The sequence below is a fragment of the Chiloscyllium punctatum genome, chromosome 18 (genome assembly GCF_047496795.1).
Source record: "Chiloscyllium punctatum isolate Juve2018m chromosome 18, sChiPun1.3, whole genome shotgun sequence".
Lineage (NCBI taxonomy): Eukaryota > Metazoa > Chordata > Chondrichthyes > Orectolobiformes > Hemiscylliidae > Chiloscyllium > Chiloscyllium punctatum.
Window position 1 is genome coordinate 93,238,461 of NC_092756.1, and position 254,022 is coordinate 93,492,482.

Sequence of the window (254,022 nt, forward strand, 5' to 3'; positions counted from 1 at the left end):
CACTGACACCGACCTCACTGACACCCACCTCACTGACACCCACCTCACTGACACCCACCTCACTGACACACACCTCACTGACACACACCTCACTGACACCCACCTCACTGACACCCACCTCACTGATACCCACCTCACTGACACCCACCTCACTGATACCCACCTCACTGACACCCACCACACTGACACCGACCTCACTGACACACACCTCACTGACACCCACCTCACTGACACCCACCTCACTGACACCCACCTCGCTGACACACACCTCACTGACACCCACCTCACTGACACACACCTCACTGACACACACCTCACTGACACACACCTCACTGATACCCACCTCACTGACATCCACCTCACTGACACCGACCTCACTGACACACACCTCACTGATACACACCTCACTGACACCGACCTCACTGACACCCACCTCACTGACACACACCTCACTGACACACACCTCACTGACACCCACCTCACTGTCACCGACCTCACTGACACACACCTCACTGATACACACCTCACTGACACCGACCTCACTGACACCCACCTCACTGACACCCACCTCACTGACACCCACCTCACTGACACCCACCACACTGACACACACCTCACTGACACACACCTCACTGACACCGACCTCACTGACACACACCTCACTGATACCCACCTCACTGACACACACCTCACTGACACCCACCTCACTGACACCCACCTCACTGATCCCCACCTCACTGACACCCACCACACTGACACCGACCTCACTGACACACACCTCACTGACACCCACCTCACTGACACCCACCTCACTGACATCCACCTCACTGACACCGACCTCACTGACACCCACCTCACTGACACACACCTCACTGACACACACCTCACTGACACACACCTCACTGACACCCACCTCACTGATACCCACCTCACTGACATCCACCTCACTGACACCGACCTCACTGACACACACCTCACTGATACACACCTCACTGACACCGAACTCATTGACACCCACCTCACTGACACCCACCTCACTGACACCCACCTCACTGACACACACCTCACTGACACACACCTCACTGACACACACCTCACTGACACCCACCTCACTGACACCCACCTCACTGACACCCACTACACTGACACCCACCTCACTGATACCCCCCTCACTGACACCCCCTCACTGACACCCACCTCACTGACACCCACCTCACTGATACCCCCCACACTGACACCCACCTCGCTGACACACACCTCACTGACACCCACCTCACTGACACACACCTCACTGACACACACCTCACTGACACACACCTCACTGACACCCACCTCACTGATACCCACCTCACTGACATCCACCTCACTGACACCGACCTCACTGACACACACCTCACTGATACACACCTCACTGACACCGACCTCACTGACACCCACCTCACTGACACACACCTCACTGACACCCACCTCACTGTCACCGACCTCACTGACACACACCTCACTGATACACACCTCACTGACACCGACCTCACTGACACCCACCTCACTGACACCCACCTCACTGACACCCACCTCACTGACACACACCTCACTGATACCCCCCTCACTGACACCCACCTCACTGACACCCACCTCACTGACACCCACCTCACTGTTACCCCCCACACTGACACACACCTCACTGACACCGACCTCACTGACACACACCTCACTGATACCCACCTCACTGACACACACCTCACTGACACACACCTCACTGACACCCACCTCACTGACACCCACCTCACTGATCCCCACCTCACTGACACCCACCACACTGACACCGACCTCACTGACACACACCTTACTGACACCCACCTCACTGACACCCACCTCACTGACATCCACCTCACTGACACCGACCTCACTGACACACACCTCACTGACACACACCTCACTGACACACACCTCACTGACACACACCTCACTGACATCCACCTCACTGACACCGACCTCACTGACACACACCTCACTGATACACACCTCACTGACACCGACCTCACTGACACCCACCTCACTGACACCCACCTCACTGACACCCACCTCACTGACACACACCTCACTGACACACACCTCACTGACACCCACCTCACTGACACCCACCTCACTGATACCCACCTCACTGACACCCACCTCACTGACACCGACCTCACTGACACACACCTCACTGATACACACCTCACTGACACCGACCTCACTGACACCCACCTCACTGACACCCACCTCACTGACACCCACCTCACTGACACACACCTCACTGACACCGACCTCACTGACACCCACCTCGCTGACACCCACCTCACTGACACACACCTCACTGACACACACCTCACTGACACCCACCTCACTGACACCCACCTCGCTGACACACACCTCACTGACACCGACCTCACTGACACACACCTCACTGACACACACCTCACAGATACACACCTCACTGACACCCACCTCACTGACACCCACCTCACTGACACCCACCTCACTGACACCGACCTCACTGACACCCACCTCACTGATACCCACCTAACTGACACCCACCTCACTGATACCCACCTCACTGACACCGACCTCACTGACACCCACCTCACTGACACACACCTCACTGACACCCACCTCACTGATACACACCTCACTGACACCCACCTCACTGACACCCACCTCACTGATACTCCCCTCACTGACACCCACCTCATTGACACACACCACATTGACACCCCCCTCACTGATACCCTCCTCACTGATACCCACCTCACTGACACCCACCTCATTGACACACACCACATTGACACCCCCCTCACTGATAGCCTCCTCAGTGACACCCTCCTTACTGACACCCACCTCACTGACACCCACCTCACTGACACCCAACACACTGACACCCACCTCACTGACACCCACCTCACTGACACCCACCACACTGACACCCACCTCACTGACACACACCTCACTGACACACACCTCACTGACACCCACCTCACTGACACCCACCACACTGACACCCACCACACTGACACCTACCTCACTGACACCCACCTCGCTGACACCCACCTCACTGACACCCACCTCACTGACACCCACCACACTGACACCCACCTCACTGACATCCACCTCACTGACACCCACCACACTGACACCCACCACACTGACACCTACCTCGCTGACACCCACCTCGCTGACACCCACCTCGCTGACACCCACCTCACTGACACCCACCTCACTGACACCCACCACACTGACACCCACCTCACTGACACCCACCTCACTGACACCCACCACTCTGACACCCACTTCACTGACACCCACCTCACTGACACACACCTCACTGACACCCACCTCACTGATACCCCCCTCACTGACACCCACCTCACTGACACCGACCTCACTGACACACACCTCACTGATTCCCACCTCACTGACACACACCTCACTGACACACACCTCACTGACACCCACCTCACTGACACCCACCTCACTGATCCCCACCTCACTGACACCCACCACACTGACACCGACCTCACTGACACACACCTCACTGACACCCACCTCACTGACACCCACCTCACTGACATCCACCTCACTGACACCGACCTCACTGACACCCACCTCACTGACACACACCTCACTGACACACACCTCACTGACACACACCACACTGACACCCACCTCACTGACACCCACTACACTGACACCCACCTCACTGATACCCCCCTCACTGACACCCCCTCACTGACACCCACCTCACTGACACCCACCTCACTGATACCCCCCACACTGACACCCACCTCACTGACACCCACCTCACTGACACCCACCTCACTGACACCCCCCTCACTGACAACCACCTCACTGATACCCACTTCACTGACACCCACCTCACTGACACCCACCTCACTGACACACACCTCACTGACACACACCTCACTGACACCCACCTCACTGACACACACCACACTGACACCCACCTCACTGACACCCACCTCACTGACACCCACCTCACTGACACACACCTCACTGACACACACCACACTGACACACACCTCACTGACACCCACCTCACTGACACCCACCTCACTGACACACACCTCACTGACACACACCTCACTGACACCCACCACACTGACAACCACCACACTGACACCAACCTCGCTGACACCCACCTCGCTGACACCCACCTCGCTGACACCCACCTCACTGACACCCACCTCGCTGACACCCACCTCACTGACACCCACCACACTGACACACACCTCACTGACACACACCTCACTGACACCCACCTCACTGACACACACCTCACTGACACCCACCACACTGACACACACCTCACTGACACACACCTCACTGACACCGACCTCACTGACACCCACCTCACTGACACCCACCTCGCTGACACCCACCTCACTGACACCCACCACACTGACACACACCTCACTGACACACACCTCACTGACACCGACCTCACTGACACACACCTCACTGATACCCACCTCACTGACACACACCTCACTGACACACACCTCACTGACACCCACCTCACTGACACCCACCTCACTGATCCCCACCTCACTGACACCCACCACAGTGACACCGACCTCACTGACACACACCTCACTGACACCCACCTCACTGACATCCACCTCACTGACACCGACCTCACTGACACCCACCTCACTGACACACACCTCACTGACACACACCTCACTGACACACACCTCACTGACACCCACCTCACTGATACCCACCTCACTGACATCCACCTCACTGACACCGACCTCACTGACACACACCTCACTGATACACACCTCACTGACACCGACCTCACTGACACCCACCTCACTGACACCCACCTCACTGACACACACCTCACTGACACACACCTCACTGACACCCACCTCACTGACACCCACCTCACTGATACCCACCTCACTGACACCCACCTCACTGATACCCACCTCACTGACACCCACCACACTGACACCGACCTCACTGACACACACCTCACTGACACCCACCTCACTGACACCCACCTCACTGACACCCACCTCGCTGACACACACCTCACTGACACCCACCTCACTGACACACACCTCACTGACACACACCTCACTGACACACACCTCACTGATACCCACCTCACTGACATCCACCTCACTGACACCGACCTCACTGACACACACCTCACTGATACACACCTCACTGACACCGACCTCACTGACACCCACCTCACTGACACACACCTCACTGACACACACCTCACTGACACCCACCTCACTGTCACCGACCTCACTGACACACACCTCACTGATACACACCTCACTGACACCGACCTCACTGACACCCACCTCACTGACACCCACCTCACTGACACCCACCTCGCTGACACCCACCTCACTGACACCCACCACACTGACACACACCTCACTGACACACACCTCACTGACACCGACCTCACTGACACACACCTCACTGATACCCACCTCACTGACACACACCTCACTGACACACACCTCACTGACACCCACCTCACTGACACCCACCTCACTGATCCCCACCTCACTGACACCCACCACACTGACACCGACCTCACTGACACACACCTCACTGACACCCACCTCACTGACACCCACCTCACTGACATCCACCTCACTGACACCGACCTCACTGACACCCACCTCACTGACACACACCTCACTGACACACACCTCACTGACACACACCTCACTGACACCCACCTCACTGATACCCACCTCACTGACATCCACCTCACTGACACCGACCTCACTGACACACACCTCACTGATACACACCTCACTGACACCGACCTCACTGACACCCACCTCACTGACACCCACCTCACTGACACACACCTCACTGACACACACCTCACTGACACCCACCTCACTGACACCCACCTCACTGATACCCACCTCACTGACACCCACCTCACTGATACCCACCTCACTGACACCCACCACACTGACACCGACCTCACTGACACACACCTCACTGACACCCACCTCACTGACACCCACCTCGCTGACACCCACCTCGCTGACACACACCTCACTGACACACACCTCACTGACACACACCTCACTGACACACACCTCACTGACACCCACCTCACTGATACCCACCTCACTGACATCCACCTCACTGACACCGACCTCACTGACACACACCTCACTGATACACACCTCACTGACACCGACCTCACTGACACCCACCTCACTGACACACACCTCACTGACACCCACCTCACTGTCACCGACCTCACTGACACACACCTCACTGATACACACCTCACTGACACCGACCTCACTGACACCCACCTCACTGACACCCACCTCACTGACACCCACCTCACTGACACACACCTCACTGATACCCCCCTCACTGACACCCACCTCACTGACACCCACCTCACTGACACCCACCTCACTGATACCCCCCACACTGACACCCACCTCACTGACACCCACCTCACTGACACCCACCTCACTGACACCCCCCTCACTGACACCCACCACACTGACACACACCTCACTGACACCCACCTCACTGACACCCACTACACTGACACCCACCTCACTGATACCCCCCTCACTGACACCCCCTCACTGACACCCACCTCACTGACACCCACCTCACTGATACCCCCCACACTGACACCCACCTCACTGACACCCACCTCACTGACACCCACCTCACTGACACCCCCCTCACTGACAACCACCACACTGACACCCACCTCACTGACACCCACCTCACTGACACCCACCTCACTGACACACACCTCACTGACACACACCTCACTGACACCCACCACACTGACAACCCCCACACTGACACCAACCTCGCTGACACCCACCTCGCTGACACCCACCTCGCTGACACACACCTCACTGACACACACCTCACTGACACACACCACACTGACACCCACCTCACTGACACCCACCTCACTGACACACACCTCACTGACACACACCACACTGACACACACCTCACTGACACACACCTCACTGACACCCACCTCACTGACACACACCTCACTGACACACACCTCACTGACACCCACCACACTGACAACCCCCACACTGACACCAACCTCGCTGACACCCACCTCGCTGACACCCACCTCGCTGACACCCACCTCACTGACACCCACCTCGCTGACACCCACCTCACTGACACCCACCACACTGACACACACCTCACTGACACACACCTCACTGACACCCACCTCACTGACACACACCTCACTGATACCCACCTCACTGACACACACCTCACTGACACCCACCACACTGACACACACCTCACTGACACACACCTCACTGACACCGACCTCACTGACACCCACCTCACTGACACCCACCTCGCTGACACCCACCTCACTGACACCCACCACACTGACACACACCTCACTGACACACACCTCACTGACACCGACCTCACTGACACACACCTCACTGATACCCCCCTCACTGACACCCACCTCACTGACACCCACCTCACTGACACCCACCTCACTGATACCCCCCACACTGACACCCACCTCACTGACACCCACCTCACTGACACCCACCTCACTGACACCCACCACACTGACACACACCTCACTGACACCCACCTCACTGACACCCACCTCACTGACACCCACTACACTGACACCCACCTCACTGATACCCCCCTCACTGACACCCCCTCACTGACACCCACCTCACTGACACCCACCTCACTGATACCCCCCACACTGACACCCACCTCGCTGACACACACCTCACTGACACCCACCTCACTGACACACACCTCACTGACACACACCTCACTGACACACACCTCACTGACACCCACCTCACTGATACCCACCTCACTGACATCCACCTCACTGACACCGACCTCACTGACACACACCTCACTGATACACACCTCACTGACACCGACCTCACTGACACCCACCTCACTGACACACACCTCACTGACACCCACCTCACTGTCACCGACCTCACTGACACACACCTCACTGATACACACCTCACTGACACCGACCTCACTGACACCCACCTCACTGACACCCACCTCACTGACACCCACCTCACTGACACACATCTCACTGATACCCCCCTCACTGACACCCACCTCACTGACACCCACCTCACTGACACCCACCTCACTGTTACCCCCCACACTGACACCCACCTCACTGACACCCACCTCACTGACACCCACCTCACTGACACCCCCCTCACTGACACCCACCACACTGACACACACCTCACTGACACCCACCTCACTGACACCCACCTCACTGACACCCACTACACTGACACCCACCTCACTGATACCCCCCTCACTGACACCCCCTCACTGACACCCACCTCACTGACACCCACCTCACTGATACCCCCCACACTGACACCCACCTCACTGACACCCCCCTCACTGACACCCACCTCACTGACACCCACCTCACTGACACCCACCTCACTGACACCCACCTCACTGACACCCACCTCACTGACACACACCTCACTGACACACACCTCGCTGACACCCACCTCGCTGACACCCACCTCGCTGACACACACCTCACTGACACACACCACACTGACACCCACCTCACTGACACCCACCTCACTGACACCCACCTCACTGACACACACCTCACTGACACACACCACACTGACACACACCTCACTGACACACACCTCACTGACACCCACCTCACTGACACACACCTCACTGACACACACCTCACTGACACCCACCACACTGACAACCCCCACACTGACACCAACCTCGCTGACACCCACCTCGCTGACTCCCACCTCGCTGACACCCACCTCACTGACACCCACCTCGCTGACACCCACCTCACTGACACCCACCACACTGACACACACCTCACTGACACACACCTCACTGACACCCACCTCACTGACACACACCTCACTGATACCCACCTCACTGACACACACCTCACTGACACCCACCACACTGACACACACCTCACTGACACACACCTCACTGACACCGACCTCACTGACACCCACCTCACTGACACCCACCTCGCTGACACCCACCTCACTGACACCCACCACACTGACACACACCTCACTGACACACACCTCACTGACACCGACCTCACTGACACACACCTCACTGATACCCACCTCACTGACACACACCTCACTGACACACACCTCACTGACACCCACCTCACTGACACCCACCTCACTGATCCCCACCTCACTGACACCCACCACACTGACACCGACCTCACTGACACACACCTCACTGACACCCACCTCACTGACACCCACCTCACTGACATCCACCTCACTGACACCGACCTCACTGACACCCACCTCACTGACACACACCTCACTGACACACACCTCACTGACACACACCTCACTGACACCCACCTCACTGATACCCACCTCACTGACATCCACCTCACTGACACCGACCTCACTGACACACACCTCACTGATACACACCTCACTGACACCGACCTCACTGACACCCACCTCACTGACACCCACCTCACTGACACCCACCTCACTGACACACACCTCACTGACACACACCTCACTGACACCCACCTCACTGACACCCACCTCACTGATACCCACCTCACTGACACCCACCTCACTGATACCCACCTCACTGACACCCACCACACTGACACCGACCTCACTGACACACACCTCACTGACACCCACCTCACTGACACCCACCTCACTGACACCCACCTCGCTGACACACACCTCACTGACACCCACCTCACTGACACACACCTCACTGACACACACCTCACTGACACACACCTCACTGACACCCACCTCACTGATACCCACCTCACTGACATCCACCTCACTGACACCGACCTCACTGACACACACCTCACTGATACACACCTCACTGACACCGACCTCACTGACACCCACCTCACTGACACACACCTCACTGACACACACCTCACTGACACCCACCTCACTGTCACCGACCTCACTGACACACACCTCACTGACACACACCTCACTGATACCCCCCTCACTGACACCCACCTCACTGACACCCACCTCACTGACACCCACCTCACTGATACCCCCCACACTGACACCCACCTCACTGACACCCACCTCACTGACACCCACCTCACTGACACCCCCCTCACTGACACCCACCACACTGACACACACCTCACTGACACCCACCTCACTGACACCCACCTCACTGACACCCACTACACTGACACCCACCTCACTGATACCCCCCTCACTGACACCCCCTCACTGACACCCACCTCACTGACACCCACCTCACTGATACCCCCCACACTGACACCCACCTCACTGACACCCACCTCACTGACACCTACCTCACTGACACCCCCCTCACTGACAACCACCTCACTGATACCCACTTCACTGACACCCACCTCACTGACACCCACCTCACTGACACACACCTCACTGACACACACCACACTGACACCCACCTCACTGACACCCACCTCACTGACACACACCTCACTGACACACACCACACTGACACACACCTCACTGACACACACCTCACTGACACCCACCTCACTGACACACACCTCACTGACACACACCTCACTGACACCCACCACACTGACAACCACCACACTGACACCAACCTCGCTGACACCCACCTCGCTGACACCCACCTCGCTGACACCCACCTCACTGACACCCACCTCGCTGACACCCACCTCACTGACACCCACCACACTGACACACACCTCACTGACACACACCTCACTGACACCCACCTCACTGACACACACCTCACTGATACCCACCTCACTGACACACACCTCACTGACACCCACCACACTGACACACACCTCACTGACACCCACCACACTGACACACACCTCACTGACACACACCTCACTGACACCGACCTCACTGACACCCACCTCACTGACACCCACCTCGCTGACACCCACCTCACTGACACCCACCACACTGACACACACCTCACTGACACACACCTCACTGACACCGACCTCACTGACACACACCTCACTGATACCCACCTCACTGACACACACCTCACTGACACACACCTCACTGACACCCACCTCACTGACACCCACCTCACTGATCCCCACCTCACTGACACCCACCACACTGACACCGACCTCACTGACACACACCTCACTGACACCCACCTCACTGACACCCACCTCACTGACATCCACCTCACTGACACCGACCTCACTGACACCCACCTCACTGACACACACCTCACTGACACACACCTCACTGACACACACCTCACTGACACCCACCTCACTGATACCAACCTCACTGACATCCACCTCACTGACACCGACCTCACTGACACACACCTCACTGATACACACCTCACTGACACCGACCTCACTGACACCCACCTCACTGACACCCACCTCACTGACACCCACCTCACTGACACACACCTCACTGACACACACCTCACTGACACCCACCTCACTGACACCCACCTCACTGATACCCACCTCACTGACACCCACCTCACTGATACCCACCTCACTGACACCCACCACACTGACACCGACCTCACTGACACACACCTCACTGACACCCACCTCACTGACACCCACCTCACTGACACCCACCTCGCTGACACACACCTCACTGACACCCACCTCACTGACACACACCTCACTGACACACACCTCACTGACACCCACCTCACTGTCACCGACCTCACTGACACACACCTCACTGATACACACCTCACTGACACCGACCTCACTGACACCCACCTCACTGACACCCACCTCACTGACACCCACCTCACTGACACACACCTCACTGATACCCCCCTCACTGACACCCACCTCACTGACACCCACCTCACTGACTCCCACCTCACTGATACCCCCCACACTGACACCCACCTCACTGACACCCACCTCACTGACACCCACCTCACTGACACCCCCCTCACTGACACCCACCACACTGACACACACCTCACTGACACCCACCTCACTGACACCCACCTCACTGACACCCACTACACTGACACCCACCTCACTGATACCCCCCTCACTGACACCCCCTCACTGACACCCACCTCACTGACACCCACCTCACTGATACCCCCCACACTGACACCCACCTCACTGACACCCCCCTCACTGACAACCACCTCACTGATACCCACTTCACTGACACCCACCTCACTGACACCCACCTCACTGACACACACCTCACTGACACCCACCTCACTGACACACACCTCACTGACACCCACCTCACTGACACACACCACACTGACACCCACCTCACTGACACCCACCTCACTGACACCCACCTCACTGACACACACCTCACTGACACACACCACACTGACAACCACCACACTGACACCAACCTCGCTGACACCCACCTCACTGACACCCACCTCACTGACACACACCTCACTGACACACACCTCACTGACACCCACCACACTGACACACACCACACTGACACACACCTCACTGACACACACCTCACTGACACCCACCTCACTGACACACACCTCACTGACACACACCTCACTGACACCCACCACACTGACAACCCCCACACTGACACCAACCTCGCTGACACCCACCTCGCTGACTCCCACCTCGCTGACACCCACCTCACTGACACCCACCTCGCTGACACCCACCTCACTGACACCCACCACACTGACACACACCTCACTGACACACACCTCACTGACACCCACCTCACTGACACACACCTCACTGATACCCACCTCACTGACACACACCTCACTGACACCCACCACACTGACACACACCTCACTGACACACACCTCACTGACACCGACCTCACTGACACCCACCTCACTGACACCCACCTCGCTGACACCCACCTCACTGACACCCACCACACTGACACACACCTCACTGACACACACCTCACTGACACCGACCTCACTGACACACACCTCACTGATACCCACCTCACTGACACACACCTCACTGACACACACCTCACTGACACCCACCTCACTGACACCCACCTCACTGATCCCCACCTCACTGACACCCACCACACTGACACCGACCTCACTGACACACACCTCACTGACACCCACCTCACTGACACCCACCTCACTGACATCCACCTCACTGACACCGACCTCACTGACACCCACCTCACTGACACACACCTCACTGACACACACCTCACTGACACACACCTCACTGACACCCACCTCACTGATACCCACCTCACTGACATCCACCTCACTGACACCGACCTCACTGACACACACCTCACTGATACACACCTCACTGACACCGACCTCACTGACACCCACCTCACTGACACCCACCTCACTGACACCCACCTCACTGACACACACCTCACTGACACACACCTCACTGACACCCACCTCACTGACACCCACCTCACTGATACCCACCTCACTGACACCCACCTCACTGATACCCACCTCACTGACACCCACCACACTGACACCGACCTCACTGACACACACCTCACTGACACCCACCTCACTGACACCCACCTCACTGACACCCACCTCGCTGACACACACCTCACTGACACCCACCTCACTGACACACACCTCACTGACACACACCTCACTGACACACACCTCACTGACACCCACCTCACTGATACCCACCTCACTGACATCCACCTCACTGACACCGACCTCACTGACACCCACCTCACTGACACACACCTCACTGACACACACCTCACTGACACCCACCTCACTGTCACCGACCTCACTGACACACACCTCACTGACACACACCTCACTGATACCCCCCTCACTGACACCCACCTCACTGACACCCACCTCACTGACACCCACCTCACTGATACCCCCCACACTGACACCCACCTCACTGACACCCACCTCACTGACACCCACCTCACTGACACCCCCCTCACTGACACCCACCACACTGACACACACCTCACTGACACCCACCTCACTGACACCCACCTCACTGACACCCACTACACTGACACCCACCTCACTGATACCCCCCTCACTGACACCCCCTCACTGACACCCACCTCACTGACACCCACCTCACTGATACCCCCCACACTGACACCCACCTCACTGACACCCACCTCACTGACACCTACCTCACTGACACCCCCCTCACTGACAACCACCTCACTGATACCCACTTCACTGACACCCACCTCACTGACACCCACCTCACTGACACACACCTCACTGACACACACCTCACTGACACACACCACACTGACACCCACCTCACTGACACCCACCTCACTGACACACACCTCACTGACACACACCACACTGACACACACCTCACTGACACACACCTCACTGACACCCACCTCACTGACACACACCTCACTGACACACACCTCACTGACACCCACCACACTGACAACCACCACACTGACACCAACCTCGCTGACACCCACCTCGCTGACACCCACCTCGCTGACACCCACCTCACTGACACCCACCTCGCTGACACCCACCTCACTGACACCCACCACACTGACACACACCTCACTGACACACACCTCACTGACACCCACCTCACTGACACACACCTCACTGATACCCACCTCACTGACACACACCTCACTGACACCCACCACACTGACACACACCTCACTGACACCCACCACACTGACACACACCTCACTGACACACACCTCACTGACACCGACCTCACTGACACCCACCTCACTGACACCCACCTCGCTGACACCCACCTCACTGACACCCACCACACTGACACACACCTCACTGACACACACCTCACTGACACCGACCTCACTGACACACACCTCACTGATACCCACCTCACTGACACACACCTCACTGACACACACCTCACTGACACCCACCTCACTGACACCCACCTCACTGATCCCCACCTCACTGACACCCACCACACTGACACCGACCTCACTGACACACACCTCACTGACACCCACCTCACTGACACCCACCTCACTGACATCCACCTCACTGACACCGACCTCACTGACACCCACCTCACTGACACACACCTCACTGACACACACCTCACTGACACACACCTCACTGACACCCACCTCACTGATACCAACCTCACTGACATCCACCTCACTGACACCGACCTCACTGACACACACCTCACTGATACACACCTCACTGACACCGACCTCACTGACACCCACCTCACTGACACCCACCTCACTGACACCCACCTCACTGACACACACCTCACTGACACACACCTCACTGACACCCACCTCACTGACACCCACCTCACTGATACCCACCTCACTGACACCCACCTCACTGATACCCACCTCACTGACACCCACCACACTGACACCGACCTCACTGACACACACCTCACTGACACCCACCTCACTGACACCCACCTCACTGACACCCACCTCGCTGACACACACCTCACTGACACCCACCTCACTGACACACACCTCACTGACACACACCTCACTGACACCCACCTCACTGTCACCGACCTCACTGACACACACCTCACTGATACACACCTCACTGACACCGACCTCACTGACACCCACCTCACTGACACCCACCTCACTGACACCCACCTCACTGACACACACCTCACTGATACCCCCCTCACTGACACCCACCTCACTGACACCCACCTCACTGACTCCCACCTCACTGATACCCCCCACACTGACACCCACCTCACTGACACCCACCTCACTGACACCCACCTCACTGACACCCCCCTCACTGACACCCACCACACTGACACACACCTCACTGACACCCACCTCACTGACACCCACCTCACTGACACCCACTACACTGACACCCACCTCACTGATACCCCCCTCACTGACACCCCCTCACTGACACCCACCTCACTGACACCCACCTCACTGATACCCCCCACACTGACACCCACCTCACTGACACCCCCCTCACTGACAACCACCTCACTGATACCCACTTCACTGACACCCACCTCACTGACACCCACCTCACTGACACACACCTCACTGACACCCACCTCACTGACACACACCTCACTGACACCCACCTCACTGACACACACCACACTGACACCCACCTCACTGACACCCACCTCACTGACACCCACCTCACTGACACACACCTCACTGACACACACCACACTGACACACACCTCACTGACACACACCTCACTGACACCCACCTCACTGACACACACCTCACTGACACACACCTCACTGACACCCACCACACTGACAACCACCACACTGACACCAACCTCGCTGACACCCACCTCGCTGACACCCACCTCGCTGACACCCACCTCACTGACACCCACCTCGCTGACACCCACCTCACTGACACCCACCACACTGACACACACCTCACTGACACACACCTCACTGACACCCACCTCACTGACACACACCTCACTGATACCCACCTCACTGACACACACCTCACTGACACCCACCACACTGACACACACCTCACTGACACACACCTCACTGACACCGACCTCACTGACACCCACCTCACTGACACCCACCTCGCTGACACCCACCTCACTGACACCCACCACACTGACACACACCTCACTGACACACACCTCACTGACACCGACCTCACTGACACACACCTCACTGATACCCACCTCACTGACACACACCTCACTGACACACACCTCACTGACACCCACCTCACTGACACCCACCTCACTGATACCCACCTCACTGACACCCACCACACTGACACCGACCTCACTGACACACACCTCACTGACACCCACCTCACTGACACCCACCTCACTGACATCCACCTCACTGACACCGACCTCACTGACACCCACCTCACTGACACACACCTCACTGACACACACCTCACTGACACACACCTCACTGACACCCACCTCACTGATACCCACCTCACTGACATCCACCTCACTGACACCGACCTCACTGACACACACCTCACTGATACACACCTCACTGACACCGACCTCACTGACACCCACCTCACTGACACCCACCTCACTGACACCCACCTCACTGACACACACCTCACTGACACACACCTCACTGACACCCACCTCACTGACACCCACCTCACTGATACCCACCTCACTGACACCCACCTCACTGACACCGACCTCACTGACACACACCTCACTGATACACACCTCACTGACACCGACCTCACTGACACCCACCTCACTGACACCCACCTCACTGACACCCACCTCACTGACACACACCTCACTGACACCGACCTCACTGACACCCACCTCGCTGACACCCACCTCACTGACACCCACCTCACTGACACACACCTCACTGACACACACCTCACTGACACCCACCTCACTGACACCCACCTCGCTGACACACACCTCACTGACACCGACCTCACTGACACACACCTCACTGACACACACCTCACAGATACACACCTCACTGACACCCACCTCACTGACACCCACCTCACTGACACCCACCTCACTGACACCGACCTCACTGACACCCACCTCACTGATACCCACCTAACTGACACCCACCTCACTGATACCCACCTCACTGACACCGACCTCACTGACACCCACCTCACTGACACACACCTCACTGACACCCACCTCACTGATACACACCTCACTGACACCCACCTCACTGACACCCACCTCACTGATACTCCCCTCACTGACACCCACCTCATTGACACACACCACATTGACACCCCCCTCACTGATACCCTCCTCACTGATACCCACCTCACTGACACCCACCTCATTGACACACACCACATTGACACCCCCCTCACTGATAGCCTCCTCACTGACACCCTCCTCACTGACACCCACCTCACTGACACCCACCTCACTGACACCCAACACACTGACACCCACCTCACTGACACCCACCTCACTGACACCCACCACACTGACACCCACCTCACTGACACCCACCTCACTGACACACACCTCACTGACACACACCTCACTGACACCCACCACACTGACACCTACCTCGCTGACACCCACCTCGCTGACACCCACCTCACTGACACCCACCTCACTGACACCCACCTCACTGACACCCACCACACTGACACCCACCACACTGACACCTACCTCGCTGACACCCACCTCGCTGACACCCACCTCGCTGACACCCACCTCACTGACACCCACCACACTGACACCCACCTCACTGACACCCACCTCACTGACACCCACCACTCTGACAACCACTTCACTGACACCCACCTCACTGACACACACCTCACTGACACCCACCTCACTGATACCCCCCTCACTGACACCCACCTCACTGACACCCACCTCACTGACACCCACCTCACTGATACCCCCCTCACTGACACTCACCTCACTGACACCCACCTCAATGATGCCCCCCTCACTGACACCCACCTCACTGACACCCACCTCACTGACGCCCACCTCACTGACACCCACCTCACTGATACCCCCCTCACTGACACTCACCTCACTGACACCCACCTCACTGATACCCCCCACACTGACACCCACCTCACTGACGCCCACCTCACTGACACCCACCTCACTGATACCCCCCTCACTGACACCCACCTCACTGACACCCACCTCACTGACGCCCACCTCACTGACGCCCACCTCACTGACACCCACCTCACTGATACCCCCCTCACTGACACCCACCTCACTGACACCCACCTCACTGATACCCACCTCACTGACACCCCCCTCACTGACACCCACCTCACTGACACCCTCCTCACTGACACAAACCTCACTGACACACACCTCACTGACAGCCACCTCACTGACACACACCTCACTGACACCCACCTCACTGACACCCACCTCGCTGACACCCACCTCACTGATACACAGCTCACTGACACCCACCTCGCTGACACCCACCTCACTGACACCTACCTCACTGACACCTACCTCACTGACACACACCTCACTGACACCCAACTCACTGACACCCACCTCACTGACACCCACCTCACTGACACCTACCTCACTGACACCCACCTCACTGACACCCAACACACTGACACCCAACTCACTGACACCCACCTCACTGACACACACCTCACTGACACCCACCTCACTGATACCCCCCTCACTGACACCCACCTCACTGTTACACACCACACTGACACCCACCTCACTGACACACACCTCACTGACACCCACCTCACTGACACCCACCTCACTGACACCTACCTCACTGATACCCACCTCACTGACACCCACCTCACTGACACCCACCTCACTGACACCTACCTCACTGACACCCACCTCACTGACACTTACCTCACTGACACCTACCTCACTGATACCCACCTCACTGACACCCACCTCACTGATACACACCACACTGACACCCACCTCACTGACACCCACCACACTGACACCCACCTCACTGATACCCCCCTCACTGACACCCACCTCACTGACACCCACCTCACTGACACCCACCTCACTGATACCCCCCACACTGACACCCACCTCACTGACACCCACCTCACTGACACCCACCTCACTGACACCCCCCTCACTGACACCCACCACACTGACACACACCTCACTGACACACACCTCACTGACACCCACCTCACTGACACCGACCTCACTGACACCCACCACACTGACACCCACCTCACTGATACCCCCCTCACTGACACCCACCTCACTGATACCCCCCTCACTGACACCCACCTCACTGACACCCACCTCACTGACACCCACCTCACTGATACCCCCCTCACTGACAATCACCTCACTGACACCCACCTCAATGATGCCCCCCTCACTGACACCCACCTCACTGACACCCACCTCACTGACGCCCACCTCACTGACACCCACCTCACTGATAGCCCCCTCACTGACACTCACCTCACTGACACCCACCTCACTGATACCCCCCACACTGACACCCACCTCACTGACGCCCACCTCACTGACACCCACCTCACTGATACCCCCCTCACTGACACCCACCTCACTGACACCCACCTCACTGACGCCCACCTCACTGACGCCCACCTCACTGACACCCACCTCACTGATACCCCCCTCACTGACACCCACCTCACTGACACCCACCTCACTGACACCCACCTCACTGACACCCCCCTCACTGACACCCACCACACTGACACACACCTCACTGACACCCTCCTCACTGACACACACCTCACTGACACACACCTCACTGACAGCCACCTCACTGACACACACCTCACTGACACCCACCTCACTGACACCCACCTCGCTGACACCCACCTCACTGATGCACAGCTCACTGACACCCACCTCGCTGACACCCACCTCACTGACACCTACCTCACTGACACCTACCTCACTGACACACACCTCACTGACACCCAACTCACTGACACCCACCTCACTGACACCCACCTCACTGACACCTACCTCACTGACACCCACCTCACTGACACCCAACACACTGACACCCAACTCACTGACACCCACCTCACTGACACACACCTCACTGACACCCACCTCACTGATACCCCCCTCACTGACACCCACCTCACTGATACACACCACACTGACACCCACCTCACTGACACACACCTCACTGACACCCACCTCACTGACACCCACCTCACTGACACCTACCTCACTGACACCTACCTCACTGATACCCACCTCACTGACACCCACCTCACTGACACCTACCTCACTGACACCTACCTCACTGATACCCACCTCACTGACACCCACCTCACTGACACCCACCTCACTGACACCTACCTCACTGACACCCACCTCACTGACACTTACCTCACTGACACCTACCTCACTGATACCCACCTCACTGACACCCACCACACTGACACCCACCTCACTGATACCCCCCTCACTGACACCCACCTCACTGACACCCACCTCACTGACACCCACCTCACTGATACCCCCCACACTGACACCCACCTCACTGACACCCACCTCACTGATACCCCCCTCACTGACACCCACCTCACTGACACCCACCTCACTGACACCCACCTCACTGATACCCCCCACACTGACACCCACCTCACTGACACCCACCTCACTGACACCCACCTCACTGACACCCCCCTCACTGACACCCACCACACTGACACACACCTCACTGACACCCACCTCACTGACACCGACCTCACTGACACCCACCACACTGACACCCACCTCACTGATACCCCCCTCACTGACACCCACCTCACTGACACCCACCTCACTGACACCCACCTCACTGATACCCCCCACACTGACACCCACCTCACTGACACCCACCTCACTGACACCCCCCTCACTGACAACCACCTCACTGATACCCACTTCACTGACACCCACCTCACTGACACCCACCTCACTGACACACACCTCACTGACACACACCTCACTGACACACACCACACTGACACACACCTCACTGACACCCACCTCACTGACACACACCTCACTGACACACACCACACTGACACACACCTCACTGACACCCACCTCACTGACACACACCTCACTGACGCACACCTCACTGACACCCACCTCACTGACACCCACCACACTGACAACCACCACACTGACACCCACCTCACTGACACCCACCTCGCTGACACCCACCTCACTGACACCCACCTCACTGACACCCACCTCGCTGACACCCACCTCACTGACACCCACCACACTGACACACACCTCACTGACACACACCTCACTGACACCGACCTCACTGACACACACCTCACTGATACCCACGTCACTGACACACACCTCACTGACACACACCTCACTGACACCCACCTCACTGACACCCACCTCACTGATACCCACCTCACTGACACCCACCACACTGACACCGACCTCACTGACACACACCTCACTGACACCCACCTCACTGACACCCACCTCACTGACACCCACCTCGCTGACACACACCTCACTGACACCCACCTCACTGACACACACCTCACTGACACACACCTCACTGACACACACCTCACTGACACCCACCTCACTGATACCCACCTCACTGACATCCACCTCACTGACACCGACCTCACTGACACACACCTCACTGATACACACCTCACTGACACCGACCTCACTGACACCCACCTCACTGATACACACCTCACTGACACACACCTCACTGACACCCACCTCACTGACACCCACCTCACTGTCACCGACCTCACTGACACACACCTCACTGATACACACCTCACTGACACCGACCTCACTGACACCCACCTCACTGACACCCACCTCACTGACACCCACCTCACTGACACACACCTCACTGATACACACCTCACTGACACCGACCTCACTGACACCCACCTCACTGACACCCACCTCACTGACACCCACCTCACTGACACACACCTCACTGACACCCACCTCACTGACACCCACCTCGCTGACACACACCTCACTGACATCGACCTCACTGACACACACCTCACTGACACACACCTCACTGACACACACCTCACTGATACACACCTCACTGACACCCACCTCACTGACACCCACCTCACTGACACCCACCTCACTGATACCCACCTAACTGACACCCACCTCACTGATACCCACCTCACTGACACCGACCTCACTGACACCCACCTCACTGACACACACCTCACTGACACCCACCTCACTGATACACACCTCACTGACACCCACCTCACTGACACCCACCACACTGACACCCACCTCACTGATACCCCCCTCACTGACACCCACCTCATTGACACACACCACATTGACACCCCCCTCACTGATACCCTCCTCACTGATACCCACCTCACTGACACCCACCTCATTGACACACACCACATTGACACCCCCCTCACTGATAGCCTCCTCACCGATACCCTCCTCACTGACACCCACCTCACTGACACACACCTCACTGATACCCACCTCACTGACACCCACCTCACTGACACCCACCTCACTGACACCCACCTCACTGATACCCCCCACACTGACACACACCTCACTGACACCCACCTCACTGACACCCACCTCACTGACACCCCCCTCACTGACACCCACCACACTGACACACACCTCACTGACACCCACCTCACTGATACAAACCTCACTGACACACACCTCACTGACACCCACCTCACTGATACCCACCTCACTGACACCCACCTCACTGACACCGACCTCACTGACACACACCTCACTGACACACACCTCACTGACACCCACCTCACTGACACCCACCTCACTGACACCGACCTCACTGACACACACCTCACTGATACACACCTCACTGACACCGACCTCACTGACACCCACTTCACTGACACCCACCTCACTGACACCCACCTCACTGACACACACCTCACTGACACTGACCTCACTGACACCCACCTCACTGACACCTACCTCACTGACACACACCTCACTGACACCCTCCTCACTGACACACACCTCACTGACACACACCTCACTGACAGCCACCTCACTGACACACACCTCACTGACACACACCTCACTGACACCCACCGCACTGACACCCACCTCGCTGACACCCACCTCACTGATGCACAGCTCACTGACACCCACCTCGCTGACACCCACCTCACTGACACCTACCTCACTGACACCTACCTCACTGACACACACCTCACTGACACCCAACTCACTGACACCCACCTCACTGACACCCACCTCACTGACACCTACCTCACTGACACCCACCTCACTGACACCCAACACACTGACACCCAACTCACTGACACCCACCTCACTGACACACACCTCACTGACACCCACCTCACTGATACCCCCCTCACTGACACCCACCTCACTGATACACACCACACTGACACCCACCTCACTGACACACACCTCACTGACACCCACCTCACTGACACCCACCTCACTGACACCTACCTCACTGACACCTACCTCACTGATACCCACCTCACTGACACCCACCTCACTGACACCTACCTCACTGACACCTACCTCACTGATACCCACCTCACTGACACCCACCTCACTGACACCCACCTCACTGACACCTACCTCACTGACACCCACCTCACTGACACTTACCTCACTGACACCTACCTCACTGATACCCACCTCGCTGACACCCACCTCACTGACACCCACCTCACTGACACCCACCTCACTGATACCCCCCACACTGACACCCACCTCACTGACACCCACCTCACTGATACCCCCCTCACTGACACCCACCTCACTGACACCCACCTTACTGACACCCACCTCACTGATACCCCCCACACTGACACCCACCTCACTGACACCCACCTCACTGACACCCACCTCACTGACACCCCCCTCACTGACACCCACCACACTGACACACACCTCACTGACACCCACCTCACTGACACCGACCTCACTGACACCCACCACACTGACACCCACCTCACTGATACCCCCCTCACTGACACCCACCTCACTGACACCCACCTCACTGACACCCACCTCACTGATACCCCCCACACTGACACCCACCTCACTGACACCCACCTCACTGACACCCCCCTCACTGACAACCACCTCACTGATACCCACTTCACTGACACCCACCTCACTGACACCCACCTCACTGACACACACCTCACTGACACACACCTCACTGACACACACCACACTGACACACACCTCACTGACACCCACCTCACTGACACACACCTCACTGACACACACCACACTGACACACACCTCACTGACACACACCTCACTGACACCCACCTCACTGACACACACCTCACTGACGCACACCTCACTGACACCCACCTCACTGACACCCACCACACTGACAACCACCACACTGACACCCACCTCACTGACACCCACCTCGCTGACACCCACCTCACTGACACCCACCTCACTGACACCCACCTCGCTGACACCCACCTCACTGACACCCACCACACTGACACACACCTCACTGACACACACCTCACTGACACCGACCTCACTGACACACACCTCACTGATACCCACGTCACTGACACACACCTCACTGACACACACCTCACTGACACCCACCTCACTGACACCCACCTCACTGATACCCACCTCACTGACACCCACCACACTGACACCGACCTCACTGACACCCACCTCACTGACACCCACCTCACTGACACCCACCTCGCTGACACACACCTCACTGACACCCACCTCACTGACACACACCTCACTGACACACACCTCACTGACACACACCTCACTGACACCCACCTCACTGATACCCACCTCACTGACATCCACCTCACTGACACCGACCTCACTGACACACACCTCACTGATACACACCTCACTGACACCGACCTCACTGACACCCACCTCACTGACACACACCTCACTGACACACACCTCACTGACACCCACCTCACTGACACCCACCTCACTGACACCCACCTCACTGATACCCACCTCACTGACACCCACCTCACTGTCACCGACCTCACTGACACACACCTCACTGATACACACCTCACTGACACCGACCTCACTGACACCCACCTCACTGACACCCACCTCACTGACACCCACCTCACTGACACACACCTCACTGATACACACCTCACTGACACCGACCTCACTGACACCCACCTCACTGACACACACCTCACTGACACACACCTCACTGACACCGACCTCACTGACACACACCTCACTGATACCCACCTCACTGACACACACCTCACTGACACACACCTCACTGACACCCACCTCACTGACACCCACCTCACTGATACCCACCTCACTGACACCCACCACACTGACACCGACCTCACTGACACACACCTCACTGACACCCACCTCACTGACACCCACCTCACTGACACCCACCTCGCTGACACACACCTCACTGACACCCACCTCACTGACACACACCTCACTGACACACACCTCACTGACACACACCTCACTGACACCCACCTCACTGATACCCACCTCACTGACATCCACCTCACTGACACCGACCTCACTGACACACACCTCACTGATACACACCTCACTGACACCGACCTCACTGACACCCACCTCACTGACACACACCTCACTGACACACACCTCACTGACACCCACCTCACTGACACCCACCTCACTGTCACCGACCTCACTGACACACACCTCACTGATACACACCTCACTGACACCGACCTCACTGACACCCACCTCACTGACACCCACCTCACTGACACCCACCTCACTGACACACACCTCACTGATACACACCTCACTGACACCGACCTCACTGACACCCACCTCACTGACACCCACCTCACTGACACCCACCTCACTGACACACACCTCACTGACACACACCTCACTGACACACACCTCACTGACACCCACCTCGCTGACACACACCTCACTGACATCGACCTCACTGACACACACCTCACTGACACACACCTCACTGATACACACCTCACTGACACCCACCTCACTGACACCCACCTCACTGACACCCACCTCACTGATACCCACCTAACTGACACCCACCTCACTGATACCCACCTCACTGACACCGACCTCACTGACACCCACCTCACTGACACACACCTCACTGACACCCACCTCACTGATACACACCTCACTGACACCCACCTCACTGACACCCACCTCATTGACACACACCACATTGACACCCCCCTCACTGATAGCCTCCTCACTGATACCCTCCTCACTGACACCCACCTCACTGACACACACCTCACTGATACCCACCTCACTGACACCCCCCTCACTGACACCCACCTCACTGACACCCACCTCACTGACACCCACCTCACTGATACCCCCCACACTGACACACACCTCACTGACACCCACCTCACTGACACCCACCTCACTGACACCCCCCTCACTGACACCCACCACACTGACACACACCTCACTGACACCCACCTCACTGATACACACCTCACTGACACACACCTCACTGACACCCACCTCACTGATACCCACCTCACTGATACCCACCTCACTGACACCCACCTCACTGATACCGACCTCACTGACACACACCTCACTGACACACACCTCACTGACACCCACCTCACTGACACCCACCTCACTGACACCGACCTCACTGACACACACCTCACTGATACACACCTCACTGACACCGACCTCACTGACACCCACTTCACTGACACCCACCTCACTGACACCCACCTCACTGACACACACCTCACTGACACCGACCTCACTGACACACACCTCACTGATTCCCACCTCACTGACACACACCTCACTGACACCCACCTCACTGACACCCACCTCACTGATACCCACCTCACTGACACCCACCACACTGACACCGACCTCACTGACACACACCTCACTGACACACACCTCACTGACACCCACCTCGCTGACACACACCTCACTGACACCCACCTCACTGACACACACCTCTCTGACACACACCTCACTGACACACACCTCACTGACACACACCTCACTGACACCCACCTCACTGATACCCACCTCACTGACATCCACCTCACTGACACCGACCTCACTGACACACACCTCACTGACACCTACCTCACTGACACCCACCTCACTGACACCGACCTCACTGACACACACCTCACTGATACACACCTCACTGACACCGACCTCACTGACACACACCTCACTGATACACACCTCACTGACACCCACCTCACTGACACCCACCTCACTGACACCCGCCTCACTGACACACACCTCACTGACACACACCTCACTGACACACACCTCACTGATACACACCTCACTGACGCACACCTCACTGACACCCACCTCACTGACACCCACCACACTGACAACCACCACACTGACACCCACCTCACTGACACCCACCTCGCTGACACCCACCTCACTGACACCCACCTCACTGACACCCACCTCGCTGACACCCACCTCGCTGACACCCACCACACTGACACACACCTCACTGACCCACACCTCACTGACACCGACCTCACTGACACACACCTCACTGATACCCACCTCACTGACACACACCTCACTGACACACACCTCACTGACACCCACCTCACTGACACCCACCTCACTGATACCCACCTCACTGACACCCACTCACTGACACCGACCTCACTGACACACACCTCACTGATACACACCTCACTGACACACACCTCACTGACACCCACCTCACTGATACCCACCTCACTGACACCCACCTCACTGACACCGACCTCACTGACACACACCTCACTGACACACACCTCACTGACACCCACCTCACTGACACCCACCTCACTGACACCGACCTCACTGACACACACCTCACTGATACACACCTCACTGACACCGACCCCACTGACACCCACTTCACTGACACCCACCTCACTGACACCCACCTCACTGACACACACCTCACTGATACACACCTCACTGACACCCACCTCACTGACACCCACCTCACTGACACACACCTCACTGACACACACCTCACTGACACCCACCTCACTGACACCCACCTCGCTGACACACACCTCACTGACACCCACCTCACTGACACACACCTCACTGACACACACCTCACTGATACACACCTCACTGACACCCACCTCACTGACACCCACCTCACTGACACCCACCTCACTGACACCCACCTCACTGATACCCACCTCACTGACACCCACCACACTTACACCGACCTCACTGACACACACCTCACTGACACCGACCTCACTGACACACACCTCACTGACACCCACCTCACTGATACACACCTCACTGACACCCACCTCACTGACACCCACCTCACTGACACCGACCTCACTGACACACACCTCGCTGACACCCACCTCACTGACACCCACCTCATTGACACCCACCTCACTGACACCCACCTCACTGATACCCACCTCACTGACACCCACCACACTGACACCCACCACGCTGACACCCACCTCACTGACACACACCTCACTGACACACACCTCACTGACACGCACCTCACTGACACCCACCACATTGACACCGACCTCACTGACACACACCTCACTGACACCCACCTCACTGACACCCACCTCACTGACACCCACCTCACTGACACCCACCTCACTGATACCCACCTCACTGACACCCACCTCACTGACACCGACCTCACTGACACCCACATCACTGACACCCACCTCACTGACACCCACCTCACTGACACACACCTCACTGACACACACCTCACTGACACCCACCTCACTGACACCCACCACACTGACACCCACCTCACTGACACACACCTCACTGACACCCCCCTCACTGATACCCCCCTCACTGACACACACCTCACTGATACACACCTCACTGACACCCACCTCACTGACACCCACCTCACTGACACCCACCTCACTGACACACACCTCACTGACACCCCCCTCACTGATACCCCCCTCACTGACACCGACCTCACTGACACCCACCTCACTGACACCCACCTCACTGATACCCACCTCACTGACACCCACCTCACTGATACCCACCTCACTGACACACACCTCACTGACACCCACCTCACTGACACCCACCTCACTGACACCCACCACACTGACACCCACCACACTGACACCCACCTCACTGACACACACCTCACTGACACACACCTCACTGACACCCACCTCACTGACACCCACCTCACTGACACCGACCTCACTGTCACCCACCACACTGATACCCACCTCACTGACACCCACCTCACTGATACCCCCCTCACTGACACCCACCTCACTGACACACACCTCACTGATACCCACCTCACTGACACCCACCTCACTGACACACACCTCACTGACACCCACCTCACTGACACCCACCTCACTGATATACACCGCACACACACATCACACACACACATACATACACACACACCCACACTTACACAAACACAGATACACACACACCCACACACATATACACACACACTCACACACACATACATACATACACACATACACATACACCCACACACACACATACATACACACATATACACACTCACACAGACCCACACCCACACACAAACACACGCACACAACCACACACACACACTCACACACCCACATATACAGACAAATACACATACAGACACACCCACACATACAGACACACATACACACACACAGACACACACACTTACAGACACACATATACATCACACACACACACAAACATACGGATGCACACACACACACACACACAAACACACATACAGACACACAACTCACACACACACAAACATACGCATGCACACACACACAAACACACATACAGACACACACATACACACGCACACGCACATGCGCACACACATAACCACACACACATACAGACAGATACACATGCACACACATACATACACATACATACACACACATACACCCACACCCTCAAACACACACACATGCAAACCCACCCACATCTACCCACACACATACATGCCCCCACCCACACTCACACTTACACACACATACACACACCCACACACACACACCCACACGTACAGACATATCCACACACACAGACACACATACACCCACACACACATACCCACTCACACACACACACCTTCTCACACACACATACATACACACACACCCACACACATATACACACACATACCTACACACACATATACGCTCACACGCGCACACACACACACACAACCACACACACATTTACACACACCCGCACATACAGACACACATACACACACACCCACTCATACACACATCACACACATCACACACACATACACACACACAGACACGCACACACCCACAGACACGCACACACCCACTCACATGCACACACACACACCCACACACAAATATTCACACACACACCCAAACACACACACAAACACTCACCCAGACACACACACCCAAACAAACACACACACACACTTACACACACCCAAACACACACACACAAACACACATACACACGCACATCCCTAACTCATACACACACACACACACACATATACACACACATCCACACACCCACCCACACACACACCCATACACACACCCATACGCACACACATGCACACACAGACACATGGACCTACAGACACATATGCACACACACAGACACACACACACACCCATACATACACACACACACCCATACACACACATACAATCACACCCAAACACACACACTCAAACACACAGCCCCACCCAAACACACCCACCCATACACACCCACCCAAACTCACACACACACACACACACACACACACACCCACACACATACACACACACCCATACACACACATACCCACATTACACACATACGTACACACATACACACACACACTCACACTCACACCCATACACACCCACACCCACGCACACACACATACACAGCTACATACACACACCCACGCACACACACATACACAGCTACACACTCCCACGCACACACACATACACAGCTACACACACACACCCACACACATGCACGCACACATACCTACACACACATATACGCTCACACGCGCACTCACACTCGCACACACGCAGAACCACACACACACATACACACACACATATACACACACACAGACATGCACACACCCAGTCACACGCACACACCCACACACACACACCCAAACACACGCCCATACACTCACACATACAAACACACCCACACATACACCCACGCACACACACATACACAGCTACTACACACATACACATACACACACCCATACACACACACACATACCCATACACACACACCCATACACACACACGCATACATACACACACACCCACATACATACGCACACACCCAAACAGACACACACACCTAAACAGACACACACTCAACAGACACACACGCCTACACACACATCACACACACACCCACAACCCCACACACCCCCACACACACATACATGCACACACTCACACACCCCCACACACACACATTCATATACATACAGACATACACCCCACTCACACAAATCCATACACATACATACACACACGCTCACACATCACACACACACATACATCCCCAGACCCATACACCCACACACATATACACACACAAAAGCACACATCACACACACTTACATACATATATACACACACACACCCACACCCACACACACACATACACACACACATACACCCACACACACACACACATACACCCACACACACACCCACATACACACACACACACACACCCACACACACATCACATACCCACACCCCCCCACATCCATATCACGCAGACACACATGCCCACCCACACACACACACCCACACACACACATCACATACCCACACACCCCCACACCCACATCACGCAGACACACATGCCCACCCACACACACACACCCACACACATACATACACACACACCCAAACACATACACACATACACATACACACACCCACACACATACACACACACACTTACATACATACACAAACACACATAAACACACACACTCACACGTACACACACACTCACCCACACACACTCACATACATACACACACATACATACATATACACACACATACACACACACATATACACACACCCACACACACCCACACCCACACACACACACCCACACTCACACCCACACACAGACACACACACACTCTCACCCACACACACACATACTGACACACACACATACAGACACACATACACACACCCACACCCATACACACACACACAGACACACACACATATAGACACCCACATACAGACACACACATACACACACACATATAGGCACACATACAGACACACACATACACACATGCACACACACGCACACACACACACCCACACATGCACACCCACACACACACAACCACACACACAAAACCACACATGCACACACACATGCACACACATACATAAGCACACAAACATACACACACATACACTCACTCCCACACCATACATACACACAACCACGCACACGCACATGCACAGACATACACACACATGCACACCCACACCCATACACATACACACGCATATACACACACATATGTACACACACACATATACACATACAGACACACATACACACACACAACCACACACACACACATATACACACGCACATGCTCACACAGACACCCACACACATACACACACACAACTACACATACACACAAACACACACAAATACCCACACACAAACATACACACACACATATACATACACACATACACACACATACATATACACACACACCCACACACACATACACATACACACACATATAAACATACACATATACGCACACATACACACACACATACACATACACACACACATACGTACACATACACACACACCCATACACACACACTCACATACACACGTTCACATACACTGTTCACATACACACACACAACCACACACACAACCACACGCACAAACACAAACACGCGCGCACACACATACATGCACACACACATACATACACACAACCATGCACACACGCACACACATAACCCCACAAACACACACATACACACACATATACACACACATATGTATACAGACACACATACACACAACCACACACACATACACATGCACATGTGCACACAGAGACACCCACACACATACACACACACAACCACACACACATACCCACACACAAACATATACACATACACACACACGTTCACATACATACGTTCACTTACACATGTTCACACACAACCACACACATAACTACCCACACAAACACACACACATACACAGGCACACATACACAGGCACACACACATACATGCACACACATACATACACACAACTACGCTACGCACATGCACACACACATACACACACATATACACACGTACACACACAACTACACACACATATACATGCACACACACATATACATGCACACACACATATACACACACATAAATACACACATACAGACACACAAACACATACACACGCATACAGACACACATACACACACACACGTTCACATACACACATTCACATACACATGTTCACACACAACTACACACACAACCACACACACATAAACACACACACACATACACACACACATACACGCACACGCACACACGCACGCACACACACAACTACACACACACAACCACACACACATATACATGCACACACACATATATACACACACATAAATACACACATACACATACAGACACACAAACACAGAAACACACACATACAGATACACATACACACACACATTCACATACACATACACATGTTCACATACACACACACAACTACACACACAACCACACACACATGCACATACACACGCACACACATACATACACACAACCATGCATACACACATACACACACGCACACACACATGCACACGCACACATATACATACCTCTACATACACACACATACACACACAAACACACACACATACATATACACACATAAATTTACACACACATACATATACACATACAGACACATACACACACACATACACACACACATGCGCACACGGACACACACACACCCACACACATACACACACAACCACACACACAAATACATATACACACACACCCACACACACACATAAATATACACAGACACACATACAGACACACATACACACACATTTACAAACACACACATATACGCACACACCCACACACATACACCCACACACATACATACACACATACACATACACACACCCACACCCATACACATGCACGCATACACACGCACGGACACAAACACACGCACATACACACACACATACATACATACGTATACACACACATATACACACATACACACACATCCACACACACCCACCCACAAATACACACACATCCACACACGTACACATATATGCACACATACACACACATACTCATGCACACACACAAACACACACACATATGTACACACACATACATACACATATACACACACACATACACATACACACACACCCCCATACACACACACACGTTAACATACACTGTTCATATACACACATATACAACCACACACACAACCACACGCACAAACACAAACACATGCACTCACACATACACGCACTCAAACATACACGCACACACACATAGATACACACAACCACGCACACGCACATGCACACACATATACATGCACATGCGCACACACACACACCCACCCACACCCATACACACACATATACAGACACATATGTACACACAAACACACCTACACACATAAATTTGCACACACACATATACACATACAGACACACATACACATACACACACAACCACACACACACCCACACACACAAACCCACACACATACACACACACTACACACACACACACAAACATACATACAAACACTTACGCATACACACATTCACATACACAAGTTCACATACACTGTTCACATACACACACACAACCATACACACACCACCACACCCACAAACACACACACACGCGCGCACACATACACATACAGACACACATACACACCCACACATATACACACGCACACGCACACACACATGCACACACACACATACATATGCACACACACAAACACACACACATACATATACACACACATATGTACACACACACACCCACACACATACATTTGCACACACATACACATACACACATACACATACAGACACATATACACACCCACACCCACCCACACACATACACACGCACACACACACACCCACACACATACACACACACAACTACAGACACACAAACTTATATACACATGCACACACATATTCACATACATACACACATACACACACATATACACACACATATATATACACACACACTCACACACTCACCCACACACACGTACACACACACACACATACACACACATATACACACTTACACACACATACACACATACACATACACATACGCACACACACATATATGCACACACACATATATACACACACACATACAGACACACATACAGACACACACACATATACACACAGACATACAGACACACATACACACGCACACATACACCCACACACATACACACACACATACACACACGGAGGCAGTCACACCTGGGAGATTAAGTCATTCACATTCCGTTAGTGATCAGGGACATCAGAGTGTGACTGTAAGTGAGGCAGGTAGGGGAAACCTGAGTTCAGGAGTGCAGGAGCCTCAGCCCTTGACCTGGTCCAACAGGTATGAGGTTCTTGCTCCCTGTTTGGATGAGGAAAAGGGCTCTGGACAGGATGAGCCAACTGACCAAGGCACCATGGTGCAGAAGGCCATTCAAGAGGGGGGAACAAAAAAACAAGTAGTTGTTATAGGGGATTCTATAATTCGGGGGACAGATGGTATCCTTTGCAAGCCGGATCGGGAGTCTCGCATGGTCTGTTGCCTGCCCGGTGCCAGGGTGCGGGACATCTCTGACCGGCTTGAAAGGGTATTGGAGCGGGAGGGGGAGGATCCAGTTGTGGTCCACGTTGGGACTAACAACATAGGCAAGACTAGGGTGGAGGACCTGTTTGGGGACTATCAAGCACCAGGAAGGAAATTGAAGTACAGGTCCTCAAGGGTCATAATCTCCGGATTACTGCCCAAGCCACGTGCCAGTTGGCATAGGGACAAGAAAATTAGGGAAGTAAACACGTGACTAAGGGATTGGTGTGGGAAAGAGGGATTCCACTTCATGGGGCATTGGCATCAGTTTTGGAACCGGGGGGATCTGTACCATTGGGACGGTCTCCACCTGAACCGATCAGGTACCAATGTTCTAGCGAAGAGGGTAAATAGGGTGGTCAGTAGGACTTTAAACTTCTAAGTTGGGGAGAAGGGAAAGTGAAAGCGACAGGGAGTTTGGAGTTAAATGGAAAGATAAGCAGCAGGATAGCATATGTGCAGGTGGATTTAAACTTGAGACAGACTGGGAATGCAGCAAAAAGGAAGGATAACTTAGGACATCTTATGACTTCCCATATCTCTAATAATAAGAAAGTTAGCATTAAGGCACTTTACCTGAATGCTCGTAGCATTCGTAACAAAGCAGATGAACTAATGGCACAGATCATCGTGAATGATTATGATGTGGTAGGCATCACAGAAACGTGGTTACAGGGGGGTCAGGACTGACAGTTAAACATCCAAGGGTTTTCAACTTATCAAAAAGACAGGGAGGTCGGCAGAGGGGGTGGGGTTGCCTTGTTAGTTAGGAACAAAATTAAATCTATGGCACTGAATGCCATAGCGTCAGATGATGTGGAGTCTGTGTGGGTGGAATTGAGGAGCCACAAAGGCAAAAAAAAAACATAATGAGAGTTATGTACAGACCTCCTAACAGTGGTCAGGACCAGGAGCGCAACATGTACCGGGAAACAGAGAAGGCATGTCAGAAAGGCAAGGTCACGGCGATCATGGGAGACTTCAATATGCAGGTGGACTGGGTAAATAATGTTGCCAGTGGATCCAAAGAAAGGGAATTCATGGAATGCTTACAGGATGGCTTTTTGGGAACAGCATGTCATGGAGCCCACAAGGGAGCAGGCTGTTCTAGACCTAGTGCTATGTAATGGACCAGACTTTATAAAAAATCTTAAAGTAAGGGAACACTTAGGAAGCAGTGATCATAATATGGTAGAGTTCAGTCTGCAGTTTGAAAGAGAGAAGGCAAAATCGGATGTAATGGTGTTACAGTTAAATAAAGGTCATTATGAGGGCATGAGAGAGGAACTGACGAAAATAGACTGGAAGCAGAGTCTAGGGGGGAGGACAGTAGAGCAAAAATGGCAGGAGTTTGTAGGTATAATTGAAGACACTGCACAGAGGTTCATCCCCAAGAAAAGAAAGACCATCCGGGGAGGGATTGGACAGCCATGGCTGACAAAGGAAGTCAGGAAATGTATTAAAGTAAAAGAGAGATCCTATAAAGTGGCCGAGAGCACTGGGAAATCAGAAGATTGGGAAGGCTACAAAAATAAACAGAGGATAACAAAGAGAGAAATAAGGAAGGAGAGGATCAAATATGAAGGTAGGCTAGCCAGTAATATTAGAAATGATAGTAAAAGTTTCTTTCAATACATAAGAAACAAACAACAGGCAAAAGTAGACATTGGGCCACTTCAAACTGATGCTGGAAGCTTAGTGATGGGAGATAAGGAAATAGCAGGAGAACTTAACAAGTACTTTGCGACAGTCTTCACAGTGGAAGACATGAGTAATATCCCAACAATTAAAGGGAGTCAGGGGGCTGAGTTGAGTATGGTTGCCATTACAAAAGAGAAAGTGCTAGAAAAGCTAAAAGGTCTTAAAATTGATAAATCTCCTGGCCCCGATGGGCTACATCCTAGAGTTCTGAGGGAGGTGGCTAAGGAAATAGTGGAGGCATTGATTGAGATCTTTCAAAAGTCACTGGAGTCAGGGAAAGTCCCGGATGATTGGAAGATCGCTATTGTACCCCCTTGTTCAAGAAAGGATCAAGACAAAAGATGGAAAATTATAGGCCAATTAGCCTAACCTCGGTTGTTGGTAAAATTCTAGAATCCATCATTAAGGATGAGGTTTCTGAATTCTTGGAAGAGCAGAGTCTGTTTAGAACAAGTCAACATGAATTTAGTAAGGGGAGGTCATGCCTGACAAACCTGTTGGAATTCTTTGAAGAGGTGACAAGTAGGTTAGACCAGGGAAACCCAGTGGATGTGGTCTATCTAGACTTCCAAAGGCCTTTGATAAGGTGCCACACGGGAGGCTGCTGAGCAAGGTGAGGGCCCATGGTGTTCGAGGTGAGTTACTGGTATGGATTGAGGATTGGCTGTCTGACAGAAGGCAGAGAGTTGGGATAAAAGGTTCTTTTTCAGAATGGCAGCCAGTGACGAGCGGTGTCCCGCAGGGTTCGGTGTTGGGGCCGCAGCTGTTCGCATTATATATTAATGATCTGGATGAAGGGACTGGGGGCATTCTAGCAAAGTTTGCCGATGATACAAAGTTAAGTGGACAGGCAGGTAGCACTGAGGAAGTGGGGAGGCTGCAGAAAGATCTAGACAGTTTGGGAGAGTGGTCCAGGAAATGGCTGATAGAATTCAATGTGAGCAAATGCGAGGTCTTGTACTTTGGAAAAAAGAATACAAGCATGGACTACTTTCTAAACAGTGAGAAAATTCATAAAGCCAAAGTACAGAGGGATCTGGGAGTGCTAGTCGAGGATTCTCTAAAGGTAAACATGCAGGTTGAGTCTGTGATTAAGAAAGCGAATGCAATGTTGTCATTTATCTCAAGAGGGTTGGAATATTAAAGCAACGTTGTGCTACTGAGACTATATAAAGCTCTGGTTAGGCCCCATTTGGAGTACTGTATCCAGTTTTGGTCCCCACACCTCAGGAAGGACATACTGGCACTGGAGCGTGTCCAGCGGAGATTCACACGGATGATCCCTGGAATGGTAGGTCTAACATATGAGGAACGGCTGAGGATCCTGGGATTGTATTCATTGGAGTTTAGAAGATTAAGGGGAGATCTAATAGAAACTTACAAGATAATACATGGCTTGGAAAGGGTGGACGCTAGGAAATTGTTTCCGTTAGGCAAGGAGACTAGGACCCGTGGGCACAGCCTTAGAATTAGAGGGGGTAAATTCAGAACAGAAATGCGGAGACATTTCTTCAGCCAGAGAGTGGTGGGCCTGTGGAATTCATTGCCGCGGAGTGCAGTGGAGGCCGGGACGCTAAATGTCTTCAAGACAGAGATTGATAAATTCTTGATGTCACAAGGAATTAAGGGCTACAGGGAGAATGTGGGTAAGTGGAGTTGAAATGCCCATCAGCCATGATTGAATGGCGGAGTGGACTCGATGGGCTGAATGGCCTTACTTCCATTCCTATGTCTTATGGTCTTATATACACATACATGCACACATACACACGTACTCACACAAACACACACACATACACACACACTTATACATATTTACGCACACATACATACACATATATTCACACACACCCACACACACATACACATACATACACCCACACATACACACACACCCACACACACCCACACCCACACACACACACATACACATACACACACATATACACACACATACATACACATATACACACACATACACACACATATACACACACATACACATACACACACACACATACACAAACACACACATACACACACATACATACGTCTATACACACATACACACACATCCACAAATACACACACACATACACCTACACATACACGCACACACATATACACATACACACACGCACATATACACATGCACACACACAAACATTTACACACACATACATACGTACACACACATACACATATTCACACACATATACACACACCCATACATACATACACACACACCCACCCACCCACACACACCCACACCCACATACATACCCACACACACACATACACACACATATACACACACACCCACATACACAGACATACACACACATACATACACATATACACACACATACACACACATACACATACACACCCATATATACACATATACACACACATACACAAACACACACATACACACACATACATACGTATATACACACCACACACACACATATACACGCACACATACAGGCACACACACACATATACACGCACACGCATGCACATACACACACATATACACATACACACATATATATACACACACATACATACACATATATTCACACACACACAAATACGCACACACATACACACACACCCACACACACACCCACACACACATACATACGTACACACACATACATACATATATACACACACCCACACACACATACACACACACACACACACACATACGTGCACATATACACACACATACACAAACACACACATACACACACACGTACACACATCCATACACACACACACCCACACACATACATAAGTACACACACATACACCCCCACACACACATACACACACGCATACATATGCATGCACACAAACACACGCACATACACACACATACATACGTATATACACACATATACACACATACACACACATATACACACACACATACACACATCCACAAATACACACACATACACACACATATACACACATACACATGCACACACACAAACACACACACATACACACACACGCACACATACACACACGCACACATACACATGCACACACACATACACATACACACACATACACATACACACACATATTCACACACATACACACACACCCATACATAGATGCACACACACACACCCATACATACACACACTCCCACACACACATAAATACACACACACAACCACACACACACACATATACACACACACATACAGACACATACACAAACATACACGCACACCACGCACATACACACATATACACATACACACATATATACACACACATACATACACACATATACATACGTACACATGCATACACATATACACACACATATACACACATACACACACACAAATACACATACATACATGCACACATACGCACACATATATACACACACATACACATACATGTACACACATACATGTACACACATACATACACATACACATACATACATACATATACACACACACACACACACACACACACCCTGGCTGTTGGTATCTCTGATTTCACACTTTATCCTGAGATTCTCTTCTGGTCTCAGCTGCGCTAGCACTAACACCAACCATTAGACATCTCTGATGTAGGCCATTTGGCCCAACAGGTTTGCTCCAGCAAGGAAATCTTAGCTGATCTGTTAATTATCAACCCCACTTCACTCTTGCTGCTGTTAGTTGGCAGTATTGTTACACAGACGGTGCACAACACAAAATGAGAGGTACCAGTTGAAATGTTATCAATGTAAACGTGGAAGCTGAACCTTTGCAATTGTGAGCGGTGAGGATACAGAGGTTGGAGAGTTGAGATGACCATGTTTTAATAGGAATGGGAGCCTGGTGTGTGGAATGACCAGTCGACAATGACCAAAGGTTGACAGGAGAACAGGGACCAGAGGAAGATAGTTGTCATTTTAAACTAAGCTGGGAGAGCAGGGGCCAATTTGTTGCGGTAGCAATCAGCAACACATCAGTGATTTTTACCGGGGTGATTTACATGTTCAGTTTGAGACGCAGATATTGAAGGGCTGGAGGGCAGCAGAAAGGGATTGATGCTCGAAATGAACGATACATGACTAACCAGCCCCAGCAAACTGAGGTAAGGTCACGTTGGCGCTGACAGCCTTATCGATGGAGCCTTTCCCAAGGACACCTGGGCAGCAATGTTGTGTTGTCAGTTCCTGGATGGACGTCTGCAGTTGATAAAATTCCACAAAAGCAGGATAGCGTGGAATGCTCCTGCTGCAGTATGTGGGAACTCAGGGACTCTTCCAGTGTCCATGCTGACTCCACAGGCAGCAAGTGTGTTCAGATGCAGCTCCCGATTTGGCACGCCTGGAGCAGAGGATGGAATCACTCCGGAGCATCCATGAGGCTGGGAATGTCACGGCTAGCACCTTTAGTGAGCTGGGCATGCCACCAGTAAGGGCTACACTGCCAGAGAAGAGTTGGTGACCACCAGGAAGACGGATAAGCATGGACAGGAAATGCAGGAGCACCCTTCAGCCATTACCCTCTCCGAGACAGACGCCATTTTGGATACAGCTGTTGGGGGGGTAATGATCTCTTGGGAAGGCAGCAGCAGTAGCACATAGATAAGTGGAACTGCGACTGGCTCTATTGCCAAGGTGTGGGTGAGCAGTAGTGATAGGGGAACCTTATAGTCAGGGGCACCAATAACTATTCCTGTGCCATACCAGACGTGGTATTGGGGAATGAGTTTAGTCAGGTGACCGAAGTTTCAGTGGTGGAGCATTTCGGGATCAGTGATCATAATTCTGTAAGTTGTAAGTTTCTTATGGACAGGAGTAGTCCTCGGGTGAAAGGATTAAACTGGGGGAAGGATTAAACTACCACTCTATTAGAGGCAGGAAGTGGGGAATGTAGGTTGGGAGCGGCTGGCATGTGGGAATCTGTTAACGGCCATCTGATTAGAGTTCAGGACCAGCATGCTCCTGTCAAACTGAAGGGTAAGGATGGCAAGATTCTGGAACCTTGGATGACAAGAGAAATTGAGAGCTGAGTCAAAAGGACAAAGGAGGGAGGCATAAGGGTTAGGAAACTGAAGACAGACAGAGCCCTCAAAGAATACAAAAACAGCAGGAAAGAAGACAACATGGACTTAGGGAAGCTGCAAGGGGTCATGAAATGTCTCTGGCGAACTTAAGGGGCAAGAGGGTAGCTGGGGAAAGGGTAGGTCCACTCAAGGACAAAGAAAGGACTTTATGCATGGAGCCAGAGGTGAGGTCCTTAACAAACACTTTGCATCAGTATTCACAAAGGAGAAGGACATGATGGGTCTCGGGAGGGGCACGTTAAAATTCTAGGGCATGTCACCATAAAAAAGGAGGAGGTGTTGCGTGTTTTGAAAAGTGTTACATAGAACATAGAACATAGAACAATACAGCACAGAACAGGCCCTTCGGCCCACGATGTTGTGCCGAACTTCTAACCTAGATTAAGCACCCATCCATGTACCTATCCAAATGCCGCTTAAAGGTCGCCAATGATTCTGACTCTACCACTCCCACGGGCAGCGCATTCCATGCCCCCACCACTCTCTGGGTAAAGAACCCACCCCTGACATCTCCCCTATACCTTCCACCCTTCACCTTAAATTTATGTCCCCTTGTAACACTCTGTTGTACCCGGGGAAAAAGTTTCTGACTGTCTACTCTATCTATTCCTCTGATCATCTTATAAACCTCTATCAAGTCACCCCTCATCCTTCGCCGTTCCAACGAGAAAAGGCCGAGAACTCTCAACATATCCTCGTACGACCTATTCTCCATTCCAGGCAACATCCTGGTAAATCTTCTCTGCACCCTCTCCAAAGCTTCCACATCTTTCCTAAAGTGAGGCGACCAGAACTGCACACAGTACTCCAACTGTGGCCTAACCAAAGTCCTGTACAGCTGCAACATCACTTCACGACTCTTGAATTCAATCCCTCTGCTAATGAACGATAATACTCCATAGGCCTTCTTACAAACTCTATCCACCTGAGTGGCAACTTTCAAAGATCTATGTACATAGACCCCAAGATCCCTCTGTTCCTCCACCTGACTAAGAACCCTACCATTAACCCTGTATTCCGCATTCTTATTTGTTCTTCCAAAATGGACAACCTCACACTTGGCAGGGTTGAACTCCATCTGCCACTCCTCAACCCAGCTCTGCATCATATCTAAGTCCCTTTGCAAACGACAAATGCCCTCCTCACTGTCCACAACTCCACCTATCTTCGTTACGTTGGACAAGTCTCCGGGAGCTGATGGGATCTATCCCAGAATGCTGAGGGAGGCAGATGAGGAAGTTGTTGGGGGCTTGTGAGATATCTTTCTGTCCTCTTTAGTCACAGGAGAGGGCCCAGAGGATTGGCAAATACCCAACATTGCTCCATTGCTCAAGAAGGGAAACAGGGATAATCCAGGGAATTACAGGTCAGTGAACCATACGTCAATGGTAGGGAAATTATTGGAGAAGGTTCTGAGGGGGGGGAGGTTGATATTTGGAAAAATATCAACTTATTAGCAATAGGCAGAATGACTTTGTGCAAGGAGGGCATGTCTCACAAACCCTGATGGAGTTTTTTGAGGAAGTGACAACGATGATTGGTGAAGGCAGGGTGAAGAATGTTGTTCACATGGACTTTAGGAAGGCCTTTGACAAGGACCATCATGGCAGGTTGATACAAAAGGTGAAGTCTCATGGTGAGCTTGTAAAATGGATACAGAACTGTCTTAATCAACGAACCTAGGGGATAGCAGTGGAAGGGTGTTTTTCAGATTGGAGATCTGTGAGTAGTGGTGTTCCGCAGGAATCTGTGCTGGAACCCCTGTCATTTGTGATAATTATGGATGCCTTGGAGGAGAAGGTAGGTGGCCTGATTACACAAAGTATGTGGGAAGCTGTGGATGGTGAGGAGGATTGCCAGAGGATGCAGTAAGATATAGATCAACTGGAGACTTGAGCAGAGAAATGAAAAATGGAACTTAATCCAAACAAACGCGAGGTGATGTATTTTGGAAGGTCTAACGCAAGAGGGAAGTATATAGTAAATGGCAGAACCTTTAGTTGCATCAACATACAGAAGGGTCTAGGTACAGGTCCAGAGTTCCCATAAAGCTGACAACACAAGTAGATAAGGTGGTCAAGGAGATATTTGGCATGCTTACCTTCATAGGTCAGGGAATAGAGTATAAAAATGAGCAAGTCACGTTATGCAACGAGGGGTACGTCAGCTTCCAAGGGATCAATTGTGTTAGGGGACTCTCTAGTCCGAGGTACAGACAGACGTTTCTGTGGCCAGCAGCAAAAAAGCAGAATGGTGTGTTGTTTCCCTGGTGCCAGGATCAAGGATGTCTCAGAGAGGGTGCAGAATGTTCTCACGGGGAGAGGGGCCAGCAGGAGGTCAGTGTCCACATTGGAACCAATAACATTGGAAGGGAAAAGGTTGAGATTCTGAAGGGAGGTTACAGAGAGTTAGGCAGGAATTTAAAAAGGAGGTCCTCAAGGGTAGTAATATCTGGATTACTCCCAGTGCTATGAGCTAGTGAGGGCAGGAATAGGAGGATAGAGCAGATGAATGCATGGCTGAGGAGCTGGTGTATGGGAGAAGGATTCACATTTTTGGATCATTGGAATATTCTTTGGGGTAGAAGTGACCTATACAAGAAGGAGGGATTGCACCTAAATTGGAAGGGGACTAATATACTGGCAGGGAAATTTGCTAGAGCTGCTCAGGAGGATTTAAACTAGTAAGGTGGGGAGGGGGGGGGGGGGGTGGGGGGGGTGGGGGCCAGGGAGATAGTGAGGAAAGAGATCGGTCTGAGATGGGTACAGCTGAGAACAGAAGTGAGTCAAACAGTCAGGGCAGGAGGGACAAGGTAGGACTAATAAATTAAACTGCATTTATTTCACTGCAAAGGACGTAACTGGGAAGGCAGATGAACTCAGGACAAGGTTAGGAACATGGGACTGGGAGATCATAGCAATTACGGAAACATGGCTCAGGGATGGGCAGGACTGGCAGCTTAATGTTCCAGGATAAAAATGCTACAGGAAGGATAGAAAGGTAGGCAAGAGAGGAGGGGGCGTGGCACTTTTGATAAGGGATAGCATTACAGCTGTGCTGAGGGAGGATATTCCCAGAAATACATCCAGGGAAGTTATTTGGGTGGAACTGAGAAATAAAAAAGGGATGATCACCTTATTGGGATTGTATTATAGACCCCCTAATAGTCAGAGGGAAATTGAGAAACAAACTTGTAAGGAGATCTCAGCTATCTGTAAGAATAATAGGGTAGTTATGGTAGGGGATTTTACCTTTCCAAACATCGACTGGGACTGTCATAGTGCTGAAGGTTTAGATGGAGAAGAATTTCTTAAGTGTGTACAAGACAATTTTCTGATTCAGTATGTGGATGTACCTACTACAGAAAGTGCAAAACTTGACCTACTCTTGGGAAATAAGGCAGGGCAGGTGACTGAGGTGTCAGTGGGGGAGCACTTTGGGGCCAGTGATCATAATTTTATTTGTTTTAAAATAGTGATGGAAAAGGATAGACCAGATCTAAAAGTTGAAGTTCTAAATTGGAGAAAGGCCAATTTTGACGGTATTCGGCAAGAACTTTCGAAAGCTGATTGGAGGCAGATGTTTGCAGGTAAAGGGTCGGCTGGAAAATGGGAAGCCTTCAGAAATGAGATAACAAGAATCCAGAGAAAATATATTCCTGTCAGGGTGAAAGGGAAGGCTGGTAGGTATAGGGAATGCTGGATGACTAAAGAAATTGAGGGTTTGGTTAAGAAAAAGAAGGAAGGATATGTCAGGTATAGACAGGATAGATTGAGTGAATCCTTGGAAGAGTATAAAGAAAGTAGGAGTATACTTAAGAGGGAAATCAGGAGGGCAAAAAGTGTACATGAGATAGCTTTGGCAAATAGAATTAAGGAGAATCCAAAGGGTTTTTACAAATATATTAAGGACAAAAGGGTAACTAGGGAGAGAATAGGGCTCCTCAAAGATCAGCAAAGTGGCCTTTGTGTGGAGCCACTGAAAATGGGGGAGATACTAAATGAATATTTTGTATCAGTATTTAATGTGGAAAAGGATATGTAAGATATAGACTGTAGGGAAATAGATGATGACATCTTGAAAAATGTCCAGATTACAGAGGAGGAACTGCTGGATGTCTTGAAACGGTTAAAGGTGGATAAATCCCCAGGACCTGATCAGGTGTACCCGAGAACTCTGTGGGAAGCTAGAGAAGTGATTGCTGGGCCTCTTGCTGAGATATTTGTACATTCGATAGTCACAGGTGAGGTGCCGGAAGACTGGAGGTTGGCAAACATGGTGCCACTGTTTAAGAAGGGCAGTAAAGACAAGCCAGGGAATTATAGACTGGTGAGCCTGACCTCAGTGGTGGGCAAGTTGTTAAAGGAATCCTGAGGGACAGGATGTACATGTAGTTCGAAAGGCAAGGACTGATTAGGATAGTCAACATGGCTTTGTGCATGGGAAATCATGTCTCACGAACTTGGTTGAGTTTTTTGAGGAAGCAACCAAGAGGATTGATGAGGGCAGAACAGTAGATGTGATCTATAAACAGTAGATGTGATCTATATGGACTTCAGTAAGGCATTTGACAAGGTTCCCCATGGGAGACTGATTAGCAAGGTTAGATCTCATGGAATACAGGGAGAACTAGCCATTTGGATACAGAACTGGCTCAAAGGTAGAAGACAGAGGGTGGTGGTGTAGGGTTGTTTTTCAGACTGGAGACCTGTGACCAGTGGAGTGCCACAAGGATCGGTGCTGGGTCCACTGCTTTGTGTCATTTACATAAATGATTTGGATGTGAGCATAAGAGGTACAGTTAGTAAGTTTGCAGATGACACCAAAATTGGAGGTGTAGTGGACAGCGAAGAGGGCTACCTCGGATTACAACAGGATCTGGACGAGATGGGCCAATGGACTGAGAAGTGGCAGATGGAGTTTAATTCAGATAAATGCGAGGTGCTGCATTTTGGGAAAGCAAATCTTAGCAGGACTTATACACTTAATCGTAAGGTCCTAGGGAGTGTTGCTGAACAAAGAGACCTTGGAGTGCAGGTTCATAGCTCCTTGAAAGTGGAGTCGCAGGTAGATAGGATAGTGAAGAAGGCGTTTGGTATGCTTTCCTTTATTGGTCAGAGTATTGAGTACAGAAGTTGGGAGGTCATGTTGTGGCTGTACAGGACATTGGATAGGCCACTGTTGGAATACTGCGTGCCATTCTGGTCTCCTTCCTATCGGAAAGATGTTGTGAAACTTGAAAGGGTTCAGAAAGGATTTACAAGGATGTTGGCAGGGTTGGAGGATTTGAGCTATAGGGAGAGGCTGAACAGGCTAGGGCTGTTTTCCCTGGAGCATCAGAGGCTGAGGGGTGACCTTCTAGAGGTTTACAAAATTATAAGGGGCATAGATAGTTAAATAGACAAAGTCTTTTCCCTGGGGTTGGGGAGTTCAGAACTAGAGGGCATAGGTTTAGGGTTGGAGGGGAAACTCTTTCAAACAGAAGGTGGTACGTGTATGGAATGAGCTGCCAGAGGAAGTGCTGGAGGCTGGTACAATTGCAACATTAAAGAGGCATTTAGATGGGTATATGAATAAGAAGGGTTTGGAGGGATATGGGCTGGGTTCTGGCAGGTGGGACTAGATTGGGTTGGGATATCTGGTCGACATGGATGGGTTGGACCGAAGGGTCTGTTTCCATGCTGTACATCTCTATGACTGTATGACCACATTTGGAATATTGCATACATTTAAGGTTACATTACCAGAAAGATGTGGAGGCTTTGGAAAGGGTACAGAAACAGTTTGCTTTGAATGTTGCCTGGTTTGGAGGGTATTAGCTATGAGGCGAGATTGGACAGATCTAGTTTATTTTCATTTCAAAGGATGAAGGGTGACCTGATCGAAGTTTACAAAACTATGAGAGGCTTTTTCCCAGGGTAGAATTGTCAATTACTAGCTTTGCGGTAAAAGGGTGGGGTATGTGAAAACGAGATGTGAGAGGCAGGTTTTTTTACACAGAGCCTGGAATGCACTGCCTGAGGCCAGGTGCATTGAAGGGGTACGTTGACAGATAGATGAATATGCAGGCTGTCGAGGGACATGGAGCATAGAGAGGTGAAAAGACTCTAGTTTAGGAAGGCATCATAGGTCGGTGCTGTTTGGTGGAATGAAGGACCCTGTTCCTGTACTGTATTGTTCTTTGTTCATAGCCACATCAGGTAATCACCAAGAATCGTGGCAAGAATCACACCAAAACCCAGCCAGGGTTACGCTATCTATTCTCACAGTTTAATACTTTAAGTATTAAGTACCCAAAACTGAGTATGTTACACATGAATTTATCAAATCACTTATAAATAACCCCAACAGTGAAGTATTCTTGTACTCGTATCAAAATTGCAATTTGGTAATGCTGAAAGGAAAGGGAAGGGAGTTCGTGACCCAATGAAATATAAATCAAGTGTAGTCAAATTTTTAAAACAATTCTTCCACTGGGTGCAGGTGCCGTTGGCAAAGTCACGTTTGGTCGACCATCCCTAACTGCCCTCGAATTAAGTGACCCATTTCATGAGGCAGTTGATAATCAACCACATTGCCATTGGTCTGCAGTCCCATAAAGGCCAGACCAGGTAAGGATGACAGATTTCCTTCACCAAAGGACATTGGTTGCTGTAATGTAGGAAATGCAGCTGCCAATTTGCACACAGCAAGGTCCCACAAGCAGCAACCTGTCACTGAATGGATCATCTGCTTCAGTGATGTTGGTTAACGACAGATTAATATTGGTTGGAACACCAGGGAGAACTCAACTTTTCTCTTATTTGAGAAAATTCCACGTCTTCCTCTGCTTCCATCCAAAAGAACCTTGGATGGACTGGTTTGGATTCCATGCGCATTCTGACTCCATCACCTTCAGATTGGAAAAGTGGCTGAGCAATAAGTGAGCTACTCACCCAGCCAGGTGGACAATAATAATAAAAGTGATGGCATTGGTTAAAGTAGGAAAGAGTCAGATATTACTTGGTGTGATCTTAGTTTAATATATAACAATTGCTGTGTGTCTTGTCACAGCTGTGATCAGTAATGCTACCACTCTTTATTTAGAACACAACAGTAGTCTCTTGAAAGTGCTGTAGGTAGCAACATTGCAGAATGAGATAATGCTGATAAGATTTGACTCTCAACCTTCCCAATATCTCACTGTTTTGATATGTTGCTACGACAAGGTCACATGCAAATCCACATGGCTAAACTGGAACTGCTCTGCATATTTGGTCTACTCTCCTCCACAGCTGCTGCTTTATCAATTCCAATCTCATTTCTTAAAATAGGAAATGGAGAAAGCTGCATCAATCTATTATCAATCAATGGTGGCATTGTTTTGAGAAAATGAATAGTGAGCAGTTATTTCCACTGGCTGATAAATGTGTAAAAAAGGGTCCAAAGTACGTAGAACAAAACATTGTAAGGTAAAAAGAATTCATTCAGATGGAACCACTTTAGATTAGATTCCCTACAGTATGGAAACAGGCCTCTCGGCCCAACTAGTCCACACTGACCCTCCGAAGAGTAACCCACCCAGACCCATTCCCCCTAACTAATGCACCTAACTCTATGGGCAATTTAGCATGACCAATTCACCTGACCTGCACATCTTTGGACTGTGGGAGGAAACCGGAGCACCCGGAGAAAACCCACGCAGACACAGGGAGAACATGCAAACTCCACACAGACAGTCACTCGAGGCGGGAATCAAACCTGGGACCTCTGATGCTGTGAGGCAGCAGTGCTAACCACTGAGCCACTGTGCCGCCCCTATTTTAGAACATATGTCGTTTCATCACAACTGGCTATTAAAGCAAAATCAAACATTTGGAATAAACCAACATGAGAAAGGTTATCAAGAGCAGGGAAATGGAATTAAAATAGATCTGTTTCATGGGGAGTTGATACCTGCACAAATATAGCAGACAGAATGATGGCTTTCTTGGGAATATCTGGTGAGATTATATTTTAGGGTTAAAACCTGAAGGTTATATAAACACCATCAACATTTTAAACTCATCAAAAGAATCATAAGAAGCAATAAAACATTCAAAACTTTTTATTTTGGATACAATACTGAGGAAACACATATTTTGTAAATGACCCTGAAAGCATTAAAGACCAATTATTTGTCAACAGGAAAATCTGCTGTTGATATTTCCTTTTTAAACAAGTTAATAATTGACCGGTCACATCACAGATGTAACCTCCTCCGTCCTCAGATTTTTCAGTCTGCCACCAACTGAATATGAAATCATCTGTTTAAAACCAGTCTTGAGAAAACCAAAGACAAATCCTGCCATGAAAGTCGGTGACTTCAATGTCAGGTGGTCCTTTCACTGTGAGGGGATCAGTTGGCTCCGTGGGTTGGATAGTTAGTTTGTGGTGCCAACAGCGTGGGGTCAACTCCCACTCTGCCTGAGGTCACCACGAAGGTCCTGCCTTTTAAAACCTTTTGCCCGAGGCGTGGGATCCTCAAGTTAAACCTGTCTTTCTCCAATGAGAGAGTGGGATTTCAGTGAATTTTCTTTGTTCCTCTCAACTGTGACCCACAATAAACGTTATCAATAAGCACAAAAGATAATTTACCGTTTACAGCAGGTAAGCTGGAGCTGTTCGTTTAAGAAAAGCAAAGGGTGTTAGAAGCGGGGGAGGCAATGAACCTGGTGGTGTTATCACTGGACTGTACTCTAGAGACCCACAGAATGTTCTGGGGACCTGCATCAGAAGATGGCAGAATTTGAATTAGCTAGAAGTCTGCAATTAAGAGTCTCATATAACCATGTATCAGTTGTCAGGGGGAAAGAAACTCATCTGTTTCACTAATTGCCACCCTTACCTAGTCTGGCCTACATGTGACTCCAGACCCACAGCAATGTGGTTGACTCTTAACTGCCCTCTGGGATGGGCAATAAATGCTGGCCTAGCCAGTGATGCCCTCATCCCATGAATGAAATAAAGCAAAGTCCTTAACATTTTGATTAATTAATTATTTCATAAAGTTTAAGGTTTGCGTAAAGACTTGTAGCTCGGGGGCTGGTTGCCGTGGTTGTGGGTCTGTTCGCTGAGCTGGGAAGTTGATTTACAGGCATTTTATCCCCTGTCTCGGTGACATCTTCATGTCTTTGGAGCCTTCTGTGAACTGCTGTTGTACCATGTCTTCTGGAATTTATTTGGTCCCATTCCTGCTACTTCTGGTTATTCGCTGTAGTGGCTGGTATATTGGGTCTAGGTCAATGTGTTTGTTGATGGAGTCCGTGGATATGTGCCATGCTTCTAGAAATTCTCTAGCTGTCCCCTGTTTAGCTTGTCCTATGATCATTGTGTTTCCCCAGTCGAATTTGTGGTCCTTGTCATCTGTGTGTGTGGCTATTCGGGACAGCTGGTCGTGACGTTTAATAGCTAGTTGGAGTTCATACATACCCACAATTATTTCATAGAGACATAGAGGTAGGTGCATTAGTCAGGGGTAGCTAATTAATATGACCAAAATGAAGATCTATGACCCCTCAAGAGGGGCCTCTTTGTTCGAGATCGGTCAAAAGAATCGACAAATGTGGTGTATTCAAAAAGCAAGGGTCATTAGTTTATTGAGGTAAGGTACCTTGACGCAATTCTATCCAGCAACACAGAGATTGAAGCTTCTGTGTTCCGTGGTGAATTTGTGCAATTACATTTGAAAATTACACATTATTTATATGTTTTTAAAGAAATAGTACAACCTTCATTACAAGAAAGTCCAATTCCATATAATAAGGTGACACGATTTACAACAAGGTAATCCAATGATATTTCCTGGGAAAGGGTTCTTAATTACAAGAAAGGTCCAATCAACCATAATAAGGTGACATGATTGAAGACAGGCTAATCCAATCTAATCTACTTTAGAGGGTAGGTAAATGGATTGGGGGGGGGTTACTCTTCGGAGGGTCGGTGTGGACTTGTTGGGCTGAAGGGCCTGTTTCCATACTGTAGGGAATCTAAGCATATACAACACAATATTATCAAGAGCAGAAGTCCGGCCATAAATATATGAAGGGAATCAGACAGAGTCAGCAATTCATTCACTACCACCTGTTCTGCTATTCCATTAGGATCTCCTTTGTAGAAGGGGTGGGGTAGAACACTAATACAAAGGTGTGCTCGGATCTGTCTGAAGGAAGTAGCATTCCCCCAGGGTCAATCTGTACGGATCGATAACAACAACAATGCCATTCATTTGCATTTCACCTTTAAGGTCGTAAAATGACTCAAAGTGCTTCTCAAGAATGTAATCAAACAAAATTGGATACCGAGATACGTAAGGAGATATGAGCTGTGGGTCATGGAAATTAATGAATGCCTGAAATGAAGGAGAGAGAGTCCAGCGTGTGGAGCCCAGAACGGGAGAGACGAGGCCAACAAGTCATTTATAAGCAAAGACCATTTTAAATTGAGGAACTGCTAGACTGGGAGCCAGTGTAAATCAGCAACCACAGTGGTAATAGGTGAATGGGACTTGGTGTGAGTTAGGATGTGGGCAGGAGAGTTTCAGATGAATTCAAGTTTATAGAGGTAGACTAAAATAGTGAAGGCTAGAGATCACTAAAATGTGCATTGGTGTTGACTGGCTTGCTGTGTTCTTCCAGCCTCCTGCTTGTATACCTTGGATTCCGGCATCTACAGTCTTTTTTAGTTTGTAACTCGATTTAAAGGCAAGGCAATTGTAGTGATCGCAGACAGTTTGGAAGCTTATCTCTCCATCCAATAGGACAACAGATTGTGAGGATTCCCATCTAGTCCCAGAGAAATTGATCCCTATCACTACACTGGTCAGCCATTGTTGTTTAGGCAGTGAGAGGATTACTAAATTGGCACGGCACAGTGGCTCAGTGGTTAGCACTGCTGCCTCACAGCGCCAGAGACCCAGGTTCAATTCCTGCCTTGGGTGACTGTCTGTGTGGAGTTTGCATATCCTGCATGTGTTTCCTCCAGGTGCTCTGGTTTTGTCCCACAGTCCAAAGATGTGCACGTTAGGTGAATTGGCCATGCTACATTGCCCATAGTGTTAAGTGCAGGAGAATGGGTCGGTGTGGACTTATTGGGCCAAAGGGCCTGTTTGCACACTGTAGGGAATCTAATCTAAAGCCTAAACACACTCTATAATAACTAGCAAAAGGAGTTACACCAAATCAACTCAGCTCAAATTACAGTGAAAACATGCTGCAGTTATTTTTTTCCAGAGCTAATTTTAATCTACAGTTTATTTAAAAATAAGCTATGTTGATCTACTGTTATCTTGAAGACCAAAAGTTGACTTGTGATGTGGAATTTGTCCACTGTCAGTGGGAAAGTCCCCCCACCCCGTCCTAGTTGTGCTAGGTTGTTGAACCAAGGTCGTATTGGCTTGGGACTTTGACATTCCCCACACGGTATCTGCAATACTGGGGTTTGGATAGGAGTGGTGCATAAGGATATGATGAAAAGGCAAGAGGCTGGCACAAGATAGGAGGGCCAAATGGCCTCCTCCTCCGCCATAACAATTCTGTGGGCTCTTGCTCGTAACCGTCCTGAGGTCTCCTGCAACATGCATATTGTTCTCAGGTCGATCTTGGCAACAATACACCCTAAGAGGGGAGGGGAAGCGGGAAGGGGAAGCGGGGTGGGGGGTGGGGGTTGACATGGCGGCTCAGTGGTTAGCACTGCTATCTCACAGTGCCAGGGACCTGGGTTCGATCCCAGCCTCAGGCGACTGTCTGTGTGGAGTTTGCAGGTTCTCCCCATGTCTGTGTCGGTTTCTGCCAGCTGCTCCAGTTTCCTGCCACAGTCTAAAGATGTGCAGGTTAGGTGGACTGGCCATGCTAAATTGCCCTGTAGCATTGAGCGATGTACAGGCTAGGTGGGTTAGCCATAGGACATGGAGGTTATAGGGAGAGGGTAGGAGAGTGGGTCTGGGTGGACTGCCCTTCAGAGGGTTGGTGTAGGCTGGATAGTCTGAGTGGCCTTCTTCCACACTGTATGGATTCAATGACACAATTGCCCCAGCACACTCCGCCCACCTTCCCAAATGAGGGCCCAGTGCTTAGCTGAGGTCCCTAGTTGTTCAGTGAAGCCTGGTACCTTCATGAGTGGGGAGAGAAGGATAGGTGACAAGAGATATTGCATGTTCCTCTGTCATGCTAAGCAAGAAGATTCAACAGTTTCTGAATCACCAAGAGACTAGTATTGGAGTAATATGTGGGTCCGATTATAGAATCAGAACAGCTCAGAGGAGGCCCTTTCACCCATCAATTCTGTACCACCAAGAATATATTTCTACCTGCATTTGTCCCACTACCTGCACTAGCCGTTGATGTATTGGAACTTCAAGGGCTCATCCAAGTACTTTTTTAAAAGCTTTGAGGTTTCCCACCTCAACTACCCTCAACAGCAGTACATCCCAGACCCCACCACCCTCCAGGAGAAAAAGATTTTCCTCAAACCCCCAGCTTTTCACTTCAAAATTAGTTATCTCCCCTTACAAGTGAGCGGAAAAGATTTGAGGAATTTGATTGTGGAAGTGCAGGGAGGTTTGCAGTGGAGTAAGGGTTCACAGTTACAGGGACAGCACTAATACCTGAGCATTTAATGGTTTCTGTCATTGCCGCTCATGGGATTCTGTTGCGTTGATTGTGAGCGATGATGTGGAGGTCCTGGTGTTAGACTGGAGTGGACAAAGTCAGAAGTCACACGACACCAGGTTATAGCCCCAACAGGTTTATTTCAAATCAACCAGCTTTTGGAGCGCTGCTCCTTCATCAGGTGAAGTGACTTTGTGAAAGCTTCTGATTTCAAATAATCCTGGTGTCATGTGACTTTTGACTTAATTGCATGCAATTGCAACTCAGCAGGGACATCTCCAAAGCTCTCTGTTGGCAGTGAAGGTATTTGGGAAAGGCCCGATGTATATATACAATGTTACAAATACATAAATGTCAAGGGCGTTACATAAATGCAAGCTTTCCTTTTCTTTCACATTTGCCGTGACAGTTCCCGCACTCTGAGTAACCCATTCAAGAATGAGATCTTCACAATGTTTCTGCAAGGGGTTGACTGTTACGTAACCAACTCAATTTTTTAAGTCCGCCACCTTACAGATTTACTTGAATTAAACAAGAAATTATAGACTTGAAGTTACAAAGACCACAAGCGGATGGATATTATTAGACTGGAGAAGGTTCAAAAAAGATTTACAAGGGATGATGCCAGGAATGAAAGGCTTGAGATATAAAAATAGACGGGAAAGACTGGGAATTTTTTCACTGGAACGTGGTAGCTTGAGGAGTGACCTTATTGAGGTTTATAAAATCATAAGGGGCACAGATGAAGTGAATGGCAAGGTTCTTTTCCCTGGGGTGGGAGAGTTCAAAACTAGGAAGCATATTTTTAAGGTGAGAGGAGAAAGATTTAAAACAGGCAACGGGGCAATGTTTTTACACAGCGAATGGTCTGTGTGTGGAATGAACTGCCAGAGAAAGTGGTAGATGCAAGTGCAGTTACAACGTTTAAAAGGCATTTGGATAAGTCCATGAATAGGAAAGGTTTGGAGGGATATGGGCCAAGTGCAGGCAGGTGGGACTAGTTAAGTTTGGGAACGTGGTCAGCGTGGACCAGTTGGACTGAAGGGTTTGTTTCCGTGCTGTATGACCGTATGGCTGTGAGTGCCCCTCAGGAATAAATGAAGCTTTTTATTCCATTCCAAAGTCATAAAGGAACCACACTGATTGGCAGGTCAGAACCACACCAACTGGCAGGTCAGAACCACACCGACTGGCAGGTCAGATGAGAGATGTCATACATGGTTCATTATACTCTACTGCAGGGGGAGACTGTGGTAAAGTAACAATGTCACTGGATTAACAATCTAGAGGTTAATATTCCAAGACATAACTTAAAATTCCAGCTGGTGGAATTTAAATACAACTTCTAAATCTGTAATTGGTGGAAAATCTCCATCCGGTTTACAAACGGACAATCTTAGGACTCGGAACCGAGGGTTACCACTAACTCTGCTGAATGTAGGCCCTTTGGCCCACCATGTCTCTGCAGAACATGCGGCTGTTCTAAACTAATGCCGTTTGCCCGCACGCACGTGGTTCATTTCCCTCCCTTCCCTGCTGTTCATGTGGCTGTCTAAACGCCTCTTGAAAGTTGCTATTGTATCTGCCTCCACCATCTCCGCAAGCCGTGCATTACAGGCACTTACTACCCTCTACTGTGTAAGAAAGCTTTTGTTAATTTCCATTTGATTATTTTCCTTTGTGCTTATCTCCCTGACAACCAAGCGGACCTATGATGATAGCCTCCAGTGTGTTTAACCCAAAACCACACTTCAGGGTTGGCTCAGTTTCATAGAACATATAGAACATAGAACATTACAGCGCAGTACAGGCCCTTCGGCCCTCAATGTTGCGCCGCCCTGTCATACTAATCTGAAGCCCATCCCACCTACAATATTCCATGTACGTCCATATGCCTGTCCAATGACGACTTAAATGCACTTAAACTTGGCAAATCTACTACCAATGCAGGCAAAGCAGTCCATACCCTTACTACTCTCTGAGTAAAGAAACTACCTCTGACATCTGTCTTATACCTATCTCCCCTCACTTTAAAGTTTTGTCCCCTTGTGTTTGCCGTCCCCATACTTGGAAGAAATTGTTTGGTTTTTTTTTTGGCCTCAGTATATGAATTGTCAGGAGTGACCAGCAATAAGTAAATAGGTAAACTAATGATGATGCAATTTGTGGAAGCTCAGGGAAAGGACTTTGAAGGGACCTTAGAAATCCCCTGGGAGTTCACTCTGCAGGACAATAGAATTGAAAGACTGCTTTTAGAAAGTAATTAAAAACTACCCTGAAGAGAAACAAACCACTTAATTTGGGGAAAATCCACACTCAGCCTGGCACGATTGAGTTCGAGGAAGCTCTTCTGTTTTTATTTTACTTATGACTAAATCCTTTTCTGTTAACTCAGCTTGTGCCACAGGAGGCAGCACCGGGTAAACATTGTAACATTTAGGAAGTCAGACAGTTCGAAGGGTGACTGTTCCAAAATATTAATAACATTTACTCTGCTGAGCAACATTGACAGAACTTAGAGTCATAGAGCTGTACAGCACAGAAATAGACCCTTCAGCCCAACTCATCCATGCTGACCAGATGTCCTTAATAAATCTAGTCCCATTTACAATTTGGCCCATAACCCTTCCTATTCATGTACCCATCCAATTGCCTTTTAAATGCTGTAATTGTACCAACCTCCACCACTTCCTGTGGCAGGTGCTTCCATACAGTCTCTGCGTGAAAAAGTTGCCCTTCAGACCTTTCCCCTCTAGTTCTGCACTCACCCACCCCAGGGAAAATAACTTGACTATTGATCCTATGCATGGTCCTCATGATTTTATAAACCTCTATAAGGTCACCCGTCAGCCTCTGACACTCCAAGGAAACATCACCTTCCCCACCAACCCCCCACCAGCTGAAGGCAGCCCCTGACTCATGGTTGACCACAGAAGGCACCGAACATGACGGGTCGCCATGTCAGGAGTGTGAAGTCAAGGGTTGGGGAGGTGGGGGTAGGGGGTGCACAAATTCCTGCCTTCGCAACCCTTCAAGTCACCTCCTGTCCCATATGCGGCAACTCCACAGACCCCACATTTGGCTTATCTGCCGACTCCGAAGCCATTCAATCAGTGTGGAAGCCAGTCATTCCTGACGCCAAACGACTGTCCAAACCAAGAAATGAACCTTTCTTTAAAAGAAAAGAATCATAGAATCCCTACAATGTAGAAGCAGGCCATTTAGTCCATCAAGTCCACACCAACCCTCCAAAAAGCAGCCCACCAAGACCCACTCCACTATCTTATTACTCTACATTCACCCCTGACTAATGTACTTAACTTACACATCCCTGAACACTATGGGGGAATTTAGCATGGCCAATTCACCTAACCTGCACGTTTTTTTTGGTTGGTTAGCTCAGTTGTCTGGATGGCTGGTTAGTGATGCAAACAGTACAGGTTCAATATCCGTACCTGCCAAAGTTAAGGTTCTGCCTTCTCAACCTCAATCCTTGCCTGAGGTGTGGTGACCTTTGGAGTAAACCCACAGTTCAGATCTCTCTCTAATGAGAGACTGGTGACTGTACCCAATGGGCTGCTATGATTTTGGGATGACATGGTGGCTCAGTGGTTAGCACGGCTGCCTCATAGCACCAGGGTCCCAGGTTCAATTCCAGCCTCGGGTGACTGTCTGTGTAGAGTTTGCACATTCTCTCCTTGTCTGCGTGGGTTTCCTCCAGGTGCTCTGGTTTCCTCCCACAGTCCAAAGATGTGCAGGTTAGGGTGGATTGGCCATGCTAAATTGCCCATAGTGTTAGGTATGTTAGTCAGAGGGAAATAGGTCTGGGTAGGTTACTCTTCGGAGGGTCGTCGTGGACTTGTTGGGCTGAAGGGCCTGTTACCACACTGTAAGGAATCTAATCTAATTTTTGGGAGGAAACCGGAGCACCCGGAGGAAACCCACGCAGACACTGGAAGAATCCTTGCTTACCATGATCTGTTTGTACTGTGTGTAAACAAAGTTTTTCACTGTACTTAAGTACACGTGACAATAAATAAATCAAATCAAATCGAAAGAGGCAGGAGGATAAAAAGAGACTTACATTTGTAAAGCTCCTTTCACAACCTCAAATGAAGTACTTTGGAGGTATTCTCCCTGTTGTAAAGGAGGGAGCATAGTGGCCAATTTACACACAGCAAGATCCCTCAAATAGCGATAGGTTAATGATCTTTAATTTTATAACAGTTTATAAAATAATGACAGGGCATAGATAAGGTGAATGGCAGGCGCCTTTTCCTAAGGGTGGGGGATTTCAAAACTAGGGGACGTTTCTAAGGTGTGAGGAAAAAGATTTTAAAAAGGCATGAGGGACAATTATTTTATACACAGGGAGTGGTTCATGTGTGGGATGATTCCCATGGCTAACCACCTAAACTGCACATCCCTGAACACTGTGGGCAATTTCCCATGGCCGATCCACATTTTTGGACTGTGGGAGGAAATCGGAGCACCGAAGGAAACCCACGCAGACACGGGGCAAATGTGCAAATTCCACACAGACAAACGGTCGCTCAAGAATGGAGTTAAAGCTGGCTCCCTGGCGCTGTGAGACAACACCGCTAACCACTGAGCCATTGTGCCACCCATTAAACTTTGATAGGATTTTACGTCAAATGTAGCATCCTCGAAATGTGGAGTTAGGGACATGTATAAAAACCAAACTGCGATGTGAGCCAGTTATTTTCCTCATCAACCTGAACGATGCTGTGTTTGCAACATTTTCCCTCCTTTTGCTGAGTGGACAAAACCAAACGTGTGCTAACGTACAAGAATCTCCATCAGTGGCAAAAGTAAGCAAGACTTTCCATTTTCCTTTGTCATCTGAAGCCAACTCCTAAAGGTCATCAGAGATCTCGATCTGAAATCTAAACCCAGTTCTAATTCATTATTGACCACAAAGGATACAGAACCTAATCAAAGGTAGAAGACTCAAAGGTAGAGGGTGGTGGTGGAAGGTTGTTTTTCAGACTGGAGGCCTGTCACCAGTGGAGTGCCACAAGGATCGGTGCTGGGTCCTCTACTTTTTGTCATTTACATAAATGATTTGGATGCGAGCATAAGAGGTACAGTTAGTAAGTTTGCAGATGACACCAACATTGGAGGTGTAGTGGACAGCGAAGAGGGCTACCTCGGATTACAACAGGATCAGGACCAGATGGGCCAATGGGCTGAGAAGTGGTAGATGGAGTTTAATTCAGATAAATGCGAGATGCTGCATTTTGGGAAAGCAAATCTTAGCAGGACTTATACACTTAATGGTAAGGCCCGAGGGAGTGTTGCTGAACAAAGAGACCTTGGAGTGCAGGTTCATAGCTCCTTGAAAGTGGAGTCACAGGTAGATAGGATAGTGAGGAAGGCGTTTGGTATGCTTTCCTTTATTGGTCAGAGTATTGAGTACAGGAGTTGGGAAGTCATGTTGCAGTTGTACAGGACATTGGTTAGGCCACTGTTGGAATATTGCATGCAATTCTGGTCTCCTTCCTATCAGAAAAATGTTGTGAAACTTGAAAGGGTTCAGAAAAGATTTATAAGGATGTTGCCAGGGTTGGAGGAATCTGAGCTATAGGGAGAGGCTGAACAGGCTGGGGCTGTTTCCCCTGGAGTGTCGGAGGTTGAGGGGTGACCTTATAGAGGTTTACAAAATTATGAGGGGCATGGATAGGATAAATAGGCAAAGTCTTTTCCCTGGGGTCGGGGAGTCCAAAACTAGAGGGCATAGGTTTAGGGTGAGAGGGGAAAGATATAAAAGAGACCTAAGGAGCAACCTTTTTACGCAGAGGGTGATACGTGTACGGAATGAGCTGCCAGAGGATGTGGTGGAGGCTGGTACAATTGCAACATATAAGAGGCATTTGGATGGGTATATGAATAGGAAGGGTTTGGAAGGGTATGGGCCGAGTGCTGGCAGGTGGGACTAGATTGGGTTGGGATATCTGGTCGACATGGACAGGTTGGACCGAAGGGTCTGTTTCCATGCTGTACATCTCTATGACTCTAAAGTGTCCTGTCATCCTGGGTTCAGGGTCGAGATGGAGTTTAGAGCCACAGAGATGTACAGCACTGGAACACACCCTTCAGTCCAACCCGACCACGCCGACCAGATATCCTAACCTAATCTAGTCCCATTTATCAGCATTTGGCCCATATCCCTCTAAACTCTTCCTATTCTTTGTCAAGTCTCCTGTGATTTCCAGGATTCGGCGGGTCAGGGTCTCGTCCCCGAGTCCAGAATATTTGACCCACTTCAGGCCCTCAAACATAAATTCCTGGGGGCCAAAGGTGTGAGAGAGACACTCCAAACAGAAGGTGCGAGAGAGAGGACAAACAACTAGGAGGGAAGCTCAAGTTGAAACCTATTTTGCAAAAAATGAATTAAGACTCATTCATTAGCCATCAGGGGATTTCCCCACTCAAACTTGAAGTGGTGTAATCAGTAGAATGCTTAAACAGAAAGAACAATGGACATGTGAACAGTTTACGTCAGCTGACATCTTTGGAAATTTGTAAATGTGAGCTGGTAATTACTGATGCTGTAATTGCTTGATTCACCTTTTCATCTACCCACTGACAGTGTTTATTCACTTAGAGGAAAGAGCTTCTGTAAGCCATCAGCCAATGCTAAGGGATAGCTTTCCTTGCTTCTGGTCTTAGCAACCTTCCTGGTGTGAAGAATCCTGAAAGGGATCAATTTGAAATGGGGTTCCAGCCCATCTCAACAAAGGAGGGGTGTGTGGCATCCCAGAACAGGGCCCTACAGCACAAAGGGGCCAAGGCTCAGTGGTTAGCACTGCTGCCTCACAGCACCAGGGACACAGGTTCAATTCCCGCCTCTGGCAACTGTGCGGAGTTTGTGCATCCTCCCGTGTCTGTAGAATTCATACAGTGTAGAAGCAGGCCATTCAGCCCATCGAGTCCACACCATCCCCTCCAAACAGCATCCCATCCAGAGCCAGCCTGTCACTGGAACCCACCCAGCCTGCACATCCTTGGACACAATTTCCCATGACCAATGCACCCTGACCTGCACATCTTTGGACTGTGGGAGGAAACCGGAGCACCTGAAGGAAACCCACGCAGATACGGGCAGAATGTGCAAGTTGCACACAGATAGTCATCCAAGGGTGGAATTGAACCCAGGTCTTGGTGCTGTGAGGCAGCAGTGTTAACCACTGAGCCACCATGCCGCCCATATGAGGGAGATGTGAGAAGTAGCCCAGAATGGAGGCACCAATCCCAGCGCCCTGCTCCTCCTGACTCCATGTTCAACTCACTATAATGTTTGGTACTTACTTCTCTCGCGGGGGTTCTCACGGTTGAACAAGGAAAGCCCAAGTTGGACTATGTACACCCCAGGTAACCAGGGGATGTAGAGCACGGCATGGCTCCAATGTTAGACCCCCTGTATACACAGTGCAGGGCTTCCCAAAGTGGGGGCAGAACCTGAAGTGGGATTAAGAGCTGAAGGTTCGGGCTTGTGAGATCTGAGGCAGGGGTCACAGTGAGAAAATTGGCAAGCGTTGATTTAGGCCAATAGATCTACAATATTGCTGTATTATTCGTATACAGCAATAAACTAATTGTAATGTGAAAGTACATCTGGGTGTTACACCAAGTACTGTCAGAGGCCAGACAACAACAAACAGTTACCAGACTGATTTCTGAGATGGCAGGAATTATGTATGAAGAGAGACTGGATCGTTTAGCGTTGTTTTCGCTGGAGTTTAGAAGAATTAAGGGAAATTGGTGGGGACAGAAGTTCTAAAAACCTATAAAATTCTAACAGGGGTTAGACCTGATAAATGCAGGAAGGATGTTTCCAATGACTAAGGAGTCAAGAACCAGGGCTCACAGTCTAAAGATATGGGACAGACTGAGATGAGGAGAAATGTCTTCACCCAGAGAATGGGGAGCCTGTGGAATTCTGTACTACAGAGGTCAAAACATTGAATGTTTTCAAGAAGGAGTTACATATAATTCTTAGGGTGAAAGAGATCTAAGGGGATGGGGTGGAAGGCGGAAATGAGTTAAATCAGCCATGGTCATATTGAATGGCGGAACTAAGGGCCAAATGGTCTTTTCCACATCCCACAGAGAGTTGAAAGAATTACACTCTGTGAAGCTCAAGCATTTTGAGTCGAACATAAGCTAATTCTGAACTTGTGGGAACAGAAGGGTCCATCTCTTTGAAGACGAGAAGTACACTGTGGGATGATATGGATCCGGTGACACCCCAAAGGGCATGGTGCACATTCCACATTTCTCCTACAACCCAACACCATCCACAGCTCAAATGTCCTTCCTCAACTGTAAAGAACTTTGATTCAAGATCAGAGTGGTGCTGGAAACACACAGCAGGTCAAGCAGCATCTGAGGAGCAGGAAAATCAATGTTTCGGGCATCGATGAGCGTCATTCCTGATGAAACACTCCTGTCCAAAACATCGATTTTCCTGCTCCTCTGATGCTGCCTGACCTTCTGTGCTTTTTCAGCACCACAATAATTTTAACTCTGATCTCCAGCATCTGCAGTCCTCACTTTCGCCCTGTAAAGAGCATTGGCCCATCTGGGAGCTGGTATGTAAGTGCAGGTTTCTCAGCACCCCCTTCTCACCCAAGAACCAAACCAAACATCTACCCCCAGGGACCTCATCATGTTGGATGTAGTTTTCCAACTGAGGGGGAAAAGGATTTTCCACCATCTCCAATCTCCTGGTACAAGTTGTGGCATCGATCGGTGTGAAGGAATTGGATAAATGCGTACATGCTTATTCAACAACACTCTGTAGAATCATTTAATCCCCTGTACTGTGGGTATAGGCCATTCAGCATATCTGAAGAGTACCCCACCTAGATCCACTGTCCTGTCATATAACCCTGCATTTCCCATGGCTAAGCCACCTGGTCTGTGCATCCCTGGGCATTGTGAGGCAACGTAGCATGGCCAATTCACCTAATCTACACGTCATAGAGATGTACAGCTTGGAAACAGACCCTTTGGTCCAACTTGTCCATGCCGACCAGATAGCCCAACGCAATCTAGTCCCACCTGCCAGCACCTGGCCCATATCCCTCTAAACCCTTCTTATTCATATCCCCATCCAAATGCCTCTTAAATGTTGCAATTGTACCAGCCTCCACCACTTTCTCTGGCAGCTCATTCCATACATGTACCACCCTCTGTGTGAAAAGGTTGCCCCTTAGGTCCCTTTTATATCTTTCCCGAGCATCTGGAGGAAATCTGCAGAGACATGTGGAGAACGTGCGAACTCCACACAGACAGTTGCTCGAGGCTGGAATTGAACTCGGGTCCCTGGCACTGTGAGGCAGCAGTGCTAACCACTGAGCCACCATACCTATCAGAAAATGGATACTTTGTGTTTTGTTAAGGCAAACGCTTGAAGTTTAAGTTATTAAACTTGAAGAAACTTGTCAAAATTAAGCTGTCATGTTTGTTTCTGCTTGCAACTTAACATGATGCCGTTAAGCACAGAGAGGAATCTTTACATTGGATGCACTGACCGACTAAGTTGGGGTCATAAGTCCTTGACTGTTCGTATCTCACTGGGTACCTGCTTCCCCCTTCACGGACTGTGTGAGTTGCTGAGTGATAGCTTGCTGTACATTTCAAACAAGACTGCGTTTGATGCCAGAGCCACTCAGTGCCCATCCGTACCATTTTGCTTGTACCATCACTGCCAGAGACTCAGCAGTGAGAACAGGAGCATTTCCAAGGACTCATTTTGAATGTTTTTTTATTTAAATCAATTGACACCCACGCAGGCCCACATCCAACCCCTGCACCCCCAACCCGGCCCTGACCCCCTCACGACCCTGTTCCATTGCCCCTTTATTATCATAGTCACCAGAGAGGGCAACAGAGCCCAATGACCAGCGTGATGACCAGGGCAGTGGGCAGTGTGATGACCATAGCAGTAAGCAGGATGTGATCAGTGCAGTGGGCAATAATGGCCAGGGCAATGGGCAGTATGATGACCAGGTCAGTGGGCAGCACTCTGTCTGGGGCAGTGGACACGATGGTGACCAGGGCCATGGGAAGTAAAGTGACCATGACAGTGTGCAGTATGCTGATCAGGGAGATGGGCAGTATGGTTGCCAGGGCTTTAGGCAATATAGCAATTGGGAAAGTGCGCTGACCAGGGCAATGAGCAGTATGGGTATTGGGGAGTTGGGCAACACAATGACCAGGGGAGTGTGAGTATAATGACTGGGGCAATGGACAGCATGGTGACCAGGGCAGTGGGCATGGTGACTGGGATAGTGGGCAGATTGGTGACCAGGGCAGTAACTGGACCCTTAACCTACCTTTCAAAATCCAAGTATCTCAGAGTTATCACATTGCTGTTTGTGGGAGCTTGCTGTATACAGATTGGCTGCCAAATTCAACATTCCAACAGCAACTACATTTCACCAGTTGGCTGGATGGCTGGTTTACAACCGCTTATGGACCTCATCACTGTGGATGTACTTTTTCAACTGAGGGGAAAAGAGAATTTCCCAACATCTCAGATCAGCCTGCACAAGCTATGGCACTGATCAGTGTGAAGGAACGGGATAAAGATCAATAAAGCTTCTTCAACACCATCAGTAAATTGATGTGTATTTATATTTTGTTGAGCCAAATTGCCTGAAGGTTAAGTTGTTAAACTTGAATGACCTCGTCAAGATTGAGTGGAATTATTTGCTTTTGTTTGTGACTTAACATGTTGTTGTTCACAAAGAGGCATCTTTTCCTTGGTTGCACTGACTGACAAAGTTGGGGTCACGAGCCCTTGATTGGTTCCTGCTTCCCCTTTCATGGACTGTGTGAGTTGCTGAGTTGTCAATCAACCTCTTCCCTCAGGCATCGTGATCCTCCAGTTAAAGTCACCACTTGTTGTGCCTCTCTCTAATGAGAGCTCTCTTGGGCTATGGTGACTTCACATTACATTTCAAAAGCTCTTCAAATGACCATAAAGCCCCCTTAAATGTCAAGTGGTACATCAATTGAAGACTTTCTTTCATTTTTTTAAAAAATATTTCCTCTTCCTAACCTCACTATTGTGATGTAAAGTGTATAATTTAGATTAATTTTTATATCATTTAGAGTTTGAATTTGAGGTTGTGGGATGAGAGCTTTCATCTGTATCTGAAGGGGTTTTATGATTAACTTGTAAGTATTCTATAGCCATGCTAAGTTGTTTTAAAAAAAAGAGAGAGAATTCCACATTTGTAATGGGATTTCATTAACACTGCAAGCGTTTGTGACTGAACAAGGTAAACAATATAGTGCATATGACATAAGTTTAGTAGGTTCTGGATTTTTTTTATGATTAGGGGAAGCACCATGAAAAAACCCTATGGGTTTCTATTTGAATTTGAGGAAGTCTTAGCTGAAGCCAAATGTATAAAACAATTGCTCTTGAGAAAGGAAGGTCATTTTGAGCTGTTATTGAATTCTTTGATGTACAGAGTTTAGTTTTAAAAGTTCCAGACCAGAAGTGTTTGGATAAAATATTAAAGGAATAATGCAAACTGGAAGAAAAGTTCTAAGCTCACGAGTAGGAAAGCTCAAGGGAGAGGCGATCAGATTCTCAAGACTAGGGAATTGAAACCACAACTAATCAAACCACCTGTATGATCGAGAGGGGAACTCTCAGTTTGATTACTGTGAAGGAGCGCCATTGGCATTAACGGGATCAGAATTTGCCAGATGTTTCAAAATCTCTAAATACGTGTTATATGTGAATAGTTTGTTTTACTCTAATTTTATCTTAATTTCTTCTTCTAAAATACAAAGACAAAGTGGAGAAGTCTGGCAAGAGAGAAACAGTTAATGTTTTGAGTCTGATATGACTTTAACTAAGCTCCTTTCTAAACCATAGTCATCAACAGGAACCCAGAGGAACGTTGCGAGAGACAAGCTTGAGGTACCACAAGTGGCTACGTTGCCTGGGTGAGGTAGAAGAGGAGGTATGTTAGCCTTTACCATGAGAGGATTGGAGTGAAGGAGTCTCACTCCAGTTGTACAGAAGACTAGTGAGACTGCATCTGGAGTACTGTGTGCTGTTCTGTCTTGCCTTGTCTAAGGAAGGATATTCTTGCCATAACAGTGATTCCAGAGATGGTGTCCTATGAAGTGAGATTGAACTCTGGATCTGTATTCTCAGCGATTTTGAAAAATGGGAGAAGATCACAGAAGCTAGCAAAGTTCATAAAGTTAAAAGTCACACAACACCAGGTTATAGTCCAACAGGTTTATTTGGAAGTACAAGCTTTCAGAGCATCAATCCTTCATCAGGCAGCGCTCTGAAAGCTAGTGCTTTCAAATAAACCCATTGCTCTATAATCTGGTGTCGTGTGATTTTTAACTTTGTCCACCCCAGTCCAACACCAGCACCTCCACATCAAAAGTTCATAAAGGGAAAGGCAGACTGGATGCAGGAAGGACATTTCACCTCACACTCTCAAAGCAGGGTCTCAGAATAAAAGCCAAGCCATTTAGGACTCCATTTCGCATGCAGGTGTCTTTTCCCTCGGGTCAGAGATTTCATGACTAGGGGCATATTTTCAAGGTGAGAGGAGAAAGATTTTTTTTTAAAAATGAGGACAATTTTCTTTTACATAGAAAATGGTTCGTGTATGGAATGAACTTCCAGAGGGAAGGAAGTTGCAGGTACATTTACAATGTTTAAAAGACATTTAGATAAGTGCATGAATTGGAGATGTTTGGACAGGTATGGGCCAGGAGCAGGCAGGTGGGACAAGTTTAATTTGGGATTATAGTCGGCATGGACTGGTTGGACTGAAGAGTCTGATTCCATGCTGTATGACTCTACAGGACTCTATCTGAAACACACAAAAACAGAGAGTGCTGGAGAAGCTCAGCAGGTCTGGTACCACCTGCATTCACCTTCTCTATATTTCTATATCTGATTATTTTATAAACCTCGATTAGTCCCCCCTCAACCTCCTCCGCTCCAGTCAAAAAAAGTCCTTGACTATCCAGTCTCTCCTTATAACTCAAACACTCCATTCCCAGCAACATCCAGGTAAATCTCTTCTGAACTTTTTCAGCTTAATAATATCCTTCCTAATACAGGGCGACCAGAACTGGACAGACAGACAGACACACACAAACCCACACACCCATCCCCCTTTTGGCAAGCTCCCACTATTTCTTCCTTGAGACCCTGTCCTACCATGTGGTCCTTGTTAAGAGGGTCTGTACACAACTCCCACAAGTTACCTCATGGGATTCTGGTGAGCAAGGTTAGATCTCATGGAATACAGGGAGAACTCACCATTTGGATACAGAACTGGCTCAAAGGTCGAAGACAGAGGGTGGTGGTGGGAGGGTTGTTTTTCAGACTGGAGGCCTGTCACCAGTGGAGTTTCACAAGGATCGGTGCTGGGTCCACTACTTTTCATCATTTATAGAAATGATTTGGATGTGAGCATAAGAGGTACAGTTAGTAAGTTTGCTGATGACACCTGAATTGGAGGTGTAGTGGACAACGAAGAGGGTTACCTCAGATTACAATGGGATCTTGATCAGATGGGCCAATGGGCTGAGAAGTGGCAAATGGAGTTTAATTTCGATAAATGAGAGGTGCTGCATTTTGGGAAAGTAAATTTTAGCAGAACTTTTACACTTAGTGGTAAGGTCCTTGGGAGTGTTGCTGAACAAAGAGACCTTGGAGTGCAGGTTCATAGCTCCTTGAAATTAGAGCCGCAGGTAGATAGGATAGTGAAGGCGGCATTTGGTATGCTTTCCTTTATTGGTCAGAGTATTGAGTACAGGAGTTGAAAGGTCATGTTGCAGCTGTACAGGACATTGGTTAGGCCACTGTTGGAATATTGCGTGCAATTCTGGTCTCCTTCCTATCGGAAAGATGTTGTGAAACTTGAAGGGGTTCAGAAAAGATTTACAAGGATGTTGCCAGGGTTGGAGGATTTGAGCCATAGGGAGAAGTTGAACATGCTCGGGCTTTTTTCCCTGGAGCGTCAAAGGCGGAGGCGTGACCTTATAGAAGTTTATAAAATTATGAGGGGCATGGATAGGATAAATAGACAAAGTCTTTTCCCTGGGGTGGGGGAGTCAAGAACTAGAACTCATAGGTTTATGGTGAGTTGGGAAAGATATAAAAGAGACAGAGGGTGGTACATGTATGGAATGAGCTGCCAGAGGAAGTGGCAGAGGCTGGTACAATTGCAACATGGTTTCCTCCGGGTGCTCTGGTTAAAAGGCATCTGGATGGGTATATAAATAGGAAGGGTTTGAAGGGATATGGGCCAGGTGCTGGCAGGTGGGACTAGATCTATGACTCCTCGTGACTTCTTGCTTTTATCAATCCTCATCTCCAACCTTTATACCTTGATTTCCTGAATTTGGTTCATACCTCTCTAATGTGCGAATACCTTTAATGAATACAGCCATTCCTCCATCCTTTCCTATTTTCCTATTCAAGTTGCAATCTACGTCAGCCGACAGTCAAGTCTCAGTCAAGGTCACTAGCTTATACTTACTTTTCTCAATGTTTGCTACTAGTTCATCTGTGCATTTAAATACACTATTTCCCTTTTATTATTTTTGTAACCTCTTGTCTGACCTGTCGACCTGCCGTAGAATTGCATTTTCTGGAAAGAAAAATGTGAAAGAACTATAAATCAGAAACAAAAACAAAAACAGAAATTGCTGGAAAAGCTCAGCAGGTCTGACAGCATCTGTGGAGAGAAATCAGATTTAACATTTTGGATCGAGTGACCCTTTCTTAGACCTCAGGAGGGTCACTCAACCCAAAACATTAACTCTGATTTCTCTCCACAGATGCAGCCAGACCTGCTGATCTTCTCCGGCAATTTTTGCTTTTGCATTCTCTGTCCTGTCCCATCTGTCATTGTCTATTTATCACTTTCCACATTAATTCTTGTTGCATTTTCCCCACTCTCCGATTCACTGCTCCTCACCAAATTTGGGCCCTCGCCCCCAAGATTTTAGTTTAAAACTCACTCTAATTCCCAGGTTATGGAGTTCACGAGAACACCAGTCTGAGTATGGCTCAGCTACAAATTATCACACCAGTATAGGTGCCCCATAAAGCAGAGCCCACTTCTCTCACACAAGTCCTTCAGCCATTCATTCATCTCGCTAACCCTGTTTACCCTTTTACAGTATCCAAATCCATTCAGTGTGTACACAATCACTGAGACTGAAAAAAAGCCATTACAATGTTGTTATGAGTTTACAGAAAAAGGCCAACCAACACTAAGATACTGAGCAAATTCTAAACGACATAAGAAAGTATTAGATGTCATGCCTGCTGAAATACTTGTCTCAGCTTGGTAGACTGTTGAAAGATTAGTTTCTCAGTGATCGGCCACTGAGTTAAGCTTGAATTACAGGTTTTCACCGGAGACGTGAGTGGCGCTTAAAAGCACAAAATCAAACAATGCTGCATTATATAGAAACAGAAAAATTGTGTCTTGGGTTTTTTTTAACTATCATTTTGAGGGTATTTGAACTCAGAGTGTGGGCTTCGAATGCAGGAGTCATTAAAATTTGCCTCTATGATCCAGTTATGCATTTACCATAATACATTCATAATATACGACTAAAACAAATCAGAAACAAAAGCCTCAGCATAATATGTGATGTGTTGGGACCAATAAATATTTGGATCTGGGAGTATTAGGGCTCATCAGCTGAGGATTATTGGTGTTACTTATTTTATTAGCCAACACACTGAATTCTATGAGGACTATGTCTTCATTTGATTTGATTAAGATTTATTGTAGACAATATTGTAGTGAATCTGAGTACATAAAAGGTTTTGTTTTGTGAGCAGTACAGACAGATCATAGCAAAGAAGAATCATAGAATAGAACCCCTACAGTGTGGAAATAAGCCCTTCGGCCCAACAAATTCACACTGACCCTCCGAAGAGTATCCCACCCAAACCCATTCCTCTACATTTATCAGTGACTAATGCACCTAACCTACACTTCCCTGGACACTATGGGGCAATTTAGCACAGCCGATTCACCCTAACCTGCACAAGTCTGGACTGTGGGAGGAAACCAGAGCACCCAGAGGAAACCCACACAGACACGGGGAGAATGTGCAAACTCCACACAGACAGTCACCCAAGGCTGGAATCAAACCCAGGTCCCTGGCAGCAGTGCTAACCACTGAGTCACTGTGCCACCCCAATAAGGGCATACAGATCATAGAGTGCTTAGACTGAGCAAGGCATACAGGGTTACACCTGCACAGGAGGTGCACAAAGCAAGATCAACATGAGGTTTGAAGTTAGAGAGGTCCATTCAGCAGTCTAGTAATAGCAGAGAAGAAGCTGTTCTTGAACCTGTCGGTGCATGTGTTCAAGCTCCTGTGTTCACTCATACATCAGCAATGAACAGTGATGATGTGGACTGGGTTCCCTGCATTAGTTGACGGGTGTTGTAGCTATTTGTACATCAAACCTGGGATGAGGTTTGAGTTTGCAACATCACTCCAATCTCATGCATGTGAAGCTCCTCCTAGTGGTGTTGTTGTCTCTAGTGCATCCATTCAGACTCCAAATGCCACGCAGAAATGAGGAAGAAAATTCTCTGATTCAGTTCAAAATACCAACCACATAAGCCAGGGGTGGAAGTGAACTTTGTAGAACTGACATCTGACACTGGATAGGCTATCGGTTTTGCTTAAACCACAGCCTCGATGGAGTCATGGATACCTGATCTCATTAAGAATATTACATTCTAATGCAAAGAAGGCTGTGTGCACAGCCCAGACCATCACGGAAACAAAACTCCCATCCACTGACTCTATTTACAAGGCTCGCTGCCACGGAAAAGCTGCCAACATCATCGAAAACCCATCCCACCCCTGTAAAGCTCTCCTACAGCCTCTCCTGTCAGGCAGAAGGTACAGAAGCCCGAATACACACACCAGCAGGTTCAGGAATAGCTTCTTCCCGGCTGTTGTCAGACTGATGCACGGACTCTCTATTCTTCAAATAATGTTGATCTTGCTAACGTTGATCTTGCCTAATGCACACCCTGTGCGACATAACCCGTATGCCTCTAAGTTTTTTTTTCACCCTATGATCTGCATGTCATAGACCTTCATAGAATCCCTTCAGTGTGGAAACAGGCCCTTTAGCCCAACAAGTCCACACCGACCCTCCCACTCGCCTACCCTATTATCCTATATTTATCCCTGACTAATGCAGCTGACTTACATATCCCTGAACACTATGGGCAATTTAGTACCTAACCTGCACATCTTTGGATTGTGGGAGGAAACCGGAGCATCCGGAGGAAACCGACACAGACACAGGGAGAATCCTTGCTTACCTTGATCTGTCTGTACTGCTCATAAACAAAATTTTTCATTGTACTTAGGTACATGTGACAATAAATAAATCAAATTAAAAGTAGCAGGAAGTTAAAAAGAGACTTACATTAATAAAGGTCCTTTCACAACCTCAAATGAAGTACTTTGGAGGTATTCTCCCTGTTGTAAAGGAGGGAGCATAGTGGCCAGTTTACACACAGCAAGATCCCTCAAACAGCAATAGGTGAATGATCTTTAATTTTATAACAGTTTATAAAATAATGACAGGGCATAGATATGGTGAATGGCAGGTGCCTTTTCTCTAGGGTGGGGGATTTCAAAACTAGGGGACATGTTTCTAAGGTGCGAAGAAAAAGATTTTTAAAAAACACGAGGGACAATTATTTTATACACAGAGAGTGGTTCATGTGTCGGATGACCTTCCAGAGGAAGTGGTGGATGTGGGGACAGTTACAATGTTTAAAAGATATTTGAATAAGTTCAAGAATAGGAAAGATTTGGAGGGATATGGACCAGGAGCAGGCAGGTGGGACTAGTTTAGTTTAGGATTATGGTCGGCACAGACTGGGCCTAAGGGTCTGTTTTTGTGCTGTATGACTCCATGACTGTATCAGGGAACAGCCCGTTTTCATGAAATTCTTTAAAAGGATAAAGGTTGACCTGTACACCTAGAGAAACCTCTCTATTTCTCACGGAAGTATCCTCTTGGGATTTTTTACACAACCTTCCCTCTAAGTTATGGTGGTGGTAGTAGTGATATTGTCACTGGACAAGTAATCCGAAACTCTAATGTTCTGGGGACATGGGTTCAAGTTCAAGACAATGGAACTTGAATTCAATAAATTTAGGAATCTTTAAAAAAAATTCTTAAGGTGACCATTGTTGCTTGTGATAGATTCCAACCTAGTTCTGTCATGCCCAATTGGGAAGGAAATCTGCCATCCTTACCTGGTCTGGTCTGGTCTACATGTGACTCCAGGCCCACAGCAATGGGGTTGACTCCTAACTGCTCTGGCAAAGGCTAACAATCTCCTCAGTTCAAGGACAATAAGAGGAATGTGATAGCACTGGAGAAGGCGCAGAAGAGATTAACCTGGATGGTGCCTGGACTGGTGCATTTTAGTTATGAAGAGAGATTGGACAGACTGGGGTCGCATTCCTTCCAGCAGAGGAGATTGAGAGGGGCCATGACTGAGAAGTATAAAGTTATAAGGGGCGTAGATGGGGTAGGCTGGAAGAAACATTACCCCTGAAGGAGGGAACAACGACCAGAGAGTCTAGAATGGAGGTAAGGGGTTAGAGGTGATGTGAGGAAAAAGCGTTCACCCAGAGGGTGGTGGAGAATCTGGAGCTCGCTGACTGTGAGGGTGGGAGAGACAGAAACCCTCATCCCATTGAAGAGGATTTAGATGCACACTTGTAATGCCAAAGTACACAAGGTTTTGGGCCAAGTGCTGGGAAACGGGACTGAAATAGTTTGGTGATTGTTTTTGACCAGCATAGACTCAATAGGCCGAAGGGCCACTTTCTATGCTGTAGATCTTTGTGACTGTAATTAGGGTCCGCACCAAATACTGGTTTTGTCAGCAATTTCCACGTCCCATGAACAAATGGTAAAAGATCTAAGAGGGCAAGCGGAGCCTTGTTTTACTGATTCATTTGAAAGATGGCACTTCTGACACTGCAGCACTCCCTCAGTCCAGTCTAGATGATAACCTATATCACTGTGCTCAGGTCCCAGGGGTGAATCTCAAACCTATAATCTCCTAGATTCAAAGGTGCAAGTACACCCTCACTGAGCAACAGCAGAGGTAACAAGGTGACAATTATCTCGGGATATGTTACTGTATCAAAAGCACTATACAAATGCAGGTCATTGATTAGAGTTTCCATTCTGTCTCCAGGGATTGAAGGTTAATCTTGAAAACACTACAGTCAACAACACAGACAGGGCAGTGCAGTGGCTCACAGCGCCAGGGACCCAGGTTCGATTCCAGACATGAGCGACTTCTGCGTGGACTTTGCATATTTTCCCTGTGTCTGCATGGGTTTCCTCTGGGTGCTGCAGCTTCCTCCCACAATCCAAAGATGTGCAGGTCAGGTGGATTGGCATGGGAAATTGCCCATGGTGTACAGGGGTGTGTGTAGGTTAGGTGCATTAGTCAAGGGTAAATGTAGACTAATAGGGTAGGGGAATGGGTTTGGGTGGGTAACTCTTTGGAGGGGCAGTGTGGACTTATTGGGCCGAAGTTTCCACACTGTAGGGATTCTAGGATTCTAGGATTCATCCAGAAGGGATATCGCGGAAACATTTAAAATGTATATCAAAAAAATGTTGAGCATTTGGTTTCTAATTAGCAAGGGAAGTATGCGCTGGATAGATTGACATAGCTAGTGACCAATATGGAGGTCATAAGGCAGTTGGTGGCAGGAAGGTCACATAATGGAAAACACACAAGATTCTTAGGGGCTTGACAGGGTAGATAGACCCTCTTGTGGGAGTGTCCAGGACCATAGAGCATAATCTCAGAGCATTGCTGCCTCACAGCTCCAGGCACCTGGGTTCAATTCCCGCCTTGGGTGACTGTCTGGGTGGAGTTTGCACATTCTCCACATGTCTGCGTTGATTTCCTCTGGGTGCTCCAGTTTCCTCCCACAGTCCAAAAGGTGGGCAGGTTAGGTGAATTGGCCATGCTAAATTGCCCACAGTATTAGGTGAAAGGGTAAATATAGGGGAATGGGTCTGAATGGGTTGCTCTTTGGAGGGTCGGTGTGGACTTGTTGGGCCGAAGGGCCTAATTCCACACTGTATGCAATCCAATCTAATCATTCAAGATAGAGATAAGGAGAATTACTTTTCTCTCATGGGGTAGAGAATTTGTGAACTTTTGCTTACCAGAGGTGGCTATTGAGGTTGTACCATTAAGAATATCCAAGGTTGAGAGAGAGAGAGGTTTTTTTCTCATCAGGAAAGGATCAAAGGGAATAAAACAAAGGACTGCGGCTACTAGAAATCCGAAACCGAAGCAAAGATTGCTGGAGAAACTCAGCAAGTCTGGCAGCATCAATGGAGAGAGAAACAGAGTTAATGTTTCGAGTCCAGTGACCCTTCATCAGGAGGGTCCATTCTCTCCACAGGTGCTGCCAGACCTGCTGGGTTTCTCCAGCAATATTTGTTTTTGTTGAAAGAGACAAGGGATAAGGCAGGAAAGTAGAGGTTAGGGCTATCACAGAAGCCAATATCTTATTGTATTGGCTGAATGGCCTACTCCTACTACTACATCATCATGTGTGGTCTAACTGGATCCATTGTCAGCAACTTGGAAAGGGAAGGTTTAAAATGTCGATGTAATGGCACACAAACAAACTTATGTTCTAACACTAACCAATGTTCCTAACACTGGCCAGTCCTAGGGTGCTCCCTCCAACCTGTGATGCCTTTGAGAGAAGTTTCCTCACTGAGGGCATGGAATCACATCGACACTAAACTTTCTTACGCCATCGCTTGTTGAAAGGAAAAGCAAAAGTGCACAAGTGATCTTATTGAAACATGTGGGACAGCATATGGGTTTTGACAGGTTCAATAACAAGAGAATGTTGCCCCTTCATGGGGAAACTTAAGAATGAATGGCAACCGATTCAGGATAAGGGACTGTCCATTGAATGCAGTATTGAGGAGGAATTTCTTCTCCCAGAAGGTTGCTAGTCTTTGGAATTCTCTACCCAGAGACTTATGCATCAAATATTTACCAGGCCAAGGTAGAAGGATAATTGAACTATGGACAAGCCAAGGGCTATGGGGACCAGGTAGAAAAGAAAAGGTGAGGTCAAGATCAGATTAGCCATTGTTTTATCAAACTGTGGAGCAAGGTCAAGAGATTGTGACATACTCCTCGTCCTGTTTAAAGATCTGTACAGCACAAGAACAGGCCCTTCGGCCCACTAAGATGCCACGCGATGCCTTTCTAAACTAAAACATTTTGCCTCGACATGGTCTGTATGCCTCTATTCCCTGCCTAATCATACATCTGCATTGATCCCTTTGAAACATTGCTATTGTATCTACTTCTACGACCTCTTCTGGCAGTGCACTAAAGCCACTTACCAACCCCTGTGTAAAAGTCCTAACTCTTACATCCTCTTTAACTTTCCTCCTTTTCCTTTAAACCTATGTCCCCAAGTAATTGACATTTCTGTCCTGGGAAGACAATTCTGACTATCCATGTTCCACATAATTTTGTGAACTTCTATCAGGTCGCCCCCCAGCCTCGGAATTAAAGTGAAAACAAACCAAGTTTGCCCAACCTCTCCTCATAGCTAATACCCTCCAAACCAGGCAACATCCTGGTTAAACGTTTCTGTACCCTCTTCAAAGCCTCCACATCCTTCTGGCAGTGTTGTGACCAGAACTGCATGCAACATTCCAAATGTGGCCTCACTAAAGTTCTACACAGCTGCAACATTTCTTGCCCATTTTTATATTCTGTGCCCTGACTCATGAAAGAAAGCATGCCATAATACCATCTTGACCACCTGATACACTTGTGTTGCCATTTTCAGGGACCTGCATACCTAGATCTCACTCTGTGTGTTAAGGGTTCTGACATTTACTGTTTACTTACTTCCAAAGTGCTTCACCTCAGATGTGTCCCCAGATTAAACTCCATCTGCTATTTCTCCCCCCAAGTCTTTAGCCTATCCATATTCTGCTGTGTCCTCTGACAATCCTCCTCACTATCCACAGCTCCTCCAATCCTCGGGTCATCCACAAACTTTCTGATCAGACCATCTGCTTTCTCGTCCAAATCATTTATATATATATTACAAACAACAGGGGTCCCAGCACTGATCCCTGTGGGACACCACTGGTCACAGATCTCCAGTTTAAAAACAATATCTTCCTCCTGCTACTCTGTCTTCCATGACTTACAACTTAAAAATACGGGGTAGACCATTTAGGACAGAGATGAGGAGAAACTACTTCACCCAGAGAGTGGTGGCTGTGTGGAATGCTCTGCCCCAGAGGGCAGTGGAGGCCCAGTCTCTGGATTCATTTAAGAAAGAATTGGATAGAGCTCTTAAAGATAGTGGAGTCAAGGGTTATGGAGATAAGGCTGGAACAGGATACTGATTGGGAATGATCAGCCATGATCATATTGAATGGCAGTGCAGGCTCGAAGGGCTGAATGGCCTACTCCTGCATCTATTGTCTATTGTCTATATGACCAAGCTAGTTCTGAATCTATCTCACTACCGATCCCATGTGACTTCACTTTCTGTATCGGCCTGCCGCAATGGACTTTATCAAAGGCCTTGCTAAAGTCGACGTAGACGGCATTCACTACCCTGCCCTCATCAGACCTTACAATTCCTTATGATTTATTGTTACTTTGATGATTAAATGTCAATTTGTGGATTTTTTTTGTGGGATATGCCCAGGTTTAAAGGTCAGATGTCAAGCAGAGCAGAAGCAGGAATTGTTGAACTTTGAATTTATAAGAACATAAAAGTGGTTTAGTTGAAACTCAAAATTCTTTCAGGGGCTTAACGTGGTGGATACTGAGAGTTGTGGTGGGAGAGTCCAGTGCATGGGAGCCAAGTGTCAGAGTAAGACATCATCCACTTGGAGCTGAGATGAGGAGAAATTCCGACACTCCGAGTGTTGCGAATCTTTGGAATTATCAAGCTCAGACAGCAGTGGACGCTCAAATATTGAGCATATTCAAGATTGAAATTGATAAGGTTTTTTGGATATTGAGGAATATGAGGGTAGGGCAAAGATGTGGAATTGAGGAAGAAGATCAAACATTGCTTTATTGAATAGCAGAGCAGACACGATGGCCCAAATGGTCATTTTATGCTTATTTCTCTTTAAACAGGAGGCCAGGTTGTCTAATTTCGCTCACTGTACTTGAGTTTTTTTGCCAATGGAATGTTCGTCAGCATCATAAGAGGTTAAAAATCAACACCAGGTTATAATCAACAAGTTTATTTGGAAGCATGAGCTTGCGGAGTGCTGCTCCTTCATCAGGTAGCTTCATCAGTCAGTGCTTCCAAATAAACCTGTTGGACTATAACCTGGTGTTGTGAAATTTTTAAACTTTGTCCACCCCAGTCCAACCCTGACTCCTCCACATCATCATAAGAGGTAACCTTGGAAAGCCTGCCTCAGACATTTCTGAAAAGATTAGATCGTTTTTAGCAGATTCATTCATTTTGGGAACTCGAGTCATCCAGCAGTGGGAGGTGGGAGTTGGGTGGGGGAAGTCTTTGTCATTCTGAGTCATGGGTTCCTTCTGCAGAACCTTGAGCAAAGACATCCTGGCTGACATTCGCAGCAGTGTAGTCCCAGATGCAGGAGGGAAACCTGCACCACCAGAAGTGCAGCCTTTCAAATGAGTTGTTAAACAGCAACACTGCCTGCCATCTCATGCCAGGCGAGTCTTGTGGGCAACAGAAGCATAGAACATTATAGTGCAGTACAGGCCCTTCGGCCCGCAATGTTGTGCCGACCTCTGAAACCAATTTGAAGCCCATCTAACCTACACTATTCCATTACCATCCATTTGTGTCCAGGTGTCAATCAAAAGCTTGAAGTGAAACCTATGAGTCAATGGTGCTTTGAGGGTTTTGCATTATTTTAGAATTTGTCAAGGGAGGAGTTTATTTTCACTGATAAGGTCATCCTGTGGGTTTTTAAAATTCTTCCCTGGGATGTGGGAATCCTTTATTTGTCTGAATTCTATCCGAGCTTTCTAATAAATATTTCAAATAGCAAAACCAATGAGGTAGCAATGGCATATTTGTATACCCACAATGCCCTGCTCTGGGGAAACCACTCTATTTTGTAAGATGCATATACTCAGACACCCTCTGAGCTGGATGGGGAATACTGGGAAAGGAACTAGGAAGGACAATCTGGAAACTAGACTTGATGTCACCATGTGAGCTTGCTAATCTTTCTCCCTCAACGTGAAAACATAAGCCACCCTATCTCCCCTCTGTTTTGACTGCCAGTTATCTTAAAGCTGCATTCTCTATGTTGAGCTTGTTGCCAGTGGAAACACTTTACAGGAACGAAACCACATAAACAAGATGATATTGGTGATACTCAGGTCTCAACTTTGCATCCCAAATAAGCACACGTTCACAAATGCACACACGTATCCACAACATGCATGAACACACACTACCCAGGTCAGTTAGAAATAATAGACAGGAAGTGAAAAACACTGTTGCAACTTAACTGCCCTACTTTTGCCATGAGAGCAGCCCATCTGCTTTGCAGAGGCATTAGTGAGAAAATGATCAAAGAGGGATTTACAGTACTATGAAGGGGAATTACTATTTGTGTCCCAGTTACCTACCGCAGTCCACTCAAGGCACTTTAGATCTCTGGCAATGATTCACTTGGAAATTTTTTTTTAAAACAACAATTTGGTTTTCTCCTCGCCCCCTCAAATTCCTCTCTGACCATTGCAGTTGCGTCACATTGGGTCCCTTGAAAGGAACCACTACGTGACATGCCCCCCTCCCCCCGCCCCGCCATGACCTACTTAGAATTTGCACATTAGAATTTAACTTTCAGGCAACGAGGATACTGTTGCCTGAATTAGCCCAGATTAACTTAACCTGCATACCTAGGATGACCATGCGCTGGTACTGTTACTGGACTCTCAATCTAGAGGCCTGAATGAATACTTTACAGGAATGGGTTCAAACCCCACCAACATAGCTACAAGAATTTAGCTTTCATTAAGTACCTAATCTTCCTAATAATGATCATGAAAATGGCTGAATTGGAAAAATCCATCTGGTTCACTCATCCACCTTAGAGAAAGAAACATTCTGACACATGACTCCAAATCTGCAGTGTTGTAGGTGACTCAACTGCATTCCAAAAAGGCTTAGCTAGTCATTGCAAGTATCTCACCACTACCCTCTCAATTAGATTGGGTCATTGGGTATATGAGTAGGAAGGGCTTAGAGAGCTATGGGTCAAGTGCTGGAAAATGGGACTAGACTTGGCTAGGATATGGTCAGCATATGCTGGCACTACCAGCAACACACAAGGGCTACTGCAGCACAGTGGCAATATCCGTACCTCTTGGCCAGAAATTTTGGGTTCAAGTCTTACTTGGCACAGAGATATTTCTAGAGCTGAAAATGTGTTGCTGGAAAAGCGCAGCAGGTCAGGCAGCATCCAAGGAGCAGGAGAATCGACGTTTCGGGCATAAGCCCTTCTTCAGGCTTATACCCAAAACGTCGATTCTCCTGCTCCTTGGATGCTGCCTGACCTGCTGCGCTTTTCCAGCAACACATTTTCAGCTCTGATCTCCAGCATCTGCAGTCCTCACTTTCTCCACAGAGATATTTCTAAACATGTCCAAACAAGTCAATTTAAAAATGCTTCCTTTCTGTTTTTGGCAGTGATGTTCACATCCCAACAATGAATTTTTTTTAATATAAACAATGAGGCTCCTTCATTCAAGATGTTAAATTGATTTACTTTGACCACTTCGGTAAATTATCAAAGATCATCGTGCCAACGTAGAGTCAGAGAGCTGTACAGCATGGAAACAGACCCTTCGGTCCAACTCGTCCATGCTGACCATATCCTAACCAAATCTAGTCCCATTTGCCAGCACTTGGCCCATATCCCTCCAAGCCCTACCCACTCATATACCCATCCAGATGCCTTTCGGATGTTGTAATTGTACCAACATATTGGATATTGGTGTACCTCGATCAGTTCCAAAGAAATAATTCACTGTGTTTTGACCAATATTTACGAACTAGATAGAGAGAACAGGATTTTGTTTTAAACAAAACTTATGAGTCATGGGTGTCACTGGCCAGGCTAGGATTTTTTTGCTCACCCTAGTTTCCCTTGGGAAGGTGGTGGTGAGCTGCCTCCTTGAACTACTGTGTGCGCTGTAGGTATGACCCACAATGCCTTTACAAAGGGAACACCAGGAGTTTGGCTCAGCAACAATGAAGAAATAGTAATATATTTCCAAGGCAGGACGGTGAGTGGCTTGGAGGGAAACTTCAAGGTGGTGGTGTTCCCCATGTATCTGCTGCCCTTGTCCTTCTAGATGGAAGTGATCATGGGTTCGGAAGGTGCTGCCTGAGGATAAGATTAGATTAGATTCCCTACAGTGTGGAAACAGGCCCTTTGGCCCAACAAGTCCACACCGACCCTCTGAAGTGTAACCCACCCAGACTTATTTCCCTCTGACTAATGCACCTAACACTATGGGCAATTTAGCATGGCCAATTCACTTGACCTGCACATCTTTGAAGTGTGGGAGGAAACCCATGAAGACACGGGGAGAATGTGCAAACTCCACACAGACAGTCACCCGAGGCGGGAATTGAACCCGGATCCCTGGTGCTGTGAGGTACCAGGATCATTGGTGAATTTCTGCAGTGCAACTTGTAGATCATACACACGGCTGCTACTGAGTGTTGGTGGTGGAGGGAGTGAATGTGGTGCCAATCAAGCAGACTGCTTTGTCCTGAAAGTCAGAATAAGTCCTATTTGCTGCACCCAAGTCAGAAAAATCGTGGTGATGCAGAAGAACAAAGGATATCCATAAACCAACTATGTACTAAAGGTTTAAAACTGAGAAATGTAGGTGAAGGACACTATTATCTTACAAATTGAATGTATTCCATGATAGACTCTAATTGTTATCATTTGTGAGTAACTTAAAAGGTTATGACTGCAATAAAAATGTGTTCCTTTACTGTTCTGTTTATTCAGTAAAATTACCTTTCACAGACACCAAAAGGACATAAAACTAGGGTGTAGGTTTGCTCGCTGAGCTGTAGGTTTGATATCCAGACGTTTCATTGCCTGGCTAGGTAACATCATCAGTGGCGACCTCCAAGTGAAGCGAAGCTGTTGTCTCCTGCTTTCTATTTATATCTTTCTCTTGGATGGGGTTCCTGGGGTTTGTGGGGATGTCATTTCCTGTTCGTTTTGAGGGGTTGATAGATGGTATCTAGATCTATGTGTTTATTTATGGCGTTGTGGTTGGAGTGCCAGGCCTCGAGGAATTCTCTGGCATGTCTTCGCTTAGCCTGTCCCAGTCAAAATGGTTTTTTTCATCTGTGTGTAGGGCTACGAGGGAGAGAGGGTCATGTCTTTTTGTGGCTAGCTGGTGTTCATGTATCCTGGTGGCTAACTTTCTTCCTGTCTGTCCTACGTAGTGTTTGTGGCAGTCCTTGCATGGAATTTTGTAGATGACATTGGTTTTATCCATGGGTTGTACTGGGTCTTTTAAGTTTGCTAGTTTTGATTGAGAGTGTTGGTGGGTTTGTGTGCTACTAGGATTCCGAGGGGTCTTAGTAGTCTGGCTGTCATTTCTGAAACTTCTTTGATGTATGGTCAGATGGTTAGGGTTTCTGGCTGTGTTTGGTCTGCTTGTCGTGGTTTGTTCATCAAACCAAAAATCTGGGTCCGCTGTGCAGATGACACCCTTGTCATCACAAAACAAAACAAGATAGAAGAGACATGTAACATCATCAACAACACCTTCACAGGCATAAAGTTCACCAAGGAGGAAGAAACCGACAACAAACTCGCATTCCTGGACGTCACAGTCGAAAGAAAGGACAACGGAGAACTAAAAACCTGCGTATACAGAAAACCGAGAAACACTGACCAAATACTTAACTACACCAGCAACCATCCCAACACACACAAACGAAGCTGTATCAGAACACTATTCCAACCAGCCACCACACACTGCAGCACAGACGAACTTCGGAAAACAGAGGAGAACCTATACAACGTATTCAAGAAGAACAGATACTCAAAAAATACAGGGCACAGATTCCTCAAGAACAAACCACGACAAGCAGACCAAACACAGCCAGAAACCCTAACCACCTTACTACACATCAAAGAAGTTTCAGAAATGACAGCCAGACTACTAACACCCCTTGGAATCCTAATAGCACACAAACCCACTCTCAAACAAAAACTAACAAACTTAAAAGACCCAGTACAACCCATGGACAAAACCAATGTCATCTATAAAATTCCATGCAAGGACTGCCACAAACACTACGTAGGACAGACAGGAAGAAAGTTAGCCACCAGGATATACGAACACCAGCTAGCCACAAAAAGACACGACCCTCTCTCCCTCGTAGCCCTACACATGGATGAAAAAAGCCACCATTTCGACTGGGACAACACATCTATCCTGGGACAGGATAAGCAAAGACATGCCAGACAATTCCTCGAGGCCTGGCACTCCAACCACAACGCCATAAACAAACACACAGATCGAGATACCATCCATCAACCCCTCAGAAAATGAACAGGAAATAACATCACCACAAACCCCAGGAACCCTATTCAGGAGAAAGATATAAGTAGAAAGCAGGAGACAACAGCTTCGCTTCACTTGGAGGTCGCCACTGATGATGTTACCTAGCCAGGTAATGAAACGTCTGGATATCAAACCTACAGCTCAGCGAGCAAACCTACACCCTAAACCTCAACCTAAGCTACAAACCTTGCAAAAAAGGACATAAAACTAACAACTGATAAAGAGATGCTCATTGAATGGAACTGTACTCAAAGCACATACAGAATGAGAGAACTAAAGACTGGAGTCGAGTATGCTTTCTGATGTAAAAACCAAAAGAACTGCAGATGCTGGAAATCAGAAAAAAAAACTGTTGGAAAAGCTCAGCAGGTCTGGCAGCATCTGTGGAGAGAAATCAGAGTTAACGTTTTGGGTCCAATGATCTTTCCCTCAGAATGGATGGTAGCAATAATAATTTTTTTTTAATGTAGAAGGTAGCAGCCACCAACAAGGTCCCACCTTCTCAGCCTCACCTTTTGCCTGAGGCATGATGGCCCTCAGATTAAAGCACCACCAGTCGTCTATCCCTGATGAGAAAGCAGCCTATGATCCTCTGGAACTAGAGCAATTTACCTAAGTTACACACAACGCCTTTCAATTTGACAATGCCAGTGTGTGCTCCTCAGCTAAGTGTGGAGTACTTGGGACTTCGCAGCACACAGACAAACCAGAATACAACAATGGCTTCCTTCATTCCATGCTTTCTCCTCACAGCTACAGTCACTGCTGTTGTTCTGCACGGCAGTTTTAAGTTACACTATATACAAACTGCTATTTCAAAATAGTGCAACACGACATTTCCCAGACCTTTTCTTTTGAGTAGCAGCTGCTCATCGTGTTCCCATTCACAGTTTATCCAGATACATATTGTACTTATTTACTGATTGCTTTACCATTCCTTTTGGTTTTGCACTACCAACTCTGTGGTCATTCAATCTCTCGCACCCTTTGCCGTCCCATTACCCTTTGTTCTTAGTGTCCACTGATTATTGAAACGCACATATTTTCTTTCATCAGGTTGGACAAAGGGTCATCATTAGCCCGAAAAGGTGCTAACATCTAACAATAAATGCTGGTCAGGCCAGTGACACCCACATCCTACAAATGAATAAAAGAAATGAAAGATCTCCTGATGATGCTGCCCGACCTGTTGAGAATACCAACATTTTCATTGTTATTTAGAGTCATAGTGCTGTACAGCACAGAAACAGACCCTTCAGTCCTTGCTGACCTGATACCTTAGCCTAATCTAGCCCCATTTGCCAGCACACGGTCCATATCCCTCCAAACCCTTCCTATTCATATACCCATCCAGATGCCTTTTAAACACTGTAATTGTACCAGCCTCCACCACTTCCTCTGGCAGCTCATTCCATACACGCACCACCCTCTGGGTGAAAACATTGCCTGAGGTCCCGTTTAAATCTTTCCTCTCTCACATTAAACCTACTCTTTCGGTTTTTGTGCCAGTCTATAAATTTTCAATTCTATGTAGAGAGAAAACAAGATTTTTAAATACATGAACAAATGACACATTTCCTTTAAAGGACCCAACAGATGCTGGTCAAGGACATTCTAAAACTATCCATTTTCCTCAACCAAACACAGACATAAAGTTCGGAGCAAACACGACAGGATTAAAAAAAAATAATTCTCAGTATATGGGCATGCTGGCTAAGACAAGACATGAGAGAATGGTGTATCGCAAGTTTGGTGGGAGGCAGGCTGCAGTGGAAAAAAGGAGACCAGCTGGAGGCTGGAAGAACACAACAAGCCAGGCAGCATTGGGAGGTGGCGACGTTGATGATTTGGGTGGAAATCAACTCGGAGAAAGTAAGGACTGCAGACGCTGAAGATCAGAGTCGAGCCTGTGGCGCTGGAAAAGCACAGCCGGTCAGGAGGAACAGGAGAATTGATGTTTCAGGCACTGAGGGTGGTTTACATACGAAACGTTGACTTCTCCGCCTCCTGGTGCTGCCTGATTTGCTGTGTTCTCCCAGCCGCCTGTCTACTTTGGATTCCAGCATCAGCCGTTTCCTCTTGGTCTTTAACAGTGAAAAAAAGGCAGCAGATAAATCGAGGTGGTCAATCTCAGGCTAGCAAGTGTTCAACGAAAAGGTCCAAGCAGGGCAAGAAATCAGAGGGAAGGATGTAAGTAGAGGAAGAGCTCTGCAGATGGGACGGGAAAGGCACAGAGAATGATAGACCTTCTGCTGAAGGCAGTGCAAAGAGTAGAGAACGCAGCACTGCATAAAGTTCAAAATATAATGTAAAAGGGATGAATTTGAGATCTTTACCAAAGACCAATCATTCTGGATAAGAGAGGGGACCGTCAGAGGGGACGGGGTGGAGACATATCAAGGGGGTGAAATTGGAAGAAGGAACAAGATCCGAAGAAAGTAAAGGGAAAGGAGGATCCAAAAGTCAACATTAAAGAGCTGTTGATGTTTGAAACCTGAGGGGTAACAGAAACGCTTTGTGAAAGCAACATGAGGTGAAAATTGAAATAGAACTGGGCAGAGGAAAGGTTTGTTCTAGATTCGAATGGAACACTGAAGGGAGAGAGTTGCAGAGATGGCATGTGTGGCATTGACCTGGATTATTTGCTTTATTTTAAATCAGTTTATTGGACTCCCTTTCAGGAAGAACAGACTTTTGCCTTATCCAAGGGAATTTCCTGCATTTACTTTGTACACAGAAAATTTGGCACAGATAATGCACATAACCATCAGTCATTATTCGACAATTGTAAATTGTGAGGACTATAAATTGCTTATATTCATTCTGGTGTATGTAAAAGATTATGAGCGAGCTAATTGAGGTGTTTATGATGATAAAAAGAATGGCCAGGTTAGATAGTGAGAAATGTCAGGAGTATACAGGGGGATTCCAGAAAAACAGGGCATAACCTTTAAATTAATGGGGATATTTCAGCAAGCACTTCTTCACAAAAAGACAACTGCAAATTTGAAACTCTTTCTCAGAAGCTTGTGAAGGCTGAGGGCCAATTGGGAATATCAAAACTGAGACCCAAGGCTTTCACTGGTTAAGGTGACTAAGGGTTAGAGAACTGAGGTGGGTGCATGGAGGGAAGATACAAATTCATCATGATCTAACTGAATGGTAGCATGGAAGATCTTCCTCAAGAAGATACCAAATTGGAGGAACCTCCTGGATGAAGGGACACTATCCGTCGAAAACATTTTTGACAATTATGGTAAAGGAACGGGAGGAAGGAATGCCAGAATCTCAAGACTAAGGACCAATTCCACCTCCTGGAAAAACCTGCCAAAATGGGTGGCCGGAGATGAGGCTGTAGGATTGGGCTTATCAACCACATGGGGAGCCACAGAACACTCATGCGGAATATCCTGGGTGGACAGTCGTAAATCATTCGTGCATGAGAACGGGCTTCAAGGACTGCATGTGCTCCCTTTGCTCCCATGACCCTTCAAGTCCTGGTGCTAGAAGGACTGGGAATCCGCCACAAGAATGTGGCAGCAAGTCAAAGGTTTAGCAAAGTACAACTTTCAGTAATCCCACCAAGGGAGGTCTTGTGGCACAGCGAGTGGTGCCTCGATGTCAGAAACTCCGGAATCAAGTCCCACCTCAGAAAGTAATGGAAGGTGTGGTGATTGTAACAAGGTCAGCCAGCTGGACCTGACGGAATAGAAGTTTCCTGACTGGGGCTGTTAATCTGACCCAATCAGGGAGCTCTGGCTGACATAAAAGTGGTTGGGATACTGACACTTTGGTGCCTGGCTCTGTATGAGGCAGGACTATAATCAAGGACTGTTCATGTACAAATAAAGGACAACTCGTTGATGGGATATCAGCCTCTGTAGGGTTATTTCAGAAGGTGCGTTTATAACGCGGCTATTCAGATTACCCATCAATCTGTAAACGTTTCTGTAATGTCTACGGCAGTCAGTAAGAACAGGAAAGTGGCCTGGTCAGCCAGAACTGCTTCAGTGCAACACCCTCCCTGCGTTAAAAGACTCAATGCCCACTACAAGTAGGTATCATTCTTATTCCAAGGAACTGCCACACAATTTCACCACAAACAGAGTGAAATTCCATCTGGAAAATATGTCCCTTGGTTTGGAACTTTGGTTTATAGAAATATGGTTAGATACTTCCTGAGGTTTCTCCCTTCATTTTTACTTTCCTCATTTCCATCCTCCTCTTGCACATTTCTAAAACCACAAGCCTCAGGCTGACGTTGATAATTTTACAAAATGAGTGATGCCGATAACATATCTTTCTTGGTACTGCCGCTAGTGATTCTCTGTAGTGCTCCTATATCAGTTCCATCTAACTATAATGAATTCGAGATCCAATTTAGAAACTTGATAAGTTTACATTTTAATTAGCAAATGTTCTGTTTAATACACCCAATTATAGGTCTCTCAACTAGTGTCATAGAGATTTACAACACAGAGTCTGCACCAATCAAAACAACCACCTAGGCAACTACATTTGTCAGCACTTGGCCAATAGTCTTATATGCCTCAAATATTTAGGAAGGAAAAAAAATCATTTTGGTTACTGCTTCTGGAGTGTATTAGCCTATATAGAATCATAGAATCCCCTACAGTGTGGGAGCAGGCCATTCGGTCCATCGAGTTCACACAGACCCTCCAAAGAGCATCCCATCAAGGTTCAACCCTTACTCTATCCCTGTAACCCTGCATTTCCCAAGGCTAGTCCACCTAAACCTACATCCTGGACCCTATGGACAATCCACCCTAACCTGCACTGTGGGAGGAAACCAGAGGTAACCGATGCAGACACGGGGAGAATGTGCAAACTCCACACAGACAGCACCCGAGGCTGCAATCAAACCCAGGTCCCTGGCACTGTGAGGCAGCAGTGCTAACCACTGAGCCACCATGCCACCCTAAAGCAGGAAGTGCTTTTGCCTCAGAGTCAAATATCGTGAGTTCAAGTTTCCCCAGAGACTTCAGCACATAATCTAGGCTGACACTTCACAGTGCAGCACTGAGGGAGTATCCAAGTAGTCAGCTTTCAGATAGGATGTTAAACCAAGACTTCATTTAGACTCTTGGAGGATCCCATGGCATCATATTGAAGATCAGCAAAGGATTTTTCCCCAGTGCTCTGGCCAATATTTTACCCTGCAACCAGAGAGAACTGTATGATTTGATCATCAATATCATTGATGTTGTGGAATCCTGCAGAGGCATAGTGTCATACAGCACGGAAACAAGCCCTTCGGCCCAACTCATTCAAGCCAACCAGGTTTCCTAAACTAAACTAATGCCATTTGCCTACGCTTGTCCAGTATCCCTCTAAACCTTTCCTATCCAAGTACTTTGTCAAATGTCTTTTAAATGCTGTAATTGTATTCACCTCTGCCACTTCCTCTAGCAGTTGTTCCACACATGCACCACCCTTTGCATGAAAACATTGCTCCTCGGGTCCCTTTTAAATCTTTGCCCACTCATCTTAAACCTATGCCTTCTAGTTTTGGACTCCTCTAGGGAAAAGACCTTGGCTATTCACCCTATCCATGTCCTTATTTGAAGTGATTGAAATAAATGCAGCTTAATTTATCAGTCTTACCTTTTTCTCTGCCAAGCTCTTGTCTGCCTTGACTATTTGACTTGCTTCCCTGATCTACTGGACCAGCACCAGACTTTTCTTTTTCTCACTATCATTTTGGTCCCCACCCTCCCCCATTTACTAGTTTAAAGGCTCCTGTGTAGCACTAACAAATCCCCCCACAAGGACATTGGCCCCTTTCCAATTCAGGTTTCCAGCATCTTCAGCTCTTTGTTCTATTAAATCTGTTTTCACAATATTGATTGCGAAATAAGTAGTGGCTCAGTTGGTAGCACTTTTGCCTCTGGATGAAAAGATTGTAACACAATGCTCAGGCAGCATTGAGGAAGTGCCTCAGTATAAAGTGCCATCTTCTGAATGAAAGGTTAAACTGAGGCTTCGTAGGTCTTGTCCAGTGGACATAAGAGATTCCATGGTCTCATAAGATTGAGAAGGAGCCAATGTTCCAGTGTCCAAACTGTTGTCAGATTCTAGTGATATTAGCTCAGAAAACCAAACTTCTTTAGCAGTGTTGACTTGAGCCCCAAAAAAATTCTCTTTGAAATCCTACCGTCTATAATCACTGGGCTTGGAAATTCTGCTCACAATAGCAGGACGCCTGCAGCAAGTCGAAGCACATTCATATCGCTTGGAATATTCTGCACCTTGAAACTAATTTTGACCACTTATCGCAGGATTCTGAGAATAATGATAATGTTCCAGCCTCTGCTGCAGTTGAATAATTTCCCAATTGACTCACGAAACGGAGAGTGAACGGGAATTCTGATATTTTGTTTCAAAATGCAATGCAATTTGAATGGGATATTGGTTTGAATTTTTCACTATTCTTTGAAAAACTTAATTAGTTACCAAGACTGGATGTAATGTAACGGGGGGTACGCCAGGTTCCAAGTGATCAATTGTGATAGGGGATCCTCTAGTCTGAGGCACAGACAAATGATTCTGCAGCCCTGACAGTGAGACAGGATCAAAGATATCTCAGAGAGGGTGCAGAATATTCTCAAAGGGGAGAGGGGAGGAGGCCATTGTACACAGTGGAACTCAACATAGGAAGAGAAAGGATGAGATTGCGAGGAGAGAATGTGGGAAGTCAGGCAGGAATAAAAAAGCAGGTCCTCGAGGGTAGTAATATCTGGATTACGCCCACTGCCACCAGCTAGAGAGGATAGGAATAGGAGGATATAGCAGATGAATGCGTGGCTGACCAGCTGGTGTAGGGGAGAAGGATTCACATTTTTGGATCACTGGAATCTCTTCTGGGGTAGAAGTGACTGTATAAGAAGGACGGATTGCATCCGAATTGGAAGGGGACTAATATACTGGTGGGGAGACTTGCTAGAGCTGTTCAGGAGGATTTAAACTAGTGGCGGGGGAGACAGGAAGATAATGAGGAAAGAGATCAATCAGAGACTGGTACAGTTGGGAAAAGGAGCAAGTCAAAGAGTCAGGGCAGGCAGGAACAAATAAAATGACAAGGTAGGTCCAATAAATTAAACTGCATTTATATCAATGCAAGAGGCCTAACACAGAAGGCAGATGAATTCAGGGCATGGTTCGAACCATGGGACTGAGATATCATAGCAATTACAGAGACATGGCTTAGGGATGGACAGGACTGGCAACTTAATGTGCCAGGGTAAGATGTTGGATGGAAAGAGGGACAGGATTTTCATGTAATTGGAAAGGCAAGGACAGATTAGGGATAGTCAACATGGCTTTGTGCATAGGAAAAAGTGTCTCGTGAACTTGATTGTGTTTTTTGAAGTAGTAACAAAGAGGATTGATGAGGGCAGAATGGTGGACATGATCTATATGGACTTCAGTAAGGCATTTGACTAGGTTCATCGTGGTAGACTGGTTAGCAAGGTTAGATTGCACAGAATACAAGGAGCATTCGCCATTTGGATACAGAACTGACTCCAAGGTAGAAAACAGAGGGTGGTAATGGAGGGTTGTTTTTCAGACTGGAGGCCAGCTGTATGCCACAAGGATCAGTGCTGGGTCCACGGCTTTTTGTCATTTATATAAATGATTTGGATGCGAACATAGGAAGTATTGTTAGTAAGTTTGTAGATGACACCAAAATTGGAAGTGTAGTGGAAAGTGAATGCGGTTAACTCAGCGTACAATGGGATCTTGATCAGATGGGCCAATGGCCTGAGAAGTGGTAGATGTAATTTAGATATATTTGATAAACACAAACTCACCCCATTGGGAGAAATGTGGGCAGCACAGTGGTTCATAGTGTCAGCGACCCAGGTTTGATTCTAGCCTCTGGTGACTGTCAGCGTGGGTTTCCTCCCACAGTTTTGAGATGTGCAGGTTAGGCGGATTGGCTATGCTAAATTTTTGCAAGTGTCCAGGGCTAGCCATGGGAAATGTAGGGTTACTGAAATAGGGAAGGGGGTTGGATGTTGATGGGATGCTCTTTGGAGGGTTGATATGGACTCTACGGGCTGAATGGCCTGCTTTCACTCTGTAAGGATTTTATGATGAATGGAATGGAGAAGGAGTAGAATATAGGAGGTCAGTATGGACATGTTGGATCGAAGTGTATGTTTCTGTGCTGTATATCTCTATGACTCTAGTGATTCCACATTATTCATGGTCAAACATGCCTCCTTGAAAAATGTAATTATTGATTGGTGGTAGAATGATCTTCATTATTGTCAAAACAGGAATTCTCAGTAAAGCTTCTTCAGGAAGACTCAAAATTATTTGTAGCGTGCTTAAAGCTATTTTGTTGAAGACATTACCTCATATTCAAAATTACACCTAATGATAAAACAACATTGGCACCAACTGACTGAAATTCAAGCTCTTTATTCTGGAGTACAAACCCCATAGAGGGTCTGTCAGTAGTGACAGGGTCATCGATGAGTTAAGCAGTGACTTGTCTAGAGACGTGCTGAAATCGGAGAGTTTACTTTGAGACTGGAATAGTGCCACACGGTCATGATGAAATGAGAAAGAAGAGCATGTCAATTAGACTGTGGTGAAAGTATTCCTGTATCCTCGCAGGAGGGAGGGCAAGTTTTTTTTGTTATAAAAAGATAGTTTTAAACAAAGGCAAACCTAACAGTGACTTGGGTGATGCAGTGAGTTAAATTGGCTTTTCACCTTGGTCACTTGTGTTGAGACAGTGGGGAAGACAGTAACGAAGAATTAGAGACTTTCCAGTTGTGTTAGTTTTTCGTGAAGTAACTGACATTTACTGATATCTCAGTCCCATGGTCCGAACCATGCCCTGAATTCATCTGCCTTCTGTGTTAGGCCTCTTGCATTGATATAAATGCAGTTTAATTTATTAGACCTACTGGTTATCTTATTTGTTCCTGCCTGCCCTGACTGTTTGACTTGCTCCTTTTCCCAATTGTACCAGTCTCGGATTGATCTCTTTCCTCATTATCTTCCTGTCTCCCCCGCCGCTAGTTTAAATCCTCCTGAATAGCTCTAGAAAGTCTCCCCACCAGTATATTAGTCCCCTTCCAATTCAGATGTAATCCGTCCTTCTTATACAGTCACTTCTACCCCAGAAGAGATTCCAGTGATCCAAAAATGAACTAATTTGTGAGTCAGCATGATATAGGAGAGTAGATATGTCTGTTTGAAGTTTGCATCACAGGTAGACAAGTTGGTTAAGAAGGCGTTTAGCACGTCTTCCTTTATAGTTCAGACCTTTGAGTAGAGGAGTTGCGACATCATGGTGTGGTTGTACAGGTCATTGGTGAGGCCACTTTGGGGTATTGTGTGCAGTTCTGGTCACCTTGCTACAGAAATGTGGTTATTAAATTAGAGAGGGTTCTGAAACAATTTACCAGGATGGACAGCTGGACTTATAAGGAGACACTGGATCGGCTGGTACTATTTTTATTGGCGTATAGGAGGTTGAGGAATGACTTGAGGATTAGAAAATCATGAGGGGTGTAGTTAAGGCGAATAGCAAGGGCCTTTTCCCTAGAATGGGGGGGCAATTCAAAAGTAGGGGCATGTTTTTAAGATGAGAGGGGAATGATGTGAGGGGCAACATTTTTTTTAAAAAGTAAAGAGTGGTTCATGTGTGGAATGAACTGAGGAAGTGGTGGATGCAGACACAGTTACATTTAAAAGATATTTGGATAAGTACATAAATAGGAAAGGTTTGGAGGGTTATGGGTTAAACACAGGCAAGTGGGACTAGGTTAGATTGGGAACATGGTCAGCAGTAACTAGTTAGAGTGAAGGGTCTGTTTCCATTCTTTATTATTCTATGACTCAGTCTGGGATGTTAATCTAATGTGTATGTCAAATGACTTGCCTTGAATTCAACCTCCACAAAAATGTTAAAATTAATTCACAGAATATGGGTTCCACTGGCAAGCCCAGAATTCCCTAATTGCTCCCAAAATTGTAGCATCATTGAATATGCGTCATTATTGCAGAGTTCAATTGAGTGTCAAGCACACTGCTGGGGGTCTGGAGTCTCTCACAAGTCAGTCTGGATAAGGACTACAGATCAAGTGCGGTAAAGCCAATTAGTTGAGCTTTCATGACTATCCAGTAGTTTCAAAGTCATCATTTCAGACACTGTATATTTCATTCCCACTTCAGTTAAATAATTGAATTGAAAATCTTCAGCTGGCTTGGTGGGATTTGAATGCAAGCCATTAGTCTAGACCTTTTAGAACTTGTCCATTTATTATTAAAAATCATTTCAAAGGCAAGACCAGTAGTTGTTGTCCAGCCCTAACTGCCCTCTGACTGAATGGACTGCCTTATCATTTCACAGGGGAATTAAGAGTCAAGTACATTGGTTTGGACCGAGAATTACATGTAGACTAGGTTCCCTAGAAAAATAACAGAGACCTGAACCAAGTGATTCTTGTGACCATCAATGGTGGTTGCATGGCCACCTTTACCAATTTCAGATTTGTCAATTAAATTCAAATACCACCAGCTGCTATGGTTGGATTTGAACCTGTGCCCCCTGAGCAGGTTTCCTAGCCCAGTGACACTTCACCGCACTGCCATCTCCAATGACATAATCACTATGGTACCATAACCCAACATGTAGATTAGGGTTTCATTTCAACCATTCTTGGGAGAAAGTGAGGACTGCAGATTCAGAGCTGAATAAGTGTTGCTGGAAAAGCGCAGGTCAGGCAGCACCCAAGAAGCGGGAGAATCGATGTTTCAGGCAGAAGTCCTTCTTCAGGAATCTTTTGTTTTTAGACCAGTGGGGTTCTGTCCTGGTGGCGATTGGAGGGGCAGGGTTCAAGGGCGGAGAAGCAGGAAGTGGAGGAGATGCGGTGGAGAGCATAGTCAACCATGTGAGAGGGGAAATTGCGGTCTTTGAAGAAGGAGGCCATTTGGGTTGTTCTGTAGTGGAATTGGTGAATTGGTCCTCCTGGGAGCAGATGCAGCGGAGGCGAAGGAATTGGGAATATGGGATGGCGTTTTTACAAGGGGCAGGGTGGGAGGAGGTGTAATTGAGGTAGCTGTGGGAGTTGGTCTGTTTAAAGTAAATGTCTGTGTTGAGTCAGTCGCCCAAGATAGAAATGGAGAGGTCTAGGAAGGGGAGGGAGGAGTCCGAGACGGTCCAGGTAAATTTGAGGTCGGGGTGGAAGGTGTTCGTAAAGTGGATGAACTGCTCAACCTCCTCGTGGGAGCACGAGGTAGCACCAATACAATCATCGATGTAGCAGAGGAAAAGGTGGGGGGTGGTGCCAGTGTAGCTGCAGAAGATGGACTGTTCCCCATATCCGATGAAGAGACAGGCATAGCTGGGGCCCATGGCTACTCCTTTAGTTTGGAGGAAGTGGGAGGATTGGAAAAAGAAGTTGTTCAGAGTGAAACCAGTTCAGTCAGTTGAAGGAGGGCGTCAGTGGAAGGGTACTAGTTGGTACGGCGGGAAAGGAAGAAGCGGAGGGCTTTAAGACCCTCCATTCCTGAAGAAGGGCTTATGACCGAAACATCGATTCTCCTGCTCCTTGGATGCTGCCTGACCTGCTGCGCTTTTCCAGCAACACATTTTTCAACCATTCTTGGGCAAGGATATAGACTTGGACAGACCTTTTACATCCCACTGCATTACTATACATCATAGAGTCATAGAGATGTACAGCACAGAAACAGACTGTTCGGTCTAACTCGTCCATGCTGACCAGATATTGTAACCTAATCTAGTCCCATTTGCCAACACTTGCCCATATCCCTCTAAACCCTTCCTTTTCCAGCCTCCACCACTTCCTCTGACAGCTCATTCCATATATACACCACCCTCTGCGTGAAATAGTTGTCCCTTAAGTCCCTTTTATATCTTTCCCCTCCTGCCCTAAACCTATGCCCTCTGGTTCCAGACTCCAGGGAAAAAAACCTTGCCTGTGTATCCTATCCATACCCCTCATGATTTTATAATTTTCTATAAGGTCACCCCTCTGCCTCTGTCGCTCCAGGGAAAACAGCCCAGGAAGAAATATTTCTACAACTATACAATCCAACTGTGCGACAAGATTAAATCCCGTCATTCTTCAGACTTTTTCTTGTAAGTTAAATTGTTGCAAATATCAGGCAACATTGCAATCCCATCAAACTTCCTTGGCTTAAAACCAGACTTGTAATTTACTCATGGGGTCAAAACAAAGTTAAGACTTTGCGTCAAGATTTCAAACCCTCATTGCCAAGATTTCCACATTTTGGCTGGTGGTCTCAGAGCATGTTTAAAAAAAGCGCATCCAACTATACTCAAGATACAGTTACCGGTTCATTTCAAAGGCATCTTCTGAACTCTTCAAGCCAATGTTTACTCTGTCTGTTAGGAATCGTTTGAAGCCAATGGATATCAAGTAAACAGCGAGACAATAGACAATAGGTGCAGGAGTAGGCCATTTTGCCCTTTGAGCCTGCACCACCATTCAATACGATCATGGCTGATCGTCCTTAATCAGTATCCTGTTCCTGCCTTACCTCCATAACCCTTGATTCCACTATCTTTAAGAGCTCTATCCAATTCTTTCTTAAATGAATCCAGAGACTGGGCCTCCACTGCCCTCTGGGGCAGAGCATTCCACACAGCCACCACTCTCTGGGTGAAGAAGTTTCTCCTCATCTCTGTCCTAAATGGTCTACCCCATATTTTTAAGCTGTGTCCTCTGGTTCGGCACTCACCCACCAGCGGAAACATGTTTCCTGCCTCTCGAGTGTCCAATCCTTTAATAATCTTATATGTCTCAATCAGATCCCCTCTCAGTCTTCTATACTCAAGGGTATACAAGCCCAGTCGCTCCAGTCTTTCAGTGTAAGGTAGTCCCGCCATTCCAGGAATTGACCTTGTGAACCTACGCTGCACTCCCTCAATAGCCAGAATGTCTTTCCTCAAATTTGGAGACCAGAACTGCACACAGTACTCCAGGTGTGGTCTCACCAGGGCCCTGTACAGCTGCAGAAGAACCTCTTTGCTTCTATACTCATTCTCTCTTGCTATTAGCCTTCTTCACTACCTGCTGTACCTGCATGCTTGCCTTCATTGACTGGTGTACAAGAACACCCAGATCTCTTTGTACTGCCCCTTTACTTAACTTGATTCCATTTAGGTAGTAATCTGCCTTCCTGTTCTTGCCACCAAAGTGGATAACCATACATTTATCCACATTAAACTGCATCTGCCATGCATCTGACCACTCACCTAACCTGTCCAGGTTACCCTGTAATCTCCTAACATCCTCCTCACATTTCACCCTGCCACCCAGCTTAGTATCATCAGCAAATTTGCTAATGTTATTACTAATACCATCTTCTATATCATTAACATATATTGTAAAAAGCTTCAGTCCCAGCACTGATCCCTGCGGTACCCCACTGGTTCCGAAACGGAGCTGTTTATCACTACTATTTCCTGTCAGCCAACCAACTTTCAATCCAAGTTAGTACTTTGCCCCCAATACCATGCAACCTAATTTTGCTCACTAATCTCCTATGTGGGACTTTATCAAAAGCTTTCTTAAAGTCCAGGTACACTACATCTACTGGATCTCCCTCGTCCATCTTCAGAGTTACATCCTCAAAAAATTCCAGAAGATTAGTCAAGCATGACTCCCCCTTCATAACTCCATGCTGACTCTGACCTATCCTGTTACTACTATCCAGATGTGTTGTAATTTCATCCTTTATAATAGACTCCAGCATCTTTCCCACCACTGAGGTCAGACTAACTGGTCTATAATTTCCTGCTTTCTCTCTCCCACCTTTCTTAAAAAATGGTACAACATTAGCCACCCTCTAATCTGCAGGAACTGATCCCGAATCTAATTGAACTCTGGAAAATAATCACCAATGCATCCACGATTTCTCGAGCCACCTCCTTCAGTACCCTGGGATGTCGACCATCAGGCCCCGGGGACTTATCAACCTTCAGACCTAACAGTCTCTCCAACACCAATTCCTGGCAAATATAAATTCCCTTAAGTTCAGGTCCTTCAGCCACTGTTACCTCAGGGAGATTGCTTGTGTCTTCCCCAGTGAACACAAATCTGAAGTACCAATTCAATTCTTCTGCCATTTCTTTGTTCCCCATAATATATTCCCCTGTTTCTGTCTTCAAGGGCCCAATTTTAGTCTTAACCATTTTTTTGCCTTTCACATAACTAAAAAAGCTTTTCCTATCCTCCTTTATATTTTTGGCCAGTTTACCTTCATACCTCATTTTTTTCTCTGCGTATTTCCTTCTTAGTAATCCTTCGTTGCTCTTTAAAAGCTTCCCAGTCCTCTGTTTTCCCACTTATCTTTGCTATGTTATACTTTTTCTCGCAGCATTTATGTAGTACCTTTCATGTCTTCAATGTTCCAAAATGCTACATTGTCAAATAACTTGAAATCTGAAATGTAGGAAAAGCATCAACCAATTTGCACACAGCAAACCCCAAACAAAAGGCAGTGAGAAAATAATCAGATCTAATGCTATTGGTTGAGGAATAAACAGTGGTTGGGACAAACAGGGAACCTCTTCCTGGTAAAAGAGTCATGAGATTTATATCTAATGTTCACCAGAGGAGATAGACAGGGCCTCAGTAAAATGCCTTATTCTGAAAAGCAGCAACTCCAACAGTGCAGCACTCCCTCAAGACTGTACTAGAGGGTCACTCAAAGTTGTGTGCTCAAGTCCCATAAACTTCTGATAAAAAGAATCAGATATCACCAACTGGGTCACAATTGATACCAGTAAACTCAAGCAGGATATAAAACTAACATTCCACCCAATTCCAAGGGCTTCAGGTTCAGCAGTTATCATACAATCCCAATTCAGGCTAAACGCAAACTCCGTTTCTCTGCCACATGAAACACACTGTGAACAAGTAAAGAAAAAGTTGGATCTAATGTATAGTTTGACTAAACATTTCCTGGCTAGCCTTAGCCAGGGTTAAGTGTCAGTTTACAAAGAACATGTTTGCTCGAGTATGAAGTATGAAGACAGATTTTTTTTTCTCAGCTCGCAGCCTGTGGTATCATTTCCATTGAAGTGCAGCAAGATTGCTTGCTGTGGTATTCATTCTAAAACCATCTTGCTACTGTCTGAAAATGAAATTTGTAAACCACATCTAAATGAACATGATTGCGTTCCTCAAGAGTCGGGCAAAACTTAGTCAGCACTTTGGATAAAACGTGTACTAACCTAACGACTGTCTCAGTCTTTGATTGTGGAGATACAATTTGGTCGAGATACACACGCCATTGTCATGAACCACAACATTGCTGGGAAAAGATAATACCGTGCCAAAACGTCAATATACATTTGCAAAATACAAGAACTTAAAAATGATTGTTACTGATACTGGCAAATGCACTCGGTATCGTGTTACTCAGTCCATAGCATTATATTGCAGTAGCTTTGTGGTGCTTTTACTCGGCAACTAATGATCCACAGATGTGGGTTCAAATCCCACCATGGTGGGGCTGAGGAATTTAAATTCAGTTAATTAAACAAATCTGGAGTAAACACCTTGTATGAGTAATGGTGTTTTGTTGATTTATTTTCAAAGAAAAAAAAACCACACACACATTGGTTCACAAGGTCTCTTCAGGTCTTCATGGGGCATCAGTCCCTTAGCAGTGTGGTTGATTCTGAATTCCCCTTGAAGAAACCATTCACTTGTATTCCAGAAGGGAAGTATTTCAAGGGAAAATGGGAGTGGGCAATAAATGCCTGAGCAGCTTACATCCTAAATAAAATGAATAAAAATTGCCAAGCTGTGAATTTTACATACATTCACAACTCCTTTAATATCACAAGACAACAAACCAAGTTCACTCATCAGCTGCTAGTAACAGTTTTGGAAGTGAGCTTTAAGAACATGCCCGTACTAAAATTACATCTATTTAGAAAACAAGAGTGTACTCTTTAACAAACCAAATGCAGCAGAGATTGGATGCAAACTATATACGTCCCCAACAAGATCGCCAAAGCCAGATGCAGTATGAAATTATTACATGCCACAACTGCCTCTACCCTGTTCCAACAAAGTACATTTGCACCAATTTCAGAATAGCAGGGGGTTTTTTTGGCTCAAGCTACAACGAGTCACATGCTCTGGGGGATTTTGCGATCCAAGTCTGAAAACCACCAGGTTGAGATTTCCGAAACTCAATTCAGAAGAATGTTCGAGAAAAAGATTTCAGTTCACAAATGCTTATCCTAACAATTCCTTCAAAGCGTTTCACATGAGACCTCAACAAATGCAATGAAGCCAGAGGTTCCTCTTTCCTTTATTCTTTCATGGGATGTGGATATGACTGTCATGTGTTATCCTTCTCTGATTACCCCCAAACCGAGTGGCAGGCCACACCACTTCAGAGGGCAATCACATGAGTTTCTGGCTCACATACAGATTTCCTTCCCTAATGTTAAACAAGATGGGTTTTTACAACCATTAACGATGGCCATCTTAATCACCACGACTGTATAATCCAGATTTATGAACTTAATTCAAACTCCAGCAGATGCCACGGTACTATTTAAACCCACGTCAAGAACAATGGCTTGGGTCTCTGGATTATTAGTTGACTGAAATCACCACCTCCACCCATTTATATGCAACTCTCCCCATTCCCATTGTATATGCTGAGTCTGGGCTAACCCCTTCCTATTCATATGTATGGTTGCCTTTCTATCTGATGTTGAAGGGTTGCTAATCATGGTACATGCTGTGATATCAATATGAAGCAAAACAAGGACAGCTTTCCAAAAATCATTTGTTGGAACTCCGATTCAAACAATACTTACTAATTTTTTAAAAAGTAAAAAAAACATGCCGCTAGGCATCTAATATTACAAGTGCGTAACAGAACGTTAAACGTGCGTGATTATTGCCAAGTAAAACAAAGAACAGCATACTGGAAATCTAAAGGGTGACTGGACTCCAAATGATAACTCTACTTTCTCTCCACACATGCTGCCAGATCTGTTGAGTTTCTCCAGCAATTTCTAGGTTTTTAAAAAAAACAATTAAGAGTCTTTTGTCCTTAAGATTGAATTGCTAAGTTAATGTTTACACAAAGTTGTACATGGACAATGTTGCCAAGCCTTCACGAATCAAAGATTAATTTTTAGAGCAATCCTACAAGGATATGAATAAAAATGGAATTTCCCCAGTTTCTTTGTACATTCATCTATTCGTTACAAAAATGTTGCAAGATGGAATAAAATAAACCTGCTCAGTCACACATCATGCAATTGTGTAATTAAGAATAGTTCTGTTCAATTCACAATTGTGCAGGAAGGTGAAAGGACTTGTGCGTACTGATTTAATGATGAGGGAAAAAGGCTATTGGAAGCTAGAAACTGGCTCATGACACTTCCAGGTATCAAAATTGGTAAGCCTATACATGGATCTGTCCTTGGCAAGAACTGACTATATGATCCAACAGGAATTCTTTTGACCAATCTATTTTATTCCGCATTTAGATCATTCTGTATTTTCCATGTTTGTTGGTTCTGGCAAATTTATTGTTTAGTCCAAACTCATCAGAGTCTACAGACCCTTTGGCACAACTTGCCATGCCACCCAGTTTTCACAATTACACTAGTCTTATATGCCTGTGTTTGGCGCGCCTCCCTTCATTCCTCTCCCATCCATGTTACTGTCTAAATGTTTCTTAAAATATGAAATTTCGATATGAGATGAGCCCTTTATGAGAACTGGGCTCTTCACTGATTTGGAAACTGTTCCTTCACTTCATGGGTTAAAATACAGCCAAGTGTATTGGCATTCAACAAATCCTTCCTCCTCTTCTTTGGGTTTGTTGCATCTTGTCTTATTCAATACAGATTGACACAGAAAAGAGTGTTTTACTGGTTCACCTAACCAGTGTGCTGTATCTGACTAGGGAACACTCAGCTGGACAGGAAGGATAGTGTTATTCAATATCTACTTCACCTTGTACTTGATCTTGAAGTGCTTCCAGCTGATGTTCAATAACAGGGTGGAGAAGAGCAGGGGGTGGCGAGGAGAGAAAGAATGCTCCCATTTCCATTTTTGTGGGCAACATAGCGATTAGCACTGCTGCCTCACAGCACCAGAGACCTGGGTTCAATTCCCGTCTCGGGCAACTGTCTGGGTGGAGTTTGCACATTCTCTCCATGTCTGAGTGGGTTTCCTCTGGGTGCTCTGGTTTCCTCCCACAGTCCAAAAATGCGCAGGTTAGGTGAATTGGCCATGCTAAATTGCCCGTAGTGTTAGGTGAAGGGGTAAATGTAGGGGAATGGGTGTGGGTGGGTTGCTGTTTGGAGGGCCGGTGTGGACTTGTTGGGCTCAAGGACCTCTTTCCACACTAAGTAATCTAATCTAATCTAATTTCCAGTGCCAACATCTCTGACTTCAGCTATTTAATTCAACCAGGAAGAACTTCCATTTATATATCAGCTGAGGTGGCGATGGTCAAGAGCGTCAAGTTCTTAGGAGTGACGATCACCAACAATCTGTCTTGGTCCATCAATGTTGATGTGAAAGCACAACAACATCTCTAATTCCTCAGAAGAATAAGGAAATTCAGCATGTCCGTAAAGACTTACCAATTTTTAAAGATGCACTGTAGAAAGCATTCTATCTGGAAGCTTCATGACTTGGAATGGCAACTGTTCTGCTCAAGACCATTAGAAATTACAGAGTTGTACACACTACCCAGTCCATCACTCAAGCCAACTTTCCATCCATTGACTCCACCTATACTTATCATTGCCTCAGAAAGGCAGCCAACATCAAAGACCCTTCCCACCCCAGTTATAATCTCTTCCAACCTCTTCCATCAGGCAGAAGATACAAAAGCTTAAACACACATACGACAGACTCAAGAACAGCTTCTTCCCCACTGCCATTAGACTTCTGAATGGACCTCTGAAATTTTAAGTTTAATGTTGACCTCACTCTTTGTGCATCTTCTATTCTGCCGTAACATTGTATTCCTCACTCTGTTCCATTCGCCTTATATACTTTCTTGCATGCAGTACAGGCAAGTTATACACAAACTTGTCACTGTACCTAAGACATGCGACAATAAATCAAATCAAAATCAAAACCATGTCCTGAAACACTTCACACACACAAATGTCCTTATGAATTTTAGTTCTCTATGCCCTCCTTCAAAATGATGGTGAGACACACTCAAATCTACCAGAGAGAACCTCAGTTTAAGGAGGCATCTAAAAGATGGCACTCCCAACATGGAAACTCTGACTCAGTCCTGGAAGTCGATGTGCTCAGGTCTCTGAAGTAGGAATTTAACCACAACCATCTGACTCAGAATTGAGTGTGCTACCAATTGAACCACAGCTGACAACTTAGCACAATGCAGAGCCAGTAAGACAGCCAAGGATTAATACCGATCCAAACTTGACGACTATGGCAAGGACTGAATGACATCACATGTTCGAAAAAGAGACACTGCAAGGTAGCAATGACACATCCCACTCAGATTGTCTCAACGCCGTCTATGCTCACTTTGAGCAGAATCTCGGCAGAGAGGTAACACCTATTCTGACAAGTCCTGACAAACTTATCCCAACAGTCACTGTATCAGAGATCAGGTCAGTTTTCCTTGGTGTGAATCCCAGAAAAGTGATGGGACCAGATGGAGTACCAGGCCGTGCTCTCAGAGCATGTGCAGATCAACTGGCAGAGGTCTTCTCGGACATCTTCAACCTCTCCCTGCAGCAGGCCACTGTCCCTGCCTGTTTCAAGAGGCCAACATCATCCCTGTGCCTAAGAAGGCTCATGCAGCATGTCTCAATGACTACCATCCAGTGGCCCTAACCACAGTGGACATGAAGTGCGTTGAAAGGCTGGTCATGGCATTAATCAACTCCAGCCTCCCCATTACTCCTGACCCACTCCAATTTGCCTATGGGACCAACAAATCCACATCAGATGCCATATCACTTGCCCTTCACTCCTCCCTAGAACACCTTGGCACCAAGAACAGCTACGTAAGAATCCTACTCATTGACTACAGTTCAGCCTTCAACACTATTATCCTCTCGAGACTGCTCAGTAAATTTAGTGACCTCGGACTAAGCCCCACTCTCTGCAACTGGATCCTCAGTTTCCTGACCGACAGGCCACAATCAGTGAAGATTGGGGACAATATTTCATCCTCACTAACACTCAACACTGGAGCCACCCAGGGGTTTGTACTCACAGCCCCCTACTTTACTCACTATATACCCATGACAACATCGCCAAATACTGGACTAATGCCATTTACAAATTTGCTGCTGACACCACCATAGTCGGTCAAATCTCAGATAGCAATGAAACAGATTACCTGGAAGACCTGGAAAAATGGTGCACTGAGAACAACCTAGCTCTCAATGCCGGCAAAACCAAGGATCTCATTATTGACTTTCGGGAGGATGTTACTCATGCCCCCCTACACATTAACAGCACAGAGGTGGAACGAGTGAAGAGTGTCAAGCTCCTGGGAGCGGTCATCCACAACAAGCTTTCTTGGACTCTTAATGTGGATGCACCGGTTACAAAGGCCCAACAACGTCTCTTCTTCCTCAGGCAGCTGAGAAAATTTGGTATGTCGGCAAATAACCTTGCCAACGATTATAGGTGTGCCATCAAGAGCATTCTGTCGGAATGTATTACTCCCTGGTATAGCAACTGTACCATTCAAGATCGGAGATAGTGAGTTCGGCCCACACAATCACAAAGGCCAACCTCCCATCTACAGAACCCATCTAACCAGGCCCACTATCAAGGAAAGGCCGCCAGCATTCTCAAAGATCCATCCCACCCTGGCAATGCTTTTCTACAACCTCTACCATCGGGGAGAAGGTACAGAAGCCTGAACACACACACACACCAGCCAGTTTTGAAACAGTTTCAACCCTACTTTTGTCAGAATACTGAATGGACTCTCAAACTCTTAGCATTCGCCTGTACCGGTGTTTTATTTCGCTGCTGTTTACCTATTATTTACTATCTCTGCTATTTAACTGTGATCCTCCTGTATTGCTCGCAAGACAAAGCTTTTCACTGTGCCTCGGTACTGTGACAATAAATTCAATTCAATGAGTTGGAAAATTTGTTACAAAATTAAAGATTGAGCAATAGTTCATTTAGATTTGATCCATAGGGAGCAGAAATGTTGAAACAAAAACCAGAGAGAAATAACTCAATTATTACTTACGCCCACCCTCTCCAGAGTAATTTTGACTCTTGTTACAAAACATAAAATTTTATGGATTACTTGCCAGCTCTGGTTCTGACGGTGGGAGATTGCTGAAATTAAATGGAATTAAGTGATTAACAGTGACACAATTGAATTTACAAATTCTAAAAACAGTGCTTCTTGGAACAGGAAGTATTAGAATTTAATACATTGTTTGAATGCCACAAAAACATCCTGCAAAAGACAGTCAGTCGAGTTTCAGTTTCATGGTCTATTGCCGTAAAGGATAAGTGACCACTTATAAGGTCTTAGGTTTGACGGAAGATTGAATCACCTATTTTCATTACATTGGTTAACAAACAGTTCAGAGATCATGTTCGAATGTTCTGTACATTGCAAAGCATATTGACTTGGGGACATGCTGGGTCAAAATCCTGGAATTCCTTCCCCAGCACCACACAGACCTCAGAAGTTCAAGGCAGCAGTTCCTCACCTCGAAATCAGGGGCCCATATCCCAAAGACACATTAAAGGAGAACAGAGGCGACAGATTGATTGATCCAATGGGTGAAACTCCATTCTAGTTATGCAGCCTAAGGGTTTTCTGACATTTTGACATTGTGCTGAGAATCAGGTTTGATTGATTTAATATACTTTTCTACTTAAACTACAAACGAGTGAATACAACCAGAAAATGGATGACTCTGTACTTCAAACATTTTAGATGAGACTAGGCCTTGTTAGCTTTTAGCCAGTAGGTTTTGCTTGCAACTCAGATGCCTTATTCAATTCACACTTCCAAGTTACAATGAGTTCAGATTCTCAACTCCCTGCCAAATAATGCATTTCCGGAGGCCGGTCAGTTAACATCAGGGTTTAATATGCTAAACCATCAGATCAGAACGGAACCAAACTTTGATTCTGGTAAAATATTTAATAACAGATTTAATATATTTTATTTTTAAAAAGGACCTACCTTTGTACTGGATAGTGAGTGTGATCGTGTTTCAATCACAACAGTTAAATTAGCAAAGCTTACTCATAACCTCCACTCCACCACAAAATTAGAAGCCCAGGGTGATGTTTTGCCCAGTATTCGCCCAAAGCGCAGATGCCAAACTGGTGAAATTATCCCAAAAACACAGTCTTTTATATAGCAGCTGTCTCAACGTCAGGACTTCCAAAACAACCTATGGGTTAGGAGAAGTAGGCCATTTGGCCTCTTCAATCTGCTCGACCATTAAACAAGATCATGGCTGATCAAATTACAGCCTCTGCTCAACTTTCCTGCTTACTCCCATACTCTTAGATTCTTGACTAATAAAGAAATTGATCCACTTCTACTTTAAAAATACTCAATAATTCTGCCTCTATTGCTCTCTGAGGAAAAGGAGTTCGTGGATTCCTGCCTCCATTGCTCCATGGACTCCCGACCTTCAGAAATATGAGGCCATCAATTTAGGAAACCTCTTATATTTAAGACTGTTTCCCACCAATTTTATTCTCTTCGACAAGGTGAAGCATTGTTCAGTACCCACCCTGTCAAGTCACCTCAGGACCTTAAATGCTTCAGTAAGATCACATCTCATTCTTCCAGAAGCCAGTGAACACATTCTCATTTGTCCAACCATCCCAACCCAGGAATCAGTTACTGTCATCCAGAACCCCAGGCATAGGTTCAAATCTCACTAAGGAACATGGTGAAATTTAAGTTCAATACAAATTTTGGAATACGAAAGCTGGCATAAAGATGACCATGCAACAATTGTTGACTGTTATAAAAGTCCATCTGTTTCATCAATAGTCTTTTGGAAAGAAAATCTGCCATCCATATCTGGCCTCCACTTGACTCCAGCGCCACAACAGTGTCATTAACACCTCCTCTCTGGGCAATTAGGGATGGGCAATAATTGCTTTCTTCCACATGCCCACATCCATGAATAAACAAAAAACATAGAATGAAGCTTCCTTGAACTGCTCCTAATGCCTTCCTTAAATAAGGAGACCAAACTGAGTGGTACTGTAGATGTTATCTCATAGACACCCCTTATAATTGCAGCAAAATATTCCTTTTATATTTCAATTTCCTTGCAATAAACAACATTCTTTTTGTCTTCTTAATCACTTGCTGTATCTGTATGCTAACATTGTGAGATTCATGTATCAGCACAACTAGATCCTCTGTACCTTAGAGTTCCAAAATCTCTCAATTTAATTAGCATGTGCTTTTCTATTCTAAAGCATCCTAAGTTAGTGAATGATTTTACTGTAATCTAATCACTGTTGGAGAACATTTGGCAGCCAAATCATGCACAGCAATTTCTCACAAATGGCAATGTCAGGTAGATCAGATAACCTTTTTCAGTGACATTGAGTTCAGAGTAAATATTGGCCAGGACTCTGGCAAGAATTTCTCCTCTGTTCTTTCAAATACTGTGCATAGATTATTTTATGTCTACCTGATGGGGCAGACAGGGATTAAGTTAAACAAGGTTACGATAACACAAATCGTAAATCCAAATGGACTCGGTCACACATCTGAAACAAAATCGTAGCCTAATCATAAAATGTGCAGTGATTGGAACCAAATGGATCTTGTTGATCAGATCACAATTATTCTTGAGGATACTGATTAGGAATGATCAGCCATGATCATATTGAATGGCGGTGCAGGCTCGAAGGGCTGAATGGCCTACTCCTGCACCTATTGTCTATTGTCTAATAACCCCTTGATTGGGGTTGTTAACTTGGTCTAATCAGGAAAGCCCTGGCCGAGCAATATGAATCCCCTCAGCTGACGGACTGACTCCAAGCTGGCTGGCTACAGCCAAAGTACTGTCCTCAAGCAAATAATGGGTGACTTGGTGATGGGATACCAGCCTCTGTGCAGTTATTTCAGTACGCAACTGAACAGAAGGAATTGTGAGCAGAAAAACATTAGGTAGGACTGAATTTATACACAATTGCTGATGAAGAGAACAAAAGTACATATATCAAAAGTCTCAGTTTTCAAGTCACTTAGCAACTGATAAATAAACCAATTCTAGGAGTCAAATCGTTCTTTTCCACTTGGAATACTGGTTTGTACTTAGAGACCACAAAATTGTCACAATTGTCTGGTAGTCATCAGGGAGAGGCCTGATGGTACATGCTAAGAGAAGTTGGTAAACACAGTCCCCATGAGAATGTCGCTGCAAACCATCATTATGACTCCTTTAAATATCAGCGCCAATAAATCATGAGTTGTTCACCTCCTTAAATGCCTGCACGACATATTTTTGGAAAAGCAAATTCCCTCAATTACTTGGAACCATTGTAAGAGCATCATTCTGTTGTAAGAAATTGTATTTTTAAGAATAACAAGGAATAATGATGATATGGTCAGGTATGAGCCTGTCTGAAAGAATGCTGTCCCTTCTCTCTCTCTCTCAGCAGCCAAAGACATGCACATACACCATACAAAACTTTGTCACATCAGAGTGTCGCCACAGATACCACCATTACACGTGGGGATACCTCCCACTGTGTACGTGGCAGGTATTCATGTGTTCAGCCAACGTTGTCTGTCTCGTATGCTGCAGGCAATGATGTCCTGAGGCATGGAACATTGGCAACTGATAAATGGACACTGCATAACAATAAACAGACAGAAGAACACTTCAGCAGTCCGGGACATTCGACATCAGAACTTCGGGTGACCGTCCTCCAAGGCGTACTTCAGGACAGGCAACAACGCAAAGTGGCCAAGCAGAGGCTGATAGCCAAGTTTGGTACCCATGGGGATGGCCTCATGTCACACTACAGGTGACCCCACTGCACCACACACACACGCACGCGCAGATCCTTCCTTATACACAAGCTCTCATACGCTCACACATACACTCCCACACTCTCACGCACCTTCTCACAGATACCCCTTTACACACACTCTCTCTCTCAGACGTTCATAACCTTCCTCCCCCCCCCCCCCCCCGCCATTACACACACACACACACACACAGTTTGTGGGGTGAATTTGTACTTGCAGAATTACATTTTATTTTGCTCAAAAACTGCATGAATCCATGTAAGATTCTATAAATCTACTTTTTAGCTTAGAATCAGTCTAAACATTGGGGCACCGACAGTCTCACACAGGACACCTCACACCTTCAATGCATTATCTGGGCCAACATGACACCAATTGTTAAAGCTCACTTGAGAATATAACTTTTAAATGTTCTATGATCTACATATGAAAGAACTGAAACCAACATGTTCATTCCAAAAGAGAAGGCTTAAACAATCCACGTCTTTGTCAATATATATCAGTTACATCACACCGTAAACTTTTGCTATAAATTCTGTGCCTTACGATCTTATACTCCACAACCACCTGATGAAGGAGCAGCGCTCTGAAAGCTAGTGCTTCCAAATAAACCTCCTGGACTATAACCTGGTACTGTGTGATTTTTAACTTTATACTTGCAAAGGTGCACCTAAATAAGCATTTGATAGGGGTCACTGGACAACACAAAGCATGAGATAAGTTGCAAGATGGCTATAAGCCAGTGAAGGGGAGAGGGAAAGAGACATCTTGGCTATCTGTCCTCTTGTCTTCGGCCTGATGGGATCAAAAAAGTGATTGGTATAAAGTATACTAGCACCCTTTAGAAGCTAGGTATATTAACTGGTGCTTGGAAGGGAAGAAGGCTGTCCTCAAGAGAAAAAGATGTCTTTCCTAAATCTCTAGTCAGCACATTAAGGCAGAACAAAAGAGAAGGCTGTAAACAGAAAAAAAAACAACCGCCATCAAAACCCCTCTCACTTGGATTTTTTGTTTCTTGCTTAATTTCTTACCTCTTTTCAGAGCTTTACACTTAATTTGAACAGTTACTTAATTAAATGACAAAATCACAATAAGCACTTCCGGCTTGAGGATGGGTTTCTGTGTATATGGCCGGGAGGTGGGGTAAAAGAAAGAGAATGGCTTGCAAATGGTTTCAATTTGTATTTAAAAAGACCAAATGAAGTTAAACGGAACAAATGAGTAAAAATAAATGGGAAAGCAACCACGATGGGTGAATACCACAAAAAGCTGAGAGCCAGGATGCAAAAATAAACTGCTAACAAAATGAATGCAAACAAAAAGGCATATACCTTAATGGAGGCATTTAGTATACTTTCCTTTATTGATCAGTGCACTGAGTACAGAAGTTGGGAGGTCACGTTGCGGCTGTACAGGACATTGGTTAGGCCACTTTTGGAATATTGCATTCAATTCTGGTATCCCTTCTAGCGGAAGGATGTTGTGAAGCGTGGAAGGGTTCAGAAAATATTTACAAGGATGTTGCCAGGGTTGAAGGGTTTGAGGTAGAGGCTGAACAGGCTGGCGCTGTTTTCCCTGGAACATCAGAGGCTGAGGGGTGACCTTATAGAGGTTTATAAAATCATGAGGGGCATGGATAGGGTAAATAGACAAGGTCTTTTCCCTGGGGTGGGAGAGTCCAGAACTAGAGGGCAGAGGTTTAGAGTGAGAGGGGATAGATTTAAAAGGGACCAAAGGGGCAATTTTTTCACACAAAGGGTAGTGTGTGTATGGAATGAGCTGCCAGAGGAGATGGTAGAGGTTGGTACAAATACAACATCTAAAACGCATCTGGATGGGTACATGAACAGGAAGGATTTAGAGGGATATGGGCCAAGTGCTGGCAAATGGGACTAGACTAATTTAGGATATTTAATGACATGGATGAGTTGGATTGAAGGGTCTGTTTCTGTGCTGTACAATGACAATTTATGTCACTGATTAAAATAGAACCAAACATTGCTGTCAAATGGTCAGAATTGGCAATTAAAACTTCCATATTCTATTTTCTGCAAGTATAATGGGAGGAACATATAATGGAGACACATCATAATCAGTTAAAGATGAGGGGAGGCAATGGCCTAGTGGTATTATTACTGGACTGTTAATCCAAAGATCCAGGTAATGTTCTGGGGACCCAGGTTCAAATCCTGTTATGGCAGATGGTAGAATCTGCATTCAATAAAAATATGAAGTGAAGAATCTAATGATGACCATGAAACCATTTTTAATTGTTGAGGAAAAATCCATCTGGCTCAATAAGGTCCTTGAGGAAAGAAAACTGCCACCCTTACCTGACCTTGCAAATGTGACTCCTAATTCACAGTGACGTGGTTGACTCTTTAAATTGACCCTGCTCTGGGCAATTAAGGATGGGTAATAAATGCTGGCCAAGCCAATAAAACCCTCATCTTGTGAACGAAAAATAAAAAATGATACAAGAAGAATTTCTATGGACTGGGCTGAGGAATTGGTCACAATATTAAGACAACATGGCAAAGAAAAGACTTGCATCTTTTGATAGCCCAGTTCCCAATCTCAATAATGACAGCAGTTTATAATCAATAAAGCACTTTTGAAATAAAGTCATCATTTGAATACAGGAGAACAGGTAGAACATAGAACAATTAGACTGTGCAATAGAGTGCTATGTATTAATGATGGAGTCATAACCACAGATTTTAATTAACCAAAAATAGAGATTGTGGTAGGAAAGTATCTGTGTAGTGAAAGAGAAGATTTTTTGAGTGCATTGTTTGAACTGAACAAACTCAAAGTAGTAAGCTCAACTTGACCTAGTTCTGCACAACAAAGTATTGCAAAAGGTGCCCTAATGAGGTAAGGGCATTTAGTACAATTAGCAGAAGCCAGGATAAAAAAGTACTTATAGAGTCATAGAGATGTACAGCATGGAAACAGACCTCTCGGTCCAACCCGTCCATGCTGATCAGATATCCCAATCAAATCTAGTCCCACCTGCCAGCACCTGGCCCATATCCCTCCAAACCCTTCCTATTCAAATGACTTTTAAATGTTGCAATTGTACTAGCCTCCACCACTTCCTCTGGCAGCTCATTCCATACATGAACCACCCTCTGCATGAAAAAGTTGCCCCTTAGGTCTCTTTTATATCGTTACCCTCTCACCCTAAACCTATGCCCTCTAGTTCTGGACTCCCCGATCCCAGGGAAAAGACTTTGTCTATTTATCCTATCCATGCCCCTCATAATTTTGTAAACCTCTATAAGGTCACCCTTGAGCCTCCTACGCTGCAGGGAAAACAGCCCCAGCCTGTTCAGCCTCTCCCTATAGCTCAAATCCTCCAACCCTGGCAACATCCTTGTAAATCTTTTCTGAACCCTTTCAAGTTTCACAACATCTTTCCGATAGGAAGGAGACCAGAATTGCACGCAATATTCCAACAGTGGCCTAACCAATGTCCTGTACAGCCTGTATGGATGAAAATAAATAAAACTATCACATAACAAAGAACTGTGGATGCTGCAAGTCAGAAACAAAAATAGAAATTACTTGAAAAGAATGGAGGAAGGGTCACTCGACCCAAAACATTAATTCTGATTATCTCCACAGATGCTGCCAGACCTGCTGAGATTTTCCAGCAATTTGTGTTTGTATCACATACAAATATAGACAGCCCAAAACTGAAGGATGAAATGGAATCAATGGTAAGTACTCAAACCAGACATGGAACAGATAGTAGCAATAGATTTTCTTTAATTCCAATCGTGAATAGGGACTGCACTGAAGACTGCTGCAGACAATTAGCTTGTGGAAAATATAATATAATGCTTTAGCATAATTTCCATTGGCATAAGGTGCGTGAAACATTAAAGGCATGAACTGGAATAAGTTATGCCCAGGGGAGGTGCAAAAGGAGCCAGCAGGTTTTGTAGTGAGTACAAAAAAAAGGTAGTATTTTAAACCTAAATCACTAAAGCTATGCTTATAAATTAATTGCTTAATATTACAAAACCTTTATGATTGCATATCATGTTAATGACCAGATTGAAATCAATTCCTTTGTTTCAGATCAATGTAAGAAATAGGAGCTGGAGACTACACATCCACTGAAGCATGGTCTGCCATTCAATAAGATCATGGCTTTCCCGCCCAACCTCCTAGATTCCTTATAGCTCAAAAATCATTCACTCTCAGCTTTGATCAACTTCACAACTGAGCATCTCAACTCCAGAATTCAAAACCCCAAGAATTCCAAAAACTTGCAATCCTTTGGGCAAAAGAAAATCACATCTCTGTTCCAAATGGCCAACTCCACATCCTAAGGGCTTTGATACACAAGTTCTAGACTCCCCAGCTAGGGGAATACAGCCTCTTAGCATCAATCCCGTCGCTGAATCTTCCGTTTCAATAAGATCACCTTTCATTTCTTTCAATTGCATCTCCTCACATGAAAACCCTTTCATTTTAACAATTAGTCCAGTGAATCTTTGTGGCATATTCAGGCAATTACGCTCTCATTTTGATCTTCTCATCAGTGAATTGGTGAGATCTCAGCAAAAGCCTGTGCAATAGCAGCAAGACTTCTTTTCTGGTATTCTCCAACCTGCTTGCAATGAAGGCTGACATATCACTTGCCTTTCCAATTGCTTGCTGCACCTACATATTCAATTTCTGAGTTGCGTGCACAAAGACATCGTAATCCCTCTGAATACACTATTTGGGGAAAAAAATGGTTTGCTATGTCCTAAAGTAAGTACCCTCACATTTTCCTACATACACACACACTCCACCTGACACCTTCTTAACCTCTCTACCTGCAGACTCTCTTAGATCCTGTTCACAGTTTACTTTCCCAGCTCACTCCATAACTCCAACAAAAACTGGGTGCGTTATATTTGTTCTTTGATTTAATTCATTGATGAGGATTGTTAGCTGCCGAGAGCTGTTCTACGTCACACCCCATTAGTGACAGCCTGCCAACCTGAAAATGATCTGGCTAGCCCTTCTGTGTCTCCTGAGTTTGTTTACAAATTTGGCGTTAATAATATTAACCCAGACCTCATGATCCTTTATCTTGTCTAAACCAAGTTGTTTCCACATCTGCTTTGTTTTCTTACTCAAGTTTTACACCTGAATTTATCAGAGCAGTAAAAGTATATGTGAAGCCTTTAAAAACCTCTCTCAAATCTGATAAGAATTTAAAGAAACACATACCAGTCTTCTTTTTTTATTAGAGACTGCCTCCCTATATTCCCAGTTGCAATCTGATATAATTATAAAATAAATACATTCCTGATGAATGAGGGGCTAAGCATACGCCAGGTACAAAGTTATTACGCAAAGATTTATAGTTTTACAACCTTATTCCCTGGTTTCATACCTCATCTTTACCACTAAGGCCATTACTTTTTCAGAATTTTACTATTATTTCAATGATAAGAAACACAAACTCTATTGTTCACCAGCTTCAACTTGGAAAGGATGGGTATTTTTGCTTCAAAAAGATTTAGATGGTATTTTTATTACTCAGCTCAATCATCCTTGCCAACTTTTCTATCACTTTCCAAACTGAGCGTAAAAGCAATGGACATTTTTGGCACTAACAGACTTAGTTTGGAGAACTGTGTTCACATTGCACTGAAATAACTTCACATTAACCACTTGAAGGCAGCAAAGGAGGGATGTGTTTGTTCCCACTGATCTGGATTCATCCCAGATTCCATCCAGGAAATTCATGGTGGATTCAGTCAAGATTCAACTTGTACAAGACTCCTTCATTTCGCCTGATATTTGATATTTAAAAAATCAAATATACAATTCATCACATCAAAAAATTTACAGATTCTCAAAGACGTTGTGGGATGATACTCCCAAGATCACATCTGATTGAGGGTTGTGAAACTGCTGTGCTAATCTGTGGCAAGCATGTTTTGTGACATTTTCTCATTCTTAAGATTTCTTTCTTTTAAAAAAGATAATTGCATGTTGCTAGCCAAATGTGGACAGCAGAGCATGAACTAACAGGAAATATTTCTCACGAGTGATGTTGGCAGGTAAGACTTCTAAAAAAGTGAATTGATGAAATTAGCACCTAGACTCCTGATTCAGAGTTAGCAACATAAGCTAGCTGACGATTAGGAAATATCATGGAACAAGGATTACATATCTGACCTATCCTTACACAAGTGAACTGGGTGGAACGTACTTTCATAGTTGAGAGAGCGATCTTCAGCATGGAAGCACAAAAGGAGAAGGAATGCAAAAGATGGAAAGGACGAGCAAGGTATGTTGGTAGTCAGCTCTTTATAGAATGATAAAATCAAAGACGGAACAAAATGAAAAATCCAGTTCGATTTTTGTTGGTCAACACTGCAATGAGCTACAATGAAAGATAAACTCATTCATTTTCATTTAAGTTGCACTCCATTTCAGATCCCCAACTTGTGCAACTCTGAAATCTAGAATTTATAGCCTTTTGGTCTTTGATTTTGCTGATAGCTACTGGTTAATATTTCCCATTTATCAGACATCCCGCCAATCCAAGACAAAGAACAGGTCAGATCCATGACCAATTAGATTGGAAACCATTGCTGTTTATCATCTAACTCAAAACCCGTATTACAACGGAAAAGGCACGTGTATTTAGCTCAACAGAACTCCTTTCTTGAAAATCATTGATTGATCCCTTCCTGAAGGAAAAATACACTCTAAAAGTGCTGCAGTCTGTTAACTCTGGATCGGCTGTCTCTAGTTGGCAAAAATTTCTCCCATAGGAATCCAGATGTTCTTGCACTGTGTGGCTTGGTACAGAAATTCTTCGCCTGCGCCCTGCTGAGGATTCCACCAGTTTCGCTGGACACCATAGTTCACCCAGGTCCGCTTTACATTTTCAGCTGATGACCACTCAACAAACTTTGACCCCTGTAGAAGACAAGAAAAAGGAAATATTTTAATATATATCTTTGAATATTAGCGCATAGGAACCATAATGATGGACACAGCCTGTGATGCAGGATATCACTTGTCTAGTTTAGATTAGATTACTTAGTGCGGAAACAGGCCCTTCGGCCCAACAAGTCCACACCGATCCACCGAAGCGCAACCCACACAGACCCATTCCCTCACATTTACCCCTTCACCTAACACTACGGGCAATTTAGCATGGCCAATTCACCTAACCTGCACATCTTTGGACTGTGGGAGGAAACTGGAGCACCCGGAGGAAACCCATGCAGACACTGAGAGAATGTGCAAACTCCACACAGACAGTCACCTGAGGTGGGAACTGAACCCTAGTCTCTGGCACAGTGAGGCAGCAGTGCTAACCACTGTGCCACCCACAGGACAGCTGTATGAACCTGTAGGATATCAAAAAGAACAAAAAGGCCCTTGGATTTATTCAGTATCTTTCTAAAATCATAGAATGCTCCAAACTGCCTTACAATGAAGTGAAGCACTTCTGGAAGTGTTGTCCAGTGTTGGAACATCAGAAAAGTGGAAGCCAATTTGCACACAGCAAGGTTGCACAAGCAACAATGAGCTAAAAGGCTAGTATGGTTTTAGGGAACATCAGTGAGAACTTCCTGTTTTTCTTCAATTACTGTCATGGAATAATTTGTGCCCACTCAATAGAATAAGCAGACTGGATGATTCAAGTTGCTACTCCTTGCTCCAAATTCATAGGTTTACTGTCACAGACTAAGGGAGGACTCCACTGTCAAAAAGATATCAGCACCATCTTTACATTGAAAGAAGCCTAACTACACAGACTGCACGTGCAACATCAGAACATCTATGTAATTGTATACCATTAACTTATTTTAACACAAAAATATTTAGCTTTGATACTGCTGACAGTCTGAAATGAACATACCAGTTTGCTCCTCTTTAAACAATGTTGAAGGGTGGTCCATTGGCACCTGCTTTCCTCTATTCCCTGTCCAAATGGTCATTCCCTATCCTTATGCCGAGATAGCAGCCACTGGCGAGCAGTTCAACCAGGGAATGAATCACTGAAGTGATGTTGGCAAAGTGTCACTGGACCAATGATTTGAAAGCCAGACTAATTTTAGAGGGACGTGGATAAAAATCCTACCATGGCAGCTGGTGGAATTGAAATTGAAATAATTACATCTGGAATTGAAAGCTAGTCTCAGTAATAGTGACCCGGACGACCTTCTGCAGCTGTCATTAAAAACCTATTAGGTTCACTTGCCCTTTGTAGAGAAGGAAATCTGTCATCCTTACTTGGTTTAGCTCATGTAACACCAGACTGTTAGCAATACTGTACTTTTTTAATATGATTTATTTTCATATGTACCTCGGTACAGTGAAAAGCTTTGCTTTACATGCAGTACAGGCAGATTATACCGTGCAAAGCGCATTTGGGTTATAGAACAGAGCAATGTTACAGCTGCAGAGAAGGTGAACAAACTGCAAGATCAACATTAAATTTAAAATTTGAGAGGTCTAGTCCAAAGCCTAATAACAGCTGTTCTTGAATCTATTGGTATGTTTTTTTTAGCTTTCGTATATTCTGCCTGATGGATGAGGTTAGAAGCAACTACCCTCTGGAATGGCTGAGAAAGCCACGTCAGTAAAAGCCACTTAAGAGATGGATAAGAAATGCTGGTCCTGCCAGCAATATCTGCATCCCACTAAAGAACTTAAATATCATCTCCCATACACAGCTTCATGAGCAAGGGTCACAGGATACGGATTGCTGGCTGGTTTCACCCTCTTCCTAGCTGATAAGATCCAAACAGTGCTTCCCCTGTTGTTTAGCGAGCTCTGTTCAAACTCAAGCACATATTCTTCCTGTCTGCCTGGCGATGCCTCTAACCAACTCCCTCGCCCAGGGAGCTGCTGAAACTCTTGGCAACTCTCCACTACTTGGTGCACAAGAGGTTAAATATCAGCACTTAAGTCTCAGTTATTGACCTACATTGCAACAGGATAATTATTTTAGCCTCTATGTCAACTCTAACTAGGGGGATTACCCAAACAGGGCATAAGCACAAGCAATACCTTTCATGATTTAAAAAGTACTAAATACCACAAAGGTATCAGCAAGTTCTGTAAGTGAACTGATTGACCAAATGCAACAATTAGGCTGTGTGCTGCAAGCAACCACCTTGTGCTTCTGCATGTGTCATTAAAAGCAGAGTGTCTTCCTTGATAACCCTTGCAATGCAGGGAGTGTGGAGAATGGAACTTGTGTTCTTTTTTTGCAGTCAAAGGTGAGGGAATAGAATGGAATGTGATGTCAGGTCAACTGCTCCAGGTGGGTAATGAATAACCATTTCTTTGGTAGCATGCAATTAGATTAAGTACTCGTTTGATTCAGTTGGTACCAAAGCCTACTTGCAGTCAATGTCTCTTTCCAAACTGAAACACGCAATCTAAGCCAGGAGCTCTCAAATATTTTGTCCATGGACCACTCAGGTGGGATAAAAGACCCTGTGGATCACCTATTGGTCCTATCCCACACACTTTCACTTGCTATTCCAAAAAGAAAATCTGGGGGAAAGAAACTCTGGGTTTGTTTTTGATAATACACCAACGAGGTGATGTCTGGTTCCAAAGTAGAGAGCTCTGATCTCACATCAGCTGATCCCTCCACTTGATTTTCAACCTCCTCTGTATTAAAAATGAGATTGTACGGTTGTAGGTTATTAGGAATGGCGGCAGGTAAATGGGAGAGAGTAGAATACTTGAGACATGGAGCCAAGCTCTCTCGCCATATTAAAGACCCCCGGGAGACTATCAGAGGCTGATATAGCAGAGCTTGAGAGCTACTGATCTAAGCTGACATTATCGGTGTGTGGGGTCAGGGAATTCTCCAATGTTAAAGACACCGTCTTTCAGAGCTGAGCAGAGTCTAATCAACCTGTCTGGTCAGATATCGAAAGACCCCATTGGCATTAATTAAAATTTACAGCAAGGATTTGCTCGACCAAAAAAAAAGTTGCTTGAGAAATTCAAGACAACATTTGTACAGACAACATTTTGTTCAACATTCTGGTCACAATCACTAAAATCTAATCAACTGCACATTCAAAGGAGTCAAGATTGGGATGACACCATCACCAACACAGATGAGGGCCGTCTCATAACTGCAGTTTCGATCTGCAGTTGTTTGGAGATGAAAATCAAGATTCAAAAACATCATGAAAAAATGAAGCTGGCTTTGTATTTTAAATAAAGCTTGACACTCCAATAGCAAATTAACTTTACCATCACATTTAAATGGCAATTTCAGTTGTGATCATGGGATATTGCAACAAAGACAGCCAATCGGTCCATTTACACTTTGGTAATTCTCTGAAAGACCTATGAACCTATATTCCAGATAACCACAGTTCGTTTTTAATCGATGTGCTCCATTCCCTCCTGACAAATTGTCTGAACCCTTAGATTCGTCTTTTAGAATAAACTACTCTAATTGTCTTACAAGTTCTTCACAACACAAAACTTCAAGTAGAGTTTGAAGAGTTACCGTGTTCTAAAAAAAGTGATATCAGATTTGAGACGTCAACTGTTTCTCTCTGAATGGATGCTGCCAGATCTGTTCAGTTTCTCCAACATTTTCTGTGTTTCTTTCAAATTTCTGCAGTATTTTGTTTTATTATTGCTCAATAAAGATTGATCATTTCCCGACTGTGTAAATAGAAAAGATTTGCATAAACCACATCACTGCTTTGGTACAACTTCCATTTCAAAGAAGTATAGATGGGTTCTCGATTGTCAAGGGGATCAAGAGTTACAGGGAGAAAGTGAGAGAATGGGCTTGAGAAATTTATCAGCAATGATTGAATGGCGGAGCAGGCTCAATGGGCTGAATGGCCTTATTTCTGCCCCTCTCACTTATGGTCTTCTGATTTTTGAAGATGATAGTCTTGGTCTTTATTATTTCCTCCCAGACTTGCCTCAGCATTCTAAGGAACCATCGGGGACTGGTATCTTTCTTGCTGGGAGTGTCAACTTTTTCAATATTAACCCTTATCTTGTTACCTAATGAGCTGCCCCTCTTGTAACTGCTCAATCCCACTATTGCATTTTAAAGCTAATGATGAATCAAGAATGTGCAACAGGGCTAGCTAGGCACATTACAGAGGACAACTGATGAATACAATTAGATGTTATGAAAGCCTAACACCACCTCATCACTGACACAGACTTTATCCAAATTGATCAAATGGCAAATTACATCATTTTTTAAACAAAATTTCAAAGTGCAGCTGGCGGGCAAACTCCCTCTCTTCACATATCCATTTTGCAGGAGGTTCCTTTGCTCCAATTTGCCCTCTTTGAAGTCATAAAGACAGCAGACATTTCCTCAATGAAAATAGTTATTGTTAAATTAATCCAGGTCAGTGCTCGAACTATTCCTCAAACCTAAATTGAGGGAGTCATATTGAGCAGTAACAGTCAGAATTATAGAGGGGGCGTAAATATACTGCTTCTCTTTTTGTTTCAAACCAGAAGTGGTGTCACAAACACACAATGCCACTCTCTAGCCATTTCCCCTCTACGGAAAGTGAGAGGGTGTTGGCTGCAGACAGCTACAGGCTCAGCAGCAAGGTTCAGAAGGGAGTTTTGATGCACTTTATCCCACAACCTCTCTTGTGCGGAAATAGTGACTGCTGCTGTAGGTCAATGTATTCCATCTGTATCTAGAGTTTCCAATATTTAAATTTGATCAATCACATTACACTGAAAACGAATTGAGGTCAGCATTTATTTTTGCCATACCCAAGAAAACTTCAAAGGAATATAATGGAACAATTAAAAGCCCTGGTATACATTCTGCATGCTTCTATCCAGCCCACCATGCATTAGTCACTACTAAACCAAACGAGCTACATACTTGTTGGGTTGCAGTTAACATTTCATGGTAAAAGTACCAAAAAGATCCATTTCCTAGATGGTAAGATGTTCAGAGTTTAAAATAAGGAATGGTAAAACATCAATAACTCAAAGTCTTAACTTGGCAAAGATCCAAAGGTCAAAAATAAATTCTGGTCGGTCATAGATAATATTTATTGATCAAAAGATTGTTTTTTTGTTGCAGAATGTGTCAAAGTCAAATCATCCAATTTACACATCTGTGTAGCTGCTAACCATTAAAAAGTGGCCACTACTTAACACTTTAAAAAACAATAAAACTTATGTACTTGTGTTAGCAAGGTTTTAAGAAAGCACATATAAGCATGCACCACAGCAACCAATAAAGGCAAAATGGAACTGGTCAGTGTACTGCACTGAAATTATTCACACCATCGTCAACTTTATTCATCAACTCAAGCTCACCTGTGCAGAACCTGCATTTTAAGTATCTGTGGTCACTGTGGCTAACACAAATGTGAAAAAGCAGTTTAAACAAAGGGGGGATGACTTGGTCTTCTTTGCAAGTTGCTGTGGCAGTCTCATTTCTATTTGAAGTTTAATCAAAACAGAGTTTTAAAAAATTTTCCACATAAAACAAACAGAAACTTAATGCATTCCATTAGGAAAGGCCTTCACATTTCACCAAGATCAATGATGTAGGAGAAACCTAAAAAACCCTGATACGCATTTTGTAATGCAAACTTCTTGAACTGACTCAGCCCAAAAACTGCTTCAGGTACCAGGTTTCAGAAACCATCCAAAGCATTTCATTGAATAATTGACTGGAGTTTACTACCTGGTTCCTGTTCTATATAGGAAATTACATCAACCTCACTTTCTTCCATTTTGCAAGATAGAAACCTTCAGGAATTCTCTACAGGTATTTCACCCATTTCTCAATTCTGAACAGAAACCACCTGTAAGATCTCAGTTCCCAGTATCTGCTTTTGTACATAGAAACTCTCAATTGCATTTCCACCTTTTGGAATCTGTAACTGCTTGTGGTAGAACCGGACTGTTTGAAACCTTGGTGTTATATTTAACGCCACGATTAGCTTCTGACCATACATCCATGCTATAAATAAGACCATCTATTTCCACTTTATTTTAAAACAGCACCAGCCTCCACAGTTGCTACAGCTCATCTGCTACTGAAACTCTCCTCCATATGCGCGTTACCACTACTTTTGACTATTCCAATGCACTCTTAACTGCCATATCTTCCTCTCTCCATAAGCTTAAGTCATCCAAAATGCTGCTGCCTCCAACTTAACCCACACTAAGTCCCATTTATCCATTGTGACCAACACATGATCCCAACGTCAAGTACTGCCTTGCCTTTCTTTATATCTATTCTATCATCCTCGGATATCCCTCTCCCCCTATAATTCTGGACTCACCTGCACATCTTTGCTATTCAATACTCCACCACTGACTATCTTGCCTTTAGCTACCAAAGGCTCAGGAGTTCCCTCCCCAAACATTCCAATAGTTCCTCAAAATCTAAAGCTTTGACTAAACTTCTGGTCATTTTTCCTAAAGTCCTTGGTGTCAAATTCTGACAGAGCACTCCTGTCAAGTGCTTTGGAACTGGTTACATCAATAAAGGGGCTGTATAAATGCAAGTTGTGACTGTCTTCCATATGAAACATTAGGAAGCAACAATAGATTCCAGTCTGTAACTTAAATTTGCTCTGTCTTATGAGCCAAAGCTGCAACAGAAGCTTGTGAAGATGGACTAATCTCCATTCGTAACCATTAAACTATATTGGCCCTGCTTTTGCAGTGGACACTTCCCCCCCCACCCCCACCCCAACCTCCCACTCTGTGACCCAGTACAGTAGACACCTAAAATGCAGAATGCTAAACATTTTCTCACAGATTGACACATCCGCAGATTACCTTTTCAGATCCGAAATACCACATGGCTTGAACATCTTGATGCTCAACTAGGAATTTACTGAGGTGATCTCGGCATCCGGTCAGAATATTCACAACACCGGCAGGAAGATCTGAGGTTTCAAAGACCTACAGAAACAAAAAAAAAGTTCTTTGGTTGAAATGTGTAATGCCCATGAGACTTAGCCCAACTTTAATCCAGAAGTAAGCTAAGATAATGTTTCAAAATTATTAAAACTGCGCCAATCAGTAAACTGTCACCAGTACAGCCCTATATTGGGAAGGATGGTTCCACCTCTATAATTTCATAAAGACATATGTCATAGAGATGTACAGCATGGAAACAGACCCTTCGGTCCAAAGCGTCCATGCCGACCAGATATCCCAACCCAATCTAGTCCCACCTTCCAGCACCCAGCCCATATCTCTCCAAACCCTTCCTATTCATATATCCATCCAAACACCTCTTAAATGTTGCAATTGTAGCAACCTACACCACATCCTCTGGCAGCTCATTCCATACCCGTACCACCCTCTGTGAAAAGATTGCCCCTTAGGTGTCTTTTGTATCTTTCCCCTCTCACACCAAACCTATGCCCTCTAGTTCTGGACTCCCGACCCCAGGTAAAAGACTTTGCCTAGTTACCCTATCCATGCCCCCCATAATAGTTTTTAAAAATTAGTTTCAAAAACAAAAGCAGGCCAAATTGTTTCTTTGAATCTGGGATGTAAAAGATAGGATTATTCAAGTTCACACCATATGGATAAGCAATTAACATTAAAATTTGATCTTTCGTCATTAGGTCAACTCCAATCAAATAGTTTGCTCATTGGGGAGTAAGTTTGTTTTTCATAACATCCCTACAGTTGGAAGCAGGCCATTCAGCCCATCAAGCCTACACCAACCTTTCGAAGGTCATCCCATCCCCCTACCCTATCCCTGTAATCTTGCATATCCCAAGGCTAATCCACAAACTACACATCCCTGGACACAATGGGCAATTTAACATGGCCAATCCACCCTAACCTGCATATCTTTGGATGGTGGGGGGAAACCAGAGCACCCAGAGGAAATCCACATAGATGCAGGAAGAATGTGCACACTCCACACAGTCACCTGAGGGTGGAATCGAACCCAGGTCCCTGGTGCTGTCAGTCAGCAGTGCTAACCACAGATCCACAGTGCCGCCCAATGTTGCGTTAGGAATGCTACAGAAACACCAGTTACTGCTCCTGTGAAACCCAACTGAATTTACCAATTAGATGGACAAGTCTGGACCATAAAACTGGGCATGTGGAGACAGGACTTAAAATGTTTTAAGACTAAGGTGAATTCAATTTCTGATAAATGACACCTGTCTGAATGATTGGTGCTAATAATAGCCTTCCAAATACCAGCGCTATCAATCCTCACCTAAACAAGCATATGAAGGGATTATTGAGAGAGAACAATCATTTCAATACCACCATGGATATTCAAAAGCAAGTCATTCAAAGGTAATGTTGCAAGATGTTGGGAGGAACAGCACAGGAAATCGATTTGAATGAGGGATGCAGGATTTCTCAGAACAAACAGTGCATAAAACCGAAACCTGGTGATGTGCAGAATCCATGTTTAGTCATGTTTAGTAACACGTAAGCAAAGTGTGAAACGCTGCCTACAGTATTTGACAGTTTCACAGCTTGTCAGGTTCCTCAAAAGGTTTGTCAATCCTCATTCACAGATAACTATTTACTGATTGCAGTCCAGAGCTTCGCAGCCACCATGCTGCAGACAATCTGCTGATGGCCATGACAAACAGCTCTGCCACTCAAAGTTGCGCACCATTTCAGAGAATTATACAGAAAGAAAACTCTATGATCAACAGGCAGCTGTAGATTGGTGCGCCTGATCTATAGCGCAAGAAGTGCCAAAAACCTATCACTGCAACATTCCTATGACATATTTAAAACTAACGCCAAACTTCATTATCCATTGAAATTGATCATTTTTCCTCACACCGTTCACAGTTGATTGTGGTACCAACTCCTATGGTGCTGGGGGACTGCTAATAACCCACCCAAGTACCCAGTCTTCCTGTGTGAACTCAGGCACCAGGCTATTTGACCATAAGATATAGCAACAGAATTAACCCATTCGGCCCCTTGAGTCTGTTCCACCATTCTATCGTGGCTGATATGTTTCTCAACTACATTTTCTGACTAATCAAGGGCCTTTCTATCTCTGCCTTAAATACACTCAATAACCTCGCCATCACAGCCATTTGCAGCACTGAGTTCCACAGACTTACCAGTCTCTGGCTGAAAGAAAATCCTTCTCATCTCGGTTCTAAAGGGTGGCCCCTTTGCTCTGAGGCTGTGCTCCGGGGTCCTAGTCTCTCCTATAAGTGAAAGCATCTTATCCACGCTCACTCTATTCAGGTGGCTCAATATTCTGCAGGTTTCAATGAGATCGCCCCCACCCCTCACTCATCCTTCTAAACCTCTCATATGATAAGCCCTACATCCCCAGAATCATTCTTGTAAACCTCCTCTGGACCCCTTCAAATGCCAGCACATCCTTTCTTAGATACAGGGCCCAAAACTGTTTGCAATATTTCAAATGAACCCACTGGTTAACGTTGACAGAATCCTGAACTAAGACTCGTTAGCCCTTTAGTGATTCAGATTTCAAAAGCCTCGCCCCATTTTGAAAATAGTCTGAGCCTCAATTCTTCCTACCAAAGTTAATAACCTCAAACTTGCACACATTGTATTTTATGTCCGACTTCCTTGCCCACTCTTCTAGTCTATTCAAGTGCTTCTGTAGCTTCCCCACTTCCTCAAAACATCCTGACCCTCCACTTGTCTTGGTGTCATCTAAAAACCCAGCAACAATGCTCTGAATTTCTTCGTCCAGATCATTAATACATAACGTGAATAGCAAAAGTACCAACACCGACCCCTTCAGAACCCCACTAGTCACCAATGGTCATCTTTATCCCAACTCTCTGCCTTCTGATCAGCTAATCCTCTATCCATGCCAGTATCTAGCCACTGACACTGTGGGTTCTTAGATTATTTAACAGCCTCCTGCGTGGCCCCTTGTCCAAGACTTGCTGGAAATCCAAATATATCATGTCCACTGGTTCTTTATTGTCTAACTTGTTCATTCCTTATTCAAAGGATTTTAACAGATTTGTCAAGCATGACCTCCCTTTGACAAAGCTGTGGTGACTCAGCCCAAGTTGATCATGCACTTCCAAGCACTCTGCAATCTCACATTTAATAATGGACTCTGTAGCTTACCAATGACCAGAATCAGACTCATGGGTCTGTAGTTTCCTGTCTTCTGCCTCCCTCTCTTCTTCCAACAATGACTCAGAGATCAGTTAGCTCAGCATACACAAGCAGTTTAACCCATCCCATTCCTGGTCTGTAAAGTTAATTAGATTAGAAGGATCAAGATATCCAAAAATTTTAAATGTGTCGGAACTCACATAGTGAGCATATCATTGTTGCAATGTGAAAGAGATTGGAAGTTTTACATAAGGGTAATTGAAAACATTCTCTCTCATTCCTGCATGGATGTCTTCAAAATCTCGCCTGTACCTGATAAAGTTCCAAGGCTGGCAGTGGATACCTCTCACTGGGGACAATGATGACAGCATTTCCTCGAACAATGGCTGGAGCAAAGAGACTCACAAAACTGAGCAGGGGGTTCTCATCTGGGCACGCAACGGCAATCACCCCAATCGGCTCCCGAACCATGACTGTGGCACCATAAAGCTGGGTTTCCTTCAAGGGACACAGACAGAGTTAGTGCTTTTACTGTCAATACACCACAACAGTTTGAAAATTACACTACAAGAAGCCCCCACACCACTGAATGGATAGCACACAGATACTAGCACCAATTCTAGCAAATAGAGGAATTCTGAGTTCAACTTCATCCAAAGCAAAATAGCATAAAACTCACAGGCTTACATGAAGAAACTTTTAATCTACGAATGCAGAATAACTCAATAATGATCTGAGGAGCAGCAATTATACAGCAAAGTCACATTTCACCATAAAATGATGCAATGCAGAGAGGTCATTCATCACATCAATCCTACTTAGGAGCTACCCATCAGTCTCAAGCACCAGCTCTCTCCCCATATCCTTGAGTTTTGCTCCTTCAAGTATTTAGTAATTGCCTTTACAAAGTTTTTACTTATTTTGCTTCCACCATTCTTTCAGACGCCGCAATCCAGACCATAATATTGCACTCCATAAAACAAATGAATCTCCACAGCGTGTCTCTAATGCTTGAGCAAATTATCTTAAATTTGCATTCGGCTACACAGGCAACTTACTTAGTTAGCAAAACGCTTCATAAATATGAATATTGCTATTAACTCTCCCATTCTGCTCGAAAGCTGTCCTAGGTTTCTCTCATTTCTCCGTGCAATTATAATCCCTCATCCATACTTGCAAGTGTCCAAAAACATGGAGCGCTGAATTAGAAACAATTTTCCAATGGGGTCTAAGCAGGAATTCAGCTCAACATACCAGCTTCACTTTTGTGTATCCTCTGCTTATTCAGCCAAAGTCCCAAGTACTTCATCTGCCTCAAGTTATTCTGCGACTTTTGAAGGTTATAGTGTGTATGCCCTCAGATCTATCTTTGTTCTTGCACTATCAAGTAAAACTATATCATGTGGCATTTCACCACTTTCTTGCTACCAAAATGTCACTTCATATCTCTGCATTAACATTTCATCTGGCACATGTCTGCACATTTCCCTGATTTGTCTCTACCTTCCTGTCTCCTCTGTCTGTTACCATTTTCCTCAAAGATCACAACATTACCATATTTTGTCATCTGCAAGCTTTGAAATTTTATCCTTTTATATTCAAGTCCAGATCATTAACTGTTATTGGAAAAAGTAGAGGTCGTGATACAGGTCACCAATACACTTTACTTCACTCAAGACCAATAATGAATTTTTCACCACAAGTCTCTGCTTTCAGTCCCTCAGATGGCTTTTGTATGCAGACTGCCTCTGCCCCATTAATGCCATCAACATAAATTTAACAAATAACACTTTAAGGTCCACACAAATAGTAAAACGTACAGTGGACATAATCCTGCTTGGCTGCTCTCCCATTAGACAGAGAAAACTGGTGACAGTTTAACCTTAGAGTCACCATGCTCAGATGAGGGGAGGGCTAACAAGGAGAGTCCTTCATGTTAACCTCCGCTGGCATCAGAATTCCTGTGACTGCCCTGTTATTGTTTTCTATGGAAGGGTTTAAAGTAGGTGTTAGATTGGTTTATGTGACCACGCAGGATAGAACAATTATGTGAGGTGGTTTCGGATGTTTGAAAAGCATTAAGGTGGACAAGTCAGGACCTGATAGTATTCTGGAATAGATCCTGAAGGACACAAGGGACTCTGGTACCTTGGACAAATCTTTGTATCCTCTTTAATCACAGGAGAGCTCCAAGAGCACTGGAGAAAAGCCAATGTCTTTCCTGTGCTTCAGATGGGCACCAGGGATAATTTCGGGAAATTATAGTCAAGTCAACCTTACATCAGTAGTAGAGAAATTATTGGAGAGGATTCTTAGCGATAGGATTTACTAACATTTGGAAAAAAATGACCATTAACGATATACAACGTGACTTTGTGCAGGGGAGGTTGTGTCTCAAACTTGATTGAGCTTTTTTTGAGGAAGTGACAAAAATGATTTGAGGACAGGGTGGGGGATATTGTGTACATGGACTTTAGCAAGACTGTTGACAAGGTTCATCATGGCAGGCTGACACAAAAGGTGAAATCACAAGGGGATCCACAGTGAGCTAGGGAGAAGGAGACAGAACTGATTTCCTTATACCAGCTTGAGTATTTATCCAGTAGGCCGTCAGGGGCAGGGAGGGAACAAAAACCTTCAAATCAATTTACCCACCTGGACAGTGCCTCCAAATTTGTCACAATAAGCACCCCAGTAAAAAAGTCTCTCAATGCAGGCATCCACTTCACATAGAGCTTCCTCCATATTGACACCAGTCAGTGTGCTAAGGTTTTGTGCCATCTCTTCCCGTCGCTGCTCTAGGTTCTCTGCCATGTAGTAAACAATCTGAGCCCTGTTATGGGCAGCTCGCTTCCCCCAGCTGCAGGGAACAAATGACAACACTTTCATTCCCCTGTCTTAGATCCTTCATCCCAAAACCACACTGTTTTGCTTTGTCAGTCTACAATTTCCTAGAGTCAGGAGCAATAGCGTAGGCCAAATTAATCAGGTCTCAGGTTTCTCCAGGGGACCTTATTCTGGACGTTGTGTAATCTTGTAATGACTTCTCGTACAGTTGTAAGGTAAAACTCAAATCTTTCTCCCAGCCCCTGCTACACTCAGTCTGCAACAATTTCACAACAAAGCTCCTGACTCTCAGCCACATAGGACACTAACTGAGACTGGCTTGAAACCGAGTAATGGAGAATCACACCCTCCGACACATGGATTCATCATAGAGCAGAACCTTTACAAGTACTTACCCTGGTGCTCCAGCGTGAGCAGCCTCAACTGCATTTCGGACATCTTTCCGGTTACAATCACTGACGTAGGCAAGAGCCTTGCCACAGTGGTCGAATATGGGCCGTGAGTACATGCTGTAAGGCCTCTTCTGAGCGCCTCCATAGTACAGTTTGTATGTACGGTCAATGCTGCAGGTAAATAAAACACCAGCAAGTCAACTGCCTAAATGAAGACAGCCCCATTTATACAGGGTTTCATGGCAAAATTCCCATCTTCTCACCTCGGAACCACATCAGCCCGGACTAGTTTGGGTTTTGTCATTTGGCCTGGTATTGGTGAAAGATCTGCTCCATGTGCGGCCGCGTATGTATTATACTGGAGTTCTCCTGGATTTGGGTGGGGTCGTTCCTCCCAGGTGGGCCTCACATACTCATACAAGCCCTAAACAGGACAGTGGGTTACAGGGTGAAAGGTCAGCAATAATCAATAACAAAATTATTTTTCTGCTCCCACCCAAGGTTATGGGAATGCAGCATGCCACAACCAACTGGAAAATTGATCCTAGAAGACAAGCCTTGTTTTGCAAACTGTATAGGCCCCCCATTGGCACATAGTGAACACCCTCTGTACGTTAAAGACTGTATCATTGCAATATGGAACTAAACCATTCCAGTAAAACATTATACAAGCTGCATATTCAAGTACACAGAGAATGGATAGCATTCGTCATGCAGAAAGGCAGTACAGTAATTTTCTTTCCAGATTTCCTCCTTGTGGTCTTTTGATTAGTTACAGTTTTCCTTGATACACTTCTCCCCACTCCACCTCCATGTTGGAGGCAAATCCTCAACTTCTGTTGTGGAATATTGATATTTTTACTGCACCCAACAAACAATATTCGCCAAAATTTTGTTTTATTAGTTATTGGGAATGCAATTTAATCTTTAGAACAATACACTGGTCATGCAATTTGACTCAATCTATCCTCCAACACTGACCTCTTTTCCACCATCCCGTCCAAATCCACTTTCTTTGTACCCACCAAAACCAGCTGCGGCATCAAACATGTTGTGCCCGTTCACCCAGACTGCTCCTGCCTTCAAACTAAGGAAAGAATGTCCGTCAGTAAATCTGTAAGAGTAACTGCAGAAGGAAGACTGTGAATCATGAGGGACCATGAAGGGGAGGGAAGGGGTGAGAAAAATAAAGGAAGTCTAAGGAGATGAGCGGGCAAGTAGAAGAGGCAAAGGACACAGAAAAAGGAGAGCAGAGCAGAGAGAGAGAGAGAGAGAGAGAGAGAGAAAGACAGGGGAGAGGATGGGTAGAAGAGAGAAAACAAAATTATGGAGGAGGGGCAAAAAAGACCCAAGTTGGAAAGAAAGGAAGAATGCAGAGATGTGGAGGTAGTATGCAAGAAAGGATGGGAGAACAATCAGGCAAGATGCCACATGCCATTCCAGTCAATGAACATGGATAATACTACCTCATTGCCACCTCAAGTGCCAATGGCAGGTTTTCAGTCCAGACACTGCCAGCAAGTCCATACGGTGAGTTGTTTGCCAAAGCAATAGCCTCCTTTGCCGTTCGGAACGTCAGAGCTACCAAAACTGGTCCAAAAATCTAAAGAGTTAAGAGGTGATTACTTATTAAATGTTACAGCACCAAAGATCTGTAACACTTTCTCCCTGCTGCCCAGAAGCAGTTAGTCCCTGTGGTTTGATCCCAGGCCAGACCACCAACTTTATTATGAACCCAGACAAGACTAGCCAAATCTGATTAGGGACGAGTAATGTTTATTCTTAAAACAGACAAGTGAGATCCATGAGATTAAGAAAACAAAGTCACAAGATTGCACGGTTTTACCATACACTTCTCTACAACTTAGAACAGTTATACAATCTGCAATATATGCACACCTAGAATAAGTATGTGGTAAACATGGGCAATATACTTCAATCAAACTTCCCAGAGCACAAATCAAGAAGTAAATGCTTTCGAGACAGATACAAAGGAGTCTTGGTAACTCCCCAGGACATTATTGACACAGTGACTCTCAAGAGCAATGGAGGGAATTTTTCTGTGGAGCCACAGAAAGTGGGTGAGGTTCTTAATGAGTACTTTACCTTGGTATGCACCAAGGTGAAGGACATGGACAATGGCAAGATTATGGAGGGGTGCTGATATTCTAGGGCACGTCAAAATTAAGATGAAGGTGGCGTTGGGTACCTTGAAAAATATTGAAGTGGATAAGTCCCCAGGACCTAATGGGATCTATCCTAGGATACTGAGGGAGGAAATTGCTGGGGTCTAGATTAGAGTGGTGCTGGAAAAGCACAGATCAGGCAGCATCTGAGGAGCAGGAAAATCGATGTTTCAGGCAAATGCCCTTCATCAGGAATGGAGCTCTAATCTAGACTCTGGTTTCCAGCATCTACAGTCCTTTGGGGCCTTGACAGAGATCTTTGTATCCTCTTTAGCCAGAGGTGAAGTCCCAGAAGACTGGAAAATAGCCAATGTTGTCTCAATTGTTTAAGAAAGGCCCAAAAATTACAGGTAGATGAGCCTTACTTCAGTGATAGGGAAATTATTGAAGATGATTCTTAGAGACAGCATTTACTCACATTCAGACTTATTAGGGATAGTCAGCATGGATTTGTGAAGGGAACGTCTGGTCTCACAAATTTGTCACATTCTCAAAGAAATTCAATGATTGATGAGGGTGGGGCAGTGGATGTTGTCTGCATGAACTTTACGAAAGCATTTGACAAGGTCCCATCAGGCTAGTCCAGAACATTAAGTCACATAGGATCCAAAGTGAGTTGGTAAGTTGGATACAAAATCAACTTAGTCATAAAAAAGGGTGGTTGTGGAGGGGTGTTTTTCTGAATGGAGGAAGTGATTTGGATAAAAATGTAGATGGACTAATTGGTAAGTTTGCAGACATCATGAAATTTGGTAGGTTTGTGGTAGTGAGGGATGTTGTCAAAGGATACAGCAGGAGATAGATCAATTGGAAAGTTGGGCAGAGATTGGCATATCACATTTAATCTGGCTAAGTGGGAGGTGATGCATTTTGGGAGGTCAAATGAAACAGGAAAGTATCCAGTAAATGGCAGGATCCTGAGAAGCACTCACAAACACATGGGTCTGTGCTACAGGTCGATAGCTTCCTGGTAAAGATGGTAAAAAAGCATGTTTGCCTTCAATGCTTAGGGCACTGAATATAAAAGTCGGCAGGTCATGTTACAGCCATATAAAACTTTAGCTAGGCCACATTTGGAGCTGTGCACGCAATTCTGGTTGCCACACTACAGAAAGGATTTAGATGCGTTGAAGAGGACACAAAAAAGGTTTACCAGGATGTTGCCTGGATTGGAGAGGTTGGACAAACTCAGATTGTTTTTGCTAAAGCATCAAAGGCTGAGGGCCGACCTGATAGAAATACATAAAATGACAAGCAGCACGGACAGGGTGGGTAGTTGAAGTATTTGACCCAGGGTGGAAATGTCAAAATGACAAGCAGCACGGACAGGGTGGGTAGTTGAAGTATTTGACCCAGGGTGGAAATGTCAAATATTAGACAGCATAGGTTTAAAGTGAGAGGAGGAAAATTTGAAGATAGGAACTTTTTTTTTAAAAACAGAGGGTGGTCAGTGCCTGGGGCACACTGCATGGGGAGATGGTAAAAGCAGGTACAATAGCAATGTTTGAGAGACATTTAGATGCAGGGAAGACAGGGACAGGGACCATGTGCAAGTAAACAGGTTTAGTTTAGAATGGCATCATGGTCAGCGCAGGCATGGTGGGCCAAAGGGCTTGTCTCTGTATTGTACTATTCTGTGTTTACATGGTCACATCACCTCCAGTCTATGCACAAGCAGGACTCTGACCTTCCTGCAGCCGGTCACTTTAACAGTGTCCTGCTCACGTTCCCATGCATCTATCCACAGCATGCTGCAGTGTTCCAGTGAATCCCAGCGCAAACTGGACTTGATATTAGAGTTCAATACCTTCAAATTGTGAACATTTCTTCCTTTTCTTTTCATTTCATTTGTTATCACGTCCTTCCCTCCTCACCATGCCAGTTTCCTGATGAAGGGCTTATGCCTGAAACATTGATTTTCCTGCTCTTCGAATGCTGCCTGACCTGCTGTGCTTTTCCAGCAACACACTCAACTGTCCATTCAAGCCTGGCAGGAGACGCCCCATTGTTCTACCATTCTCACATTTCAGCCAATCAATCTGAATGATCAGCAACTTTTCTCCACCCTCCCCAAACACTCAGCATCACCCTCAACCACCTACACCTCCCCCCCCCACAAAATAAACTACAGCATAAATGCTGTCCCTTCCACAGTTTACTTCAGCTCTGATGAAAAGTCACCCAAACTCGAAATGTTAGCTTGCCGTCTCTCCATGGATGCTGCCTGACCCACTGTGATCTCCAGCATTTCTTGTTTGCAGTACAGATTCCAGCATCATTAGTAATTTGTTCCTAGAAGTTGGCCTGCGTTGGCTAATATTACTAATCAACACCACAAAGAACAAATTATTCAGTCTTCACCACAACATTGCTTGTTGAAGCTTGCCAAGTGCAATACAGCTACTACATCACAACAGTGACTACATTTCAAAAGTCCTCATTTGTAAAGTACAAATGTTTCTTCTTAACACTCTACAATCTTGCAAATAAAAGGTATGAAAGGAAAAGGTCACACCCATTAAACGAGTTGCTCCATGAGTAAATAAAAAGTGAGCTTTCAAAGGATTTCAGTTACCTCTTCACGGACAACACGGGAGACTGTGTTCACGTGGGTGATGAGTGTGGGTGGGTAGAAGATACCTTTCTGAGGCATTCCTTCACACATCTGGTACACCTGCATGTGAGAGAGAGAGAGAGAGAGAGAGAGAGAGAGAGAGAGAGAGAGAGAGAGAGAGAGAGAGAGAGGTGAAATTCTCAAAGTTTGCTAAAAGTCCAGCAAAGAGAAAACCATAATTCAGCTTCTGTGTCAAAGATGGGGGCAGTGGAAAATGAAGACTGCCAACCTTTCGTCAGTCATTAAATCAGAAAAATAAAGTACAGCACACAAAGAGGCCATTCAGTCCATCATACCTGTGCCATCCTAAAAGGAGAGCCACCCTGCCACTTTTCAGCTCATGACCTGTAGTCCTATAGATTACCGCAGATGCAGTGTCAACTTTTGTTTTGTAAGTATGACAAGCGTTCCTGTCTCTGCCACCCATTCAGTCACCCATTCCAGACTCCTGCTACCCCAGTGATGAAAACAATTAGTTTCAACTTTCTTCTAATCCTTCTACATTTTACCTCAAATTAACTCCATGCTAGGCTCCCTGACTGAGGGAAATAGGTCCTTCCTATTCACTCTCTCTAGGATCCCGACAATATTATACACTTCAACAAAATATCTCCTCTGCCTCTACTTCCAAGGAAAAGAATCACAGTCCATCCAATCTTTCCCCTCAGTTGTATTCAGCCAAATTTCTCCACTGTTACAAATAAACAAAAATTACATAAATATAAGCTTGTATATTGTTGAGACACCAGTTATCAAAGCATTTTTGTCTTTCACTCAAGACAAAATGCAAGAATGCTCAATTAAAAATGATCACAACAATTTATACTCGAGATGAAAAGGGTGCCAAATGCTTGGCAAGTCAGCTCTTATTCATCTAGGTACTGCTATTAAGAGATAAATGGGGAATTAAGATCCTCAAGCTTCCAAGTAATATAAAAATGCCAAAAAGCTTGAACATGATCCTTTTGTTAGGACAAAATGGGTCCCTGCAATTTTAGATTAGATTTCCTTCAGTATGGAAACAGCCCTTCGGCCCAACAAGTCCATACCGATCCTCCGAACAGTAACCCACCCAGACCCATTCCCCTACCCTATATTTACCCCTGACTAAAGTCACCTAACACCATGGACAATTTAGCATGGCCAATTCACCTGACCTACATGTCTTTGGACTGTGGGAGGAAACCAGAGCACCAGAGGAAACCCACAAAGACACAGGGAGAATGTGCAAACACCACACTGACAGACAGTCACCCAAGGTGGGAATTGAACCCGGGTCCCTGGCACTGTGAGGCAACAGTGCTAACCACTGAGCTGCCCCCTTGAATGCATGACGCTTATAGTTCGATTACTTATATTAAGTTGTTGTTAGTGTAGCTATTTGTGCACTGGAGTCTGTTCAGAAAGTGCTTCCCAATCTCAAGTTTCCATTTGACACTAAAAGCTTTTCCTTAAGATTCTGCAATCTTCACAATATGAAATGAACTTAGTAGATCTGTTGCAATCCCTGCTTTTTGTTGAGTTGTGTTATCTTATCCACCTCAAGTGGTAGAGTCACATTTAGACTCAACAGCCCAGGCAGGAAATGTAGGGTGAGAAACAGAACACATCTAGATATGATAATGCAGACCACAACTGAAACCACATGTTTCCACGTGATTGATGACGCAACCAGGCTTGGTTGCAACTTCCCCACAAGTAAAACTGTCTCCTAATATTCACTGTCAAAAGTCTGCATATGCATGGCAGGCAACAAGATGAAAAATAAAAGTACCGGAGAAACTCAGCAGTAGCTGTGGAGAGAGAATCAGAATGAATGCTTCAAACCCAATGAACCGTCTTCAGAATTGAGTGAGATCTTGGACGTTGGACAACACCAAGTGGACTATCAGGCAAGGCATTCAGGAGATACTGGAATGAGAAGTAATCAATACAATAATTCTGGACTGAAACAAAAGATGTTCAAACTGGCAACTTGCCAATCCAATTATTGAATTAATTTTAGGTTCCAGAGCTAGCTTTCACAGTACAGATCACCAGACTGGATCAAACAGATCTGATGATAGCGACTTTTTGGGTCTTAAGAATTTGAAGATTATAGGAGCAAGAAATAATTGAGGGAGGTATGCAAGTTCCAACTTCCTCGAAAGTAGTAATTTAAAAAACGAGAGCACCTCAATTCCACTCCAGTCACGGGCAGAAAGTAGTGCTGGGATTACCACTCATTTATCATATCTCTTGAGGTTATCTGCAGGGAATTTTTACGGAAGGACATAGGATTGATGCCCATCCAGTTTTGAATTGGCCAGTTCAAAATGTCAACCCTCAGTAGAATGAACGAGACTACTCTAACCATGTATCCTTTCCTTTCAGAATGGAACAAAATGGAATAATATCTTGCAATGGAAAATCTTCACTCAATAGATTAAATCTCAATGCATGTGCTTCATTTAGAACATTTCCCCATGTGCAGATGTTGAATAGATGATCTGCTTAATGTACCAGCTAGCATCACGTTGTGTGTAATCTAATCCTAAGTGCAAATGTAGGAATTGCTCACAGACTAGTGCCACCTTAGTACGTAGGAGCTGATCATATGAAATAGGAGCAAGAGCGGACTATTAGGAAATGGAACTGAATTTAACGGGGAGGCAATGGCTGGGTGGCATTATCATGAGACTATTAATTCATAAATCCACATGCTCTGAATCTAATAAAAATCTGGAATCAATTGTTGAGGGAAACATTAAGGAAAAGTATACAGTTAATGGCAGGACCTGAACAGTCATGTCCGGCACAACATCACAGGTTGGGGCCATTCCTGTGCTTTACCGTTCTATGTTTTAAGTGTCCAATGATGACCATGAAACCATTGCGGATAGGCTTTTCAGACAATTTGGATCACTAAAACCCTTTAGGGAAGGAAATTGCTGCCCTCACCTCTTCTGACACACGTATGACTCCAGACCCACAGCAATATGGCTCACTCTTAACTGTTCATTGACAATTAAGGATGGGCTATAAATGCTAGTCCAGTCAGTGACATCCACAACCGTGGAACAAATTTTTTAAAATAATGTATAATTTTTAATCTCTTACCTCTGCTCCTTCACTCCTCGCCTGCTCTACATATTCCATAATCGTCTTCTTCTGTGATTCATCCACCAATGCACCCATGTCAATGCCCTTGTCCAGGCTGTCCCCTACACGCAGGCGTTGCATCCGCTGCTTTAGCTGGTCAATTAGCTTGTCAGCAATTGATTCCTGCATTAGCAGTCTAGAACCAGCACTGCAAACCTACAACAGAGAAACACCAAGATCCTGAAGTGATCTACAGCAATTTATCTTCTAGCTATCACTGTTGAATACTCAAGGCGAGCGATAACAAAAACTGGGGTGCGAAAACACTTTCAATTTAGTGTTTTACTGTAGATTTCCTTGACAGATTAGAGGCAGTACCAACCAAATTCAGGACTGATGTCAGTCACTACAAAGCCCTGATGCAAAAGTTTGGATAAAGTCTATCAACTGTGGTGGAGGAGAGGCCAACAATGAGATACTTCCTGGTATGCTCTCTACTACTAAAGCCACATTGCCATGAGGATTTTCAAATCTTGAGCCACAAACTGCATGCAACAGTGGTGAGGGAAGGTGTAGCAAAACAACATGAAGAAGCTCCAACCATTTGCCTTAACCACCCTGACCTCAATAAGACAAAGCATGCTATCCAGTGGAGAACATCCTCTTGTAAAGCCATCCATCCTTGTGAAACTGGTCATCATACTGTCAAAGCGAGAGGAATTTGTAAATTCAGATTCCCAATGAAGTATGGAGACAGCAATTGTGTTGAGTTAGCTGTTCTCAGCCAGGACATCATCTTGAGCACGGAAACATGTTCCAAAAGGAAATAGTAGTCCATCTTGTCCTTTACCCAACTGACCATTCTTCTTTACACGCCAGACTTGGCAGGTTGGAGCCTTTGCCTTTGGAAGCACTGCCAAAAAAGTCAAATATTTGAATTGGATGACAATGGCACACATACTACTTTTGGGTGTTTGTTGGTTGGAAAATACAGAACATGCCTTAGCTAAACTCGCAGCAGTCTCACCTGTCCTTGGTTGAATTTATGGCAAGGTTATTGAGAAGGTTATTTCATGCTGGGGACAGGGTTATTGCAACTAAACACTACCTGTCCTGATCAAAGACATCCATGCAGTGGCACTTATCAATAGAGGCCATTGACGAGAGTCAGGAACTGATTTCTCCACCAGTCAAACTAATACACTTGATGGTCATCCTGCTTAGGATCCTTGACACATCATCACCGTCGTCTTTTACACAGCCTTGCTTGCAATCCTTGCCATCAGAGGTATGCTATTACATAATGAAACAAATACTGCCAAAAGCACCAAATGTTTGAACTGGGTGACAACGACACATACTTTTGGGTGTGTGTTGTTTGGAAAATATATGACATGCCTTATCTAAACTCTGAGCCATTGGTCTCACCTGTCCTTGATTGAACCAAATTGCATCCACAAGGCCTTCCACCACACTGTCCAAATCAGCTGTATCAAACACGATGAAAGGAGATTTCCCACCAAGTTCCAGTGATAGTTTCTTGCCAGTGCCAGCTGTAGATCGACGGAGGAGCTGGCCGACCTGCGTGTTACATTAAAAGGGTCAGTAATCAGAATCAAAAGGAGTTTCGTACAGGATTTATAAGGCTTTCGACAGGGTGGATACAGAGATTCGCACCCTTGGCTAGGAAATATTGAACAGCGGGATAAAGGCCAAATTGAAGAGAAACTCCTTCACTGTGAATCTTCAGAATGGCCTAACCCAGGGGTCGGTGGATGTTCCATCAAGTAAAGACAGAGTAAGATAAATCTTTGGTCTCTCAAGAAATCATGAGATATGGGGTTCAGGGAAGAAAGTAGGAATTTAGTAGATCTGTCAAACTATACTGAGTGGTAGAGTAGGGCCAGGGGATTGAATGGGCTACTCCTGCTTCTTTTGTTCTTATTAAAACCTGATTAAAAAGACACAAAACCCAACATCTTCACTTTTCAAAAAAAAAAATTAGCTTCAAACTTTAATCATCACACCAGAAGATGACCCAATTATTCAGGTTTACCCTCCATGTCATGATGGTTCTCGAAACATGGGATCTTGAAGTCAGTTACGCTGCATTCCACAGCCTTTTCTAGTAGCCTGCTTCTTGAATCAATCATCCTTTTGGGTGAAAACATTCACTCTTGACTTTCCTTATTCCTCCTAACTTCCCATTCTTAACCTTTTGCAAAAGGAGGACAATTTGTCAGGATTAATTTTCTCTCAAAATCTGTTAAGCCTCGGGAGCAGCACAGAGGCACACTGGTTAGCGCTGCTGCCTTACAGCACTCAGGACTTGGGTCTAATTCAACCACCGTCTGTGGGGCGTTTGCACATTTTCCCGGTGTCTGTGTTTCCATTGGATGCTCCAGTTTCCTCCCACAGTCCAAAGACATGAAGGTTAGGTGGATAGACCATTGTATTATTGAGATAAGATAGGGGGGTGAGTCTGGGTGGCACGGTCTGCAGAGGGTCAATGTTGACGGGTCAAATGGCCTGATTCCACATTATAGAGATCCTATGACTCAAGTAGGTCACCACATAGTCTGCTCATTCGTAAAAAGAGAAAAGCCCAACATCCCATAGAAGTTGTTAGCAGAGAACTGGAAGGATTGTGCTACAGGGATGGGCGAGAGCAACCAGCTATTTCCACAAAAATCAGCATGTTCTTTGCCCTTTGATAACAATCTCCTGCTAGTACACATCTCCACAGAGGTCCTCTTACACCAACTATCCCTTGTGGACAGTTTCTGAAGGCTTGCTACGGCAAGTTTCTTTCCCTTGACAATTTTGTCCCTTTCCTGAAGACACTGATTTTTCATTCTGCCACAGTTCCATGAGCATGGCCAGTGTTTCAGCACATTGCCTCAGAACTTGCTCGAGGTGGGAGAGATGAGGTGACGGAATCAGAACATTTATTCATGGAAGACTAGCTACCCTCTATTCAAGGTCTGCTTGCGAAAAGGAATCCGGAGCTGGTGCTCCAGTTAGTATTTCTCCTCCAGAAGAGGAGAAATCGCTTGTTCAGTGATGCTGAGATTAATTAGAGTGCACAAAGTGTTGGCTCAATAAATTCATTTCAGATTAGAGGCCCAAAGCTTACAGCTGTTCGGTTCTGCCTAGCAACACACTAAGTATTTTAAACACTGGTTATCAGGAAAAGCTGGTGAATAACTGCAAACCATTTCACTGACTCCCAGATGGAGTTGCACAGCTCCCAACACTAATTATGTTTCTGGCTTGGGGATCATGCCACAATGGACAGAATGGGGATTTTAACGCGATCGCTCACATCTATCAGTCAAAAGAATTTTGTCAGCAGCTGCCAAACGTGGCTGGAAGGTCACTGCAGTTCCAAAGGGAATGCACTACTCTGTTTTACAGTGGGCTCTGTATCTTCCAACACTGAAACACAATGTGCTAACAGGTTTCGTGTTGGATGACTGGTATGAAGTCAGTTAGCCGCTGAATCTGAACAGCAAGATGTTTAATAATTACACTAGACACTCATCCCCTCAAAGACTGGACACGCACAATTCTCCCTCTCAATTTGTTTTCTGCTTCTTCACTAATGCTCTTCCAATCAAAGATGTCAATTTCTACACAGTTAAAGCAGCAGAATCAGAAGCACAATGTTATTTCATTTAAAGCCAGTTTGTGATTTACAGGAAGAACATTAAGCCTCATGCCAAAAAACAAAACGCAATAGCAATAAGCAAAACCCAGCAGAATACATATTAACTTTTCTGATGCTTTTGTGCCAGAGGTAAAGAGTATTACTGTTTCCCATTAATGGGTGCCAACAACTCCTCCATCTTGCTCCAGCAAGTAAGGTCAGCTCAGTTCAGGTTGGATAGCCAGCTAGATACAGATCAGGAACACAAACATCTCTAAACTGAAGTACTCCCAGTACAGTATGAGTTACATACAAGAATAAATGACTCCCTGTACTTCCAGAACAGGTTCAGTACAGATTTGATGCAGGATGGGTTTCTGTTAATGTTCACAAGAACGCTTAGGGTTTTTAAATGTTAGCTGACAGGCACTTTCAATGCAAAACGTTTAAATGCAAGAGTTACAAGTGACGTTGGCAAAACACAGCCAATTCATTTATGTTAACGTCACACTGGGAATTGCAAATGAAGTGGTTTTCCAATGAGCACAATGGACTTGCATTTTATCGGACCATTTAGGAAAGTTACAGGCTTTGGCTCACTCCATTTATCAGGGACATGGTTGTTGAGATCGAGAAACAACCACTTTAAAAGGTCTCAAATGTCTGAACATTAATTTTGATTTTGAGATAGCATACTATTAGCCATAAGCAGAGGGAACACCTGGCACCCAGTAAGAAGTGCCAAGACCCTTTCTACCACCCTCCATGGAACGTCAAATGAAACCGGATTGCTATTTTGTATGAGGTGAGTAATAACATTGCAGTGCCTCTATTCCAAGGCTGATTGCTGATTGATTTGAACCTTAAGACATTGGCCAGGTTCTGGTCCTTTCAGCCTATTGAATGGCGGAGCTTTCTCACTGAGATCCTGACTGATCTGATAACCTTCAACTCCACTTTCCTTCCCTTTCCCCATAGCCCTTGATTCCCTTATGAGTTGAAAATCTTGGAACCTCAGCCCTGAAATTACTTAAAGATCCTGAAAGCACCACAAACCAGTGCTCAAATAACTGCATTAGGTACCTCCATTCAAAAGGCTGGTCTCTTTTCTCCCCATACCCATCAGTGGATCAAATCCATTTGTCAGCTGGTCAAGTGACAGGCAACTCACCGTCATGATTAAACATTGTCAGATTTGCACAAAGTAACATTGACGGCAGGTTGACACTTTTATTCCGGAGGGCAGGAAGTATATGCAGTAAGGGAGCAGGCTGACGGAAAGACTGTAATATTGAGACAGGGTGAGGTGGGGTCACATAAATAGAACCAAGAGAAACATCTCTAAGAATTTATCCAATGCAGTACCATGGTGGAGCCAGTGAAAGCGACCTTGTCCACATCTTGATGCATCGCCAGTTTGCTGCCAAATGCTCCATTTCCGGTCACCACATTGAACACACCGGGTGGGAGGCCGGCCTCTGCACAGATCTCAGCAAACAGTAGGGCAGTGAGTCGGGTATATGAGGCAGGTTTCAATACAACCGTGTTACCTGAGATGGAAAGGGGAAGCAGGTCAGGCTAGAGATGGGCATTTAAAGCATTTCCACATTTCTTTAGGATCTTCACCAATGCCATTTCAGATTAACATTCATTATAGTTAAAAATCTTATTCCTCAATCTTCACCACACTACAGATTAAATATATTTTAAAAAATCTGGAGGGGTTACATTAATGATGCAGCAATGCCCTGCCTTCATACCTTTGACTTTGATTGAAAGAAATAACTTAGGTTTATATACAATCTGTCATAATCTCAGTTCCAAAGCATTTTACACCTAGTTAAGTCAGTCCCATATAAAACGTGCTCACAGCTCAAATACATAGAGGTGTACAACTCAGAAACAGACCCTTCGGTCCATCTTGTCCGTGCTGACCAGATATCCTAAATCAACATGGTCTACTTGGCATCATTTGGCCCACATCCCTCCAAACCCTTCATATTCATGTATCCATCCAGATGCTGTTCTGATTGTAACTATAACAGCAAATAAGTGATGAAATTGTACCTGCCTCCATCTTTGCTGACAGCTTCTTCCATACATGCACCACCCCCTCCGTGAAAATATTGCCGTTTAGAACCCCTTTACATCTTTCCCCGCTCACCTTAAACTTACGCCCTCTAGTTTTGGACTCCTGTATCTTGGGGAAAAGACCTTGGCTATTCACCCTATCCATGCCCCTCTCAATTTTATAAACATCTAAGCTCACCCCTCAGCCTCTGATGCTCCAGGGAAAAATAGTTCCAGCCTATTCAACCTCTCCAGCTTCAGCAATATGCTTGTAAATCTTTATTAAACTCTTTCAAGTTTCACAACATCTTTCCTGCAGCAGGGAGACCAGAATTGAACACAGATAGTCAGAAAACAAAGCAAGAGCAAAGGAATAAATGGTTAAACCAGGTGTTTAGATGATGGTGCTTCAGAGATAAATGTTGGACAAGACACCAATGAAATGTTGCTGTTTTTCATTCATGATGGGATCCTTCTGACACAACGATTTCAGGATAGAGGCCTGGTTTAACCTCTCACCTGAAAGAGAGCATCTGCAAAGGTGCTTCCCTTCATTCTGTCCTGAAGAGTCAGCTCATACATCCAGACCTTTAACTTTGATTGACAGACTCTGTGTGGAGTTTGCACATTCTCCCCGTGTCTGCGTAGGTTTCCTCCCACAATCCAAAAATGTGCAGGTTAGGTGAATTGGCCATACTAAATTGCCCATAGTGTTAGGTGAAGAGGTAAATGTACGGGAATGGGTCTGGGTGGGTTGCGCTTTTGGGGGGGGGGGGTCGGTGTGGACTTGTTGGGCCGAAGGGCCTGTTTCCACACTGTAAGTAATCTAATCTAATCTAAAAATAACTTGGATTTATAAACAATCTGTCAAGCTGTGCGTGTGGAGTCAGAGGAGATGGGAAAGTGCTAAATAAATTTTTTTGTCAGTATTCACACTAGAAAAAGACAATGTTGTCGAGGAGAATACTGGGATATAGGCTATTGGACTAGATGGGATTGAGATTCAAAAGGTGGCAGTATTAGCAGTTTTGGAAAGTGTAAAAATAGATAGGTCCCCTGGACTGGATGAGATGAGCAGAGAGATCTCTGTTTCCATGTACATAGATCCTTTAAAGTTGATAGGGTTGTTAAGGAGGCATATGGTTTCCTTTATTGGTAGAGGGATTGAGTTTTGGAACAATAAGGTCATGCTGCAGCTGTACAAAACTCTGGTGCAGCCACACTTGGTGTATTGTGTACAGTTCTGGTCACCGCATTATAGGAAGAATGTGGAAGCTTTGGAAAGGGTTCAAAGGAGATTTACTCGGATATTGCCTGGTGCAGGGAAGATCTTACGAGGAAAGGCTGAGAGACTTGAGGCTGTTTTCATTAGATGGAAGGTTGAGAGGTCACTTAATTGAGACACGGTGGCACAGTGGTTAGCACTGCTGCCTCACAGCACCAGAGACCCGGGTTCAATTCCTGCCTCAGGCTGTGTGGAGTTTGCACGTTCTCCCCGTGTCTGCGTGGGTTTCCTCCCACAGTCCAAAGATGTGCAGGTCAGGTAAATTGGCCATGCTAAATTGCCCGTAGTGTTAGGTAAAGGGTAAATGTATGGGCATGGGTGGGTTGCGCTTCGGCGGGTCGGTGTGGACTTGTTGGGCCGAAGGGCCTGTTTCCACACTGTAATGTAATGTAATCTAAAAAAAATTAGATAATCAGAAGGTTAGAGAAAGGTGGACAGTGAGAGCCTTTTTCCTGGGATGGTGATGGCTAGCATGAAGGGATAGATCTTTAAAAGGATGATATATATAGGACAAAGGAAGTTTCTTTACTCAGACTGGTAGACTCTCCAACTTTAAGAGCATTTAAATGTAAATTGGATAGGCATATGGACAAGAATGGAATAGTGTAGGTTAAATGGGCTTCAGATTGGTTTCACAGGTCAGCGCAATATCAAGAGTCTGTACTGTGTTGTAATGTTCTATAACATTGAATCATACTGCACAGAAACAGACCCTTCGGTCCAATCAGTCCAAACCGAACTTAATCCTATACTAAACGAGCCCCGTGTGCCTACCACTGGCCCATAACTTTCGAAACCTTTCCTTTTTAAGTACTTATCCAAAATGTCTTTTAAATGCTGTAATCGTACCCACATCCACCACTTCCTCAGGATGTCATTACACATGCAAACCACCTTATGTAAAAAAATTTGCCCCCACGCATTTTTAAATCTCTCTCCTCTCATCTTAAAAATGCACCCCCTTGTCTTGAAATCCACCATCTTAGAGGAAAGACATCTACCATTAACTAACAATACTCCTCATTATTTTATAAACTTCGATAAAGTTGCCTCTCAACTTCTTTTGCTCCAGTGAAAGAAGTCCCAGTCTATCCAGCACTTCTTTATAACTCAAATCTTCCAATCCCTGCAACATCCTGGTAAATCTCTTCTGAACCTCTTCTCCAGCCAAATAACATCCTTCCTATAACTGGGCGACCAGAATTGGACACAATACTCCAGAAGAGGTCTCACCAATGTTACCAACCTCAACATGACTTCCCAACTCCTCTTTCCACAGGCTGAGAATGAAAGCAAGCATGCTAAACCCCTTTTTAACCACGGTGGAACTGGGTTGGAAGCACCAATCTTCTTACTACGAAGTGAATGAGCCAACATGAGCTACCAATCACCGACAAAAACTGATTATGGAACCCTCTCCCCCCCAGTCAAAATGTTTTCAAAATTAATGGGACAACAGGAGTATGAATAAAGTGGGCACACAAAAACAATTTTAAAGTTAGCTTTCTCAAATAAACATTACAGTGTAGGGAACAGCAGAGAGATGAGGTAAAAACATAAAGCAAGCACAATTATTGAAAAACATGATTCAAATTATTTCCATCGTTTTGAACTATCTGCACACACCCCTTCTATAAAACCTTGCATCCTGTTGTGGTCTTCTGTCAATGTTTTCCATTCTAAATTCATATTTCCATATGCGTGCATTACAAAAAAAAATTGCACTTTCTGGATTAATTTACTTACTTCTTGCTTTATATTGATGGCATTCCTACTGTGACAAGACAGCTGAACTCCAAATCACCAAGAGCCAGAGTATAGGAGATTCAGGAGCAATCTCTGGACACAGCTATTCCAATACTATACTGGCTAGTCTCTCATCTATCATCCTTTGCTGCCTATCACTTAGTATCCCTCTGCTATCTTAGAATGATCAAATCTCTGGATAGGTACCTCTCCCATTCTCAGTAAGATCCCCTATCAGCCATTAAGGTCACCTCAAAATATTGATCCAAAGAGTCATCTCTCTAAGTTCCATCACCTCTCCCTCCACTAAAAAAAAGACTACATAAAATCCTTCCCTAACCATTTATATTAGCATCTCCTAATGCGGCTCTTTATCAAATTTTGATAAATTAGAATATCCTTTATTGACAACGCTCCTGTCAAACAACTTGGGGCAGTTGACTATCCACTATATCCCAAGAAGTTATTGACCATGTTTATGGTGTCTACAACCAAAAGTTCCCTCTCAGCTGCAAAGGCCCTTGGTGGATGATCAATGGGTGGATGCATTGACCTTGCGAAGTGTGCATGATCTCAGGGAAAATTAGAGGGAATGTAATCTAAAGCTACATCACAGTCTTAGGATAAGAGATAAAAATTTTGTCGTGTTGTCTCGTCATCAGGATACCTTTAAGAGATATGCCCTCTACATAACGTTAGATTGGAGGGTATAGAGGTTGCATACTCCATCTTGCTTTATGTTATGTGAGGCACGACACTCAAAGCTTGTTGCTTTGTTTAAACTACAAGGAGTCACTGGGTTGTGAACAGATTGCGTTCTGGAGTCCGTTTGCAAGTCAATTTGCATGCAAGTGGGAACACAGCACAAGACACATGTAAAGCAGCTGTTCATAAATGAAATGTTCTTACCTTGGGTCTTCAAAATTACATCCACATATGGGATTGCAATTGTAAGTACAGGCTTTCAATAGTTGGATGTTCATAAATCAGGGATCCATGTACTGGCTTAATGAGTCGAGACAATTATGTGCCTCAGAATATTTTCTTGTACTCAATAGTTAGTTGCAATAAATGACAATTGGACTCTTCAATACAACAATATCCATACCCAGTTTCACTCTGACATTTAGTCAGGAGATTTGGGCTTTGCTGGCTAGGACACCATTTATTGTCCATCGCTAATTGCCCTTGAGGTGGTAAACTACCTTCCTGCACCAACCATTAATTGTAGATACATCCACAGTGCTAGTTGGAAAGGAGTTCTGAATTTGTCCCAGTGATATTGAAGGGGTATTCCCCCAATTACCACCGACTCAAAAGCAAACAAAGAAAATATTGATGAAACATGGGAGGTCTGGTAGCACCTATTGGGACAGAAACAAGGTTTCTGGTTTGAATCAAATAGGACTCTTCTTTTGACATCTTACAATGTCCAGGCCAGTCACACTCACACCCAGAGTTCAGCCTTTTTGTCCATTTTTGAACCAAAACTGTATAGAGGTCAAAAGCTGAGTGAGGCTGGGAGAATGCAAACGGAGCAGAATTTGCTGAGAAGCTGTTGGTTAATAACACTATTGATGGCCCCTTTAATCACTTTGCTGATGACCGGGATAGACTAATAAAACAAACCCCACCTGGCCAATTATCACCCTACTTTTATCTACAGGGGATACCCAGTCCATTTTCTGCATTGCTGGGTAGATGTTGCTGTTGCAGATTTATTTGAATCAGACCATGGCAAGTTCCACAGCACAAGCGTTCATGACTGTTGCAGGAATATTGTCAGGGGCCACAGCCTTTACACTGATCCAGTGCCTTTAGCCATTCTTTATAGTATATAGAGTGAATCAAATTGACTGAATACTGGCACCTCCACTTTTGGGTACCTCTAAAGAGGTCGAGATGGATTATCTATTTAGCACATCTGATTGAAGATTACTTCAATGCATCATTAGCCTTATTGTTTGCACTGATGTGCTGGGCTCCTCGATCATTCAGATGGGGATATTTGTGGTGCCATCTCCGCCATTAAGTTGTTTAATTGTTCACCACTTTTCACAACTTGTTATGGCAGGACTGCAGAGCTTAATCGGATCTATCACTCATGGAATCCTTAGTCCAGTCTATCGCACGTTACCTATGTCCTCTGATACGCAAGCAGTCTAAGAATACAGCTTCACTGAGGGTTGTCACTTCATTTTTAGGCATGCCGGATGCTACTCCTGGCATACCCTTCTGCACTCTTCACTGAACCACAAATGACTCCTTTGATGGCAAAGTGACACAGAGAGTATGCCAAGCTATGAGGCTGCAGACTGTGTTGGAGTTCAATTCTGTCGATAATGATAACTCATAACATTTCGTGGATGCCCAGATTTGAATGGTTAGATCTATTTGAAATCTATCCCATTTCAGACACAGAGGTAATGCCAACAATGCAATGGAAGGTATTCTTATTGCAAAGATGGGACTTCATTGGAACTAGGACCGTGCGGTGGTCAGTCGTACCAATACAATTACGAGCACACCTGTACCAAATAGAATGGTGAGAATGAGATCCAACATGTTTTTCCCTCTCTTATTGATTTCCTCACCACCTACAACACACCCAGTCTAGCAACTATGCCTCTTAGGACTCAACTACTCAATCAATACTGGATTAGTGGTGCTGGAAGAGCACAGCAGTTCAGGCAGCATCCAACGAGCAGCGAAATCGACGTTTCGGGCAAAAGCCCTTCATCAGGATGAAGGGCTTTTGCCCGAAACGTCAATTTCGCTGCTCATTGGATGCTGCCTGAACTGCTGTGCTCTTCCAGCACCACTAATCCAGTATTTGCTTTCCAGCATCTGCAGTCATTGTTTTTACTCCGTCAATAGTAGAACATTACAGCACAGTACAGGCCCCTGATGTTGCACTAACCTGAGAAACCAATCTGAAGCCCATCTAACCTACACTATTCCATTTTCATCCATATGTCTATCCAATGACCATTTTAAATGCCCTTAAAGTTGGCGAGTCTACTACTGCTGTAGGCAGGCCAATCCACGGCCCTACTACTAAGTAAAGAAACTACCCCTGACATCTGTCCTGTATCTATCATCCCTCAATTCAAAGCTATGTGCCCTAGTGATAGCCATCACCATCTGAGAAAAAAGGTTCTCACTGTCCAACCGATCTAACTCTGATTATACGTCTCGATTAAGTCACCTCTCAACCTTCTTCTCTCTAACAAAAAACAACCTCCAGTCCCTTAAGCCTTTCCTCATAAGACCATAATGGTGCTGAACAATCTTGAGGTGGTCCTGGGGGCGAGCAACACTTGGGTCTCTGAATTACTAGTTCAGCAACACCACCATTGTGTCATGGCCTCCAGCCCAAATGACAAATAACATATGCCTGGGTGTGTTACAGAAAACACTGCATTAAATTTACACCACATTAAAAGCGGAGATGAGAAATCTCTTCACTCAGTGTTAGGAATCTTTGAAATTCAGAAACCTATGATGCAATGAATGAGATTGTCTTATTGTACAAAAATCTAGCAATCGAGGATTATTGAGATAGGGCAGGCAAGTGGAGCTGTGGTAAAAAGGTATGACCAGTTGAATGGTGGAGCAGCCTCCAGGGCTACACAGACCTGTATCTTCTGTTTCTTGCCCTTATATAGACAAACACAAGCCCTTGTCTGTAGCAGTTGTAGACTTTGCAAAAGCACTTCTGAGAGTGGTTCAAAAGCCATCACAAAATGAAGTTTCTACAGAAATACTGTCAGTAGTCTCAAATTAAAAGGAAATAGCTACAAGATTTACTCTAAGATACAAGGCAGTTTGCTATCGCGTGCATATTCCACAGCCTGCAGCTAGCTTTGAGTTCCTCCAACTTTAGCTTCAAATGACCTTCATTCACTGCTTTGTACAAAATAGCAATTGTAGCTGAGCGAAGGTGATAGGGATTCATTTCTCCCGTGAATACCTCCACACTGCCATCAAGCCAGTCTAATGGCCAATTTGCTTTCCTTGGCACTGTAAAAAAAGAAGAGATTCGTGTGCAATTAAATATACATTATTTGGAGTAAACACCTTCACTGATTGCTCTAAGAGCTGTAAACTAATGCAAAAAAACAAAGATAAGCTGCTAATCAGTTTATAGACCACAAAAAAAAGGAGCGATAGTGATCACCCTTTGGCCTAATTGTTATTTCTAGTTCAAAGAGTTGGCCAAACATCTTTGCACCCTCTCACTGGCTTGGAATTTATAGCCTCAACTGGCACAATTGCAAATTGTACTCTGCGTGCCAGATGGTCTGAACTAAATTAGTCTCTTCCCAAATGAAATGTAAAGTATGACGAGGATCCTAATTGCGGAGTTGCCAAGTGGCTTGTTCCCTCATCCTGCTTCCTGAAGAAGGGCTTATGCCCGAAACGTCGATTCTCCTGCTCCTTTGATGCTGCCTGACCTGCTGCGCTTTTCTAGGAACACATTTTTCAGCTCTGATCTCCAGCATCTGCAGTCCTGACTTTTCCCCCTGTCTAGATACCCTGGTGCAGCGGGTAGGAGGAGTTGGGCAACAAAAACATTAAGAGGGATTTAGTCTGACACACGAACAAGCAGGGAATAGAGGAACAGGGACTGTGCACAGGCAAGTTGGATGAGCTTAAAATGGTATCACAGTCAGTACAAACACGATGAGCTGAAAGGCTCATTCCTGTGCTGCACTGTTCTACGTTCTTTAGGTCATCACTTTTTAGAGGCCATATTTCTTCACACTTTGCTCAAAATCCAATCAATATCTGGCTTTAGGAATCAGTTTGCTAGCCTTTTTCTCCACTGCCTCCAAGGATTAAATATCTCTCACATTCAGCTTGTAAGTGATCCAGCCTTTAGGACTGAAATGTGGAGACTTTCTTCCTTAAAATAAAAACAAACATTCTCGGGATGTGGCTATTTATTACCCAGACAGCAGTTAAGAGTAAACCACACAGTGTGGAGTCAAAGGGCACTGGTGAACCAGAAGGATTTTTCTGAAAAATGGACATCATTAGACTCTTAATTCCAGCTTTTTATTGACTTCAAATCCCACCATCACCATGCCAGAATCTGAACAGAGGTCCTGTGATCACCACTTGGGTCTAATAGTCTAGCTGTAATACCACTGGGCCATTATCTCCCCCTTCACTCAAACTTGCGAATCTTCAAAACTCTCCACTCCAGATAATAAATTAATACTTTTTGGATTCTCCGGCAACCAAGTGATATGAAGTAAGGCAGGAAGGTGAAATAGAGGTAACAGGAGAGCTATAACCACATTAAATAAAAGAGTGGCAAATGGAACAATTTGGTTACTCCTCTATATCATATTATGGAAATAAATACAAACTCTTTGCAGCAGTGAAAGACTTTCTGAAAAAGAAAACAAAAATGCCAACAGCAGTAAACAATTAAAAAGCAATTGCTAGGGGACATTCTGAGACGCTGTATAAGGTAGGTTTGCTTTCTTGTGCACACTGCATCGCCTGTAGCTGGCTTTAGGCTCCTTAACCTCGATCAATGGACTTCCCCTGTTTCTCCACTATGTACACCTCAGCCCTGTCATTGAGTCTAATGATCAATTCAATTTCCTTATCAAAACGGGAGAGATTTTTATACAATTAAGAATATACCATCTGGAATTAAAATCTTTACTGTTTGCTGTTTTAAATACAGAAACTGATTCAAAAGATAAAGATCAGATGCTGATTTGTCCCTTCAGGTCTTTAAACCAAAAGGTGATAATTTCATTTTGAACTAGAAATAACAATTAGGGCAAGAATTTGCCAAGTGCCTCCAAACTATCTCCTGGATCTTGAATTTATACCACTAACTGGAAACACATTTGTAGATTGTACTCTGCATGCCCAATAATGGCTCTGGTCTGAATTAAATTAGTGGCTTCTCCTGAACAAAATGCACAGCATGATTGAGTTCCTAACTAGTGAGCGACTGAGTCATTCACTCTCTCCTCCAACTATTCCAGTACAACTTGAAAGAGTGTTACATATTTAACTTAATTGCCTGGGTTTGTTAACAATCCCATTTGACCGCACAGATGTTGTGAAAGATCCTATGACACGTATTTTTGAGAAGAGCCAGACCATACTTGTGGAATTCTCCTCAGAACCCTAATGGTAAAACTAGATTAATCTATTTAGATTAATGTTCAGGAGATCTTGTTGTGCACAAATTCAGTGCTGCGTTTACCACCTAACAAAGTGCTTCATTGGGCTTAAAAGTATTTTGGATTCTCCAAGTCATGAAGGCTAGCATAAAGAAAAGAAAGTCATTCTTTTCTCTAGGGATAATGTAGACCACTTTTTCAAAAAATAATTCATACAATGTGGTACTACTGGCTAGATCAGCATTTATGGCCCATCCCTAATTACCCTCAAGTAGTTGGTGGGAGTTGCCCTTTTGAACTGCAGCTGTCACGTGGTCTAAGTACACGTACAACGCTGTTGGGGAAGGAGTTCCAGAATTTAGACCGAGTAATACTGAAGGAATGGTGATTACTTCCAACTCGGAATGACGAGAGGCTTGGAGGAGAAGTTGCAGGTGATGACATTCCTACACATCCCCTGTCCTTCTGGAGAATAGAGATCATGTGTCTGGAATGTTTTTTTTGATCACAGCTTAGTGAGTTGTTGCTCTGCACCTTGTAGATGAAATACACTGCAGGCATTGAGAGCTGGTGGTGGAGAGGATACACATTGCAAGTGTTAGATGGGTAGCCAATCAATGAACTGCTTTGTCCTGGATGATGTTAAGCTTCTTGAGTGTTGTTGAAGCTGCATTCCTCCAGATAAGTGGAGACTATTCCATCAAACTCCTGACTTGTGTCTTGCAGATGGTGGACAACTTGGGGAGTCAGCAGCAATTTACTCACCACAGAATTCCCAATGTTGCCACTATATTTATATGATTGGTCCAGTTCAGTTTCTGGTCAATGGTAACCCCCAAAATGCTGATAGTGAGAAATTCAGTGATGGTAATGCTATTGAATAGCAAGGGGTGACAATTGGCTCGCCTTGTTGGATACGATCATTCCCTGGCAACTTCTACTTGCAATATAGCTGCCCAAACATGAATTTCATCCAGGTTTTTCTGCTTATGGACATGGACTGCTTCAGTATGCGAGGAGTCAGGAATGATGCTGAGCATCATTCCAGATCTATTCATATGTCTGTGTTCTGACATTAGGGATCAGTCTTTTAATTAAACCGTAAGCAGATAGAAAGTATATCACATAGTAAGTTGATGACTAAAACTGAACAAATGGCAAGAGATCATGACTTTATGACTGAGATGAGGAGAAATTTCTTCACAGAAGGGTCGGTACATAGTTAGTATGTATTCAGGAATATGATTGCAATACTTTTTAGACACAGTCAGACAATCAAGGAATAAGGGCAGGGCACAAAGGTGGAGTTGAGCCAAAAGATGAGCTGTAACCTAATTAAGTGGCTCTTTGTAACAGTGGAAGATGATCTTAAAAAGACAACACAAATACTATGAGTACCTTCAAATTGAAAGGAAATTGCTAGAAGATTTACGCAGAGATACAAGATTTGCTACCTCATGCATATTGTACAACCTGCAACTAGCTTTTGGGTCCTTAAACTCTAGCATCAATAAACTTCAATCACACTTTGCACAAATTAGGGACTGCAACCAAGTGAAGGCATGAGGAATGTGTGTTCACTGTGGAGAAGCATCAGCCTGGACATTGGTGCTTGGTGGTCAACTTGCCTTTTTTGGCACTGTGTAAAAGAAGAAATTTTCACACAAATTGAAGCACATTATCTGGAATAAATTACTTCACTGTTTGCCCTGCTAAATGCCATAAACTGATGCAAACGATAAAGATGAATTGCGGATCAGTTTATAGAGCAATAAAGCGATAAAGCATTTCAGATAACAATCTCCCTTTGAACAATAAATAACAATTAGGTCAAGAGTTGATCAATTTGATTCTCTCCACATGACATCAAGAAAAGGCAATAGCCCCTGACAATACTTTGGCATCGTAATGAAGATCTGTGTTCTAGAACTAGTTGGGCCTGGATGTAGGTTTGCTCACTGAGCTGGAAGGCTCGTTTCCAGCTGTTTCATCACCATACTAGGTAACATCATCAGTGAGCCTCCAGATGAAGCTCTGGTGACATGGCCCGCTTTCTACTCAAGTGTTTAGGTTTCCTTGGGTGGATGATGTAATTTCCTGTTTTTTTCTCGGGGGTGGTAAATGGGATCCAAGTCAATGCATTTGTTAATAGTGTTCTGGTTGGGTGACATGCTTCCAGGAATTCTCGTGTGTCTCTGTTTGGCTTGTCCTAGGATGGCTGCGTTGTCCCAGTTAAAGTGGTGTCCTTCTTCATCTGTATGTAAAGATACTAAAGAGAGTGGGTCATGTCATTTTGTGGCGAGTTGATGTTCGTGTATCCTGGTGGCTAGTTTTCTGTCTGTTTGTCCAATGTAGTGTTTGTTACAATTCTTGCAAGGTATTTTGTAAATAGCATTAGTTTTGCTTGTCATCTGTATAGGGTCTTTCAAGTTCAGTAGCTGCTGTTTTAGTGTGCTGGTGGGTTTGTGGGACACCACGATGCCAAGAGGTCTAAGTAGTCTGGCAGTCATTTCAGAGAGGTCTTTGATGTAGGGGAGAGTGGCTAGGGTTTCTGGATGTATTTTGTCTGGTTGTTGGGGTGTGTTCCTGAGAAATCTGCGGGCTGTGTTCATTGAGTAGCCATTCTTTTTGAATATGCTGTACAGGTGATTTTCCTCTGCGCTGCAGTGTGTGGTGACTCGTTGAAATAATGTTCTAATGCAGCTTTGTTTGTGGGTGTTGGGATGGTTGCTTCTGTAGTTCAGTATTTGGTCAGAATGTGTTGTTTTCCTGTAGACACTGGTTTGAGGTTCCCCATTGGCTGTTTGCTCTACTACAACATCTAGGAATGGCAATTTGTTGTTGTTTTCCTCCTCTTTAGTGAATTTTATGCCAGTCAGGGTATTATTGATGGTCTTAAAGGTTTCCTCTAATTTGTTTTGTTCAGTGATGACAAAGTTGTCAGCCACGTGGCAGACCCAAAGTTTGGGTTGGATGGTTGGCAGGCCTGGTACCACATACCAACACTTACAAGTGGCGATAGACCCAACCGCACAACTAGAGAACCGAATCACAGCTCTACTCAAAAAACTTCAGAAATCTGGACCAATACCTAAGACCAACTTCCAAAAAATGAAACCAGACGGATCGAACACACCACGTTGCTACAGATTACCCAAAATTTACAAATCAGGAGCCCTCCCTCAGATCCATTGTCTCACTACCTGGAACATCAACTTACAAATTGGTCAACGAGTTACACCAAAAGACTAAAAGACTTAAAGCCTGACGCCCACCACTCCATCCATCCATCCAAGAATTCCTGAAGACCAAAGACACCAACATATAGAAGATGATGAAATAATGGTCTCCTTTGACCTAACAGCACCATTCACATCCATCAACAACAACCTGGCCAAGGAAACACTGACTACACTATTAGAAGAACCAAAGACACATACACCAAACACCACCAACTTCATCAGCAAGGACAATGTCGTCAAGCTAGTGGACCTACGCCTTACCACCCACTTCACCTTCAACAACAAAACCTACAGCCAAACCAATGGAACACCCATGGGATCTCCGATATCAGGGTTCTTAGCAGAGGCTGCAATGCAGAGACTCGAACAAACAGCTCTGCCAACCATGCAACCCAAGCTTTGAGTCCACCACATGGATGACACCTTTGTCATCACTAAACAAAACAAATTAGAGGAAACCTTCAAGGCCATCAATAATACCCTTATTATCATAAAATTCACTAAAGAGGAGGAAAGGGTGCAGGTTTGCTCACTGAGCTGGAGGTTTGATGTCCAGACGTTTCATTACCTGGCTAGGTAACATCATCAGTGGCGACCTCCAAGTGAAGCGAAGCTGTTGTCTCCTGCTTTCTATTTATATCTTTCTCCTGGATGGGGTTCCTGGGGTTTGTGGTGATGTCATTTCCTGTTCATTTTCTGAGGGGTTGATAGATGGTATCTCGATCTATGTGTTTGTTTGTAACGTTGTGGTTGGAGTGCCAGGCCTCTAGGAATTCTCTGGCATGTCTTTGCTTAGCCTGTCCCAGGATAGATGTGTTGTCCCAGTTGAAATGGTGTTTATTTTCATCAGTGTGCAGGGCTACGAGGGAGAGAGGGTCGTGTCTTTTTGTGGCTAGCTGGGGTTCGTGTATCCTGGTGGTTAACTTTCTTCCTGTTTGTTCTATGTAGTGTTTGTGGCAGTCCTTGCATGGAATTTTATAGATGACATTGGTTTTGTCCATGGGTTGTACTGGGTCTTATGTCTGCTAGTTTTTGTTTGAGAGTGTTGGTGGGTTTGTGTGCTACTAGGATTTCAAGGGGTGTTAGTAGTCTGGCTGTCATTTCTGACACTTCTTTGATGTATGGTAAGATGGTTAGGGTTTCTGGCTGTGTTTGGTCTGCTTGTCGTGGTTTGTCCTTCAGGAATCTGCGCACTGTATTTTTTGAGTATCCGTTCTTCTTGAATACATTGTACAAGTGGTTCTCCTCTCTTTTCTGAAGTTCGTCTGTGCTGCAGTGTGTGGTGGCTGGTTGGAATAGTGTTCTGATACAGCTTCGTTTGTGTGTGTTGGGATGGTTGCTGGTGTCGTTAAGTATTTGGTCAGTGTTTGTCAGTTTTCTGTATACGCAGGTTTGTAGTTCTCCGTTGTCCGTTCTTTCGACTGTGACATCCAGGAATGCGAGTTTGTTGTCGGTTTCTTCCTCCTTGGTGAACATTATGCCTGTGAGGGTGGTGTTGATGATGTTAAATGTCTCTTCTATCTTGTTTTGTTTTGTGATGACAAAGGTGTCATCTACACAGCGGACCCAGATTTTTGGTTTGATGGTTGGTCGGGCTTTTGCTCTAGCCTTTGCATTACCGCTTCTGCTACGAGTCCTGATAGCGGAGATCCCATGGGTGTGCCGTTGGTTTGTTTGTAGATTATGTTATTGAGGGTGAAGTGGGTGGTGAGGCACAGGTCCACTAGCTTCATGATGTTTTCGTTGGTAATGTGATTGATGGTGGTTGGTGTGTGTGTGATGGTCTCTTCTAAAAGTGTGGGAAGTGTTTCCTTTGCCAGGTCGATGTTGATGGAGGTGAACAGTGCTGTTACATCGAATGAGATCATTGTTTCGTCTTCCTCTATTTTGGTGTTTTTAATGATTTTTAGGAATTCCTGGGTGGAGTGGATGGAGTGCTGTGATACTTCTACTAGGTATTTCAGTCTTGCGTGTAGTTCTTTGGCCAGTCTGTAAGTTGGTGTTCTGGGTAGTGAGACTATGGGTCTGAGGGGAGCTCCTGGTTTATGGATTTTTAGTAGTCCATAGAATTGTGGGGTGTTGGTCCCGTCCGGTTTCATTTTCTGGAATTGTCTAATTGGAAAACAACAACAAACTGCCAAACCTAGATGTCATAGTAGAGAAAACAGCCAATGGGGAGCTTCAAACATATATGGACCAAATACAGAACTACAGAAGCAACCATCCCAACACCCACAACCCACAAAATCACCTAGACAGTGTTTTCAAGAAAGGACAGGTACCCAATGAACACAGTCCGTCGATTTCTCAGGAACAAACCCCAACCTGACAAAACACATCCACAAACCCTAGCCACTCTTCCCCTACATCAAAGACATTTCAGAAATGACTGCCAGACCACTCAGGCCTCTTGGCATCATGGTGTCCCACAAACCCACCAACACACAAGCTAATGAAGTTGAAAGACCCTACACAGACAACAAAACTAATGTCATTTACAAAATAACTTGTAAGAACTGTAACAAACACTACATTGGACAAACAGACAGAAAACTAGCCACCAGGATACACGAACATCAACTCCCCACAAAAAGACATGACCCACTCTCACTGGTATCCTCACATACGGATGAGGAAGGACACCACTTCGACTGGGCCAACACATCCATCCTGGACAAGCCAAACAGAAACACGCATGAGGATTCCTAGAAGCACGGCATTCCAACTGGAACTCTATCAACAATCACATAGACTTAGATCCCATTTATCACCCCCGAGAAAAAGAACAGGAAATAGCACCACCACAGGAAATGACATCACTCACCCAAGGAAACCGGAACATACATAGAAAGTAGGCCATGCCACCAGTGTTTCATCAATGTTATTTAATATGGTGACGAAACGTCTGAAAGCGAACCTTCCAGCTCAGCAAGCAAACGTACATCCCGAACCTCAACCCGAGTTGCAAATCTTCTCAAAACTCGCTAACTAGTTGGGCCCTTAATCAAACTGTTCCAGTGCAGTTACAACAACCACATCAACCAACAATGTGAAAAGTTGCCCAGCTATGCCTGGTCTACACAACGACGGACAAATTCAACCTAGTCAATTACTGCTCTTGTCTACTCTCAGTCCTTAGCAAAGTGGTGGAACATACAAATGGAATAGGCCTCTTGGTTCTCATTCATCCTCATTGCCTCAGATTCCCTTACTAACAAGAACTTACCTACATTTAAAAAAAATGGATGTTGTAAATTGGAAACAAAAAGTTCAGCAAGTCTGGCAGCATCGGTGGAGAGAAATAGAGTTAACGTTCCAAGGAAGGGTCACAACCCAAAACATTAGCGCTGATCTCTCTCTACCGATGCTGCCAGGTCTGCTGAGTTTTTCCAGCAACTTCTGTTTCCATTTAAGAACTTATCAATATCTGCCTTAAAATATTCAATAAGAACACTTGTGCTTCATTCTGAGGCATAGTTTCAAAGTCGCATCACATCAAAAAAAAATCCCCTCATCTCTACCCTAAAAGGATGACCAAATTCTGGACTGATCCAAACGTCCTTTGCACATTCATCTTGTCAAGACTGCTCAGAATCTTACATAATTCAATGATATCATCTTTCACTGTTCTGAACTAAATGAAAATAGGCCCAATCTTTTCGTACACATCAACCTGCTCATTCCAGGAATCAATCTGGCAATCAATCTATACAGAAACAAAAAGAAAAATGCAGATGCTGAAATCCAAGGTAGACAAGCAGGAGGCTGGAAGAACACAGCAAGCCAGGCAGCATCAGAAGATCATGTCTTTACACCCTTCCTTATGCAAAGTGACCAAGATGTGGTCTCATCAACGCCCTATATAACTAAGTCTTATATTCAGTTACTCTAGTCATAAAGGATAGCAATCCATTGGCCTTCTTTATCACTTGCCGCACTAGTGTATTAACTTTTGTCACTTAAGCAGTCAAACACCTGGATCCCTCTATCCCTCAGAACTCTCTAATTCCTCACCACTTAAACAATGCTATTCTTTTATTCTTCCTATCAACATGAACAACTTCACTTTGCTCTCCGTTATACTCCACCTGCCAGATTTTTGCCCACTGACATAACAAGTCTACATACTTGTTATGTCATCTTCACAATATATTTTCCGACCTGTCTTGGTGTCATCTGAAAATTTAGCAACCACGTCCTCAATCCCTACACCCAAATTATCAAAATAAATTATTAAAGGTTGAGAGCCCAGCACAGACATCTGTGGGACCCCACTCATCATATCCTGCCAATCTGAAAAAGACCCATTTATGCATGGGCCAATAGGCTGAGAAGTGGCAGATGGAGTTTAATTTAGATAAATGTGAGGTACTGCATTCTGGGAAAGCAAATCTTAGCAGAATAAATACACTTAATGGTAAGGTCCTAGGGAGTGTTGCTGAACAGAGAGACCTTGGAGTGCAGGTTCATAACTCCTTGAAAGTAGAGTTGCAGGTAGATAGGATAGTGAAGGCGGTGCTTGGTACGCTTTCCTTTATTGGTCAGAGTATTGAGTACAGGAGTTGGGAGGTCATGTTGTGGCTGTACAGGATCATTGACTTTGGTTGGGTCACTTTTGGAATATTGCAATTCTGGTCTCCTTCCTATTGGAGTGAACGGGTTCAGAAAAGATTTACAAGGATGTTGCCATGGTTGGAGGATTTGAGCGACAGGGAGAGGTTGAATAGGCTAGGGTGGTTTTCCCTGGAGCGTCAGAGGCTGAGGGGTGACCTCAGAGGTTTATAAAGTCATGAGGAGCATGGAAAGGATAAATAGACAAGATCTTTTCCCTGGTGTGGGGGAGTCCAGAACTGGAGGACATAGGTTTAGGGTGAGAAGGGAAAGATATAAAAGAGACCCAAGGGGCAACTTTTAAACTCAGAGGGTGGTACTTGTATGTAATGAACTGCCAGAGGAAGTAACATTTAAAAGGCACCTGGATGGGTATATGAATAGGAAGGGTTTGGAGGGATATGGGTTGGGTGCTACCAGGTGGGACTAGATTGGGTTGGGACATCCGGTCGGCATGGACGGGTTGGACCGAAGGGTCTGTTTCCGTGCTGTATATCTCTACGACTCTATGCATATTCTCTATTTTCTTTCAACCAGGCAGGTTTTTAAATCGATGCTAACATGTTTACCCCTGAAACCAAGAGATCCTACTTTGCACAATAACTTTATATGTGTAACTTTGTCAAATGCGTTCTGAAAATCCTAGTGCAGTCCAACAATGGGATCACATTTTAACCTTTCAAAGAAATCCAATAAATTGGTTAAACATGATTTTCCTTTCACAAAACCATGTTGACTCTTCCAGGTTACTTTGATTATTTCCAAGTGGCCATTATCACACCCTTCCCATGATAGGCCTTGAGCTAACTGGGCTATACCCACCTTGCTCCCTCTTTGCTTCCATAAACTGGTAACATTTGCTATTTTCAAGTTTCATGGAACTTTCCATAATTAGTGAATTTAGGAAAATTACCACTAATACATCCACTACCTCATTAGCCACATCCCTCAAAACCACAAGATGGAATCCATCAGGAACCAGAGAGTTATCAACCTTAGCTCCTTTAGTTTGCTCTGTATTGCTTCCCTACTGATGATTTCAACAAGTTCCCCTCTTCCACCAACCTCTTGATATATGGGTTTCATTGGGATGCTTTTCCATGCTTTAATACGAACAGAGAGGGAAAATATTTGTTCATTTCATCTGCCATTTCCTTACCAACTTCCCATTATTATTCTGTTGAAAGCCAACACTCACTCTACTCTGTTCCCTTTTAGATACTAGTAGAAACACTCACTGTTTTCACATTTCTAGCTTTCTCTCATGCTTTAATTTCTCCTTTTAGTCCTTCTCTGCTCTTCTTTGTGTCTGACCTGTCATCTGACCAGCCACTCCCTTCACACAATGATATACTTTTTCTTTAAGTTTGATGCTCTCATTAACTTTAGATACTCGTGAATGTTTTATACGAGGAAGGTACTTATTCTGAAATATCCCGTTAAATGTGTGCCACTGATTCTCTACTGATCTCTGTCTCAAATCACACTTCACTTCAGCCGGCTCAGCTTTCATGCCCAAATTGTTGACTTTTAAGTTTAATTTTTAATCATACACCCCTTTTCTCCCTTCCAAACTGGATTAATTTAGATTATATTACAAAAGCTAGAGATGCCTTTGAGGTGTCATGTCTCACCCATAGCGAGAGCTGGACAAATTTTCCATGTCAGCAACATCAAAGGGAAGTTCCACGGAACAATCGCTGCAACAACACCTGAATAAAGAGGATGGAAAATGTTTGTCATTAAACAGTATAACAAAACATAACAGGACAGGACAGGACGGGACACTCAAAGATTTTGCAACTTTCACTGTGCATAACCATGACATTTTTGCATAGCATATAAACCTTCGTCAAAGGTGACAAACTATCAACTGCAAAAGCAAATGATTTAAGATTACACAAATGGGAGATAGTTGGCAGAGAGGATTTTACAGAAAGAATGCAGCATCTCGGCTGTCTGTAATAATCCTCTCATCTAAACTAGTTTTAGGTGATGAATGCTACTTATGTTCTTAAAATGCTCAATCAGTTTTGAGATATCCCCCTTCCTAGTAGGTACACTAATTCAACTGAATTTGATACTCATTTTTCAGCACCATGAAGGTGCCACAAGGGAGCATGGTGTGGAAAATGGCATGGATAGCACTGGCAGAACAGGCAAGCTCCTCCAAGGTTAGGTGGAATGTACAAAACTATGCATGGTCCACGTAGGCTTGATGAGGTCAAGTTAATTGTGTCTATCACTTGTTGCTGCTGATCTAGGAGTCCTAAATGGAGGAGTATAAAAGGAGATTACTGGTAGTTCTAAATCATACTTTGTCTCGGGTAACTTTATCGGAGTCTAAGCTAGGACATGACAGAGAACGTTATGTATTCGGCTCATGTTGTACTTTCCCTGGGAGTGTTTGATGAGAACAGCACGGAGGGAACTTTATTCTGTATCTAAACCCCATGCAGTGGCTGCTCTGAGAGTCTTTGCTGAATACAATGTAATGAGAGTTTGACTCTAAGTCCATGTTGCAGGGGTTTGTACTGCTAATGCCTTTGTGGAAAGTGAAAGGTCAGCTTAGGTTGAGGGTGGTCACATGACACAACCCAGCTTAGTTTTGGTGCTTTCCTTTCATGATCAGAGAGTTTGACAACAAACCCCACATACCTCAGGCATTTGTAAGTCCTACTTTGATTCCTTCATCTTATGGTCTATTGGGGATGAGGCAGAAGAATGGAATTGAGGATTATCAGATCAGCCAACTCATCGAATGGTGGAGCTGATTAAATGGGCCGAATTGCCCACTTCTGCTCCAATGAGTTGCGGCTACTCGAATGTGGTGCATTGCTGGATCACTGGTATGTGACAGTCCACTCGAACACAACTCACTGCCTTCAAATGGAGGTAGAAGGAGGACATTTGACAGAACTAAACCAACAAAAATACTGTCGGTCGCAATTTGCTAGTCAGGCAGTGCCCTGAGGACTCTGTCTCCTCCTCTGCTGAAACAACCACATCACAATGGGTGGCACGGTGGCTCAGTGGTTAGCACTGCTGCCTCACAGCACCAGGGTCCCAGGTTCAATTCCACCCTCAGGTGACTGTCTGTGTGGAGTTTGCACATTCTCCCTGTGTCTGAGTGAGTTTCCTCCGGGTGCTCCGGTTTCCTCCCACAGTCCAAAGATGTGCAGGTCAGGTGCATTGGCCATGCTAAATTGCCCATAGTGTTAGGTGCATTAGTCAGAGGGAAATGGGTCTGGGTAGATTGCTCTTTGGAGGGTCGGTGTGGACTGGTTGGGCTGAAGGGCCTGTTTCCACACTGTAGTGAATCGAATCAAATGCCAACTGTTTTGGCTCTGCCATTTGCAGCAAAAATACTACCAGGTCTTTCCCCCTTTCAAACCTTTAACATGTGTTCCAACATTCAGTGCCTTTTGTGCAATCTCATTTTGCACAACAGTTTACAATACACTGCAATACACCAAGAAATGAACAGCATTTCATGGAGGTGATGGGGAAATCTGAAAAGGGCTTTGGATAGGAGTTTGTACGAATCTCACTTAATGAGTTCTGAAGCTTGAGATCTCGGACTCAAAAACACTGGACTATACCCTCCTGTTTTTTATTTAAACATAGTCTGTTACCTCCACCTAGTGGTAGGATAGAATAATGACACATGGCACAAAAGTTATTTAGGTAATCTCCATAGAGGTCAGGGCCCAGTGTCAGGGTATCATTTGTACAGATTGAGAGAGAACAATTAAAAAATGGTGCCTTGGGAACACAGGCATTGTGTGCTTGAGAAAGTACTGAATGACTCTCCACAATGAAATGGTCTTCTGCCCAGCTGAGAGCTTGGTAAGTGATTCATTCCAATTAGCATTCTTTCAGAATCTTTCCTGACCTTGTGATGCTAAAGGCACATTATAGCCAATAAAACCTTTTTTAAAAATGTTGCCACTGTTCCAATGTAGGAAATGTTACAATCAAGCAGTGCACAGTAAACTCTCATAATTAGCATTGCGATCAAGTAAATTGTTTTAATAATGTAGGGAGAGATAAATATTGATTAGGACATAGAGGGTAACTCCACTCTCCTTCTTAAAAATAATGTCACAAGCTATTTTAAGCATTTGGTATTGGTCTCAATTTACCATCTCATCTAGAAAGTGTTTCGAAAAGAGGGTGTGAGGTATAGGGAGAGGCTGAATAGGTTGGGACTATTTTCCCTGGAGTGTCAGAGGCCTTCGATAGATTTATAAAATCATGAGGAGCATGGATACGGTGAATAATCAAGGTCTTTTCCCCAGGGTAGGGCAGCTCAAAACCAGAGGGAATAGGTTTAAGGTTAGAAGGGGAAGATTTAAAAAGGGAGTTAAGGGGCAACTTTTTCATGCAGAGGGTGGTGCGTGTTTGGAAAGAGCTGCCAGAGGGAGTGGAGGGAGCTGGTACAATTACAACATTTGAAAGGCATCTGGATGGGTATACAAATAGGAAGGGTTTGGAGGGATATGGGGCAAATGGGACTAGATAAATTTAGGATATCTGGTTAGTTGGACCAAAGGGTCTGTTCCTGTGCTGTACACCTCTGTGACTATGTCACCTCTGAGTGCAGCACTCGCTCAATGCTGCATCCCATCCTGGATTAGGTGCTCAACAATACGGATTGGGCCTCGAATCCTGAAGCTTCTGACTCAGCAACAAGTGCGCTACCCACAGAGAGGTCTGTTCAAACAACAGAGTGTTCTGAAATAACGTCTGTGGAACAGCTTTGAAGAAAGGTCACTGAGCTGAAACATTAACTTTGTGTCCCCCTCAACAGTTGCTGCCACACCTGTCGACCACTTCATGCATTTCTCTCGCATCAGATTTCTGGCATCCTCAGCACCACGCTTTTGCAGATCTGTTGTCAAAGTGGCTTGTGCGTCCGCTGATGAACTCACACTGACCTACTGGCTTCCAGTTCTTCATTTCAACATCCATGAGCTGTGCCCAGCCAGCATGGTGATAGAAGTGTCGCACTACCAACGGGACATCACAGTCTCGTGATTCACGGATTGGCTTTCCGTTGTCTAAGCTCTCCAGCACGCTCAATAGTCTCTGGTGCTTCTGAACATTTCTGGCAACACTGCAAAAACAGAACACCACACCATAGTCTGCAGCATTCCAAAATATGTGCGCCTGAACCACTCACATAACAGTTCGCAAGTATGACATGCACAGTGCTAAGAGGATTTTTAAAAATAATTTAATAGTAGCATACAAGAATGGCTCCAGCCAAACTCATTCAAAAAATGCATTATAATCTAGAGGGAAATTTGAATGACTGCTATGGCTATTACTTACCATTAATAACCTCAAATGGTAGAAGCCAAATATTTCCATCGTTCTATGCACACTGCAGCCTCATTTCACATATTAAGACTGGAAATCAATGGATGTAACAGTTGGAACTCTGATCAGCACGTGCTTAACATTTGCAATGCTGTACAAGTTTACTGTAGCTGTTAATGGCATCTGTGATACTGCCATCAGCCCAATAATTTAGTATAATGAATAACTGGCTCCTGCAGCACAACTGGACGTCCCTCAATTGCTAATTATGTCAAGATTCAAAGGCTGAATGGCCTCCTCCTGCTTCTATGTTCCTTATAAACAACCAACGACTTCATCACCTGAGCGCTGATACCTCTACTGAATGACCTAGATTGATTTGAGATTCATTATCTGCCCAGAACTGAAAGCCAATTATTTTAATGAGATTTTATAAAATGGTTGAGCGCCGAAACATTTTAAATAACACAACTTTTCTTCCTCTATGTCCAATAAAATAAATCTCTGAAGAGCCTGCTAATGAGAACAGTGCAGAGACACTAATTAGGTAGACAAGTGACCAAGACAGTACTTAGCAAAGCTGAAAGTTGAAAAAAATATCCTTTGCACAATAAGCAGAACCAAATCCCAGAGTGCTGATTACCTTCCAGAAGGAACTGGACAAAACTGGTATAAAAGCAAAATACTGTAGATGCAAGAAAAGCTAAAAATGCTAAAATAAACAGCAGGCCAGTCAACATGGGGTGACAGGGAAGGGCAGTAAATGCTTCAAGTCAATGATCTTTCAGCAGGGCTGTCACATTCATCAAGGTCACGGGTCTGATGAAAGATCATTGACCTGAAATGCAAACTCTGTTTTTCTCTTCACTGACGCTGCCTGACCAGTTTAGTGTTTCCAACATTTGTTGCTTTTATAACCAAATTAAAATTTTGATAACAATTGGGCCTGAATGGAGTCATTGCTGCTGCTGCTGCTGCTGACTCAATTCCCAGATTCTGCAAAATTTAGGGCTAAATGTTCATTGCGCTGTGGTCTAAAGGCCAACATGAGAGTGCCTGCAATTATTTTAAACAGCACCTCTGCGCAAACAAAGGGTAATTTGCAATGCCATAGCCTGGGGAAGTAATTCAAACCCACATCCCACACTGTGACTCAGTTACTTTCTGGAACATGACACTGCGCATCATACCTGTACAGATGTCTTGCTCGCACGTGACAAGGCAGCTTACTCCAGGACTCAAAAGCTCTCTTTGCAACTTTCACCGCCAGCTCTATATCTGCTTCCTCACCTTCAACAGTGTCGGCCAAAGATTCCCCTTGAAAGAATAAAATATTTTCAATGAAAGTTTGATGCCTTGGTGGTTTAGGAGCACAGTTACAGGAGGTGGCCATGCAGCCCTGCGGACTATTCCACCAGTCGATGCAATCATGCTTGATTTTTGTCAAAGCTTCAGCCACTTTGCAACTCCCATCTACTTGCCTCGGTCCCTCATTCTTTCAGACACACAGCTAGCAAATATCTGTCTGTCTATCTCAGATTTAGGATGGCTAATTTATCCAGCAGCTTCTGCATTTTTCAGGAGAGCTCTACACATCCACCACATTTTGTCATTATCATCTTATCTTAGACTCTGCCACAAGCAAAATAAAGTGTTTTTTCCCCCTAAGTACCCTACTAATTCCTTTAAAATACTCCCTTAATCACAAGTAATAAGATACATGAAAGAACTGCATTGAACATCTATTCCTGTATTTCATCCCATTGTTGGGTAGCATGGGGGCTCAATGGTTAACACTGCTGCCTCACAATGCTAGGGACCCGGGTTCCAGTCCACCCTCAGGTGATTGTGTGAAGTTTCCATGTTCTCCCTGTGGCTGTGTAGATTTCTACTGGGTGTTCCAGTTTCCTCCCACAGTCCAGAGATGTGCAACTAAGGTAGAACCATAATGTGCAGCGATATGCAGGCTAGGTGGATTAGCCATTGTAAATGGCAGGTTATGGGATACAGTGGGATGCTCTTCAAAGGGTCTCTACGGACTCGATGGGCTAAATAGCCTATTTCCACATTGTGGGAGTTTGACGACTCTAAGTTCTGCTGGTGAAATCCATATCTATGTTTTTGTTGCCTCCAGATTCAACTCTTCTGACGTTCCCCATAAATGTCATTCTGTCATCCACGCTGTACAAGTATGACTTAATTCAAACATGCCCATATCCTAATTTACACTGTTCCATTCACCTATCACTCAAGCTTTCAGACATACATTTATATCTGATTTATTATGTTAGAAACACAGCACCAGCATGACGACACTGCACTCACTCTGCACAGCACTGAAGTGTTAATCTAACTACGTGCTCAAGTCCAGGAATGAGAGACTTGATCTCTCAATCTTCCGACTCGGAAAGGAGGCATTTTCCTCCTTCTCCAAGAAATGTAGCACAAATTATTGCATTCCAAACTGTCTATTACAATCTCAGGAAAACAACCACAGGCTACTCAAAATATATATGGGAGCTAATACTATAACTCAAACTGGCTTTTCAGTACCAGACAGGATTCCATTATTCTCTTTATCAACTACCCAAGTAAGGGAGCTGGTATGGAGGTTCAATTGTGTATTATGTGCCAATGCAAATGTATACAAAATCACATTTAAGTGAAATAATGCCAAATAGGAAAAAATTGCTTTGTTCACCAAGTGCACATACTGAAGAATGAGCTATGCACAAGACCTGAAGGGTGTAAGTTCCAGGAACATATAAAGTGTTGAGTGGCAAAGAAATACCATCACCCTGTACCCAGTGAAGCCTCACTGTACCATCACCTTATTGCCTGCCTAAGGCAGGAGGAAGGGGTATTGTAGTGCTTAGTACTGGACTAGTAATCTAGAGGCAAACCCAGGCTTATGCTCAGTGGACACAGATTTAAACTCTGCCACAGCAGCTGATGCAACTTAAATAAATCAGGTACTGAAGCTCGTCTCAGAAATGGTGACTAACTATCAGATTGTTATGAAACCCCAACGGGTTCACTAATGCCCTTTAGGGAATGCAATCTGCCATCTTTACCTGGTCTAGCCTCCATGTGATTTCAGATAATCACAGCAATGCAGTTGACTGGTCATTGCCCTCAAGCCACTTAGTTCCAGGGCAATTTAGGGACACTAAGATTGGTGGAGTAGCAGATATTGAAGGGGACTGTCAGATAATACAACAGAACATTGATAGATTGGAGAGTTGGGCACAGAAATGGCAGATGGAGTTCAATTTGGACAAATGGGAGGTGATGCATTTTGGAAGATTCAATTCCAGAGCAAACTAAATGAAAAGGTCCTGTGGAGAACTGATGGACAGAGAGATCTGGGTGTTCAAGTCCATTGTTCACTGAAGGTGGCAACGCATATCAGTAGAGTGGTCAAGGCAGCATAGGGCATGCTTTCCTTTATCGGATGGGGCATTGAGTACAACAGTTGGCAGGCCATTTTACAGTTGTAGAAAACCTTGGTTCAGCCACATTTAGAATACTGCGTACAGTTCTGGTCGTCACATTACCAAAAGGATGTGGATGCTTTGGAGAGGGCGCAGAGGGGGTTCACCAGGATGTTGCCTGGTATGGAGGACGCTAGCTATGAGGAGAGATTGAGTAGATTAGGATTATTTTCATTGGAAAGAGAGAGATTGGAGAGGGGGGGGGGGGGGGGGCTGATTGAGGACTACAAAATCATGACAGGTGTAGACAGGGTGGATAGCAAGAAACTTTTCTCCCTCCCAAGAGTGAGGGACTCAATTACTAGGGGACACAAGTTCAAAGTGAGAAGGGAAAAGTTTTGGGGAGATATACGTGGAAGAGTCTTTATGCAGAGGGTGCTGGGTGCCTGGAATGCGTTGCCAGTGGAGGTGGTAGGGGTGGGAGCAATAACATTATTTAAGATGTATCTAGATAGATACATGAATGGGCAGGGAACACAGAGATACAGATCCATAGAAAATAGGCGGCAGGTTTACATAGAGGATCTGGATCAATGCAGGCTTGAAGGGCCGAAGGGCCTGTTCCTGTGTTGTACTGTTCTTAGTTCTAAAGAAATGCTGGTTTTTCCAACTATATCCCCTTGAAGAATTTTTTTTTGCAAAGGTAATAACTGGTTGAAGAAAGGGGGAAATCAGCAAATAAGACTGAATGTTTTCATAATCTCCAATGACAAGAGAAGATGAAGATGCAGATGGGAAGTTGTGGAATGCTTCTATTTGGAGAAAAGAAGTGCTTCTTACCTGTAGCAGGGTTTTTTGATGTGGAGAACTTACGGTTTTCAGGCTTCACCCATTTGCCTCCAATGAAATGACCGAAGCATCGTTTGTGATAATCCAGCCAGGCCTGATGCAAAGAAACTGTATTTAATAAAAAGATGTTTGCCATCCCTTCATTGAGCTAATCTCCTGGTCCTTCGACACCAACACTTAAATACAGGTTTTACAACACAACAAGCAACTCTTTGGCCCATCATGTTCACACTGGCCATCAGTTACTTATTTCCCAGGATCTGCCCCGTAGCTTTGTATGCTACATTGTTTCGCGTGTGCATCTAAACATTACTTAAAATGTTGGAATGGTTCCTGCCTCGACCACTCTTTCAGACAGTGAGTTCCAGCTACATACCAATCTCTGGGTGAAAAGAATTCTCCTGAAATCCCTCTAAGCCATCTATATTTTTGGGACCTTCAACTATCCTTGACTAAGTTAATATTTTGACAAACAAATCTAAGCATGCCCCAAATTGTAAACAAGAAACACCAAATGATGATCGGGGTGGAAAGCAAGTTGAGATTCACCTCTTTATGGCTAAAGGCTGCTTTTATTTGACTCCTTACCTCACTGGGAGATCAGTCAACTCAGCACTAACCAGAGATCAGAACTCATGTCTTGTCTTGTCTTGTCTTAGTTAATTGACTCCTTTCTGAAAGCCACATCAGAATGTTGCCTTCACATTGTGGGTAATTAGATAAACTGAGGTATTGCTTAATTAGGAGGCCAGAGTTAGGACAAGTGTTGTTAAAGAGATTTGCATTTATATAGCACCTTTCACGATGCTGGGATGTCACAAAATGCTTTACAGTTAAGTAAGCAACAAAGTAGTAAATTTTCTACACTAAGCTCCCACGAATACAAATTGCCGAATAATTTATTTTCTGTGATAGCAGCTGGAGAACAGGAACATTAAAGAAAAGACAGGAGGCAGCCCTTCAGCCCCTTGAACCTGCTCTGCTATTCAATAAGATCATAGCTCATGATTATGGCCTTGATCCCACTTGACTGTTTCTCATAAAACCAGACTCCCTGATAGACCAACAATTTGTTTAACTCAGCCTTGAATAAGTAACGTTACTTGAATGTATAAAATCTAAATATAGGTCAGGACATTAGCAATATCCATGGGAGCTTATGTATCCATTACAGGGGCAATCTGGAGCTTTGCTTTACCATCTCATCCAAAAACCTGAAATAATGTATTTACAGTATTGCATCATGAGTGATTTGTGAAGTCAATATTACAGCTCTATAAATCAGGAACAAGATTTAGGATTTTTTTTTAAACACACAACAGAAAACTCTGCTAGGTTTCTCGTCCCACATGGGGGAAAATTCAAGATGTGATGAAACACAAAGACCTGGAGCACTTGGAGAACCAATTAAGAGTGGCAAATTTCAAATTAAAAAGCCCAGGCTAATGTTCTGTTGATGGCTGTTGATAGAGTTTAAACTAAATTAATAAACATTGAATTGAAAGCTAACTTTAGGAATGGTGACTACAAAACTATCAACGCATTTTGCTTTTAAAAAACCCATCTGGTTTACTAATATCTTTTAGGGAAGGAAATCTGCCACCCTACATGGTCTAGCCGACATGTAACATGTCTGACTCTTAACTATCCTTATTTCAAGGGCAATTAGTGATGGGCAACTGACCTGTTTTTTGCAAAAATATACTTTAGTAGTAATAGGAAAAGGAAACAGTTACTGAATCAGTTCATTTCTATACAGTTTTTGCATTAGAAGAAAACAAACACTGGGATTTGACTTTCTCAATAGTTACAAATAATCTAAAGGCATTTCTTAATTACGTTTGGTTTCTAGCAACCACTTAACTGTATCTGAGGCACCAGAAGATTCCATAAATGAATGCACCCCTGCTGAGCTTTGGCAGAATGACCTCAGATGGTGGCCTTTCCCCACTGTGTCTTGGTGGGAGCTGCCCCAGGCTTTAGTGCGTCCCTCAGCACGTGGTCCTGGACCTTGGAATGTGCCAGTCCGCAATACTCGGTCAGGGTTAACTCTTTCAACTGGAAGACCAACAAGTTTCGGGCAGATCAAAGAGCATCTTTTACCGAGTTGATGATCTTTCAGGACCAGTTTAATGTTTGTCTCTGTGTATGGCATGGGGAACAGCCCATAGAGCACAGAGTTCTCACCAGGATGAACCTCGCCAAAAACCACTGCATCTTTTTCCAGACAAAGGGCACATTCCAGGAGATTGTGGACAACAAATGCTGACCCTGCCAGCAAACTCCACAGCCCATGAACAAGTTTTTTTCGAAGGTTTAATCATCAGAGGCCAACTGCACATCCTTCAAAAGGTGATTGTTTCTCCACGTTGTGTTAATTATTTGACCCCTCAAAACCCAAAAAACCTGCACTTAGACCTGAAGCTGAATGGAGAGACAAGAAAAGTTAACAGATCACTTGTATGCTCGCCCAATAAGGTTTTCCATCTGGTCACAGGATCTATTTGCTTAATGAGTGACTCCAGTGAGCTGGCATGATCAGTCCCACATTGATTAGATCTGAATCAGATTCTGCAGTTAAAACAAAAATCAGCTTGTGGATGCCCAAGTCTTCACCAGTAAAAAAAATTCTGACATCAATTCTAACAGTGGCCAACAGCCCTTTAAAAGGAAAACCACTGCAGATAGGATCTCAAGCCAAATTTTATCCTCAGATACAAGACAATCTGAAGTCCTTGTGGGGCAGTGAGTAGCATTGAGACTGAAAGCCCAGAGTTCAAACTGCATTCCAGGATCACTTGGCCAAGGAAGATGCATTTGCAATACAACCAAGTAGTTGATGTACCAACCTGCAATTCTTTGCAACGCACACCAGTTGGAGAAATCTCTGATCAGCCAGGTGACAAAGAATATTGGAGCCTCTAACATCATTATGCAGAGCACCAGTGCAGACAATGAAAAAAACTTTACACTGCCACAACATCACAAATTGAGTGAATGATAATACATCACTACCACAAAAGAATATGACATTTCACAAATATTAGATGGCCTGCTGTTCATTTTATACTCCTTTATCACTTCAACCCTAACTGAGAATGAGTCAAATGGTCAATTTGCCTTCCTTAGTACTGTAAAAACGAAGAATTTTTCACACATTTAAAAATGCACTGTCCTCATTGACGACGCGTTAAAATATCAAACTGTTCACAAAATGTTCTGGGACCTAGATTCAAATCCCACCCTGGCACACGGTAGAATTTGAATTCAATAAAAATCTGGAATTAAGGATCCAACGATGACCACAAATCCATTGTTTTTCCTACAACTGACGATCTCAAGTTCACTAATGCCCTTTAGGAAAAGAACATGTTATCCTTACCCAGTCTGGACTACATGTGATTCCTGATGCATAGTAATGTGGTTGACTCTTAACCGCCATCTGGGTAATTAAGGATGGGCAATAAATACTGGCCGATCCAGCAATGCCCTCATCCTGAGAATGAATTTTAAAAGCTGATTTTTTTTTACAAAGTTGTTGATCCCTTTCTTGATCTCAAGAACAAAGCTTTGCAGATGATAATCTCCCTTTGAAGTATAAATAACTATTGGAGCTAAGGAAGTTGAAATTGTCAAATCAGGCGGGAATTGATAACATTTGTAGCTCCAAATCTGAAAGTAAAGTAAAATGTACATCTAAAAGTTGCTGTGAAGATTTGCAGATGTCAAATTGTTGCAAACATCTAAAATTCAATTTAAATTGAAAATATAACAAATCAGCCACATGGTTACAATGATAGCCCAGCAGAAGACAGACTAGAGTGTCATACCATAACATTTTGTATCCTTGTAACACCTTTGAACAATAAAACTTTCCAAGATACCTTAGTGTTAACAAACAAAGTTTGACACTGAGACACTTACAGGACTTGGTACAAGTGACAATACAGGTAAGAGCTTAAGTGACCTTAGGTTTGTGGACTAAAGGTTAGAAAGCAGTCAGTTGGAAAGATCCAGGTCTGCAGGTAATAAGTGTGGCTGAGTACTGTTCAGTTCCAATTCTTTTTGACTTCAAACTTGGTCTTTAAAACCCTTTATGGAAAGCTAATGCAAGGAAAAATACACTGCACAGAAATGTATTTTTACAATCTATAGATTGTACATTTAGAAGAACAGGTGTCAATGCTGAACTCCCAGCAAGGTCACAAGTTAAGTGGAAAAATTGAGAATCTATAAATGGACTCCTTAGAACAGAGAACATTAAGGGAAGATATCATGTGCAAAATTATCAGGGATTTTGATAAGAGAAAGTACAGTCAGCAACCAAAGGTCACACGTATTGTCTAATCAACCTATTCAGAGATGGCATTACACGTCTCTGCAGCAGGTGGGACTTGAACCCAGGTTCTAGTAGGGACACTAGCTCAGTTCCAAAATAATTGGCAAGTGAACAAGAGGGAAATGAGAAATATTATTTTTACACAAAGGCAGGTGAAGATCCAAAATGTACCATGTTAATGAACGAGTGATGGAATCAAACTTTCAAAATAATCTGGGCACATCTTTGAAAATGAGCAATTTGCAGAGCTGAGAGTGTCAAAATATATTATGGGATGGAGCTCGGATAGCTCTCAAAGACGCTGCACAAGCAGGAAAGACAATCGTCGCTTTCGTATTGGTTCTTTGGTTTGAAGCTTTTGCAAAATTAGATGACCAGAGTTATTTTCTGCTGGTTAACTGAAGCTGACGCCACTAAATTCTTAGTGAGTGGTGCTGCTCGCTGCATTTCTCAACAGGGATGTCAAGAGGCAAGCCTGACATTTCTGCAGAATGCATTGCAAGACTTCAAACAGGTAAATTCCTCAGGACACAAAGTGGCAATAAAGCTTCTAGCTGTGATTGGTGCAACAAGCCAAAATGGCAAGTGGAGTTGGATGCCTTATGCCAGTGTGCCATCAGTGGTGGGAGGACTGAACAGGTATTTTACAACTTACACATAATAACACAAACATCATTCATTCTAGGCATTAACTACTGTCACAAAACCATGACTGAATCATGACAATAGTTGCAAAAGTAATTCTAAAGGTACAAAAACAAAGGTATAATACTATAGACATGATTTATATAAAGGGCTGTAGAAGCTCAGTCACCGAGTATGTGTAAAGCAAAGCTTGACAGATTGCTAAATACTAATGACATAAAGGGCTATGGCAATAGTGTCTGAAAAGACATTGAACAACCATGATTTCATTGATCGGCAAATCAACTCAATAGCTCGAATGGCCTACTTCTACAATGTGCCTTTGCATAAACAGACAAATATACAGTGTACAGACATAGCTTTAAATCAGTGAAAGCAAAAATCTAAATGCAATTTTGTTTGTTCATGAGAACATGACTTGCACTTATTGCCCATTCCTAATGGTCTTGGAAAGTGGTAGTCAGCTGCCTCCTTAAACCACTGCAATCTGTGTGAGGTAGGTACAGCCATGGTCTATTGGGGAGGGAGTTTCAGGATTCTGACACTGCAAGGGGCAGAAGAAACAGCAATACAATTCCAAATCAGAATGGTTCAAGAAGTGGAACCAACCAGTAGTGGTGTACCTCTACATTTGCTGCCCTTGTCATTCTATATGTCGATGGTTATGGATTTGGAAAGTGCTATTGAAGGAGCCTTGGTGAGCTCTGGCAATGCACCTTGCAAATTGTGTACACTACTGCCACTGTGCATTGGCGGTGGGGGGAGTGAATGTTGAAAGTGGTGAATGATGTGCCAATCAAGCAGGATATTTGTCTTGGATAGTGTCAAGATTCTTGCGTGTTGTTGCAGCCGTATTCATCCAGGCAAGGGTGGAGTATTCCGTCATACTTCTGACTTGTACCTTGCAGATGGGAGACAGGCCTTGGAGAGTCAGGAGATGAGTTACACATTGTGGAATTCCCAGAGTTCGACCTGTTCTTGTAGCCACAGTATTTATATGACCGGCTCAGTTCAGTTTGGTTAGTGGTTACCCCCAGATTGTTGATAATGGTGCATTCAGAGATGGTTAATGCCATAAAATGTCAGATTTTCTTGTCTGAGATTGTAATTGCATGGCAAATGTGGAGAATGAGTTGTTCTTGCCACTCATCACCCCAAGCCTGGATTGATGAAGGTCTTGTTGCACAGGATACCGACTGGTGTAGTATTCAAATTTCTTCAGTTCACTCACCAGGGAATATCCCCACCTTGACCTGATGACACAGGGAAGGAGTGTGATGAAGCAGCTAAAGGTGGTTGGGGCTAGGACACGACATTGAGGTACTCCTGCAAAGAAGTGATGGGACTGAGATGATTGACCTCCAACACACACAACCACCTTCCTTTGGGCCAGGTATGACTCCAGGCAGCAATTAGCTTTTCCCACAATTTTCATTGGTTCCAGTTTTGCTTGGACTTCTTGATACTACACCCACTTTGTTGACAAGGGCAGTCATCATCACCTCAGAAGTTCAGTTCTTTGGTCCATGCTATAATAAGGTCAGAGATCAAGTAGTCCTAAGAGAACCCAAACTGAGCATCAGTGAATAATTACAAATCGGGAGAGGAAACAATGTTTATTTTACTCTTTTATATATAGTTTGCATTTGGAGTTCTTGTGGCACAGTGATCAGCATCCCTGCCTCTGAAGCAGAAGCTCAGCATTTGAGTTCCACCCCAAGAATCGAGAAACATGGTGAAACAAGTTAAATTTCAATCCTGCAAATCCTCCAAGTACACATCAATAATGAGAAAGAGATTCTAGGTCTGCCAGTTGGCGTGAGTACAAAACTTTGAACTGAGTGTGTGCACTTGCTAGGTAAGAAAGTGTCTAAATCTTTCATTTGTGCAAACCCCTAATTTACTTTATTTTGATTGTAATTTGTAGTTGGCATAAAATGAAATCTGTTTAAAATTTCATGACTTGGAGCTTTGAGTGGGTTAATTTTCAAGGAGTACATTGAAAAAGAAGCCTCATTAAGAACTGGCTGAAATAGGATCCTTATGAACTAACTCAGATATGTCCTTTGCATTGGATATATTGGATGCATAGTGGCCAACTTAGTGCAACTTACAATAGAATTCCGGAGTTCAGTGTCTCAAGAAGAATATTTGAACAAAAAGAAGAGATGCTTAGTTTTGCCTAAACAAAGCTGATGGTTGACAAATAGTTCCAGTTTAAGAGTAAGAAATGTGTTTAGTACGTATCATTTTTTCCTCTTTTTCTTAAAGATTGATCCCGCTGCATTAAATAAGGAAAAGATTACACTAAAACGTAAACAGTGGGAATTCTTCAGCCATAAAGAGCAGGGTTACAAGTGTTATGAAATTAATAATTTAAATAATATAAGATTCAGATAGTAGATCAGCTGCTGAACACCATAGGGAGACAGAGTCAGCAGTGATGTATCAATTGTGAAGGGGCAGCATAATTAGGGTAGGTATCATTCTTTTACAGAAATGAGCACCAGTTTCAAAGGCTGTTATCTGCCTGGTGCCATGATTACGGACACCAGGATCTGGAGAGGAACTTTGAGACAGACGGCAAGGGCCTACTTGTCATTGCCTACATTGGTATATTTGACATTTATAGGACTAGAAAGGAGATTCTGCTGAAATATTTTGTACAGTCAAGAGCTAAACTAAAATTGCAGGATCTCCAAGGTAATGATCTCAAGGTGATCTGTGCCACAGGCAAACCGCGTACAGGGATACATCAGCTGGGAAGGCAAATAGTGAGCTTGACACAGTCTACAGAGGGTTCCAGACAAGTTAAGTAGGTGGGCAAGAACTTGAAAGAATGCAATATCATGTGGTGTGGTTAATCACTGACAGGAAGATTACTTAAATAGGGAACAACTGCAGAAAGCTGTAATACATAGACACTTAGGGACTTTGTGCATGAATCAAAGCTAGCATCAAGTTACACAAGCACTAGGGAAGTGTTGATCTTTATTTTAAAGGAAATGGAACAATACAATCTCGCAGTTGTCAGACTACGTTTGGAGCACATTTTAGACTGGAACTGGAGACAGTCCAGAGAAGGTACAGAGGGATTTTCTTCTGATGAGAAATGGGTTCAAACTTACTGGAGTTTAGAGGAATGAGAGGTCACTTTATTGAAACATCGAAGATTATTGAGATCTTTGACAGAGTAGATGAGGAGAGATTGGTTGAGACTATATGAAAAGGGAAACCAATGGGGAAATATGCATCCAGAGTCACCCATTTACAACAGAGATGAGGAGGATTTTTTTTCTCTGAGGGTGTTGCATGTATGGAATTCTTTAGCACAGAACGTTGTTGAGGCTGAGACTGACTGATTAAAATGTGTCAGGAAACCAAGGGGAAAAGGCTGGAAAGTGAAGCTGAGGTCAAGTCAGCCACTGAATGGTAGTGCAGACTTGATAATCACCATAGTGCTTCAGGACCATAGGGCGACGCTCTCATTAGAAAAAGATAATTGGTGGTGATTTAATCTGAGGGTGAACACACCTCCAGCGAGGGGAGAAGTTGAAAAGGTACCTCAGCTAGAACACAAAATGAATCCACACTGTTGGCATCACTATACTGAAAACCAGCTATCCAGCCAACCGAGCTAACCAATCCTCTCTGGTCAAAGTATGTGTGTAAAAAGCACTCCTATAGACTCCCTGATTGAACTGTAACACTTCCATATCTACCTCATGTACTCACAATCTCCTATTCCTTGAGGAGCAGGTCAGGGTTCCAGCTGAATAGACTCAGCAAATAGTCTCTGAAACAAAACTCATCACTTCATCCCTATGAAATGCTTCCACATACTTGTATAACTCTAGTATGATGAAAATTCCACTGAGCACGCAAATTAACTACCTAGAGTAGCAAGTAATCTTAGTTCTCTCAGTCTTGTGATTTATTAACCAGTTATACAACCAAAGGCTGATAAGTCAAGGCAGAGTGCATACTATGCTCGGCTTCATTCAGATCAACTCTGGGAATGTATATGGATCCAAAATTAACTTAACTTCAATGGATACAGTAATACTGAAAAATAGAATTCAAGAGTGTAAATGATAAACTAGTTGAGTTTTCACCATCCTTTCAAACTGATTCTTTTTAATCATGAGTGAATTGTCAAAAAGGTATTTTCAAAGATTGTCTAACATTGCACCTTGTTAATACAAAATGTGCTCACAGAATACTTCCCTAGTTAGTCAACAGCATTACAACTACAAGTATTTATGAAGCTTCTGAAATGTCAATGCCCAACATCCAATTACACAGAGATGGCTTAGAAAACTAAAAGTAGAGGTCAGCACCTTTGCATGTAAAGACATGAACAACATGGCAGATAGATCTAACAATATAGAAGAGGCCAGAATTAAAGGAACTTAAATTTCTTGGTGGGTCATTGTTCAGTTGATAATTTCTGTCTTGGAGACAAGAGTGTTATCACTCATGCAATACTCCTGTACCAGAACACAGGTGCCTTGGGAGACACTACAATTAGGGAGCATTGTGTTATCAGAGGGGCGACCTTTCAGATGAGACATTAAACCAAGACCCCATTCTCCTCCTCAGGTGAACTCAAGGCATCTCACAGCACTATTTCTGAGACGCTGGACAAGAGAGTTTGATTAACGTCCTGATCAAATATTTGTCAATCGACCCACATCACAGAAAACAGATTATATTCATTATCACATTGCTGTTGGCAGGAAGCTTTTACTGTGCTCAACGAGCTGCCGCAAATACAAAATTACAACAGTGACCATACGTTGTTGCTAGAGAAGGGTTTTAGGATGCCCCCAGGGGTTGGAAAAGATGCCGCACAAAGTCTTTCCCTACAAAGTTAAAAATCACAACACCAGGTCATAGTCCAACAGTCTTATTTGGAAGTACAAGCCTTTCGGAGTACTGCTTCGTCAGGTAGCTGGTAGGACAGAAAGCCCCAAACGTCGACACTTCTGCCCCTCAGATGCTGCCTGGCCTATGCTTTTCCAGCCCCACACTTTTCGACTCTGATCTCCAGCGCTCACTTTCTCTCAGTTACAATAAACACTGTGCCCTATGATCCTGCCCCGCTAGCTACCTGCCGGCCGAAGGAGCAGCGCTCTGAAAGGCTTGTATTTCCAAATAAACCCGCTGGACTATAACCTGGTGCTGAGTGATTTTGTTTTTTAAACCTTTGCCCATTTCTCCACAAGGGCAGTCAGACCCTTCCATTCACTTCAACTGGACCAGGCTGCCATCGTTTTGCGGCAAAACCAACGACACTCACAACAAAGGGAGAGCCAACAGCGCATTGGCAGAGCGGGGTCTGCGAACGCTTTGCCGCCTTTGGAGGAGAAGAGTTTTGAATTTGACAGGCGCCCGGCACATGACGGCCGTTCCCACCCCCACCCCCCCCTTTGAACGGGCAAAGTTCACCAGAATTTGCGACAACAAAGCCGACAGGAGGCCAGGTCCCCCCCGGTCTCGTACCTGGGCGTTCTTGGGGGTCTCGGGGGCCGGTCCATAGCTCATGGTGCTGAAAATCTCAGCGACACTCAGCTTCTCGCTCGCGGCGCCTGCTGCCATGACACCCTCCCGCTGCCTTCCCCCCCGGGGAACTTCCGCCGGAAGCAGGTCAACGGCACCGCCCTCCATCACCGGCCCCTTCCGCCGGGAGAAGGTCAAAGCGCACCCTGACCAGGGTTCCCCTTCCAATCCTCGAGCCCAAGATCGTTAATTTCCATTTTCATTCCTTCAGACCTTCTTTTATTGTTTTCCCCAAAGATTATGTTTTCCTCACGAGTAGCTCGCGGGGGGAGGCGGAGTGTGACCCGACCTTTATTTGTTTTATTCTCGGCCCCGGCCCTTTTGTTCAGGGTGTGTGTTAGTCGCGGGGCGGCTTGGGAGGTTGCGCATAGCAACGGATCGGAGCTTCAGCAGGTGGGTCATGGAATGGGGGGGGGCTTGGGTTCGGGGGATGGGGGAGGGTGGTTGTTGGGGATCCTGGAAGGGGGGATGGAGGCTGGGTGAGGGGGATCCTGGGGAGGGTGAAGGTTGGTTGTTGGGGATCGTGGGGAGGTGAGGAATTTGAGTGACGGGGATACTGGGAGGGGGGGAGGTTGATGGGGATCGTGGGGGGTGGGTGGGGGGGGCGGAGGTAGGTTGATAGGGTTCGTGGGGATGGTGGAGGTTGGGTGATGGGGATCGTGGGTGATGGAGTGGGTGGAGGTTGGTTGATGGGGATCGTGGGGGGGTGGAGGTTGGTTGATGGGGATCGTGGGTGATGGAGTGGGTGGAGGTTGGTTGATGGGGATCGTGGGGGGGTGGAGGTTGGTTGATGGGGATCGTGGGGGGGTGGAGGTTGGTTGATGGGGATCATGGGGGGGTGGAGGTTGGTTGATGGGGATCATGGGGGGGTGGAGGTTGGTTGATGGGGATCGTGGGGATGGTGGAGGTTGGGTGATGGGGATCATGGGGGGGTGGAGGTTGGTTGATGGGGATCATGGGGGGGTGGAGGTTGGTTGATGGGGATCATGGGGGGGTGGAGGTTGGTTGATGGGGATCGTGGGGATGGTGGAGGTTGGGTGATGGGGATCATGGGGGGGTGGAGGTTGGTTGATGGGGATCGTGGGGGGGTGGAGGTTGGTTGATGGGGATCGTGGGGGGGTGGAGGTTGGTTGATAGGGTTCGTGGGGATGGTGGAGGTTGGGTGATGGGGATCATGGGGGGGTGGAGGTTGGTTGATGGGGATCGTGGGGGGGTGGAGGTTGGTTGATGGGGATCGTGGGGGGGTGGAGGTTGGTTGATGGGGATCGTGGGAGTGGTGGAGGTTGGTTGATGGGGATTGTGGAGTGGGTGGAGGTTGGGTGATGGGGACCGTGGGTGGAGGGGGTGGAGGTTGATTAATGGGGATCATGGGGAGGGTGAAGTGTCGGTGATGGAGGTCGTAGGTGGGGGGGTGGAGGTTGGTTGATGGGAATCGTGGGGGAGGGCGGAGGTTGGTTGATGGGGATCGTGGGGGAGGGCGGAGGTTGGTTGATGGGGATCGTGGGGGAGGGTGTTGTGTGGGTATTGGGGACCAGGAGGATGGGGAAGTTGGATGCTGGGGATGGGGATTGGGTGCTGGGTATAGAACAAGTTATTGCAGATGCTGGAATCTGTACTGAAAACAAAATATGCTGGAAATTACAGCAGGTCAGGCAGCATCCATGGAGCAAGAGCAAACTAACATGTCAAGTCTAGGCAACTCTCCATCAGAGATTGGTGTTGTGTCTCAGGGTGAAGGGGAAAGATTGTTTGTGGGGACAGAGTGTGTCCTGCCTGCTTGCTGGAGGCTTATAAAACTTTTCTATGCTAGTGTACAACTAACTGCGAAGAAATGCTATAATTTTAAGGTGAAAGGGAAAATTTAAAAAGGACCTTGAGATACAACGTTTTCATACAGAGGATCATGCGTATATGGAATGAACTGCCAGACAAAGTGGTAGAGGCGGGCACAATTACAGTATTTAAAAGACATTTTAGAACAAGTACATGAATAGGACATGTTTAAAGCAATATGGGGTAAATGCAGGCAGATGGGATGAATCTAGTTTGGGAAATCTGGTCTGCATAGATGAGTTGGTCTGAAGGTTCTGTTTCCATGCTGTATGACTGAGTATCACATGATATAAGTGATAAAGACAACATTTAAAGCCTGCTGGGAAACTCAAAGCAAAGATTGTCAACCAACACCTGTCTGAGTAATGATAACGGTGCTCGTAGAATTGTTTCAGAACCATTCATGTGGTGATGGATTGCAAGATTCTTCTGGTAAAGAATAAACTAAGGTGGGCCATTCTCCTCCCCCTGCCCCAGCTATCCTACTCCAATGGACTTACTTAAGAAGAAGGGACAGAGGTTGAGCAATTCCAAACAGTATAGAAAGCATTCCTTTCATTTCTAAGTTGCTTAATTAGAATTGTAATGATATTTCTCATACAGTAAGAAGATTATCAGAGAGACACTTAACATTGTATACTCCTTGGTGGAACTGGTTAAGGCTCGTTTGCTGCCACCAATACTCCTTTGTCTTTGGACTATCTCCTGATTGGTTGAGGATATGCTGCTGTTGACTTTGTACAGAAGAGGCACTGTTCTTAGATAGCAATGTTTAGGACATGACGGCAATAAGAATACTTGATACTTGATACAAGTTATTGCAGATGCTGGAATCTGTACTGAAAACAAAATATGCTGGAAATTACAGCAGGTCAGGCAGCATCCATGGAGCAAGAGCTAACTAACATGTCAAGTCTAGGCAACTCTCCATCAGAGATTGGTGTTGTGTCTCGGGGGAGGGGAAAGATTGTTTGTGGGGACAGAGTGTGGAGCCCGCCTCCTCACAAGGTTGGCCTGCTAATGTGTTTTTTACCTCAATGACCGACAGGTGCCAGTGGATGGCGTAGTACCTCTGGATCTGTCAGGATAAATAGGGAATTATTAGCAGGTTTATGTTACCTGCAGGCAATCTCTGCCTGGATCTCCCCCACAGATAACACAGATTAAGATTACAGCAACATTTGGTCGGGTATAATTACAAGGACCTTGAGGAGGCGATACAGTTACATCAGTTCCCTCTGAAAGCTAGAGTAGAACTCCTTGTCTCTACCCACACTGTGTATGACATCAATAAAATGGATGGCGACAGTATAACATGCACATGAAACTCTTCAGAACCATTACCTTATACAACAATATACGCGTTAAATGAAAAGCACCTGCGCTACTATTTTCTGTTAATCCTTGCTAGATTGAGAGGCCTATTTCTCTAAATGAGGGGATTTATAAGCAACTACTAATTCTGTGCTGGAGGTCTCATGGCAGTGTCTCTACCTCTGAGCTACAAGCTCTGGGTTGATTCACACACCAGGAGTTGGTGATCATAATGCAGTCAAACAAGTTCATCATCAATTTGCAAATTTTGCCAAGGTGCCAATAGCAAGTGGTAAGAGTTGAACAGATTCCTAGTCAGCCACATGATGATGAAAAGAACATTGGAGCCTCCAGCATTGTTATCTATAACTCAAGATTGCAACATAAAGGTTTAAAAAGTGTTTGTTACCACAGCAACATGGATGCTCTGAGTGAACTGAAAAACAGATTAATCTGGAATGATTATCTGGGAAAGTGATCTGAGCTAAATGAATTAATTGTACTTCTTTAAAATACTTACTTCCAGATTGTACTTGAGCTAAGACCTTACAAGAGTAGATCAGAAAAAACAATAAAACTTATAATTGTATAGCTCCTTAAATGTAATATATTATCCCATGCTGCTTCACAGGAACCTCATAAAACAAAATTTAGCACGCAATCCCTTTGGAAGATCTTGGGAAAGGTGAACTCTTGGAGTAGGATTTAAAGAACTCCAAAAGGGAAGATAGTGGTTGAGGGAGGCACTCCCAGAGATTATAATCCAAAAAAGTGAGGAAATGGCTGCCAATGATGAAACAGGTGAAGTTGGGGCTGTTTGGAATATTAACAATTTTTGTAGCTGGAGGAGATTGTAAAAGAGTTGGGAGGGATGAGGCCTTGAGAAGATTTGTGAACTGGGATGAAAGTTTTAAGGTCAAACTTTTAGGATTTAAAATTTAAACTAAAGATCAGCTTTAGCAGCTAGATGTTAGATCAGGAATAATCTATAAGACAGGAGTCATTTTGTCATTGTTGCATTCCTCATGCAGCACCCTTAACGTTATTTATGCACAATAGGAAACAAAAACAACGTCAAAAGAAAAGTAATGTCAAACGAAAGGTGAACTAAAATTTTATCAGGTTGTTCTGTTTTTATCAGAGTCAAAAAGTGTGGTGCTGAAAAAGCACAGCAGGTCAGGCAGCATGCAAGGAGCAGGAGAGTCAATGTTTTGGGCATCAGCCGTTCATCAGGAATTCTGCTCTCCTGCTCCTCCTGACGTGCTGTGCTTTTCCATCACCACACTTTAGGTCATTCTGTATAATGCATGTTTCGCTGTAAGACAATTGACGAATTATAGTTGTTTTAAACTTAAATGTAGGTTGGCTGTAACATGATTACAGTGCCAACACTTTAAATACTGTTTCTACAGCACGGTTTTTCTATAGTGAGGGGTTGCACAAGAATACAACCATTGCATTATCGAAGAACTGACTGTATGCGAGATGCTGCTCCTGGGGGGCTCTCCTGCACTTCTCAATGAATCAGGATTGGTACTCTGGCTTGATGGTAAAGGTGGAGTACAGGATTTGCGAAGCCATTTTAGGTTACATATTGTGATTGAATATAATTCTGATGCTGCTGATGGCACATTGCACATCATGCATGCCGAATTCTGACTTGCTAGATCTAGTCTGATTCTACCCCATTAAGCACAGCGGTAGTACCACATGAACACGATGGAGGATATAATTAACATGAAGATAGTGCATACTTCTAGGTTTTTATTGAATTTAAGTTTCACCACCTGCCATAGTCCAGAGCATTCAACCATGATTTTAGATCACAAGCTTGAGACATTACCATGATGGCACCATCTCCCCCAATTATAACTTTTAGATATATTTCAAGCAACTTGTTTGGAGATGTTATTATACACCTCTGGCAGAGTGGGACTTGGACCCGCGTCTCCTGGCTCAGAGGTGGAGACACTAACGCAGTACCAAAATGTCACCAGTCAGAACTTACAGAGATTTTTAATCAACCTGTTCAGATGTATAATTGATTTGGATGTGACCTTGAGAGGTACAGTTAGTAAGTTTGCAGATGACACCAAAATTGGAGGTGTAGTGGACAGCGAAGAAGGTTACCTCAGATTACAACAGGATCTTGATCAGATGGGCTGAGAAGTGGCAAATGGAGTTTAATTTAGATAAATGCGAGGTTCTGCATTTTGGGAAAGCAAATCTTAGCAGGACTTGTACACTTCATGGTAAGGTCCTAGGGAATGTTGCTGAACAAAGAGACCTTGGAATGGAGGTTCATAGCTCCTTGAAAATTGAGTCACAGGTAGATAGGATAGTGAAGAAGGCGTTTGGTATGCTTTCCTTTATTGGTCAGAGAATTGAGTACAGGAAACGGGAGGTCATGCTGCGGCTGTACAGGACCATTGACTTTGGTTGGGCCACTTTTGGAATATTGCATGCAATTCTGGTCTCCTTCCTATCAAAAAGATGTTGTGAAACTTGAAAGGGTTCAGAAAAGATTTACAAGGATGTTGCCAGGGTTGGAGGATTTGAGCTATAGGGAGAGGCTAAACAGGCTGGGGCTGTTTTCCCTGGAGTGTTGGAGGCTGAGGGGTGACCTTATGGAGGTTTATAAAAACACGATGGGCATGGATAGGATAAATAGACAAAGTCTCTTCCCTGGGGCGGGGAGTCCAGAACTAGAGGGCGTAGGTTTAGGGTGAGAGGGGAAAGATATAAAAGAGACCTAAGGGGCAACGTTTTCACTCAGAGGATGGTACATGTATAGAAGCTGCCAGAGGAAGTGGTGGAGGCTGGTACAATTGCAACATTTAAAAGGCACCTGGATGGGTATATGAATAGGAAGGGTTTGGAGGGAAATGGGCCGGGGCCTGGCAGGTGGGACTAGATTGGGTTGGGATATCTGGTCAGCATGGACAGGTGGACAGAAGGGTCTGTTTCCATGCTGTACATCTCTATGACCTTTTGACTCTGATCTCCAGCATCTGCAGTCCTCACTTTCTCCTGTTCTACTTCTATGTTTACATGGAAAATAAATTTTCAGTCCTGTCGACCTTGTTGGTCACTTCTTTGGCCATTGTTGAGAGCATACCTGGCATTCTCAGCAAATTGAATCATGACAACAACAGATGGAAGCCTGCTCTCGACTGAGATGAACAATGAAGAGGCACTGTATGAGCAGCTTCTACTGCAGGTAGGCTTTCCTAACTCACCTTGTATCCTCGTTGAAACTCAGTGCTCTCAGTATGAATATTGGGACTAGTGATGTGAATCATCCTGTTCTCGGGTGTTTTGGAAGCTCGCACACACCGTCCAGTCAGGTGGAAGCTGGACTGGGAATGGGTTTGGGGGGAGTTGGGTGCTGGGTTTAGGGGGATGGGAGGGACTGTTTACTGGAGGAATAGGAAGTTGTGGGGAGATGTTATGTACTACCTACTTGCTGGGGGCTTGTACAACTACTAGGATGATTTTATACACGTGTTTAGTTAACTGCATAGAAAGGTGAAAAAGGATGATTTAAAATGAACCTGAGGGGCAACGTTTTCATACAGAGGACAGTGCGTATATGGAAGGAAGTGATGGAAGCGGGCGCAATTACAGCATTTAAAAGACATTTGGACAGTCGATGAATAGGAAGGGTTTAAAGGGATATGGGACAAACACAGTCAATGGGACTAGTTTAGTTTCGGAAATCTGGTCAGCATGGATGAGTTGGATCAAAGGGTCTGTATCCATGCTGTATGACCTTGAATATTACGGCTTTCTTCTTTCCCCTCAGGCTGCAAAGGAGATGCAGAATCAACTTCCAATGGCACAGGAATCCAAGCAGATCAGACCACAACCAGGTAGGCTCTCTCATCTTCCATTTTCCACCCCCTGTGACAATCCACAAAAATACCAAGCAGCACTGTCCCCTTCAGTAAAAGCAAAACCCTGTGGATACTGGAAACCTAAAATAGAAAGCAAAAGTGCTGGAAAAGCATGGTTTTGGTAGAGAAAGAAAGAGTTAGCGTTTCAAGTGAAACGTGGCACCTGTTTTTAGAACTGTTCTGAAGGAGCATCATATTTGATTTGAAATATTAAGTTTGTTTCTCTCTCCACAGGTCCCAGCAGACTTGCTGAGTTTTCTAGCACAATGTCCTTTATCTTGTCTCTCTCCTTTACACTGGTCCTCTTTCCAGAAGTGATTAGCTGGTTCTCAATTTGAAATCCATTTTGTGTCTGAGTTGCAAATTCTTATTTCAAGAAGTGAAAGTAAAAACAAGCAGTTGGAATAAGACATCGTTGAAATGTTACAAAGTATTAATGTGTGATAATGAGAAGGTCGGAGGGGGAGAAAAACATGCTGTACGTAGATTCCAGACACACTTTACATAGAGATTCATTTTACCTTACAAGCTGCAATATGCTCTTTGTTGGCAGAAGTCAACAGAAGTGTAATTGTTTTGCAGTCTGTCTGCACTTTGCCCTCCAGTCTGTGTCTGCTAATGACCTGTCATGTCTTCTACGTTTCAATCTCTTTGTACCATTACTGTATTCGTGAATAATTTACAGAACTACCAATGTATGTTACTGCTGTGTTTTGTTCCATAAAGACTATTATTTGTGTTTATAGGATGTATTCGAGACAAATAATATCCCAGTAATCAGCCTTTGCGATGTGAGATTCACTGGCTAAGCCAGCAAGTATTAGCAATATCTAATTGCTCTGGGGAAGGTGATGGTGAATTTTGAATTCCATAAATATCTAAAGTTGAGTCCAGTGATGACCTTGAAACCATTGCCGATTGTTAGAAAGACTCATCCAGTTCAGTAATGTCCTTTAGGATAAAAGATGCCATCCTTACTTGATTTTGCCTGCATGTGACTCCCAAACCACAGCGATGGGTCTTAGCTGCTTCTGGGCAATTAGGAATGGGTAATGAATGCTGCCTTAGCCAGTGACACCCACATTGGGGTAAATGAATAAAAGTAAAAGCTATGTAGGCAATTGTCTTTCTGTGAGATGCCTTGTGTGTACATGTGTCATTCTTGCATCTACCTCCTCTAGTTTTGTCCTTTCTTCTCCTGAAGTCAATTGTCCGTGCTGTGTTATAGTCCCTCTAGTTGAACGAAAGTAACACTTGCATTTATGTAACACCCTTCCATATCTCGGGCTGTCCCAAAACACTTTACAATCAATGAAAAACTTCTTGAAGTGTAGTTACTGTTGTACTGTGGAAATGCAGCAACCAGTTTACTCACAGTAAGTTCCCACAAACAACAATCTGGGAATTCTTAGGTTGTTTCTATTTAGTTAAATTTGTCAGTGGATAAACAATAGACAAGACACAGAGGAGATCTCCTTTGTCGTTTATTAAAGTAATATCATGGACTCTTTTGAAGCTACCTAAGAACACAGATAGGACCTCCATTTGAAACCCAAACCAAAAGAATGGTGTCTGTCAGCATGGTACAGCCTTGGGAGTGCCACCCGAGATTTTCTGTTTGGATCCTTGAAGTGGGACTTGAGCTTACGACCAAGGGATGAAATTCTGATTGGTTTGCAAGTAAAATTTGATTGGAAGAGGAGTTGCACGTCTCTCAGCACCAGGGACCTGGTTTCGATTCCAGCCTCGGGCGACTGTCTGTGTGGAGTTTGCACATTCTCCCTATATCTGCATGGATTTCCTCTGGGTACTCCAGTTTCCTCCCACAGTCCAAAGATATGCAGGTTAGGTGGATTGGCAACTCCAAATTGCTTCATTGTGTCCAGGAATGTGTAGGCTAGGTGTATTAGCCAGGTGGAGTGCAGGATTACAGGGTTAGGGGAGAGGTTTGGGTCTGGGTCTGGGTGAGATGCTGTTTGGAGGGTTGGTGCAATGGCCAAATGGCCTGCTTCCACACTGTAGGGAATTCTGAGTTTCCATGGCGAATGCACCAGTTAGATGACTGACAATTAACTGCCAAGCTTTGTTCAAATTTAACCCAGGCCAATTGACTCTGGTCAATAGATTCCCCCAAGAAATGAACCAGCAAATGGCAGTCAATTGTTTAATTGAGTAGAAACAGATGCAATGTCTGTGCATGTTCTCTGTGTCTGCAAAGAATAGAACTTTACTGTTTCTTGTCATTATAATGCCAAATCATTTGCAAACAAAAATCACCTTTTTCACAGGCTTCTGTGTGAAGACAAAGACGAAGACCAACGAAAAGGTTTTCATTAACGTTTGCAAGTCTGATCAGATTCCACCTCCGCCAGACCTCTCTGAGGAGGGCTTGGTCTCCCTGCTGGAATCCGATGATCCTTCCGGATACAGAATTCCCATGAGCCTCGGTGAACCACACGCTGAAATTGACAACAGTACGTGTTTGTGTAATGGAAAAAAAAGGAAGGCCTGAATTAAATTCTTCCCTGTCTGCTGGCTGGGGTGGGAGGAGTGTGGTGGATGCTTGTGTTCTGGAGCCTACAGGTTGTGGGGTCGCTGGGGCAGCCTAAAATAATCCCAAATTACCCTTGAGAGGTTGAACCTCAGATATAGGAGCAACAACCAACCACAAAGATTGTTATGCCCTGCACAGTTCTATTGGGTAGAACGTTGACCCAGTGACAGTTACTAAGCGTGATATAGTTCCAAGTCAAGATGGTGAGTGGCTTGGAGTCGAGCTTTCAGGTCGTTGTGTTCCCAGGCATCGGCTGCACTTGTCCTTCTAGATAGTAGATATTACGGATTTGTGTGGTACTTTGAAGGGGTATTGGGGAATTGCTACAATTCATCTTGTAGCTGGTACATTCTGCTGCCACCTTGCAATTGTTAGCAGTGAATGTGTAAGTGGTGAATGGGATGCCAACCAAGTGGGCTGTTTTATTCTGAATAGTGATTTTGGAGCTGGAACCCCTGCTACTCAACCAGCCAAGATTAGATATTCCATCACCCGCATAACTTGTGCCTTGCATATAGTAGGCAGCCTTTACAGATTTAGGAAGTAAACAATCCTATGCAAAATTCCCAACCTCTGACCTGTTCTTGTAGCCACTGTATTTGTTTGACTAATCCATTTTAATTACTTGTCAGCCGTAACCCCCAGACTGTAGATAGTGTGGATTTCAGCAACAATAAAGCTATTGAATGTCAAGGGGTGATGGTTAGATTCTCTCATGTTGGAGATGGTCATTGTATGGCATAAAGTTACTTGTCAGAGCAAGCCTAAATGTTGTCCAGTATTTTGCATGTGGATACAGATTGCTTCAATACCTGAAGAGACAAAATGTAGCTGAAAATTGTGCAATTATCAGCAAATATCCTCAGACCTTATGAGGAGGGAGCATCGTAGACAAAGTGGCTGAAGACGTTTGGGTCTTGGTTTGTGCTAACTACAGAACATCTACAGCACAGAAGGGGGCCATGTCCTACTGAGTCTCTGCAAAAGCAACATGGTTGGTTCCACTTCCTTGCGTGTTCCCCTTGCCACCAGATAAAGAATCAATTCCCTTTTAAAAGTGACAAGTGAGTCTGCTTTCAGTTACCACTCACTCCATATGATTGTTTCCTCATGTCACTGATCTGGTTCTCGGGTCTTATACTAATGGGAATAATTTATCTCTTTGTTCTGTCCAGACCCCTCATACATTTACTGTAAATGTCTAGTGAGAACAAAACTGAGCTTGGGTAGTGATTCCTGGCCTTCTCTCTCAAATTCACAGTAAGTCCTCTTAGGGAAGGTACTGGAAGGCACTGTTATGAGTGAGAAAGAGATTAATTGTGAGGGGGGGGAACAATGCTGGATTGTGAATGATTAGAATTGTCTTGTTCTCACAGGTGGTAATGGATGCACTGCATATGACATAGTCATCAATTCAAAATTTTACAACAAAATTCAGGTACAGCCTTATGGTTTGTATTGATAGATCTCACCATGTAATTGGTGTCATGGTTATAGCACTAAGCCAGAAAATGTGATGTCTGCACTTTGTGGCATCTGGCAAATCTATTTTTGTGACATCTGGATTCTGGAGATAATAAGAAAAAGGAGGAGGAATTGGCGATTCAGCCTTTCAGGCTTGCTCTGCGATTCAACAGGTTCATGGCTGATTGGCTGTGCCCTCAACTCCAATTTCCCAGTTATTCCTTGTCCACCTCCATAATCCCGGATTCCCTAGTTCAGCCTGGATATTTTGTCAGGCTTGGCATTAAAATAAATAGCAATGAGGTTGATGGCTTGTCCTTGAAATATGACTGGCACATTAATGCCCTTTAGGGAAGGAAATTTGCCACCCAGTCTTGTGAATCCAATCCACATTTTTACAGCTGACTTGTAATGCCCTCTGAAGTTTCCCATCACAACTATCTCAGAAGTTACTCAGATTGAGCAGTGTATGTGGTCCTATGTTGCCTACATTCTGATATATCTTTCACACGTGCTTTTGTTTTAAGAGGGTATGGTGAACGATATCACCAATAGCTACCTGCATTTATGTTGCAGCTTTTTATGTTATAAAATGTTAGGTACTTTGCAGGAATGATGTCAAACAATATTTGATACCTGGTTAAAGAAAGAGATATGAAACAGATGAGCAGAAGGTTCAATCAGAGAAGGCGATTCTAACAAGCATTGTAAAGAAGAGTGGAGAAGGGACTTGGGGAACCGATTCCAGAAGCTAACTCTGCAGCAGGCAGAAGAATGGTGGCAAAGCTTAGAGTGATTGAAGCTGAAGATTAGCAAGAGGCAATAGCTAGAGGAACCTGATATCTTGGAGGTTTATTGTGTAAGGCTGGAACAAGGGACTGAGATGGGCAGAGGCAGGGCCATAGAAATAAAGTTAAACTCTCAAATGGAGGGTTTCAACCAGGAGGCACTGTAGTTTAATGAACATGGGTGATAAGTGAACAGGACTTGGTGTAGGTTTAGCCCTGAGCTGCAGAGTTGGGAGTTGCAGAGCAAAAATTAAAATGAGACACATGAGGTGATATAATGTTAGTTGACCAAAGCTTTATCAAAGAGGTACATTTTAGGGAGAATCTTAATGGAGCAATAGGGGTAGGAGAGGTTTATGGAGGGGATTCCTGAGATGGGGTCTCTGGAGTTGAAGGCAGAGTTACCAAGAGTGATGAATAATATATGGTGATCCATGTGTGTGCACATGTGTATACATCGAAGCTTCTCTGCATACCAGTTTTCAGAGTATAAGTTACATTTGCACCAAGTATCAAAAGCATAAAGAAATAGCATGGTTATATTTTACTGACACAAATTTACAAATGTTCTCTAAATGCAAAGGTCCATTAACCTTAGGTTAACTTCTAACACTGTGAATGTGTGACTATTTAGTACTTGTGGCATTGGTGGGTGGATCTTCTTGAATACAAATGCGCCTTGAAAGCAGAACAATACATTGCATCTATTGAGGTCGTACAACTGTAGCAACACCAGAGGGATTCACCAATAATTTTAGGACAGGTGTAAAATAGCAGTGAGATACTTGAGCACCATTGATAGTCTTTACAGTCAGTTTCCAGCCTGTTTCACCAGTGCCGTGACCTCGGCTCTAGTCTCGGTGGAGCACTGTGTCTGGTTGCTTACTATTCTCCTGCCATATATGTGTTCCTTTAGGAAGTGTTTGATTCAGGGATTTGTTTACCCTTAACTATTTGAATTGTGAAAAGTCAAAGAAACTTGCATTTACATAGTGCCTTTCACATTCTCTGCATGTCCCAACTTGTTTTAGACCTAGTGAGTTCCGTTGATCATCTTCATTTGCAAATCAATTACTATTGATTTCAGATCGGATATTAAATTCTTACCTGCCCCATGAGGGCATTTAATAAGCAATTGCCACAATTTTGGAGAAGAGCAGGCAAGTTCTTCCGGGTGTCCTGACTAATATTTACCCTTGTAAAAGCAGGTCACGTCCATATGAAAGTATAATCCTGTGGATACTGGAAGTTTGAAATTAAAAACTGTGTTGTGGAAACTCCGCAGATCTGACAGCATCATGGAGAGAACAGCAGAGTTAATGATTTAAAACTCTGTTTTTCTCTGTCCATTAGTGGTCATCACAAAGTTGTTGTTTATGGAACCTTACTGTATATACATTTGGCTGTCACTTTACCTAGTTGGCAGCAGTAAGTCTATTTCAAAAGCACTGCATTGGTTGGAAAGGACTCTGGGATGTCCCAGAAATGATGAAAGGTACTAAGTGAATGCAAGTCGTCTTTCCTTTCAAAATGATTATGTAATTTCATTCCAAGTGTTTACTTTCTCGACACAGAACAACAAGCTCTTCATGGAATTCTTCCTTACTATCGGCTTTGAGGGGCTGGAAAACAAATACAATTTGGAACTTTCCCGAGGTAACTACCTGAATATTCGCTCTGTTTGATGCTTGCATCTAAACTTAGATCCCGCCTCCTTCCAAAGTTTGAGCAGATCTTTCAAATACTCAGCTACAGTTGCTGATGCTTGGGTCCAACAATGATAAGGTACTTGAGCAGAATGAGCTACTCCCCAGGTGACCAACCCAACATTCCGTCAAAATTTCCTTCAGTGTTGAGTCTCCTTCCAGGAAGCCTGCCGAGGTTGTTACACTCCGGTGCTGGTGGGTGACAGAGAGAGTCAGCTGCCCAATACTTTTTCTGACTGTTGTTTCTGGAAGTGTGAAAGAGGTTTGTTTCTCCCATTTACCAGTCACCAGATGGGAGATTGCCAGTGTTCTGTGTCAGTGGGCTGGCTACCTTGTCTTATCTGGCTAAAGAAAGAAATGAAAGACTTGCATTTATATAACACCTTGTGCAACCACTGAAGTATCTGCAGCTGAGAATCAAACCACTTGGCCTTGCTGAGATAAAAGTGAAATGGTGTGGATGGTGGAAATCAAACAAATACAGAAAATGCTGGAAAAACTCAGCAGGTCTGACAACATCTGTGGAGAGAGAAATAATTCATTTTTTCAAGTCTGGTGTGGCTCCTCTTCTTTCTTCTGAAGCAGAGTCATACCAGGCTCTCGACATTAACTCTATTTCTCTCTACAGATGCTACCAGGCTTAGTTCCTTCAGCATTCTGTGTTTGTTTCATTCGGCTTAACTGCAGGGAGACTACAGCCTAGTGGTAGTATCACTGGACTGTTAGTCCAGAGACCTAGGTAATGATGTGGGGACCCAGGTTCAAATCCTGCCACGGCAGATGGTGGAATTTGAATTCAATGAAATTCTGGCATTACGCATCTAACAATGAATCCATTGTCGTAAAAACTCATCAGGTTCGCTGTTGTCCTTTTGGGAAGGAAGCTGCTGTCCTTATGTGGCCTACATGTGACTCCAGACACCCAGCAATGTGGTTGACCGTTATGGGTGATAAATGCTGGCCTAGCCAGTGAAGCCCTCATCCTATGAACAAATTTTAAAAATCTGTGCTGGTGTTTATGTTCCCCCCACCATACTTGGTTTCCACCTACCTTTTTTATAACAGGTAGGAATTGGGCTGATTTCTGGCATCATTCTGCAGTTACTCACTAGATGATGGGCTTTACCAGGGTTAGCACAGGGCTGAATGAACGTGTGAGAGATCTCACGCTTATATACCACCTTTCACAACTAGAGGATGTCTCAATGTGCCTTGTTGCCAGTGAGATACTCCTGAAATATAGTCACTGCCATAATATGGGAAACGCACCAGTCAACATGTGAACAGCAATGATATACAGAGGAACCTGGAATATCCGAACGAGATGGGTGGGCACTATTTCATTCCGGTAATTGATTACTTGGTTAATTGATTCAATGCCTCTCCTCTGGGGCTAGGAATTTTCTGAAATTTCCTTGCTCCCTCTCTCTGTGTCAGGGTTTGTTTCTGAGCAGACACACACTTGTGTGTTATGGACCTGCAGCATTGGTGAAGCCTGCCACCACCCCAATCAGCTCAATGGAATTGACACAGCAAGCATTTGCCAAGTCCGCTCCCCGTTCAGGAGACTAGGCAGCAGCACACAGCACATGCCTCCCCACCCTATCCAACACCGCCCCCATTTGTCCCCACCCACTATCTGCCCCCCATATCCATGCCCCCGCCCACCCCCGTTTGACCCAGCTGCCACCACTCCCCCCACCCCAATATGCCCCCGTCCCCATGAGCTCCCTGCCCACCCCCCCCCTCTCCAGGGCAGCCGGACTGGATACCAACGGTAAGACTGCTGCTGCCTTTGGGAGGGTGAGTCTCAAAATAGCGCGCGCACACGCACACGCACAACTTTTTACTGGAATGTTTTGACAAGTTCCACCTTTGCCTTGTACAGGACAATGTTGGAGAGATTATGTGGGGAAGGGGGGGTTTAGGGTACGCCCCTGTGTAGAACTCCAGGGGAAGTATGAGGAGAGAGAGAAAGCGTGGGCGGTCAGTCATTTGGAGACAGTGCCTGGGCTCCCATTGATGTCCAGCACTGTTCTCAACAGCATTTCAGTAAGCTGAGTTCATTTTTAATTATTGTAAACAAAAGATGCAATCTGTGTTGGTAACACCTCTTTGATGTAATGTTTCTATTGGGACCTCGAGATTTCCTTTGGATAATCCAAAGTTCGGATAATTGATATTCGGATAATCGAGGTTTCTCTGTAATGAGTAGATAATTGTAGTTGTGGTGCTGACTTAGGAATAAATACTAGGCAGAGCAACAGCATATCTCTTCTGCTGGGAAGGATTGTTCCATAGACTAATAACCCTCCAGGGAAAAAAAAAGTTCTCTCCTTCATCTTAAAAGTGAGGCCCCTTTGTTCTTAAACTACCTCCAAGTTCTAGTCCCTCTCCAAGGGGAAACACCTCTCAGAATTCACCCTGTCACATCTCCTCAAGAATTTCAATAAGATCACCTCTCATTCTCCTAAATGCCAAAGGGCAAAGGCCTGACCTGTGCAAACTTTCTCCAATTTAGTTGCAGGTTGTAAGGATCCTAATATTATCTAGTGGGTTTAGGTACATGAGCAGGATTGGTAAAGGACAAGAACTAGCACTCCATGTTTGTTGAGTGTATCACTATTTTTATTAGGAAATTGTTGAACAGATGCCGATGGGCTTGCTACCAACTGAGTAGGTCATGGAGGACGCCAGGGCTTACCTGAATAGCCTAATACAGGTCTGATGAGATGTCCAGTACAGAACAGAGGCTCTCATTGTGTCTGAGTTCTGATTCGAGAGACGAAAGACTAGTGTTTGCAGCTGAAATTGTTAACAATTTTGTTGCTAGAATGGCGGATGCTGAAGAACAGGAAATTTCTGGGATCTGTAACGGAACAAAACATCAGAACAAAATCGAAACCTGTTATCCAGGAACTGGAATCCAGGTAAAGTGACTGAAGAACTTGCCTTTATAGAGCACCTTGTGCAACATTTCAAAGGAGACCTGCCTACCACACTGATGGCAGGGTGTGATATTGTTTTATGAAGGAGTTATCTTTCAAGGAAAGACTGAGCAAGTCCTGCCAACAACCCACTCACCCCCTCACCCACTCACCCCCTCCCCCCAAAGGGTTTAAAAGAAGTAATCTTCAGAATCTTAGCATTCGGAATCAAGCATGCACACTTCACACCAATCTCCTGCTTTTTCCCCACGCCCCTTCTATTATTATCTTAATGGAACTTGGGAGATACTGAGGGACTTGACCAAATAGCCACTGAAAGAAGATTTCTCCTTGTAGAAGCAAAAAGAACGAAAAGACATTATTTAAAAGTATTTTTTTTTCCAATTTAAGATGGGGAAGAGGGGAAACATTTTTTCAGAGGTCATTGGCAGTGGAATTCTCTTCCCCAGAGACTGGGCCATTGGATGTGTTGAAGGCAGAGATAGACAGGCTTAGATTTCTGACTACCAGTGGTGTCAATTTCGGGGGTGGGTGTCAATGGGCAAGCAGAGTTGAGGCTCCAATTGGATCACTCATGATCTTATCAAGGAGCAGGAGAGACTGTAAGCGTGGAATGGCACTCCTGCTCCTAGTCTGAATACACCACCAACAGCCGTCCATTCAACACACCTTGCCTCTTCGAAGGTACCGATTCAATCAGTTTTCTCCCGCACAGTCCTGCAGTGCTAAGAGAAATAACCACGGCTACTGCTGGGGCTCTGAAGACTGTTGTTACTACTTTAAATTATGTTTTCACTGTTGAGACGCGAACAACACTGACAAGGAAACCATTTGTTTGCTCAGTGCTGTTCTGAAAGGAGTTTCAGGATGTTGGTCCAGTGACTGTGAAGAAACTATGATATTATTCCAATTCAGGACAATGGAGCAGAGCTTGTAGCGAGCAGTGAGGTTCTCGTGAGTTATCTGCCCTTGACCTAAGCAGTAGAGGCCGTGCTGGACGGTGCTGTCGAATAAACCTTGGGAAGTTATTGGAGTACATCTTGTAGATGATACCCATTGCTGTCACTCTGCAGTGTTTACAATGTTGGATGGGGTCTGTATGGAGTACGTTACGTTGTCTTGGATCTTGTTATACAGGGGGCAGATAGCTGAAGGATCTTTTTGCTTTTTCTAAATTCCACAAGTGTAATGATTCTAACTAGTGGAAACTGTAAGGTCAAATCCTGACCAAAACTAAACCCTAATTTTATTTTGGCAGCACTTCATCTCCAGGAACCTGCACTGAACCCCTTGTATCAGAAATAGCAAGGTAAGATTTCTTCATCTGAATTCAGATTTGGAGAAAGTGACTGACTAATGAGAGGAATCGAGAGACACGGGGAAAAGGGCAAGAAGGTGGGCATGAGGAATTTCAGATCATCCATAGTCCTATTGAATGGCAGAGCAGTTTTGAGGGATAAATAACATACTCCTGTGTTGTTTTTATTCACTCCTGGGAAGATCATGTCACTGGCTGAGCCCAGCATTTATCGCCTGCCTAGATTTCCTTGAATAGGTGGTAGAAAGTTGCCTTATTGAACCACTGCAGCTTACATGCTGTTGGTTCACTCACAATGAGGGAATTCCAGGATTTTGACCCAGTAGCACTGAAGGGATGGTAATGCATTTCCAAGGCAGGATAGTGAGTGGCTTGGAGAGGAACTTCCAGGGGGTGGTGTTCCCATGTATCTGCTGCCCTTTTGTTCTAGGTGGAAGTGGTCATAGAATCATAGAATCCCTACAGTGTGGAAGTAGGCTATTCAGCCCATCTAATCCACACTGACCCTCCCCTCCAAAGAACATCCCAGCTAGACTTGCACCCCTGCTCCATCCATGTAACCCTGCATTTCCCATGGCTAATCCTCCTAGCCTGCACACCTTTGGACTGTGGAAGGAACCTGTAGGAAAAGCATGCAGTCACAGGGAGAACGTGTGAAGTCTATGCAGACAGTCGCCCGAGGATGGAATCGAACCTGGATACCTGGCACTAACCACTCAGCCACCATGCCGTCCCACTATGGGTTTGGTCATGGAAGATACTTTCTGAGGACTTTTGGTGAATTTCTGCAGTGCGCGCTGCTGCTACTGAGTGGTGGTGGAGGAAGGGAATGACTCTGGATGTGAAGCCGATCAAGTGCATGACTTTGTCCTTACTGGTGTCGAGCTTCTCCAGTGTGGTTGGAGCTGCAGTCAAGTGGGGAGTATTCCATCACACTCCTGAGTTGGTATGGAGATTTTGGGGAGTCGGGAGGTGGGTTACTCACCGCAGCATTCTTAGTCTCTGACCTGCTCTTTGTAGCCACTATGTATATGTGACAAGTCCAGTTTAGTTTCTGATCAATGGTTGCCCCAGGGATGCTGATTGTGAGGCTAGTAATATCATTGAATGTCAAAGGGGAATGTTTAGATTGTCGCTTATTGGAGATGGTCATTACCTGTTCCTATTTCTTATGGTTTTACCCCAAGACTTCTAATTAATAGAATAATACCAATTGCTGATTGCCAGAGCCACAATCTGTGTTCATGTGAGGGACTTGGCCAGCTGGTTTATTTATTCAGGCAGAACAATAGGACTGTGTACCAAGAGTGTAGATTGCTGGAGTTGTTAATGTTGTCTTTTTCTCTGCTCTGACAGTACCTGTGTGGAGCCAGAATACACAATCGTGGCCGAGCCTGCAGATGAGCACCCCAGCTTCCTGGTAGCAGAAATCTCCTTACCAAAAGTGGTTAGTATTTTTAATTCCCATACAGCTGCATTTTGGAGAGGACGGTGGGTGGTTCTTGAGGGCCATGATTTAGGATTTTGAGGATAAAGTTACAAAAAAATGCAGACCAATTCTTAACCCATGACTGACAGTGAAATGTACATCCAGTGTGGCACCAAAGTATTAGATTAGATTCCCTACAATATGGAAACAGGCCTTTCAGCCCAACAAGTCCACACTGACCCTCCGAAATGTAACCCACCCGGACCCATTCCCTAACCTATATTTACCCCTGACTAATGCACCTAACACTTTGGGCGATTTAGTATGGCCAATTTACCTAACCTGCACATCTTTGGATTGTGGGAGGAAACCAGAGCACCTGGAGGAAACCCACACAGACACAGGGAGAATGTGCAAACTCCAAACAGACAGTTAACCAAGGCAGAAATTGAATCCGGGTCCCTGGCGCTGTGAGGCAGCATTGCTAACCACTGAGTCACCATGCTGCGCCGAAATTCTGCTAAGGAAGCAGGAATGCTTGTGTTTGATTGTTGTTCATGTTTACTTCTCTTTTACTTTGTCTTATCTCTATGTCAGAAGCTATAGGTTCCAGGGCTGGAATTGATCAAAGCTCTCGCTCCAGTGGAGTGCTCAGGGAGTATTGTTTTGTCAGAGGTGTCATGGTTCAAATAAAATTAGTTTCCGTTCCGGTCAGCCTTTCTGAGTTCAGTTAGGTTCTTTTGTAATCCCCATTACCCCTGCTAATAAGAGTGAATGTGAATGCCCGGTGGAGACAGCATTGGCTTGTTTCTGGTACCCTCCACTCTCAGATGTTTGCCTATACTAATGGTTTAGGCTTCCATGTGACAAAAGACCCTCTAAATGATTGGAGGTCATTGATGCGCATGAAACCATCGTTCAGTATAAGAAGCTTATCTCTTCAGGGCAGAACTTGAACCCAATTTTTAATTCATGTCTGGGACATGGACATCACTGGCTGGGTAAGCATTTATTGACCATCCCTAATTGTCCTTAAAATGGTCGTGGTGAGCTGACTTCTTTAATGACTGCAGTCCACATTCTGTTGGTTATCCCACAAAGCCATTGGGGAATTCCAGAATTTTGACTCAGCAACAGTGAAATCAGGATGGTGAATGGCTTGGAAAGGATCTTGTAGGTGCTGGTATTCTGATGTATCTCTTGCTTTTGTCCTGCTAGATAGAAGGAGTTATGGGTTTTAACAATGCTGTCTAAGGATATTTGATGCATTTCTGTAGTGAATCGTATAGATAGTACATGCCAGTATATCCATAAGCTCATTTGTGGTAGTGGGTAGTGTCCCTATCTCTGAGCCAGAAGCTCTAGGTTCAGGTGATGCTCCAGGTTCAAGTTTCACTCCAGGACTTGATGGGTCAAGGCAGGTGTGATCACAATGCAGCAAAGCAGGGAGAGTATCAACTTGCCAATTCTTCCAACACCTGCAAGTGGCAGGTAGGTTAAAAACAGGAGAGTTTCCTGGTGAGTTATGTGAGGGAAAGAGATTGTAATCTTCCCCCATCACTATCCTTGGCTCTAGACTCTGTATTTTTCCCACAGCAACTCTGACTCCTTGGGTGGAGGTGTGAATCAGATCAGTGCCAAACAACAGGGTTTTTGATCCCTTTTCCAGTTGGGGTAGATTCAACACCTGCCTCCATGCCTGACCAGTAGTGAACAATACTGCAGGTATTCTGACAGAAAATGGTAGAGAAGGAAGGTATTGTTAGCAGGCTTTCCAAGTTATAAAGGAGTCAGATACTAACTGTTTCCAGTGATGGAAGGAAAGTTAACCAAAGGGCCCAGATTTCCGATAATTGGCAAAAGAAGCAAAGAGGAGGCAAGTACAAAACTTTATCAGGTTAAAAAATGGTTCAGATTTGGAATGAGCTGTCTGTTACGATGATGGAAACAGATTCAATAGCAATTTTTCCAAGGGGAATTGAATAAATTTGCAGGTAGGTTAGGGGATTATTGCCGAATGTGGGAAAAGAGTTGCAAACTTGCACGATAAGGAAGACTGTTCTGATAGAGCAGATGCAGACTTGATGGGCCGAGTAGCCTCCTGTTACGCAGTTCGATTCTTGGATTACAGATTCTGTTTCCTGTCTGCCACAGGAGTCAGCGGGATCATTACTGCTCGACCTCGGAGAAGACCGGATTGTGTTGTGGGCACGGCCAGACCTTTATCACTTAGATATTTACATCCCATTTAACATTGTTCAGGAGAAAAGTGGCTCTCAGTTCAACAGGAAAACCAGGGTAAGGATAAATTAAACGTTCAGGCAGTTCATCGCTCATTCTGATACCCATAGTCTGTGACCGGCATGAGAAACCTAAAAGCTATTGTGAAAATATTTTTGTTTTTTAAACAATGTACACATACACAAGATGACATTGGCAATTAGTGTTCAGAACTAAGTATGGTTAGAATTGTTTGGTTTTACCTTATGTTTATTGTACAAGTACCAATGCTAGCGCAAAGGTAACCCTACCATATCATATCAGACCAAAGCGAATTGTCCCTCTTTATCCAGTGCTGTATGTGTACAAGTGCAGATGAGCTGTGAAATTCAAACAGGAGGCGTTTGTTTGATAATGCGGCAAAAGAGGTTTGTGCGAAAGGTGGCAGAATACGTGTGGATAAAAAGCTGCCATCAGAAGGAAGCCAGTGTATTTTCCAAAATCTGAGAAAAATCAGTTTCTGCATTGTTTCCTGGCAGGTTCTGACTATAACGATGCCGGTGCAGCCAGCATAAGACCACAGTTGCTTCCAAGATGATCATTACTCGCAGAAACTGGATAAGAGGAGCCACTGTGCATTCCCAGCATGCATGTGGTCAGCACTGCATATTTGTGATGTCACTTTACGTGACAGCAACGTGGCATTCACTATGAATTTGCTTTTCACTTTCTCATCCATGTGAATGGAGCTGAAAAACAATTGAAATTCAATACTGTCTGGTATCTCACCCAAAGGTTTTTTTGATATTTGTTCACAGGCTGACCGTGTCACTGTCAGGGGCAGCATCTATTCATTGCTCATTATCCTTGAAGTGTTGGTGAACCACAGTCCGGAGTTCACCTGAGCAGCTTACCCAGTTCAGAGTGCAGTTAAGAGATTAGCCACAGTGGATTTGGAGTCGGAGAGGCCATTGTAAATAAGGATGACATGTTCCCTCCCTTTACTTTCGGTTACTCTCAATAGCTTTTTTATTCCAGGTTCTTATTGAATTGTCATGGCAGGTTTTGAATTCTGGAACCCTCTAAATTACATCTTTAATATTCATTAAGGGGTTGGCCAATGTTTATGGCCATCCCTAATTGCCCTTGAGAAGGAGATGGTGAGCTGCACCTTAAACCACTGGAGCCTGTGGAGTTTAGGTAGACCCATAACATTCAGTTATATCATCTAGATGCTACTGCATCTCTAAGTCGCCACTCTGCATATGAATAAAACTTAATGCTGAAAGTTGTCAAGCTGTTTGATATTGGTGTCCATCGCAGCAACACTGTCCTCCTCCCCCATTCTGGTATTCTTTGCAGCAACATACACTGGGTAATGATTACAAGCGTGGATGCCAGTTTTTTTTATTGCAAACAGCCGATCGGAGGAAGAAAGAGCTTGAGAACCACCCTCTGCCAGATTCATCGAGTCGGAATCATACAGCACAGAAACAGACCCTTAGGTCCAGCCTGAAAGTCCCATTAAAACCTAAGCTCCATGGACACTAACAGAGCTATGTTTTATGTTATTATTTTGGATTTAAAGCATTCACATTTTTCATCTGGTTATTAATGCCCATTTCACAGCTGAGAAATAACATTTCAGGACCTGCTTTGAATTGACAATTCATGAAATTGTTCTAATACAGGAGTGAAATTGTGAGGCAGTTCCTTAAGGCCTTTTCAAATGCAGCAAGTTGTTGGTTGCCCATCATTCTATCAGGTTTTACTTCTGCCCTGCATTTATTTGATGTCAGTAAAATTGTTTTCTAAATGATGCATAGAGTCAATAAGAATGCAGTCGTCTTGCTTAACTGAGCACTTTTTTCAGTTGCCGCAGCTTTCATTCATAGTCAAAGAGTCATACAGCACAGAAACAGACCCTTCAGTCCAAATGTCCATTCCCACCAGATATCCTAACCGAAATTTAGTCCCATTTGCCAGCAATTGGCTCATATCCCTCTAAACCCTTCCTATTCATATACCCATCCAGATGCCTTTAAAATGCTGTAATTGTACCAGCCTCCACCACTTCCTCTGGCAGCTCATTCCATACACGCACCACCCTCTGTGTGAAAACGTTGCCCCTTAGGTCACTTTTATATCTTTCCCCTCTCACCCTAAACCTATGCCCTCTAGATCATAGAATCCTTACACTGTGGATACAAGCCATTTGACCCAACAAAGTCCACACTAACCCTCCGAAGAGTAACCCATCCAGACCCATTCCCCAAACCTATTACTCTACATTTACCCTGAACTAATGCACCAGATCGACACACCCTGAACACTATGGGCAATTTAGCATGGTCAATTCATCTAATCTGCACACCTTTGGATTATGGGGAGAATGTGCAAACTCCACACAGACAAGGCTGGAATAAAATCTTGGTCCCTGGTGCTGTGAGGCAGCAGTGCTAACCATTGAGCCACTGTGCCACTCTAGTTATGGACTCACCCACCCCAGTGAAAAGACCTTGTTTATTTATCATAACCATGCCCCTCATGATTTTATAAACCTCTATAACGTCACCCCTCAGCCTCCAATGCTGCAAGGGAAACAGCACCAGCCTATTCAGTCTCTCTCTCTCTAGCTCAAATCCTCCAACCCTGGCAACAGCCTTGTAAATCTTTTCTGAACCCTTTCAGGTTTCACAACATCTTTCCAATAGGAAGGAGACCAGAATTGCACGCAATATTCCAAATGTGGCTGAACCAATGTCCTGTACAGCCACAGCGTGACCTCCCAACTCCTGTACTCAATGCTCTGACCAATGAAGGAAAGCATACCCAATGCCTTCTTCACTATCCTATCTACCTGTGACTACTGTCAAGGAACTATGAACCTGCATTCCAAGGTCTCTTTGTTCAGCAGTACTCCCCAGCACCTTCCATTAAGTGTATATTGAGAACTGATTGTTTTAGTAATTGCAATGTTTTAATGCAAAGGGGATCTTATTGGTAACTGAGAGATGTTGATGGGAAGAATGGAGGCAGAGGACATAATGCATGTGCCTGTGAATTGGATGACAGAAAAACAAATTAAAGAATTTAAATCAAACCAGACCTCCTCGTAACTAGGCCTACCTCATACCTCCACAATATCTAGTTTTGAGGGAGCGATTCAGATATTCGGGCTGGTCAAGGTCGTGAATGCACTACCCAAGACTGGTGGAGGCAGCTTCAACCAAGGGGAGGAGCAAATTACTGCAGATCCTGGAATCTGCACTGAAAACACAAAAGTGCTGGAGATCACAGTGGGTCAGGCAGCATCCATGGAGAGAGAGCAAGCTAGCTTTCTTTCCATGGACGCTGTCTGACCAGCTGTGATCTCCAGCATTTTCAATCAAGAGCAATTGGACTTGATTGAAGGGAAGCAACCTGTAGGGTTAGAGGGTGAAGATGGGAGAACAGCACAAAGCACGGAGAACCCATACAGACATGAGAGCCTGAATGGCAGCCTCTTATGCTGTAACAATTATGATTAAACAGCATCAGGTATCATGCAGGTATCTGCCCCTTCAGAGTCATGCCAATTCAGGTGTGGGAAGAGGTTTGCATATATGGTTTGTTGCTCGGTTTCTTCATAACCTGAAAAGAGAGGAAAGAAACGGGCCAAAATTTCCTCTCGAGTGAGTAACAATAGACCTTGACCTGCTAGGAATGGCTTTTGTGGCAGTCAATTGAAATAGGTTTGTAGTACTGTTGGCTCAAATGGTTTTGTTCAAAGCAAATCTTGGCAATAATTGTTGAAGGGAGAATGTTGGCTTAGGCAGCAGAATTCCCTGTGTTTTAGGATCATTTTAACCCCCTCAAGTAGGCCAGCTTTGATTTAAGTCAAAAACGTGTGGTGCTGGAAAAGCACAGCCAGTCAGGCAGTATCCGAGAAGCAGGAGAGTTGATGTTTTGAGCATCAGCTCGTCATCAGAAAGGTAAAGAGCTGATGCTTGAAATGTTGACTCTCCTGCTCCCTCCGATGCTGCCTGACCAGCTGTGCTTTTCCAGCCCACACTTTTTACTCTGGTCTCCAGCATCTGCAAGTGGCTCCCAGCCTACATTCCCGATGAAGGGCTTTTGTCCGAAACGTCGATTTTCCTGCTCCTTGGATGCTGCCTGACCTGCTGTGCTTTTCCAGCACCACTCTAATCTTGACTCTGATCTCCAGCATCTGCAGTCCTCACTTTTGCCTTGTCCTCACTGTCTCCCAGGCCTTGATTTAACCTCTTCAAATCAAATTTTTGTTTTGTTAAGCAAAGGTGTTAAGGTCAAAGGCAGGTAAATGGAGTTATGCCACAGATAGGCCATGATGTTATTGAATGATGGAACAGGCTCAAGAGACTGAAAGGCCTCCTCTGTTCCTATGCTCATGTCTCATGTGGCCCACACTCTTTATTGTAGTGCAGTATCAGCCTAATCTCTGTGTTTGAACCTACAACCTTTGACTTAGAAGTTTGACATACTGCATGCTACAGTTTAAATGCGTATATCTCTGAAAGGTAGATTTGATAATATGAGGGAAGGTACAGCTTTTTACATCTTTTATTTGCATTTTCTTCATGTACAAAGATAAATGAAAAACTATAAGCAACATTTGCTATAAAGATCAACACAGGCATAATGTCAGTAAAATTGTTTCAGTCTAGGTATTCTCCAACATGAGCACGTTACAGCATAACTTAATAGCTGTGAATCTGTCACAACTTGGTCTGGATTTTAGCCTGGAGGCATATTCAGTGTGGGGTAAGAAGGGGCTGGAGTACTATTATGAAATCAGGGAAACTTGGAAAAATAGATTTAACAGTGGAACCACTGTCACTGGGACATTCTGATTGATAAGCTCGCTTTGAGGGAGAAAAAACTATAGAAGGTAACTATTCTGGGGAACTGAGTGAAATCAAAGGAGAAGCCGACAGATCAGGGGAGGTGGAGGAGGGAAAGCTGAAGGAAGTATATTTGCTGTTCTTGGCCCACATGTGGTGCTATAAAGGCTTTGGAAATTCAACACTGGATTTTTTTTGAGACATGAAAAATGTAAATGTAGAAACTGCAGTGACAGTCGAGTTGCAGTTAACTCCCTGTCTTAATGTTTTTGTCTTTTCTATACAGACTTTTTCAGTTATACCTGAATGGGCACTTTACACGTGTGCCCTTTCATTGAAGAGTATAGGACTTATTGGAAATACTATTGCGCTGAATACAGTGGTAGACTAAAAGATATCTGTGTGATTGATCTGGTGTAGTGGTGCTCACACTGAGCTGGCAATCCATATACCCAGACTAAAACTGTAGAAGCATGAATTCAGATCCCACCATGACATCTGGTAGAATCCAAATTCATAGGTCAACTAAAACTGGAGGAAAATAATTTAGAATAGGGTATATTCTTAATAAGCCACAGGTGAGGAGAAATTTTCCTCAGTGAGAATCATGAGGAGTATGGAATTCTCTTCCCACTAACTCTAACCCCTTATTTAGCTGAAACTTGAATCCCTCCAACATTAGTGATTGTGCATTGAGCTTTCAAAACCTTCACTTTTGGAATTCCCTCCCTACATCTCTCCTGCGCCTCTCTAATGCTACTTACCCCTTTGACAACCTATCTGAACATTTCACTGCACAAGAACTTCTAGAAGTATGACATTCCAATCAGAACTCCATCAAAAAACACATTGACTTGGACCCCATTTACCACTTGCTGAGAAAAAGAACAGGAAATGACATCACCACCAAAGAAACTGAAACACATAAATAGAAAGTGGGTCACTAACACCAGTTCTTCACCAGAAGCTCACTGATGATGTCACCTAGTGACATCGAAACATTGCAAAATGAACCTTTGAGCTCAGCAAGCAAACTTGCATCCAGAACCTCAACCTAAGCTACAAATTTTCTCAAAACTTGTATAATGTCTTTAGTCATGTATTCTATTGTGAGCTGGCCTTTCCTCTGACAGAATAGTAGGCTAATCTGTTGCAGATCCTGGGAAAAGGTTTTAATTTATTCATTCACAGGATCTGGGTGTCACTATATGGGGAACATTTATTTCCCATTCTGACTTGCCCTGTAGAAGGTGGTGGTGAGCTTCCCTTTTTTTTAGATTAGATTACTTACAGTGTGGAAACAGGCCCTTCGGCCCATCAAGTCCACACCTCCCCGTTGAAGCGCAAACCACCCATACCCTTACATTTACCCTTTACCTAACACTACAGGCAATTTAGCATGGCCAATTCACCTGTCCTACACACCTTTGGACTGTGGGAGGAAACCCACGCAGACACGGGGAGAACGTGCAAACTCCACACAGACAGTCACCTGAGGCGGGAATTGAACCCGGGTCTCTGGTGCTGTGAGGCAGCAGTGCTAACCACTGTGCCACCGTGCCGCCTTCTTGAACTGCCACAGTTCACACAGTGTAGCATCGCCTACAGTGCTGTTTGGGCGGAGCGGTTTTAATGATTTTAATCCACTGATACCGAAGAAACAGCAATATTTCCAAGTCAGGTTAGTGAAGCCATAAGATATAGGAGCAGATTTGGGCCATTTGGCCCATCATGCCTGCTTCGCCATTTAATCGTGGCTGATCTGCTTCTCAACCCCATTTTCCTGGCTGTAACCCTTGAACTATTTACTAATCAAGAGCTTAACATTGAGTCTTAATTACACTCAATGACTTGGTCTCCACAGCCCTCTATGGCAATATGTTCCACAGATTCACCACTTTCTGGATGAAGAAAGACCTCCTCATTGCAGTTCTAAAGGGTTGACCCTTCACTCTGAGGCTGTGCCCTCAAGTCCTAATCTGTCCTACTTGTGGAAACATCTCCACATCCACTCCATGCAGGCCTCTCACTATTTTGTATATTTCAATGAGATCCCTCCCTCATCTGTTAAACTGCATTGAGTACTGACTCAGAGTCCTCAACCGCTCCTCATGTGACACGTCCTTCATCCCTGCGATCATTTCAAATGCAGTCTTTCCAAAGCCTATACAACCTCAGCAGTATAATCCTGCTCTCGTATTCATTTCATCAATGTAATTGTCATCACATTGAATGCTTTTCCTTTGCTTTTATACTATCCCTGACTTCTGTTGTTAGCCATGGTTGCTTCACCCTCTCCTTAACATGTTTCTTCTTCCTTGAGATGAATTTCTGCTGTGCCTTGGAATTTCCTTGGAAACCCACAGTATTGCTGCTCCTCTGTCTTCCCTACTAGGCCTTCCTTCCAATCAACTCAGGCTAGCTCTTCCCTCATGTCTTCGTAGTTACCTTTGTAATTGTAATACCATTACATTTGATTCAAGCTTCATCTCAAACATGTACTGATTTGATACAAAGTTGTCAAACTGATGCGTTGACTATGCCTGACCTACTGAATGTTTCCCAACGTTTTCAATTTTTGAACATAGTTGGTGTCTTTCTATCAGTTAGTTATGAGTCGATCAACAATTAAGTCATTTTCAAACATTTTTGTACTTAAATGCATGCAGTATACCTCTGCTCTCCCTCTCAATCTGCAGGGTGAATTCTATCTTATTGTGGTCACGCTACCTTAAGAGTTCCTTCACATTAAACTCTCTAATCAAGTGTGCCTCATTAAATTCCAACAAATCCAAAATTGCCTGCTCCCTAGTAGGTTCTACCACAAGCTGCTCCAAACATCCATCTCATAGACATTCCATAAATTCCTTTTCTTGAGATCTGCTAGCAATCTGGACAGGAATCTGCACCAAAATTCTACAATCAGGATGTTCAGCTTCAACGTTGCCACCAATTGGTCAGAACTTCTGACTGTATCTCACCCAACAAGAGATACTAGAAGAACAGTGTGGAGCTTCAGCTATTCGCAGTCTGTATCAGGGACCTGGATATACAGACTGAGCGAGATGGAGCAAAATTCGCTGAGAGTCCGAAGCTAAATGGAATGTGAACTGTGAGGAGGATGCAAAACAGTGACACAAGTTAAACAAGTGGGCAGGAAGGTGGCTTTTGGAATGTGGTGTGAAGTTATCAACACAAAAATACGAAAGCAGTTGACTTTTTTAATGACGAGACTGGGGAGTACTGTTATCTGGATGGTTCTCGGTGTCTATACACTAATCTCAGAGATTGAAAAACAAGAGCAAATGGGCCTTGCTGGGACCACACTTGGAGTATTGTGTATAGATTTGATCTCCTTACATAAGGTTCACCTTGATTGAGTACAACCGTGGATCATGATATTGATTCTTTGAATGAGAAGCCAACAGATATTAGCTTTGTCATAGTCTGAGAATGGTTTTAACTTCCTGGCGCAAAGAAGTGTTATGCTTCTTGTTGCTTCTTAGATAAAAATACAAGAGGAATTAACAATCTATAAATTAGAAAGAGGAGAGGTTTGAACCCAAGGGTGAGTAAGAGGACAAGTTGTGAAGCCAAACGAATGTCCAGCTTTCTAAATCCAACAATGGGATGGAATCGTCAATGTGAACAACTAGTGATGGGGTGATGTAACAAAATAGCATTAATGTGCCAGAAATTCGATTGTTACTACTATGCTGAGTGTCTTGAGTGAAAGTCTAGGGCATAATGACTGACTATCAAACATAGCTTCTTCAATAAATCAGAAGTTATCTCTTAAGCTTTTTGCAGAGAAGAATGTGTGGAAAAAGAAAAAGAAACACAACTATTTAGGTTATCGGTAAAGACCAGGTGGTTAAAAAGGAATTTAACATGCTTGCCTTCCCTGCTCTGATCTTTGAGTATAGGATTGGGAATGTCATGTTGAAGTTGTACAGGACATTGGTGAGGCCTCTTCTGGAGTACTGTGTCCAGTTCTGGTTGCCCAATTATAGGAAGGTTTTATTAAGCTGGTCAAGATTCACAAGATATTTACCAGAATGTTGCTGGTTATAGAGGTTTTGAGTTATAAAGAAAGGCTGGGACTTCTTTCACTGGAGTGTAGGAGGTTGAGTAGTGGCCTTAAAGAACTTTATAAAGTGCTGTCTGGAGGGATGTGGGCCAGCTGCTGGCATGTGGGTCTAGATTGGGTTGGGATATCTGGTCGGCATGGACAAGTTGGACCGAAGAGTCTGTTTTTGTGCTGTACATCTGTATGACTTTATGCCTCTATAATGGTAGGTGACTTTTACCTTGGGTAGGAGATTTCAAATCTAGGGGGCACATTTTTAAGGTGGGAGGAGAGAGAATTAAAAAAGACCCAAGTGGCAAATCTTTTACACAGAGGGTGGTTCAAGTGTGGAATGAACTTCCTGAGGCAGTAGTAGATGTGGGCGCAATTACGTTTAAAAGACATTTGGATAAGCATATGAATAGGAAAGAGTTGGAGGATATGAACCAGGAGCAGGCAGGTGGGATTGATTTAATTTGGGATTATGGACTGGTTAGCTGCATGACTATCTATCAATTTTCAATTAAGAGCTGCTGAATTTACTTGAGCTGTGAACATTTAGGATGAGAATTATAGCACTGATCAGAGAGTGACCTTTCAGCATTTCAACGCTGGGTGAATCTACATTTCAGCAGTTTAAGGTAAGTGTCAATTTTATTTGTGTCTCGCCTGAAGCAGTGCAGGAGATTGTACAGTTGCGATATGAGTGAGTCTCCATCTTCAACTAAAGGCTGTTCCCATGGCACAGTCTGCTCAATGGCTCCACTGTGCTGTACAACCTGAAACACAAATGAGAAATATTTGCTGACAAATACGTACTGATGATCATTCTTATGCCTGCTTAGCCCAGTTGACTGGGCGACTGGCTAGTAATGCCAACAAGCACAAGTTTAATTCCTGAGGTCATCATGAAGCCCTGTCCTGCCTTCTCAACCTCTCCTGCCTTCTCAACTTCTCCCCACACCTGAGGCATGGTGATCCTTGGGTTAAAGTCACCCTTAGTCATTGTTCTCTCATGAGAGTGGGACTATGATTCCTTTACGTTTGCTTGCTAACCTCACCTATTCCTGGTCCAGCAATGCTCCTTTTTAGCAGTCACATTTTGATTTCAAATCTGTCCCAAGCATGTCCCTTTCCTTTCCCTGTAATCTCCTCCAGCCCTGCAAACTTCCAAGATCTCTCTATTCCTCTAATTGTGAATGCTTGCACCTCCCTTTATTTCTATTGCCCTGCCTATCGCTCCTGCAGCTGGTGAGGCCCCCAAGTTCCAGAATTCATTCCCGGCACCTCATCCCCTCTTCAAGTCAAACCTTAAAATCTTTCTCTGATCGGGCTTTTGGCCAATGTTCCTTCTTATCTGCACACTGCAATGTCAGATTTTGTCTGGACGGGGCTTCTGTGATGTGCACTGGGATGTTACACTACGTTAAGAGCATGGTATTGAAGCCTTAAGGAAATTCTGGAACTGGAATTAGAGCAAGGTCAGGCAGACTCCCGGTCCCGTCAGTGGTCAAATGACCTTCTGCTGGTCACTGTCTACATCGTGTGTGGAACTCTGACAAGTGATCGTGGATCGAGACCAGAATGGGAAAAAAATAGCATGACAAAACGTTCCATTTTATGAGGTTATGAGTCCTTCTAACTGATCATTTATATAACAATGGATTGGCAACAGTTTTAAGTTAAATCCAGTAGCCTAGTTCTCCAGAGCTCAGATGAGATATGGAGTTGAATCCCCATCAAGGTAGCTCATGAAATTTAAATTCAATTCATAAATCGAGAAAGTAACACTAGTCTCAAAGTTGGTGACCATCAATTATCATAAAAGACCATCTTGATCACTTTAGTAGAGAAAATCTTTCACATTTACTTGGTCTGGCCTACACATGACTCCAAGCAAATAGCAATGTGGTTGACTCTTAACTGCCCTCTGAAATAGATGCACAGCCATTTCAACATCAGCGACTCCGTTCAAAGTAATTTGGGATCGGACAATAGATGCTGGTCGGTCTTGTTCAAATACAGAACTTGAACTTTTACAATACAGAAAGAAGGCATTGAGGCCATTAACCCAGTGCTAGCTCTTTGCCACGGCAACCCAAAATTAATCCTATTGGCCATTGTCCCCTCTATGGCAGATCAGTTGGAGTTACGATCTTGTCTCTAGGTTATAGGTTCAGGTCCCACTTAAGAAGCTTGAGTAGGAAAATCCCAGTACAGTACTGAGGGAGTGTTCTGTCCCTCATCGAATCATAGAATCCCTACAGTGTGGATGGAGGCTATTCGGCCCATTGAGTCCACACCGACCCTCTGAAGAGTGTCCCACCCAAACCCAGCCCCTACTCTACCCTATCCTTGTAACCCTACATTTCCCATGGCTAATTCACCTAGCTTGCACATCCCTGGACACTACAACGCAACTTAGCATGGCCAATCCACCCTAAGCTGCACATCTTTGGACTGTGGGAGGAAGCCAGAGCATCCAGAGGAAACCCACGCAGGGAGAATGTGCAAACTGCTCACTGACAGTTACTCGAGGGTGGAATCGAACCTGGGTCCGTGGTGCTGTGAGGCAGCAGTGCCAACCACCACTAATCAATCTGATGCCGTTATTTTAAAGAAGACCAAGGGAGACCTCCCTGGCTAATGTTGATCCCTCATATCTAACAGTAAAGAAAACTAAAAGATTGTCTGGTCATTATCACTTTGCTAATTATGGGAGATTTCTGAGCAATTCTTGGCTACTCGCTACTGTGCATTTTACATTACAACACTTTAAATACAAGTGCTTAACAGGCTGTGGCAGACTTTGAGAAGACCTGGGTTTACAAAAGGTACTGTAGTTTACTTTCCCCACAATAGTATGACAGTACCTGCTCACTTATCTTATTCAATCCTTTGGCGAGTTGCTTCATTTGTTTGACAATCTTCATTGATTTACTCAATATAGAGCTGGTATTCCCATGGGTGGCACTGAATTCAGAGATCACATACTGTAGAGGATCTTGCCAGGAGCGTAGAATAGCAATAACAAGGCTCAGCAGACGTTCGTGCTAGAGTTGAACACATTGCAAATGATTTCTTGTTTCATTTTAAATGTTTTTTTTATCCTTATTCCTGATTTGTCCTCAGTCCTTAAGATGCAGTGGGTAATGTGTGCCCAAGTATACCCTTGTATGGTTATGGCCTACAGCCACTCAACCTTGGCTGACACTCCCGGTGCAAGTGCTGTCTTTCAAGATGGCACATGAAACTGTCTATAGAGCTCTGCCAGGTGGACCTAAAAGATCTTATGGCATAATTTTCAAGAAGAGCTGAAGAAATATCCCAGGATGGAATGGTGCATTGGGTTAGTTAATGATGTTCAGCATTTCCCTCTGCACTGTCCAATGCCACAGGGAAGGGGTAGGAGGAAAAAGCACATACAAACATACATAGGTGTTTGCAGTAATGAGAGAATACCAAGAGTGTGCACAATGGCACTGGGATTAGCAGTGCTGCCTCACAGTGCCAGGAGCCTTGCTTTGATTCCAGTTTTGGGTGACTGTGTGGAGTTTGCACATTCCCCTCTTGTCTGCCAGGTGCTTCAGTTTTCAAAGATGTGCAGGTTTGGTGGATTGACTGTGCTTCCAAAAAATTGTAGTGTTCAGGGATGTGGCGATTAGGCAGATTGGCCATGGTAAATGCAGGGTTACAGGGGTAGGTGGATCTAGGAATGATGTTCTGTGGAGGGTCAATGTGAACCGAGAAGCAGAAGGGATTCTCTGTATGTGGGCTGCTAAAGTGGACCTGGAGAATTAGTTCCTTTGCCCATCATTTCAGAGCCCAGACCCCTCACCAGCCAAACAAAAAACTATAGCCCCGAGTGTATCGGCCAAGGAAACTGCATTGATGGCATTTGAGAAGAAGTTCATTCTCACCCTCTTGCAACCATGGCAACTCATCACTGACCATATAAAGTGCTAGGACGCAGAGAGAATTCAAATCACAGACAATGTTGAAATTGAACCCAAGTAGCTATGTATGAGCCTGGTTTCAGGTTTCTGTTCTTCTCTCCAAATGAGAGGTCATGTCGTCTTGATTAATTGGCAAATCAAGGGTTACAGGGAAATACAGAGGAAAGTGGACGTGAGGAATGTTAAATCAGCCATGATTCTATTGAATGGCAGTGCAGGCTTGAGGGGCTGAATGGTCTCCTCCCATTCCTGTTTCTTATGGTCTTGTTTTTGGGGGAGTATTTACCTGCCTCTCCTCCCTAGTTAATAAGGAGCTAAGATTTTGTCCAAAATTCAGATGCAAGCAGAAATTTTGCAGGGTTTCTCTCATTGTGCCATTAGAAATACTTACAGGTGTACGTAATGCATCTTCCTTGTTCTGAGGGGTCACTATAGAGGAGGTGTGGCAATTATTGATAATGCTGAAGTTAAGATGTTGACCTTGAATAAAATGCTGATTCTGTGAAAGGAAGAACATAATAAAATAGGAGCCAGAGTCAGCCATTTCTCCCCAGAGCCTGCTGTCCTGCTGAATATTATCATAAATGAATTGGATTGAATGATTAATTGTCACTTGCATTTTACAGTGATTAGTACAGTAAAATACAGAGAAATGCTTCAACTGTCACCACAATCTGATGTTATTTTGAATAGTTTAAGAATAAAAAGATATAACTGAAAGAGTCTATCCTTTTATTTGCCACCTCTGCCATGAATCTTGAGGCTCATGACTAAATGATTCAGTTGTGGCGATAGCTTAACTTTCCTGTTTAATCCCCCAAAACCCTACACTCTGTTATCACTCCAACTCAGAATATATTCAACAATCTGGATGTAAGTTTACTCACTTAGCTGGAAGGTTCATTTTCAGATGTTTTATCACCATACTAGGTAACATCATAGAACATAGAACAATACAGCACAGAACAGGTCCTTCGGCCCACGATGTTGTGCCGAACTTCTATCCTAGATTAAGCACCCATCCATGTACCTATCCAAATGCCGCTTAAAGGTCGCCAATGATTCTGACTCTACCACTCCCACGGGCAGCGCATTCCATGCCCCCACCACTCTCTGGGTAAAGAACCCACCCCTGACATCTCCCCTATACCTTCCACCCTTCACCTTAAATTTATGTCCCCTTGTAACACTCTGTTGTACCCGGGGAAAAAGTTTCTGACTGTCTACTCTATCTATTCCTCTGATCATCTTATAAACCTCTATCAAGTCACCCCTCATCCTTCGCCGTTCCAACGAGAAAAGGCCGAGAACTCTCAACCTATCCTCGTACGACCTACTCTCCATTCCAGGCAACATCCTGGTAAATCTTCTCTGCACCCTCTCCAAAGCTTCCACATCTTTCCTAAAGTGAGGCGACCAGAACTGCACACAGTACTCCAACTGTGGCCTAACCAAAGTCCTGTACAGCTGCAACATCACTTCACGACTCTTGAATTCAATCCCTCTGCTAATGAACGATAATACTCCATAGGCCTTCTTACAAACTCTATCCACCTGAGTGGCAACCTTCAAAGATCTATGTACATAGACCCCAAGATCCCTCTGTTCCTCCACCTGACCAAGAACCCTACCATTAACCCTGTATTCCGCATTCTTATTTGTTCTTCCAAAATGGACAACCTCACACTTGGCAGGGTTGAACTCCATCTGCCACTCCTCAGCCCAGCTCTGCATCATATCTAAGTCCCTCTGCAGCCAACAACAGCCCTCCTCACTGTCCACAACTCCACCTATCTTTGTATCATCTGCAAATTTACTGACCCACCCTTTGACTCCCTCATCTAAGTCATTAATAAAAATTACAAACAGCAGAGGACCCAGAACTGATCCCTGCGGAACTCCACTTGTAACTGGGCTCCATGCTGAATATTTACCATCTACCACCACTCTCTGACTTCGACCGGTTAGCCAGTTTTCTATCCAATTGGCCAAATTTCCCTCTATACCATGCCTCCTGACTTTCCGCATAAGCCTACCATGGGGAACCTTATCAAATGCCTTACTAAAATCCATGTACACTACATCCACTGCTCTACCCTCATCCACATGCTTGGTCACCTCCTCGAAGAATTCAATAAGACTTGTAAGGCAAGACCTACCCTTCACAAATCCGTGCTGGCTGTCCCTAATCAAGCAGTGTCTTTCCAGATACTCGTAAATCCTATCCCTCAGTACCCTTTCCATTACTTTGCCTACCACAGAAGTAAGACTAACTGGCCTGTAATTCCCGGGGTTATCCCTATTCCCTTTTTTGAACAGAGGCACAACATTCGCTACTCTCCAGTCCCCTGGTACCACCCTCGTTGCCAGTGAAGACGAGAAGATCATTGCCAACGGTACTGCAATTTCCTCTCTTGCTTCCCACATAATCCTAGGATATATCCCGTCAGGCCCGGGGGACTTGTCTATCCTCAAGTTGTTCAAAATGTCCAACACATCTTCCTTCCTAACAGGTATCTCTTCTAGCTTATCAGTCCGTTTCACACTCTCCTCTTCAACAATACGGTCCCTCTCGTTTGTAAATACTGAAGAGAAGTACTTGTTCAAGACCTCTCCTATCTCTTCCGACTCAATACACAGTCTCCCACCACTGTCCTTGGTCGGACCTACCCTCGTTCTCGTCATTCTCAGGTTTCTCACATACGCATAGAATGCCTTGGGGTTATCCTTGATCCTATCCGCCAAGGATTTTTCATGCCCTCTCTTAGCTCTCCTAATCCCTTTCTTCAGGTCCCTTCTGGCTATCCTGTATCCCTCCACTGCTCTGTCTGAACCCTGTTTCCTCAACCTTATGTAAGCCTCCTTCTTCCTCTTTACTAGACATTCAACCTCCCTCGTCAACCAAGGCTCCCTCACACGACCATTTCTTTCCTGCCTGATCGGTACATACATATCAAGGACACGTCGTATCTGCTCCTTGAAAAAGTTCCACATTTCCACCACATCCTTCCCTGACAGCCTATGCTCCCAACGTATGCTCCTCAAATCCTGTCTTACAGCATCGTAATTTCCCTTCCCCCAATTGTAAAAACTTCCTTGTTGTGCGCACCTATCTCTCTCCATAACCAAGGTGAAAGTCACAGAATTGTGGTCACCATCACCAAAATGTTCACCCACTAACAAGCCCACCACTTGTCCCGGTTCATTACCGAGTACCAAATCCAATATGGCCTCCCCTCTGGTTGGACAATCTACATACTGCGTTAGAAAAGCTTCCTGGACACACTGCACAAACACCGCCCCATCCAATCTACTTGATCTAAAGAGCTTCCAATCAATATTTGGGAAGTTGAAGTCGCCCATGACTACGACCCTGTGGCTTCTGCACCTTTCCAAAATCTGTTTCCCAATCTGTTTCTCCACATCTCTGCTGCTATTGGGGGGCCTATAATAAACACCCAACAAGGTGACTGCACCTTTCCTATTTCTGACTTCAGCCCATACTACCTCCAGAGGCAGATCCCCCTCAAACTTCCTTTCTGCAGCCGTTATACCATTTCTAATTAGCAATGCCACCCCCCCTCCTTTTTTACCACCCTCCCTAATCTTACTGAAACATCTGTAACCAGGAACCTCCAACAGCCATTCCTGTCCCTCATCTATCCATGTTTCCGTGATGGCCACAACATCGTAGTCCCAGGTACCGATCCACGCCTTAAGTTCACCCACCTTATTTCTGATACTCCTTGCATTGAAGTATACGCACTTGAGCCCATCTCTGTGTCCGCAAGTAGTCCCTGTCAGTGCTACCTTCTCCACAGCCTCCCTACAGTCTTGAACATCCTGACACACAGCTAGCTTACTTGCTGGACTACAAGTCCGGATCCCATCCCCCTGCCAAATTAGTTTAAACCCCCCCGAAGAGTGCTAGCAAACCTACCCCCCAGGATATTGGTGCCCTTCTGGTTCAGGTGCAACCCGTCCTGTTTATACAGGTCCCACCTTCCCCAGAATGCAGTCCAATTGTCCAAATATCTGAAGCCCTCCCTCCTACACCATCCTTGCAGCCACGTGTTCAACTGCACTCTCTCCCTATTCTTTGCCTCTCTGTCACGTGGCACCGGCAACAACCCAGAGATAACGACTCTGTCTGTCCTAGCTTTTAGCTTCCAGCCTAACTCCTTGAGCTCTTGAATGACCTCCCCACCCCTCTTCCTACCTATGTCATTGGTGCCAATGTGTGACCACGACTTCTGGCTGCACACCCTCCCCCTTAAGGATTCTGAAGACACGGTCCGAGATGTCTCGGACCCTAGCACCCGGGAGGCAACAAACCATCCGAGAGTCTCGCCCATGTCCACAGAACTGCCTGTCCGTCCCTCTAACTATAGAGTCCCCTATAACTAGCACTCTCCTCTTCTCCCCCTTTCCCTTCTGAATCTCAGAGCCACAGACCCCTTCACTGCAGCTTACACCTGCAAGGCTGTCCCCCCCAACAGTTTCCAAAGCTGTATACTTATTTTTTAGGGGAACGACCACAGGGGAACCCTGCACTGCCTGCTTCTTCCCCTTCCCACCTCTAACTGTTACCCAGCTACCTGTGTTCTCCGGCGTAACTATGTCCCTGTAGCTTCTATCGATCACTCTCTCAGCCTCTCGAATAATCCTCAGCTCATCCAGCTCCAGTTCCAGTTCCCTAACTCGTTCATCAGTGATCCTCTGGACGAAGCACTGCTGGTGTTTCCTGCTTTCTATTTATATGTTTGAATTTCCTTGGGTTGGTGATGACATCACCATAACCACAGGAAATGACATCACCAACCCAAGGAAACCCAGACATATACAGTAGCACCTCGACTTACAAACTTAATCCATTCCGGGACTCAGTTCGCAAACCGAAAAGTTCGCAAACTGAATCGATTTTTCCATTGTTCGGATATTTCCGGAGTCTTTTCTCTTTTTTGTCTCTTGGAGGTTGGTGATGCCACAAGAAAACGATCCAGAGAAATTTGTTTTTTGCTTTGTTGCAGAATTTTCCAAAAATGGGACATCACATTGTCATTTAAAATGTTCACTGCTCTGTTGGCCACAGTTTTGTTAGGGTGATGCCTCTCAACAAGAGCCTGCACTTCACTCCATTTGTTCGTACCTTGAATTTCGTACGTACGTTCAAGCAAAATTTTACGTACAATCCTGTTCGTAAATCGATTTGTTCGTGAACGGGGTCGTTCGTATGTCAAGGCACTACTGTAAATAGAAAGCAGGAAACACCAGCAGTGCTTCATCCGAAAGCTCACTGATGATGTTACCTATAATGGTGACAAAACATCTGAAAATGAACCTTCTAGCTCAGCGAGCAAACTTACATCCAGAACCTTAACCTGAGCTACAAATCTTCTCAAAACTCGCTCATATTCAACAATCTAGTTGACAGTTCTCTCTGTGGAAGATAATTCCAAGACTAGTGCCCCTGCTGAGAGAAGAAAGTTCTCCTTATCTCTGTCTTAACAGTGCTTTTGCCACCCAGATCTAGGTTCTGTAATGAAAGGTGCATAACTATATAATATTATTAATTTTAGTGATTGAATTGTTTAATTAAAACCAGTTGCATGTGGGTTAATGCTGTGAAGGCTATTTTGTTTTACAAGATCAGAAAGTCATTCTGGAACAGTGACCTAAATGCACCAGTTCAAGAAAGATGTGTGACTGCAATTAAGAGCTTGGGAGACCTCTGGAGTGATAATGGAATTAGATGTTTATACATCTGGGTTTGTGATCAGCAATGTGAATTAATCAAGTCATTAGTTTTGTTCAGTTCTCCCCTCATGGGAGAATTATTGTGGTCCCAGCTGATGATATTCTCGACAAGTCAGATTCCAGAATAAAATCTGACTTGATAGATCCCATGTTTATTTTTTGTTTGTTTTATTAGTTAATATAGTGATTGGGCACTGAAAATATTCATATGTGGCTGCAGATATTCTTTAACAACAGAACACAAGTTTATTACACAAAAGGAAGCAAAGAAATAAACATTAAAACAAAATTTCAGCTTGTTTCCCAATACTATCTATTACAGACACTCAGTCTCAAATTGTACTCCGATCTCAACTCTTTAGTTTCTAATTAACTGTTTTTTCCAGTTTCTCTTGTTGAACTGTGGAGATTATTTTACAACTCCTCCCCAAATCTGGTACCATAAAATCTTTCCAAAGTCATAGAGTCCTGGAGTCATACAGCATGGAAACAGATCCTTCGGTCCAATTAGTCTATGCAGACCATGTTCCCAAATCAAACTAGTCCCACTTGCCTCTAAAGATCTAACCTTTTCAATTTCAGGTCTAACCTGAAGATTTTTGTACTAACTTTCTTGGCTTGGAAACTTCACAAACTAGCAAGAAAATCACATTATTGCTGTAGTGATTGGTTTCCTCTGAACTGAACCGAACAAAACAGAACAGAGTCTGCCAGGAGAGAAAGTAAAAACTTGCCCCTGAGTTTCATGTTCGATTCTTCTCAACCATCAGCATCTACTCTGGCAAACTTCCACAAGATTTTTTACGTTTCAATAAAAGATTGTTTCTTGTTCTTCTAAACGTGGAATATAGGAGCAAGCATAAGCCATTCAGCCCTTCAAGCCTGCTCTATTATTCAATATGATCATGGCAGATAGAGTCATCGCGTTGTACAACACAGGAACAGACCCTTCTCTCCAACTCATCCATGCTGACCAGATATCCTGAATTAATCTTTTTGGCTTCTAAATCTGGTGGATCTGCATTCATCCAGCCTTGCATTAAATAATTACTAATATTAATCCTCAATGCATCTGATACCAAAGTAACAACCTGCACAAATAATAATTTGCTATTCATCTGATCCCTTGACTCCATGAATATACACAAGAATTAGGGGCAGGAGAAGGCCATTCAGCCCCTTGAGCCTGCTCTGCCATTCAACAAGATCATGGCTGATCTGGTTGTGGTCACTTTCCTGTGTGTACACCTCCCTAAACTCGCAACATTCTAGTTGATTAATAACCCTGCTTTGAATGTGTTAAATGATCCAGTTTCCACACCTTTCTGAGAAAGAAAATTTCACAGCCTCTGAGAGAAAATAATTCACCAAGTCTTAATCTTAAAGGGAAGGCTCTAATTTTTAAATTGTATGCGCTAGTTCTAGACTCCCCCCAAATGGGAAAATACCCTCTCAGTATTCACCATGTCAGAATAGGTGTATATTTCAATAAGATCATGGCTATGGCTTTCCCCCCCCCCCCCCCCCCCCCCAAGTATCTTACTGTCTCTTACAGTAACAAAGACAGAGAGTGCTGGAAAATTCAGCAGGTCTGGCAACATCTGTGGAGAAAGAAACAGAGTTAATGTTTCAGGTACAGTATGACTCTTCTTCAGTCATACCATACTCAAAGCATTAATTCTCTTTCTCTCTCCACAGAGACTGCAAGATCTGCTGAGTCTTCCAGCATTCTCTGGGTTTGTTCCAGATTTCAAGTATTCAAGTATTTTGCTTTTATTCCATTTACACAGTTATTGGGTTGACTCTTCAGAGCTACTGGAATTCAACATAATTATACTCACAAATTCATTGTACGCTTCCGTGGAGAGCGCATGGATCTGGTGGGAGATCTCACCAGCACGGTGAAACAATTCACTTACAGATATTGTCTGGCATTCACCACCCTCGTTGGCACAAATGGGATTAGCCATAATCACGTCAGCCTTGGACAGAACGCCAAACACCAAGACAAGCAGAGAAAGTAAATCTAGAGGAGAAGTGACGGTTACAAGTGCATGAAATGCTAAATGCATTTATGGCAGAAGTGTACAGTCCCAGGTTCCGTCCACATTCCAGGATGATCTCAAACTAGATTATATTGGTGATTCTAATGACTTTGCTGGGCTCAGGCAATGGCAGGTAGAGAAAGCAACCTGCATTTTAACTCATGCTTGCTGTCCTTTATCCTCTTTTCGTCCATTGGGCCCTAGCCCTTGTTTTTCATTCATTCACAAGACAAGGTGTCACTGGCTGGGCCAGCATTTATTGCCCATCTCTAATTACCAGGAGGACAGTTAAAAGTCAACCACATTGTGATGGATCCGGAGTTACATGTAGGCTAGGTAAGGTCAGTAGTTTCCTTCCCTAAAAGGCATTAGTGAACCAGATTGTTTTTTCCTCAACAATTGGCAATGGATTCATGGTCATTATTAGACTCTTAATTCCAGATTTTTTTAAATATTGAAATTTCAATATCAACCATGGCAGGATTTGAAACCCAGGTTCCTACTTATGTTTCTGGATTAGCAGTCCAGCAATGATACCACTACTCCAACACCTCCCCAATTGCATAGAGAAAAGATCAAAATAGAAAATGACCCAAGTGGAGAAGGGAGAAATCTCAACCTTCTTTCAAAACTCAGCTCTTTCCACAACTTTCTGTTTTTATTTAAGATTTCCAGCATCTGTAGTGTCTATAATTCACTACTGATTCTCTTTGAGAAACATCTGTTTTGAAGACATTTTCTCTGACTGGATTCCTGTTTGTATTTTTTCGACCATCATAGAGAAAGCAGGAATGTCTGGACATCCAAAGGCCCAGATTAACGCTCTGCAGTCACGGGTTCAAATCCCATCATGGAATTTAAATTTAATGAACAAAAATCTGCAATCAGAAGGGCGTCTCAACAATGGCCATCAGAAACTCTCATTAATTGCTGCTAAAATTCCGTCCCACTCACTAGTGCCATTTGGAGAAGGGAATCTGCTGTCCTTACCTGGTCTGGAACTATATGTGACTCCAGGCCCGCAGCTATCTGGTTGACTATTAACTGCCTGTGAAGTGGATGAGCAAGCCAATCTGTTCAAGAGCACTTAGGGATGGACCAGAAATCCTGGCCCTGCTGGTGTTGTCTGCATTTCATGAAAGAATTTTTTTTAAAAACTTTTTCTTTCTAAAGTCGCATCCAACTCAAAAGTTTGTTTCTCTCTCCACAGATATTGCCAAATCTGCGGAATATTTCCAGAACATTCTGTTTCTATTTCAGATTTCCAGAACCTGCTGTTGTTTGCTTGTATTTGTGGAGAGTGGGCTGGTGTGGGACTATGTGTTGATATCCAGCAGGCAGTGTCCCCTGTGGATGTTCATGGTATAAGCTCACAATGGGATGCAGCCACTTGATCGAAGTACACTGGGTGGTGGATCAGCTGGCTCCTGAGATATCATACCCCAATATGTGTCATTGCATTTTCAAAACATTGGGTAGTAAATTAGAGAAAGGCAGAAAACCAAAGAAGTGCCTCTTGGGAATTTAACAAAGCACCATTGCACAGTTTCTGATTATGACTCATTGGTTATTACTACTGCCTCACAGCACCCGCAATCCGGATTCAATCCCACCCTCAGACCACTGCCTATGTGGAGTTTGCACATTCTCCCCGTGTCTGTGTGGGTTTCTTCCGGGTCCTCCGGTTTCCTCCCACTGTCCAAAGATATGCAGGTTAGGTGGATTGGCCATGCTAAATTGCCCCATAGTATCCAGGGACATGCAGTCTGGGTGATAAATGCAAGGTTGCAGGGATAGGGTACAGGAGGTGGTTCTGGGTGGGACGATCTTTGGAGAATTGGTGTGGACTCAGGCCGAATGACCTGCTTTCACACTGTGAGGATTCTATTCTATAAAAATCCCCATGTGTGGAAACCTATCAAATATTTGTGATTACCCCCATGGTACATGTTCCATTCTCAATCCCCTGGATGCCGACACTGAGTTCTCGGATAAAATGCATTCCATTGCCCAACACTAGCATCCCTTACCTGATGGGCCCAGAAGGTCAGTTTCAAAAGTAAGTGATGAAGGACCTTACCTTTAAGAGAACTCTGAGCATAAATTTGAGAGATGATCATTGCCATTTGATGTTGGCTTAAACAGTGAGAAGTCTTCAACTTGTCTTTTGACTTACCAAAGCATTTGGAGCAATTTATAACCTGGTTATAATAACATTCATTAAGTACGTCTCGACATATAGTCCCTCAAATGATGAATATCCAGTTAGCACCTTTCATGGCACAATTAACTCATTCATATTTAGCAGTTTTTTCCCTACTCAATTCCGTCAAAACCTGTCTCTAATGTCATTAGAGGAAACCTTACTTAAAAGAATGACAAATAGTTGGTGCACAGTTTTGATCTCCCTCTTTATTCATACTTTAATCTTTCACAGGATGTAGATATCACAGGCAAGGTCACATTTCCACAATTGTCCTTAAACTGAGTGAGGTAAAAACAATGACTGCAGATGCTGGAAACCAGATTCTGGATTAGTGGTGCTGGAAGAGCACAGCAGTTCAGGCAGCATCCAAGGAGCAGCAAAATCGACGTTGGGCTTTTGCCCGAAACGTTGATTTCACTGCTCCTTGGATGCTGCCTGAACTGCTGTGCTCTTCCAGCACCACTAATCCTTAAACTGAATGGCTTGCTTGGCCAATTCAGAAACCAGTTTAAAGTCAACCCCATTGCTGTGGGTCTGGAGTTATATGTGGGCCTGACTATGTTAGGACAACAGATTTCCTTCCCTAAAGGATGTTAGTGAACCAGATGGATGTTAACCAACATGGTAGTCAGCACGGTGGCTCATTGGTTAGTACCGCTGCCTCACAGTGTCAGGGACCCAGATTCAATTCCAGCCTCGGGCGACTGTCTGTGTGGAGTTTGCACATTCTCCCCAGGTCTGCGTGGATATCTACCGGGTGCTCCAGTTTCCTCCCTCAGTTCAAAGATGTGCAAGTTGTTTGGCCAAGCTGGTCTGGATAGAATGCTCCTCCTTCAGAGGGTTGTTGTGGACTCGATGGGCCAAATGGCCTGCTTCCTCATGTGGGGATTCTGTTCTATGGACAGTAGGCAATGAATTCATGCTCGCCATTTTGGGGAGGCGAGTAAGTGGAGGTAAAATAATTTGTGATCTTGTTGAATAGTGGAGCAGTCTGAAAGGCCTTCTCCTGCTTTAAACCTGATGTTCGTAGGATCCCTAAAGCGTGGGAACAGGCCATATGGCCCATCGAGTCCATACTGGCCCTCTGAAGAGTATCCCACCCAGACCTACCCTGCTATCCTATTTCCTGTAACCCTGCATTTCCCATAGCTAGCCTCCACATCCCTGAGCACTATTATGGCCAATCCACCAAACCTGTACATCTTTGGACTGTGGGAGCAATTTGGAGCACCCAAAGGAAACCCACACAGACATGGGGAGAATGTACAAACTCCACATAGACAGTCCCCTGAGGGTTAAATCAAACCTGGGTCCCTGGCACTGTGAGGCAACAGTGCTAACCACTGAGCCAATTTTCCCCCATGTGTACATTTTAAGTGGGGAATAAGAAGGATAAACCTGAGTGGGAGAAATTTGAAATGAAATTAGAAAATGTTGCACAATGTTGGAGAAAGGGAGCAAGGTTAACTCTGCTGGTGTAATATTTCATGTTAACTATATTGCTCACAAAACATATGAGGGAGATTTAAACAATCCTTGGATAAGCACATGGATGATGATGGGATCTTGTAGGAGGATGAGCTGAGAATAATTCACAGGTCAGCGCAACATCAAGGGCCGAAGGGCATGTTTTGCACTGTATTGTTCTATGTTCTATGTTTTTCTCTCACTCCCTTTCTTTCTATATAAATATGTCACTATTCAAAAAGTAAGGTGTTCTACAGTGTTCAGGGTAATATTAATCCCTCAACCAACACCTAAAATGAGTGATCTGGTTAATTGTTTAGTTTATCCTGAGGGCAGCTTGCTGTACATGTGTTATCTAGGAGAAGGTGAGGACTGCAGATGCTGGAGATCAGAGCTTAAAAATGTGTTGCTGGAAAAGTGCAGCAAGCCAGGCAGCATCAAAGGAGCAGGAGAATCGACGTTTCGGGCATAAGCCTGAAGAAGCGCTTATGCCCGAAACGTCGATTCTCCTGCTCCTTTGATGCTGCCTGACCTGCTGCACCTTTCCAGCAACACGTTTTTAAGTACATGTGTTATCTGCCATGGTTCTTATATTACAACAATGGCTGTACTTCAGGGGGTTTGTAAATTGAGTTTCCAGTGAGGTTTTTTGCTTATTTATCTGCCCTTGGGAGGTAGCTGTCAATCGCAAAGCCGGTACTTATCACACATCCCTAATTGCTATTGATGACATGATTGTGAGTTGCCTGCATGAATCACTGGAGTCGATCTGGTGAAGGTACGTTTCTGTTGGGCAATGATTCCAAGATGTTGATCCAGTGATGATCAATAAATGTTGATAAAGTTTCATGTCAGGATGGTGCGTGGCTTGGCGGGGAACTTGCAGGGGGTGGTGTTCCCATCTATCTGCTGCCTTGTCCTTATAGAATTGAATAGAATCCCTACCATGCAGATGGATGCCAATCAGCTCATCAATGCTGCACTCTCCAAGGAACATCCTACCCTATCCCCGTAACCCTGCATTTCCCATGGCTAATCCGCCTACCTACACATTCCTGGACACTATGGACAATTTAGCATGGCCAATCCACCTAATCTGCACATCTATGGACCATTGGAGGAACCTAGAAAACCACTCAGACACAGGGAGAATGTGCAAACTCCACACAGACAGTTAGTCAAGGTGGAATCAAACCTGAGGCACAGTGATTATATCCAAATTCCATTTGGCCAGTGATCCAAACATTTCTGGCCCTGTGACTTACCTTTTCAATCCATTGAGAGGCCAGCACAGGCTGAAGGAATGGGCATCAGCTCCCTGCAAATTAAAGGAAGTTACCATTAACACTTAAGATAAAAAAACCGGGAAAAGCTTTTGTTCATGTTGCATTGACACAGGGAACAACAGCCCATTAACTACTGTCAAATCATCATTGGATGTTGAGCTAGCACCTGTTAGTCTGTAGCTAGACTATAATATTAAAAGTCACAGATGTAGAACCTGCTGTCAAAGGAGCCTTGATGAGTTGCCGCAGTGTACCTTGTAGATGGTACACACTGCTGTTATTGAGAGTTGGAGGTGGAAGGAATAAATGTTGAAGGAAGTGGGAAGGGTGGGTTCCTTTGTCCCAGTTGATGTAGACCTTCTTGTATGTTGTTGGAGCCACAACGAACCAAAGTAAGTTACTACATCTCCATCTTCAACAGGAGACCATTTCCCCTGGTTCTCGTCTCTTTGAGAAGGGGAAAAATGCTCTCAGTGTTCACCCTGTTAAGTCCCCATTTAGGAGTATATTTCATTGAGATCCCCTCTTATTGTAGACATCAGAGTCAGGAGCTAAGTTACTCCCTGCAGGATCCATAGCCACAGTCCTGCTCTTGCAGCTATAATATTTATACAGCTGTCAATGTTTCGGTCCAGTGACCCTCCCTTAGGACTGATCGCAGCTAGGAAAGAGTTTTTTTTTCAGTTTTTTCTACTTTTTCCTAGTCACCATCAGTTCTGAGGAAGGGTCACTGGACCCAAAACTTTAACTCTGATTTCTCTCCATAGATGCTGCCAGACCTGCTGAGCTTTTCCAGCAATTTCAATTTTGGTTTCTGATTTCCAGCAGCTGTGGTTCTTTATGCAGCTGGTCCAGTTTCATTTCTGGTGAACGGTAACCCCTGGGATGTCAATGGCAGGAGGTGGAAATGAAATTGTCATTGAAGTTTAGATTCTCTTGTTGGAAATTATCATTTTAAGAATCACAGAGTTGTTGCCAAAGGAGGCCATTCGGTCCATCATGCCTGCATGGGTTGGCGAATTGTGCGGCAGAAATGTTCCCCATTTTATATCCGCCAAGCCTCAATGTTGTCTTGCTGCTTTGTAGTTGGTGCACAGGCTTTGTTCTGAAGTCCCACTTAGTTTTTCCACCTCACACCAATGTCCGAGCTTGTTAGCAGAAAGCAGCCATTCAAAATTGGGGAAGTTCCTACACTTTGTAAATATTAAGGTATTTGGAAAAATTGGGTGGGTTTAATGAGCATATTTTAGAAGTCATGTGACCAATTAAGAAACTAAAGGGACTCTACTTAGCAACATGAGAAAAGGACAATTGATGTTTCTTGAGCATGTAATATCATGATTTTGAAAGTCTCATGCTGATGGGGAAGATTGAAGATCTAAAGAGATTGAAGTGCACAGAGAATAACCTTTCTACATAGCCTTGCAAATTGGGTGAACAGATGACCATGGAACATCTCCCACACCTTTAAAACAGAGTACATAGAGAAGACAATAATAATCAAGGGTATCTTGGAGAGACTGTACCTGAACAACCAGGGTGGGAGTGTGAGATCCAATTCCCTCTCATATACAGATACCACTGGTATAATCAGGTCTGCACTGATGAAATAAAAACAGTAAATGCTGCAAATGTTGGACAATCCAGAGTAGCTCAGTGGTTAGCACTGCTGCCTCACAGCATTGAGGAGCTGGGTTCAAATCTGTATGGAGTTTGCACATTCTCCTTGTGTCTGTGGGTTTCCTCCAGGTGCTCTGGTTTTCTCCCACAGTCCAACGGTATGCTGGTTAGGGTGGATTAGCCATGAGAAATGTAGGTTTATCGGGATAGGGTCTGAGGATGGGTGTTCTTTAGAGGGTTGATGTGGTCTTATTGGGCTGAATTGTCTGATTCCATACTTTAGGGATTCAATGACTGTAAGTCTGGCAGTGTCTGTGAAGACAGAAACAGAGTTAACAGTCAATAAACTTTTTTTAAAAATTAGCCTGTTTTTCTAATTAACCTGTTCACAGATGTTCTTACAGTTGCAGCAGGTGGGACTTGAGCCTAGGCCTCTTGTTCCAGTGGTAAGGACAGTACCACTGTGTCACAAGAGGGCCCCTGAGGTTTTTTTAATCAACGTGTTATACAGTCATAGAGTCATATAGTGCGGAAATAGATCCTTTGGTCCAACCAGTCAATGCCAAACATAATCCCATACTAAACCAGTCCCAACTTTCCTATCCATGTAAGTTTCCAAGTGTCTTTTAAATGCTGTAATTGTGCCCACATCAACCACTTCCTCAGGAATTTCATTCCACACATGAAGTAAAAAAATTTGCCCCTCACGTCGTTTTAACATCTCCCTCCTCTCACCTTAAAATTGTGCCCTGTAGACTTGAAATGCCTCATCCTAGGGAAAACACAACAACCTTTAAACTCTACCTTTACCCCTCATTATTATAAAAACTTCTATAAGGTCACTCATATTATTCCACACTTCTGGAGCAGGTAGGACTTGACCCCAGGCCTCCTGGTGCAGGAGTGGAGACACTGCCACTGTACCACAAGAGGGCCCCTGTCTGAGTTTCCTTTTCTTTCTTCTCTAAGAGGGCCCACTTGTCTTCTTCCTTCCTAAATCACTCATGTTTTTTATTTAACTTTGTGGTGAGACAGAAAAATAAAGACGCCATTATGAACAGAGCTTCTCATTACAAATATATTTCTTTCCCCATCACCAAGAAAACATGTGTGACCAATTGTATGTTTACAAGCAGAATCTGATAAGGGCAATGTTAACATCAAAGAGTGAGGAGTTAATGACCTTTCAGCAGAACTAGTCTGTACCAGTGTGACTGGTGACATTTGAGAAGCTTTTGGAATATTCATGCTTTGTGCACCCTCAGGTAATCACATCGGTCTGTGATTCATTTGACATTCATTGGTCTGACTGTCCTTACCTGGAATTTAAAGAAATCCTGAGGAGCTGTCATAACAAAGATTATTTATCGTATTTTAATTTAGCAATCAGTTCCATGGTGCCTATGTGTTCTCACTACGCAGAACTCGCTATCTACGCATATAGACAGAGCTAATGAATCATAACTGTTGCTAGCTGATAAATGACCAATAGGCCATCTTGTTCACCTTTGTGCAATAGGAAGAAAAACCTGCATTTATATAGTACCTTTCATGGCCATGGGGCATTGCTTGAAGTACATTTAAAAGTGTTGTAGCACAGCAGCCAATCTGCACACAGCAAGTACTGACAAACAGTGGTGTAAATATTAGGTTCAGCGACACTGGTCAAGGGTTAAATATTGACTGTGACATCCTGTGTTGTTTTATGAACTGATGTTATAGGATCTTTCAGATCTACTGCAGCTTAGAGTCCCATCTGAAATACAGCATCTCTGAGAGCACAACACTCACTCTGTACAGCAGTGTCAACATGATATTGATGTTCAAGTACCAGGGTGAAAGTCAAAAATATAACCTTCTGATTCAGAAGCAGGAATGCTGTCAGTTGCGTCACCACTGACAGTAAACAGGTTATAGAGCTGTATCCTTTCAGTTTTCTTTCCCCATTCCCCCATTTCCTGTAGGCTTCAGTTCCTCAGATGCCGACTGTTTTCTTTGTCAGTCAGCCCTTCACTACTGTGAGTTGAAGTAATGAACATCAGCAAAATACACCTATTTAGGATGCAGTTATCTGATCCCATCCATCTCCAACTATAATACATAGGCTTCCCAGCTGACCCAGCCATTTCAAAGATGAAAAGACATTTAGATAAGTTCATGAATAAGGATGGTTTGGAGGGATATGGGCCAAGCGCAGGCAGGTGGGACTAGTTTAGTTTGGGAACATGGTCAGTGTGGACTGGTTTGATTGAAGGATCTATTTCCATACTGTATGACTCAAAGAGTCATGGGACTAGATTAGATTACCTACAGTATGGAAACGGGCCCATCAGCCCAACAAGTCCACACCAACCCTCTAAAGAGTAACCAACCCAGACCAATACACCTAACACTATGGGCAATTTAGCTATGGCCAATTCACCTGAGCTGCACATCTTTGGAGTGTGGGAGGAAACCCACGCAGACACGGGGAGAATGTGCAAACTCCACACAGACAGTTGCCAGAGGTGGGAATCAAACCCAGGTCCCTTCCGCTGTGAGGCAGCAGTGCTAGCCACTGAGCCACAATACCACTCTAAGCATTAACTCTGTTCCTCTAAACATTAACCTGCCAGGTCCCTCCTGCACTTTCTGCTTTTATGTAAGTTTTCATTGCTGCAGTCCAAGAGCTGTTAAAGTAGAATGTCAAACCTACCACCACATTCAGCCAGCAAAAGCAGATCTAGAAGATGCTAAGGAGATCACCCTCTCAAGGCCAACTTGGGACGGGCAATAAATGCTGAGCAAGCCAGCAACACCCAAGCCCATGAATGAATTAAAGAAACCCAATACCAATCAATGGCTTTGACTTCAGACCCACATTTGGTTAGATTACTTACAGTGTGGAAACAGGCCCTTCAGCCCAACAAGTCCACACCAATCCTCCAAAGAGCAACCCCACCCAGACCCATTCCCCTTCATCTAACATTACAGGCAATTTAGCATGGCCAATACTTTTTTGGATTGTGGGAGGAAACCAGAGCACCACACAGACACGGAGAGAATGTGCAAACTCCACACGGCCTGAGGTGGGAATTGAACCCAGGTCTCTGGCACTGTGAGGCAGCAGTGCTAACCACTATGCCACCGTTCATTTCTTTTGATTTTGATTTGCTGTTGTCACATGTACCTAAGTAAAGTGAAAAGTTCTGTTTTGCGAGCAGATCATAGCAAACAAGGACATAAGGATCATAGGGTGCTGAGAAAGAGCAAGGCGTGCAAGTTTACACTGCACAGGAGGTGCACAAAAACAAGATCGATATTATTTGAAGTTAGAGATGTCCATTCATCAGTCTAATAACAGTGGGTGCATGTGTTCAAGCTTCTGTATCTTCTGAAGAGATTGGAACAGAGCATTTCCGGGTGGGCGGGGTCTTTTTAATGTTGGTGGCTTTTCAATGGCAACGGGAAGTGTAAATGGAATCCATGGACGGGTTTCTGACTTTAACTCCAATTTGACCAACGTACTTTTAAAGTAGCGTCTCCAAAGTTGTACATTTTTACAGTCTTGGAAATTATGTGTTATTTGTTGAAAGAATACCTAGATATACTTGGACAGTTTAAATTATTTATTAATCTTTGTTTAAGTGCGTTTTGTTTGAAATGGTCATGATTTAGAGATGTCGGTGTTGGACTGGGGTGTACAATGTTAAAAATCACACAACATTAGGTTATAGTCCAACAGGTTTATTTGAAAGCACTAGATTTTGGAACACTGCTGATGAACTACCTGATGAAGGAGCAGCGCTCTGAAAGCTAGTGCTTCCAAATAAACCTGTTGGACTATAACCTGGTGTTGTGTGATTTGTAACTTTGTTGAAATAGGCTATTTCATTATTTGTTAGGAAGGGAACCTGACTGTTTTGTCCCTGACCATAGCTAGAAAGAAAAAAAACAACTTGGCCTTGTTAATAGGAGCATTGAATCCAGAACCAAGGAACTTGTTCCAACTCTTTGGTTCGATCTCATAGAATCCCTACAGTGTGGAAACAGGCCATAATAAGGCCCAACGAGTCCACACCGACCCACCAAAGAGTATCCTACCCAGACCCATTCCTCAACATTTCCCCTGACTAAGGCACCTAACCTATATATCCCTGGACACTATGGCCAATTCACCTTTGGACTGTGGAAGGAAACCAGAGCACCCAGAGGAAACCCACGCAGACACAGGAAGAATGTGCAAACTCCCCACAGACAGCAAAACCCAAGGCTGGAATCGAGCCTGGGTCCTCAGCCCTGTGAGGCAGCAGTGCTGACCACTGAGCCGCCCTCAGCAGGAGCGATTGCATACAATTCTGGACTTCAGAGAGATGTCAAGGTTTTGGTTACAGTATAAAGGAGTCTAGTGGGATGATACCAGAAATTAAGGGCTTTTTATAGAACCATGAAAGCATAGAAAATAGGAGCAAAAGTAGGCCATTAGCCTCTGCGAGTCTGTTCCACCATTCAATATGATCATGGCTGATCATCCAACTCAGACCCCTGTTCCTTCTCTCTCCCCATAAAATTCCCCATTCCCACAAACATAAGCAGCACAGATGGAGGCCATTTAAGTCTGGACTAGCACGTGCTATGAGCAATCCAGCTCGTCCCACTCCCTGCCTTATATCCCTGCAGTTTCTTTCTCATCATCCATGTATCCAATCCTCTTGAAAGACAATATTGAATTCTATTGGTGCCATCCTAACTGCAAGGGGAGCTCCAAATCCTAAAGAAAACCAGTAAGTGCTGGAAATAGTCAGCAGATCTGTATCATTTGCTTTGAATCAGGTATTGTTTTTCTGCAGATCAGATTCACCTTAACGCATCAACTCTGTTTCTCTGCCCACCAGCGCTGCCTGACGTATTGAGATTTTCCAGCACCACTCATTTTATATCAGATTTTCAGGGTTCATAGTGCATTGTTTTATTTCAACTCCTAACCCTGAGTTCTGGAAAGAATGCTTTCCCTCATGTTACTGTTGGTTCTTCTGTCAATCATTGTAACCCTTTAACTGCTGATGTTGCCGTGAAGATCCTGCCTTCTCAACCTCTCTCCTCACCTGAGGCATGGTGACCCTTAGGTTAAACCCCCATCAGTCATCTCTTTCTAATTTGACAGCAGCCCGGTGGTTTTCTGAGACAACAGTGATTAAACGGTCGGCCACTGGTAGCAGACACTGCTTATTTTCTTTGACTTTAGTGATGCAGAAAGATTCTGCCATTGTATCCCTTCAAAGCCAAGAAGATTTCAGGGGAAATGCTTTGACTGAAGATGTCAGTAGAAACTGTCCCCTCTGGTGACTCGCTTGGTAAATAGAAGCATTGGCTTTAACATACTTGAGAAGTGAACAAGTCGAGAAATTAAGAGTTTTTTATATACTTAGAGGGTTATTGCCTGGAACTCACTACTGAAAAGGATGGAGGAGGCAGATTCTAATGGAACTTCCAAATGGCAATGGAACATAAATTCGAATTTGGCCACTCTGCCAGGACATGGGAAAGAAGCTATGGGATGGAATTAAGAATGGCCTCCTCCTCTATGGTCAGATTCTTTGATGCCTAACTTGTCTCAGCATTCAGGGTGAAGTAAAATGCAAGAAATAGGAGCACAATAAGACCATTCGGCCCATTGAGCCTGCTCTGCATACAATATATTCATGAACGATCTTGGGATCCATCTCCACTTTCTAATCCATTGCCCATATTCCTTGATCCCTTGAAAGACCAGCATCTGTCCATCCCAGCCGAGGAAAGGGGTTTATAAAACAAAACTATTGAATCTTGTTTGTTACCGTGAAGCAATATATGATATTTCAATTGGCAAATTGAATGTGTTCTCCTTGTGTCTGCCTGGGTTTCCTTCAGGTGCTCTGGTTTCCTGCAACAGTACAAAAATATGCAGGTTAGGTGGATTGGCCGAGCTAAATTGCACCATAGTGTCCAAGGTTGTGCAGGCTAGGTATGTTAATTGTGGTTAATGTGGGGATGGGGTTGGGAGGGGGAGCGTGCTGGGTTGGATGGGATGCTTTTCAGAGGGTTAGTACAGATTCGATGGGCTGAATGGCCTCTTTCTGTTCTGTTGGGTTTCTCTGATTCTTTGATTTAAATCTCCACATTCGTAGGGCTGAGACAAGAGGTATGGTCTGTGAAGGCCTACAGCTCACTGACTCAGTGTTCCTGATAGCTATCAGGGAGTGACTTTCAAACATTGTCCAATGCTGTGGTAAAGCGGTGTTGTGGTTTTACAAGACTAAATTTCTCATTCACGTTCGCACCCTTTTATTGCATCCCCCACCTCTCCCCTCCAGCCCTCCCTTTTCCTATCTCCGTAATCTCCAGCCCTACAATGCTTTGGGAACCCTGTGTTTCTTCAACTCTGAGCTCTGATGTACCCCAGACCTTCAGTCCACCAAAGATAACTGCAATGGCTGTAACAAGGTCAGCCAGGTGGACCTCACAGAGTATGGGATCCCTGATTTGGAGCTGTTAATTTGGTCCAATCAGGGAGCCCTGGCTGACAGATAAGAAAGAAGAGTCTATTGCCCTTTGATGTGAAGGGCACTGCTTGTCACTGGCCACTCGGGTGTTTTTCATATCTTCCTGGTGGTGGAAATTGAATAAAGATTCATGCACTTTGTGTCTCTCACTGTGTCTCACACCTACACACACACACACACACACACCATGGGTGCTGGGGAAAAAAATAAGCACTACCGCAGTTAGGCGGTAGTGTGGGGGTAATATAAAAAAAGAAGAAGAAAAAAAAGAAAAAAAAATGAACTGAGGGTCACACAGCAAAAAAAAAGAAAGAAGAGTCTATTGCCCTTTGTTGTGAAGGGCACCGCTTGTCACTGGCCACTCGGGTGTTTTCCTATCTTCCTGGTGGTGGAAATTGAATAAAGATTTGTGCACCTTGTAGAAAAAAGATAAGCAGGAGTGTTACCCAGTACGGAGGAGGGAGGGCAGGTCTGAAGACACAGCATTGCCTTTTGTGAAGGGCAGTGCTTGTCACTGGCCACTCGGGTGTTTCCTATCTTCCTGGTGAATAAAGATTCGTACACCTTGTGTCTCTCACTGTGTCTCACACCTGCACACACACACCATGGGTGCTGGGGCAAGAATAAGTACTACCGCAGCTAGGCGGTAGCTGCGGTAGTGTGGAAAAAAAGAAAAGAAAGAAAAAAAAGGAAACAAAAACAGGAGTGTCAGCATTGCCCTAAAAGAAAAAAAAGAAACAAGGGTCTATTGTCCTTTGATGTGAAGGGCGTTGCTTGTCACTGGCCACTCGGGTGTTTTTCCTATCTTCCTGGTGGTGGAAATTGAATAAAGATTCGTACACCTTGTGTCTCTCACTGTGTCTCACACCTGCACACACACACCTTGGGTGCTGGGGAAAAATAAGCACTACCGCAGGTAGTGTGGGGTAAAATAGATAGAATAAACAATAAATAAATAAATAAATAAATAAATAAGCAGGAGGGTCAGAGGTTCTGCTAAAAAAAAGTTTAAAAAGTGAAGAAATAAGAGTGTCAGGGGATCTGGTCTCTCAGAGCTGGCTCTGAGGGAGCTAGGTCAGTGTCAAGTACTATGTATCTGTCAATCAAGGGTGACTTGGTGACGGATTATCATCATCTGTGGAGTTATTTCAGCAACTGTGCCTTCAGTTGCCCTAAACCCTGCATCACAATCACTAAAGTAGACAGCAATGGAAAAGCTTTGGGTTTAAGAAAGGAATTAAAGACTTTTGGGATCTAGTAGATATTTTGAAATCAACCTGTTCAGAGAAGTTATTACATACGTTTGGAGCAGGTGAGATTAAAACCTGGGCCAAAGGTAGGGATACTACCACTGCACCAAAAGAGTCCTGTGGGGACTCAGCAGCTTTCTGGCGTTGGTTGACTCAATGACTGTGCTGAGGTGCATCTTGCGCTTATGACACTAGGTGGCACTATGAGCAAGAAAACTAAATTTTACTGAGACTCAGAAATTTACCAGATGGAGCCCATTGTAGAGAATCATTTCACTGCCTTTGGTCTTTGTGTGTGTGTAGATTGTGTCTGTGTGTGTATGTGTGCGTACGTGGATGTGTGTGTGTGTGTGTGTGTGAGAATATATCACTGTCTGTGGGTTTGTGTGTGTGCATGTGTTATGCCTGTGTCTGTGTGTATGAACGTGTTAGTGTGAGTGTATCTGTGTTTGTGGATATGAACATGTGTGTGTGTGTGTGTGAAAATTAGGTTAGTGTTCTGGTAAGCAATTGGTTGTCCATTACTAGTGGCTCTTGTGAGTGTGGTGGTGAGTCACCAGCTTGAACTGCTGCATTCAGTGGGGTGTAGGAACACCCACAGTGTTGACTGGACAAGAATCCTGGGATGTTGATTCAAAGAGAGTGCTGGGAAAACTTGGATATAATTCCAAGTTGGAATGGTGAGAGGCTTGGAGGGAAACATGCAGGTGAAGGAAGAGCTGTATTCTTCTTCAGTGGTGGAGATGGCTTGTGGGCAGGGAAATGTGGAAACTGGTGTTTGTGCTAAACTATAGATTTACAATAAAAGCCTTGTAAATCTCTGAAAGTCTTCTGCTCCCTAATTCAATAAATGAATATAAGTCTGTGAAAAAAAAACTCAACATTGAAGCAGATGGCATAATTGTGGTTAGGAAACAATTGAGGCGAGAGTCAAGAAGGTAGGTTGGGATATGGAGCCTGAAAGTATTTTTCTATTTTTCAAAATCCTTCTATCCCATGTCAGTGGATATGGTTGTAATTCAGCTTAATTTTTTAACTCAGTTCACTGTGACTCTCCATATAGTGCTTTTGGCAAAATTTTCTTTGATAATGGAAGTGAAGAGGAATATTTGCTTTTTATTGAAAGTGGATTTTAACCCAGCCTTACATGACCTCCTCACACAACCCAGTGTGATTTGTAAAATAAACCAGTCCCATTAAACCAATTTCCTCTATTAACACTGCCACATCCATTAAAGCTCATGTTAAGACAGTGTATCACTTACCAGAGATCTCATTAAGACAGTAACACTGCAAGCTTTTAGGATTTTTTTTTGCACAGGCTCACATGACTCAACAAAGATCAGGCAGAAAAACATAAAGTGGTTCTTGGGGAATGAAGGGGAGAACAAAAAGCAATGTGGTTCGGGGGGGAAATGTGATACCATATGGCAGCAATGCGAAATCAGATCTTCCCAATTCTATTTCGAGAGTCTCAGGGGAGACTGAGTGCAGAGTCTTTCAGCTTTACAGAGAGAAAATGTGCTTGTCCATCTCCCAGCAAGACATCCCAACATCCTGCAGTGACCTTCAATGCAGGAGAATTGCTGAGGCAGGCACCAAAACGTCAGAGCTGTCTCCTGGTGCGCCCATCTGCATTAGCGTTTGCTGTCCACAGACGTAACAGTAATAGGAGTGACTGTGGAGTGGTGGGGAGGGTGATAGTATTGACCTCCTGGACAATGATTACGCATTTTTGTATTTCTCTCAGAGGCATGTGAATGGGTATATGAATCATAGAATCCCTACAGTGTGGAAACAGGCCCTTCGGCCCAAAGAGTCCACACCAACTCTCTGAAGAGTAACCCAACCAGACTCATTCCCTACTAATCTACATTCACCCCAGACTAATGAACCTAACCTACACATCCCTGGACACTACGGGCAATTTAGCATGGCTAGTTCACCAAACCAGCACATCTTTGGATTGTGCAAGGAAACCAGAGGACCTGGGGGAAACCGACGCAGCCACAAGGAGAATGTGCAAACTCCACACAGACAGTCACCTGAGGCTGGAATTAAACCCAGTTCCCTGAAGTTATGAGGCAGGAGTACTAACCATTGAGCCACCATGCCCCCCCACCTCAACGAGCCACTGTGCCACAGACACAGACGGGCTGGGAGCTCACAGTCACTAATGTTTGAGCTCCCTGGCACTTGTCAAGGTGAAGTAGACTACTCATGGCAACAGGAGGAGGCTGTTCAGCCCCTTGAGACTGTGCTGTCTTTCAGTTAGACCAGTGCTGATCTACGGCTTAAGTCCACTTTGGGTCTGAATCCCTTTAGCTGCCAAAATGGTCTCAAGCTTACCATTGAGAGTTTCAAAAAAAAACCATAGCCTTCAACAGCCTCTTTTGGGGGAAATGGTCCTACATTTCTGCTGACACCACCCCCTATTCTGTCAAATCTACCCACTTTACACTCCCTGTATTACCCCTGAACTCCTTCCTGGTAACTTCACAACTATGACCCCAGGTTCTGGATTCCACCCCTACAGAATGTATAGTATCTCTAATGTCCTTTAGTCTCCTTGCACACCTTAATTAGTACATCTCTGATTAGATTTGCCATCCATTGATCATGCAGCATTACCCTTTGATGTGAAGAGCACTGCTTGTCACTGGCCACTCAGGTGTTTCCTATCTTCCTGGTGGTGGAAATTGAATAAAGATTTGTGCGCCTTGCGTCTTTCACTGTGTCTCACACCTGCACACACACACCATGGGTGCTGGGGAAAACATAAGCACTACCGCAGTTAGGAGGTAGTGTGGGGGGTAAAGGAAAGAAAAATACAATTGGCATCCAGATGGCAATGGAGCAGGACTCCTGAGCTGTGGCTCATCTGCTCTGACCATTTTTCTTTCCTTCCTTGGTCTTTTCTTCTCCCCTTCCTTTACTGACCTCTTGTCCTGAGCTCAGACAACATCAGCGGCGAATGGACCCAGCGCAGACTCAAGTGAGCCCCTCCTGGCAATTCCAGGGCAAGCCCAGGCTTGGCATTGGGATCAGCAGAGGTGATCTTGGTGAGGTAGGCCCCACAGCAAGAGGTGGGCGCCTGAGGAAGGGTGACTTCGCTGTTGGTTGGGTCCAGCGCTGGCGAAGCAGTGGCCAAAGGGCACCACAGCGACATCAATGAGGTTGGCCCAGAGGCAAGAGATGTGATTCTGATGTCGGTGGGTTTGACGCAGGCATCTGTGAGGTGGTGGCGGAGGAGAGTTGCCTAGGCAACGAGAGATGGCACCTGAGGAGAGGCGATTTCAGTGTTGGTTGGGTCTGGTGTAGATGGTGTGATGCTGGGGAGGAGGGATGGTAGCACAGATGTCATTGATGATAAGCTGGCTCAGGACCAATGGACACTCTTTCAGTGGTATCTGTCTTGTTTTTCTTATTCGGAAAACTATTCAAAATGGTGACAGTGTATTTCACTGTTTTCTTGCTAAAATGCATGTGACAGTAAAATAATTCATTCCGTCATTAAAACCATTCATTTATTCACTCACTCACTCATTCATTCATTCATTGGAACCATAGAATTCTACTGGACAGAAGGAGGCCATTCAATCCATTGTGTCTGTACTGGCTCCCAAAGGAGTCACCCAGCTAGTCCCACACTCCAGCCCCATCTCCATAACCCTTTGACTTCAATCCTTTCGGATATATATCCAGCTCTCTGTTGCAACCTCTTACGGAATCTATCACTTTCCCAGGCAGTGCATTCCAAATCCTAACAACTCTCTGAGTGAAGAGGTCTCTCCTCATCTCACTCTTAGCTCTCTTGTTGACAATCTTGAGATTGTGACTCTTAGTTACTAACTTGTTAACTAGTGGAAACAGACTATCCTTCTTTAGACTGTCAAAATATGTTCACAATTTTGAACACCTCAATAAGGCCACTTCCTAACCTTCTGTGCTCCAAGGCAAATAAGCTTGATCTCTCTGATCTAAAATCCTTCATTCGTGGTATCAATCAAGTAAATCTCCTTCAAAAAGTAACTTATACTCAAGGAAATACAAGGGTAGTCAATGTAGCGTGTTCTCAGATTCTGGTGAATCTGTGCTCCACCAATTCAAGACCAATATATCCGTCCTGAGGCCCAATATCCAGGACTGAATGTTGTATTCCAGTTCTCTCCAGTTCAGACATCTGCAGTGATCACTCCCAGGTCAAGTACAGAATGACTGGTTGCTGAGTAAAAACACATTGGGTCAGACGTTGTACACGAGTATCCCCCAGTCCCAAATCGGGCCATTCCTGAATCTCTTCTCAAATATTCTAACCCAGATGACAGTCTCATTTGGCTTCTTCCCACTGTCTTGCCCTTACACATCTCCCAAATGTCACACATAATGCCTGGGGTATACCTACAGAATGATATCAATGAGGCCAGAATTTGGATTCCTCTTTTGAGTGAATAGACATCCTGGCAGGTCTATGTGTGCAAATATTTGCTCAGTGGTGACATTGCTAAAAGGAGACATGAAGTCAAAGCTTTCTGACTTGTACTTATCAGGACTGCAAAGCAAGAAAACTAAGTTCGCAGATGGTAATGCAGATACACAATCCTTTATCCGAAACCTTCAGGACCAGTTGGTTTTTGGAATTCGCAATTTTTTGATTTTCGGAATAAGTGACAGTTTGATGGTGAAACTTGAAAAAACTTACCAAACAGCAGACTTACAGTGAGTGCAATGGGCCCTGAGGCAGAATTGAGGCCTGCCTGTGCTGGGACAAGCCAAACAAAGACACGCACGAGAATTCCTAGAAGCATGGCATTCCAACTGGAACTCTATCAACAAACACATTGACTTGGATCCCAGTTACCACCCCCTGAGAAAAAGATCAGGAAATGACATCACCAATGGAAATGGCATCACCACAGGAAATGATATCACCAATCCAAGTAAACCGAAACACATAAATGGAAAGCAGGCCATACCAGTAGTGCTTCATCTGGAGGGTCACTGATGATGTTACCTAGTATGGTGACGAAACGTCTGAAAATGAACCTTCCAGCTCAGCGAGCAAACTTGCACCCAGAACCTCAACCTGAGCTACAAATCTTTTCAAAACTCACTGACAGACTTTGAGAGATTATTTGATGCTAATGGAGATAAGGAATGTGAGGATAATGCAGGAAAATAGATTTCAAATTAAAGTACAACCATCACTCCAAAATATGTTAGAGCAGGTTTAAAGAGCTGAATGTTCCATTCTGACCCATTGCTTATGTAATTGATAGATATCTCCATCCAGGGGTTTTGCATTAACCAAACTATTGATCTCTGTGTGGAAGATACTCAGTAACTGAGCATTCACAGCTCTCTGGAGTTGACAATTCGACAGATACACAATTCTTTCAGTAAAGACATTGCGCTTCCTCTCAGCCCTGAGTGACCAACTCCATAATGTGAGTCTGTGACACTGTGTTCCTTCATGTTCATCCCTCCATAGCCCTATTAGATTGCTTCACAATCTTCTAACCTCCAGGGGAAACTGAGGCTTTCACTGCTCAATCTCTCCTCATGAGGCAAACGCCCCCACCCCCACCCCCCACTCCACGTCGGAGGAACTATCCTGGTGAACCGTTGTTGCACTCTCTCTAAATTTGATTTTGGCTCCCCACCGGTTTTGTAACGCTTAATTAATTTTGCTCCACCATTCAGGTATGAATAGAGAGTGTAATAACTGGTGTGATAAATCTATTTATACATGTCTGGTGAGAATCACTGACACAGTTCCCTTGTGAATTGTGAAGTCATTCCTGCAGCTGTAATATAAATAAGCATTTTACATCTTACTAACTTGATTTAGGCTAAAAGGGAGAACAGTGAAATGTGAATGCTTTATAAATTGGGCACAGATTTTAATTTTAATGTGTTAGAAATTGAGCTGAAACTGCTTTGTCGCAGAGTGAGGTGGTAAATGTTGCAGAAGCAGGGAATCCAGAATTTTAAAGTTCAATCCAAAATGTTGCTAAAACAAGGGGATGTTGGCCGAGCTCATCCCCTCAGTTTGTTCGGTGCAATCTTATCACCTCTTACTTCTTGATCCTAAACATTAGAAATCCATCCCTAATCCTCTCCATTTCCCATCCTCCCCTTCATCCTTTCATTGGAGTGACATCCATTTTGACCAAGCAATATACCTCGAGATATTTTTCAACATTAGTGGTGCTACACAAATACAACACGTTGCATTTCAAATTTGGAGTCCAGGCCCTTGGGGACAGAGTTCAAGGATTTTGACCCAGTGACACTGAAGGATTGGCAATATACTGCCCAGCTTGGAGGGTTTGAGTTACAGGGGAGACTGAATAGACTGGGGCCTTCTTCGTCTGGAGTGTAGGAGGCTGAGGGATGTCCTTATAGAGGTTTATAAAATCACGAGGGGAATGAATAGGGTGAATAGCTAAGGTAATTTTCCCAAAACTAGAGGGCATAGGTTTAAGGTGAGAGGGGGAAGATTTAAAAAAAAGACCTGAGGGGCAACATTTTTACACAGAGGGTGGCTCGTATGTGGAATGAACTGCCAGAGGAAGTAGTAGATGCAGGTGCAGTTACACTTAAAAGACTTTTGGACAGGTATATGAAGAGGAAAGGTTTTGAGGGATATGGGCTAAACGCAGGCAAATGGGGCTAGTTTAGTTTGGGAAACTTGGTAGGCGTGGACGAGTTGGACCGAAGGGTCTAGTTCCGTGCTGTGTGACTCCCAGACTCTAAGACTCTAAGAATATGAAGGTTGCATGGCTGGATCATGTTTACACAAACTGAATTCCTTCAAGTCAGCAGGGACCTAGTTTACTCATGATCACCAGTTATGAATGGAGTAAACTAGGTTAGCAACATTGGATATAGGAGCAGGAGTAGGTTTATTTTACCCTTCAAGATTGCTAACCAGGGCTGTCTATCTCAAAACAATTTTTGAGCATGATTCCCATGTCAGAGAATCCCCACAGTGTGGGAGCAGTCCATTCAGCCCATCAAGTCCACACCAACCCTCTGAATAGCATCCCACCCAAGACCCCCACCGCATAACCGTGGGCTGCACGGTCACACAGTGGTGAGCACTGCTGTCTCACCGCACCAGAGACCCGGGTTCAATTCCCGACTCAGGCGACTGACTGTGTGGAGTTTGCACATTCTCCCCGTGTCTGCGTGGGTTTCCTCCGGGTGCTCCGGTTTCCTCCCACAGTCCAAAGATGTGCAGGTCAGGTGAATTGGCCATGATAAATTGCCCGTAGTGTTAGGTAAAGGGGTAAATGTAGGGGAATGGGTGGGTTGCGCTTCGGCGGGACGGTGTGGATTTGTTGGGCCGAAGGGCCTGTTTCCACACTGTAAATAATCTAATCTAATCATAACCCTGCATTTCCCATGGCTAACCCATCTAACTTGCACAGCCCTGCACCAGGGGCACATTTAGCATGGCCAATCCACCTAACCTCCACATTGTTGGACTGTGGAATGATATCAGAGCACCTGGAGGAAACCCATGCAGACACGGGCAGAATGTGCAAACTCCACACAGGCAGTTGCCTAGGCTGGAATGGAACCTGGCTCCCTGGCCCTGTGAGGCAGCAATGCTAACCACTGAGCCATCATGGCATGCCTATAGTATATTTAAATATCCAGAAATCTATTGATCTCTGTCATGTATATATTCAATAATAGAGCTTCTGCAGCCCTCAGGGATAGAGAATTACAAACATTCACCATCCACTGAGTGAATAAAAACCATTTCATCTCAGTCCTAAATGGTTTGCTGCTTATTTTGATATGGTAAGGCCTAGTTCTGAAAGCCCCTCCCCTAGTGAGAGGGAACATCCATTCTCCACACACCCTGTACAATTTTGCACGATACACTGAGATTTTGTGACCAGTATTAAATGGTTGTAAATCGTTCTATTCCCAGAGAATATGGATGTTTGGGGCAGGTTACCATTTTGTGTGGTAAACACTGATTTATTGTTGTTCTTCAAGTAAGGGCTGTGTCTGTCCCTTTCTAGGGTGGAGAAACCTTTAGAAAAGATAGAAAGCTGTCATACAAATCAGAGTCAATAACTAAGAAGATCTTTTTCTTCCCCTATTGATCAGTCTGGGTCTTGATTGTTTTCCATTGACATTTTCTTGAACGTTGCGTTGTATTACAGATTCCAGACCAGACTGGCCTGTACCTTTAGGACAGTTACATGACATGGTCACATGTAATGTTCTGGTATAAATGGTGGGCCTCAGTGGTTAGCGCTGCTGCCTCACAGCACCAGGGACCCAGGTTTGATTCCACCCTCCGGTGACTGTCTGTTTGGAGTTTGCACATTTTCCCCATGTCGGCTTGGATTTCCTCCAGGTGCTCTGGTTTCCTCACACAGTCCAAAGATGTGCAGGTTCGGGTAGATTGCCCAATACTGTCCAGGCATGCAGGTCAGGTGAAATAGCCATGGGATATTCAGAGTAACAGGGATAAGGTAGTTGGGGGTGGGGGAGGTCTGTGTGGGATGCTCTTTGGGTGGTCAGTGTATACTCAAAGGGCTGAATGGCCTGCTTCCGCACAACAGGGATTCCATGAATCCACCTCACCTTCAGTCACTCTCTGTGTGTCATGGGGTCAGAGTGTTTTTTTCACTCAGACAGCTATGTGCATGTAATATACAGTATCATAAGTAAGCATATAACCTGCACTAGTGTGTGTAAATTTGTGATATTGTTGCCATTGAAATAGCTACAAACATGAAGATACCTGACTGAAGAATTTAATTGCCTTTGTCGCAGTTCCCTGGGTTAAGTGCAGAGATGAAAAGGTTGTCTTACAAAGAGAGATTGAACAGTTTAGGCCTATACTCATTAGTGTTTAGCAGCATGAGAACAGAGCTAATTGAGGTATATAAGATGGTAAAGGGGATTGACACAGTAGACATAGAACTTTCCCCTTGTGGGGTGTTCGATAATGATTGGCCATAGTTTTAGGATAAGGGGCTGCAAATTTAAAACAGAGATGAGGAGAAATTATTTCTCTCAGAGGGTCATGAATCGGTGGAATTCACAGAGTCCTGTGGATGCCAAGGCACTGGATAGATTTAAGGGAAAGTGTAGAAATATTTAATTAGTAATGAGTTAAAGGCTTATGGAGAGCAGGGCAGGGAAGTGGTAATGGGGCAAGATGAGATCAGCCAAGATTGTATTAAACGACAGAGCAGGCTCGAGGGGCTGAATGGCCTACTCCTGCTCTAGCTCTTATGTTCTCACAGTCTAAAAGAACCCAGTCCTTATGGTATATATTACATGAGCTAACACATGGGAAAGCATGAAGGGCTTCAGATTTCATGTTTCCGGAAGGGAGTGCAGTGCATCCATTATGATTCATAAAGAAGTCAAAATAAACAGCTCAGATCTCACCATAGTTGTTTGAGTAAAACAGTTCAGTCTTATTTTTATGATGTAGGCTTTGTTGCATTGTCTCTGCATTGGCCACCTTCTTGCAGTCCATATGATGTTGTTACACACGCAGAGCTGTCAGGCAGGATTCCAAGGTTGTGGCACCAATATTATGAAAAGTTGATGTTGTATTATTATAAAAACCCAACTGCTTCACTCGCCAAAGAGGGATGGAAACCTGCCATTCCAACCTTGTCTTTTATGCCCCAAAAGCGCCAGTGTAGTTTGCTCCTTGCTGCCTTCTGAATTGGCCTAGCAAGCTGCAATACTGTCATCATTAACCAGCCTAGCACACTGTGGGCATATTGTCACCACACAGTAGTGCATAAAGAAGGCTTCCTGCTATCTTCAAGCACAGTTAGGGACAGGCAGCAATGGCTGGATTTGTCAGTGATACTCACAACCCAAGAATAAATTTCTTTTAAAACAGCACAGTAAATGCATGAGCTCAGATGGGTCAAGGGACCTCGCAGTTGGTGAATCCTGGCCGCTATATAATTTAGTAAGATGGCAAATGGAAAAAAAACAAAGTCTGTTCTCACTAAGGTGTGAATGGGAACATCCAAGCTTGGAGCTAGTGTAGGCCATTTGGCTTCTCAATGCAGCTCTGCTATTCAATAAGTTCATGGCTGATCTGATTGCAGCTTCACCTCCACTTTTCTGCCTACCCCCGTAACCCTTGTCTCCCTTGTAGATTAAAAATAGTTCTTACTCAGCCTTGAATACATCCAGTGACCCAACTGCCACTAATCTCCAGGAGAGAGACTTCTAAAGGGTAATGATGTTCTCAGATTTAAAAAAACCTCCACGGTGATATTGGTCATCTCTACCTTCAAAATGTTCTGGACATCCCCCACAATGGGAAACAACCTCTCAGTGTCCTCCCTGTCAAATTCCTCCTCAGAATCTTTTATGTTTCAACAAGATCACTTGTCATTCTCCTAAGCTCCATTGAATAGAAGGTCAACCTGCACAACTTTACAACATAAGACAAGACCATCTGTCCCAGGAACAGCCCAGTGAATCCTTCTAAACTATCTCCAATGCAAGTGCATTCTTCCTGTCCATTCCTGAAAGCACAGTGCAGCACTGTCATTTCAGCCAGATCAGGAAAAATACCACAGCAATAATCTCACAGACGCCTGTTATAAACTGCCTGAGCTCTTCTCATTGTTTAATTTGGTTATCTGATCATCTTGATTAGATTACTGGGTGATGATTTCCCTGGAGTGATTGTATAAGGCTGAGAATATTCCATTTGACAACTCATCAGCCCCTTGACCTCTAACCCTTCATTGCATTTAATTCTTTGTGCCCCTTTCCCTCTCCATCATACCTGCTCACTACATTGTTACACATTCATTCCTTAAGCCTGTCTTATTCCTTCCTCTTCCAGCATTCCTGCTTTTCAACTTTACAGTTGAAAACATTCTGATACCTGACTATCTTAGGCAAGGGAGCATTCTTAGTTTGATCTCTGGGCTCCCATCACTTAGGTGATCACTGCCAGATTCACTGTGGTTTGAGTGAATTCGATAGCACACACAAAGAGACAACAGATCCTCACTGACAACTATACCTCAATCCATCTGCACTGGTTTCCCTTTAGACAGAAAAGGACCAGGATCGGTTACGATGCTCACCAAGGTTGACGAGCCCATTGACACTACTGAAGTGTGGCACCAGGTTGACACACCACAAAGTGCTTGGTGAATGTACAGTCCTGAAACTCACTTCAGTAATTTAATACAACCACATTGCTGCGGGTGTGGAGTCACATATAGGCCAGACCAGGAAAGGGAGGAGATGTCCATCCCTAGAGGTAGTGGCAGTGACAGAAACCATGGGTCCCTTTGTTTCCCTTGGCCTGTACCCCCAGCTCTTCACCTGGTTATTGGATCCTGATATAGCCCCCCCCAACCTTTGACCCAAGCCCTGCCTAAAAGACATGTTGAACGTGATTAATTTCTAATCTAATTTCTGGCAACAATTTCATGGTCACTATTGCAAAGATGGGATATTTGTTTCCAAGAGTTCTTCATTCATTGAGTTTAATGTGTTCAATTGCCATGGAGGGGGAAATCTGAACATGAGTTACCAGAACATCAAACCAGGATTAGATATTATCCCCATGATATTACCACTTATACCATTGTTCCACCTCAAAGGTTGATGTTTTCAATTCTGTAGCAACTTTCTCCAGAGAATAATGAGAATTTTGAACTTTAATAACACATGGAGTGGTTGAGACAAACAGGAGAGGTAATGGTGTTGTGGGTATGTCACTGGACTAGCAATCCAGAACTTCACATCAATGCTAGAATCCCACCATGGCAAATGGTTACACTTGAATTCAATAAAAATCTGGATTGAAAAAAAACTGGCCTAATGGTGACCATATAACCGCTGTTGTTTGGTGAATAAAAAGCCCATCTGGCTCACTAATGTCCTTCAGGGAAGGAAATCTGCCATCCTAACCTGGCCTGGCCTACACATTATTAACTTTCCTCTGGGCAATTATTGGTGGGTAATAAATGCTGGGCCTAGCCAGTGACATTCATAACCCACAAATGAATAACTAAGATAGCATCAATGTCTTTAAGCTGTAAGTACACAAAGGAGAAATGTGGATGGACGATTGGTGGGTTTGGGAAAAACCGAGAGGTTGCTGGTGTGAATCCAAAAGCCTGGCTTGGACTTGTTGAGCTGAATAGCAACAGCAGCCCTAATGAAATATGCTTCATAGTAGTGACCAAACTGAATACCAATACCCATCCAAAGAAGGAGACAATTGGAGAGGTGAGAAGGCAGTTATCAGTAAAGGAGTGGGAAAAGTTGGAAAGGTTCATTTATGTCCATGGCAATACTGCGTGTACAATATCAGGCTGCTCATGTTTGCTTCCTGACATGTGTGCAATGTGGATTTGCAGCACCTTTGCTGCATTGGAGCCATGAGGCAGAGCATGCAGCCAGGTAGGTAGCACAAGCTGCTGGTGAGCAGCTGTCTGTCTGTGCACCTTCACTGCTGCTGTCACCTCGCCTTTCCTTTGCGTTGTATCACTGTGCTGTTCAAGGCTCCAGAAATGCTCTGTTCCTGTTGAAGCACATCCTCTGCTAACTGGGGTTGGTGCGATGGAGCTTGCAGAGCACTCTGACCAAATATAGTAAGAGCCTAAAATCTCACAGCATCATGGGATGGATCCAGCTGTCATGTATTTTTAATATTGGAAGCACTTTACCACATCCATTTATTCTCCCATCTATTATTAAAATATTTGGAGCACTCAGTGAGGTAAGACCGACTAGCCAATGAACAATCATTCCCACTCCTGGATAAATAACACAAAGGAGACAACACTGAATAATGCAAAAGAAACCAACAAATCGATTGATCTCTCAGGATCTTAGTTTTATTCTATAAATATTCGTGCATTGATGCTTCTCATAATCTCTATCTCTATTTATCTACCTATCTAACTATCCCACAAAACAATAAATATATATGAATACCAAATAATCCTTGCCCGTTTGATTAATAAATTATGCAATTTGCAGTCCTATATTTTGTGTTGCTCGGAATATATTTAAATCTGAAAGTAGCAAAAAACAAGGATGTTGTGGTAACCCATGGTTACAGCCTCAGACAGGCCCTGCCATCATTATAAACTTTTAAAGATGCTTTTCATTATTTTAACTTCCCAAATATCTGGAAAGCTGCACATTGAAATGTCTGAAAGACGCACGTATATGCACATGCACACACGGACACACACAAAGTCTTATTTCCTCATAGGGATGTAAGAAATGCAGAATATGAAGACCATTCAGTCATAATAGTTTGTTGTACCAATCAATGTAGTTATGAATGATGTTCTACTCAGCATCCAATGTTTTACAACATCCCTATATCACGTCATCCAAAAATGTATCAATCACTGTTTTGAACATATTCAATGTCTGAGCACACTAAGCCCTCTAGGATAAATAATTCTATAACACTCTGGACGAAGAAATTATTCTACAGGTAGACAACCCTTTATCAAAAATCCTGAAATCTGAAAAGCTCCAAAATTCGAAGGTTTTTTTTTTGTGAATTTTTTTTCTCATAAAGAAGGTTGTTTGGCGTTCAAACAGTTAATCCAAGTCGACACCCACTCCATGCATGTCACTCAGAAACGACTTGTGAGGGCGTGGCCACAATTTTGTTTAAGGGCCCGTTTTACTCACAGTAAGTCTGTTCTTTGGAAAGATTTTTTAAAACCTCACCATCAAATAGCCACTTTTTCTAAAATGTGAAAAATTCTGAAGACCAGCTGATTCCGAACATTTCCGATAAAGGATTGTGCACCTGTACTATTAATAAATTCATGAAAAAGTTATTGTTATTTATATTATTGTTGATCCTAAATTGTTGAATCTTTGGCAGGAAGAATAAAAAAGAACCATATTTGCATAATGTCACACACACCAGGTTATAGTCCAACAGGTTTATTTAAAATCACAAGCTTTCTGAGCGCTGCTCCTTCATCAGGTGAAGTGGAGTGTATGTTGAATTTACTCAGCAATTTGAGAAGGAGAAGATAGAATCAGAGATAGTGCTATTACAGCTGAATGGAGTACAATGTGGTAAAATGTGAGGTCATGCACTTTGGTGGGAAGAATAGAGGCATGGACAACTTCCTAAATGGAGAGAAAATTCAGAATTCTGAAGCGCAAAGAGACTTGGGAGTTCTAGTCCAGGATTCTCTCAAGGTAAACTTATAGATAGTGCCTTCCACTTAGGAAGGCAAATGCAATGATGGCATTTATTTTGAGAGGATTTGATTATAAAAGCCGGGATGTACATCTGAGGCTCTATAACGCTCTGGTCAGACCACCTTTGGACTATTGTTTGTAGTTTTAGGCCCCATATCTCAGGAAGGATGTACTGGCCCTGGAGCATGTTCAGAGGAGGTTCATAAGAATGGCCTCAGAAATGGAAAGCTTAACATATGAGGAACGTTTGAGGACTCTGGGTTTATACTCAATGGAGTTTTTAAGGATGAAGGCCATCTAATTGAAACATACAGAATACTGAATGGCCTGGACAGAGTAGATGTTGGGAAGATGTTTCCATTGGTAGGAGAGACTAGGACCCGAGGGCATAGCCTTAGAGTAAAGGGAAGACTTTTTAGAACAGAGGTAAGGAGAAACTTCTTCAGCCAGAGAGTAGGGAATCGATGGAATTTATTGCCAAGGCTGTGGAGGTCAGGTCACTGAGCATATTTAAGACTGAGATAAATAGGTTCTTGAGTATCAAGGGGATCAAGGGTTATGGGGAGAAAGTGGGAGAATGGGGTTGAGAAACTTATCAGCCACGATTGAATGGCAGAGCAGACTTGATCGGCTGAATGACTTAATTTCTGTTGCTAGGTCTTATGGTCTTATATAAGCTGTGTCTGTGCGTCAATTCCACTTCACCTAACAAAGGAGAAGCACTCCAAAAGCTTGTGATTTTAAATAAACCTGGTGACTTCTGACTTTGTCCATCCTAGTCCAACACTGGCATCGCCACATCACATCAGCATGAGCAGAGGTTACAGAGCTCTAACATGCAGAGGGATCTGGGTGTCCTAGTTCACGAATCGCATAAAGTACAACAATCCATCAGGTAAATTAATAGAATGCTATTGTTTATTGTAAGGGGAATTCAATACAAAGATAAGAAGAATGTACTTCACTTAAACAGACCATTGGTGAATCACAGCACCAGCGTCTTGGGTTCGATTCCACCCTCAAGCAACTATCTGTGAAGCTTGTACATTCACCTCGTGTGTGCCTGGGTTTCCTCCAGGTGCTCTGGTTTCCTCCCACAGTCCAAAGACTTTTCATCGTTGATATAAATTATTTGGATGTGACCATGAGGTATAGTTAGTAAGTTTGCAGATGACACCAAAACTTGAGGTCTAGTGGACAGCGAAGAAGGTTACCTCAGATTACAATGGGATCTTGACCAATTGGGCCAATGGATTGAGAAGTGGCAGATGGAGTTTAATTCAGATAAATGTGAGGCACTGCATTTTGAGAAAGCAAATCTTAGCAGGGCTTATACACTTAATGGTAAGGCCCTAGAGTGTGTTGCTGAACAAAGATACCTTGGAGTGCAGGTTCATAGCTCCTTGAAAGTGGAGTCAAAGGTAAATAGGATAGTGAAGAATGCTTTCCTTTATTGGTCAGAGTACTGAGTACAGGAGTTGGGAGGTCATGTTGCGGCTGTACAGAAAATTGGTTAGGCCGCTGTTGGAATATTGCATGCAATTCTGGTCTCCTTCCTATTGGAAAGATGTTGTGAAACTTGAAAAGGTTCAGAAAAGAATAACAAGGATGTTGACAGGGTTGGAGGATTTGAGCTATAGGGAGAGGTTGAACTGGCTGGGGCTGCTTTCCATGGAGCATCAGAGGCTGAGGAGTGACCTTATTGAGGCTTACAAAATCATGAGGGGCATGGATAGGATAAATAGATAAAGTCTCTTCCCGAGGATGAGGGAGTCCAGAACTAGAGGGCATAGGTTTAGGGCAAGAGGGGAAAGATATAAAAGAGACCTAAGGGGCAAGTTTTTCGCTCAGAGGGTGGTACGTGTATGGAATGAGCTGCCAGAGGAAGTGGTGGAGGCTGGTACAATTGCAACATTTAAAAGGCATTTGGATGGGTATATGAATAGGAAAGGTTTGGAGAGATATGGGCTGGGTGCTGACAGGTGGGACTAGATTGGGTTGGGATATCTAGTCGGCATGGATGAGTTGGACCGAAGGGTCTGTTTCTGTGCTGTACATTTCTATGACTCTATGTGCGGGTTAAGTGATTGGCCATGCTAAGTTGTTTGTTGTGTCCAGGGATGTATAGGTCAGGTTGGTTAGCCATGGGAATGCAGTGTTACAGGGAAACTGTGAGGGGCGGGTGTGGGAGGCGTGGTCTTCAAAGTGTCAGTGTGCCAAATAGCCTGCTTCCACACTGTAGGTATTCTATTATATGATGAGACTGCATTTGGATCACTGTGTAGCATATT

The 254,022-nt window shown here is 44.8% G+C and overlaps 3 protein-coding genes across 5 annotated transcripts; 1 reads left to right on the top strand and 2 right to left on the bottom strand.

The window, feature by feature from the left end:
* Positions 1-115,653: 115,653 nt before the first annotated feature.
* Positions 115,654-181,066, bottom strand: aldh16a1 (aldehyde dehydrogenase 16 family, member A1). The gene is made up of 17 exons (XM_072588792.1): positions 180,943-181,066; positions 170,445-170,547; positions 167,361-167,487; positions 165,786-165,964; positions 162,480-162,557; positions 143,102-143,286; positions 139,516-139,668; positions 138,106-138,303; positions 134,968-135,066; positions 131,673-131,809; positions 131,188-131,293; positions 130,470-130,630; positions 130,210-130,377; positions 129,623-129,827; positions 127,280-127,465; positions 123,692-123,817; positions 115,654-116,821 (listed from the first exon to the last, which is right to left on the bottom strand). Exons 1-17 carry the CDS (start codon positions 181,036-181,038, stop codon positions 116,648-116,650), a joined length of 2,481 nt encoding a protein of 826 aa, XP_072444893.1. The 5' UTR covers positions 181,039-181,066; the 3' UTR covers positions 115,654-116,647.
* Positions 181,067-181,159: 93 nt separating this feature from the next.
* pih1d1 (PIH1 domain containing 1) lies at positions 181,160-203,761 on the top strand. Of its 3 annotated transcripts, none has more exons than XM_072588794.1 (11): positions 181,160-181,392; positions 187,217-187,366; positions 187,952-188,018; positions 190,331-190,516; positions 191,973-192,034; positions 194,423-194,504; positions 197,388-197,484; positions 198,761-198,811; positions 200,177-200,267; positions 202,404-202,547; positions 203,009-203,761. In XM_072588794.1, the coding sequence occupies exons 2-11, from the start codon at positions 187,289-187,291 to the stop codon at positions 203,042-203,044; spliced, it is 894 nt and encodes a 297-aa protein (XP_072444895.1). In that variant the 5' UTR covers positions 181,160-181,392; positions 187,217-187,288; the 3' UTR covers positions 203,045-203,761. The 3 variants fall into 3 exon arrangements, with proteins under 3 accessions (XP_072444895.1, XP_072444896.1, XP_072444894.1); XM_072588795.1 differs by lacking the exon at positions 181,160-181,392 and adding an exon at positions 182,577-183,281; XM_072588793.1 differs by lacking the exon at positions 181,160-181,392 and having other exon boundaries at positions 183,295-187,366.
* Positions 203,762-211,167: 7,406 nt separating this feature from the next.
* On the bottom strand, positions 211,168-240,677 carry LOC140489071 (prolactin-like). Its single transcript, XM_072588308.1, has 6 exons — positions 240,449-240,677; positions 223,033-223,139; positions 215,748-215,855; positions 214,230-214,453; positions 213,346-213,433; positions 211,168-212,266 (listed from the first exon to the last, which is right to left on the bottom strand). Exons 1-6 carry the CDS (start codon positions 240,675-240,677, stop codon positions 212,006-212,008), a joined length of 1,017 nt encoding a protein of 338 aa, XP_072444409.1. The 3' UTR covers positions 211,168-212,005.
* Positions 240,678-254,022: the final 13,345 nt, after the last annotated feature.

Bases quoted from the DNA above. Each gene is read 5' to 3' on its own strand.
- LOC140489071 (XM_072588308.1), bottom strand. From the start codon at position 240,677: ATGTCGCTGTGGTGCCCTTTGGCCACTGCTTCGCCAGCGCTGGACCCA. The intron at 214,454-215,747 runs GTAAGTATTTCT...GTTCAACTCTAG, and splicing joins AAGATGCATTACGTACACCT to CACGAACGTCTGCTGAGCCT. The intron at 213,434-214,229 runs GTAAACCCAGGT...GTATTGTAAAAG, and splicing joins AGTAAACTACAGTACCTTTT to TTCAAGTTCTGTATTTGAAC.
- pih1d1 (XM_072588794.1), top strand. From the start codon at position 187,289: ATGACAACAACAGATGGAAGCCTGCTCTCGACTGAGATGAACAATGAA. The intron at 197,485-198,760 runs GTAAAGTGACTG...TTATTTTGGCAG, and splicing joins ATCCAGGAACTGGAATCCAG to CACTTCATCTCCAGGAACCT. The intron at 198,812-200,176 runs GTAAGATTTCTT...CTGCTCTGACAG, and splicing joins CTTGTATCAGAAATAGCAAG to TACCTGTGTGGAGCCAGAAT.
- aldh16a1 (XM_072588792.1), bottom strand. From the start codon at position 181,038: ATGGCAGCAGGCGCCGCGAGCGAGAAGCTGAGTGTCGCTGAGATTTTC. The intron at 135,067-138,105 runs GTAAGAGATTAA...TCTCACATGCAG, and splicing joins CGAGGAGTGAAGGAGCAGAG to GTGTACCAGATGTGTGAAGG. The intron at 131,294-131,672 runs GTAGTATTATCC...TTCTTTCCTTAG, and splicing joins GCACTTGAGGTGGCAATGAG to TTTGAAGGCAGGAGCAGTCT.